The 234,794-nt window shown below is 44.2% G+C and overlaps 12 protein-coding genes and 1 pseudogene across 18 annotated transcripts; 9 read left to right on the top strand and 4 right to left on the bottom strand.

The window, feature by feature from the left end:
• Positions 1–326: 326 nt before the first annotated feature.
• RBMS2 (RNA binding motif single stranded interacting protein 2) lies at positions 327–56,644 on the bottom strand. 2 transcript variants are annotated; one of them, XM_052641050.1, is made up of 14 exons: positions 56,508–56,644; positions 22,837–23,003; positions 18,186–18,244; positions 17,255–17,346; positions 15,688–15,845; positions 8,964–9,043; positions 8,723–8,832; positions 8,228–8,274; positions 7,976–8,069; positions 2,631–2,708; positions 2,183–2,293; positions 1,492–1,572; positions 769–854; positions 327–662 (listed from the first exon to the last, which is right to left on the bottom strand). In XM_052641050.1, exons 1-13 carry the CDS (start codon positions 56,571–56,573, stop codon positions 774–776), a joined length of 1,224 nt encoding a protein of 407 aa, XP_052497010.1. In that variant the 5' UTR covers positions 56,574–56,644; the 3' UTR covers positions 327–662; positions 769–773. The 2 variants fall into 2 exon arrangements, with proteins under 2 accessions (XP_052497010.1, XP_052497011.1); XM_052641051.1 differs by lacking the exons at positions 1,492–1,572; positions 2,183–2,293.
• A 21,199-nt stretch (positions 56,645–77,843) lies between these two features.
• Positions 77,844–90,155, top strand: GLS2 (glutaminase 2). Its single transcript, XM_052640452.1, has 18 exons — positions 77,844–78,025; positions 82,008–82,107; positions 82,520–82,641; positions 83,214–83,343; positions 83,877–83,956; positions 84,039–84,202; positions 84,731–84,789; positions 86,061–86,093; positions 86,400–86,458; positions 87,004–87,070; positions 87,196–87,246; positions 87,461–87,637; positions 88,288–88,419; positions 88,534–88,626; positions 88,818–88,879; positions 89,395–89,471; positions 89,760–89,823; positions 89,969–90,155. The coding sequence occupies exons 1-18, from the start codon at positions 77,844–77,846 to the stop codon at positions 90,123–90,125; spliced, it is 1,809 nt and encodes a 602-aa protein (XP_052496412.1). The 3' UTR covers positions 90,126–90,155.
• Positions 90,156–90,607: 452 nt separating this feature from the next.
• SPRYD4 (SPRY domain containing 4) lies at positions 90,608–92,702 on the bottom strand. Its single transcript, XM_052640211.1, has 2 exons — positions 92,558–92,702; positions 90,608–92,213 (listed from the first exon to the last, which is right to left on the bottom strand). Exons 1-2 carry the CDS (start codon positions 92,688–92,690, stop codon positions 91,675–91,677), a joined length of 672 nt encoding a protein of 223 aa, XP_052496171.1. The 5' UTR covers positions 92,691–92,702; the 3' UTR covers positions 90,608–91,674.
• Positions 92,703–102,310: 9,608 nt separating this feature from the next.
• Positions 102,311–105,640, top strand: MIP (major intrinsic protein of lens fiber). Its single transcript, XM_052640807.1, has 4 exons — positions 102,311–102,670; positions 103,140–103,304; positions 103,737–103,817; positions 105,366–105,640. The coding sequence occupies exons 1-4, from the start codon at positions 102,311–102,313 to the stop codon at positions 105,549–105,551; spliced, it is 792 nt and encodes a 263-aa protein (XP_052496767.1). The 3' UTR covers positions 105,552–105,640.
• Positions 105,641–107,276: 1,636 nt separating this feature from the next.
• TIMELESS (timeless circadian regulator) lies at positions 107,277–130,242 on the top strand. The gene is made up of 29 exons (XM_052640793.1): positions 107,277–107,345; positions 117,019–117,155; positions 117,309–117,462; positions 117,780–117,894; positions 117,989–118,051; positions 118,299–118,400; positions 118,577–118,732; positions 118,978–119,111; positions 119,322–119,409; positions 119,697–119,873; positions 120,237–120,454; positions 120,703–120,806; positions 120,949–121,118; positions 122,853–122,987; positions 123,095–123,246; positions 124,178–124,275; positions 124,367–124,487; positions 124,596–124,797; positions 125,066–125,211; positions 125,809–125,894; positions 125,989–126,106; positions 126,196–126,278; positions 127,446–127,588; positions 127,801–127,978; positions 128,060–128,128; positions 128,249–128,367; positions 129,546–129,807; positions 129,937–130,029; positions 130,169–130,242. The coding sequence occupies exons 2-29, from the start codon at positions 117,071–117,073 to the stop codon at positions 130,240–130,242; spliced, it is 3,645 nt and encodes a 1,214-aa protein (XP_052496753.1). The 5' UTR covers positions 107,277–107,345; positions 117,019–117,070.
• Positions 130,243–136,212: 5,970 nt separating this feature from the next.
• Positions 136,213–136,978, top strand: LOC128047265 (uncharacterized; annotated as a pseudogene).
• A 16,828-nt stretch (positions 136,979–153,806) lies between these two features.
• On the top strand, positions 153,807–155,053 carry LOC128048953 (apolipoprotein F-like). The gene is made up of 2 exons (XM_052641434.1): positions 153,807–153,891; positions 154,122–155,053. Exons 1-2 carry the CDS (start codon positions 153,807–153,809, stop codon positions 155,051–155,053), a joined length of 1,017 nt encoding a protein of 338 aa, XP_052497394.1.
• Positions 155,054–156,088: 1,035 nt separating this feature from the next.
• STAT2 (signal transducer and activator of transcription 2) lies at positions 156,089–171,266 on the top strand. 2 transcript variants are annotated; one of them, XM_052639421.1, is made up of 24 exons: positions 156,089–156,291; positions 158,588–158,731; positions 158,880–159,033; positions 159,382–159,477; positions 159,653–159,742; positions 159,834–159,909; positions 160,339–160,424; positions 160,588–160,736; positions 163,576–163,734; positions 163,840–163,932; positions 164,149–164,208; positions 164,600–164,620; positions 164,839–164,932; positions 165,310–165,357; positions 165,438–165,521; positions 165,668–165,766; positions 165,867–166,002; positions 166,124–166,176; positions 166,302–166,396; positions 167,014–167,150; positions 167,323–167,505; positions 167,745–167,802; positions 168,610–168,926; positions 169,210–171,266. In XM_052639421.1, the coding sequence occupies exons 2-24, from the start codon at positions 158,601–158,603 to the stop codon at positions 169,350–169,352; spliced, it is 2,562 nt and encodes an 853-aa protein (XP_052495381.1). In that variant the 5' UTR covers positions 156,089–156,291; positions 158,588–158,600; the 3' UTR covers positions 169,353–171,266. The 2 variants fall into 2 exon arrangements, with proteins under 2 accessions (XP_052495381.1, XP_052495382.1); XM_052639422.1 differs by having other exon boundaries at positions 159,837–159,909.
• On the bottom strand, positions 170,335–171,884 carry IL23A (interleukin 23 subunit alpha). Its single transcript, XM_052639423.1, has 4 exons — positions 171,720–171,884; positions 171,395–171,496; positions 170,612–170,758; positions 170,335–170,496 (listed from the first exon to the last, which is right to left on the bottom strand). The coding sequence occupies exons 1-4, from the start codon at positions 171,882–171,884 to the stop codon at positions 170,335–170,337; spliced, it is 576 nt and encodes a 191-aa protein (XP_052495383.1).
• Positions 171,885–175,633: 3,749 nt separating this feature from the next.
• Positions 175,634–189,467, top strand: PAN2 (poly(A) specific ribonuclease subunit PAN2). Of its 4 annotated transcripts, none has more exons than XM_052641544.1 (26): positions 175,634–175,763; positions 176,405–176,810; positions 179,417–179,586; positions 179,696–179,816; positions 179,956–180,033; positions 180,631–180,898; positions 181,314–181,656; positions 181,857–181,953; positions 182,837–182,956; positions 183,157–183,276; positions 183,551–183,679; positions 183,807–184,006; positions 184,103–184,239; positions 184,377–184,483; positions 184,699–184,797; positions 184,885–184,958; positions 185,065–185,212; positions 185,642–185,785; positions 185,914–185,973; positions 186,202–186,292; positions 186,846–187,003; positions 187,100–187,243; positions 187,375–187,554; positions 187,678–187,771; positions 188,051–188,248; positions 188,742–189,467. In XM_052641544.1, the coding sequence occupies exons 2-26, from the start codon at positions 176,529–176,531 to the stop codon at positions 188,774–188,776; spliced, it is 3,597 nt and encodes a 1,198-aa protein (XP_052497504.1). In that variant the 5' UTR covers positions 175,634–175,763; positions 176,405–176,528; the 3' UTR covers positions 188,777–189,467. The 4 variants fall into 4 exon arrangements, with proteins under 4 accessions (XP_052497504.1, XP_052497505.1, XP_052497506.1 ...); XM_052641545.1 differs by having other exon boundaries at positions 184,106–184,239; XM_052641546.1 differs by lacking the exon at positions 182,837–182,956.
• Positions 189,468–191,606: 2,139 nt separating this feature from the next.
• CNPY2 (canopy FGF signaling regulator 2) lies at positions 191,607–195,076 on the top strand. 2 transcript variants are annotated; one of them, XM_052640712.1, is made up of 6 exons: positions 191,607–191,858; positions 192,483–192,595; positions 192,739–192,854; positions 193,916–194,119; positions 194,281–194,377; positions 194,911–195,076. In XM_052640712.1, the coding sequence occupies exons 2-6, from the start codon at positions 192,508–192,510 to the stop codon at positions 194,952–194,954; spliced, it is 549 nt and encodes a 182-aa protein (XP_052496672.1). In that variant the 5' UTR covers positions 191,607–191,858; positions 192,483–192,507; the 3' UTR covers positions 194,955–195,076. The 2 variants fall into 2 exon arrangements, with proteins under 2 accessions (XP_052496672.1, XP_052496673.1); XM_052640713.1 differs by lacking the exon at positions 191,607–191,858 and adding an exon at positions 191,927–192,372.
• Positions 195,077–203,077: 8,001 nt separating this feature from the next.
• CS (citrate synthase) lies at positions 203,078–225,941 on the top strand. Its single transcript, XM_052641343.1, has 11 exons — positions 203,078–203,279; positions 214,333–214,383; positions 215,032–215,139; positions 215,850–215,915; positions 216,226–216,357; positions 216,964–217,152; positions 222,265–222,464; positions 223,296–223,425; positions 223,541–223,642; positions 223,843–224,052; positions 224,364–225,941. The coding sequence occupies exons 1-11, from the start codon at positions 203,238–203,240 to the stop codon at positions 224,532–224,534; spliced, it is 1,401 nt and encodes a 466-aa protein (XP_052497303.1). The 5' UTR covers positions 203,078–203,237; the 3' UTR covers positions 224,535–225,941.
• A 733-nt stretch (positions 225,942–226,674) lies between these two features.
• Positions 226,675–230,004, bottom strand: COQ10A (coenzyme Q10A). Its single transcript, XM_052641344.1, has 5 exons — positions 229,739–230,004; positions 229,034–229,180; positions 228,070–228,262; positions 227,742–227,843; positions 226,675–227,473 (listed from the first exon to the last, which is right to left on the bottom strand). The coding sequence occupies exons 1-5, from the start codon at positions 229,858–229,860 to the stop codon at positions 227,306–227,308; spliced, it is 732 nt and encodes a 243-aa protein (XP_052497304.1). The 5' UTR covers positions 229,861–230,004; the 3' UTR covers positions 226,675–227,305.
• Between the last annotated feature and the right edge of the window lie 4,790 nt (positions 230,005–234,794).

Here is a 234,794-nt window from a genome sequence, read left to right on the forward strand (position 1 = left end):
TGCTGTATGGAAAAGAGAAAAAGAACAATCTGGATGAGGAAAAGAAGGCATAAAATGTATGTGAAGAAGAGATGGGATGTGTAATCTAAGAGCTTTATAAAACAAAACATTGAAAGTCTGTGTATTCTTACACACACCTCCCCACAAAAAAAAAGTCCATTGCTAAACTCAGCAAGAAGGGCCCAAGAAGGGCTCCATCAGTGTTCTAGCACCACATCTTTTTTCTTCAGAAATAATTTTTTTTTTTTTTATAAAAAAAGCCTTCCCAAATAAGTCCAACACATCAAAAATGGTTTTTCACAAAGATGAGAAGTTCCAGGCACCATGTCTCTTTGGGATAGGATAAGAGTATATTGCAGTTAAAAGCAAAACAGCAAACTTTCTTCACAAAAGAAAAGAAGTTTTGTCGATGTCCTTGACTGCAGCACACACAAAAGGTGACAGCCACCACCCCCCCAGGCTCCACCGGGAGTGGAGGAAGAGCAGAAGGCAGGGGTGCAGAGGTTTCTTTTTCCAGGCTCAGGCCTGTGAAAACCGACGACCAAGTGTTAGTCCTCAGCTGGGCCCACAGAAGGGCTGTATTCCTGGTCAGCCCTCTGGAGTCTGGAGCATCAGCATCTCCAAGAATTCTTTTATATTCAACAAAGACGGGGAGGGAAACCCTAAAAGAGGCATAAGCCAGAGAGGGCGGGGAGGGGGAGCGACAAGCATGAGAACCAGTCTGATATCAGGCTGTTCAGCCCACCCTGCCCTCGGTGTGTTTCTTACCATTGTTACTTGTTGAACTGGAAAGAGTAGACGCCGTGGTCTGAGGGTGCATCCACCGGCACTTGATTTTGCTGGCTGCCACTCTCCTGTACCACAGGCAAGGCGGGCGAGTCAGCTTGCACATCCTTCCCTCACCTCCCACTGAAGCAGCCTCACTAAGCTGAGTGCCCTCCCCAACCTACCCACTGCCACACACTCGTGCGAGTGCACGCATACACATGCACACTCACAGCATCACTTCCCCAATTTTAGAGCAACCTATCCTCACCCCGGGCTTCCCTGGTGGCTCAGAGGTTAAAGCGTCTGCCTGCAATGTGTGAGACCCTGGTTCGATCCCTGGTTGGGGAAGATCCCCTGGAGAAGGAAATGGCAAGCCACTCCAGTATTCTTGCCTGGAGAATTCCATGGAGGAAGAAGCCTGGTAGGCTACAGTCCATGAGGTTGCAAAGAGTCAGACACGACTGAGCTACTTCATATCCTCATCCCAGGGCACACTGTTCAACGCAAGCCAGCACCCTGGGATTAACTGCTGTCTGGCTAAACGAGAGGAAGGGCCTCAATCAAAGGCACTGACTAAGTCTCTCCTTCCTATATTCTTCACACACCCACCAGCTATTTATGAACACAGAATTGGCATCACTGAGCAAGGAAGATTTTAATCAGTGAAAAACCTGCCTCTGTTCATTTTCCAGTCTTCAACCCCAAGAGACTGTAAGTTCTTACCTCAACTGAAACCCTGGAAGAAGGCACTGGGGTGTACTGGGAGATGTAAGCCCCTTGCATAGCTGCAGCTGTTGGCACATACTGGAATGAGACGCATGGACAGGCTCAGAGCAGTGGTTTTTGGCTACAATTCAGACACCTGGGGGCTTTGAACACTGTAAGTGCCTGAGTTCCCTCTCCAGAGGCTCTAATGTAACTGTGCTTTTCAAAAGCACTTCCGCTGACTGAAGTACACTGGCTTAGAGAGACTTCTACCTACATGACTGCTTTTCCTCCTCTTTCCATCTGCTGCTTTTTCTCAACGCACTGCCCTCTCTGCTTTAAGCACTCCTCCACAAACCAGAATGCACCTGAGCTTCGAGAAACCTAACAGGCTTCACCCATTTTTCCTATTACTATTCTGATGAGGCTTTCAAGAAATGTGCGTGAACGCCTACTAGATAATACGTAGACAGAAGCACTGATCCTTTAGTTACATGAAGAGGAATCAGTTAAAACGAATGAGTTTCAGAGTAGAAGGCTGTATTCCTCACTCACAGACTGATACTTTTTCAGTTCATCTCCTTTTCTGAGTGTGTCCTCAATGACAGTGAAGTCATTCCCATCCTTATCCAAGCGTATTTAAACCTAAGAGTCTTACACAGGTGTTCCTTGTGTGGCAGGAGTTTATAAGAGGAATATCCTGCTTTACCGTGCCCGTGCTGCTGAGAGAGAGGTGGCCCAACTGCTGGGTAAGAGGTCCCACCATGGAGGCAGGCTGGAGAGAAATGGGATGGTCCATTCCTGGTGTCAGAACTGAACCCTAGAAGCAGCAACAAAGGGCAAAGTTAGTTGGCAGCATCCTGTGAGGCTGCAGGAACCAGTGGTTCATGGCTACCAGAACCACTGCTGACAGACATTTAAAAATCCCGGAAAATGACAGGCAAGCAACCACCTGGCCCTGCAGCAGGAACATGCACCCTGCCTACCAGTCTGGAGGCATCCTTGTCTAAGAATAGTAAACTCAGAATTTAAGGTCAGACACCTGGTCACACAAGAGACTGAGCCAGGACTCACACCCACACCTCCTTTCATCAAATCCCACTTTTTCTTTTACATCAAATTGCCGCTTTGGCTTTTGCCCACTTCTGAACACTCACTGAAGGCTGCATGAGGTATGACTGGTGGTGCATCCAAGACGGGTTAGGCACTTGTAGAGGAGATGTCTGAGTTACTCTCTAATGCAAGCAAAAATAAACAAAAATGTTAACTTCCTGGAGACTATTATTTAACCCCATGATCTGATAATTTTCAGCAAAACACAAGTAAGTTTTGGAGTGTGGGGCTTCCCTCGTGGCTCAGCTGGTAAAGAATCTGCCTGCAATGCAGGAGACCTGGTTTGATCCCTGGGTGGGAAAAATCCCATGGAGAAAGGAATGGCTACCCACTCCAGTGTTCTTGCCGAGAGAATTCTATGGACAGAGGAGCCTGGCAGGCTACAGTCCATGCGGCCACAAAGAGTCAGACATGACTGAGTGACTAGCAATTTCAATTTCAGTGCCCCCTCAGAAAATAGAAATATTTAAGAATATTTTAAAAAATATTAACAACTCTTATACTTCAAGTAACCCAATTTTAAAATGGGCTAAGAATCTGAATAGATATTTCTCTAAGAAGATACACAAATGGCCAACAAGCACATTCAACAGACTCAACACCATTAGTCACTGCCGCGCTGTGCTCAGTCACTCAGCTGTGTCCGACTCCTTGCGACCCCGTGGACTGTAGCCCACCATGCTCTTCTGTCCCTGGGATTCTCCAGGCAAGAATACCGGAGTGGGTTGCCATTACCTCCTCCAAAGGATCTTCCTGACTCAGGAATCGAATCCACGTCTCTTGCATTGTAGGCAAATTCTTAACCGCTGATCCACCAGGGAAGTCCCTAGTCACCAGGGAGATATAAATCAAAGTCACAATGAGATACCACTTCATATCCACTTAGATGGCTACAATTTTAAGAGGAACGAATAACACATGTTATACACTGCAGGTGGGGATGTAAAATGGTACAGTGACCTTGGAAAACAGTTTGGCAGTTCCTCAAAAAGTTAAACATAGAGTTAATAGGTACTTAGCAATTGTATATACCTAGAGAAATGAAAACATATGTCCACACAAAAACTGTGCACAGAAGTTCATAGCAGTATTACCCAATAATACTATGAGTATTATTATTCATAATGGCCAAAAGGTAGAAACAGCTCACATGACCATCAACTGATAAACTGACAACAAAACGGGGCGTGTCCATGCGATGGAATATGATTCAGTCATAAAGAAGAATTAAGCACCGATACATGCGACACATGAGCAAACTGTGAAAATATGCTATGTGAAAGATGCCCAGACACAAAAGACATTTACTACATGCTTCCACTTTGACAGTGCGTCCAGAAGAGGCGCATCTATGGATACAGAAAGTACATCAGCGGCTGCCAGGGGCTAGGGTGAAAGGAGAATGGGGAATGGCTACTAATGGGCACAGAGTTTCTTTCTGAGGTAATGAAAACATTCTGGAATTAGATAACAGTGACAGTTGCATAATCCTATAAATATACACTACTGACTAGCATATTCTAAGAAAGCAGACTTTTTTAGTCTGTAATTTATATCTCAATTTTAAAAGAAAAAAGGCAATGAGAAACTAGAAATGCATCTTGATAAACAAGTAGGTCTATTCCACAAATATAGGGATTGTTCAAAATCAGAAACTCTACAAATGTAAGTCAAAATTGAAGGAAAAAGTCAGTGTAATATTAGATGCTGAAAAGACATTTTATAAAATCCAACAGCCATTTACTTAAAAAAAAAAAAAATCATGACGTAGGGAATTCCCTGGGGGTCCAGTGTCTATGGTTCAGAGCTTTCACTGCCATGGCCTGGGTTCAACCCCTTGTTGGGGAACCAAGATTCTGAGAGCCGAGAGTTACAACCAAAAAATAAATTTCAAAAAAAAATCACAAAGTAAAACAGAGACTAAAAAGAAACTACTTATATATATTAAAGGCTATTTACCAAAAACTTAGCTGCAAGCATTAACCCACATTAAAAACACTGCAATTATGGTAACCTATTAGGTAGTGGAGTCAAAGGAATACAATTCAGATACAACTGGCATAAAATTGAAATGGAAAAGAGAGCTATTATTTTGCATCAGTGATATAACTGTATACCTAGAAAACCTAAGAGATTTAAGTTAAAAAAATTACTAATAGTAATAAGAGGATTTGCTAAGTGAGCTGTGAGCTGTATACAAAATAGATGAACATAAATCAATAACCTCTCTTTGGTGTATCAATAAGCACCTAAAGATGATAATAAAAAGTATAGACCTACATAAACAAAATTAAAATCCTACTGAAGGACACAACAAAGATTTGAGAACATGAAAAGAAATACATCTTAAGTGAAAAGACTGTACCTTTTAAGTAGTCAATTCTCTTAAACAAATATATAGGTATAATGTAATTTCAATTAAAGCCCTCCCTCAGGTTTTTAAAAATTAGATAAAATGATCACAAACTTATACAGAATAACAGATGCCAAAAAAAGAAGAAAAAAAAACACCCCAAAGAAAAGTATGAAAAAGAGAGTGGAGAAGGTTTTATCTTATTAAATATTAGAACATACTATGAAAGCCACTGAAATCAAATTAACATATTACTGAAATAGGAACAGATATAATGATCACTGCTGCTGCTGCTGCTAAGTCGCTTCAGTCGTGTCCGACTCTGTGCGACCCCACAGACAGCAGCCCAACAGGCTCCTCTGTCCCTGGGATTCTCCAGGCAAGAACCCTGGAGTGATTTGCCATTTCCTTCTCTAAGGCATGAAAGTGAAAAGTGAAAGTGAAGTCGCTCAGTCGTGTCTGACTCTTAGCGACCCCATGGACTGCAGCCTACCAGGCTCCTCCGTCCATGGGATTCTCCAGGCAAGAGTACTGGAGTGGGTTGCCATTGTGGAAGAGTATAATGGATACAGAAAAAATTCCAGTGTTTATTATATGACAAACGTGGCATCTCAATTCAGTGGGAAAAGGATGTGCTTAGTCGCTCAGTCATGTCTGACTCTTTGCGACCCCATGGACTGTAGCCTGCCAGGCTCCTCTGTCCATGGGGATTCTCCAAGCAAGAATACTGGAGTGGGTTGCCATGCCATCCTCCAGGGGATCTTCCCAACCCAGGGCTCAAACCCAGGTCTCTGGCATTCCAGGCAGGTTTTTTTACTGGCCAAGCCACCAGGGAAGCCCAGGAAAAGTATGGATTATTTAATAATTTGGTGCTAGGACAACTGGTGAATACTTTGAAGGGAATACAACAGGACCCCTATCTTAAGTCATATACAAACATAAATTCCTGGTAACTATACATTTAAATGTAAAACAAACAAATAAATCTTGGGGACCACATGAACAATATACAGACTGGGAAGACCTTTGGAATTAGGACAAGAAATTAGAAAGCTATGAGAAAAAAAAAAAAAAGCAGACATATTTAACTATATACAAATGTTAAACTTTTGTATATAGCAAAAACTATTGATTCCCAAAGTATGATCTCTGGACCAGCAGCAGAAGCAACACCTGGGAACTTGTTAGAAATACAAATTCTTGTCTCTCACCCTAGACTTGCTGAATCAGAAATTCTAAGTGTGGTGCCCAGTACGTTTAATAAGCTTTCTGACCTAGGTTTAATGACACCAACGACTCGACAGACAGGAGTTTGAGCAAGTTCCGGGAGTTGGTGATGGAGAGGGAAGCCTGGCGTGCTGCAGTCTATGGGGTCACAAAGAGTCGGACATGACTGAGTGACTGAACTGAATAAGCTCTCCAACTGATTCAGCACAGCTGAAGTTTGAGGACCACAAAGTCAGTGGGGAAAAAAAGTTTTGGAAAAAAACTTGTAACAAAGATAACATTCAGAAGATTAACACTTATAATAGCTGTTTTTTTTTTTTTTTTGGCCAGGCATGCAGGATCTTAGTTCCCTGCCCAGGGACTGAAACTGTGCCCCTGCATAGGGAACTCAGAGTCTTAACCACAGGAACACCAGGGAAATTCCAATAATATTGACAGTTTGTTGTTTTTTTTTAAAGCATGTGATAAAAAACCATAGCTGAGCCTGATTCCTTGCCCAGAAGCAAGGCAGTAGAGAGCCTGGCAAGCGTATGTGAGTAACTTAGAAATCAGTCCCTCCAGCATTCAGAATATCCCACCGGATGAGCGTGTACTGTGGAGGTGTTTTTTTAAACTTGGCTGTGCCAGGTCTTATTTGTGGAATGCTGCAGCATGCAGGAACTTTACTTGTGGCAAGTGGGATCTCGTTCCCCACCCAGGGATAGAACCTTGACCCCCTGCACTGGAAGCACAAAGTCTTAGCCACTGGACCAACAGAGACATCCCAATAATATTGACGGTTCTTGTAAGCTGATGGGAAAAGAACAAATAAATAGGAAAACGGGCCAAGTATATGAAGAGTAATCAGGAAAGAACAAATCAAAATATGACCAAAAAATGCTTAAACTCAGCTTCAGTCAGGGAAGTGCAAATTAAAGCAACACTGTACTTTACACCTACCAAGATAGGAAAAGCTTTATAAGAGCAATGCCACCTCTGGCTGGAGGGAAATAGGTACTCTCATATGTTGCCAGTGGAAATATGAACTGGCAGCTTTTGTGGAAAGAAATCTGTAACATCTATAAAGCCAAAAGTCTGTGTATCATTCAACCTTACCACCTCACCCCTTGGGCTCTAGCCCCCAGAAACAAAAGCACTCGTCTGTGAGGAAACAGGCAAAAGCATGTTTACCAGAGCATCATTTGTACCAGAAAAAACTGAAATCCAAAGAATGCTCTTCACGGGGGTCTAGTGAAAGAATTCTGGTATTTATGCGGCATGAACTATAATGTGACTATTTAAAAAGAAATAATTAGAACAGAGCTGCATAGAACCACCTGGAGGGCTTGTTAAATCTCAGGCTGGGAGGACTCGTCCCCCAGAGTTCCTCTGGATCTAGGGTGGGGTCCAAGAATTTGTTTCTAAAAATCCCCAGGTAGGGCTGATACTGCCGGTACAGGGACCACGCTTGGAGAATCACTGGTTTATGTGGGAAAAGTGTAAAAAAGACATTTAATATGGCAAATTTTTATAACATAAACAATGACTTCCAAAACCATATATTTATAGGTACATGAAAATGACAAAAAAAAAAAGGTGGAAACTAGCAGGAAACTAACTGGGTTTGCTTGTGGGAATGGTGAACGGAGAGTACAAAGGGTGCTTCTACAACAGCCTGTATGCATGTAAGGGGATCATGTGTTACACTTTTATGTAAAACTGTTTACATATAATCTGTGTGAAGGAAACAATGGAAAAAACAGCAAGTTGTTTCCAGCCTAAAACACAACGGCAGGGCAAACCCGAGCCCTTTTCTGGGCATGAACGTACCTGATACGACGTCACAGGAGATGGAAGATACGGGGACAGTGCAGACTGAGCGAGCATCCTGTTGGGGGTGATGTTGTAAGGAGGTGGGTAAAACCTGTAGGAAGGGACCACATCAGTAAGGAGTCACAGGAAACTGCAAGGCAAGGGCCCCCACTGACAGATACAGCCACAAACATCAAGGCAAACCACACGAGGGCCTGGACACACGGCTGTGGCATTTTCAGGCGGGCTGTTTACATACGACACCCTTACCCATTCTGAAGAGCTGTGGTGGGGTCATAGGTCAAAGCCATGCCACCCTAGAAAGAAAGAACACAGCACGCACACTGTGAGCGCTTAGGTGAGAACAGGAGCAGGCCCAGAATTCCAAGGCTGGGGAAGCGTTTGGTTCAACTGATTAAAAGCCAGGTCTGGACTAGTCCCCACAGTAACTGTTCCAGGGTTTTCCTGCTTGTGCAGGGTGCACAATCCCATTCACACTGATGAGTGCGTGAAGCAGCCAGCATTGCTCATTTACATACTGGAGCTCTCAAGCCTACCCCAGGAATCAAGCCATGGAAATTTTCATTCCTTCTTTTTTTTTCCTTAGCATCCCCATTCAGCATGCAGGATCTTAGTTCCCTGGCCAGGGATCGAACCCGCCTTCCCTGCAGTGGAAGCAGAGTCCCAACCACTGAACCGCCATGGAAGTCCCATCCATTCCATTTTAATGTCATTAGTATTCTTATCTCCGAGAGGGCCTCTTACCATGTCTCCATTTCTTGGCCAGGCCCGTCCGTTCTGCACAAATTTTCCTTGGTTCTGTCGTTTCTTTGGACCCCCATCAGCAAATTTGCAAAGCAAGGGATCAGATGGGGCTGCCGAGAGAGAAAACAGACAGGCAGCTGAGTCCCACCTCACTTAGCCCATTCACTCATGCAAAAAGCCTCCAGAATCTTCACAGAAGTCATAACCTGTGGCCTCTCAGCCTGATTCCCAGATGCCTCACCTGGTACTCCAGGGGGTGTCTTAATATATTTTCCATTAAAGTGGGTGATGATGGCTTCACACTTCTCTGTGGACTCCATCCTAAGGAGCACAAGAGGAGTTAGGGTCTAGCTTCTCCAGGATCTACACCCTCCCTACATTTAAAGAAAAAGCTCTTAAGTTCCCAGCCCCACAAATGCTCCAAAAATTGTCAACTACAGAAACAGAGCTTCCTCTACACAAATTCAAGGCATCTTAGAGAAGAAACCCCAGCTTCTGATGAAGGTTTTCTCAACTGGTTCCTCTAGGGATCCTGAAAGGAATAATGGGGGTCTGCAAGCCATGAATATTCCAAAGAAGATACTGATGGATGGGTCTAGTATTCAGTATTGTGTCTGGGTTCCTAAATAAGGATACAATAAACAGTGGCTATTACCATTATTTTTTTATTACAAAATTCCTAATGGAAACTTTCCTAGGTTTTTTTGGGCTCTGTTTGCATAATCTTACTTTCCTGACCAGGGATTGAACCCAAGTCACAACAATGAAAGGGCTGAGTCCTAACCACTGCACCACCAGGGAATTTCTCTGTTCCTTCACTCTGATAAAACTGTACAACCTAAGAATTTGCCAATATTTAATTTTTTGTTCTGGCTATACTTATAAAGGTCTAATTAGCTACCAATAACTTCCTTAAGGTTTCATGAGTCGGGGGAGGGAGGCTTACTAGGAGTGTGAGGTAAGCAGATACAAATTACTATACGTAAAATAGATAAACAGTGTCGTACTGTAGAACACAGGAAACTATGTTCAGTATCCTGTAATAAAGCGAAAGTGAAGTCGCTCAGTCATGTCCGACTCTTTGCGACCCCATGGACTGTAGCCTACCAGGCTCCTCTGTCCACGGGATTTTCCAGGCAATAGTACTGAGGTGGATTGCCATTTCCTTCTCCAGGGGATCTTCCCGACCCAGGGATCAAACCCGGGTCTCCCACACTGTAGACAGACGCTTTACCATCTGAGTCACCAGGGAAGTAATAAACCATAATGGAAAGGAATATGAAAAAGATACATGTGTATATGCAAACGTATTTATGAAAAATACATAAACCACTTTGCTGCACACCTGAAACTAACACCACATTGTAATTCAACTATACTTCAATTATTTTTTAAATGGGGAAAAAAGATTTCATGAATCTGTAAGAAGAAAGAGTATTAAGACAGGGTTTATGGTGACAGAACAATGTTAGAAGCTACACAGCTAAAGTGTCTTGTTGGGGAAAGAGAAAATGAGTAAGGAATTCGTGGTGCCTGTTCACCACTCACAGGCTCTGTGAGTTAGAACATGCACGAAAGTCCTCCAGACTCATTCCTCATTTCTGCTTCAAATCTCCATCTACCGTACTATACAGCACTCAAATGAGATAATGCGTATTAATGTGTTCTATAAGTTATATGAAGATCTACATAAGACAAGGTACAGTATTTTCCCCCTTTTGCACATTAAAGTAAGTTAGTCTATTTTCTATGCCAATAACCACTAAAGATCTGAACAATCTCCATGTTGGCAGATACTAGAAAAAGACCTTAAATGGAACTTTCTAGTGAAAACCATGCTGAACATTCTAGAGCAAACAGTGTTCAGTTGGGTTACTCCTACTCTTGAGTCTTTCAAAAGGGTGACAGGCATGTAGGGCTTTAAAAGAATCACTTTCAGAAATTCAACTTCCTCCTGAGGGAGTTCATCATCACTAGCGATCAAGGCTGAGGCCCCTTTCACAACTACTCTGCTCAGTTTACTCCAGACTCATCCCAAAGCTCAATAGGGAGCACAGAGGACTGAGTTACAAGGTGTTTTTTTAAGCTACATGTTTCCAATTCTTCCTTCCCACAAAGCTAAAGGACTCAACAAGCTGTCAATTGTCACATTAAAAAAAGTCAATTTTGATGACAGATCACCCTGATTCTTGGCATATAATTCAGAAGGAACTCAAAGAATTCCTATTTTAGCAAAACTCTTTCCATTCCCATTTACTTATTTATGTGAACAAGGTTCCTTACATGAAAACAAAACACAAATAGAACTGACATTAAATTTTGTCTTGTTACAGCAATAAACAATATTCACTGATGGCTACATGATTTAATTATAAAAACCTAAAAGAAGCATTTCCAATAAAATTTATTTCATATAAAACAATTTTGTATCAACATTTTAATATATTTATGTTGTTTGGGGCAACTGTTAACTATTTATAAAGATAATTTCCTATGGATTAATGCAAAATGATTCAGAGGCACAATAAAAAAAATAATTTATATTTTTGTTGCAGAGAAGTATAGCAGAATGATTCATACAAAGACTTTCAACTATAAAAATATTTTAAACTTGGAAGAATCAATATAGTGAAAATGAGTATACTACCCAAAGCAATCTACAGATTCAATGCAATCCCTGTCAAGCTACCAGCGGTATTTTTCACAGAGCTAGAACAAATCATTTCACAATTTGTATGGAAATACAAAAAACCTCGAATAGCCAAAGCAATCTTGAGAAAGAAGAACGGAACTGGACCAATCAACCTGCCTGACTTCAGGCTCTACTACAAAGCCACAGTCATCAAGACAGTATAGTACTGGCACAAAGACAGAAATATAGATCAAGGGAACAAAATAGAAAGCCCAGAGACAAACCCACACACCTATGGACACCTTATCTTCGACAAAGGAGGCAAGAATATACAATGGATTAAAGACAATCTCTTTAACAAGTGGTGCTGGGAAAACCGGTCAACCACTTGTAAAAGAATGAAACCAAAACACTTTCTAACACCATACACAAAAATAAACTCAAAATGGATTAAAGATGTAAACATAAGACCAGAAACTATAAAACTCCTAGAGGAGAACATAGGCAAAACACTCTCAGACATAAATCACAGCAGGATCCTCTATGATCCACCTCCCAGAATACTGGAAATAAAAGCAAAAATAAACAAATGGGATCTAATTAAAATTAAAAGCTTCTGCACAACAAAGGAAACTATAAGCAAGGTGAAAAGACAACCTTCGGAATGGGAGAAAATAATAGCAAATGAAGCAACTGACACACAACTAATCTCAAAAATATACAAGCAACTCCTGCAGTTCAATTCCAGAAAAATAAACCACCCAAACAAAAAATGGGCCAAAGAACTAAACAGACATTTCTCCAAAGAAGACATACAGATGGCTAACAAACACATGAAAAGATGCTCAACATCACTCATTATCAGAGAAATGCAAATCAAAACCACAATGAGACCATTTCACACCAGTCAGAATGGCTGCGATCCAAGTCTACAAGCAATAAATGCTGGAGAGGGTGTGGAGAAAAGGGATTCCTCTTACACTGTTGGTGGGAATGCAAACTAGTACAGCCACTTTGGAGAACAGTGGGGAGATTCCTTAAAAAATTGCAAATAGAACTGCCTTATGACCCAGCAATCCCACTGCTGGGCATACACACCGAGGAAACCAGAATTGAAAGAGACACGTGTACCCCAATGTTCATCGCAGCACTGTTTATAATCGCCAGGACATGGAAGCAACCTAGATGTCCACCAGCAGATGAATGGATAAGAAAGCTGTGGTACATATACACAATGGAATATTACTCAGCCATTAAAAAGAATACATTTGAATCAGTTCTGATGAGGTGGATGAAACTGGAGCCAATTATACAGAGTGAAGTAAGCCAGAAAGAAAAACACCAATACAGTATACCGACACATATATATGGAATTCAGAAAGATGGTAATGATAACCCTGTATGTGAGACAGCAAAAGAGACACAGATGTATAGAACAGTCTTTTGAACTCTGTGGGAAAGGGCACGGGTGGGATGATTTGGGAGAATGGCACTGAAACATGTATAATATCATATAAGAAATGAATCGCCAGTCTAGGTTCAATGCAGGATACAAGATGTTTGGGGCTGGTGCACTGGGATGACCCAGAGAGATGGTATGGGGAGGGAGGTGGGAGGGGGGTTCAGGATTGGGAACACGTGTACACCCGTGGCGGATTCATGTTGATGTATGGCAAAACCAATACAGTATTGTAAAGTAAAATAAATAAAAGTAAAAATAAAACATCCCGAAATAAAATAAAATAAAAAAGATCAAAAAAATTAAAAAAATATTTTAAACTAAAATACAATTCTGTAGGGAAATAAGATGGCAATACAAGATTAAGAGAAACAGGAATACTATAAGAATTATTTAAGAGTTATGACTTAAAACAAAGAAATGCCCCATGTATTTCTGAAATGATTTTGTGTATTAAATTGCTACATTTAGATTTCATTTGGATATATTTTAAAATAGTATGACAGTTTTATTTAGACTAGCATAGTCTAAATTATTATTAACATTATGTAAATATTATTAACATAATATTTATAATTTGCTGGAAATTATACTTTGCAAGAATCTAAATGTATGAAGAAAATTTGAAGTTATTAATGTAGAAACATACAAGAGATTTCATGGCTTTTCAAGACTTCAAAGCCATAGTTCCTAAACCGGGCTTTGAGGCACCCTGGGTCATTGTGATGAGCTCACAGAGGCATAGCAAGGGATACTTTAACTTTCTGAAGAAAATACAGCAACACTAATTGGCTACTGATTGTAAAGACTACTAACTCTAAACAGTTCAATATTTCTACAATCTGGTTTTTCAGTAGTTGCTATGACAAAAGCAAGTATCATAAGAAAACTAACGTATAACAGGAAATGAGGGTGTCCTTGTTCAGTATGATTCCAAGGTTTGAGAAATGTGCAGTGTCCAACAGGCCCACATCCACTGAAAGTATAGTTATTTAAGAATGAGATAAAAATATTTTCTCTTTCAATGTATTTTTCAAATAACTTCAAAGTTGTTAAAATACTAAAAATTTTTTGAATGTTTAGACCATTTAGTTACTTGATAAATTAAACTGTTAAGTATTTCTTTTGGTCTAGGGCAAAGAAAATTATCAGGACGAAATGGAGCTTCTGCTTTAAGAGAATATGGGAACAAAAAAGTTTGATTACAAGCTTTAGAAATGCCCCTTTAGTTATACATGGGGTCACCAGCAGGTGGTGCCATCGAGATTGAGTAGGCTAGGGAAGAGGTCTTATTCCACGTTCCCAAGGTCTGAACGCTGCAGAGTAAAGCAGTGTTCTTGGACCAGAGAAAATATTAAAAAAGAAAAAAGGACTTTCAGATCACTTAGTCCAGGTCTTTTCAAACTTTTTAGAATGGCATCAGAATCTCCTTTCAAGCAAAATCTTAAAATAAATAAAAACCATTTCCTAAGTGGGCTAGGGAAAGCTGAAGCCCTACACCACCAGTGACACTAAGCTCCAAAGAAGGCGCCCTGGAAAACTCTACAGCTCTAGAAAACACCTTAGAAAGATGGTACCGATGATCCTACCTGCAGGGCAGCAGAGATGACACAGAGGCAGATAAGCCTTTTGGACTCAGTGGGAGGGTGGGATGACTTCAGAGTGGCACTGAAACATACGCCTTGCCGTATGAAAACTAGGTGACCAGTGCTGGTCAGATGCATGAAGCAGGGCACCCAAAGCCGGTGCTCTGGGACAACCTGGGAGGACAGGATGGGGGACGGGGGTGGGGGGGGGGGTCAGGATGGGGGGACACATGTATACCTATGGCTGATTCATGCTGATGTACGGCAAAAACCATCACAACACTGTAACTATCCTCCAATTAAAACAAATTAATTTTTTTTTAAAAAAAGAAAATCACCCATCTAAACCTCTGCTTCACCGGGTAACCAAGGCTCATAAAGGTCTGATACCACACGGGCAGTTAGTGGTAGAGCTGGATGGAGAATTTAAGGCTCTCAACAGATCTGGAAAGGTAGACCAGATCTTCCATCTAATCCTGCCTATCTTGAAGCCACAAGGGCAAGGGCTCTCCTCTACCACCCACTCCTGAGACCTTCGGCAAATCACTTCATGTTGAGAACTTGGGTTTTCTTTTCCATAAAATAGAGAATTAATATTTATTTCAACAACACTATAAGGAACTATACTCCAATTTTTTAAAAATTAAAAAAACTACATAAGTAAAAACTCAAACTGTATAGTTAAAATTGAATTTCATTGCATTTACTATCAATAACTTATTTTTTTAATAAAAAATATTTATTTCATAGAGTAAATGAGATAAGACAGACAGAGGTTCGCTCAGTCGTGTCTGACTCTTTGCAACTCCACAGACTGTAGTCTGACAGGCTCTTCTGTCCATGGAATTCTCCAAGCAAGAATACTGGAATGGGTTGTCATTCCCTTCTCCAGGGGATCTTCTCAACCCAGGGATTGAACCTGGGTCTCCTGCATTGCAGGCAGATTCTTTACCATCTGAGTCACTAGGGAAGCCCAAATGAGATAATAGGATGAGAAATACTCAGGAAACTAAAACAGGATACAGAATTATAATCTTTTATTCTGCTTAGTTCTAGATCAAAGGAACAAAGGCTAGAGTAACAGGAAATAGTGGCGAAAGCATAAAGATTTGAGAGCAAACAGTTTTTTTGAGTATTGTGACTTATAATTAAATGAACTTTTGATTTACTGTCAAGAACTTTTGGCCAGTATTTTGGTCCTGGGGGTAGTAGGACACAGACTTTCTGATGACCTTCTATGTGACATTCTTTATTAACGTCATCATTTGCCACTCTTGGCATCCCTCACCTGGCAAAGCCAACCCCTCTGCTGGTCCCACTGGTGTCTCGAAGGATTCTAGTGGAGATAACCTGGCCAAAGGGCTTCAGCATCCCCTCCAGTTCTTGCTCATCCATTGACAGTGGGAGGTTTGAGATGTATAAATTTGTGGGGTCCTGCTCCTGTTGCTATGGAAATAAAAGTGAAAAAATGAATTTCATATCTCTTAACCCTCTCCCAACCTCAGCCGTTATTCACAAAATGACATTTCAGAAAAGAGAGAGGAGGAAGGGATGACTGAACAAAGAGAATCTTCGCAACTATTTTAACACCTAGTCCCACTACCATGGGTTATGCGTTATATATTGAGTCTAGGCCTAAAACCACACAGATCTACTATTTCTAGCACTGTACGAGCCTATAAGACAAGTCATAGACAAAGTTTTGGGCTGTCGCTTTAAGAACCAGGCAGGGCAGTACTCTTCTCTCCCAGCCGGCAGCCTGTCCCAGAGGCTGGATTCTCCTGGACTGCCTTCGCTTCCAGGGTTGGATTGTTTTGAGTAATCTCCCTCCCCCCTCTTCCGGCCACAGCAGACTCCTCTTAGTAGCAGGAATGTCTGTACACTCCCTGATGGAGGGCACGCTAGAAGAAGAGAGAAGGGAAGTAGGGGGGCTACACCAAGAGACAGATGTACAGCGCACGGGGTCACCCTAGAAGTTCCAGTCTCACAGGAAGTCTGAAGTCACTCCAAAGTCAGAGGGGTTTTCTCCAGAAAGAAGAGGTGAGAGAGCACCTCCAGGGGGCAGACTCTGTAAAATGGCAACAACTGCCCAGCGCTGCGCGGTGCCGCTAAGAATTTAAGCAGTCACTCTGCCCTAGACAGCGGGTCAGCTGCAACCTTCCTCCCTCTTCGGCCTTTCCTTTCAGGGCTTCCTTTTCCTTCAACCATTACAGGAAAGGATGGCTGGCAGGCCTGCTGCATCAGCCCCTCTCAGGTATTCACAATGACCTTAAAAAGGCAAGAGGGTAACTCCACCTAAGAGAGGAGGGAAAGTCTCTAGCTTTCTAGTAGCCTAAATGAAAAGAAAACTTGCAGACAGATGGGAGAAAGGAAGGGACAGTTTCCTTTCTCTCTGTGGTGTCTACCCCCCTGACACCCTACATACCACCCGCCCCACCCCCGCCCATTCCTACAGGAACAGTGCTGGGAGGTGGAAAGCATTCTGAACTTTGGAGTTGCACAACTGGCTGCTTCAGAGAATGTTGCAAAAATACCACAAGCTGTTTGGTAGCAAAGTGGGACCAGGGTGGAGACAGGGAAACAGCTGGAGGAAGGGAAGAAGCCTCTGGACCCTCTTGCCTGCTTGTAACACTTGATGAGAGGAAGAGAGATGACAGAGCTATCTGCCATGGGTTCTGAATACCGCCTTCCTCTAGCAGCAGAGGCACTCAGTGGGGCCCTGGTTGAGACTAGATTTAGTCAAAACGCACTGCAGGAAGCCCCTGCCCTTCAACCACGTGGCTCTTAAGTCCCCCGGACACCTTGGAGGCTAACTACCACCTCTCAGAGGAACAGACATGGGGCAGTACCCTTACCTTGGCCATCTGAGCTTGTACACCACTGGCCTTCAGTGCTGTTACCGCTTTCTGCGCTGCTGAAGGGCTGTCAAAGTCCACAAAGCCATAGCCTGGAACAGGGAAACAGAGTCACTGGGAGGCAGGAGGTGGAAGGGAGGTAGGAGGCCCCGGCTTTTCAGGAAACAGAGGAAGAGTTACGACCCACGTAATAGAAGTGGCAGGGAGGAAGAGAGCTCAAGAGGTTTCAGGTGGTTTTCCACGGGCTCCCCAAACCCTGTGAGATTTGGTCTACTTTATAGCTAAGAATGCCAAGGGCCATGAGATCTTTGTAGTATCCTTGCGTTCCTCCCTCTCCCCTAAGAAAAACCCAAGGTTTCAAGAACTAGGCTCCTCTAGTAACTCACGGCCCTCTTCTATTTCCAGAAGAACTCCCTCCTCTTTTCTAGCCACATCCCAGAAATGCTAGGCATGTAGGAAATACAGCCTCTCCACTGTAGACAGCCAGCCACCTGCTGGAAGAAGCCCCTCCTCACCCCAGCGTCCAGCCCCTTCCCTCTTTCCCTCTCCACCTAGAATTGCTCAAAACCCCAACAAAATTAAGTTGCCCAATCTAAAAGACATAAAAGACATTTACAGTGCTTTGCTAAGTAGAAATGTCTCACGTACTCATATCTACCACCCAATCCAGGGGAACATGACACAAAGGCGCAGTCAAAGGACTCAAAGGCACTCTGTGCAGGCTTCTAGCCTTGGGTCCCCCAAACAGCATTTTTAGCTCAAGCTCTCTGGTCACCAAAGAATCTAAATACCTACCTGACTTTCAAGCCTGAACCCCTGAGAGACACCACCCTGGTACTGGAAATCAGGAGCCTGAAGCAGTGAGGGATGGAGGCAAGCGAGGGCCTCACCTGCAGCTGTTCTCCATCAGCAGGAACAGCTGTACTCTCACCTTTGCATTTGTTTGTGGTCTTGTCCAGGATGGCTTTAGTGGAGACAATCTTGCCGTATCTAAGGGAGAGGAAAATGCAAAGTGATAATCTGGGGGCAGGGGTTTAGACAGGACAGAGGCTGCGACATGTAGAGGAATCCATGCCCTGTCTTCACTCCCACTAGGAAAAACTGTCCTTGCTCAATCCTTAGCAATAAGAACAAATGAATTTAAAATGTCACACCTCTCATATAAACCTATCCCCCAAAGGCATCTACAAGAAATAAGGTAACTATAGTCGCTACACTATCAACACATTTCTCTCTTCTCCCCCAAGTAAGACTCAGATACCAGTTAGAAAGAGACTACTGTCTTTTCCGGGGAAAGAAGCTTGGTGACGTCCATTCAGCAGTGTGCAAGGGCAGAGCTCTGCCAAGAATTCCCTGAAGACTAAAAGTAATCCTTGATATTACTTATCTTCCTTTGGACAAACAGCATTTCTCCCATGAAAATCTATTTCTCTTCTCTAATGTCCCACTCCTCACTCTTCTACTGGCCCCCTGATTGAAGGTCAACTTAAACCAAAATGCATTTATTCAAATCCTGATTCTGCCACTTAGCTATGTGTGATCTTGGACAAGTCATTTAATCTTTCTGTGCCTCAGTCTCACCATCAGTAAAATGGAGAGAAGACTGTTGGGAATATGAAATGAGATCATGAATACAAAGCACTAATGTCTACCAAAAAACACCTGAACATTGTTAATTGCTATTATTATAATATTACATCCAAAGGACCTCAACATTTACCCAAATGGCTCTCTCTGGGGCTTTAGTGTCTAAGACTTCTCTCTTTTCGGCCGTGCCATGTGGCTTATGGAATTTCAGTTCCCCAACTAGGGACTGATTCTAGGGCCCTAGCAGTGAGAATGCCAAGTCCTAATCACTGGACTGCCAAGGAATTCCCTGATTTCTATCTGTCAAGATCTCAGTGTGTTAGGGAGGGGACTGAGCATTAGACTAAATGCAAGAGCTGTGTTAAGAAAATTACCTAAAACTTGATAAGGCAAAATGAGGATTTCACCTTCTTTCAATGTCATTCTGGAACATTGTCTACAAGGCCCATTCAAGGTATATTCTATTATCGAGAAGGATGTTTCTCTGGGTTGCTGTTTATTACTGATGAGGCTCAGATTTTATGAAAATACATATTAACTTGTAGATTCTTATCTAGTAGAGATACAAGTAATTTTTGTCCATTAGAAAAGATAATCCCAACGGTTTCTGTTTTACTGTTCTAAAGGGTATGAAGCACTTTTCTCTGTAACCTAATCTTATTCCAACTTTCTTCCTTCAGTACCTATCGATACTCAGTCTCTCAAATGCTCTTTGACCCCATTCTTACCATTCTGCTAGTTCCCTCATTAACGAGTAAAGTAAATATTTGGCATAGGCTCACCTATATTTGTAGGAGAGTTATGTTCTTCAACCTTTTAAAATTATACTTTAGCCATGTGGGGTCCTGTGGAGTTCCCCAAACTTGTGAACGGTGGAGTATCACTGTTCCGGGATATATTAGAAGTGTTCTACTAGAAAGAAGTCTCTACATTCTACTCCAGGAGGGTGAACCATATTAGACAGACAGAAAAGAAATCACTAACAAAGTCAGGAGTATAAAATTTAACTGGAAACAGTTGGCAGGGACTGAATTACCTGAAACAAGCATTTTTTCCCCCTACTTTTCCATCCCTAAAGAACAGATGACGATTGATGTATTTGCTTTGCTCCTTGACAGCCCCTGACTGTTCTAGTGGGGCTCTGTGTCCCTCGGATTAGACAGAATAAGCCAAGCAGGGCCCTGGAGGCTGGAATAGATGTGATCCTAACCCTTCTGGGCTGCATACTTGGATTCTTCCCCAAATTTAGGCAAGAGAAGGGATGAAGGAGACTGCGAGCTGGAGAACACACATGCTGCTATCTCCACCCAGGCCTTAGGGTGGGGCTCGCGGGGTCTGAGCAGCCTGAGACACTGAGCTCAGAGTTTCCACTGCAGCTGGCAACAGCTGGATCATGCTGCTTCCTCCGTGGAAGGAGCCCTCCAAGAGAGAACCAGGAGTTCCAGTTCCAGACTCCACACCTCTCTCTCCTGCCCACCAAGGCTTAGGATCCAGCAACGCCTACTCCCCCTACAACCTAGAGAGATAGCTGGGACAAAGGCAGGAAGTCCTTCTATGCATGGGAAACACCATTCACAGAGAGGTTTATCTCCCAGCTCACATGCCTGTGAGGGTTCCGCCCACCTGCTCTTCTCAGCTTCCCTTTCGTCATAACTCATCTAGCACCTATTTTTTTCCTGCAGCACTCCCACTTATGGTCCCCTCCTGGGCTCCTTACTCCCATCCTATATACCAACACTGATTATTCTCATCCCTCAGACACAACAGAAGGTAAGGCAACTATCGGTAAGGACAAAATGAAAGCCTTAAAGTGAAGTAGAATTGAGCTTTTCCTCTGTCTTGTGGAGTCACAGAATTGATTTCTGTAGCACACTATATTTAGTCCAAGAAACAAAGGGTAGAGAAATCAAGGAACTAGATTGATATAGTACTCTTTTCCTTCATGTGCTAAGTCACTTTAGTCGTGTCCGACTCTTTGCGACCCCATGGACTGAAGCCTGCCAGGCTCCTCTGTCCATGGGGATTCTGCAGGCAAGAAGACTGGAGTGGGTTGCCATGCCATCCTCCAGGGGATCTTCCCAACCCAGGGATCAAACCCACGTCTCTTATGTTTCCTAAAGACATTCTGGCCTATTCCCTCAAAAAATTACTAGTCCTAGACCAAGTCCCCTAAGTTCATTTAAATACCTTTCTAACAAGGTAAGCCAAAGGATCCAGTGTTATACACATATCCAGCCTTTAGAGACTGGGTCTGTGCAGCCTGGTGCAAACAGAATTCCAAAACCACGACTTCAGAAGACTAAGGGATTTATAGAGTACCTCTGAGGCCTTGGATGTTCAGCCTCTCCAGGATTTGGGACAGCTGGCACACGCATATACTATTGTGGGAGTCTGTATCAGTTTGACCACTTCAGAAAATTGTTTACTAGTATCTACAAAAGCTGAACAAATGTATACCCTATAATTTAGCAATTTTACTCCTAGTAACATAAGTGTATATACACATGCAACAAAAGTCTTGCACAAATTCAGAGCAGCACTATTCATATCTGTAACAGTCACATACTGGAAACCAACCCAGTATCTCGCAACAGTAGAACCAGTAAACAAACTGTGTTATATTCCTATGATGGAATTCTAGAAAGCAAGAAGAATGAACCAAGTTTTGCTACAAGCAACAACGTGGATGCATTTCACAAACACTGAGAAAAAGAAACTAGACATAAAATGGTATGTGCTATATCATTATATGAAGTTCAAACAAGCCACATTAATCGTTCAGAGGTCAAACAGTAGATACCTTTGAGGGCAGGAGAGAGATTGTCACAGGGAGGTGGGCTTTTGTTTTGTTTTGTTTTTTTCTTTTCTGGAGGTGGGCTTCTGAAGAGCTGATAATGTTCCATTGATCTGCGTTACAAGGGACTCTTACAAGGATGTGTTCACCGTATGAAAATTCACTGTTCTATAAGCACTTATGATTTGTACACTTTTCTGTATGCTTGTTATACTTCAACAGTTTTAAACAATGGTAAATTTAGGAACTTTCCTGGTGGCCCAGAAGTTAAGAATCCACCTTCCAATGCAGGGGACGTGGCCTTGATCCCTAGTAAGGGAACTAAGATCCCACATGCCTCACAGCAACTAAGCCTGAGTGCTGCAACCACTGAACCCACAGGCCACAACTAGAGAACCCGTGCTGCAACTATAGACCCCGTGCACTGCAATGACGATCCTGCTTGCCGCAACTGAGACCGGGCACACCCAAATAAATAAGCTCGGTTTCTCCTTCCCTGTTAGTACTCCCATCCTTCCAGCCTCTAATCACGCCCCCACATAAATGATCTGAAACACATATTTTTCTGCTACATAGAATTGAGCTGGCATCTCTGCATGCTTGCAATTTTTCCAGCTTTCCTAACTGGGCTAATTCCACAGTAGTTATCTCTACCTCGTGACTCTAGTCTATGCAAGAGAACCCCAAAGATCTTTAGGGGGTAAATACCAGGTGACAACTCTTTCTTCATACTCCTCTTTATCCACTAGTTTGAGGGCCCCTCTGGGTCCCTGGAAATATCTCTAGCAGCAGAAACTCTCCTAAGAGCATAATTCAATTTAGTCCCACTTTCTTCTATCCTCATTGCCAACTCTATCTTCTGATCGATATCTTCAGAGATATTGAGCATTTCTATTCAAGGTGTAAGGCTAGAAATCTTTCCACTAAGACCATCAGTTCTGGATACATGCTGGAAACAAACTCATATACTAACCAGGCTTTCTAGGTCAGGCTGATCTGGCTTTCTTCAGAGAAACACGTGAAAAGTTTTATATATTGGCAGTACTCAGAATTTCTTTAGGAGGGGTTGCTGAGAAACCTTGTGAAAATAGGGGTAGAAGCAAAATAATACTGCATTTCAGGATAAGAGGATCTGGTAAGAGGCCAGCATCACCAAATCTGTACTGTCCCTGGAAACCTATCCACATGTGCCCCAACTTACGACTGACACAACTTCACCAGGTCCTGGTCAGTAGTGCTTGGCTGCAATCCCCGGATGTAGAGGTTGGTCTTACTCAGCTGGTCATTTGCAGTGCTCACACTGCTGCTGTTAGGGGTACTGCTGCTTGGACTAGGTGGTGCCATTTGCTGAGACAACGACACATATGGCTGCAGGGAGACACGAAGAGCAAAAGGTCAGAAAAATCATACACTTAGATGCTCAGGAGTGAGGAAGATCTTGGCCCCTTGGAAAGAATGATTCCAAACCCGAACAGCAATGAAGTCTTAGAAGAGTTTTAAAAAAAAATGAAAAAAAAAAAACCTAGAGGAATTTTTCTCTGAATAAGAAAATATTTAACTGTCCTTTCATGGAAAATGAGAGGTCAAAATATGTTTGCTAAAGGTTTAGAAAAAAGATACTTTGTGATAGAGAAGCGTTCTTACTATACAGATGCTGGAAATACAATTGATGTATGCCTCTTAAGTAAACTGTAATGAGACAAGATTAATAAAAATCTAAGTTCTATTCAAAAATGACAGAGAGGAACTAGAAATTTATCAAATCAAGAAGGTATAGAAATGCAGAACACAGATTATTCATAGAACTGCAGAATATGAACACTGCAAAACACTTGCAGGAGTTTGAAAATTATTATACACTTCGACAAATAAAATGAAATACTAATTATCGTGCCAGGTAGTAAAAAAAAATGAAATTTTTTACTCTGCTAATAGGGGTTTAGTCATAAGTTCTTTACAACCATATTTTAAAGGTTCAAATATGAATGAATACTAGATAAAGTATGGGTAAGGAAATCCAAGATTTGGGATGAAACATCTGTAATTTTTCACTATTGATACCAGGACAGGCAACCAGACTTTGCTACACTTTGGGGGTCCTTCTGTTAGAGAAAAACTACCAGGTTGACTAGAACAGGGATTCATTCTTTCCAGACATATTTTATATCCTTATGCGCTAATCAAGCTTCTAGTGTACACAAATATATGGTTCATAATATTCTAAATTTGCATTTGTTAGTTACTAAGTCACGTCCAACTCTTTCGCAATCCTATGGACTGCAGCCTGCCAGGCTTCTCTGTCCATGGGATTTTCCAGACAAGAATACTGGAGTAGGTTGCCATTTCCTCCTCCAGGGGACCTTCCCAACCCCAGGGATGAAACCCCAGTCTCCTGCATTGCAGGCAGATTCTTTACTGTGGAGCCACTGAGGAAACCCCCAAATTTGCATAACTACCTATAATGCGGTACACTTTACTATATCATACTCAAATTCCAGTTCTCCCTTGGCTTAAAGCACTTTCCAGTACAGATCTACTTGGAATTACTTTCCTATAAAATGCCAGCTTCATCTCCAGGGCGTCCCCTACCTGCTTTCCTTTGGTAGCGGTGGCAGTAAGAGGCTGGAGTGGTAATGGAGAGAAAGAGATACATAAATATCAGTGAGGGGAAACCTTCCCCCAAATACTCTTAATGTAATATGTGCCTCTTATATTTCATGCCTCTGACCTTTAGAAAACTCTTAACATAAAAATCTTTGCTCAGGCTAAATATGTTGAAGCAAGTATTTCCCTATTTCTGCCATTAAAAAATGTGCAAATACACATTTGTATCCACTTGCAAATAGGCTGTTCACTCCTTAGCTCCATACTACAGTGAAGAAGAAACTCAATACCACATTCTGGAATGGCCCAAAGACTCATAACCTACTGCAGCTCCTGATATACCCTATCTATTTCCTATCCCTGTTCCCCTCTCTTTGCCAGCACTCATACTAGGATTTTCCATACAAAACAGTCCACATGCTGGTGGAATATGAATTATTATTCCTCTGTGGTGGCAGTGATAGTCAACAAGGGCAGGGCAAGGCATGTGTATTTTTTAAGCAACTTTCAGACAACAAGACAAAAACAGCAAATAAACCTAAAAGTCATACATCCAGTGCTAGAAATGGCAGTGCTTAAGAACGATGTTGAAATCGCCAGTGAATCAGTAGATATGTAATAATAATCACATACTAGTGGTCAAGACCTCCCCCATTGTCACTACTACGGTAAGTGCACCGTCTGATTTAAAGGCAAGAAGATTATGACCTATATTCTAATCATGAGTGCTTCTGAGTTCAGAATAAGATCACTGCTAGAGGTCATTCGCTAAGACATGCCCTTCCTCTTAGCTGAGAAAGCCAAGCTGCTTCTTCTAAATATAAGATTCTAGGGAACTCCCTGGAGGTCTAGTGATTAGGGCCCAGTGCTTTCACTGCTGGGGCTGGGTTCAATCTCTGGTTGGGGAACTAAGATCCTCCAAGCTGACGGTGTGCAGCAGCCTCACGCCCCGGCAACCAAGCAATATGAGAGTCTAGGCCTGGGGATGACAGCGGCGCCGGCAGTACAGCAGCAGCAGAAGCAACTCCAGCAGCATCGCATCAGGCACCAAGCACAAGTACACGAGATCACCCATCTCAGCCAGAGTTCACCCATGCCCTTTCCCAGTGTGAGAGAACGTTCCTAAGAGGAACCATCAATGATGCTAGGACTGTCCAAAGAAGAACCAAGGGTTATTGAGGAAAGAAAGAAATCGAAAACAAGTTACTGGTTTGCTACCATGGTTATAATCTTGGTTTTAACAGTAAGGTCTTAGCCATAATCTAAAAATATGACTTAGTCATTAATTTAAAAAAAAAAAAAGGCCAGAAAAACTCCTAGAAAAAAAATGTAGTTCAGAAAAAAAATTTTTTTTCTCTCTTGCTGTTCCCAAATAGCTTCTGAAACTGCTATGCAGGTTTGGCTCCAAAGAGAAAAAACAGAAAAATACTCTCTTTTCAAGAGAATTTACGAAATAAAGTTGAGCAAGGCTCTAAGGAAAGCTTATTTGGCTTCCCAAAAGAAACTATTTGGAGAGAGAATACTAACTAAAGTAAGCTAATGATCCATGTTTACCTATATATGTAAAAGAGAAAAGGGTAACAACATATGAGAGTCCAGAGGACTGAGATATTTTTACTGGGGGTGGGAAGGGTAGGGTGAATTGTCTTCCTTGTCTCCTTGTCTGAAATAGTCCTCTGAGGCCACTGGTCCTCTGTCAGGGCCTAAGCTCAAAATGAAGAGCAAGATTTGAACTCTAAAGCAAGGACCCTCACATTTGGCTTAGGATCTTAAGACACCTGGGATGGTATTAAATTTGCCTTTAGAAATAAAGGATGTAGCAAAGAAATATGTAAAGTTATTCCATAGAAGAGGGTAGGCATGAGCCATGTTATAAAGGAGACTTAATTCTGGAAGTGACTGGGAAACATTACTAGGTTTACTATAAGCTGAGAAATGACATGATATCATATATTTAAGAAAGTTAACACTGGCTGCATTATCCCAGCTGGTTCAGAGGGGTAGGAGACCAAAGATAGACTAATTAGGAGACATTAGACATGAAGGGAGGTCAGGGAAAATATAGGAGTTAAATTCAAACTTGCAGGGGTGGGCCTGTGCGGCGCGGGGCTGGAACCTGTGGGATATCCACATGGCCTGAGCCATGGCTGACAGCGGCAAAACACCACAGGCCCGGGCTCTCCCGCAGCAGCGCCTGCACGCCTGGCTGCAAGTACGCCAGGCCCAGGGCAACGCTGAGGCAGAGTGGGTGGAGGCTCAGAGAAGATTAGTGATCTGCTGTGCTTTCTCAAGGGCGCTGATAAAGAACTTCTTCCCAAAATGGGTAATACACTGTTAAACGTGAAATTAAGTGAAACAGAAAATGGCAAGCACGTCTCTATATTGGATCTACTTGGCAACATTCTTATCATCCCTCAAGCCACCCTTGGTGGGAGAGTAAAAGGAAGAAGCATGCAGCATCGCTGTAACTCTGGAAAAGAAGAGGGGTTAGAACTTGATTCCCAATTTGTGAATCTGTGTAAAAAAGAATTAGCTGCTAATAGCAAGTGTGCTGAAGCTGGGCTTGCGGCGGAACACAGCACTTACGGCAATAGGCAGGTGTTATCGTACACACACCTAATTGAGTTTTGAAGTTTCTACAGTCGTAATTAGATTCCCTAGTCCCTTCTTCTTGAGTATACTAATCTGAAGCATTTTTAGGTAAGAAAATCCTGGGTCCCATCCTTAACTCTGCAGCCTCCTAACTGGTTGACCTTGCCAGTCACCTAAACTCTAGACCTCAGTCACCTTCCATCCCACTTCCCTCTACACTGACGCTCAAAAATTTGACAAATGCCTTCTCTTCACTTTATGGTCACTGATAAGAACATGGAAATGTTCCTAGAGAGCTTATTTAAGCATTTTGCAATGAATCATTTTGTACAATCAAGAAAAATATATTTCTTATGCCCTCAAACGTATGTAATAAAAATAACTATTTGTGTTAAAGCTAGGTAAAACCCAGCACAAACCAATTACAATTTTGTAAAATTTGTTTTAATATTTCAGATTTCTGTATTTTGAATGAAAGAATATGCAATTTACTATTCCTTTTAATACTACCTATGAAAATTAATGCAGAAATATTATTGTACATTTTAATATTACTTCCCAAGGATATCCAAGTGCTTTAAATCATTTTAAGAGTCTTTAGTTGATACAGGAACAGGGAATGGGGGACTAAAAGTTGTGTTTGTTTAATATTCTGGGTTAATACTCTGTTTCTCAGTTTTTTACCAAGAGTGAATGTCACACTGTCTGTCTCTGGTTTTTAAAAGTTACTGTTTCATTAAATTAGTGTTCATAAATTTTTTAGGAAGTTCCTTTCTTGTTAAACTGCTATATAATAGGAATAAAAAGGGAAGCTCTCTACTGGAATTACTTGGAAAAAAAATCAAACTTGCAGAATGGGAAGTGATCTGCTTGATGCATATATGTGAATGCTTTTAGAATAAATACTGGTTAACTTTATTCATTTAATAAACATTTAAATACCTTAGAAATACTATGCAGGGAAGGCCTGAAAAGCATAGTGAAGTGTTGGAGAGCCTTAAAATTTGATTTCTTAGCTAAAAGTGAACACAGCGCCTTAGAAATGTAGGCTTATGGAGTGGGTATTAACACTTTTAGAAAGTTCTAACATTGCACTAATTCCTGGGAAATGGAATAAATTCAGCTGTGATCCCTAAAGACGGGAGGCAATCTCAGGGCAAGGACTTTATGGCTTTGGATCTTCCAGTGAAATTCAGATACCTATGGGCAGCGGGTTACCAAGGCAAAATAGAGAACACTGGCTGGACTGCAAAGGTGAACGGACTCAATGCAAGCGCCAGAGGACAGCAAATTTAAGGCTGGCTGGAGACCAGAATCTCTCAGTAAAAGGTGTGTGGGAACACCAGCATGGGGAGGACTTGGCTGCTTCCAAGAAAGACCACTCCCCTTGCAGAGTGAACGGCCACACACGAGAGCTGAAGGAAGGCAGAGAAGGCAGGACAAATGAGCTAATGGATAGGGACTGAGCACGGGGCTCAGCACACAGCAAGGACAAACTGCCAGTTACAGTTATTCTTTTAGAAGCTGGAATCGTTTAAAAAATGAAGTTGTTCTATAATTAAAGGATAAAATCCTTCCTTTCAGAATATAGATAACTCACCCAAATTGAGCTATTATCTGTCTTCAGAAACTTGATGCTTCCCCTAGCAGTTCTTAAAGATCCAGGAAAATTCTGGAGAGATGTTTTTATGGAAAGCACATGAAGAGATATGAGGTTAGGAGGCAGGCAGTGAGTGGGTCCTAACCATCTTGAGAACTACCTCTCTCTGACCACCTCGATGGTTACTTATGTCTAGATTAGAAAACAATTCCTTCTGCTTTGTTCTTCTTTTACTAAGGCTGAGACCTTTAAGATAAAATATTGAAAAGACTTTAATTTCTTAAAGACTGGTGGGATTAAAGATTGGTGGGGTGGTATTTAAAAGATGATTAGAGAACTATGTTGTAAAAATATCCTGTAAGAATCTCTGGGGCATGATAATCTGGGGAAGGGCTTACAGCACGGGGATAAAGAAACATATAACTCCTTCATCTTCATCCAGAACAAGAAAAAGCAAACTCCCCTCTTCCTGTAGCAGGAACTTTATGTTTCCTGTCTTGCTGAGTTACAGGAAACGAGGAGACAAGAGTGTGTTCTTCCTTCTGCTCTCTTGCAAGAGATCACAATGGTAGCAGAGATTCAAAGCCTACTTCCCAAGCACTGTTTTCATCAGATCTTTAAGAGAATGATCTACTCAGATGAGTTACTTGCTAATTAAAATCTAATGCAAGTAAAACACTGTTTTTATTCTGAAAATAAGGTTCTCAGATCAACTGTTCACTTTGCCCGGTTTAAGAAAATTCACAAACCCTGTATCCATTCATTTGCTATCAAAGTCATCCCCATCCTGAGCCCTTAACTTTATTATCAGCAGAGCCGGAGAAAATTCCACCCCATGTCTAGTGCCCAGCTAAGTTCCTGGCACAGAATATATGCATGGATATTTACTAAAAGGAGTAAAACAAATTTAGGGGGTTTGCTAACTGTGCATCATCTTAATAAACCCCTAAGAAAGTCTCACAGACACATAATCCAGTGGCCTGACATCGAAATTCCTATTACAATACGAATATTGATGATCCACAAGACAAGTTTCTGGAGCCAGTGGTCTCTGCGACATATAACACATCTGATCATTTTTATCTAACACATTATTTCCTGAGTTCTCTCATGTCTCCTAATAAAGTCCACTTTCCCTGCAAAGTATCAATCCTCCTAATATTCACTCATGAGGCCCTTTGCATTATTTGAATCATTCAATAAATATATGAATGCCGAATATGTGTAAGCTCTGCTTGATGCAGTGGGGACTCATAGGTGAATAAGTGTATAAGTGAAATATTTCATAATAAATTTAAACACATACCCACAAGAAGCCATTGGGATTCCCTGGTGGCTCAGAGGGTAAAGGGACTGCCTACAATGCAGGAGACCCAAGTTCGATCCCTGGGTCGGGAAGATCCCCTGGAGAAGAAAATGGCAACCCACTCTAGTATTCTTACCTGGAAAATCCCATGGACGGAGGAGCCTGGAAGGCTACAGTCCATAGGGTCACAAAGAGTCGGACACGAGTGAGTGACTTCACTTTCACAAGAAGCCACTAAGTATTTCACAAACCAGAGCATACAACCTAGATAACTAGCAGAACAAAATGTCTGTGCTTTTTATGGAGATCCAAGAAAAATGGTATGAGAACATGAAAGAAAAACAATTCCTGAGGGAAAAGTTTCTCAAAGAAAATGTTTTGGGTTTTACCTTGAAAAATGAGTAGGATGGTAAACTTTTAAAAGGGAGCCATAGGGAAAATCAAAATCATAATGAGATACAACTTCATATCCACTAGAATGGCTATAATAAAAAGATTATAGCTTTAATCAAAAGTAACTTTGATGGCTACAATAAAAAATAAGTGTTGGTGAGGCTGTGAAGAAACTGGAACCCTTGTACACTACTGGTGGGGACGTAAAATGTTGCAGCTGCTCTGGAAGACAGTTTGGCAGTTCCTAAAATAATTAAACACAGAGCTATCACATGACTCATCAATTCCATTCCTACGTATGTACCCAAGAGAACTGAAAACATGTCCAACACAAAACCTGTACAAGGATTTCGTAGCAGCATTATCATAGCCCAAAGTGAACACAAATGTCTATCAACTGATAAAAAGGATGAATAAAATGTGGTACATCCACATATGAGCCTATTAGTCATTAAGAAGGAAAGAAATACAGATACATGCTATGATGTGAACCTTGAAAACATGCTAAGTGAAAGAAGGCAATCACAAAATACCACCAATTATATGATTCCATTTATATGAAGAACAGGCAAGTCTTTAGAAACAGAAAGTAGATGAGTGATCACCTACGGCTAGGAGAGGGGGATAATGAAAGAATTGGGAAGTGATGGTTGTGTGAGTGAGGTTTCTTTGCAGGGTTGGTACCGAAAATGCCCTCAAAGTATGGTAATGGATGCATGATTCGGCAAATATATGAAAAGCCACTGAACTGTACCATTTAAATGGGTGAATTGTACACCATGGGAATTCTATCTCAATAAAGCTGTTATAAAAATTTCATAGAGAGACTTCCCCAGTGGTCCAGTGGTTAAGAATCTGCCTGACAATGCAGGGGACGCGAGTTCGATCCCCTGTCTGGTAAGATCCCACATGCCTCGAAGCAGCTACGCCCGTGCACTCAAGCCTGCACTCGAGTCCAGGAGCTACAACTACCGAAAGCCCGTGCTCCACAACAAGGGAAACCTCTGCAGTGAGAAGCCTGCGCCCGCAGCTGGAGAGCAGCCCCTGCTCACCACAGCCAGAGAAAGCCCATGCACAGCAGCACAGTGCCAACACAGTCAAATACAAAAGTGAATAATTAAAAAAATCTTCACAGAGACGGGTGGAGAGGGGAGGACATTCCAACCACTGAAAACGTCCTACAGACTAGCATGACCTAGCACAGGATTCAGCCTAAGTTGGCATCACCCCACTTCATTTACAGGTAGAGAAGTCTTAAAATTAACACACTTTGTTGAAATTCAAGTAAAAATATAAATTAGACATTACATCATATCAGAATAAAAAAGGAGTATTTTCAATAATCCTTCCTTCTGGGGGAAAAAAAAAAAACAGTAACATTCAAAACAAAACAAGGGGCTTCCCTGGTGGCTCAGTGGTAAAGAATCCCCTTGACAATGCAGGAGACACAGGTTCGATCCCTGATCCAGGAGGACCCCAAATGCCCAGAAGCAACGTAGGCTGTGCGCCACAACTACTGAGCCTGTGCTCCAGAGCCCGGGAGCCACAACCACGCAGGCCACACGCTGCAACTAACGAAGCCCATGGGCCCTAGAGACCGCGCCTGTGCAACCGGAGAGGCCGAACAACCGTGCCTGTGCAACAGGAGGGGCCAAACAATGAGAAGCCCGTGCAAAACAGCGAGAGGGTAGCCCCTGCTCGCCACCTCGAGGGAAAGCCCGTGCAGCAACGAAGAACCAGCACAGCCAAAAATGAATAAATAAAATTATCAAAAGGCAGTAACAACAGAAAGGTTGCTCTGCAACATGCAGAGCCTAAGCCAGAGAACCCACACCACAGATCTGCCCAACATACCTGGTTTTAAAACCTGACTCTCAGCGCTTCCACTACTTCCTCTCAGCTCAAGTACGCCTGACACCACCTCCAGCTCCTCATCTCCTCCCCACTTCTCTTTCACGGCTCTTACCGCTATAACAGTAATCTGTTTTCCACATTCCTTTAATGCCAGGGGGAGTTACTCACATCCACACCAGGTGATACTCAAACAAGGTCTTAGGTATAAAATCAACATTTTCAAACCCTAAGTCAAAATAACTAAAGAATCCTCAGTTAATAAAACAATCAAACTTATTGCCCAGGGATCCATCCATTCGCCCTTCCAGATCTGCTTGCCACTCCTGTCCATTTTGCTTTGTGGCTAGGAAGCTGACCATAAAGAGTGTATGAACAGGCTTCCTTGTCCGGTGGATTCCAGTTGGGTTTGGTGAACCAGATACACACCAATAGGATATCAAAGGGCAGGAGGAGAAGGAGATCAGAATATTTCTTTTCCTAGCTCCTTCCCCTGCCAGAATACCATGATTTGACTGCATACTGCTACTGGGGCCCCAAGTTCTCTCCATACAGCTACTCTCAGATTCTGGCAATCTCCCTCAGTTCTTTCCCCCTTTAGATCTACAGTAACGTAAGCTCTGTAATTGCTGGCCATAGGGTACTCTGCTTACTCTCACTGGTTTCCCTAAGTCTCTCTGTAAATAGTATCTTTATTACATCTTTCTCAAATTACTCTGCTTGGGTATGCCATCTGTTTCCTTTTGGGGCCCTGAATGATGAACAAACCATTCTACCTTAAAGACTCAGGTGCAAGGGGATACATACCAGAAACTCTTAAGAAACTGCTTTCTTCAAGACTGGAAAAAGAACCTCCTCACTACTGTTGGCACAGTTTGATGCAGAATTTTGTACTATATCTTTTTGTCTAACAATTAAACAGTATCTTAAGTCCTATAACATTTATGATTTCATTTGATCTTCCCAACAACTCTGTGAAGTAGAGCAGGGAATATGTTATTAGTTTCCTTCTAAAACTTAGAAACTGAGTCTTAATTTTATTTCAACATTCCTTTTGGTATGTCACTTCACTTTTTATTAAGCAGAACCAAGTAATGGAAACCCTAAGACTGACAGTATCCAAACCGGTGCAGAGAGCTGAGTAAAACAGTTCTTTACATGACCCTACATCCTTTCGTCTCCCTTCTGGGAAGAGGACAGTTCTAAGTTCCCTGGAAATAGGTAATGTCGAGTCCAAAGTAGAACATTTAAGAAACAAAGGCATTTGAACCGTGACCCAAACAAGTTAAGAGTAAAACCTACATAAGACTGGTGGTTACATAGACTGACCAGAGCAAGAGCCCTCAACTGAAATACGTGTACAGTGCTATGGGGGGCACAGCCCTGTCAGGCAGTGAAAGCCCATGCCTGTATCCCAAGGAATAACCAACTATGCCATCAGTGTGTAGGTACATGTCACTGTGGCAACATCTCATATGTACCAGGAAACATAGACAAAAAGTTTAATTTCCAGGACAGGAAAGGGAGCTTTGAAGGTTAAGCAGCTTGTCTGAACATGACAACCAACTGCTTAGGCAGAACATGGCTGGGACACAACTAAGTCCCCATGGAGCCTGACTCTGCATAACCAAACCCCTCCACTATTCAGCCTAGCTGGTGGGTCGGCTGCGTTCAGGAGGAGATACGGCTGAAGAAGGAACTGCAAAGTGGAGAAGGGTGACAGAGCCTGCAGAGAGGTGTATGTGGCTCTCTTCCACAAAACGGGTGCCTTAGAGGAAAGATGAAGGAAAAGATAACATCTGCCTACAGTTTATTTTGTCCTCCCTTGTCTTTTACCCTATTTTCATCATTTGACACAATTTAATTTTGGTAAGACATACAGAGATCACAAACCCTTAGAAGTTCGGAAACACCAGCATCCCCTTCTTCACCCTTATACTACCCACAGGAAGAATGCTTAGATTGGTAGATTAGGGGTCTGGTTTCATCAAGGCTTAAAATCTCAAAGTCATGAAAATATTCTGTTCCTGTGGTCATTAGAGAAATATTTTTGTTTCACCAAACAATAAATACTGGCAACACTACACATTTGAAGGAAGTAGCCTAGCCCAAGAATATGAAAGGTATACGTGCCTAGTCTATCTTCAGATCAAAATAAAATGCATATATGCAACCACCTAGCCCCCCATTAACTAGATTAAATTTAATCTTTATCTATACTTATTTTTACAAATCACAAAGGACTTTGGAAATAATTTTTCAAAGTTTGATATAATACACATAGCACTATCTCCAGAAAGATACACAAGAAGCAGTTAATAATGATGCCACTAGAAAGACAAACTAGGTACATGGAGGATGGATTGAAAACAGACTTCTTCTTTGTTTCCTTTATACTTGTTTGAACCTTTTATATTTTATAACAAGTCCATACATCTATTATCTATTTAAAAACAAACAGAAGTCTCTTAAAGTCTGACATACTTTTAAAAAAAAAACTAGGATAGAACGTTAAAACACTTGAGTCCATACAGCCTGACTCCTGGACCCATACTCTCATAGTTTCTCACATACCTTGAATCTCAAAAAAGACAGTGATCTGAGTAGAACTACTCCTTAGGAAAGTGTTAACCTAGCTTATCCAATTCATGGTTTAGATCACAATTGGGAATGAGGCAGAAGTTGGAGTTAAGGGGTGGAAGTAAGGACTGGTTGCCAAAGTAAGAACTGAAAACCAAAAGCCAATTATAAACAAAGGGATAAGGTCTCCAAAAGAGGAAGAGAAACTTCTGTAAGTTCTATCTAGTTCCTGGATAGTAATGTGGAGGTTCTGTAAGAATTTTTGTAAGAGCTAGTACCCATACCCACATAAAGACATTATTTACAGAACAGCCACAGGATGCTTAATCCATTAACAATATAGAAAAAGGGGAAATCCCTATTCTTTTAGGCTGATTTACTAAAACAAAACAGCTATTTTCCTCTCTCCTTATTACAAAATAGTTTTGATAGAACTTACAAAGCAGAATCTCAGGTTCCTGCTTACTTTTGGTATCCTTTAGAGGTTAAACCAGACCTCTGGGAATACCAGACCACCTGACCTGCCTCTTGAGAAATCTGTATGCAGGTCAGGAAGCAACAGTTAGAACTGGACATGGAACAACAGACTGGTTCCAAATAGGAAAAGGAGTACGTCAAGGCTGTATATTGTCACCCTGCTTATTTAACTTATATGCAGAGTACATCATGAGAAACGCTGGCCTGGAAGAAACACAAGCTGGAATCAAGATTGCTGGTAGAAATATCAACAACCTCAGATATGCAGATGACACCACCCTTATAGCAGAAAGTGAAGAGGAACTAAAAAGCCTCTTGATGAAAGTGAAAGATGAGAGTGAAAAAGTTGGCTTATAGCTCAACATTCAGAAAACGAAGATCATGGCATCCGGTCCCATCACTTCATGGGAAATAGATGGGGAAACAGTGGAAACAGTGTCAGACTTTATTTTTGGGGGCTCCAAAATCACTGCAGATGGTGATTGCAGCCATGAAATTAAAAGATGCTTGCTCCTTGGAAGAAAAGTTGTAAGCAACCTAGATAGCATATTCAAAAGCAGAGACATTACTTTGCCGACTAAGGTCCGTCTAGTCAAGGCTATGATTTTTCCTGTGGTCATGTATGGATGTGAGAGCTGGACTGTGAAGAAGGCTGAGCGCCAAAGAACTGATGCTTTTGAACTGTAGTGTTGGAGAAGACTCTTGAGAGTCCCTTGGACTGCAAGGAGATCCCACCAGTCCATTCTGAAGATCAGCCCTGGGATTTCTTTGGAAGGAATGATGCTAAAGCTGAAACTCCAGTACTTTGGCCACCTCATGAGAAGAGCTGACTCATTGGAAAAGACTCTGATGCTGGAGGGATTGGGGGCAGGAGGAGATGGGGACGACAGAGGATGAGATGGCTGGATGGCATCATTGACTCGATGGACGCGAATCTGAGTGAACTCTGGGAGTTGGTGATGGACAGGGAGGCCTGGCGCGCTGCGATTCATGGGGTCGCGAACAGTCAGACACGACTGAGTGACTGAACTGAACTGAGAGGTGAAATTCAAAGAAAATTTAGAATGAGAATAACAGACTTATAGTTTAGAGGCAACCCTCTACTGCCCCTCACTTCTTCCCTTTTTCTAGTCTCCATCCTCTCTCTTACTCCTCTCCATTATCCTTCCATTTTTTTCCCTTCCTCTCTATCTTTGCTTAAGCTTACTCCTGACAGTTGCATTCAGTGGTATCCTCAATTAACAACTAGCCGGTTGTTAATACAATATCAGCATTCCTCTTCTTCACCTTTGTACTACCCACGATCCCACTACTAGGCATATATCCTGAGGAAGCCAACACTGAAAAAGACACAAGCACCCCTATGTTCATTGCAACACTATTTACAATAGCTAGGACATGGAAGCAAGCTAGATGTCTGTCTACAGATGAATGGATAAAGAAGCTGTTGTGTATACATACAATGGAATATTACTCAGCCATAAAAAGGAACACATTTGAGTCAGTTCTGATGAGGTGGATAAACCTAGACCCTATTATAGAGAGTGAAGTACCTCAGAAAGAAAAACAAATATCATATACTAACACAGGTATGTGGAATCTAGAAAGATGGTACTGATGAAATTATTTGCAGGGGAGCAGTGGAGACAGGACACAAAGAACAGACTTATGGACATGAGGGTGGGAGAGGGACGAAGGAAAGAGTGGAAAGAGTATGGAGAGAGTAACATAGAAACATATATTACCGTGTGTAAAATAGATAGCCAATGGGAATTTGCTGTATGACTCAGGGAACTCAACCTGGGGCTCTGTAACAACGTAGAGGGGTGGTATGGGGAGGGAGGAGGGAAGGAGAGTCAAGAAAGAGGGGACATATGTATACCTATGGTTGATTCAGGCTGATGTTTGGCAGAAACCAACACCATACTGTAAAGCAATTATCCTTCAATTTAAAATAAATAAATTTTTTTTTAATCATCAAAAAATGTACTAGATTAGGGATTTCCCTGGTAGTCCAGTGATTCAGAATCTGCCTTGCAATGCAGGGGACATGGTTCGGTCCCTGGTTGGGGAACTAATATTTCACATGCCGCGGGACAACTAAGCCTTTGAACCTAAAGACCGTGCTTTGCAACAAGAGAAGAAACCATAATGAGGAGCCTGCATGCTACAACAAAGCAGCTTCTGCTCCTCACAACTAGAGAAAGCCTGCGTGCAGCGATGAAGACCCAACAGAGCCAAAGACAGACAAACACACAGTGTTTAAAAAATCTACTAGATTTAAGCACTGGTCTGGTACATGAAAATGGAACTAAACTGAGGAATCTGATCATCACCCTCACTGGGGGAATCACTGACTGCCCACTCCACTGCGCCCTTCCATGTGAATAGACAGACATCAGCATACCATCCCTGGTGGGCAGGCAGCTCTACTCTGGGCGTACAGTTGCCTGAAGGGAGCATGCATTCAGCTCTGCTACCTTACCCACTGGTGAGGTTTCACAGGGGTTGCCTTACAAGGGAGGACCATAGCTTTCTGTTTGGTTTGGCTTTGATCACTGCTTGCACCCAGGTGGAAAAATCTGCCTAATTCTGGCAGTATTAGAAAATTCACTGGCCCACAGATAGGAGGTACCACCTTGAATATCAGTTTTATCGGTAATAAAGGTGTTGGTTTTATTTCCATTTGTCAAACATTTTTCTTATTTCTCAACTGGAGTGGAGAAGAAGGATGTTTCAAACTGAAACCCTCAAACCCTACCAGTCTTTAAGGGTTAGGCAAGTATTTGATGGCTGAATTGGAGGCCAGGGTAAAATGTTAGCATGCCTAGCCATAGCAATCTACCAATTCTGTAAATGTAAAATAACGGTTTAGTATTAATTAAATTTGGGACAACAAAAATATTAATTTTCATTTGTAATGTAAGATCTTTATGTTACAAATAAGAAAAAAAATAAGATTCAGTTTTTATATAAGCACTCAATTATTTCACTATTCAATTAGCAACTGAGTAGGGAATGAGTCAATGTTCACTAAATGTTTTTTCAAAAAGTGTATTTCTTGTCTATAGAGCCCATTAACTAGCAGAAAGTAGTTAAAACACAGGCTCAAAAATTAAAAGACTGAGGTTTAATTCTACTATTGCCAAGTGTGAGCTGTGTGACTTTGGTAAGTTGCTTAAGCGTACCTGCAAAACACAGACAGTAACAGCAACTGCATAATATGATTAGTGTGAGGATTAAAATACATACAAATAAAGCAGGCAATGCCAAAGAATGTTCAAACTACTGCACAATTGCACTCATTTCACATGCTAGCAAGGTCATGCTCAAAATCCTTCAAGCTAGGCTTCAACAGTATGTGAACCAAGAACTTCCAGATGTACAAGCTGGACGTAGAAAAGGCAGAGGAACCAGAAATCAAACTGCCAACATCTGTTGGATCTTAGGAAACAAGGGAATTCCAGAAAAACATCTACTTCTGCTTCACTGACTATGCTAAAGCCTTTGACTATGTGGACCACAACAAACTGTAGAAAATTCTTAAAGAGAATGGAATATCAGACCACCTTATCTGCCTCCTGAGAAACCGTATGCAGGTCAAAAGGCAATACTTAGAACTCCACAACAGACTGGTTCAAAATTGGGAAGAGAGTATATCAAGGCTGTATACTGTCACCCTGCTTATTCAAGTTATATGCAGAGTACATCATGCAAAATGCCAGGATGGATAAAGCCAAGCTGGAATCAAGATTACCAGGATAAATATCAATAACCTCAGATATCGATATGAAGTGACACCTCAGATGACACCATTCTAATGGCAGAAAGCAAAGAGGAACTAAAGAGCCTCTTGATGCAAGTGAAAGAGGACAGTGGAAAAAGCTGGCTTAAAACTCAACATTCAAAAAACTAAGATCATGGCATCTTGTCCCATCACTTCATGGCAAATAGATGGAGAAAAAATGGAAACAGTGATAGACTTCATTTTCTTGGGCTCCAAAATCACTGTGTACGGGAACTGCAGCCATGAAATTAAAAGATGCTTGCTCCTCGGAAGAAAAGCTGTGACAAACCTAGACAGTGTATTAAAAAGCAGAGACATCACTTTGCCAACAAAGGTCCATCTAGTCAAAGCTATGGTTATTCCAGTAGTCATGTATGGATATGAGAGTTGGACTATAAAGAAGCCTGAGTACCAAAAAATTGATGCTTTCAAACTGTGGTGTTGGAGAAGACTCTTAAGAGTCTCATGGACTGCAAGGAGATCAAACCAGTCAATCCTAAAGGAAATTGACCCCGAATATTCATTAGAAGGACTGATGGTGAAGCTGACACTCCAATACTTTGGCCACCTGATGCGAAGAGCCGACTCATTAGAAAAGGCCCTGATGCTGGGAAAGATTGAAGGCAGGAGGAGAAGGGGACGATAGAGAATGAGATGGTTGAATGGCATTACCGACTCAATGGACATGAGTTTGAGCAAGCTCTGGGAGATGCTGAAGACAGGGAAGCCTGGCGAGCTCAGCCCACGGGGTCGCAAAGGGCCACAACTGAGAGACGGAGCAGCAACAGCAGCTCTTACAGTGCTTGAAATATGAAACGAGCTCACATTCGTTTGTTCAGTGAATGCTTCATGCCCACTTTAGAGTACCAGGTACTATGTCAGGTACCAAGAGCAAAACGCTGACTTAAAGACGATCTAGAGACAAAGACGTGAGATGGTCTTGGTCCTAACGGAATTCAGCATTTAGCAGAGGTACAGCCATTAATCAAATAATCACAAAGGAACTGTATAATTACCGAGTGTGATAAACGGGCTAGGGGAAAAAAAGATCAGAAGGTTGTGACCTACTTTAGTTATTATAAAAGTGACATTTAAGTGAGACTTCAAGGATAAGCAGAAACCAGTCATTCAGAGAATGAAATAAAAGATCATTCCAGAAAGAGAAATGCGCGAAAGACACAAAGTGAGACTTTCAACTGAATCTGAAAGAAGCAGAAGGCCAGTGACACTTGTGTATAGAAGGATGAAAGTGTAGAAACAAACTTTCAGGCTGTCTTAAAGTGTCTGGCTTTCATTCAACCCTACAGACAGTGAATAATTTTATGTAAGAGAGAAGTTATAAGATCTGATCTAGGTTTTCAAAATACTACTCTGGCTACTACGGAAAGAATAAACAAGAGTAAGATAGGAGTTGAAGTGGCAAGCTCGATTAGGAGGTCACTGTAATAGTCCAAACCAGAGACAGTAGAGCCTATAATTGGAGAGATGGCTGTAAAGATGGACAGTTAGCTTGTATAATAAATTAGATGTGGGAAAGTATCGTGTCTAGCTTGAGTAACTGGATGGAAGGTGGTGTCATTCACTACTACTACAGAGATGGTGGGGCAGAGCCAATTTGAGTACTACAAAGCAATCATCACATTTTGAATATATTAATTTTAATAATCTGTGAGACTTCTAGGAAAAAATGCCAATTAAGAAGTTGGATACACAGAGGAGAAGTCTGGTCTAGTAATTATCGGTAAACCTATTAGCACAGTAATAAGTGAAATTTAGGAAGAAGGTATATTTAGACAGAGGGCAAGAAAGCCTAAAGAACTAAAAATACTCAGAAACTGAGTAGGGTAATTGACAAGAAGGTCAAAAGAGGAGGAGGAAAGGGCAAGACCCGAGAAGGTGGTGTTACCAGAAGCAACAAAAGACAGCAATTCAAGAAACGGGGAATGGTCAACTCTAGCAATGCCACTAACAGGTTATGTAAGATACAAGACAACAAACAAAATACTAGTTGGATTTGTCAACTTAAAAGTACTATGGATCAGACCAAGCAGAAGAAAGAATCACTGAGCCTTAAGAGAGATCATCTGAAATTATCCAGCCAGAAGGAAAGAAAACAAAGCCAGAACTAAGAGGAATGAAGAAAGCCTATGGGACTTACAGGGCACATTAACAGAAACAATCTGCATACCGCTGGAGTCACAGAAGAAGAGAGGGAGGGAGGGGTAGAAAGCTTATTCAAAAGTAATGGCTGGGAACTTCTCAAATGTGGGGAGAGATGTGGACATCCAGGTTCATTAAGCTAAAAGCTCACTTCAAAATGTCAATCCAAAATGACCTTCTCCAAGATGTATTACAGTAAAACCATCCCATGTGCCACAGAGCAACTAAGCCCATGCACCATAACTACTGAGACCTGCACACCCTGGAGCCCATGCTCGGCAACGAGAGAGGCCACTGCAATTAAAAGCCCACGCACCACAACTAGAGCAATGAACCTCCACTCGCCACAACTAGAGAGAGCCCACGCGCAGCAACAATGACCCACTGCAGTCAAAGAAATAAATACATAAACAAAAAAACTTTCTTAAGTCAGAAAAAAAAATGTCTCATACAGGAAAGTCTCCATAAGGCTACGAGTTGATTTCTCATCAGAAATATTGCATGCCACGCATGAATGGGACGATATATTCAAAATGCTGAAAGAAAAAAAAAAAGGCAAAACAAGAAATACTTTACCCAGCAAAGTTGTCCTTCAGAGGTGAAGGTGAAATAAAGACTTTCCCTAACAAAAGTTAAGAGTTCACCACCACTTAACCTGCCTTAACAAGAAATGCTGAAAAGAATTCTTCAATCTGAAAAGAAAGGATACCAACTAATAACATGAAAATACACAACACACTGATAAAGGTAAGCACAGATTCAGAATACTCTAGTATCATAATATTAACTACTTAACTCTGGTATAGAAATTAAAGGACAAAAGTATTAAAATAGCTATAGCTACAATAATTTGTTAATGGACACACAATATAAAAGGATGTAAACTGATACGAAAAACATAAAATGGGGGGAGGTAAAGGGGTAGATTTTGTATGCAATCAAAGTTAAGTTGTTATCAGCTTAAAAATAGACTGTCACACCTGTAACATGTTTCAGGTGAGCCTGACGGTAACAACAAAACAAAAACCTGTAATAGATATATGTAAGATAAAGAGAAGGGAATCAAAGTACATCAAATCAGAAATCATCAATTTCAAAATAAGACAGTAAGAGAGGAGAGGAAGAAAGGAACTACAAGATGGCCAGAAAACAATTAACAAGATGGCAGTAATAAGTCCTTAGTGCGTGTCAGCTGCTCAAGTTGTGTCCCACTCTTTGCAACCTCATGGACTGTAACCCACCAGGCTGCTCCATCCATGGGATTTCCCAGGTGAGTATACTGGAGTGGGTTGCCATAATAAGTCCTTACTGAGTTATAATTACTTTAAATGTAAACATTAAATTCTCTAGTCGAAAGGCAAGAGTGAAGAGTGGCTGAATGGATTTTTAAGAAAGGCCTAATGTTTATGCTGCCTACAAAGACTCACTTTGCTACAAGGACACACAGAACAACAAAATGAAGGGCTGGAAAAAGATATGCCATACAAATGGAAACCAAAATAAAGCAAGGATAACTATACTTATATCAGGGGAAAAATATGTCAAAAACTGTATAAGAGTGTCAATTCATCAAGAGGATTCACAGCACTGGAAGGATTGATGCTGAAGCTGAAACTCCAATACTCTGGCCACCTGATGCAAAGAACCGACTCACTGGAAAAGATCTTGATGCTGGGAAAAACTGAAGACAGGAGGAGAAGGGAACGACAGAGGGTGAGATGGTTGAATGGCATCACTGACTTGATGGACATTAGTTTGAGCAAGCTCTGGGAATTGGTGATGGACAGGGAAGCCTGGCATGCTACAGTCCATGGAGTCGCAAAGAGTCAGACATGACTGAGCAACGGGACTAAACTGAAAATATTAAGAGGACCTAAACATCAGAGCACCTAAAATATGAAGCAAATATTAACAGATCTGAGGGGAGCAACAGACAATACAATAATAGCAGAGGGTTTCAATATCCCACTTTCAATAATGAACAGATCACCCAGAGAGAAAATCAATGAACAATGGACTTGAACTACACTTTAGATCAAATAACCTAACAACATATATAGTCTTCCATCTAAAAATAATAGATTACATCTTCTTTTCAAGTGCACCTGGAACATTCTCCAGGTTAGAGCACATGCGGTCACAAAAAGTCTCAGTAAATTTAAAAATATTGTAACTATACCAAGTATCTTTTCTGACCAATACGGTATAGACTAGTAATAGACAACAGATGGAAAAGTGGAAAATTCACGAATGTGTGGAAATGAAACACACCCCTGAACAACCAATGGGTCAGAGATGAAGTAAAAAAAAACCTTGAAACAAAAGTGGAAACACAACATACAAAAACCCATGGGATGCAGCAAAAATAGAGCACAGAGGGAAGTTAATGCACATGTTAAGAAGAAAAAAAAAATCTCAAACTACCTCATGAAAAAGAAGGACATATTAAGGCCAAAGTCAGAAGAAAGAGGGAGGTAACAAAGATCAGAGCAAAACTATATAAAATCAGGAATAGAAAGACATTAGTTCTTTTAAAAAGATAAAATTGACAAGCCTTTAGCTAGACTTACAAAGGAAAGAGGACTCAAAGAAATAAAATTTAAAATGAAAGAGATATCACAAAAACACAGAGGATCATAAGACACAATCATATGCCATCAAATTGGACAACCTAGAAGCAATGAATAAATTCCTAGAAATGTATGATCTACCAAGTCTTGGTAATAAAAAATAGAGAAAACCTGAACAGACTAATAAGGAGACTGACAATCTCCAGCACTCGATGGCTTCACGAGTGAATTCTACCGAACATTCAAAGAATTAACACCAATACTCAAACTCTTCCAAAAAACTCAATAGACAGGAACACTCCCAAACTCAGTTCATGAGACCAACATCAACCCTGATACCAAAGCCAGATGAGGATACTACAAGAAAACAACAGGCCAACATCCATGACGAGGATAAACGCAAAAACTCTTAATAAATACTACCAAAACAAATTCAACGGCACGTTAAAAGGATGATATACCAAGATCAAGTCTTTTTTAATACTTATTTATTTTTGGCTGTGCGGGGTCTTCGTTGCTACAAGCAGGCTTTCTCTGGTTGCCGTGCACGGGCTTCTCATCATGGCGGCTTCTCTTATTTCAAAGCACGGGCTCCAAGAGTGTGGGCTTCCATAGTCGTGGCGGATGGGCTCGTTTGCCCCACAGCATGTGATATCTTCCTGGACCAGGGACCCAACCACTGTTCCTTGCATTGCGAAGTGGATTCTTAACCACTGGACCACTAGGAAGCCCCAAGGACACCTTTTATTATTGAGATTGAATAGGTTGCTTTCTGTTTTGTTTGAACATTTGAAAGAATTTAGTCTTAAATGGGGCTTCCCAATTGGCACTAATGGTAAAGAACCCACTGAAGGAGATGTAAAAGATGTGTGTTCAATCCCTGGATGGGAAATATCTCCTGGAGAAGGGCAATGGCAACCCACTCCAGTTTTCATGCCTGGAGAATCCCATGGACAGAGGAGCCCGACAGGCTATAGTTGGTCCATAGGGTCACAAAGAGTCAGACATGACTGATGCAACTTAGTACCCACGCAGTCTTAAACACTTTCTGATTTAAAAATTTTAGGACTTCCCTGGTGGCTCAGTGGTAAAGAATCTGCCTGCCAATGGAGGAGACACAGATTTGACCCCTGGGCCAGGAAAATCCCACACGCCAAGGAGCAACTAAGCCCGTTAGCCACAACTACTGAGCCTGTGCTATAGCGCCGGGAAGCCACAAATGCATGTCTAGGGCCCATGCTCTGCAACAAGAGAAGTCACTGCAATGAGAAGCCTGTGTGCTCCAACTAGACAGCAGCCCCCAGGCACCACAACTAGAGAAAAGCCTGAGCAGCAACAAAGACCCGCTCAGCCAAAAATAAGCAAATAAAATTAAATTTCAAAACCCTTTACAAATTTTTTAAAACTTTAACTTTTATGTATCAAGATGCTTTTTTCTCTTTATTGTAGAACTTGTTTATAAAAATTCACTTCCTGAAAGAGAAATATTTGCAAATCATATACCTGACAAGGTATTAATATTCAAAATATATAAAGAACCCCTAAAGCTCAATAACAACAAAAAAATCCCACTTTAAAAATGGGCAAAGGGCTTCAGTATTTCTCCAAAGAAAACATACAAATGACCAATAAGCACTTGAAAAGATGATCAACATCACTAATCATTAAACAAATACAAATCAAAATTATAATGAAATACCTTCTCACACCCATTAGGATGGCTGCTATCAAAAAAATGGAAAATAAGTGTTGGCAAGGATTCGGAGAAATCAGAACTTGTGCACTACTGGTAGGAACATAAAATGGTATAGCCACTAAGGAAAATAATACGGTAATTCCTCAAAAAATTAAAAATAGAATTACCATATGATCCAGCAATTCCAATTCTGGGAATACACCCAAAAGAACTGAAAGCAGAGTCTGAAGAGATATTTATACACCCAAGTTCACAGAAACACTATTCACAATAACCAAAGGAAGGAAGTAACTCAAGTATCTCTCACAGATGAATGGATACACAAAATGTGGTATGTACATTCAATGTAATATTATTCAGCCTTATAAAGCAAGGAAACCTTGACATATGTTACAACATGGAGAAACTTTGAGGACATTATGCTAAGTTATATAAGTCAATCACAAAAAGACAAATACTGTATGACTACATTTATATGAAGTACTTAGAGAACTCATAAAAGACAGAAAGTAGAATAGTGGTTGCCAATAGTTTGTGGGGAGGGGACAATGGGGGAGCCGTTTAATGGGGTAATTTCAGTCTTGCAAGATGAAGAGTTCTACTAGAGATGGGCTGCACAATGTGAATGCATCATACTTAACACCATTACACTGTATACTTAAAAATCGATAAGATGGCAAATTTTGTTGTATATATTTTACAATTAAAAGATAAAAAGAGCAAATATTGAGAAAAAGAGTGGAATGTAATGAAGCAGAGATTTTAGAGGAACTACTTTTTCAAGAAGGTAGATTATAAAAAGGATTATAAAAGGATCAGAAAAATGGGACAGTAACTGGCAGAAGAAATGGGATCAAGCAGGGTTTCCATTGTTTTAAGATGAGAGAAACTATTATGTTTGTTTATATGCATACAGGAAGAAAAAGAATGGAATCATATCTTCCATGGGTAATTTTAATGATCATTTACTATGTAGCAGGCATTAATTACTAAGAGTCCAATAAAGTAGGTACTAGTGTATTATGTTATTAGTTATGGGGCTGTAGGAGAAAGAGAACAGTCATGGATAAGTCAAGAAGTTCGGCTTGAACACCTGGGAAAATGAAATTTACAGTAAATTTACATTTACTTAGATGGAGAAGACAGTGCGAAGGACGGCTGCGGCAGAGTAAGGAGGAAGAAGGCAGGCAGGAGCTCTGTTCTAAACACATTAAATTTGAAATGTCTGATAAACATCTAAATGGAGATGTGATGTTAGAATATGAATCTGGATTGTAGGAAGGCAGTCCAGGTTGAAATCTAATTTGAGATTTGTCATCCTATGGGTGATTTTTCTTTTTAACTTAAGGGTAGATGATTTACAGTGCTGTGGTAGTGTTAGGTATACAGCAAAGTGATTCAGTTATACATGTGTGCGTGTGTGCTTAAGTCGCTTCAGTCATGTCCAACTCTTAGTGATCCCGTGGACTACAGCCCACCAGGACCCTCTGTCCATGGGATTCTCAGGCAAGAAGACTGGAGTGGGTTGCCATGCCCTCCTCCAGGGGATCTTCCCGACCCAGGAATCAAACCCACATTTCCCGCACCACTGGCAGACTCATTACCCACTGAGCCACCTGGGAAGCCCTGTCATATATATATGTATGTATATAGTCTTTTTCAGATTTTCCATTAGATATGGATAATATTTAAAGCTATGAGGCTCAATAAAATTATGAATGGAGAAGTGTAGATAGAAAAGAAACTCAAGGACTGAGTCCTGGGCATCTCCCAACGTTCAGAGATCAGGAAAATTAGGAGGAACCAGCAAAGAAGCCTGCAGAGAAAAGGCCACAGACGCTAGAGAAACAGGAGGGTATGGTGGTCTGTAAACCAAATGAAGACAGTGTTTCAAGCAATTGTGTGATCAAATGTGTCAAGTGTCGACAACAGATTAAGTAAGATGAGGGTTATGAACTGACCACTCAGGAAAATGGAAAGTCATTGCAGACCTTTGTAAAAGCAGTTTTGGTGGAGCGTTGGGAATAAAAGTCAAATTAGATTGAATTTAAGCGAGAATGAGAGGTATGACATTTTCAATAAGTAGAGAGGCTATGACTCTACAGTAAATTTTATATCGCTTATGGAAACAACAGTAGTATACTTAGAAAGCAATTTAGCATTATCTCTTTTTAGACTGGGGTTGCCAAGGAGGCACAGTGGTAAAGAATCCGCCTGCCACTGCACAAGATGAAAGAGACTCAGGTTCTACCCCTGGGTCAGGAAGATCCCCTGGAGTAGGAAATGACAACCCACTCCAGTATTCTTGCCTGGAAAATTCCACAGACAGAGGAGCCTGGCGGGCTACAGTCCATGGGTCTCAAAGAATCAGACACGATTGAACATGCACATGTATTTTAATTTTTTTGGCCACACTATGGGGCATGCAGGATCTTAGTTCCTCCACTAAGGATCCAAGCCATGCCCCTTGCAGTCTTAACCACTGGACCACCAGGGAATTCTCCAGCATCATCTCTTAAAAGTCAACATTCACAAACTATGCTCCACAACCCCACTCCTACATATAAACTCCAAAGAAATTTTTACACAACTGTGCCACATATATGATAATATTCTGAGCAGCTACGTTAGGAACAGCAAAAACAAACAAGCCTGGAATAGTCCAAAAGCTCACTGGTGGAAGAATGGATAAATTATGGTATATTCACAAAATGAAATATTACACAACAAGAAAAAATGAATAAAATATACAACATGAATGAATCATGAAGACTTAATACTGAATGGAAACAAACAAAGAGAAGACTGTTGCAATAAGACAATAAAGCAGAGGTTGACAGCACAGATTAGGAGCCAGCGATCTGAGTTCACATCCCAGCTGGGCCATTCACTAGAAACGTGATTATTAAGCTCTCTGTAGTGCATTTTTTCTCATCTGTGACTCAGGGAAAATAATCATGAAACTGCCATGAGGATTAAATTATATATGTAAAGCACTTAGAACAATGTAAAAAAGCAAACTAAACACGATCTTAAACTATATTTTTAAAAAGCAATAGAATGATAAATATAAAATTTAAGAGTAGTTACCTTTAGAAGGGAGGTAGGCGGTGGGATGGGGAAAAACTCCTACGTGTATGTAATTTACAGGCAATGATCATAGTTCTTAAGTTGGAAGATGGGTTTACAGGTGTTCCTCTTTTTAAACTTTTTTGTTTACTTCTGGCTGGGCTGGGTCTTTGCCGCTGCGAGGGCTTTTCTCCAGCTGTGGCGGGCGGGGTCTGCTCCCTAGCAGTAGCAGCGCATGAGCTCTCATTGTGGTGGTTTCTCTTGTTGTGCAGCACAGGTTCTAGGGTGTGTGGACTTAAGGAGCTGCAGCTCGTGGGCTCAGTCGTTGTATCTCCTGGGCTCAAGAGCACAGGCTTAGTAGTTGTGGCATATGGGATCTTCCTGGATTAGGGATCAAACCCACGTCTCCTGCATTGGCAGGCGGATTCCTTACCACTGAGCCACCAGGGAAGCCCACAGGTGTTCCTCTTATTACTATGATTTATCAGCTTCAGTTCAGTTGCTCAGTTGTATCCGACTCTTTGCGACCCCATGGACTGCAGCACCCCAGGATTCCCTGTCTATCACCAACTCCCAGAGCTTACTCAAACTCATGTCCATTGTGTCAGTGATGCCATCCAACCATCTCATCCTCTGTCATCCCCTTCTCCTCCTGCCTTCAATCTTTCCCAGAGTCAGGGTCTTTTCAAATGAGTCAGCTCTTCACATCAGGTGGCCAAAGTACTGGAGTTTCAGCTTCAACATCAGTTCTTCCAATGAATATTCAGGAATGATTTCCTTTAGGATGGACTGGTTGGATCTCCTTGCAGTCCAAGAGACTCTCAAGAGTCTTCTCCAACACAGTTCAAAAGCATCAGTTCAGTACTCAGCTTTCTTTATAGTCCAACTCTCATATCCGTACATGATATGCTTTATAGTTACATGTAATCTTGTTATTAAATAATATATTAAAGATAATAAAAGAGAAGTAATGGAAGGAAATAAATTGGACACAGCTAGTATATATAACTCTTAAAAAAATTATTTCAAGATAGTTTATATAAAGCGAAGAAGAAAAATGGAACAGCAGCTGAAGGAAGAAATGGCACCAAGAGAAAGGGTTTTGTTTTTTTTTCTTTTAATAAAAGAAATAACAGTCTATTTACATAGGTCCTAGCACATTCTGGAGCTATTTAATGAATGTGAGTACGATGAACAAATAAATAGCAAAAGGCCATTCCAAAAGGAAGGAACAACAACAAGAAAGTATCAGAGGCTGAATACTACATGAAGCACAAAGGCAACAGATTCAGAGAATGGGAGGGATTATGGATCAACACATATATTTGGAGAGTATCAAGTAACTGATCATGAACCCTTTTAATTACGCTTTGGCTTCTGTATCTCCCCCCTTTAAGAAAATTCTCCCCACATACCACTATCTTCTTCCAGCCTTCATCTCATTTCTCTGCTCCCCATCTTTTTAAAATAACAACTTGGGACTTCTCTGGTGGTCCAGTGGCTAAGATTTCATGCTCCCAATGCAGGGGGCCCGGGTTTGATCCCTAGTTAGGGAACTAGATCCCACATGTCACAGCTAAGACCCAGCAAAACCAAATTAAAAATTATAAACAAATATTTAAAAGTAAAATAACAACTTTATTGAGATATAATTTACATACCATGTAATTAACCCATTTAAAATATAATTTCAATGGTATTTGGATCACTATAATCAATTTTATAACATTTTCATTACCCCCAAAAGAAACCCAATACCCCACGGCTGCTGCTGCCAAGTTGCTTCAGCTGTTTCCGACTCTGTACGACCCCACAGACAGCAGCCCACCAGGTTCTGCCATCCCTGTGATTCTCCAGGCAAGAGTACTGGAGTGGGCTGCCATTGCCTTCTCCAATGTACAAAAGTGAAAAATGAAAGGGAAGTCGCTCAGTTGTGTCCAACTCTTAGCGACCCCACGGACTGCAGCCTACCAGGCTCCTCCGTCCGTGGGATTTTCCAGGCAAGAGTCCTGGAGTGGGCTGCCATTGCCTTCTCCAATGTACAAAAGTGAAAAATGAAAGGGAAGTCGCTCAGTTGTGTCCAACTCTTCGCGACCCCATGGACTGCAGCCCACCAGGCTCCTCCGTCCGTGGGATTTTCCAGGCAAGAGCACTGGAGTGGGCTGCCAGTGCCCTCTCCCAATACCCATTACCAGTCACTTTTCTTTCCCTCCGGACTCTCCTACTCCATCTCTAGGCAACTGCCAATCTCCTTCCTCTCTCTCTGATTCTGGACATTTCATATAAACGGAAGCATCAAATACAGCTGATCCTTGAACAACACAGATTTTAATCCACTTACATGTGGATTTTCTGCTATTGGTTTAATCTGAGGATGCAGAACTATGGATATGGAGGAGTCATGGATACGGAGGATCAAATATAGCTTATATGTGGATTTTCAACTGCACAGGGCTGGTGTTACAGGCCCCGCGATGTTCAAGGGTCAAATGTATGTGGTCTTTCGTGACTGGCTTCTTTCACTAACATAATTTTTTCAAGGTTCTTCCATTTTGTAGACTGTATCAGTACCCTATTACTTTTTCTTTTTTTGGCACATCACACGGCAGGTAGGATCTTAGTTCCCCAAGCAGAGATCAAACCCATGCCCTGGAGTCCTAACCAGTCGACTTCCAGGGAAGTCCCAGTACTCTTACTACTTTTTAATCACTGAATAAAATCCAAAATTCCACTGTATGGGTAAATATAGTATTTTACTTATCCATTCATCAGTTTATGGCTATATGGATCATTTCCACTTTTTGGCTATAATGAATAATGCCGTTATGAACACTGATGTACAAACTTTTTGTGTGGACATTATGTTTTAATTTCCCTTGGGTATATACCTAGTTCAGTTCAGTTGCTCAGTCGTGTCTGACTCTTTGCGACCCCATGAATCGCAGCACGCCAGGCCTCCCTGGCCATCACCAACTCCCGGAGTTCACTCAAATTCACGTCCATCAAGTTGGTGATGCCACCCAGCCATCTCATCCTCTGTCGGCCCCTTCTCCTCCTGCCCCCAATCCCTCCCAGCATCAGAGTCTTTTCCAATGAGTCAACTCTTTGCCTGAGGTGGCCAAAGTACCGGAGTTTCAGCTTTAGCATCATCCCTTCCAAAGAAATCCCAGGACTGATCTCCTTGCAGTCCAAGGGACTCTCAAGAGTCTTCTCCAACACCACAGTTCAAAAGCATCAATTCTTCAGTGCTCAGCTTTCTTCACAGTCCAACTCTCACATCCATACATGACCCCTGGAAAAATCATAGCCTTGACTAGACGGACCTTTGTTGGCAAAGTAATGTCTATATAGAGTGTGTTTAACCTTTTAAGGAACTGCCAGAATGTTTTTCAAAGCAGCTGCACCATTTTACATTCCTATCAGCAGGTTATAAGGGTACAATTACACCACGCTATTATCTGTGTTTTTGAAGAAGTGGTGTGAAGTGGTATCTCACTGTGGTTTTGATTTCCTTGATGGCTAATGACGCTGGACATCTTTTCATGGCTATTTGTAGATCTTCTTTGATGAAATATCTATTCAGACATTTTGCCTGTTTTTTAAATTCTTTTCCTGCACTTTCATCTTAATCCAAATTCTTAAAAGATCAGTCTATATTTACCATCTATACTTCCTTACTTTCATTCACTCAACCCACTCCAACCCTGCTTTTACTCCTCAATCTGAAATTGTTTGTTAAAGTCACCAACCACCTCTCCACTGACAAAATTGTGACTATTCACCAGTCTTCATCTTCCAGGATTAACTCTTACGGTTTGCACATCTGCATTTTAATTCTAGCTGACTTTTTTTGGCCACACTGCACACACACAGCATGTGGGATCTTAGTTCTCTCACCAGGGACTGAAACCGGGTGCTCTGCATTGGAGATGCACAATCTTAACCACTGGTCCACCAGGGAAGTCCCCGACTTCTGATTTATATTTTCTTCTGTTTTGTTTCTTTTCTATATTTTTCTGTCTTACAGCCTATTTTCTTAGGAGATTAGAAATGGAAACCAACAACCAAAGAGTACTGCCAGAGAACTGCAGATAACACAGCTGGTTCAAGCAGAGTCAGCGTAATGACAGCATGCAGGGGACGTGGGGAGATAAGGAAAGCTGGCCCAACGGTGGGCACTAGGCTAAGCAGGTAATATACACCCATCCAGCAATGCGGGAGACTCAGGTTTGATCCCTGGGTCAGGAAGATCCCCTGGAGAAGAAAACGGCAACCCACTCCAGGATTCTTGCATGGAAAATCACATGGATGGAGGAGCCTGGCGGGCAACACACAAAAATTCTCTCTCCCTGTTAGGAGTATGAACAATTCTAGTATTGCTTCCCACTTTCTGCTCTCCTGAGTAAACTCTTCCAAAAGCCTTCAGGTAACTCAGACTTCTTAAAGAGTGAAAATCTGGCAATGCCCACCAGCCAGTTTGCTCTCATCACGGCCTCTGCTCCTCCACCCCGCCCCACTCCCCGCAACTCCCCACCCCAATATGGCCTTCAATATGTTAAGATCAAGAAGAAATAGAAATTTATGCAAAACAGGTCAGGGAAGGCAAATTATCCCAAGTTAAACAAAGTCTCTTTTCTTTTTTTCCAAAGGGAATGGTTGTTGATGCTGTGAGGAGTTAACTTATAATAACACATGCCAGGAAGATGATGTCAGGGAAGGTGTGGTTAGGCTCTTTACAAGTCTGAAATTCCTTTACTCACAAACACTTCCTCTTTCAGTCTCACCTATACACAAATCTCTCTACTGAGGCAACTCTTTCAAAAGTTGAAGGAAGTGTTGCGACCTTAGAACTCTGATCTTTTTACCTTTAGTCTTTTCTTTTTTTTCTTTAAGAACTAAGAATAATTAAGATAGATTTTTTTTTAATACCATAATTTTGCAGAATCTCTCTTTGAAATTCACATTTTCTCCTTCCTATGATTTAGAATTCTCCAGGGAAGAATACTGGAGTGGGTTGCCATTTCCTTCTCCAGGGGATCTTCCCGACCCAGGGATCAAACCAGTATCTCCTGAATTGGCAGGCAGATACTTTACCACTGAGCCACCAGGGAAGCACTTGTGATTACTTAATTCCATTAAAAAGAATGGACATTCAACAGTACATCCTGAGAAAGAATGTGTGTGCCTTTATTAGGCATTATACGTTTGTTCATTGTATACCTGTATTTACAACAGCCAAGAAAGAATAAGAAAACTGTAATTGTCCTTGGCTCCTCAGGAAACAACTTCTCTGATAAAATATACAAATATGTTTCAAAATAAAACATTCCTTTTTTTTTTTTTTCTGAATTGCAGGACTTACAGGATTTGAGTTCCCTGACCAGGGACTGAACCCCAGCCATGGCAGTGAAAGCACTGAGTCCTAACAACTGGACTGCCAGGAAAGTCCCCAAACAATTCTACTTTTAAAAGACATTAAATAAAAATTAATGGAGTTACAAAAGTGCTGTACAAATAAATCTTTTCAAACTGAGCTCACTCAAGATATTCCACTAACAAGAAGTGACAACTACAGTAAATTATGATATAAAAATGCTCCTTAGAGAAAACAGATCTCTACAAATCTGTGACTTACAGATTTTGGTACAACAAAATGATGGAAAAGAAAAGCAGATATTTATAATGTGTACCTTCTCAGAAATTTAGAATTTTATTTCAGTTTTTCAAATGTTCCAGAGATCTCCAAAACTTTGTAGACTTGTCCTACCTGACAAACTTAGGTATTAATAGAAATGGTAAATAAGCCAATGTCAAAATTAAACCTTTAACTTGTCATTGAAAAGAGTCTGATAGAATAGACAAAGCAAGCTGCTACTAATTACTTCCCTTACCGGGTGGGATTTAGGTAACTTCAGGACATGAAGGGAAGATTTTTTGTTTTATATACCTCTTGATGCTTAAATTTTAAAAATAAATACATCTTATGTTTATTACTAAAAACTAACAACTTATTTTAAAAACTAACCTTCAGTATATAAACAGCCAAATTACATGATCAGATTCACTCAAAACATTCTTTTCAAAAAATGAACACATTAAGCTGTACATATCAACAAAAAGACAAACAGTAACGTAATCACTTCATTTAAATAGGCCCAATACCTACAAACCTATATATACACACAAGTTGTCATAGTCACAAAGTGATGTCATCATAACGCTGACCTATAAGAACCCAAAGAACATTTGACAAATAGCCTGAGTAATTACGATCTACCCCATCCCAGGTTTCTTAATGCGCTTCTCAAACCTTACAAGTTATCAGAAAGAGATATACTTGAATCCCAGTCCACAATAATAACCCTTGTCCCCTGCATCAGTGGTCCCCAACCTTTTTGGCACCAGGGCCTGGTTTTGTGAAAGATAATTTTTCCACAGATGGGCGTGGGGAATGGTTTTCGGATGATTCAAGAGCATTACATTCATTGTGCACTTTATTTCTATTATTTCTACATCAGCTCCACCTCAGGGCATCAGGCATTAGATCCCAGGGGTTAGGGACCCCTGCCCTACAATATCCTAGATTTAGAAGCTGGTTAGATGTTTCCTATACAACAAGGGGAAAAGGAAGTACAGAGCTAAGAAACAAGAATATTTTCGATATCATCAAATACATGGGTACTAATAGGAAAAAAACAATTTCTGGAATTCATTTTACTGTATTTTAACGGGTAATCTGAGAGACTTGGAGGGAAAAAATTAGGGAGGAAACTTTTATATAGTACTATACAAGATTTGAAGAGAATAAAGACAGATGAGCTATCCCTCTGTCAAAATCATATTGATTCATGTGTGTATATAAAATTGATAACATATGAACCCATATTTCTTAAGGATATAAAATGTGTGTGTGTGCATGTGTGTGTGCACGCACGTGTGTGTTAGTTACTCAGTCGTATCCGACTCTTTGCCACCCCATGGACTGTAGTCCACCAGGCTCCTCTGTCCATGGAATTCTCCAAGCAAGAATACTGGAGTGGATTGCCATTCCCTTCTCCAGGGGATCTTCCCAATCCAAGGATCAAACTCTGGTCTCCTGCACTGCAGGCAGATCTTTACTGTCTGAGCCCCCAGGGAAGCAATGACAGAATGAATAGCATATAAACTAACACCAGGTGTTTCGGTTCCAAACATTTACCCACTGCCTTCATCAGATACTTTGTTCACCTATATCAGTCCCGTTAGGTATATAAGAAAGAATCAAGAATCCCTTCCTACGCCCCAACAATCCATCAAATGAACAAAATATCCTAAAATATATATGGCACCTTTTTTTTCTCAAAGAACAGCTAGAAAATCAAGACAGAGGGTAAAGGGTCTTTCTGCTACAGCATAAAGTTTCTCCTAGTCAGCACTGTGTGCACTGAAATGCCAAGAAACTGCCCAAGATATTCCTTGGCAACTGTGGGCACGACTGTACACCTCTCCCCAGACTGCCCCTGTGCCCAAGCATAGCACAACTCTCTGGCAGCTGTGGGTTAATCAAAAAGACTTCAAAGATGCCTGCTGAGCTTGGCTATCTGCAGAGCAGGAAGCCCCAGCTTAGCAGCAGACCCCAAAGAATCCCAGAACTTTCTGCCTTAATTCCCAAGGTCTTCTCTTAAAAACTCCTTGCCTACAGGCTGGGTGGAGTAGGGTCTCTATCTAAGCTCCAAGAGTAGACTCAGTCCTCAGATGAAGCTGTGATTTCACTCACTGTATTCAAGCTACCTGATAACGCTGATGGAATGGTAGGAAGGAAGGTGGGCTGGAGGAGAATGCAGTTAATCAAAACAACGAAATAACCTTGGAGTGAGCAGGCTGGGGGCCAGGGTTTGAGGTGACATATTTTCCCTGTGAAAATTGGATACATCAGCAGGAAGTCAAACTAACTTCACAAAGCTCTGAACTTGCAAAGCTTGATTTGTTTTTAATTCCACTGCCTTCTCAGGCCTCAGGTAAAGGGCTGTAAATTCCTGGAACTTTGGAACCAGGTAAGAAAAGATGACCAAAAAAAGTGGTGGAAAAAGAGAGGAGCTGAGAGGAGAGGAAGCCTGTTCCCCTCTTAAGGAGAATGTTAAAGCCAAGGGCACTCCCCGATCCCCAGAAAAGGAAGTAGCTGAATTCCAAAAAAGCACTTTTCCCTACCTTCTTGTTGTTCTTGTTATAGCCAAAAGTCGAAATCCCAGGCCTGGACGTCACTGATAACAGCATTTTCTCTTTAATGTCAGGAAGCTAAGAGAGAAAGAGGGAGAGGGAAAGGGAGAGGAAAGGAGGGAGAGAAGGAGGGAGGGAGGGAGGAAGAGCAGGGAGAGGCAAAAGGGAGGAGGAGGAGCGGGGAGGGAGGGGGAGTAAAGAATGAGCTAGGGCTGCTTGTTTACGTCACTGATAGAAGTTAACCCCGAGTCTGAGTGAGGCTCTTCCACTGGGTCCTAATGCCCAAGATGTTATTTTTTAATTTTTCATAGGCTTAGCAGTTAGACCAAAAAGGAGTGTTTAGGTCTTTCAACTCTATCCCCTTTCCTATTTATTTTGTACAAGTTCAGATTCTCATGGAAAAAACGAGGACATTTTCTCCTTAGATCTCAGCTATAAGATTCCAAACTTGATTTTAAAGGGACACTGCTTTGGAGAACATGTGAAGAAAATAAGCTCAGTACTTCCCCCACCACCACTTTATATTTACAGTGAGCTTAACACACAGAATAACAAACAGAAGAGCTCACCGAAGAGCAGAGACAAGCAAAACAGAGGATGGGGAAATAACTAGTTTCAGATCTTTGCACAGTTTCATTCCTCTTGGGTCACGCTGATGGGCTGATGCTTCTTAATCCTTTCAGATTCCCCCAGGTATGACTTCAAAAATGATTTTTCAAACTGGAGTAAGTCATGAAATTTGATGCTTAGTTCTTTTTTTCCCCCCAGCTTTACTGAGACATAATTGCCTAGTGATTTCTTTGACAATTGTAAGCTATCTTATATGAATCTTGATCCCACTATTCTGAGCTTCAAGGTCCATGAAACTGAAACGATTACTCACCCAATCTGAAGTTTATCCCCAAGCTGAAGTTCACAGAGTTGGGATGTTTGCTTCAAGCTGTCTCTAAACTGCAGAAAAATAAACAAATAACTTTTTTAAAAACACGCTTCACAGAGAAGAAAAATGCAAAGATCTTAGGAGGAAAGGAACATTAACTTTAGAATCAAAAATTTAACACAATTGCAACACTTACCTCTAATAGTACTAAAGGAATGTGCTGTAGAAGGTGCCTTAACAATAAAATAAACTTGTAGGAAACCAAAAATTTAAGAACGCTATCCAGTAATTTACCAATCTAGTCCAAGTGGAAGAGGGATACAGAATGAAAGCCTTCAAATCCCTTCTTAAGGCCCCCTCACTGTCATAGTGGATATTCTAAGAAATAAATTAACCTGTCTGCTTTGCCACAACAAACATTAAGGCCAAACCCTCCCTTAAATGAAGTCCCAGTCTCTATTCTAGTTCTCCTGTCACCTTTTTGCTATAATAAAGGGACAAACAGTACCAACATTCTGCAGAGTAAATACATACATACCACACCCCCAATCTCTAACTTTCATTTCTAATAGGACAGGAAGTGCCTGCTAAGCTCAAGGGACACAGGAAGGGTGGGAACAGCCTCAATGTGGGAACTGCAGCTGAGACTGGAAGCACAGCAGCCAAATGCAGTCAATAAATCAATAAAGGCATCTCCCACGGATACCACATTTTTTTAAGTCCCTTTTCTGCCCTCAGAGGTTCTCATTCACTATATGCCAAGTTATCATTGACATTTAGTTCCTTCTCCCTTAGCCTAACAATGTGGCACCAAACCTTAGTCTTTAAGACCTGATTTATAGTGGGGTTTATCTTTCAGTGGTTAAGACTCTGTGTTCCTAATGCAGGGGCCCTGGGTTCAATCCCTGGTCAGGGAACTAATTACTATATAGAGCTGAAGTGAAGTGGGGGTCGAAAAGAGTCGGACACGACTCGGTGACTAACACTTCACTTCAACTCTATATAGTAATTAGAGCACAATTCTCATTCTGCAACTAAAAAGATTCTGTGTGCTACAACTAAGACCCAGCAGAGATAAATAAATACAATGAGGTTTGTAACAGCACTCAACCTAATTTCTTAAGAATCCTAGTATTCTCAATGTGTTGTGTTCTCTCACTGCACTCCTTAATGCTCAACGATATCTTAGAATTTAAGATAGTTAAAACCATAAGTTTTAGAGAAAAGCAGACATGCATTCAGATCCTGACACCACTGTTAGTTACTGTTTACGTAACTTTAGGCCAAGTTACTTAACATCTCTGATGCACTCATTTCTAAAATGGAGATAATAGCTCCTTCATTAGTCTTTAGGGTCAAATCTAAGTTCTGGTTCAGTCCTCTCATTCACAAGCTGAGTGACACTGGGAGAACTACCTCACATGTCTGAACCTCACTTTGCTCATCTGTAAAATACAGTAAATAAACAGTCTCTACTTCCTAAAATTGTAATGAAGTAAAATAAGGCAATGCATATAAAGCCCTTAGGAAGGTACATGACACACTTGGTAAACACTTGGTAAAAAGCTAACAGGTGTTAGCTCCATTTAGATTAATCACTGTCTCCCAGTGTGTATCCCTCTGGGTATTACATAACCCAGATTTTATGATCTGACGTGAACATTTCCAAAAACTAGTATTTTAGTTACATTCAAAAGATCATACTAGGACTAGATAGGCTGAACTATATAAGTGGAAATACTAAATAAGAAATTTCAGGAATCATCCAACCCAATTTCTTTTCTCTATCTTCCAGAAGCAAACGATCTGATTATTTGAAAATTCTTTTCATAACTCCAATCTCCTGAAATTGGTGGACTATCTCTTATCTCTAGGGAAAAAAAAGGAAACAAAATAATACAGAATCAAAGCACATTAGACAAGACATCCCAGCTCCCATTTCTCAAGAGTCCTGCTACTTTAAGAAACTGAAATAGATTTTTAAAAGAGGAAGATCTTCATATACCCTAAAATTTAACACCTTTTTGCCATTCTAAAAGTAGATAAAGAGGGATCCAATTAAATAAATTCTATTTTATATGTATATATATATGTCTTTATTTGTTAGGCTGTGTTGGGTCTTAGTTGCCGCTCACAGCATATTTTGTTGTGGCCCACAGACTCGCTAGATGTGGCTCAAGAGTTTAGTTGCTCACAGCATGTGCAACCTAGTTCCCAGGCAGGGATGGAACCCAGACCCCTGCATTGAGACGACAAGTCTTAGCCACTGGACTACCAGAGAAGTCCATTTTTAAGTATATTTTTAAAGCAGGTAGGGACTCCCCTGGTGGTCCAGTGGCTAAGACTTTGTGCTCCCAAAGCAGAGGCCCGGGTTTGATCCCTGGCCAGGGAACTAGAATCCACACACTGCAACTAAGACCCAGTGCAGCTAAATAAATAAACAAATATTTTAAAAATAAATGAAGGAAGTTATAGAATCTTATGGAAGCGACAGAGGAGGTGATGGAGTTCTGTGGTTAGATTCAGAAAGTGTATGAGAAGAGGAAGAATCCTATTTATTCCAGTGTGTTTACTTTGATACCCACCCCCCTCATCTGCTTTGCTGATTATGACTGCTTACATTTTTCTAGATTTAGTCAATGCTTCTCAAATTCTTGGTTCTTTTGGGCATAGCACCCAAGAGTTTTTCTGAGGGGGGAAAAGTAAAATAGTTATTTGGAACATCTCTTAGAAAGAGATATCTATACCTCAAATTCCATATAGACTAGTATGTGATTTCTCCAGAAAAACTGTAATAGGGAAGAACAAATCTGACTCCATATTGGATCTGTTTCTTTACTTTAACCTTTGTATTCTATTGCTTTTGCTACAAGTTAAGAATGCTGCCTATAGCCTGAAATATAAAGAACAGCCCATTTTCAAGGTTCTGACTTTTAAGGTATAACACTTTTCCATTCATGCAGAGATTTAAAAGGCTACAGAACAGAGTAACATCTGTCTTGTTGGAGGTACACAGAAACAATATAACCTGACCTACATGGACAGATGCAAGAACAAAGGATTCTGACCCCAAGAAGTCTGTAACAACCAACCACCCCCCTGCTCCCCTTTTAGTATAAAAGAAGCCTAAATTCTAACTTGGGTACTGGTTCTTTGGGACAATAGTCCACCATCTTGTCAGTCTGCTGGCTTTCCAAATAAAGTCACTATTCCCTGCCTCAACAACTTGTCTCTCGATTTACTGGCCTGTCCTGTGACAAGCAGTACAAGCATGAACTCAGTAACAAAACAACAGTTTTAAGTGTCTCAGGTAGAGCAGCCAGAGGTCTTGGGACTTCTCTGGTGGTCTGTACTTCCACTCCAGGGGCATGGGTTTTATCCTGGGTGGGGAACTAAAAAAAATCCTCTGTGGGTTATCTTTCCTCTCACTGATTAACTTCTGCGACCAAAAGTCTAAGTAACGACAAAAGACCCAAAAGTCCAATTTATTTCATGGTAAAGAGATGAATAATGCCTCAAGAAGTGGGGAAAAAAAAAAGTTTAACACATCAGCTTACTCAAGGAGGAATATTTAAGGATCTGCATCAAACAACTAGAGAAACTTAGCCCTGTTCCCTTCAGATGTAGGATGGAATGACAAAATGACAAAATCGGTCTAAAACTAGAAATTGAGAAAGTTCACCCTTTCCACTCCTTGACATAACTCATTGAAAAGAGAGGGAAAAGAAAGGCAACTCTGAAGAATTATTTAACTCATACCCTGGATATCAGTGATAATAGCATATTCTCCTCTTCCATAATAAGATACTTCTGGCCAAAACTTATTACAGAGAAAACCCTAACAAAACTTTCAAGTAACTCTTCCTTTGACAGACACTGAAGAAATACAGCAATCAAATCATCTAGCATCCACGGACCAGAAAATTAGCATAATGTAGAAAGAAAAGACTAGACTGGATTCTATGCACACCCAGAATGGACTGCATTGAAGGTAATATTATAGTCTCCAAATGCACATTTCCTTCACACTTGAGACATTAATTTTGTTTAGCTTCAGCTATCCCTAAAATAGGACTGATGCTAAAGCTGAAACTCCAATACTTGGCCACCTCATGGGAAGAGTTGACTCATTGGAAAAGACTCTGATGCTGGGAGGGATTGGGGGCAGGAGGAGAAGGGGACGACCGAGGATGAGATGGCTGGATGGCATCACTGACTCAATGGACGTGAGTCTGAGTGAACTCTGGGAGATGGTGATGGACAGGGAAGCCTGGCGTGCTGCAATTCATGGGGTCACAAAGAGTCGGACACAACTGAGCGACTGAACTGAACTGATCCCTAAAATAAATAACTCAGATAATCACAATAAAAGCCCACAACTGAATTCAACAATTAGACTGAACCAAATGAAATGGCTGGTTATGTAGGTTAAACACAGAATCTTTTCAAATAGTCAAATACTGGTAATTTCATGTGATTAAATCCAACATTGCAGAAAGTGTGAGGCAGTGAGGATGATACTGAGTCAGAACACTGGTGAACTGGATACCTCCTTTCCTTTGTCCTGTCTCATTTTCAGATTAAAAAAAAAAACAAAAACAGAGAGGTAAACTCACTTCCATAAGGTCCTGGGAGTCAAATAATATCTGACACCAGAATCCAGACTTTCTGTCTTAATTCAGCATTGTTCCCGTATCAGTGTGACTTCATTGTAAAATTTAAAATTCTGATAAATATATATTTAGGGGTCATAAATAATAAAGGAATAATCCTAAGATTCCAGAGGTGAAAGTTCAACTGTTTTCTTCAAATCAACTCTTTATCTCAAGTAGCAGAGATATCTAATATTTCAGTCTGTTCCTAAATTGCACAATGGAGGATATTTCTAGGGATAAACCTATAATGCAAACAATAAAAAACTACAGTTGTTGGGAAGTGCTGCTAATTAAATATTCAAGATTCTACCTGAGGTTTGATTCATTATATATTTAGAAGATAATTTGCTTGAATTCTGCTTTCCTCTCAGGGATAATTTATAACATAACCTGAAACTCTCAGATGAAACAAGATTTGAATATAAGAAGTGGCTTCTAAAACATCAATATACACTATTTATGAGGTTACTAGTCACTAGTAGGTTCTGCCAGAATCACAGACTTGATGAGTACAGGGACTGTGACTATTTTGTGTACCCTATTATATCTCCAGTATTTAGTAGTATCTGGCTAAAGTAACATTTAAAAATATTTGTCAGCAGTGACAACCTCCCCATGAAAGCTTGCTTCTTGAAAAGGATCTCCTTCATCCCTTTCTAGAAGAAAAGAGGAGAAAGGAAACTCCATCTAGAGTGGAACCCTAATTCCTACTTCGTGGATGCAAAATGCCCAGATGCTATAAAACCATCACTCTCTTTAGTCATGCACAAAGGCTAGGTCTGTGTGTTGGCTGCTCTACTGTCCTCTGGCAGTCACAGGAGAAAAAGCAAGGCTTACAGAAATATGCTCCTTTAGACAGAAGCAGCAGTAAAAACACCCTGGGACTTTCCTGGTGGGTCCAGTGGTTAAGAAACCACCTGCCAATGTAGGGAACACAGGTTCGATGCCTGGTCCAGGAAGATCCAACGTGCCACATAACAACTAAGCCAGTACACCACAACTCCTGAGACTGTGCTCGAGAGCTCAGGAGCCGCAGTTCCTGAAGCCCGCTCGCCCTGGAGCCCATGCTCTTCAAGAGAAGCCCTCATACTCATCTAGAGTGACCTTGCTAACAGCAACTAGAGAAAGGCCTCTCCTGAAGCAATGAAGACTCAGCACAGCCAAATATGAAAAGCTAATTAATGTGAAAAAATAGAAGCACCCTATATTAGGAAATAGATGGGGAAACAGTGGAAACAGTGTCAGACTTTACTTTGAGGGGCTCCAAAATCACTGCAGATGGTGGTTGCAGCCATGAAATTAAAAGACACTTACTCCTTGGAAGGAAAGTTATGACCAACCTAGATAGCATATTCAAAAGCAGAGACATTACTTTGCTGACTAAGATCCGTCTAGTCAAGGCTATGGTTTTTCCTGTGGTCATGTATGGATGTGAGAGTTGGACTGTGAAGAAGGCTGAGCGCCTAAGAATTGATGCTTTTGAACTGTGGTGTTGGAGAAGACTCTTGAGAGTCCCTTGGACTGCAAGGACATCCAACCAGTCCATTCTGAAGGAGATCAGCCCTGGGAGTTCTTTGGAAGGAATGATGCTAAAGCTGAAACTCCAGTACTTTGGCCACCTCATGCGAAGCATTGACTCACTGGAAAAGACTCTGATGCTGGGAGGGATTGGGGGCAGGAGGAGAAGGGGACGACTGAGGATGAGATGGTTGGATGGCATCACTGACTCAATGGACGTGAGTCTGAGTGAACTCCGGGAGTTGGTGATGGACAGGGAGGCCTGGAGTGCTGCAATTCATGGAGTCACAAAGAGTCGGACACGACTAAGCGACTGAACTGAACTGATATTAGGATGAATGAGGAACCATTTCAACATACACATTTTGGATACACGTGTGAAAACACACACACCACTTTAAAATATTTGGTTAATGAACAAATGGAATAAACGTCAACACTAAATTTACATCTGAAAAGATATTAAAAATACTGAATATAGTGTTGACAGTGATGGAATGGCACATTAGGACATGTAGGAGCTTTTTCCTTTACATTTACAATGCATATGATTTTCCTTTTGTAATTTTTTTTTTTTTGTCATTAGGAGATCAGAAAGCTAGAATTTACCTGTGTCTCTCATCTGTGTACTAGGTAAAACTATACCTCCATCATCACATAAAAGACACCACCCAAAAGGCCCACTATAAATTTGTATTCCCACAGCATTTTATACATAATTTTGTAGGCTTTTAGCTCTTACTTACTGCCCCAACTCTTGTACCTACATGGTGACTTTCTAGGAGCAGACACCAACTTTACTCATCCTTTTATCTTTAACACCTAAACATAACTTACACTCAAGAATACCAGCTGGAAGAACACAATTTTCAATTTCTTTTAAGTATCTCTAGTGTGAAAGTGAATCTCAATGAACATTAAGAGAACACTGCCACCTCCTGGGTAATATAGGTCATGCATTCTTCAGCAAATACCAGGAAGAGAAACCAGAGAACTTGTATACAGGTAGTTCAGAAATTTGAAATTTAAACCCAGCTCTATCATTTGCTGTGTTAAACTGGAAAATCTCAATCAGTTTTTCCTTCTACAAAATGAGCATAGCACCTGTCCTATTTCTCAGGAATAATCATGACAGTCAAATTATAATGTCTCTAAAAGTACTTTGTTGATTATAAAACATTTTCCAAGTATGAGACCATAGTTGATTATTTACTCTGCTATGTTGAGGATAATAAATCCATCTTTTTTTAATTGAATATTTTATTAACATAATAGTTGTTTTAACAAATCCATCTTTCTTCTTACCACAAATCTAACTAAATAAACTGCAGGTTGAGGATCAGAGCCAACTCATTAAATTGTAGATGCCTAATGGCAAATTTCTTTCTTTATATGTTAATGTACACTGTCATTAACTTATTGAAATGTGTTGTTTAGCATAAAATTAAAATTACTTGGAGACACCACTTCTCACCCACCAGACTGGCAAAAATCCAAAAGCTTGACAACAGACTGTTGGAGAGAGTGTGGTAAAAAGACTATCATATATTGTGTGTGGAAATGCAAAATAGCATATCTCCTTTTGCAGTATTAAGCAAAAGGATATTCACTTTTATCCTTTGTCAACTTAAAAATAGTCACAACTTAAAAACTGAATAATGTTTTATTCAGAGGGAAATTTTAGGACTTCAAGCCCAGGAGACAGCCATTTCAAGCGACTGACAGAACTGCTCAGAGGCGGCAGAGAAAGGAGTCAGGGTTATACAGAAGTTTGCAATAAGGGGCAAGTAGTCTGAATATCAAAAGATTATTGTTAATTAAGAAAAACTAGGTATATCAAGTTAAGGAATTTATTGCTTTTCTATTTTAGGGAAGATGCAGGAGTCTGGGCTTGCTGAAGTAATTTCTTTCATATGCATCTCAGCTACTTGGGGCCAGTATTCCGAGTATTTCACATCTTTGAAAAGGCAACGTCAAAACCATAAAATTGACATGTGTTATGAACCATATCTAAAACTAAGTATAATAGAAATTTTATTTCCTGATTTTATTTCAGGAGAATTAATGTTTAGGAAATCTATTACGTGAATCTTCTATAAATCACTGTTTCTAATTTTCAGTCATACTCTAATGATTGCAGCAAGCTAGTCCTATCTAAGATATACATCAAACCTAGTACGCATTAAAAATCCTGTAAGGTCCCAGGTAATTTTCACTTAATTATTCATTAAAGAAATACTTACTCTCCTATCATAAACAGTGTGAAGCTCTTGCTGTTGTTGTTGTTTTGAAATTATTAATTAAATTTGGGCCACACCCTGAGGCATGCGGAACTTCCCCAACCAGGCATCAAACCCACATTCCCTGCACTGGAAAGGGTCTTAAAAATCGGACCACCAGGGAAGTCCACAAGTGTGAAGTTTTTTTTTACTGTTAAGATCTGTCAATCATTAAAAAAAAAAAACTACTGGGGTTGTGTCAAAGGATTCAAGACTCAACTTGAGGGGACTCCCACTATCCAGAGATGGGATATTTGAGCATCAGAAAGAATAAAAATTGCAAAGAATGTAAACATATTTTAGTTGTTCAAATTCATAGTAATTTTTAAAACTCTGACTGATCACCTTTGATATTATGGAACCAACTTATTATTTTATAAACTGGCAAGTAAAGAGAAACAAATCAAATATACAGCCTACCTTTTCTATATGAACTGTATCCCTTAATGACTAAATATTTGATGAAGCAAGTTCAGTTCAGTTCAGTTCAGTCGCTCAGTCGTGTCCGACTCTTTGTGACCCCATGAATCGCAGCATGCCAGGCCTCCCTGTCCATCACCATCTCCCGGAGTTCACTCAGACTCACGTCCATCGAGTCCATGATGCCATCCAGTCATCTCATCCTCGGTCGTCCCCTTCTCCTCCTGCCCCTAATCCCTCCCAGCATCAGTCTTTTCCAACGAGTCAACTCTTCTCATGAGGTGGCCAAAGTACTGGAGTTTCAGCTTTAGCATCATTCCTAAGTCCTTATTTATACAAGAATTCAAAATAATAAACAAGGAATGATAGAACAAACCCTAGTGAAACAGTTGGTCTGGGCAATGATTATCAAAGGGTATAAAAAATCATTAAATTAAAAACTGATTGAGATCATAAGGAAAAAAAACTACATACAAATATTCCTTATGAATGCATTCCTTATGAAAAAACCTCAATGAAATATTAGCAAACTGAATTCAGAAACATATAAGGAAAGGTTTAAACACCATGACCAACTGCAGTTAGTTCCAGGAACCCAAGGCTGGTTAAATATTCAAAAATCAAGTAATGTAATATGACATATTAATAGAATAATGGAAAATCCCCATGAACTTCCAGATGTTCAAGCTGGATTTAGAAAAGGCAGAGGAACCAGATATCAAAATGCCAATATCCACTGGATCATCAAAAAAGCAACAGAGCTCCCCAAAGCCTTTTGCTGTGTGGATCACAACAAACTGTGGAAAATTCTTCAGTTCAGTTCAGTTGCTCAGTCATGTCTGACTCTTTGAGATCCCATGGACTGCAGCACCCCAGGCCTCCTAACCATCACCAACTCCCAGAGCTTACTCAAAATCATGTCCATTGAGTCAGACATGCCATCCAGCCATCTTGTCATCTGGCGTCCCCTTCTCCAGCCTTCAATCTTTCCCAGCATCAGGGTCTTTTCCAATGAGTCAGTTCTTTGTTGACTGTATAGAACTTCTCCATCTTTGGCCGCAAAGGATATAATCAATCTGATTTCGGTATTGATCATCTGGTGATGTCCATGTGTAGAGTCTTCTCTTGTGTTGTTGGAAGAGGGTCTTTGCTATGACCCAGTGTGTTCTCTCGGCAAAACTCGATTAGTTTTTGCCCTGCTTCATTCTGTACTCCAAGTGCAAATTTGCCTGTTACTCCAGGTTTTCTTGACTTCCTACTTTTGCATTCCAGTCCCTGATAATGAAAAGGGCATCTTTTTTGGGTGTTAGCTCTAGAAGGTCTCGCAGGTCTTCATAGAACCATTCACCTTCAGCTTCTTCAGCATTATTGGTTGGGGCACAGACTTGGATTACTGTCATACTGAATGGTTTGCCTTGGAAACAAACAGATCATTCTGTTGTTTTTCAGATTGCATCCAAGTACTGCATTTTGCACTCTTTTGTTGACTATGATGGCTACTCCATTTCAAAAGATGGGAATACCAGATCACCTGACCTGCCTCCTGAGACATCTGTATACAGGTCAGGAAGCAACAGTTAGAACTGACATGGAACAATAGACGAGTTCCAAATCAGGAAAAGAGTATGTCAAGGCTGTGTATTGTCACCCTGCTTATTTAACTTATATGCAGAGTACATCAAGTGAAATGCCGGGCTGGTTGAAGCACAAGCTGGAATCAAGATTGCCGGGAGAAATATCAATAACCTCAGATATGCAGATGACACCATCCTTATGGAAGACATTGAAGAGGAACTAAAGAGCCTCTTGATGGAAGTGAAAGAAGAAAAGAGTGAAAAAATTGGCTTAAAACTCAACATTCAGAAAACTAAGATCATGGCATCCGGTCCCATCACTTCATGGCAAATAGATGGGGAAACAGTGGAAAGAGTGACAGACTTTATTTTTTTGGACTCCAAAATCACTGCCGATGGTGACTGCAGCCATGAAATTAAAAGATGCTTGCTCCTTGGAAGAAAGGCTATGACCAAACTAGACAGCATATTAAAAAGCAGAGACATTATTTTGCCAACAAAGGTCCATCCAGTCAAAGCTATGGTTTTTCCAGTAGTCATGTGTGGATGTGAGAGTTGGACTAAAGAAAGCCGAGTGCCAAAGAATTGATGCTTTTGAACTGTGGTGTTGGAGAAGACTCTTGAGAGTCCCTTGGACTGCAAGGAGATCCAACCAGTCCATCCTAAAGGAAATCAGTCCTGAATATTTATTGGAAAGACCAATGCTGAAGCCAAAATTACAATACTTTGGCCACCTGATGGGAAAAACCAACTCACTGGAAAAGACCCTGATGCTGGTAAAAAATGAAAGCAGAAGGGGACGATAGAGGATGAGATGGTTGGATGGCATCACCAACTTGATGGACATGAGTTTGAGTAAGCTCTGGGAGTTGGTGATGGACAGGAAATTTGGTGTGCTGCAGTCCGTAGGGTTGCAAAGAGTCGGACACAACTGAGTAACTGAACTGAAATCCCCATGATCATCTCTGTAAATGCAGAAGTAACATTTGACAATATGATTATACAGTGGAAGTGAGAAATAGATTTAAGGGCCTAGATCGGATAGATAGAGTGCCTGATGAACTATGGAATGAGGTTCGTGACTTTGTACAGGAGACAGGGATCAAGACCATCCCCATGGAAAAACAAATGCAAAAAAGCAAAATGGCTGTCTGGGAAGGCCTTACAAATAGCTGTGAAAAGAAGAGGGGCGAAAAGCAAAAGAGAAAAGGAAAGATACAAGCATCTGAATGCAGAGTTCCAAAGAATAGCAAGAAGAGATAAGAAAGCCTTCTTCAGCGATCAATGCAAAGAAATAGAGGAAAAGAACAGAATGGGAAAGACTAGAGATCTCTTCATGAAAATTAGAGATACCAAGGGAACATTTCATGCAAAGATGGGCTCGATAAAGGACAGAAATGGTATGGACCTAATAGAAGCAGAAGATATTAAGAAGAGGTGGCAAGAATACATGGAAGATCTGTACAAATAAGATCTTCATGACCCAGATAATCATGATGGTGTGATCACTCAACTAGAGCCAGACATCCTGGAATGTGAAGTCAAGTGGGTCTTAGAAAGCATCACTATGAACAAAGCTAGTGGAAGTGAGGGAATTCCAGTGGAGCTATTTCAAGTCCTGAAAGATGATGCTGTCAAAGTGCTGCACTCAATATGCCAGCAAATTTGGAAAACTCAGCAGTGGCCACAGGACTGGAAAAGGTCAGTTTTCATTCCAATCCCAAAGAAAGGCAATGCCAAAGAATGCTCAAACTACCACACAATTGCACTCATCTGACATGCTATTATAGTAATGCTCAAAATTCTCCAAGCCAGGCTTTAGCAATACGTGAACTGTGGACTTCCTGATGTTCAAGCTGGTTTTACAAAAGGCAGAGGAACCAGCCAACATCCGCTGGATCGTGGAAAAAGCAAGAGAGTTCCAGAAAAACATCTATTTCTGCTTTATTGACTATGCCAAAGCCTTTGACTGTGTGGATCACAAGAAACTGTGGAAAATTCTGAGAGAGATGGGAATACCAGACCACCTGACCTGCCTCTTGAGAAATCTGTATGCAGGTCAGGAAGAAACAGTTAGAACTGGACATGGAACAACAGACTGGTTCCAAATAGGAAAAGGAGTACATCAAGGCTGTATATTGTCACCCTGCTTATTTAACTTATATGCAGAGTACATCATGAGAAACTCTGGACTGGAAGAAACACAAGCTGGAATCAAGATTGCTGGGAGAAATATCAATAACCTCAGATATGCAGATGACACCACCCTTATGGCAGAAAGTGAAGAGGAACTAAAAAGCCTCTTGATGAAAGTGAAAGAGGAGAGTGAAAAAGTTGGCTTAAAGCTCAACATTCAGAAAACGAAGATCATGGCATCCGGTCCCATCACTTCATGGGAAATCGATGGGGAAACAGTGGAAACAGTGTCAGACTTTATTTTTTTGGGTTCCAAAATCACTACAGATGGTGACTGCAGCCATGAAATTAAAATACGCTTACTCCTTGGAAGAAAAGTTATGACCAACCTAGATAGCATATTCAAAAGCAGAGACATTACTTTGCCGACTAAGGTCCGTCTAGTCAAGGCTATGGTTTTTCCTGTGGTCATGTATGGATGTGAGAATTGGACTGTGAAGAAGGCTGAGCGCCGAAGAATTGATGCTTTTGAACTGTGGTGGTGGAGAAGACTCTTGAGTGTCCCTTGGACTGCAAGGAGATCCCAGGGCTGGGATTTCTGGGATTTCTTTGGAAGGGATAATGCTAAAGCTGAAACTCCAGTACTTTGGCCACTTCATGTGAAGAGTTGACTCATTGGAAAAGACTCTGATTCTGGGAGGGATTGGTCGCAGGAGGAGAAGGGGACACAGAGGATGAGATGGCTGGATGGCATCACTGACTAGATGGACGTGAGTCTGAGTGAACTCCAGGAGTTGGTGATGGACAGGAGGCCTGGCGTGCTGTGATTCATGGGGTCGCAAAGAGGTGGACACGACTGAGCGACTGAACTGAACTGAATACTCATTCATGATATAATCTCCTAACTAATAATAGAAATTTTCATTTTAATAGACAAAGAATAAATATAAAAACCCTACAGCTTCATGCATGCATGCATGCTAAGTCACTTCAATGTGTCCGACTATGTGTGACCCTATGGACTGTAGCTCATCAGGTGCCTCTGTCTATGGATTCTCCAGGCAAGAATACAGGACTGTGTTGCCATGACCTCCTCAGCTAACTGCAACTTAATGCTAAAAAAGTGAATGCATTTCCCCTAAAATCAGGAACAAGGCAAAGGTGACTGCTCTCACCATTTCTGTTCAACACTATGCTGGAAGTTCTAGACAATGCCCTAAGAAAAAGCAAGCAAATAACAACAAAACCAAATAGCTGAAAGGCATCCAGATTGGAAAGGAAGAAATAAAGCTATCCTTATTCATTCATTCACACACGATTGTCTGTGCAGAAAATCCTAAGGAAACTACAATAAAACTGCTAGAATTAATAAATGAGTCCAGTGAGGTCACAGAATACCAGATCAATATACAAAAATCATCCTATAGCAATAGCAATTATATATTCCACTAGCAATAAAGAGATTCAATTGAAATTAAGAAAATTCTGTTCATAAAACATCAAAAGGAATTAAATAGAAATAAATTTAATCAAACAAATGTAAAATTTATACACTGAAAAGTATAAAACATTGCTGAGAAAAACTGAAGTAATTGTTAAGATGATAATTTCTACTAAATTAATATATAGTTTCAATGTCAAAATCCTAGTAGGCTTCTTTGCATAAGTTGATAAGCTGGTGAAGCTGCAAAGGACCTAGGATAACCAAAATAATTTCGAAAAAGAAAGAAGTTGAAAGATTTACACAGAATTAAAAACTTACGAGAAAGTTAAAGTACTCAAGAGAATGTGGTATTGTTATAAAGATAGGAATGTAGATCAATGGAACAGAATTGAGAGACCAGAAGGAAACCCTATATTAATGGTCAGCTAATTCTCAACAAAGGTTTCCACAAACAGTGCTGGAATAATTGGATATCCACACGCAAAAAAGAAAACTTAGATCCTTATAGCACACTATTCACAAATATTAATTCTAAATGGATCACAGAATTAAATGAAAAAGCTAAAACTATAGTCTCCTCGAAGAAAACAGGAGAACATCTTCATGACTCTGGACTAAAATTCTCAGACACAACACCAAAAGCACATGGTACAAAAGAAAAATATGATAAATTGGACTTCATTAAAATTTTAAACTTCTGACTTTCAAAAGATACTGTTTTAAAAATTAAAAAAAAGTCACTGGCTGCAAGAAAATATTGCAAATTACATATCTGATAAAAGACTTGTGTCTAGAATATACAAAGAACTCTTAAAACTGAATAAGACGACAATAATCCAATTTTAAAATGTACAAAAGACTAGTGGTGCCCAAAGTCATTCCATCAAAGACATCCAAAAGACTAATAGGTACATAAAAAAGTGTTCAGAATCATTGGCTTTTAGGGATATGCGAATTAAAACCACAATGAGAAACTACTATATGCCCATTAGAATGGCTCAGGAGTAAAGAATCCACCTGCAATGCAGGAGACGCAGCTTCGATCCCTGGGTTGGGAAGATCCCTTGGAGAACGAAACGGCAACCCACTCCCGTATTTCTTGCCTGAAAAATCCCACAGACAGAGGAGCCTGGTGGGCTACAGTCCATGGGGTTGCAAACAGTTGGACATGATTTAGCGACTAAACAACAACAATAGAAAAGACATTAAGTGTTGATGAGGATATAGAGAAATCAAAGCTCTCATACATTGCTGGTGCGAATGTAAAATGGTACAGCCACTTTAGAAAACTGGCAGTTTTCTTTAAAAGTTAATCACATTATTACCATGCTGCTAAGTCACTTCAGTTGTGTCCGACTCTGTGCAATCCCATAGACGGCAGCCCACCAGGCTCCCCCATCCCTGGGATTCTCAAGGCAAGAACACTGGAGTGGGTTGCCATTTCCTTCTCCAATGCATGAAAGTGAAAAGTCAAAGTGAAGTCGCTCAGTCATGTCCGACTCTTAGGGACCTTATGGACTGTAGCCCACCAGGCTCCTCCATCCATGGGATTTTCCAGGCAAGAGTACTGGAGTGGGGTGCCATTCCCTTCTCCATTATTACCATATAGCTTTATAAAAGTTTTGATATCCTGTGGAGAAGTCCAGATCCTTCTTCACTCTTTCAGAATTATCTTGGCTTCTCTTGTTTTCTACTAAGATTTTAGGATTCATGAAAATTCTGTGCAAAACCCTGTTGAGATTTTGATTGGAATTGTGTTAAGATTATGTTATTTTGGGGAGAGCCTCCATCTTTTTGACTCTGTTTCCCTCCATTTAACACTATGTGTTGTGTTACTCGCTCGGTCGTGTCTGACTCTTTGAGACCCCATGGACTGTAGCCCGCCAGGCTCCTCTGTCCATGGAATTCTCCAAGCAAGAATACTGTAGTGGGTAGCCATTCCCTTCTCCAGGGTATTTTCTTAACCCAGGACTCAAACCCAGGTGTCCTGCATTGCAGGCAGATTCTTAACCATCTGAGCCACCAGCGAAGCCTCTTTGGTTGTCTATTACTACATAAGACATTACTGTAAACTTAGTGGTATATAACAACACATATTTATTATCTCACAGTTTCTCTGTGTCAGTTGTCTGGGCATGGCTTAGCTAAGCTACAATCAGTGTTGGCCAAGGCTGAGTTCTCATCTGAGGCTCAAAGCAGAAAGGATCTACTCTGTCACACGATATTTGGCAACATTGAGTTCCTTCCAGGCTTTCGGATGAGGGCCTCTCTTTCTTGCTGGGTGTTGGCTGAGAGCTGCCTTCAGTTTTTTAGCATGTGGCTTTCTCCTTAGGACAGCTCACAACATGGCAGCTTGTTTCTTGAAAGCCACCAGGGAAAGTAACAATTGCTGTATTCTGTTTATTAGGAGCAAACCAGAGGTCCCATTCATACTTAAGGGGAAAGGTTTACACAGGCATGAATATCAGGAGGTAGGGATCACAGGAGCCAGCTTAATATATGGTATACCTTTCCATTAACTAATTTCTCCCTAATATTCTTTTATTAGGTTTATTAATTCTATATTAGGTTTATTCATGTGTACTTCTCAGTGTGTAACGTCATCATAAAAAATAGGCATAATTATTACTTCAACATAGCAATGCTATTGAATTTTGGATACTGATCTTTTTATCTAGCAACTTTGCTAGACCTCTAGCAAACCTCTAATAAGAGGTTGCTAGATCTCTTATTAGTCCCAATAATTTACCCATTACTTGGATTTTCCTCATAAATATCATTTGTGAATAGTGACAATTTTGCTTTCTCATAATCTTTATACCATTTACTTTTCTTGTCTTACTGGACAATAATAAGACCTTCAATAAAATATTTAACAGAAATACTAAAACCAGGCCTGTTCCCTGATAAACCTTTTGCCAGGTTTATCAGGATATTTCTTTCCTTGCCTAGTAGACTAAGAACTTTGAAGATGAACAGGTATTCAATTTTATCAAATATTTCTTCTGCAATGATCTAGAGGATCAAATAGATTTTCTCTCTTAATCTACTGATTTGGTAATTATGCACATTTGCTAGTATTAAACCATTCTAGCATTCCTGGGGTAAAAATTTCTTGATTACAAAAATGTATGCTTTATGATTTTTACATCTATATCTTTAAAATTAGTTTTCCTAAACTGTTCTTGTCTGGTTTGGGTTTTAAAGTATATGGTAATTTAACAAAGCAGGTTGTAAAGTTTTTCTTCCTTTTCTCTTTTGTGGAACAAAGCAAGTTAAGATTGGGATTAACTGTCCTCTGAAAGTTTCACAGCGCTCCCACATAAACTCTCTCTATATTTTTTCTGTATAAAATGTTTAAACTACAAACTTCTCATCTCAACAGGCTCTTAGATAGTTCCCAACACTCCTAGAAGGTTCTAGTTAGTGCCTTCGCTTAGCTCTTCAACAGCTGTTCTAAGTACTTACCAGTCTCAAGCTTTCTACCTCACTTCTTCCTATAATCTCAGCATATAATATTCACCTCCTATCTTCAACCTTTTCATCTTTACTGCCTTTCCTCCTCCGCATACTGAGATGACGGTTTTCTTAGAAAGACAAAACAAAAACAAACATTCAAAACAAACAAAAGCCCCTTCCCTGAACTGTATGTTCTTCTCTAGCTAGCTATTCTTGTTCTTATTTTCCCCACAGTTAAGAGCTATCTACATTTGCTAAGTGTCCTCATCTCTCATGAGAAAACATTCTTCCCATTCTTTTCTTTTTTTTTGTTTTACTATAGTTTATGCTAGATTTGGGAAACCATCAGTGGGTTCTATAAAAACAAAACATAATCAGATCTGCATTTCTCAAAGGTCACTTGTGGCTCTGCTGTAAAGAGCAGATTGGAAGCCAGTGAAACTGATGGGAGGGAGACCTAAATTAAGAAACTTAACTAGAATAGTAGCAAGGGGAATGGGGAGAAGTAACAGTTTTGAGACCTATTATGGAGAAGGAAATGGCAACCCACTCCATTATTCCTGCCTGGAGAATTTCATAGACAGAGGAGCCTGCCAGGCTACAGTCCACGAGGTCACAGAGTCTGACACGACTAAGCAACTAACACATACACACACACAGAGGATCTGAAGGATGAGGAAATCAAAGATTACATATTTCTTGCTGAATAATGATAGTTATTGAGTAGAAGATACAGATGGAGCAATCTGACTACTTAGAAATGCCCTGACACATGTCATGTTTTTCTTGACAGTTCAAAAAGCTTCAGAGAAATAACTTTCCTGTGAAATAAGGATAAGATTAGCCTACTACATTTGGAAAAAATCAATACTGGCTCAAGTTTACACTAAGTATTAAGACCCAGAACTTTCTTAAAGAATCAATTGGCAACACTGTAAAGCAATTATCCTCCAATTAAAAATAATAATAATAAAAGAAGTAATGGGCAAAGCCATTAATAAGGCAGCCAGGGTATGCTGGAGTCCCTGAATTAGAGTCCTACCTAAGAAAAAGGGATAAGGCAGTTAAGGAATGACTACAGCAGAGAAAAACAAACACACCAAAACAAAAGGTCACTCTATTTGTTTTCAAACTAAGTAACATTCCAACTTTAACCAACCCAAAGGAGAACTGCCTTTCCACAGAACATACCAGTGTATGGTTTTGATATTTCTTTTCCCACAGTTATCCTTGATGCTCATTTTAATCCAAAAACAAAAAGGAAACCTAGTGACATTCTGTGATACAGTAAGCCTCTAACCAACTCTTAGTATTGTATCATACTGACCCCACACAAATCTTCCTTCAGGAAAGAGGTCATTTCCTGGGATAATTCAATGGTTAATTTTGGTAAGGGCTGCACGGTGGAGAGGGCCTTGAGGTCAGAGACTTGAGTTTGATTCCCAATCCTGGTACCTATTAGAGGGGTTATCTGAGTCTTAGTTTCCTCATCTTCAAAATGGGACTAGTAACAGCTATTCTTTAGGTCTCTGGTAAGAAGGAGGGAGACTATATAAAGCGGTTGACACACCATGTTATTATTTCCATGAGCTTCTATTAAATGCTGTGAAGATACGGGCGAATGCTCTCTGTTGCAAATGATAAAATTTCTGAATGTGCTTAGTTTTCAAAATTCTTTTTGTACATCTTTTCTAACCGTGAGGAATACAGAGGCAAGCAATTAAGATAAAATTTCGGGAGCACCTAACGGTTTATAAAATGTTTAAGGGCTCAGAATTAAGGACAGTTCAGTTCAGTCACTCAGTCGTGTCCGACTCTTTGCGACCCCATGAATCGCAGCACGCCAGGCCTCCCTGGCCATCACCAACTTCCGGAGTTCACTCAAACTCACGTCCATCGAGTCGGTGATGCCATCCAGCCATCTCATCCTCTGTTGTCCCCTTCTCCTCCTGCCCCCAATCCCTCCCAGCATCAGAGTCTTTTCCAATGAGTCAACTCTTCGCATGAGGTGGCCAAAGTACTGGAGTTTCAGCTTTAGCATCATTCCTTCCAAAGAACAACCAGGGCTGATCTCCTTTAGAATGGACTGGTTGGACACCTAAGTCTTAAACAGCCACTAAGTAGCAGAACTAAAACGAAAACCCAGGCACCCTAGCAACCTAGGGGGATCTTTCCTCCATCCACTGATCTCACTGAAGTGCTGCAGGCTGTTTCCAGCCGGGGTAATTGCCGGCCACCTGACTCCTCACTCACCAACACCACGTGCTGGAGACTTGGCGTTCCGCCTCGATGCCGCACTACGAGGGAGGGTACTGAGAGCTGGTTCTGGCCTTCGAATGTCGAAGGTCAAATAAGAGGCCTCTTGAACATGGCTCACTCTTATCCGAGTGAGAAGGGGTACCGCTCTCCCCTCTCTCCGAGACTTCCATCGTTCTGACCGCCACCGCGTCCTTGGCCCTCGCAACTGCCCCCACTTCAGCTTTCCCGCCCTCAGCGCCTGCATGTACCGCTAGCCGCAGCCGGCCAGAGCGCGGAGGAATCGGTCCGCTTTTATGGACGGCCCACCGCCTTGCTTTCATTGGGTAGCCTCATCTTATCTCCGCCCCCAAGTTTTTTTTTTTAACTTTCTCAATGATTGGACCTGGGCATTGTCCATCCCAACTCTCAAGCACCGCCCCCTTCTCACCAGCTGCTAGACCCCCGCCCCCCCCGCGCCTCTGCTCCATCGCGTGCGCGCCTCCGCGATGCCCTGTCTAGGGGGAATTGGGTGCTCCTGGCAGTGTCCCGAGCCTTGTAGAGACCGGCCCCTCCTCCTGCACCAACCCCACCCACCGGGCCTCTCCTCTCCACTGCACTCCATCACTGAGCTCTCCCCACCTGGTCCGCGGTTCTTCCGGCCCTCCCTCCAACCACCTCTCAGACGCCCTGGGCGCTCGGGCCGAGCGGGCGGCGAGCTGGGAGGATGCGCTCCGTCAAAGCTCTACAGAATTCGCTGAGCAGGGCTGGCAGTCACTGCCGGCGGGGAGGCTGGGGTCACCTGAGCCAGAACCCTCTCCTTGGCTGGGGCGTCCGGCACCACCTCAGTGAGGCCGCGGCGCAGGGCAAGGAGACGCCGCACAGCCACCAGACGCAGCATCGGGATCAGTAAGACTCGCGGGACAGGGGCAAGGGACAGGCTTGCTCCCACTCCCTCTGCGGTTTCCCGCTAGCTTCCGAGTCCTGCTCCCTCAGGAGCGCATCGCATCTCCCTTCTCCTCTCCTCGCTTACTGTCCTGCGATGCCTTTTCCTTTAGATTTGGGGCTTTGGGTCCGCCACGCTCGGGCGGTAAAGTGCCGTCCCCCCGGGAGGGCTTTTGGGCAGGTCGGTGCTCGGGATGGTGCCTATCCAAGGTACGTACTTAATTGGGAATGCCGGTGGGCGCGGAGTGTTGCTTGGTGCACGTGTCTGAGTGCAGGGCAGTGTGAGCACTGCCCATCCTCACCCTCCTTTTCTCCCTGATCCTCGTGTGTATTTTCGGGCATGCGTGGGTGTGGAACAGCCTGCCTCGTGTCCTGGTGTACTTGGATCTGTGTGTGACCGGTGTTTCGGCATGTAATGTGTGATGTTCGAGTGTTATCGGTACGCAGATACGTGCGTATGTCGTCTGCGTATGTGTTGTGTGCGTAATCAGGACTCCCTAATCTAGAATACGGGTGGTTCTCCGATTGGTTTTTGAAGGAGGAAAATCTATAGTGGAGGGGAAGATCATAAGACGCAGATCTCCCAAACCAGAACCAGTCAAGAGCCATTAAACGTGCTGCTCAGGCGGCTCCCTGATTTAAGGTGTTTTCTTCCTTTGGTCTCAATCAGCCCTAGAGGCTGAACCTCTCTCTCTCCCCCACCACCCAGGAACACTTGGTGGATGAGCCTCTTGTCTTCCACACGCAGAAACAGACTGAGAAGGAAATTTTGTCGTCCCCAGAATCCAACACAGACACTATGCAGGTAGCCCCTGCTCTTTTATAGAGAATAAGAAATGAACCAACTCCCCTGTCATTGGCATCTGTTGAGGACAATCAGAAAGACATGCACACTATAATTAAAGTAACCAGACAGACCACTCTGTCCTCTACCTCACCACCACCGGATTTCCTGTCCTGGACTGTTGATGGAATTCTCCAGGCCAGAATACTGGAGTAGGTAGCCATTCCCTTATCCAGGGGGTCTTCCCAACCCAGGGATCAAACTCAGGTCTCCCACATTGCAGGCAGATTCTTTACCGTCTGATCCATCCAGGAAGCCCCCTGTCCTGGACAGGTAACATTCAATAAGCTTTATCTATTTATCCTTGATGGCTCAGTGGTAAAGAATCCACCTCCCAGTGCAGGAGACTCCGATTCTGTCCCTGGGTGGGGAAGATCCCCTGGAGAAGGAAATGCAACCCAGTCCAGTATTGTTGCCTGGGAAATTCCATGGACAGAGGAGCCTGGCATGCTACAGTCCATGGAGTCGCAAAAGAGTCGGACAAGAGTTAGCAACTAAACAATTTATTATTGGTAAGAATTGTTACTATGCTATTCATCAGCCTCCTTTCAAGGAGACACAGAATGTTTAAAGAATAAACCTTCTCAAAAAAAAAAAAAGAATAAACCTTCTGTCTCCCAGTCTACTTTCCACCCAAACTTTTCCTAAATAATCACCTTGAGAGAAATAGTGGTGGGATAGAGAAAAGGTTTAATCTCCCTCACCCTGACATCTTCTGTGGGATAGGGAGCAAGAGACAACCCTGGTTCCTATACACACACACCTCCTTCCTTATCCTGTGGCTCAGGTAATAGAAGTGGGGGGTGGGTGTGTGTGTGTGTGTGGGTGTGTGTGTGTGTGTGTGTGTGTGTGTTTAATTGGAGTATTTGATTTACAGTTGGAAGTGTTCTTAGGAAACTTGATCCTCCTACCTATTGCTGCCTGTGCTCCCAGAGACTTCTTGGTAAAGGCCTTGGACTGATACTCCTTTGGGCAGAAGGGGTTGAGGGCATGGAGAGGGATGGGTTCTGGGAATGTGGCACCCTCCATGAGGGGAAAGTGTTCTTGGTGGAAAAGGAGGGTAGCAAAGAGAAAAAGCCCTGTAATTCAGGTTATTGTTTCATTTTTTAATATTTAGCTTTATTTCTAATTATTAAAGAAAAACAAGGTAAATAGAGTATCAAGGAAAAAATTAAGGTTCCAATATTAGAGGTAAACATATATCTGTATTCAATATAAATCCATGATTTATATCCACATATATACTACATGCTATATATGGATATATAAAAATTTAACAGAAGTAGGATCATAGTATTCCTATTCTTTGATAGCCTATCTTTTCCATTTATAAACAGCTTTTAATATGATATAATGTGTGCATGCATGATATTGTCCTTTTAATGGCTGCTGTTTTGTCATTGTAAGATTCCATGGTATTGAGATATCCTAATTTATTTAACCAGTTTGGTTACTACATATTCTTATGCAGTTGTTCGATTATGTCTTAGAGTAAATTCTTAGGAAATTTTGCTCCGCAGAGACATCTGTCGTTGATATCTTGTACAACCTTCTAGAGATATTTTATGCAAATATCAACAAATATATGTTGATATCTCTGGTAGGGGAACTAAGATCCCGAATGCTGCCTGGCCCAGCCCTGCCTCCAGAAAAAACTTAAGAAGACACGACAGTAGAGCAGGGAAGATTGTTTTCTGTCAATAAGATGGTTTGTTGTGTCATACCAGCAGCATAAGTGAAATTAGGAGTTTGGGGAATCCTTTGCAGAGTTAATAAAATTTGATGTGGACTTTGTAGGATGAGCAGGACTGTACAGGTGAAGGAGGATAAGGTCTTTCCATGCAGAAGTTTCAGTACACACAACAAAGGCCAGGAAGCCTGACAGTGCCTTAGCCCATTTGGGGAGCCACCTATTTATTACCTGTACCATACTATGGTAGACTTAGACTTCCCTGGTGGCTCAGATGGTGAAACCGTCTGCCTGCAATGCAGGAGACCTGGGTTCCATCCCTGGGCTGGGAAGATCCCCTGGAGAAGGAAATGGCAACCCACTCCAGTATTCTTGTCTGGAAAATCCCATGGACAGAGGAGCCTGGTAAGCTACAGTCCATGGGGTCGCAGAGTCGGACACAACTGAGCGACTTCACTTCACTTCACTTCACCATACTATAGTACCATAGTATAAACAGTGTTCTTCAGCTTGCTTCTTTTATTTAATATTACTCCTGGCATAACTGGAGTGTGGGGGCATGGTAGAAAGTAGGAAAGGAATGTTGGCAGGTTTTAAAGAGCCTTTAATGCCATACTAAGAAACAGAACTTATTTTGTAGGTACTAGGGAGCTATCAAAGGTCTGATTAGAGAAATGATATTTGAGTTTTAGAAGGATAACTGTCACATTGTGAACAATGGGTTGCAAGTCAAGAGAATGTGTAATCGACAAACAAGGAGCCACTGAGCAAATACTTTGTGAGAGCTAGTTTTTCATGGAATGTTGTTGAAATTAAACCTCACATTACCCTTATTTTAGAGATGAGGAAGCAGGTTTGGCTGTATTAAATAACCTGACTTACTATCTATATTAAGATCATATAGCTATTATGGGGCAAACTCTGTACTTTCTACTACCCCATTCCAGCGGAGGGGGAGAGAAGAAAAGCACATGGACTTGATAGACTCATCCAGGTTTGGTTATGGGTGTAAGGTATGGGGATTGTCCAAATGATTCTACGTTTCCAGCTTGGCCTGTGGGTAAGTGGTAACACTATTAATCCAAATGGGAAACACAAGAGGAGGAGCAGAGGGAGGGAGGCAGGCAAGATGACCTCAGACTTGGATATGCTGAATTTGCAGTGCTATGGTACATCTAGAAATGCAATTATCTAGGAGGCCACTAGAAACAAATGTCTGAAGTTTAGGAACACAAGAAAGCTGGAGAACAGGACAGATGTGACAGGTTAGAATTACAGGGATAGATCAGAAGGTTCAGGGAGGCGGTGTAGACCGAGGACACCTCCCTACTGATCAGCCCTTGTTCTAGCAGGAGGAGCAGGGAGCAGTTCTCAGTTTCCTGTCCTTCTCGCCTGTGTCTGCCTCCAAACAGTGACTCTTCAGAGAGTGGCATGCTGTCCCGTCTGGGTGACCTGCTCTTCTACACTATTGCTGAGGGACAGGAACGAATCCCCATCCATAAGTTCACTACTGTAAGTTCCTCTCCACCTGCTCGGGATACCTTAGGATCTCTGGAAACTGGGAGAAGGTAGGGCAGGTACAAGGCAGCTAATGGGCGGCTTCATTATGAGGATGAAAAACAGCTGATGATAGCAGATAGCTTAGGCTGTTCGAGAAGGAGTAATTCAACCCTCTGACTGCCTATCTTCTTGGTTTGGCACATACATCCAAGGGGTTCAGAAACCAGCTGCCTTGATGAAAAAGGGCAGGAAACCCATGTTAGCCTTCAAAATTGTTATACTCCATCCTTTCTTAGTCTGCAAACCCATTTGTTCCACCTGTTGTAGTAGTTGGGGTTGAGCTCATTGTTATCCATTGGGGAAAATGATTAGGATTGGATTATTGTCCTTGTAGTTGACCTTACCAGGCTTCTTTCCCCGGAAGGCGCTGAAGGCCACCGGACTGCAGACGTCAGATCCCCGGCTCCGGGACTGCATGAGCCAGATGCGCCGCATGGTTCGAGAGTCCAACAGTGGTGGCCTCTTGGACCGAGATCTTTTCCGAAAGTGAGGGCCCGGGAAACAAGGGCACCCCGTCTCAAAACTGTTCTGGGGACACAGACTTTAATAGCCAGGAGGAATCCTAGGGATTCAAGTCAACCCCTCACTTAATTTTATTATTTACTGGTTACACGAGCAACACGTGAATATGCCTATACTTATTATAAAAATTCAAACAACAGAGAAATACATGTTCTCTTTTCCTTCTCTCCCCGATCCCAGTCCCATTTTCCAGAAGTAAACAGATTAGTAGGTATCTTCTAGGTAATGTCCATATACATATGTAAACATTTAAGATTTAAAATATAAAACCCACTTACAGATTATTCAGGAGGTTTTTTTCCTCCTACCGCAGGACACTATGTCTTGGAATATCTTTCCATATCATTACAACCCTTCATTTTAGAGGCATAGAAACAAGACCCAGAAAGATCCAGTGATAGACCAAAGGGTACATACACAGATGTTGGCCCCAAACCCGATGACCACTCACACTTTTTATTCCCAATCACCATGCCTCCACATGAGTCACAGCTGTGTCTCTCCAGCCCTCTAACCCAATCGTGTCTGGGATCCAGGTGTGTGAGCAGCAACATTGTGCTACTGACTCAGGCCTTCCGAAAGAAGTTTGTCATTCCTGATTTTGAGGAGTTCACAAGCCACGTGGACCGCATCTTTGAGGATGCCAAAGAGCTCACTGGAGGCAAGGTGAGGGCCAAGGGACAGAGGGAGGGGCAAGGGCTCTGGGCCAGGTATACCTTGCTTCTCGGAGATTTCCTGGTGCTGGGAATCCAACTGATGAGAGATGAGAAGCAGAACCTCTAAAAGTGGGGGACAAGGGCTTTATGTATTTTTACCTGTGATTTCTAGAGCAAGTGAGGGAATCTGATGTTTTTATGGAGACAACTGACATAAGGATTCAATAGAACTTTGAAAGAGACTACAGGGTTATTGAGCCTAAGGAGAGAAAGGAAAGCTAACCCAGTATTCTCTTTGTATTAATACCTTCTATGCGTTTTACTGCTATCTCTATAGGAGTGGGTCTGCAGAAGGGTAAGGCCTAGGACTTAAGGCTTCGGTATCTCTAGGAACACCAGGCAGGAGGGAACCCTGTTGTCCTGCAGAAGTCAGAATTTTAGCTTTTATCTAAAAGATTCTCCTGATCCTGAACCTCAGCTCTGTTCCCCCTCTCCATGTCCATTTCTCCATTGTCTCTGTTTTGTCTACCCACTCCTACACAGGTGGCAGCCTACATCCCTCAGCTGGCCAAGTCAAATCCAGACCTGTGGGGCGTCTCGCTGTGCACTGTGGACGGTCAACGGTGAGATGCTGGCTGAGGAAGGGGAGGCAGGGCACAGGTGCAGAGCATAGTCCAACCCCTTTCATGGCCCGTTTGCCTCCAGGCACTCCGTGGGCCACACAAAGATCCCCTTCTGCCTGCAGTCCTGCGTGAAGCCCCTCACATATGCCATCTCCATAAGCACCCTAGGCACGGACTACGTGCACAGGTTCGTGGGCAAGGAGCCCAGTGGCCTGCGCTACAACACGCTCTCCCTCAATGAGGAAGGTGAGCACTCCCTGGGCCTGGACCAGACTCACAGATGTCCACTTGTTATCCCACCCCTCTCCCAAGGGTATGTGTTTCTTTGCCCTTCCTTTTTTTTTTAATTTATCTTTGGCTGCACTAGGTCCTCGTTACTGTACAGACTTTCCCTAGCTGCGGTGAGCGGGGCTACTCTCGAGTTGCGGAGCACTGTCTTCTCATTGCGGTGGCCTCCCTTGTGGAGCATGGGCTCTAGGGCACTCAGTCTTCAGTAGTAGCAGCACTCGGGCTCCGTAATTGCAGGGCACAGGCTGAGTTACCTTGTAACATGTGGAATCTTCCTGGACCAGGGATCAAACCCGTGCCCCCTGCATTGGCAGGGGGGAGTCTTTACCGCTGGACCACCAGGGAAGTCCTCTGCCCTTCCCGATCAGCTCTGTCACTCCATCCTCCCCAGCAAAGAAACCTTTCCCATCTACCCTGCAGAGTAGGCAGGCTGTAAAGGTTTTACTCAGTGGCTGATAAGACGCCGGGTGGTTTGTATTTCCCCAGGAATCCCCCATAACCCCATGGTCAATGCTGGTGCCATTGTCGTGAGCTCTCTGATCAAGGTCAGTGCTACCTAGGCTTCTGGAAGGTACTGCTCTCTAGCTCGCCTTGTTCTTCTATCCTTCATATCTGCCTGTCTCTCCAGGGAGATTGGTGGGGCCTTGATAGCTTTGAGGGTGCCCAAGAGGCAGTGAAGACACAGCAGGGACTCATAAATTATGCTGAGGACATTACTAAGAGGAACTGTATCCCTGCCCCCACCCATGTGTCTGGGGCCCAGAGCTTCCTGGCCCAGAGAGAAGACAGCAGGTCCTGACCCCAGCCCAGAATCAAGGGCCGAATGCCAGACACAAGGGGAGGACAGCTCTGTTAGGTACTGATTGGCCACTTCTGGGTGAGGGACTCATGGAAAGAAGGGTGAATGGCCAGACCGGGGCAGCTGTTCACGTCACCCGGAGCTGTGAGTTGGCCTTGAGCAAGGATGTCAGGCCAGCCTGTCAGCTGTAGGTCTCCCAGAGCTTGAGCAACACTCCGACAGCAGTGTGGGCAGCAACAATCCAGAGCCAATCGCAGCCCCTCCTGAGGAAGGTGGTGTTAGGAACCCTCCCCCTAGGGACTCAGGTGTCAGAGTTCCTGCAGTGTTGACACTATTCCTGACATGGACAGGAAGCAATTGGAGGTTTGGGGGGACCAGGCTCTCCCCTTGCTCTGGGATCACTCTGTCTACAGCCCTGTATCTGGGACCTGCCTCATCCCATCCCCATCTAAACAGGCCCTACTGACGTGACCCTTAGCTAGAATCTTTAACTTTACTTCAATTATCAATATAGTTTATATAGTTGAGTATTACAGTGTATGCAACACACACCCTCCTCCCATTCCCATCACTCACTCCAGGATTGGAGACGGCTGTGGGCATCAGGAATAGCACAGAGTAAGGCTCCTGCCGGGGAATAAGCAGTGAGGATGGGGAGCAGGAATAGGGGCAGGGCTTGGGGACAGGACTGGAACCAGGAACATGAAAGTGGGAGTGAGGGATGAGGATTGGCATTGAGGATGGAGATGGGAGTGAAGCCTGGGGATGGGTGAGGCTCACAGATGGGGTGAAATTATCTGTACTCATTACTTGATCATAAACTCTAAATGGTTTTTAAGATCACTACATAGGCATGGATACAAAGTCTCAGTTAAAAAAAAAAAAATGTTATCGTAAAACACAACACATGCCCAGTTGCAAAACCAGTCTAACAGTTTGTCTCCACTAGGTCCTTCTGGCCCTCCCTGTCAGCCTCCTAGGCTTAGAATACTGACAGCTCTTTTTGTTGCCTTGCAGATGGACTGTAACAAAGCAGAAAAGTTTGACTTTGTAAGTTCCCTCGCTGCTCAGCCCGCTGCTCAGCCCCCGGCTGCTTTTCTGTATGGCAAGGTGTCCATTCCAGCTGCCCCGGTGCCTGGCCTTAACCGCACTTTGATGGTGCACCAGCCCATACTAGAAGCCTTATTTCCAGAAGTGTGGGGATCTGGTGTCAGGGAGGAAGACCTTCAGAAGTCCCTGCTGGCATAAGGACTGAGGAGTGCAGAGGGTTAGGAGTGCAGGGGTGCAGAAGCCTGTGTGTGTTCACTAGGGGTCTTCAAGCATGGGGAGTCTCCCATGCTTCCTTTTCTCTTCCAGGTCTTGCAATATCTGAACAAAATGGCTGGGAATGAATACATGGGTTTCAGCAATGCCACGTAAGGCCCTGTTCACAGGACTGGCTAAATGTGTGTGTGGGGGGGTATTTTGAGTGTGTGTACACATATGCTGAGGGGCGCCTTTGGCGGGGAGGGGGCATGGTGACTAAAGGAGGATAGAATGTTGGGAGGAAGAAATCCCAGGGGAACTTTGACCTCCCAGATTCCTCCCTGCCCCATCCTTGACATTTGTTTGCTTTGTAAAAGAATTGGTTCCATTTCTGTTTAGTACTTAACGTGAAAAACAGTGTGAGAGTCTGCACCTGGGCCCTTTTTTGCCAAGCTTCGTGAAGCCAAAAACGTCATTTTCCTAGGCTAGGTGACCACACCATTTGGGTTTGGCTGTTTTTCACACTACCATAAAGCTGGGCCCAGTGCTGGCTTAGGTTCAGACATTTCCTCCAGTATCACTGAGAGAATTTATAAAAGGGCGGATTTAGTTTGACATGTGCGATCTAGTTTTCTCTTTGACGGAAGGTATTTTCCCCCCTTCTCCTCACACCCATCTTTCAAATGTCAACTGCTAAATTGGGTGTCTGCTTCAGATTCCAGTCAGAGAAGGAAACGGGGGATCGGAATTATGCCATCGGCTATTATCTAAAGGAAAAGAAGGTAACCGGGAGAGGCGGTAGAGAAAGTCCCTGGGAATTCTGCGGCTGGTGTAAGGGCGGAGGGGGTTGGGGACTTCTGGCAGTGCGACAGGGACTGCTGATGGCTCTCTCCTTTCTTCCTTGCAGTGCTTTCCTAAAGGGGTGGACATGATGGCTGCCCTTGATCTCTACTTCCAGGTAAGCAAACGCCGCCATTCAGCCCAGGGCCGAGGGAGTAAGACAGCCTTCCTTCCTTCCTGTGACCCACAAGATGGTCACCAGGGGTCCCCGGGCCCTTCAGAAACACCAGGGCAATTTGTTGAAGGGTCAAGGTGTCAAGAACATTGTGGTACACCTCAGAGCACAGCATCCGGGTCCACTCCACACCCTCAACTCTGCCTCGTCTCCACAGCTGTGCTCTGTGGAGGTGACCTGTGAATCGGGCAGTGTCATGGCAGCCACCCTGGCCAATGGTGGGATCTGCCCCATCACTGGAGAGAGCGTGCTGAGCGCGGAAGCCGTGCGCAACACCCTCAGCCTCATGCACTCCTGCGGCATGTACGACTTCTCGGGCCAGTTTGCCTTCCATGTGAGTGCGTCTGGCCCTGCCATCCATTCGTCACAAGCCCAGAGCCAAGAAGAGAGGACGCTGAGTCTCTGAAGGTGGAGAGGTGGACGTGTGTTCCTGCCTCTCACTCACTAACCTCCAGCTGGGCAATTTAGGCCAAGAATCCTTAGGGGAGTTTGCCAAACACAGCAAACCCCTCAAACACATAAATGCAGGAGAGTACAATTTCAGACCCACTCCGCTGCCGCCCTTCACATGGCTGGAGGTTCTTCAGGTCTCATACAGGCGGCCACTTCCAAAGAGAGGCTTTTCTGACCACCCACTTCTCCACTGGGCACCTCCCTCCCTCCCCCCACTTCATCTTCAATCACAGCACCCGGCTCTTTTTCTACTGTGTTATCCTAAGTTGTGATTATTTTTGTCTGCCTCCTACCACCTGAATGTAAGTTAACTGACAGACTGTCCTAGCTCTAGGACAGCTTCAGGCACAGAGTAGATAGGTTCCTTACTGAAGCCACAAATTTAAAAGAGGGCAGGGGAGGACAGGAATAAGAAAAGCTAATTAACAAGCCAACAGTTTGAGATGGTCGTGGCCTTGCCCATGCAGTCATTGGATTGGCTAAGAGGTGGGGCATCTCTGGCTCATCCTCAGTTCCAACTTTGTCCCCAAGGTGGGCCTGCCGGCCAAATCAGCTGTGTCAGGAGCCATCCTCCTGGTGGTGCCCAACATCATGGGGATGATGTGTCTATCACCTCCACTGGACAAGCTGGGGAACAGCTATAGGGGGGTCCACTTCTGCCAAGTAAGTTACTTTGCATATCGTACTTCGTATTTTTGAATGAGAAAACAAAAGCAATTTCAAGCTCCTACTAAGTGCAGGGAGGAAGTAAACCATCTCTTTGCCTTACAATTCCAGAGGTTGGTGTCTCTCTTCAATTTCCACAACTATGATAACCTGAGGCACTGTGCTCGGAAATTAGACCCACGGCGTGAAGGGGGAGAAGTCCGGGTAAGGAAAACCCTTGGGGCTGGGGGGTACTCATAAGACTATTTCAGAAAAGAACATTACATAACACTTCAATAAAACTGTAGGCTAAATTAACCCCTAAGGCTAACACACAAGGGAGGGCGACAGGGAAGAGCTGGGCATGGGTGGGTTCAGTCACAGTTCATCTCAGGCGGGTCTGATTTGTTTTCCAGAACAAGACTGTGGTGAACCTGTTATTTGCTGCCTCTAGTGGAGATGTCTCAGCTCTTCGAAGGTACTTATACTCTGACCAAATAAACACAATAAAATACTCCTAGTCAGAAATCTCATTAGCTGTCAACATAGCCAAATAGTTGCTTCAGCCTTACAGTCAGACTGAATGGTCAGAGACTGTATTTAAATGAGTTTTTTCTTTAAAGTACAGTGACTGCCATGTGATAAGAACTTAATTAATGGTAGTCACTATTGTGATTAATCTGGGTGTTAAAAGCAGAGTCCTAGGAGATCGGTAAGGACCTTGCCTCAAATGGACTACCAACACCAATGAATCTGTACTGGGCACCTACTACAGGTAGGCAGCGATGTTCCTGGAACCATCACACTCACCTGTGACACAGGAGTTGACAGCCTCATCAGATAGAGAACACAGACTGTACAGAGTCCGCAGATCTTGTCATAAACTCTGTCTTGCTTTTTCTGGAACTCATCCAGTCTGACCCCACTTCAGAAAGGCTACCAGTGACTCTACGCTGATCTGGGTAACTCCAGCTACTTTCTACTCCCCTTTAGGTTTGCCTTGTCAGCCATGGACATGGAACAGAAAGACTATGACTCCCGCACTGCCCTGCATGTTGCTGCCGCTGAAGGTATCTGAAGGTTAAAAATAAGAGGGGAAGCAGATCCCAAGACCTTTGTTTTCTACCAAGAGTACCCCCCATTATGTGTGCCCACAAGGTTTCAGAGGCAACAACTAGTTTTGTCTGGATGGCCTTCAGTGTGCAGGCTACTACTGGGTGCTGCAGGGAGCAAAACTGGGAAGAAGCCTTCCCCCCTCCCCTTTTAGTTCAGACTCCAGCTGCCAAGTGTCTACGCACGTTACCACCACAAGCGTTAGGATCTGTACCCTCTCGTTTTCCTTCTGCCCATGTTCCTAGGACACACTGAAGTTGTTAAATTCCTGATTGAGGCCTGCAAAGTGAATCCTTTTGTCAAGGACAGGTGAGTAGGATTAAGCTAAAGTGGTGGGGGACAGAAAATGGACAGCAACCTCTCTACTTCTGCGCTCCAGCCACCAGTTAGGTGTATAACCAGGGCACTCTTGATGTCTTCTTTGCCCGCTCATGGTCTCTGTTCCTCCCCTCAGGTGGGGCAACATCCCCCTGGATGATGCTGTGCAGTTCAACCACCTGGAAGTGGTGAAACTGCTCCAAGACTACCAGGACTCATACACACCATCTGAGACTTGGGCTGAAGCTGCAGCCGAGGCCCTGTCCAAAGAGAACTTAGAGAGCATGGTGTGAGCATGGGGCGTGCATGGTCCCTGCCCAAGAAAAAGCACAAGCTGGCCACACACTTAACATATAACCACCAAACATGCTACGGAGGGCCGCACTGCTTCAGTGGGGACCAGGACTAAGGCCCGTGCTTTTTGTGAAAGAGTGGAAATACCCCATTCCCTTGGCAGAAAGCGTACAGAGAAGTGCCTTTGTGGACACCTGCAGTAGAGCTATCAGCAAAGATTGTGGGCTTCTTAAAAGTACAGACTAATGGCTTAGCCCACTCCAGATCATCCCAGGTTTTCATGCAGGTCCCCTCTTCTCTCCCAAGAAGCCATTCTGAGAGAGAGTCCGGCGGAGGCGCTCTAGCCACCCCACACGTGTATACGTACACAGAGGAAGAGGGAGCTATGTACTGGGCTTTAGTAGTCTGGAGACTTCCCCTTTGGCCAGAAGTGCTGCTGCTACTGCTAATAGCAATTTTATAGACAGAGAAAGTATTTTGTGCTCAAATAAACTTTAATTACACGAATGATCTTTGCCAGACCCAGTCCTTCTCTTTCTCCCCTAGGGCCACCCAGCTGCATCACCATCATAAAGGTATTGTAGAGTAAGGTGGAACCACAGGGTCAGACAGAGCCCAAAGAATACATATTTCACATACATACTCGCCCCACTCGGTAAATACTGCTTTAGATAAAGTATATTGTGCTGCCAAGTGGGAGCAACTGCTTGGGTCTGAACAAACCCCCAAGTGAATTGTGTAAGACCTCAGCCCTCCTTTCTTGCTCTGGAAGTCAAAACTGTAGCTGAAATGAAGATGGACTGCCTGGAGAATAAAGTTTTTGGCACTCATTCCCTCAATATCCCCCATGTGTCTCTTCCCCTTTGGTCATGATTGTAACTGGTCCAGTGATTGCAACACATGACCAGATCAGAGGTGTGCAATTAAGGCAGATGGACTCAGGGTGAGGAGACCTGCAGCTGTGTGGGGCTGAGAGTCTTAACACTGAAGCATTAGGGAAGGAGGGCTCTGTTCTCATCCTGACACAGTCAGTAAAGCACTGCCCGAGGGAGCCAGAGCCCAAACTCTGGATGTGCTGTACAGAAAGGGCCAAGTCATTCACGGCACCACTGCTCCAGCCAGAGGTAGAAAGGATTTACTCTGGAGAGATTAGGTAGAGCCTCCAAAACAAACAAGTTAGATGTGGGCAAAGGGAGGGAGAGGTAGCACAGTGATGAAATTCAAACAAAGCTGAAGGGTAAGACCCCCAGGACTGAATACAGTCTGAGAAAGGCCTGGACACAGGGAGACAGAGATTGAAGGATGCAAGTACAGAGAAAGTACATTCATAGTAGCCTAGGAAATTGGCAGTAGTTTGGGGGAGGGGAGAGCATGGCCATATACCTAGCTTTCACAAGGTAGGAGAAAGGAAGATAACAAATATTGCACAGAGGACCCGTCACTGAATTTTCGGAGCCAGCAGTTTCTTCAGGCACAGTTAAAAGGTTTCAGACACTTGGAGCAGGAGGCAGGCCAAGAGAGTGATTAGGGACTCCAGTCATGGACATACTAGAGCCCTTCAGGTACCTCAAGCCCTGAATGGGTCAGCAGCTCTCCATCCCAAAGGGCAAAGGCAGGCACCACTGGACCCCGGAAATCTGTCTGTAGTATGTGGACCACAGCAATCCGGCTCACATCCACCAGGCTCAGCTTCTGGGCCTCATACTCCAGCAGCAGCCCCACCTTCTCTGGCTGCCCCATGCCCTCAACTGGGGCTTTCTCGTTGGCCAACATGGTGTGCCACTTGCGCTGAGCATAGGTGAACACCCAGGAACGATCATCAACACCGATGCAGCTATCGCGAGACATGTCCACATCTGCCACTCCTATCCGGAACTGCTGAGAGCGCTTCACTGTCACCTCCCAGTAATGCCTGCCACTGGTGACAGCTGTGTCTGCCAGCACAACTGCCCACTCCCGGAAGCGCTCCACATTAAAGGCTAATTTTGTAGGCTCCAATCCCACCATGCCGTATTTGACACCTGTGTCACCTTTGAAGAGTAACAGGCTGCTGTGGGCTGTCTTTTCTTCCAATTTGAAACTGATGCCTGCGGGCAGAGCAAAAAGACTGGATAATGACGTGAGCTAGAACTCTAGAACGTACACAAGCCGATGTAAAACAGGCAGACAAATCAAGAGGAAACACGGAAGAGTCAGAATGTCGAGCGGACAGGAGAGCTAGGGCGCTTTACTACGGGCAGCCCAAGGAGCCGAAAAACTCGGACTGGAGAAGCCGTGTAATTTAAAGAAACCAGAGAGTCTCCCGCGTTTGGAACGCAGGTGGAGGACGGGAATGAGTCGAAGGGGCTGGGGATGTTTCTCCCGCGGGCTCCAGGAATATCAGACGGAAACTATTTTGGACGTAAAAAAAAGTAAAAGGATAGAAGCCTACCTCTGCGCGCTTCCGTGGCGGCAACCCCCAATCGTTTGGTTCCCCGGCGGCACAGGCACAACCTACGTGCAAAGGGGAGCGCCATCTTGCGCCACGGATGAACAGGGCACGCCCCCAGCTGAGACCCCTCCATCTGCCCGCCTGCTCCTCTAGCACGTGGCGCTCGAGAGCGCGCCGCGCAGTGTGATGACGTAAGAGCCGCCATTTTAGTGAGTTCTGTTTCTGTTCCCTCGGGGGTTGGTTAATCGGGTATTTTGCGGGGCGGAATGCTGTTCTTATTTTAACTAAACAGGACGTTTAGAAAGTGTAGCAAGATGGTTATAAGTATAGATTTTAGAATTAAACAGTGACTGGATTCGAGCCCACCAGTTGTTTTGTTGTTCAGTCACTGTGTCATCTCCCACTCTGCGACCCCGTGGACTGCAGCACGCCAGGCCTCCCGGTCCATCACCAACTCCCGGAGCTTGCTCAAACTCATGGCCATCGAGTTGGTGATGCCATCCAACCATCTCATCCTCTGTCGTCCCTTCTCCTCTTTCCTTCAGTCTTTCCCAGCATCAGGGTCTTTTCCATTGAGTCAGTTTTTCACATCAGATGGCCAAAGTATTGAAGCTTCAGCTTCAGCATCAGTCCTTCCAATGAATATTCAGGACTGATTTCCTTTAGGATGGACTGGTTGGATCTCCTCGCAGTCCATGGGACTCTCAAGAGTCTTCTCCAACACCACAGTTCAAAACCACTTAATTTTTCTGTGCCATAATAGTCTCATTGAAAAAAAAGTGTCTAGTTGTCAGCCTTAGTAAAAGTTAAATGAGAGAATACCCTAGAGTACATCTTGACAAATAACAACCACTGGGTAAGTGGCAGTTGTTAACAATAAATATTAATAAATGTTGGTTTTGTGTTTTCAGACCTGGCAAGGGAAGGTTTAACAATATTTGGTTTTCTCAGCTTACCCCCAAATATCACTAGTTTGCTTCAGAATGGATCAGTTAAGTGGGTGATTATGGAGGGCCTACATTTTGAACTTTTTTATTTGCTTGAGTCTCTATATCCCTGCTTTCTAGGATTATAAAGCCGCTTCTCAATGCTTTACTGGCCACCCAAATAACATCCAATTGATGCTGACCAGGGTTCTGTGGGGCTCCGGGACACAGAGGCCTTTTTGTCCCCCATTTCTTGTAAACATGACTCCAGCTTCCATGACTTGAGTTCAAAAGGGCAGATGAGCCGCAAAACCACCTGAGGCAAGATTAAACAGACTGGAGAAGCTCATCAAAATTAGGAGACTGGTTGCTAAGACCAGCACACACCCTATTATTGTTAACAACCCCACTCTTGAAACTTGGCAAAGAAAGAAGCATGCGCGACTTACTGCCTTGATTCTTATCACGTACACTTGCCTGACTATATAACCTCTTCCTACACACTGGAGGGGTAGAGGGAAAGAGGAGTGGGACAGTTCTTGAGGCATTAGCCTACTGCAGTCCCCCTTTGCCTGGCAAAGAAATAAAACCACTCTTTCCTTCTCCTCCATAACTCCAGCTCCTTATTTTTGTTTGGCATTAGCGCACAGATAGCCAAGATTCTGGCATCACCATCTTCCTCCTATTCCCCCGAAAAAGGGGTTTCAAGTCTTTCAGCACCTAATTTACCAAAAATTATTCTCTTATTCCAGACTCCCAACTACTGGGCCTGTGGCAATGTCCCTAGTTCAGGCCACTGTCATCCTTGACCTAAACGGGGGCTTTCTTGTTTTAAGTGTGGTCGCCTCTAAATTGGTCTCCCAACTTCTACCTATCCTCCAGTGTTCACACTGCAACCAGAGTGATTTTTAAAGTTTTTTTATTTTTGGCTGTGCTGGGTTTTCACTGCTGTATGGGCTTTGCTCTAGCTGTGAGCAGGGGCTGCTCTGTGGTCACCGGGTCGCCTGGGTTTCTCACTGCGGTGGCTTCTCCTGTGGTGCACAGGGGGTTTCAGTTACTGCGGCTCAAGGGCTCTAGAGCACAGGGTCAGTAGTTGTGGTGCTCAGGCTTAGTTGCTCCGCGACGTGGATCTTCCCAGATCAGGGATCAAACCCGCGTCTCCTGCACTGGCAGGGGGATTCTTTATAACCGAGCCAGCAGGGAAGCCTCAGAATGATATTTTTAAGTCACAAATCTGTTCACATCATGCTACTTTTATCTTTTGGGTTTTTTTGTTTGTTTTTCTCTACTTAAATGTTTTACTATGCCTGCATCATATTCCCTTGCACTGTTACAAGGTTTTACATGATATGCCTGCTGCTTACCATCTTTTTCCCACAAAGCCCAGTTCTTCTTTCAAAAGTCTATGAATCTAGTGAGAAGGTTGATGAGAATATTGGCAGCTGCATTATCATGGACTATGTGCTGTGATTGAAGTGGTTATAGGATGCTCAGGAAGCAAAGTAGAAGCCTCTGATTGAGTAGTACATGAGAGATTGTTGGGAAGAGGCTTCCCAGAAGCCATATCTATGGCTTGCAAAGCAAAGGTGGTTAAGCTAATCTTGCTTTCCTACACACTTTCTCTTCCTCTATCCCTTGACTTGGTGAGCTGCAACCCACAATGGTGCCCAGGCCAGAAAGCTGGAAGTCCTCTACTTCTTTGTCTCCCTCACTTCACATATCTCAGTTCAGTTCAGTCACTTAGTCATCTCTGACTCTTTGCGACCCCGTGGACTGAAGCACACCAGGCTTCCCTGTCCATCAACAACTCCCAGAGCTTGCTCAAACTCATGCCCATCGAGTTGGTGATGCCATCCAACCGTCTCATCCTCTGTCGTTCCCTTCTCCTCCTGCATCAGGGTCTTTTCCAATGAGTCAGTTCTTCGCATCAGGTGGCCAAAGTATTGGAGTTTCAGCTTCAAAATAAGTCTTTCAATTGAATATTCAGGACTGATTTCCTTTAGGATGGACTGGTTGGATCTCCTTGCAGTCCAAGGGACTCTTCAAGAGTCTTCTCCAACACTACAGTTCAAAAGCATCAATTCTTCAGCACTCAGCTTTCTTTGTAGCCCAATTCTCACATCCATACATGACTACTGGAAAAATGATAGCTTTGACTAGACGGATCTTTGTTGGCAAAGTAATATCTCTGCTTTTGAATATGCTGTCTAGGTTGGTCATAGTTTTTCTTCCAAGGAGCAAGCGTCTTTTACTTTCACGACTGCAGTCACCATCTGCAGTGATTTTGGAGCCCAAGAAAATAAAGTCTGTCACTGTTTCCATTGTCTCCCCATCTATTTGCCATGACATGAGACCAGATGCCATGATCTTAGTTTTATGAATGTTGAGTTTCAAGCCAACTTTTTCACTCTCATCAAGAGGCTCTTTAGTTCTTCGCTTTCTGCCATAAAGGTGGTGTCATCTGCGTATCTGAGTGTTGATATTTCTCCCAGAAATCTTGATTCCTGCTTCTCACATATCTGATTGTTATTAAATCTCTATCACATTGTTTCTCCCCGGTCTGCTGCATTGGCTTTTCGCCTGGTCTTCCATTCTCCTCTGTGAGGCTGAGGGAACATTTAAAGAGGCTAGCCCACCCACTAGGTTGTGAATTCATAAGGGGCTTTAAGTCCCTTGTACTCTGTGTTCCTGGGTCTCAGGATTCTCCTTAGTACAGAGTAAGTGTTCACTGTTTTTGAGTAAAGGAATACATAAGGGAGCTTTGTGCCAACGTTCTTGCATGCATTAGCTCATTCCTTCCACCAGGGGTCAGCCTGGCTCAGCCTTTCCATCCCTATTAGGGTGTGAGAAGAGAGGTTTCCATTCTTTTCAAGACTAGAAGCACAGGTGTGAAGGTGACTTTCCCTTCAGTAGAGTCATCCTCTCCCAGGTGACGCTAGTGGTAAAGAACTCACCTGCCAATGCAGGAGACAAGAGATGCGGGTTTGATCCCTCGGTCAGGAAGGTCCCCTGGAAGAGGCCATCGCAACCCACTCCAGTATTCTTACCTGGAGAATCCCATTAAGCTAGGAGCCTGGCGGGCTACCATCTATAGACTCACCAAGAATCGGACAGGACTGAATCGACTTAACACAGCACTCAGTAATGAGAAATTTCCAGGGTTGTATTTCTGTAGGACTTCTCTTTCTGTTCCTCCTGGTCCTAAGAGCTGAAGTGATCACTCCATGTTCCTCACGCTGTCAGACCATAACTGTATTACTTTATTCCCTGCTCAGGGGATAGTTTCTTACCTGTTATCTCTTGGATTATTTCACTTTTACAGACTATCTGACAAACTCACCTTCATTCTGTTGATCTATCTTCCTCATTGCTAATGAACAAGTAATTAACTCTTGAACATTTCCATGCATAATAAATAATTAGGAAGAGATAGAATTTTACTTGACAAAGGAGGAAAAGACATTTAAGCTAGAGGGAACAGCTTAGGATAAAGCACTGGCTTATAAAGTAGAGTGGGTGTTAGAGGAACAACAAGAAGCACAGTATTCCCAGAGTCACATACTAGGGAGATAAGGAGAGTAGTTAGAAAAGTTGATACCGAACGATGAAGAGTCATGTGTGCCCTGATAAGAATGTTTTTCAGGCATATGAGAGTTGTTAAAGGGAACACAGGACAAATTACAGGTCCTTTTACAAACAGAGCTGACAGCAACATGGAAAGTGAATTGGAGGGGATGAGACTAGAAACAGAGTTAAGCAGAGTCCAAAGACTCTGGGAGTCTTTGGTGTGGGCTCAGCTATCCAAAAAGTAGAACTGATGGAACTGTGGTTATTGCTAGGCAGGAGAAGAAAACTTGATTCGTAGGTTTCTGACTTAATGAGAGGATACAGCCAGGGAAGAGGGGCGAGGGAAACCCACGAGAGAGGGGATATATGTATACATATAGCTGATTCACTTCATTGTACAACAGAAACTAGCACAACATTATACAGCAACTATACTATAATAAAAAAATTTTTAATGGGATACAGAAGGAAAAACATGTTTGGATGGGGAAAGATAATTAATTCAGTTTTGAACAGGCTGAATTGTGGTCTGTGGGACACCCAAGTAGGTGAAGACATTCTGTAGGTATATGGATATAAATTTCAAGGGAGGGGATGACTTAGATGAAGTCATCCAAAGAGAGGATGTAAACTAGAGTAAGTAGGGAATAAGCTGAAGGTGTGATCCTAGAGAATACCAGTATCTGAGATATAAAAGTGCTTAGAACGGGACCTGACCCATAGCAAGCATTGGTCTGCCTGGCTTGGGTTGTATCTGACTCCACAGGAAAGAAAGTGGAGAAGGAGGCAAGGACAGGGTCAGTTCAGTTCAGTTGCTCAGTCATTTCCGACTCTATGACCTCATGGACTGCAGCACGCCAGGATTCCCTGTCCATCCCAACTCCCCAAACTTGCTCAAACTCATGTCCTTCAAGTTGGCGATGCCATCCAACCATCTCATCCTCTGTCGTCCCCTTCTCCCGCCTTCAGTCTTTTGCAGCATCAGGGTCTTTTCCAATAAGTCAGTTCTGTGCATCAGGTGGCCAAAGTATTGGAGTTTCAGCTTCAGCAACAGTCCTTCCAAGGACAGGATAGACTAGACTATTTACTCTATTTCTTGGATTACTCCATTTCTAACACACAGGGGCCCTAGCCTGATCCAAGTGCTAATTGGAGCCCTTAAATATGAGTGGGAGAGGGATGATGCCCTCAGAGCTTGGTGATTGTTCTGGACTTTGCCAGGAGTCAGCAGTCAGCAAAGCATTACCAGAGAAAGAGAGAGAAGGGGGGCCCTCAGGAGCTAGCCAAAGGGGCTGCTAGGCTAGCTTGTGCTGTGCTGGGGCCTTTGTCCTACTGAAACTGTCCACACAATGGAGCTGGGTTAAATGCTGACCTGGCATTCTAAGTACAGGGCTGGAATGGAGATTCCACGTGGTGGAAGCAGAGACGGATGGTCACCCAGCCCCTCAGTACCGTATCACTATTCACCCACACTGTAATTGCTAGAGAGGATGGTCCATACTTGATAAGCATGAAATTGTGTTTATATCTGATTAATGCATGAGTCAGTTCATTTATACTTCAAGCCAGTCAACTTCAACATGGATGTATTGCTCAGGTGTATATCATCTTGTCCTCATACAATCCTGTATGATCAACAAAGTGGATTTTTTGTGTTTCTTTTTTTAAAATTTCTTTCTAATTGAAGGATAAATGCTTTACAATATCGTGCTGGTTTCTGCCGTACATTAACATGCATCAGCCACAGGTATACATACATACCCTCCTTCTTGAATCTCCCTGCCACCTCCCACCACCCGTCTCTGTTGTCACAGAACACTGACTTGAGCTCCCTGAGTCATACATCTAGTTCCCACCGTCTATCCATTCTATATGTGGTAGTGTGTATATTCCCATGCTACTCCCTCCAGGAGACAGTGGACAGGGAGGCCAGGCGTGCTGCAGTCCACGGGGTCGCAAGAGTCAGATACGACTGAGCGACTGAACAACAACTTTCTCCATTTGTCAGCAAAGTAGATTTTTTTATGGAACTCAAATGGGTTATTCTTTGGGTCCAGGGGATACAGGGTGGCTAGAGAGTAGCTTCAGAAAGGTAGGGAGTCGGTCCTAGGCAACCTCAGAGGTAGCTGTAGTCATCATAAAGGACCACTGTACAGAAATGCAGCAAGGCAAATTGCTCTGCCTGAAGATTCCCTAAACTTTACAGACTCACTTGCTCCTTGGTCATATGGATTATGCTTCCACGGCACCTCTGTGGGACAGAAATGGGGTCTTCTGACATGGGGAGTGAACATAGGCTCACTAGCCCCAGGAACAGAAATAAGTTGAAAGGCTGATGGTTAGTAACCAAAAATAACTGAATCAAGTGTATAGAGGAGACTCTAGAATGGATTACTATTACAAGCCATGAAGACTTGAAATGACTTTGTAACTACCCCAGGTTTGTTATTTTACAAATTCCTTTTCTCCATTTCCATAGTTCCTAGTGGAAAAAACTTCAAAAATGTTTGCAAGAGGCTTCCCTGGTGGCTCAGTGGTAAAGAATCCGCCTGCCAACGCAGGAGACACAGTCTTCTCTGGTCTGGGAACATCCCACGTGCCACCCCGGAGCAACTAAGCCCATGCTCAGCCCATGCGCCACAATTACTGAGCCTGTGCTCCGGAGCCCGAGAGCCGCAGCTGCTGATCCTATGCACCCTAGAGCCGTGCTCTGCAACAGAAGCCTCCGCAGTGAGAACCCCACACAGCAGTGAAGACCCAGTCAGAAACAAATACATAAATAATCCTTTAAAAGCATTTTTTAAAATGTAGGTTTACTTGAAGCCAGAAGAGAGAAATGTGGAGAATCCAGGAGTAAACTTCATTGTCAACCCCCGAAAAGAACTCCCAACACAACAATGGCGTAGTGGGGAATTCCCTGGCAATCCAATGGTTGGATTCCACACTTCGAATAACAGGGGGCATGGGTTCAGTCCCTGACTGGGGAACTAAGATCCCACATGCCAAACTGGGCGTGGCCAAAAATATTTTTTAAAAAGAATGAAGTGGAATGATAGCAAAAAAGTGAACAAACTAACCAGAAAGGGAGACGGAGCTGAACACTGTGTGTCCTGGGTGATGCCAGGAGTGTTGACCTAGGAATCCCCTGCACTCCCATGCAACTCCTCAAAGATGCTTTCCTTTGCCGATTCCAGTGACCCAAGTGCTGGCTCACCACTGGGACCTGCTCACTGCTTGACTGTTTATGGTGAGGGACGGACTGTCTTTACCTTGCCTTTCCTAGAATTCTTCTCATTGTCTTCCAGATCTGCACACTAGCTTTCCTCTTTGCCTCTCTGACTCCTGAAACCCAGGTTCGTAGCAATGATTAGGAGTCCCTCCCTTCACTGTGAGCACCTCTGGTTGACTGAAGCCAACCAAAAGGCTCAGAGAGCTTATATTGATTTATTCAATGAATATTGATTTACTGCATAGTGTGTGTCAAGCACGGGGTTTGCAGAGATGAGCAAATGGACAAGTCCCTGCCCTCCTGGAGTTTATATCTAGTGGAGAGAACTTCCCCGCCTAGAAAGTGGTAAAGCCAGGATTTTTGTTGCTCCTGCTGTTATTTATGGATTTCAAGTACACAGAATAGTCGTTTGTTCATGACATTGCCTTCTTGTTGGCCTCTATGTGACTCCCAATTCCTGTACTTCACACGGGAGCAGCTTGTGGCCTCTGTGACTAGCCACCATGTGGAGATGGTGAAGCCTAACAATGTGTTCCGTTCTGCCTTCTCCATCACCACACAGCCCCCACCACTAGACTGCCAACTTCCTCACTAAGCCTGGCCACAACTGAATTTCTTTCTCCAAGCTTTTCTTCCCCATCTTGTCCTTTTCTGTCTCCTTGACCACCCTGCTACCCCAGATAGCCACATCCCCAGACCTTTCTCTACAGGTCAAGATTTGACTTTAATGTCCTGATCATAGCCAGTTTAGGGGGCATTAGACCCTCCTGTTGCTTCATAGGCAAGACTCAATTTCCTTCCTTCAGTACTTCCTGCTAGGACCTTATGAATTAGGAAAGATGAAGTACAAGCTAATTCTGAGATTTAATTACTAACCTCTCTTCTCCTCTCCCTGGTGGCTCAGATGGTAAAGAATTAGCCTGCAATGTGGGAGACCTGGTTTGGTCCTTGGGTAGGGAAGATCCCCTGGAGATGGGAATGGCAACCCATTCCAGTATTCTGGCCTGGAAAATTCCATGGACAGAGGCGCCTGGCCGGGTACAGTCCACGGGGTTGCAAAGAGGCGGACATGACTGAGTGACCAGCACTTAAACACACTTTCGTTCCCTCTCCCAGCTCCCCAACACCTCTCCCAACCTATCCATGGAAGATAGCTTTTTCCTGCTATCCCTGTGGTTTAAAAGGCCAGGCTGGGACTTTCCTGGCGGTCCAGTGGTTAGGACTCCGTGCTGCCACTGTAGGGAGCATGGGTTCGATCCCTGGTCGGGGAACTAAAACACTGCAAGCCATGTGATGTAGCAGATAAATAAATAATAGAAGTAAAAGGCCAGGCTGAGGGCTTGGAAACAGAGATGCTGGCATGCATCAGGGGTAGGGAGCCCGGGCTCAGAGAAAGCCAAACGCAGCAGAACTATTCTGTCCCAGGGCTGCAGGGTCCACAGATTCCAGCCCAAACCAGCCAATGGGAGAAGGCCCCCTAATCCCAGAGAACTAAAGAATTCTCTTCAGTTATCCAGCTTCCCTGCCAGAGTCCACTCTTGACCCCCACCCCCACCCTTACCCCTGGCCAGTTCAGAGAAGCCTAGAGGCCCCCAGGAGCATAGCCTCATGCTCTGTGAAGTGAACTCAGCTTCACTAACCTTCCCAGCAGAGTTGAGGAAAGTTCTAATATAGATGTCAGTCAGGACTATGAACCCCAACTTTGACATGAAGAGAAAGGCAGACTCCTCCAGTCCCCCTGTTCTTGGTCCTTTCTTCTCGGAGCCTCACACCAGCCCTGACCCCATCCCCACCCTCACACCCGTGGCTCTGCTCATCTCCCCATTGAGGAGGGAGGGGGAAATGCTGCAGCTTTTATCTGATGCACCAGAGCAGGCCTGCCCGCCGCAGCTGTGAAGGGGTTAAGAGGCTGGGCCAGTCACCTCAGCCTGCCCCTCCCAGGGATTAAAAGTCCTCTATAAAGGGGACTGTCCATCCAGATCAAGCCAGGGGGGTGTCAGGGACCCAGGCGTTGTGCCCATCCCCCCTGCCATGTGGGAACTGCGATCAGCCTCCTTCTGGAGGGCTATATTTGCTGAGTTCTTTGCCACCCTCTTCTATGTCTTCTTTGGACTGGGGGCCTCACTGCGTTGGGCCCCTGGACCCCTGCATGTCTTACAGGTGGCTCTGGCCTTTGGCCTGGCCCTGGCTACACTGGTGCAGGCTGTGGGCCACATCAGTGGAGCCCATGTCAACCCTGCAGTCACTTTCGCCTTCCTTGTGGGCTCCCAGATGTCCCTGCTCCGTGCCATCTGCTACGTGGTCGCCCAACTGCTGGGAGCCGTGGCTGGGGCCGCCGTGCTCTACAGTGTTACCCCCCCTGCCGTCCGAGGAAACCTAGCACTTAACACGGTAATGGTTGGCTGAGTGGGGCTGGGGGACTTGGTGCCTTGACTTCCTCCTGTGCAGGTAAATCAATTCCCCTGGGGGTCTGGGACTCTGTGTGTGTGTGTGTGTGTGTGTGTGTGTGTGTGTGTGGTGTGGATGTTTAGGGTGGGGAGGATCAACAGGTACTGTGGAGGGGTATGGAAGTCATCAAGCCTTGGACCTGAGTTCAGGTCCCAGCTTTTCTTCTGGCGCCTAGCAGGTTCTTGAGGAAACTTATTTTACTTTATGGAGTCTCAGTTTCCTCATCCTTCTACTATGCAGGAATATTAGTAGGAGCAATTAAGGAGCAAATACAATTTACTGTGAAGGAGGTGCTAATATCGTTCCTCTCCAGGGAACGGATGTCATAAAGGGGTTCCTGCCTGGGAAGCAGTGAGGCGGTAAGGCTGTGGCAGCCCTGAGACACTGCCTCTCTTCTTCTTCCTTTGCCCAGTTGCACCCTGGGGTGAGTGTGGGCCAGGCCACCATAGTGGAGATCTTCCTGACGCTCCAGTTCGTGCTCTGCATCTTCGCCACATACGACGAGAGGCGGAATGGCCGCCTGGGCTCTGTGGCCCTGGCCGTTGGCTTCTCCCTCACCCTGGGGCACCTCTTTGGGGTAAGCAGGAGAAGGGAGCAACTTCTAGTTTTAAAATTCCAGGGCCCCCAAACCTTTGCCAACTTCTAAGCATTCTTCCTGCTCACTTCACTGTCAAACATGAACATGATCCACCTCCCTCTGTATCAGACAGCACAGAGGAATGAATCCTGCTGTGTCCCCCTCTCTAGTAACAGCTGTAGCTAGTCCTTCTTGACTCCACTGTAGAAAGGCATGCCTTCTGGGAAGACATGGGCTTTGCCAGGGAACCCATAGTCTGTCCTCCGACGGGCATTAGTGACCCCACTGTGGGACTTCCATGCACGTTGTTATCCCTACTTGCTGCTGGCTACAGACAAGGTGCCAACCCTTGGAGGGCAGGTGGGTGGTGGGAGAGAAGCTGGGCTGGAGTAGGGGGGAAAAGTGTCTCAGTTACAACTGTGTCTTTTGCAGATGTATTATACTGGTGCAGGCATGAACCCTGCCCGCTCCTTTGCTCCTGCCATTCTTACCAGAAACTTCACCAACCATTGGGTGAGTAAGAGGAGGAGGGCCAGATCTGAAGCCCTCCTGGATGGGTGTGGACTGCAGGTTCGAGGTTTGGTTCCTGCTTCCTATCTGGATGTGCTGACTATTCTACCAGCCCTCAGCTAAGGGGGCTGTCACAGAGTTTGCCTGCCTGTGTGAACAGAATTCATTATTTTGCTTAAGATGGACTCTTGCTCATATTGTTCCTTCACTAGTTAGTCAGGGCCTTTTTTTTTTTTTTTTTTACTAAATATTTGCTGGATTCCAAAACTAGGAGCTATGAGGACAGACTACTGAACAGGAAGACAAAAGCTTCTAGTCTCAAGAGGCTGGGATATGTATAAGTACAAATGGGCCTCAGCCTCGTCCCTGTTCTAGCACGTCACTAGCCTCATGTGTGACCATGACAAATAACTCAGTCCTCTGCACCTTGGTTTCCTTAACTACACAATGGGATGTTATGAGAAATAAATGTGAAAATCATATGTTTGGAATATTTAGCACAGAATCTGATACAGAGTAAGTCCTCAATAAAAATTGGCTATTCTTGTATTGTCTGGCCCTATGCCAGTCAAGCACATGTAAATAATTCAAAAAACTTTTCAAAGCTGTACACTCATTTTCATGGTAGCATTATTCACGATAGCCAAAAGGTGGAAGCAATCCAAGTGCCCCACACAGATGAAAAGATAAACAAAATGTAGTATAAATGTAGTATATACATACAATGAAACAGTATTCAGTCTTAAAAAAGAAGGAAATTCTATACATGGTAAATAAAACATGGAGGAACCTTCAGGAAATTATGCTCAGTGAAATAAGCCAATCAGAAAAAGACTCATGTTACCTATATGAGGTATTTATTTCAATGAATGGTCACATTCATTGAAACAAACAAAATGGTAGGTAACAGGGGCTAGGGAGTGGGGGATATGGGAAGTTGTTTAATAGGTGTTGAGTTTCAGTTTTGTAAGATAAAATTTCTGGTGATGGGCTATACAACAACATGAGTATACTGAACACTACTGAACTGTACAATTAAAAATGGTTAAGATGGTAAATTTTATGTTATGTGTAATTTACTACAGTTAAAAAGAAATTTTCAAAGCAATACGGAGGGACTTCCCTGGTGGCCCAGTGGCTAAAACTCTGAGCTCCCAATGCAGGGGGCCCAGGTTTGGTCCCACGTCAGGAAACTAGATCCTCCACGCTGCAACAAAGACCTTGGGCAGCCAAATAAATAAATATTAAAAGACAAAACAAAAAGCAATATGGAAACTAGTACAAATTGATAGCAAAAAAATAGAATATACATGTGCTAAGAAGGTATGGGATAAAGGAATAACTTAATGAGTCAGAAAATAAATGAATTTTGAAATGCAGGCTATGGAGCAGTCTAGGAGTTTTAAAACGAACACTAACTTCTGCTTAAATAGTGCCCAATTGTATGTGCTAAGTGCAGGATGTCTGTTTTACAACAACGGGATTGGAAAAAGAGCAACCTTGCTCTTCGTCCGCTGCCCAAACCTGATTGTTTTTTCCCTCTTCCTACAGGTGTACTGGGTGGGCCCGGTCATTGGAGCAGGCCTGGGCAGTCTCCTTTATGACTTTCTCCTCTTCCCCCGGCTCAAGAGTGTTTCTGAGAGACTGTCTATTCTCAAGGGTGCCAGGCCCAGTGAGTCCAATGGACAACCAGAGGTCACAGGGGAACCTGTTGAACTGAAGACCCAGGCCCTGTAAAAGCTCCAGCTGGATAGAGGGAGTAGGAAGCTTCTGGGTTTACATGGAGGGGCTGAGCCAGCCCCCAGATGAAGAAAGAGACTGTGGGGAGGGGCATGTACTTCTTTATTTTTAAATTTATGTGTGGTTTTTTTTTTTTTTTTTTTTTGCCTTTTGCCGTGTGAAATCTTTCAAGTTGCATTCATGAGCTGTTTGGTGCACACTTCCCTTCCTCCCCATCCCCCTTCTCTTCGCAGCTGTGTGTGCATGATTGTGCGTATGACTGTGAGTGAATGTGACTGTGTCTTGAGTTGGGGGTTTGGCGTGAGAGGTAGGGAACGGAAAAGAGCTGTCACACTATACCTTCCTCTCCCAACCCAGTGCGGTAAGTACAGGGAATGAAGACCTTAAGTTTCTGGCCTTTACCCTGCTGCCAGTCAAGTGTATGGCTCCAGGTTTCTGAGGGAGCAGGGAAGCATTTTGTTACTCCTCAGAGGAGGCAGATGGAGGGAAGTGGAGGTGACAAGGCATTCCAAGAGTTGGGAGAAGCAGCTGGGCATGGTGTAGATATCAGCCCCAGATTAGAAGGCAACTGTACCAAGAAGTTTTGAAGAAGTTAACAGGAGAGTGTAGCCCACTTATCTCAGCGATGCTTGCCCCACGGACTTGGGTGGCAAAATAGCTCTGAGAAAAGTAAATACTGGGGTTGGGACCCTTCTGTAATTCCACATCAACCTCTCTACATCCACTGGCTGGGTTTGAGATTATTCTAGCATGATGGATCTCTTTGGAGGCCCTGGGTGACTGAGCTCCCAACCCACGCAATGGATGAGCCTAGAGTCTAGAAAAATTAAGCAGCTTAACTGTTCTGCCTGACAAACCCCAGTGTGACCTCCAAACAGAAGCTACTTAAACCCAGAAGTGCTCCCTAAGGCCAAAACAGGAAATCTGATGCCTAGAGCAAATGCAGAGGTAGGGGTGGGGGGCATAGAAGAAAGAGGATTTGACACTCAGAATTTTAATTTAGAGCAGCCCAAAATAATCTTCAAATGGCATCTTTCTGCCTTTATCACTAGTTCTATAGTCATTTCCATTTTTTGTGTGTCTTTTCATTTTCTGCTCATCTGTCTGTTCATCTTCAGCCAATTTCTTCTAACGCCTCATATCCCAAAAATTGATTCCTTATATTCAAATTTTAATAATTAACGCGATATTATTGTTTGATACCTATCTTCCTTCGTTGTTGGGAAAATACACTCATCTCAACAGAAGCCAGAGGAGCCCCTGACTTGACGATGAATACCTTTTCTTTTTAGAAGCCAACTGCACACTTCGCAAGCTTTAAACCTGTACCTATAGTAAGACAGGCACCCTGACCTCACACGAGACCACTATTGCGCATAGCCGCACGCTCCATTTCCTCCCAAATAAAGCCTAACTTTTCTAACTAACCTTGTTAAGACTTTGGAATAATCCACTTGACTAGAAGAAAGGGAAGAATATTTGTAAATTCACGTCTATTCGCACTTAGATCCCAATGATCATAAGTCAGCAGGAAATCCATTGCGCTGTGAGCTCGGGCTCAATATAAGGGATGGACTCAGATAAAACAATAGTTGTGCTCGCTTCCTTTTTTTCACTTCATCACCAACTCCCCCAGCCGCTAAGGGTCACATGGACCAGCCTGGCTCGCCCCGCCCCCGCTCCCCACGTAGGCAGGGTCTGGTCCGACCCACAGTGGTGGCGGGAAAAGCAGCGGAACTGTGCGTGAGAGCTGCTGGCTCCGCGGGGATCTTGAGGAGCGGCGGGGAGCGGGTGAGTGAGTGTGTGGGCAAGAAGGCTTTAAGGGGACTGCGTCCCTTCGTAGCCACGGGGCCTCTCCTGGGAAGCGCCGAGTCCCCTTTCCCGCCACCTGGTTTAAAGGCAGGGGGCGGGGCGCGCGCCTTAGATGCGCACGCGCAGTTCCCAGTCGGGGCTCTGGGTGTCCGGGCGTTTCCAACTCGCCTGGGACTCCCCCTTGTTCTCCCGCAGTCACTACGCACGGCTTGGTCCGCTTGGAACCTTTAACTGTAAGACAGAAGCTTCCCAGGAATTTCCGCTTCTGAACTTCCCATCCAATTCAGACCCGAAAAAAACAGGTGTGCAACTTGGTGGTCAGCAGGAGCCGGGATCCAGTGGTCACTTGACTTAAATCTTGAGTTTTTATAAAATGGATTTCTCATTCTCTTCTGACCTTTCCCTTGGTAGAAGACTTATGGAGGTTACAGGCTCTGCTTGGGTTTGTTAGCTGGGCCTGCTGCTGCTACTGTTAAGTCACTTCAGTCACGTCCGACTCTGCGACCCCATAGACGGCAGCTCACCAGGCTCCGCCGTCCCTGGGAATTCTCTAGGCAGGAACACTGGAGGGGGTTGCCGTTTCCTTCTCCATCAGCCGTTAATTAAGCTCCTTCCCTTGAGCCTCAATTCTTGGCCCTTCGTGCTGCCACTCATAGTTACCTTGATAAAAAGTCAATCTGGTCATTTCAGATTATATTTAAAACTCCTCTTTGGCTGCCCACGGTCAAGTTTAAATCCTTAGGTGGGTGTCCAGGCCTTTGGCAGTCTGACTCTGACTCAGTTTGTTTTCTAAAGGTTCTTGTCATTTTTTTTTTCCATCTCATGCAGTTGAATCCCAGCCCTGTGGAAAGCATGTCTGTATTGTGTCTTTCATGCTTTGATGCTTGTGCTCCAGCTGTTCCCTGAACTTGAAGTTCTTGCCACTTCTCTGCCAAGTGAGCTTCTCTTTCAGAAGCGAACTCGACTGTCCTTTTGAAAACCTCTCTTTCCAGCCCTCCTAAGCCAAAGTAGTCACTTTTTCCTTTTTGTCCCTGAAGTATTTTACCTCCTTCTCTATATGATGGGCTTTCCTGGTTACTCAGTGGTGAAGAATCCATCTGCCAGTGCAGGAGACGTGGGTTCCATCCCTAGGTCAGGAAGATCCCCTGGAGAAGGAAATGGCAACCCACTCCAGTATTTTTGCCTGGGAAATCCAACGGACAGAGGAGCCTAGTGGGCTACAGTCCATAGCGCCCAAAAGAATCAGACACAACTTTGCGACTAAATACTTTCTGTGGCACTTATAAAATTGAGTAAAAGGTTATTCAGCTCCGACTGTGCACTGTGTTCAGTACCAGATGGACGGAGATGAATAGAACAGAGTTCCTGCCCTTAAGGAACTGGAAGGAACAGATGTGAGCCCTCTGCAGTTAGAGGGTGCCAGAGAATTCCGCCCTGGCTTCCTTAATTTGCTCACTTGGAATTGTCTTGAGTAAACTCTCTACTTTCACAGCTTGACAGACCACCTAACAACCTGATTCCTCCAAATCTCCAGCCCCAACCTCTCCTCCCTCAACTTCAAAACTTGTCTACTTAAGCTTAGAAAGCATGTATTTACACTTATGTTGTGCTGGTCACAAAGATTTGTAGTCTCAAAGAGTTTATATTTTAGTGCAGGTAACAGGAGCTTGAATCAGAGTCACCCAAAGAGTGTTTTCAGAACACTCTTGTCCAAGCCCCACTCCCTGTAGATTCTGACTCACTCACTAGACTCTGAAATTCAAAGGTGAATATGAAACAGTTCCTGCCTTCAGGGAATCTAAGGCTAATTCAGGGAGATAGATGTTTTAAACAATCTGTTTAAGTATTATGTACAACATAAACTACAAATGCCATGATGAAAGTGTTTATGGCACAAAGTAAACACAAAGGAGAGATACTTTCTGTATGGAGAAGCCAGGAGGCAGTGCCAGTTGGGCAGAGTTCTAAAAGGTGAGTGGGTAGACTCTAGGTGGATGAGAGAAGGGTGGTCCTGACAGAGGAGTGTCTTGGGAGAGGTTAACTAGCAGACAGTTCATAAAGGACTTTGTATTGTAGGCATTAGCGCATGCTGAAGGTAAACAATTCAAACAGTACTGAAGAGAAAGGTAACTATTTCTCCTGACCTAGGTCCCCCAGTTCTCCCCAGAGACAATTACTATGAATTTCTTATGTAGTCGTTGAAAGGTTTTAAGCAGTGTGGTTAAATGGCCAGACCTGGTAACTGTATTATGGATAGATTTAAGAGAATGAGACTGGACACAAGAAAGAGGCTAGGTAGCAGTTGAGTAATCTAAGCAGGAGATACTCGGGACCTGAAGCAAGGCAGTAGTAATGGGGATAGACAAGGGCCAGAAAGAAGAGCATAAGGAAGTAAAATTAGCTTGAGTGAGTGACTGAAGGCATTTAGAATGACTTCTAGGTTTCTTATGTGAATAACTGAGTAGATTGTGTCAATTGCTGAGAAATCCAACAGAGAAGTAAAGACAACCAAGGGAAAAGATGTTCCATGTTGGGCATATTAAGTGTGAGGATTTGAGAAGATGGAGATGGCTATTCATTTGTGGGACTGGCACCAGCGAGTTCAAAGTGGCAGGAGATAACGGATTTGCTGACTAATGGCTCAGAAATGGTAGTTGAAGATGTGGGAGTGGATGAGTTTGCCCAAGGAGCTATGTAGAGTGAGACAGGAAGAGGACTAAAGGTGTAGGCTAAGAAGTCCCCTGTGGCCTAGTAGTTAGGATTCCAGGCTTTCACTACCATGTCCAGCGTTCAAGCCCTGACTGAGATCCCACAAGCCTTGCAGCCATACATACATAAAAAGATGCAGGCCTAAGGAGCATCATCACTTGAGCAGAGGAGGAACAGCCTTCTCCAAACAGGACGGGTCTGAGGAAAGTTTTGGTCTTTTGGTTTTAGCTTTATTGGATTTTCCCTCCTCCTAAGATGAAAGAGCTTTGAGCAACTTATATGGGAATGGAGCCAGTGTAAAGAGAATGTTGGAAACAAATGAGGAAGAACCAACTGAGGGATAAGAAGTGATTGATCAGGGACTTCCCTGGCGGTCCAGTGGTTAAGACTTTGAGCTTCCAATGCAGGGGGTGCAGGTTCAGTCCCTGGTCGAGGAACTAAGAACCCACATGGCATAGCCAAAAAGTAAAAAGGAAGAGGAAGTGAGAAGAAGTGATTGAGCTGTTACAAATGGAGAGCTTAGATTCCAAGCAAAAAAGTCACTGTGGGCATTTGAAATATGTTTGTTTTTCAGCTTGGGTGGAGAGCATTGAGAGAGTTCACTTCTGGTTTCTATTCTGAGAGGAAAGGACCAGAGACACCAGCTGAGAGGTGTGAGAAGCAGTGGAGTAAAAGGACTTAAGGGTAGTGGGGGAAAGTTAGAAACAGCTGTTCCTCCAGAAGGAGAAGAGGGAGAGGACCAGGAATACTAAGGATGCTGGGCCAGGCTGAAAGTGAAAGTGAAGTCGCTCAGTCGTGTCCGACTCTTTGCGACCTGTGGACTGTAGCCCACCAGGCTCCTCCGTCCGTGGGATTCTCCAGGCAAGAATACTGGAGTGGGTTGCCATTTCCTTCTCCAGGGCCAAGCTGAAGGCCTGTTCAGATTGAAGACCACATTTGTTGTGTACCATTGTGCAGGGTTATTTGGTTTCCTCCAGCAAATCCTAATCTAGATTTGAATCCAAGAGCCTGGAAAGTAAATGGTTGCATTGATCTGAGGCTGGGATCTTTTGTAGAGTGAATGCAATAAAAGGAAAAAAGATTGAGACCTTACAAGTGTGCTGTGTAGTGATACAATAGTAGGATATGTACTCCTGCTTGCTCTACCCCAGTCTGATCATTTTATTTTTCAGCTTAGAACTCTTCAGTTAGTCCCAGGCTTCTATTCTAAATCCTTAAATCGATTGTCAGTAAGTTTTTCCATAAAGCCGGTTCCAACCCTCCTTTTCATTGTTCTCCTGTTAAGCTCCCTTATTCATAGCTATTCCCTCACTGCTTTTGCTCTGGAAGATTCTCTGCTTAAATTCCCCTCCCCCCAGCTGCCTAAATTCTAAGGCAGCCTTTAAAGGCCCAGTTCTAATCACACTTCTCTGACAAAACCTCCTTGACTACTTCAGCCTGAAAAGAGCCCTAGTTTTCCAGAATTTTTTTTCAGTATCACTTATTTAGAGCTTGTACTAACTAGCCTTTTATAGTGTTTCTTCTATATTAGATGAGTTTTATTTGTGCAACTAAATTCCTTAAATATCTTCAACACTGCAGCCACTGCACCTGCACAGCCCTGACTTTTGTCAGCACTTAATGACTGCCTGTAGAGTCCAGTAGATGGAGAGGAAAGTAATATTTTGAGAAGTCTTTGTACTCAGCACTCAGTAAATATCAGTTTGATGATATCAGTGCTTCTCCGACTTTTTTGGTCAAGGACCAGGGGATTTCCCCTCCCAAGCTATTGCAGACCAATGCTTACTCCCCCTCCCACCACCAACTTTATCGTGATATAATTGACATATAAAGCACTGTTTTAAAATAGTAGGACTAGGAACTTCTGTGGCAGTCCAGTGGTTAAGACTACGTGCTTCCAATGCAGGGGACATGGGTTCGATCCCTGGTCAGGTAACTAAAATGCCACATGCTGCATGGCGCTGCACCCCACCCCCTACACACAAAAGTGTAAATTTAAAGTTAATTAATTTAAAAAATAAAACAGTAAAACTTGAATAGTTGCACTTCACCCCCTACACACAAAAATGTAAAGTTAAAGTTAATTAATTAAAAAAATAAAACAGTAAAACTTGAATAGTATTGTTAGAAAAATTAAATTACTAGAGAAGTAACATAAAAAAGATATACAGAATAGAGACATTTTTCCTGTTGGCCCTGGGATCACAGCAAGTCTGACACGGTTGAATGGCCAACACTTTCATGGTTTCACTATGAGAGTCAACACGCACCAGCTCTGTCAGATTGCTGTCAGATGTCCTCAATGCGTATGCTTTGTTTTCGTACTAATCTTGATGCAGACAGCTAACAGTTTGGACCACCAATGGTCCACTGCTGCACAGATGGCTTGAGTTCCATGACCTCATTTGAACCACCCCCTACTTGTTTTTCTTAGCATACCAATAAGAAAACTGAGGTTTAGGTTAAGCCAAGTGTCATTCTGTTCATACTGGTGATACTCAAATCTGCTTCTTGGAGCAGGGTGGGTTTGGGGCCAAAGTTTTTGTTTGGTTTTGTTTTCAAGAAGTATGCTAATTTTCTGTTTTGAATTACAAGCATTTTAACTATTCTACCCTTTTTTTCCTTTGAGTCTTGCATTTTGAGGCCTGCAAGTATTAATTTCAGATGATTATTGCCTCATCTCAACTGCTTAGTACTCAACTGAGTGGGAAACTTGACTAACATTCCTTTTAAATGTCCAGGTCTGCTTTGTCTAACGTGTTTGATAAAGTTCTCATCTGTCTATGATGAAATATGAACATACAGCATAATGAATTTTTTCATAAAATCAAATACATTAAATTTAAAGGACTATTTTTTCCTGGGATTTTTGTCCTTGTTAGGTTTTCATGGGGTTTTTTTGGTGTTTAAATACTGAAAACAGAATGTGTAGTAATTGTGTGTTTTTTATAATAGCTGTTTTGAAATACAATTCACATACCATAAAATTCACCTTTTTAAAATGTAGAATTCACAGAGATGTGCAAAAGTTACTGCTGTCTAAGTTTAGAACATTTTCATCACTCAAAAAAGAAGCCATAAACATGACTACTAGCAGTCAGCCCCATTCCCCCCTCTCCCCCAGTCCCTGGCAACCAGTGATTTTTAATACTTTATATCTCTATGGATTTACCTATTCTGAGTATTTCATATAGATGGAATCATACAATATGTGACCTTTTGTGTGACTTCTTCACAGAACATAATGTTTTCAGATTTCATCCATATTATGGTATGTATCAGTACTTCATTCCTTTTTATTGTCAGATAGTATTCCCTTGTATAGATATACCACTTTTTGTTTATTCATTCATCAGGTGATGGACACTGGGGTTTTTAACATTTTGGCTGTTACAAATAATGCTGCTGTGAACAGTTGTGTGCGTTTTTTGGGTGGACATACATTTCATTTCTCTCAGATGTATACCTGTGAATCAGAGAACACAATGGCAACCCACTCCAATACTCTTGTCTGGAAAATCCCATGGACGGAGGAGCCTGGTAGGCTACAGTCCATGGGGTCGCTAGGAGTCAGACACAACTAAGTGACTTCACTTTCACTTTTCACTTTCATGCATCGGAGAAGGAAATGGCAACCCACTCCAGTATTTTTGCCTGGAGAATCCCAGGGACAGGAGAGCTGGGTGGGCTGCTATCTATGGGGTCGCACAGAGTCGGACATGACTGAAGCGACTTAGCAGCAGCAGCAGCAGCATACCTACGAGTGGAATTCCTGGGTCCTATGTTAACTCTGTGTTTAACATTTTGAGGAATTGCTAAACCAATTTCCACAGCAACTCCACCATTTTATAGTCCTCTACCAGCAAAAATGAGGTTTGTGTGCCTGTATTTTTTTTTTTTAATGTCCTTAAGTTATAAAATTTAAAGACTGAAACCTTAGGTTAGTCTCTCCAAATTACAAAAAAAAAAAAAAAAAAAACAAGTTAAAGACTCATCCATGAAATTCAAAAGTTTGGGAACTACTGCATTATACCAGTCTGTATTTAAAAACAAAGCAAACAAAAGAAAACCACCAAAAAAACACTATCCAGAAGGTCATCAAAGAGATGACCTAAAAAGAAATGAGAACTAACTGCTGACTGTTGAATAAAGTTGTAGAACTGCCTTTGCATGTTGATTTTTCTCCAGCATAAAAGGCTTGTGTTATTTTGTTATTTCTTAAAGCAGTTTGCAATCACAGAGTCATTTGGCAAACATTTCCTAAATACTGTGCCTGTGCCCATTTACCTCAGCCCCTGGAGTTTCTGAATATTTGGATCGGGCCTAAGCAGACGTTCTAAGATGGTTTGGATTTTTTGTGTTTGTGCCTCATGTGGTGGCGTGCAGGATCTTAGTTCCCTAACCAGTGATCAGACTCAGACCCCCTGCTTTGATCAGAGTCCTAACCACTGGACAACCAGAGGGGTCCCTGTAAGGTGGTTTTGAAGTGCAACCTGGCTCAAATGACTGCAGTCATTCTGGGTATATGTTAATTGGGTATAATACCAATTGAGGGTATAATGTTAATGCTTTTACTTGCATACTTGCATGTTTTGTTATTTCTAAGATATCTTTTTCAAGGAAAAAAATTTCCTGTCTTCTTTTCTATTGATTCTTGGCAGTCTTTTCAAGAAAAAAAAGAGAATTTCCTTTCTTCTTTTCTATTGGTTCTTTAGCCAGCCAGAATGCTGGTTTTACTGTTTTGCTTTTATTGTGGGTCAAAGAGGGGGCACTGAGAGAATTATTTTCAAAGTAGAAAACACGAAGGAGAATAAAGTGCTCTGATTGAAACGAAGATAAATTAAAGGCTTGTATGAGGACTTCCCTGGTGGTCCATTGGTTAAGAATCTGGGACTCAGTCTTGGTCTGGAAACTAAGATCCCACCTGCCCAGAACAACTAAGCCTGTGCACCTCAACAAAAGATGTTGCGTGCTGCAACTAAGACCTGCTGCAGCCAAATAAATAAAAATTTAAAAAAAATTTAATAGAGAAGAAAAGAGATATTCTAGATAATTATAAAGAAGTGTTCAGTGCTGGAGGAGGCAGTCTGTTTAGAATGATATGTGCTGTCAGAACCTGCCCTGCTGTAGACTCCTGTCCTCGTGAGGAGTTGGGTGACATTGAGCTGGATTGTGAACGTCAGATAGGCTTAGAACTTTTAGAGTTAAGGGAGATAGACTTTCCAGAAGGTGGGAGCAAGGTTTGGAGAGTGCAAGGCGGGGCTCTGTGTCTAAGAATGTGTATGTTTATGTTCCTGAGCTGGAGGGTTGGAGAGCCAGAGGCAGCTAAGGCATGGATCTAGGAAGTGGTGGGTTGGGCAAGTGTGTGTGATGTATATCACATAAGACAGATAATCAGATTCTAAGTGGTCTAAAAGAGAAAGAGGAGGCCACACAGACTAGGTGATAAGTAGCTTCTATTTAATCAAATGAAAAGAGAGTGAACTGTAAATTTTCTGTCCCTGGCTGATTTTTTAATGGTATGTTTCCACCAGTGGGGGCTTCCCTGGTGGCTCAGACAGTAAAGACACTGCCTGCAATGCAGGAGAGCTGAGTTCAGTCCCTGGGTTGGGAAGATCCCCTGGAGAAGGGAATGACTACCCACTCCAATATTCTTGCCTGGAGAATTCCATGGATAGAGGAGCCTGGCAGGCTCCATGGGATTGCAAAAGAACTGGACACAACTGAGTGACTAACACACCAGGGAAGGGAAAGCAACAGCCTAGAGAAATAATCCGGTTACATAAACGCAGGGACACAGCACCAGGCATCAATCCTTGGTCCTTTGGACATGCCCATTTCCTGTGGGGGAACAGGGATGGAGTTGGGCTAGAGGTACATATGGAACCTCTGTGGGACATATGGGAAAGGTCTTTTTAGAGGAAGCTGAGAGTATGGCTGAATGTGATAAGGGGACAAGATCGATGGATATTCCTATGTATGTGTATGTGTGTGTTACTAGTGTCAGGTTCTGAAACATCCAGGACCTGAACCTACTTGATTATCTGATGCAGATTTAAGGACTTTTATAAAGGGGGGCATGCTTCTGGAAAGGAAGATGGTCCTTCTGCGGAGAGGGACAAGAAGTTTAAATAGTTCCTATTTACTTCTTTTCTTGTCCACCCTGTTAGGTCCTGGCTTCTACTGAGATCATCAAAACTTATGAGTAGCTTTGGGGAGGAGAGTGAAGGAACTTTCTCTGCACAGCCCTAAGGCCTTAGAAGCCTCCGGGCTCCTGGGATATATCAGATCCTCAGTGGGATCACCTGACAGTCACAGCTGGATTTGCTCAGTTCCTGTACAGAAGAGCCATAACTGTATGTGGAAGGTGGAAGGGGACTGGGGCTGGCAATTTTAAGGGAGAGGAAAGCTCGTTCCCTTCATAGAGCTGCAGAGCTTTCTCAGGGTGAGTCTTGGTGATGATGCCCTTCACTAACCAGCCTTTCTTTGTACTACGTCATCCAGACTCTGAAACATACAGTTTCAGACCCAATTTAGAGGATGCGTGCATGCTAAGTCACTTCAGTTGTGTCCAGCTGTTTGCAACCCCATGGACTGTGTAGCCCACCAGGCTCTTTTTGTCCATGGGATTCTCCAAGCAAGAATACTGGAGCCCTGTCTCTCTTATGTCTCCTGCACTGCTAGGCAGGTTCTTTACCACTAGCACCATCTGGGAAGCCCCGGTTTAGAGGATGGGATGGCTTAATTCTTAGGCTTGGAGCCTCCTTGGTTGAAGCCTTAACTTAAAGCTTTCCCTGAGACTGGGAACAACACTGTTGGTGCCGATGGAAGTGAAGCATTTGAGGATTTTGTTCAGATTAACCAAAGCATCCAGGGCCTGCACGCTCCCCTATCCCTTTTATGGGGAGGAGCCCACATTTGTTATCTTTCCTTGTCTCTGTAGGCCTCGTCATTTCTGTGTCCCTTGGCTCGTCCACTGATGTGTGGACTTGAGCATGATGAATTGTGAACTTCTTGCCACGTGTAGTGCCCTTGGGTACTTGGAGGGAGACACTTACCACAAGGAGCCAGATTGCTTAGGTGAGTCCCTTTTTGAGGAAACAGATTAAAAAAGAAAAAAACTTACTTGAACCAAGATCTTTTGAATTTCTCAAGTCATGGGTATGAAGGGCACATGGACCTGGGTGGAGCTTCTTCCCTGGTTCCATGTAAGTGTTTATTCTGTCCCTGAAGAAAGTGTGAAGGACTTGATCCGCTACTTGAGGCACGAGGATGAGACACGGGACGTGCGGCAGCAGCTGGGATCGGCTCAGATCCTGCAGAGCGACCTCCTGCCCATCCTCACCCAGCATCGCCAGGACAAGCCTCTCTTTGATGCTGTTATCAGGTTGATTTCCCCAGCTTTTTTTTTTTTTAATTGAAGTATGGTTGATTTATAATACTGTGTTAGTTCCTGCTGTACAGCAAAGTGACTTAGTTATACATACATGTGTATATATATGTATGTCTATATATATACATATTGTTTTTTATATTTTCTTTCATTATGGCTTATCACAGGATGTTGAATCTAGTTTCCTGTGCTATGCAGCAGGATCTCATTGTTGATTCCTCAGCTTTTTAAGGTTTATCATGTGCCAGCCTTTGGTGTTGGTGCCTGGTGAGGAAACTTAACAGCTTCTCCCTCCTTCATGATTTCCCTAGGCTGATGGTGAACTTGACACAACCAGCCTTGCTCTGTTTCGGCAGCGTACCCAAGGAGCCCAGCTTCCGGCACCACTTTCTGCAGGTGCTGGCATACTTGCAGGCTTACAAAGAGGTGAGGTTTTCCCCCAGAGTCCCTGGGGCAGAATTGGGGGCAGTGGGGAAGGAGAAAGTGGAGGCTACTTAAGGTCAACTCCGCTATTTCATAGGCCTTTGCCAGTGAGAAGGCATTTGGGGTCCTCAGTGAAACTTTGTATGAGCTGCTGCAACTGGTGAGTCTCTGCTTCCCAAGATGCCGGGCAGTGGGGTTGGAGGGGGGTGAGGGGTATAGTTAGCGCCGTGCTCCTCCTCCGCACAGAGCCCCAGGCAGGGCATTGTCATGGAGATACGGCCCCAATCCCTGGGGTACAGGTCCAATCCACTGCACTGAGCCTGCTGCCTCAGGACTGCTTGAACACTTCCTTTCCTTTCTTTTTAATCCTGACCCTTCTGTGTGCCTCTGTCTCTCCTTCTGACCAGGGCTGGGAGGAACGCCAGGAGGAAGACAACTTGCTGATTGAGCGGATCCTGCTGCTGGTCAGAAACGTCCTCCATGTCCCCGCCGACCTTGAGCAGGAGAAGGTGATCTGGGGTTGTCTTAAGTTCTCATGCTTGGTTAGGGTGAGCAGCCCCCTTTTCCACTGTTCTGTCCTCTGACAGACCTTGGTGGGGGCCACCTTGGTCAAGGAATGAGTTGAAGAACCTCAAGGCAGGGCAGGAGAGCTGACTGAGTGCCCCCTTTCCACCTCATTGCTCAGCGGATTGATGATGACGCCAGTGTCCACGACCGGCTTCTCTGGGCAATCCACCTCAGTGGCCTGGATGACCTGCTCCTCTTCCTGGCCAGCTCACCTGCGGAGCAGCAGTGGAGCCTCCATGTGCTGGAGATCATCTCCCTTATGTTTCGTGACCAGGTGAGACCCTGACCTGTTGCCTCCATCCCTTCCCTCGTGTCCTTTTCTGCTGTGCGGCCAGAATTGCTCTTGAGTCATGACTGAAATGTCTGGGGGAGGCAGGTCACTTGTGGAGTAGCCGTGTCTTAGGTACAGGGTCCCACCAACAGTCCTATTTTCATTCAGTCCTTCTATCCCCCTAGGAGGTGAACTCAGAATAGGGAATGACTACCCTTCTGACTCGTCCCTCCTTGTTCTAAATCCAGAACCCTGAGCAACTGGCAGGAGTAGGGCAGGGACGCTTGGCTCAGGAACGGAGGACAGATGTGGCGGAGCTGGAGGTGCTGCGCCAGCGAGAGATGGCGGAAAAGAAGACTCGAGCCCTGCAGCGAGGCAACAGGTGAGTGGCAGAGAGCTGCTCTACCCGTGTTCCCGCTCCTGCACTGCGGAATATCAGGGCTTGGGCCAGACACTGGGTCACGGTGGTGGCCAGGGAGCACTCTACGGTTAAAGCACGCTCTGCTGCGCTGCTGAGAGAGTGAGGACGGAGCCTCCACAGAATTGAGGAGTCACCCTGGAGGTTTTCTGGTTTTTTTTTTTTCCTCTGCAGGCATTCTCGGTTTGGGGGTTCCTACATCATCCAGGGCTTGAAATCTATTGGGGAGAGGGACCTTGTCTTTCATAAAGGTCTCCACAATGTGAGTATGGTCCCGTCGGGGCGGTTGGGGAGACAGTGTAGAGTAGGGGGCCTACAAAGGGTAAACATCTCTGGAGGTAAAGCTGTCTCTGTTCTTGGGCTTAGAAAGTTGGAGACGTAGGAGGCATAGAGTTTTGGCAGTGTCTTTACTGGCATCTTCACTTAGTACTAGAGGGAGGGAACCTTCAAGTTTCTTCTGAGAAAACTGAAGTACCGAGGATGTGGAAAGAGCTGCCAGGGAGGGAGGTGTTCAGAAGTAACTCTGATCCCCTCAACCTCTACCCCTAGCTCCAAAACTACACTTCTGATTTGGGAAAGCAGCCCCGACGGGTGCCCAAACGTCGCCAGGCTGCCCGGGAACTGTCTGTCCAGCGCCGCTCTGCCCTCAACGTGAGACTCTTCCTCCGGGACTTCTGCTCGGAGTTCCTGGAAAACTGTTACAACCGGCTCATGGGCTCGGTGAAGGTGAGAGCCTAGGAAAGATGGAGCAGAGAGGTGACTCAGGCCGCGGTTGGGGGGAGGGCAGGCTGGCAAGGAGCCCACGGGAAGCTAGCTGAAGAGCATGGACTAGTAGATGGGAGGGGTGTAGGGTGCTCCTGAGACATGGTGATGAAGTCAAGAGGGAGTGGGTTATTGATGGGACAAAAAAGACTATAGAGTAGTTGCCCCAGAGGAAAGGGAAGGAAATGTGGAGAGGATAAGAGAAGGATGGAAATTTGGGCCCTAATATATTGTTACAGTGATGTCCAGGGTCCACCCGGTCGCAGTAGGACGGGAGGAAGTAGGAAGCCCTGAGGTCCCGGAGTGATCTCTGTTTCCTGGACATAGGACCACCTGCTTCGGGAGAAGGCTCAACAGCACGACGAGACCTACTACATGTGGGCCCTGGCTTTCTTCATGGCCTTCAACCGAGCTGCCTCCTTCCGGCCAGGCCTGGTTTCTGAGACCCTCAGTGTCCGCACCTTCCACTTCATTGAGCAGAACCTCACCAACTACTATGAGATGATGCTGACCGACCGCAAGGAAGCCGCCTCCTGGGCACGCCGGTGAGCGGGCGGAGAACTGGGGTCAGAGTGGGCATCTTGGCCAGGTTGGAAATCGGAATGCCTGAATTCGGGATGGTGCTTTCTTCCCTATTTCAGGCTTCAAGTGGTCAGGCTGGGGAGCAAGGATGGGCTGGGTCATTCAGTTTTTGATGGAACTATTTTGGGATGTGGGGGTGCAAAGGGGTGATACTGTTTCCATGAACCAAGGTCCTAAGCTGTCCTCCTTTTCACCTCTTTTCTTCTTGCAGGATGCACCTGGCTCTGAAGGCGTATCAGGAGCTGCTGGCCACAGTGAATGAGATGGATGTGTGCCCAGACGAGGCTGTGAGGGAGAGCAGCCGCATCATCAAGAGTGAGGCCTGGCCTGGTCGCTGGTCCTGCCTTCCCTGCCTCTCAACCCAAACCTCACCCTTCCCATCCCAGCTCCACCTGTCTCTCCCATCCCCAGGCTTTGCAGACCAGTCCATCCATCCCCTTCTGTTCCCTGTTTGCAGACAACATTTTCTATGTGATGGAGTACCGGGAGCTCTTCCTGGCTCTCTTTCGCAAGTTTGATGAGAGATGCCAGCCCCGCTCTTTCCTTCGTGACCTGGTGGAAACCACCCACCTCTTCCTCAAGATGTTGGAGCGGTTCTGTCGGAGCCGTGGGAACCTGATGGTGCAGGTATGGGGTGGCCCAGGGGTGTAGAAAGAGCTGGAGGATAAAGAGGAAGGGGAAAGCTGATCTGTTAGAAATACTCTCAACTAAGGCCAAGAGTTTTGTTGGTGTTGCCATTGTGAGTTGGCCTTGTGAATTTCCTCTCATTAGGTTAATTCCTGATCTACCATAAATATCTTCATTCAGGAACCATTTATTAAACACCTGCTGTGTGCTAAAAGCACACAGACTCTGGGGGTCCATAATTTTAGGATTTATTAATTATGCTGTGTTATTTCCTGGTTATCCTTCAGAAGCACTGTCATGAGATAGAAAGGGCCTTACCTTACATTAAAAGTCAGAGATCTGGGGACTTGCCCAGCAGTCCAGTGATTGAGACTGCACTTCCACTCCAAGGGGTCAGGGTTTGATCCCTGGTGTGGGAATTAAGATCCTGCATGCCACCTAGAGAAGCCAAAAATAGAAGAAGTCAGAGATCTGGGATTTCATCCTGTATTAGTTACTGTTAGAATAACTCGAGCTGCTTGTGTGAGTCTCCAGGTCTTTAAAGTTGATTATAGTATCTACCCATATAAGCCTGAAATGAAATAATAAATGAAAAACCTGGAACAAGAAGAAAACCTCAAGCAGTTTCTATCCTGGAGACACAAGGACTCTGCTTTGTAAAAATTTTCCTATACTTCTATTTGCTACAGCTTAAAACTTGGTCAGAAGTGAACTTGAAAGGGGCTGTGGTACCAATGTACTCAGTCACTCGTTTGTATCCATTACAACTCTTTGTAACCCCATGGACTGCAGCCCACCAGGCTCCTCTGTTCATGAGATTTCCCAGGCGAGAATACTGGAGAGGGTTGCCATTTCCTACTCCAAGGATCGAACCCAAGTCTCTTGCGTCTCCTGCATTGGCAGATGGATTCTTTACCACTGCGCCACCTAAGACACCTGTAGTACCAATGAGACTTTTCTGAAAGGTCTTTTTACACTCAGAACTCTGTTGTATTCTCAGTACTATATTGAGCCTTTAGCGTTTACTATGTCTCAGATGTTGTGCTAAGATTTTCCCCTAATCCTTACAACAACAACTAGGACACAGGCACAGAGTGGTTAAGCAACTTGTCCAAGGTCTTGCTGGTAAATGACTAGCATCCATACTTAAATCCTGCTGGAGTCCAGGCTCATGCTCCTGACCTTTGGTGTGTTTCAAGTTCCTTGAATGTAGCATGAATCTCATTAAGGACCTCATAACCCATCTTATTTACCCACAGTAAAGACTGATCCACAGCCATGACTTGGCGAGATCCTGCTTTTCAGGAGGAAGAAAATCGTGGTGTACTTTTGCAGAATGCTTTCTTTTTTACAAAGCCTTTTCATAGAGAAGTTTTTATCCTTATAGCAAATCTGTTTATTCTCTAGACTTCTGCTTAAGGTGTCACTGCCCCAAGAAATGAGTCACATGCTGTTCCTGTGTTTGGCCATGGCATTTTATGCTCAGCCACATTCTAGGTCTTATCCACGCTGTAGTGTTATTTTCCTACTTACCTGTTTCCCCCAACTAGTGCCTCAAGGAGAAGGCAGCGTGCTGGTCACTGCTGCTTACCCGTCACCATCAAGTAGCACATAGTCGTCACTCCGTGAATGTCTAATTAATTCAGACTTCTGACTAATTAGTTCTCAGAGGACATTGATGGGAAAAGGCCTCTCTGGCTCTCCTGCTGTCCTCACACAGGTCTTTCTCCATAGAACAAACGAAAGAAAAGAAAGAAGAAAAAGAAGGCCCTAGATCAATCTGTTGCTTCTGGTAATGCCCCCTACAGCCCAGAGGAACTGGAGGCCATGTGGCCCTCCCTGGCCGAGCAGCTGCAGTGCCGTGCCCAGGTGAGTAGCTGCAGAAACCTTCTCTTGAGTCTAGTGCCCTGGACAGGCTGTCTTGGCATCCCCTCGCCCCCACCACTGTTTCCATAGCTTGAATCATCCCTCTCTAGGATTCTGAGCTCAGTGTGGACTCTGTGATTCCCTTTGATGCGGCCTCAGAGGTGCCAGTGGAAGAGCAGCGGGCAGAAGCCATGGTGCGCATCCAGGACTGCCTCCTGGCTGGCCAGGCCCCGCAGGCCCTGAGCCTCCTGAGGTCTGCCCGGTAAGAGCACTGCCTGCCCATCCTCCTGCATCCAGCCCCTGGGCTTCTGGGGGCAGAGAGTGGCTTCCACTGGGGCACAGGGTTCTCAGACTTTCAAAGAGAGCGGTCCTCTCAGAAGTGCAAGAGCTCTGCATGGAGCACTTGAGTCCTGAAAGTTTTGGTTGGTTTATTAGGGAGGTTTGTTGTTTGTTTTGTTTCACTTTTGAAAAATATTAGCACAGTTACTTGGGGGAAAAAATAGAGATAATTCTATGAGCCAAAGATAGCCATCATTAACATTTTGCTGAGTTATCTTCCAGAGTATTTTTCCCCTCTGTGTTATATATAGACATATGCACCTTCTTTTACAAAATCAAAATATTATATGATACTGATTTATAGTTTTTTTTTCAATTCTCAATATATTGTGAGCATCATTTCACATCAGATATATTTCTGCAATTGTTAATGGCTTTAAAACCCCATTGTGTATATTTGTCCAACTAAATGTCATGCAATTTAGATTACTTGCATTTTGTTCCTCTGATTTTCATTGCAGTGAGGCTTAGGAGGGAAAATTGCCCTAGAGTCTTTGTTTCATCTTTGAGATGACAGTTTGCATTCTCTTTCCAGTTGGAAAATAAGTCTAAATTCCTTGTACTACTTCAAATTATAATTAGATTCCCTCTGCTGAAAGTGTTAGTCACTCGGTCATGTCTGACTCTTTGAAGCCCCATGGACTGTAGCCCATCAGACTCCTCTATCCATGGAATTCTCCAGGCATGAATACTGGAGTGGGTGCCCATTTCCTTCTCCAGGGAATCTTCCCAACCCAGGGATTGAACTGAAATCTCCCACATTGCAGGCAGATTCTTTACCATCTGAGCCACCAGGGAAGCCCAAATTCCTTCTGGCAAAAAGCCTTTTTTTTTTTTTTCTTTCTGTGTTCCAGGGAGGTGTGGCCGGAAAGAGATGTGTTTGGTGCTCAGGACATCTCCCCAGAGGAGGAGATCCAGCTACTGAAGCAAATCCTCTGGGCCCCGCTTCCCCGTGAGTCTCCATTTCCTTCTCATCACTCTCCTTCCCATGCTTCTCCAGTGCCAACGTCGCAGATACCCGGTAATCCTCACTCTTTCTGTAGGCCAGCAGGGGCTGGAGGAAAAAGGGGCAGAGGAAGACGACGACGAAGAGGAGGAGGAGGAAGAGTTAGAAGTGGTCCAGGTGTCGGAGAGAGAATTTAACTTTCTGGACTACCTGAAACGGTGTGCGCCCAGAGGATGGAGTTGGTGTCAGGGTGGAGACCGGGATGCCGTGCGGACGAGCTGTATCTTTCTCACACCTGCATCCTCTCACTCCTTGTCTCGGTGCAGCTTCGCAAACTCAACCGTCCTCCGAGCCTACCTGCTGCTGCTGCGGAGCTACAAGCAGAACAGCGCCCACACCAACCACTGTGTGGTCAAGATGCTGCACCGGCTGGCCCACGACCTCAAAATGGAAGCCCTGCTTTTCCAGCTCTCCCTCTTCTACCTCTTCAATCGTCTGCTCAGCGACCCTGCCGCCGGGGCCTACAAGGTGAGGAAGCACCAACGAAGGGGGGTCTGGAGGCCTAGGGAAGTCCTGGGGAAAAAGGCTGAGAGGTAGAGTGCCCTGCGGGGTGTCAGGGCTGAGCCATGAGAGAATAGTGCAGACGCAGGCAGGCAGCTTGAAGGAGTTGCATGGGGAAGGATAGGAGAGGCCGAGCGAGAGGCACCAGCTGGGAGCAGGTCTAGAGACGATACCTGGAGGCCCGTGTTTATGTACGTGTGGCCACGGGCCTAACAGCAGCCTCCCTCTCCCACAGGAGCTGGTGACTTTTGCCAAGTATATCCTGGGCAAGTTCTTCGCTTTGGCTGCTGTTAACCAGAAAGCCTTTGTGGAGCTGCTGTTCTGGAAGAACACCGCTGTGGTTCGAGAGATGACCGAGGGCTACGGCACCCTGGATGGCGGGTGAGCTTGAGGACAGCATGGTGGGCCTGGTGGGGGGTGGTGGTGGGGTGGCCCAGTACAGTGTGCCAGAGCTGGAGGGCCTGGCGGGTCAGGTGGCGTCACCTTTCTTCCCTTTCATAGGCGAGAAAACAAGCCCCGAAGGTGAAGTGTGTTAGCTAATTTCGCCCAAGAGAGAAACTGGGATCGAGCCTAAGTGTCCTGCCTACTCTAGTCTCCTTCTCCTTCACCAGCGTTCGGGGGCGCTCAGAGTCGAAGGCCCACAGAGGCTCTGTGCCTGATCCCAGGAAGTGCTGGGAAACTATAACGGAGCACAGAAACGCCTGTCCTCTTTCTCTGGGTAGCTCTCTCCTTTCACTCTTCTCTCTCCTCGTAATACCCTCAGCAGTGTCAGGTTCCAGGGGCCCAACCTGGAAACTCTTAGTTCGATTTTGGGATTCTTAAATAGAAGGAGAGTAAAAGGAAGGAGACACACCTTAGGCCTCTGCTGGCTGGCTGCTCTGAGGCACCTGGGTCGCCCTGTTCCTGTTAGAAGAGAAGGCCCTGGGTCTCCTCTTTCAGACCCAGCAGCCTCCCCAATCCCCTTCTTTCCCCACTCAGATCTTCTAGCCGCAGACTCCCTGGATGGAGCCCAGAGGAGGAGGCCCAGCTTCGGGAACTGTACCTTGCCCATAAGGATGTGGAAGGTATGAGGCCTCGAGGTCTGAAGAGCTTGGCGGGGAGGAAGGCAGCCAGAGCCCCGGGATCCCCGTTCCCAGCATCACCCCTCCTCCACCTCAGGTCAGGATGTGGTGGACACCATCTTGGCACACCTGAAAACTGCTCCTCGGACACGCAGGCAGGTCATCCACCACCTGGTGCGGCTGGGACTGGCTGACAGCGTCAAGGACTTCCAGAGGTAGTGGCACCTGCTCTGGAGGGAACTGATTTGGGGAATCCACCATGCAGCCCCTGAGCACCCCCTTCTGCTGACACCTCCCTAAATAGGAAAGGAACCCAGATTGTGCTGTGGACGGAGGATCAGGAGCTGGAGCTGCAGCGGCTTTTTGAGGAGTTTCAGGACTCCAATGGTGAGTGAGGGGGAAGCTCAGGGGGCCTCTGAGAGGAGAGCCAAGCCGTCCATTTCTTTTCCTGCTGCTTCCTCTTCCCAAGAAAGGCTTATTTTCTTCTTTCTGTCCACCTGCTCTATTTGTGGTGTCGCGTTTGTTTGTTTTTAAAGATATTTTTTCTTTTTTTAATTATATAAGTTACAGGTGTACAATTCACTATAGTATGATTCACTATAGTCACTAATTTTTTTTATTTACTAATTCTTAAATTTTATGCTCCATTTATCGTTGTTAAAAAATATTGGCTATACTCCCCATGTTGTACAATACATCCCTGTAGCTTGTTTTATAGCTAAGCTTGCAACTCTTAATCCCCCACCCCCGTATGGCCCCTCCCCCTTCCCACTGGTAACCACTAATTTGTTCTCTATATCTGTGAGTCTGCTTCTTTTTTGTTACCTTCATTCGTTTGTGTTTTTTTAGAATCCACATATAAGTGATATCATATAGTATTTCTCTGTCTTTATCATTTCACTTAGCATAATGCCCTTCAAGTCCATCCATATTGCCACAAATGGCAAAAATTCATTCTTTTTTTATGGCTGAGTAGTATTCCTGTATATATGTATATCATTATTGTTGTTTGGTTACTAATTTGTACCTGACTCTCTGCAACCCTGTGGACTGTAGCCTGCCAGGCTCCTCTGTCCATGGGATTTCCCAGGCAAGAATACTAGAGTGGGTTGCCATTTCCTTCTCCAGGGGATCTTCCCGACCCAGGGATTGAACTCACGTCTCCTGCATGGCAGGCAGATTCTTTACTGTCTGAGCCACCTGGGAAGCCCTGTGTGTGTATTACATCTGCTTTATTCATTCGTCTGTTTATGGACACTTAGGTTGCTTTTATACCTTGGCAATTGTAAATAATTCTGCCAAGAACATTGGAGCACATGTATCTTCGAATTAGTGTTTTTATTTTTTTCGGGTATATAGTCAAGAGTGGAATTGCTGGGTTATATGATAATTCTATTTGTAGTTTCTTGAAAGACCTCCATACTGTTGTTGTTTTTTTTTGTGGTGTCTTTTTGAGTGAATTGAGTTATCCCCTTTCCAAAGACTGTTCTCTGTTTTTTTTAGCTAGTGCCTTTCCCTGTTGCTCTTGGCTATTCACACTTTCTCTCTCTATAGATGTCCTGGGTAATATCATGAAGAACATTACAGCCAAACGCTCACGGGCCCGAATAGTGGATAAACTGCTGTCTCTGGGGCTGGTGGCTGAGCGGCGGGAGCTGTACAAGAAACGCTGGAAGAAACTGGCACCCTCGAGCTTGGTAACAGTCTTACCCTGGCTCTGCCAGCTGGGCATGCCTCCCTCCCACCCCTCTCCCCACGCAGTGCTCCTTAGAAGTAGCCCACCCAGATTCTTCCTGCCTCAGGCTCTTCTGAATACGTCCCGCCTAGCTGGGTAGTCAGGAACCAGAGGACTCCACGCAGTTCCTTATCTTGTCTCCTTTGGTCCATTTCTCACCCCAATGAATTATAGCCTAATGAAGAAGAATCCTTGCACGATTTTTGCCAGGAAGATCTAGAAGAAGAGGAAAACGTGCCAGAGAAAGAGAATGAAGAGGATGAAGAGAAAGAAGAAGGCTCAGAAGCAGAGCAAGCCCAGGGTGGCTCCGTCCTTTCAGCTGAATACCTTGGGCAGAGTCTGCACCAGGAAGGTGAGGGCTTGGTTGGGAGAGATGTCTCAGATGGCGGGGTTGGTTGTATGGACCAGTTGTGAGTTTCCCACATTCCCTCAGGCTTTTCTGCTCCCCTCCTCTGGCTCCAGAACTGCCTCATCAGAGCAGCAGATGATCGGGAAGAGGCTGGTGAGTGAATAAGCGACGGATTCGGGAGGACTGGGGTCTGGAGGCTACTGGGGACCTGCCATGGGCTGGAGGGCCAGTTCTTTCTTCACATCTTCACCATGTGACCGGGTCCTGTCCTAGGCTGCTCTCAGGCAGTTCCGTTGGTGCCACTGACAGAAGAAAATGAGGAAGCGATGGAAAGTGAACAGTTTCAACAGCTGTTGCGAAAGCTAGGGGTTCGGCCTCCTGCCTTTGGACAGGTAAATACACCAGTTACGGCATCAGCCAAGCATGTTGTTGCCTCTTTAAGACACATCTTCTCCTCACTCCCTGTCATCTCTGACCATGACTCCTGCAGCAGCTGTCCTGCTAATCTTCTCCTCACCTATCTTCTCTTCTCCTAAGTCCATCTTCCACACTGCTTCCAAGTTACCTTTCTAAAATATAGTTTTGATTATATCACTCCCCTGATCAGAGCACTTGGTGTTCCCCACTGTTTGCAGGACAAAGTCCACAGCCTCTGAGTGATGTATCTGGCCTTGGCCAAGCTTTGCAGCTTCACAATCATGCCACCCAACACCTGCCTCATACTGTAGTCATCCTGTGCTCTTTCCATCCTCCAAACAGACTTTTTCATACCTGTAAACAGTCAATCATGCCAGTTCCCCCTATTGGAACATTCCAACCACATACACAGGTGGCCGATCCCCCATCTTCGTGATGAACAGTCCACCCGACCTTCAAGAGTTTTAGTTCAGCTGTCACTTCCTCAGGAAAGCAGTCTCTTTCACTCCTTCAACCACACTCCCTACCAAAATTCACCAGATACTCAAGTCTCTAATATAAAATGGCATCGTATTTGTGTATAATCTTTGCATATAGTCTCTGTAGATTACTTGTCATAACTAATACAATATAAATGCTATGTACATGGCTGTCAGTGTGCAGCAGGTTCAAGTTTTGGTTTTGGACCTTTTTGGAATTTTTCATTTCTTTCCCCGGTGTTTTTGATCTGTAGTTGGTTGAATCCATGGATATGAAACCCACAGATACAGAGGGCCAACTGTAATCGTTTTGGTGGCTGTGATTTGTTCGTTCCCTTAGTATAGCCCCAGTCCTGTGGTGTTACAGTACATTGTTATAGTACGTTGGTTCTTCATTCTGTTTGATTGTGAGATCCTTGAAAGCATGGATCGTATCTAACTCACTTTTAGATCCCCAGAATCCATTCATTTACTTAAGTAATTAACAACTATATTCTCTGGCCCTGTGCTAGACACTGGGCATAGACTGGATCAATAAGCAATGCGAGTTCACAACCTTTGTGGCGCTTCACCAATGTAGGCTCATATGTATTCAGTGAGTAATATCAAAATCTGGTGAGCTAGAGGCTTCTCCTTTCCCATTGCTCCTGCTTTCAACTCCTTTGTGCCTGTAGGAAACCTTCTGGCGAATTCCAGCCAAACTGAGTCCCACCCAGCTCCGGAGGATGGCAGCTTCCTTGAGCCAAGCAGAAGAGGAGGAAAAGCTTCAGTTAGGATTAGAATCTAAGGTCCCTGGGGAGCCAGGCCTAGAAGAGGAGCACCAACAGGAAGAGGAGCATCAGCAAGAGGAGGAGCACCAAAAGGAGCACCGAGCACATGCCCTGAGGACCCTCCTGTTAGCCCGGAAAAAGAAAGCAGGCCTGGTGTCGCCAGAGGGTAATACCAGGACCACTTATCTATTGTATACTTACTGCGTGCTGGCCATATCGATCGAGAGTGTCTGCAAGACTTCTGAGACTACGAGAACCTAGTTCCCTAATTTCATGCCTCTTGTGGTTGTTTCAGAGGAAGGGACCAATGGTGGGAAAGAACAGCTGATAATGGCACCCAAGAAGCGACAACTGCTGGACAGCGATGAGGAGCAGGAGGAAGATAAAGGTGGGAGTCTGGTCGGGACCTGCTTTTTCTTCTGACCTCTAGCACTCTTCTCTCCAGTCCAGAAGATAAATGCTACCATCCTCCTTCTCCATAACATACTTAGATCTCCTCTCTCTTCTCATCCCTGTCATTCCCATAGCACCAGAGTTGGGAGTTCCAGGAATCCGGAAGAAGAAACGGTTTCAGATTGAGGATGATGATGAGAGCGACTGAAGATGCAGATGCCCAGGGCAGAGATAAACCCCATTTTTAGGTGGTGAATTTGAATCTGAGTTTGGAGGACCTGGAAACTCCTCTTACTGGACAGCAGCTGTGGAGCCCCCAACTTCCTCATGGATTTAAGAGTCCAGGAAGTCCAGGCAACAGTATTGGCCTCCTGTTACTTCTTCCTTCTCCCAGTTTTATCAGTGTGCCTCAGTAGCTCTCTGGAGACTTATTCCTCTTCTTTGGTTTTAATAGCACTCCCTGGCAAAGGAGAGGTGTGAATGAAATATAGAAGGCACCTTGGACCCCGCTTAGTGGTCTGTTGTTTTGACTTTCTGCTGGAGGTGGGTCCCAGCACTAGATGGGGAGTCTTGTGACGTGATGAGTGTGGGTGTTGCATTTTAAAAAGGCTCCCGTTCTCATATTCTTTCCTGTGATCACCTTCAAAATGCCAGATTGAGCCCAGTTCCTGCCACTGAAGTAAGGCTGAAATGCAGTATTCTTCAGATGATGAATACGTTTGGTTGGTGTTTGGCATCGAATTAAACATGTAAAATTTAAAGTTGCCAATGTTGCTCTGACTTACCAATCTAAATACCCCAACCCTCCACCTGCATCTTTGTGAAAGCACTTTTAACTGTTAGGTTTAAAAGAAACCATCAGCCTTCCCTTTTCTCTTGCTTTCCCTACAAAAGACACAAAAACATTCTTACCTCTTAGACAAAGATCCTTTGTCTAGGATAAATCTTTAGGGTTAAAAGAATGTGCATCAGAACAGGCACATGAAAAAACGCTCAATGTCGTTAATCATCAGAGAACTGCAAATTGAAACCACAATGAGATATCACCTGATACCTATCAGAGTGGCTGTCATCAAAAAGACCATGGATAATAAATGTTAGTGAGGATATAGAGAAAAAGGAACCCTGGTACACTGTTGATAGGAACATACTGTGCTGCGACCCCATAGACGTCAGCCCACCAGGCTCCCCCGCCTCTGGGATTCTCCAGGCAAGAACGCTGGAGTGGGTAGCCATATTGGGCTGGCTATCATTCAGTCGTGTCCGACTCTGCAACCTCGCGGACTATGGCCCACCAGGCTGCCCCGTCCATGGGAGGCAGGCAAGAATACTGGAGTAGGGTGCCATTTCCTTCTCCAGGGGATCTTCCTGACCCAGGGATCGAACCCGGGTCTCCCGCATTGGAGGCAGACGCTTTAACCGCTGGCACAACTCAAATGAACTTTTCTGTCAACCCCATAAATTGGTGTAGCCACTGTGGAAAACAGTATGGAAGTTCCTAAAAATAGAACTGCCATATGGCCAAGCAATTCCACTCCTGGGTAGATATCTGGAAAACATGAGAACACTAGTTCACAAAGATACATGCACTCCAGTGTTCATCATTATTTACCATAGCCAAAATATAGAAGTAACCCAAGTGTCCATCAACAGAAAAATGGGTAAGGAAGATGTGGCAAATATGTGATGGAATATTACTCGGCCATAAATAGGAATGGAATCCTGCCATTTGCAATAACATGAAGGGACTGGAAGGGTATTACGCTTAATGAAATAGGTCAGACAAAACCGTATCACATGTATATGGAATCTGAAAAATACAGTAAACTTGTGAATATATAAGTTTTTTAAAAAAAAACAGACTCGGTCTATAGAGAACAAACTAGTTTCTGGTTGGGAAACAGAAGTTCAGTTCAGTCGCTCAGTCGTGTCCGACTCTTTGCGACCCCATGAATCACAGCACGCCAGGCCTCCCTGTCCGTCACCAACTCCCGGAGTTCACTCAAACTCGGGTCCATCGAGTCGGTGATGCCATCCAGCCATCTCATCCTCTGTCATCCCCTTCTCCTGCCCCCAATCCCTCCCAGCATCAGAGTCTTTTCCAATGAGTCAACTCTTCGCATAAGGTGGCCAAAGTACTAAAGTAAACAGAAGAGGGAGGGGCAATTTAGAAGTAGAGAGTTAAGAGGTACAAACTGCTATGTATAAAATAAGCCACAAAGATAACAGGGAATATAGGCAGTAATTTTATAATAACTAAATGGAGAATAACCTTCAAAATTGTGAATTGCTATGTCATATTAAATATTGTATAGCAACTATACCTCGAATTATTAAAAAGAAATGCATCAGAGAACTTCCCTGGTGGCCCAGTGGTTAAGAATCCACTTTGAAACTTGGGGAGCACAGGTTCAGTCCCTGGTCAGGGAACTAAGATCCCTCAGGCCACTGAGCAACTAAGCCTGAGCACTGTAACTAGAGGACTCTTGCACCACAACAAAAGATCTCACATGCTGCAACTAAGACCCTACACAGCCAAACTTATTTTTAAAAACACATCAGGAAGAAGCAAGAGACACACAGGGAGGAAAAGTCAGTCTGTCAGCATGGGGCATAGGGAAAGACGCTGGCAAGAAAGATAAGTAAACTGCAAACGTCACGTCCTTCCCTTTCCTTGGAAACCATCAGCTTTCTGGCCCTCTTCTGTTTTCAGCTGAGGTAGAGTAGAAGTGAGATTCAGGAAATAACTGTTCAGATTAGGGAGAGGCCTAGGTAAACAATTCCCTGGTGGCTCAGATGGTAAAGCATCTGTCTACAATGCAGGAGACCTGGGTTTGATCCCTGATGGGAAGATTCCCTGGAGAAGGAAATGGCAACCCACTCCAGTACTCTTGGCTAGAAAATCCCATGGACAGAGGAGCCTGGTGTCCATAGGGTCGCAAAGAGTTGGACACGACAGTGACTTCACTTTCACTTTCACTTGGGTAAACAATGGGCTTCCCTTGTGGCTCAGCTGGTAAACAATCCGCCTGCAATGCAGGAGACCTGGGTTCGATCCCTGGGTTGGGAAGATCCCCTGGAGAAGGGAAAAGCTATCCACTCCAGTATTCTGGCCTGAAGAATTCCATGGACTGTATAGTCCATAGGGTGGCAAAGAGTCGGACACGACTGAGTGACTTTCACTTCACGTGCTTTCACTTTCACCATGCTTACTGATCTTCACCCGTGCAAAATTAAGCATAAAGTAGTCCTTAATACTAACAATCTGGTGATCTGGAAAGAAGAAGCTGGTTCTTCCTACTGCATTTTCAGCTTCTCTGACCCTATAGGAAAACTTCCGTGGAGTCCGCGCATGCTGAACCCTGAGTGTTTTAGATGCTTCTTTGAGTCACTCGGAGGAAGAAAGCTTCAGCGAGTGTGGAACCAGAAGTCTCTTTAGGGCAAGGCCCAAGGGCCCTCCTGTTAGCCAGCAAAAGGAGAGCAGGTCTGGGGTCCCAAGGGGATAATAGCAAGACCACTACTGATTACTTAGGTCCCAGCCATGCTGGTCTAGGGGGCTGGTGAAGTTACTTTGATGGGAGACCAGGTTGATAGGGATTGGCAACTGAAAACAGCACCAAAGATTTTTAGGACAGTGGAAGTATTCTCTATGATACTGTAAAGTTTTATGACCTACATTTGGTATGATAGAACTGTGCAAATGCAAAGAACTGAACCCTAATGTAAACTATGGACCTAGGTAATAACAATAATATATAACATTTTAAATATAACAATCAAATGTAACTAAGGTACCACACCAGTAGAAGATGTTAAAAATAGGAAAACTTGGGGGCTGGGGAAGAGGGAATATTTGGAAATTCTGTCGTTCTTGCTCAATTTTTCTACTAAAATAATTTTTTTTTACTCAATTTCTTGAGCCATTTTATTTTATTTTACTGACCACGTTATGTGACATGCAGGATCTTAGTTCCCCAACTAGGGATTGAACCCGTGCTCCCTTCAGTGGAAGTCTGGAGTTCTAACCACTGGACAGCCGGAGTATTCCCAAAAATGAACTGTTAATTAAAACAACAAAAACCCCATCACTCAAGGAGTGATAGCTAATGGGAACTGATGAACAGGTAGCAGATGAGGGCAGGAGCATAGGTAGGGAGTCAGATTGGAGGGACCAGACCTTGTCTTCATCCCTCTATTATTCCTCTCCTCAGTCCTGGAGACAAATGAACCACCACTCTCCATCCCCTACACATTTACACATTCTCTCTCCCCTGTCATTCCCAAGACACCAGAGTTGGAAATGCAAGCAATTTCAAAGAAAAGTAATTGTCATATTGAGGACGACCTGATCGTAATACTGGAGGTCCAGTCATGGATGGGGAACTCAAGTCAGAAACGGGAGAATTTGGCAGGATCCAAAGACCTAACTGAGCTGTACAGAAGCAGTAGATTCTTGAGGTTCCCTGTGGATTTAGGGTCCAAGAATTTCAGGCAACAGTGTTGGATATCTCTACATCTGGTTCTCCCGGTTTTAGGAATGTGTCCCTGTAGCTCCCCGAAGACTGACTTCTCTTATTCTAGGGATTGATTTCTTCTTGCTTACTAAAGGGCCCTCCTGGGACTGAGAGGAGTAAATAAAATAAGAGGAGGGACCTGGGATCCCTTCATTGATCTGTTCCCTTTAGCTGTGTGCCATGGTGGGTTATGGAACCAGAGAGAAACCTTGATGCCATGATCACACGTGGGCTTTGTACCAGTTTTAGGAGGTACCATATGCCATCGTTCCTTATTGTTCAGACTGCAGTTTCTCTCCTAGACTCCTGGTTGAGAAATGAAGCCCAATTCCTTACATTTTTATATTGGCTTAGAAAGGGGTAGTAAGATAAGAGACACGTTTAATTAAGGAACTGCACTGGAATTAATGTAAAAACTGAGAAGTTGCTCTTATTTGGTCTGACTTGCTGGTGTATTCAGAGAAAGCAATGGCACCCCACTCCAGCACTCTTGCCTGGAAAATCCCATGGACAGAGGAGCCTGGTGGGCTGCAGTCCACGGGGTCACTAAGTCAGACACGACTGAATGACTTCACTTTCACTTTTCACTTTCATGCATTGGAGAAGGAAATGGCAACCCACTCCAGTGTTCCTGCCTGGAAAATCCCAGGGGAGCCTGGTGGGCTGCCGTCTATGGGGTCACACAGAGTCAGACACGACTGAAGCGACTTAGAAGCAGCAGCAGCAGCAGCAGCTGGTGGATTCTATTGTTCTATTTCTCTACCTCTTAAATCCATTGAATAAGAAGTATTTGGGGGCAAACTTACAGTTACCAAAAGGGAAACTGTAAGGCAGGAGTGGATAAATTAGGAGTTTAGGATTAACAGATATACACTACTCTATGTAAAATAGATAAACAAATACCTACTGTATAGCAGAGAGAACTGTATTCAATATCTTGTAATAACCAATAATGGAAAGGAATCTGAAGAATATATGTATAATTCAGATATATATATCTGAATCACTTTGCTATACACCTGAAACTAACACAATATTGTAAATCAACTATACTTCAATTAGAAAATAAAAAATAATTTAAAAGAACTATTTTGGTGTCTCCTATCCAGAAATCACTGGCATCTCTGCCTTTCACCTCCCACTTCCTCAGAAGACACAGAGGAAATTTTCCTGATCTAAGTTTAGGTCTAGAGAAATCCTAAGGTGAGCGGGATATGGGGCAGTATCCACAGAGGGAGAAACCTGATTTCAGCTTTGGGGCAAAGGTAAGGGCAAAGCCTGAACTAAGAAGAGGCAGATAAATATTTGTGAAGGTTGTGTCCTTCACTGTTTTCAGTGAGGTCAACTGAGGTGTTCAGAGGGGTCAACTGTTTTGACTGAGATAAAGAGAAGGTCAGATCTAGAAAGCAGTCATTCAGATCAAGAGAGGCACGGAGGCAAAGGACGTGTTCAGATCATCTCATTCCTCTGGCTTCTTTTTTTTCCAGGAGCAGGTAAATATCTCCCACAGCCCATGAGTTCTGACGTCCCAGGCGACTGAAGTTTCCAAGGGCTGAGGCACTTCCGATGTCTGGCCAGTCCTGGAGTCTCTTCATCCCGAGCCTTTGCCCACTTCCCAGTCTGAGCACTGCTTCTTTCTGGCAGGGCTGTTCTGCTGACCCACCATGATGCAGGCCATGCTGCTCCTTTGCTGTGTCTTGCTGTCCCCAGTGGCTGCCTTCCCAAGAAATGCCCAGGAAGGGGTCCTGACCTTCCAGCCATCCATCTCAGAAACTGGGCATCCTTTGAACCTGCTCTCCAACCAGCTCCTTCTCCCAGACCCTAAAACCTGCCAGCATCTCTTGCATGTGGCCTCCTCCTTAGCCCCTCTGCCTGAGTACCTATCCAACTTAGCTCTGGAGGTGGTCTTGGAAGAGATTGGTTGCACAACTGAGGCTCACATTCTGCAGCCTCCAGCTTGTTAAGATAGGAGGAAAGGACACCACTGAAACCCTCATCCGTGAGAGCAAAAAGCACAATGAAGGAGAAGGGATTGGCCAAGTTAAGGTCATTCTGAAGGATCTGGGAGGATCCCCAGGGGAGCTTAGGTGGGTGCAGCGCTCAGTTACCCTTCTGGAGGTATGTAGGCAGGAAAATAGGTGGGTGCTCTATGAGACAGCAAAAATGATAGCTGAATTTGCTGAGAAGCTCCCTAACACTGAGCTGGTAACAGAGTTTAAGGCTGCTGCCATTGATGTCACCCAGAAATGCACGGATGAGTCCTGGGAGCATTTGCAAGCAGTAAGCAACCGGCTAGTGAACAGCCCTGAGATGAAAGACTTCACAATGCCTATGCAAGATCAGCTGTACTTTATCAAGCGTTTCGCAACCATTCTGATGCACATTCTAGTGGAATTCATAAAGACACAAGTCCAGAATATTTTTGGATAGGGAAGGCCTCCAAGGCACCCTGTTTCCTTTCTCAAATGTCTCTGATAGGATCATGTACAAGGACTGGGCACAACAGGTAGTTAGAAATGTTGAGACAGCTTAGGGCAGAAGTATCTATTCATTTGATCCCAATGCTAAAAGCCATGTGACCAGAGTCAGCTTTGCCCCTTCTCTTAATAAATCCTAGTCTCTATTTTTTTCCCCAATTTCTCTTTGTCAGGTACTGGGGGTGTATTACGTACTAGACATGAAGGACATTGTAATCTTTCCCCATGTATCTACCTTTTACTTTCTAGTTCCCAGCTGGGTGCTGTAACTTGTTTGTGTTCATTTTTAAACTGAAAGGAGAAATTAAATGTTGCTTCTAGAATCACAGTTATTTGATCTCTTTTAACTCTGGGTCAGGGAGGCCTGGCGTGCTGCGATTCATGGGGTTGCAAAGAGTCAGACACGACTGAGCGACTGAACTGAACTGAACTGAACTCTGGGTCTCCACAGCTTTTTTTTTTTGTTGTTGCATCACATGGGATCTTGTTTTCCTGACTTAACCACTGGACCACCAGGGAATTCCCTCCATAGCTTCTTTTGTGAGCTGGAGATAGAATGTGGCAGGACCCATAGGAAGTGCCAATGCATTTTGAGACTGAGTATGTAACAGAGGGACAAGGTTTGACCAGTCAATTCAAATGGGCAAATATTTGTAGAGGACATGTCCCTTGCTGATTGTTGGGAAAGGCAACCAACTTTCCTCCTCATGGGATGGAGAACTGGGCAGAGTGAGTTTAGACCTACCAGAGCGGTTTCACGTCTCGGTGACTGGATTGTGCGGTAGTTTGGGGTCCTATACCTTCATGGAATGAGCCCACGTGAAGCAGAAAAAGCCCCTGGTAATCTGGATGGGGAGACCAAGAAGAGCAACTGAGTCCCATTCCCTACTCCCTGGCCCCAAACTGAAAAGGAAGGGAGGCTGGGAGTTGATGGGGAAGATGTCTTCCAACTGAACCCTGGGCTCCTTCAGACCACAGCCCAGAGGAAACTGTGAATGCTTGTCTTCCAGTCTAGCGTGGTCTGATCTAGCTAAGCATCGCTGAGACCCATTGTGACCTGCTCCTTGAGTGCCTCCCGCTCTACCCTGTGGTTCTCACTTCATGTGGAGCCCAGAAAAGACCCTGGTATCTTTTCCTTCATCTCTGGGGATCCAGCCACCCTCTGGAGATGCCTAGTTCTGCCAGGCTCTACTCCCAAAGTCCCTGCCTGACCTTACCCATTTTGTCCTCTGCCAAGAATGTCCCTGGAGCAAGCTGATCACCAGGTTGATCCCTAGCCCCTGAAGCTTCATCTTTATAACCTGGATGACATGAAAGCCAAGTAAGTCTTTTTCAACTAAAAACAAGGTGCCAGATGGACAGTAGCTCAGGGAGGGGCCTCCCAGGGAGTGCTCTGGTCTCTGTACTGCAGTTATTAGGCAGGGTTCAGCCTCATCCAGGAGAGTAAGATGTGCCTTCTCTGTGCTAGAAAGTTAGTATGAGCAAGAGCAGCATATGTACAATGTAGTCCAACTGTTGCTAGGAGTGGGAATCTACAAAGTCAAACGTAGCTTTCTACTCTGCTGCTCAGAACTACAACAGACCTGAAGAGTGAGGCTGAGATGGGGCCGTAGACTTGGGGCCATAGCTCATGCCCAGGTTGTTGGGGGACCAGGGGCTGTTGGTGAGCTCTGTGCTTAAATCTTCAGTGAAATCTGGTGCCGGGGTCCAGCCCCAGTGGATCCAGGGAATTCAAAGCGGGGACGGAGTCAGCGAGGAGAGACCTATTTATTAGATATATAAAGAGAGATTAGGAAAGAATAGTGTAGTAGGAAAATTAGTGAAGAAAAGAGGCTGAATAACTTGGTTTACGCGGAGAACCAATAAAACTCCGAGACAAGGGGTTTGCACGGTCTACGTAGGCCACCGGCACCCGCTTGAATAGCGGAGGGTGCCCCGCCTTGGGCTTCCTCTCACGTGGGTCTTAGAAGCCAGGGCAAATAAGTAGACACGGTGAGCCTCCGTGCTCCAGATGGGAATTCAGCCAGAAAACGGAGAAAAGAACGACATGGGGGAGCCAAGCATCGGTGCCAGACCCACAACTTTATTTTCAAAAGCAGCTTATATAACCCAAGTTGTACATAAAGGAATAATGGAATATGCAGAGTTATGCAGGGGCAGCAGTCCTGACCCTTATTGAGACCAGGCTTTCCTTTTGCATACCTTCCCGTATACAAAAGGTCTCAGGTGGTTTTACATCATCTTATGGCCAGGGGGCCTGTTAACATTTTTATGGCTCTTTTCCTAGATAAATGTCTATCAACCAGAAAACTCATTTTCCCCTGAAGTGTTTTTCCTTATTCTTCATCACCCTCAAAATACTAAATAAAGTTACATTCCTGTAGAACAAAGTTGCAGTGGGTTATAACAAAGAAAGTGCTTAACTCAAAGATCTAATGTTGCTAATACCAGGTCTACTACCTGTTTTTTCTACATACCAACTATATCAACAAATAAAAGATATGAAAACTTGGCAGCAAGTATTGGCTCAACAAATGAAACCCTTAATCAGTCCTATTCTAATGATTTTGACTCCTCGGAAGCCCCTACATTCCTAGGATGTTTGAAGCTTCCTGTGTCTCTCACGGTTGGGAGGCCGCAAACAATCACATTTGCAGCTGTGAGAGTCCGGCAGGCAGGCTAGAAAGCCATCAGAGGGGTTTTTGGATTGAAACACTCATATTATGCCCAGGAGACTTATTATCTAAAAGCTCTAAATTAACTTTTTCCAGAAAAAGGTGGTGGGGGAACAGCCCCCTGTTAATGTCAGAAGAGTAGGTGGAAAGCATAACACAGTAAAGCAGGCAGACTCTGGTTTTGGGGGTAGATGCTCAAGAATCTCCAGGGGGACCCCTGAGGCTTGATCCTGCCTTTACATAATGTCAAGCCTCCTTCCTCATGACCTTGGCCACGGGTGGGATTCCTCACGCTGCTCGCAGCAATCTGGGATTCAGTAGCTGATCTAGTATTACTATGAAAAAGAGGTAAATATTCCTCTATTGGAGACTAGGGAGGAGGGCTTGGGAGGCAGCACAGATGTGAATCACCCAGAGGTGACAAATGACAATCAAGGCCTCAGAGGACAAGACTGCTGAAGAAGTGATCTCAACTCCTACTCATCTGGGGCCTTATTCAAGGGCCATGACTTAGATACTTTTCCTAGTAACCTTATACTTTATATAAATAAAGAGGTTATGCACAGAAGGAATTAAACTGAATTTTAAATTGTCACTGACTCCCTTATCCTAATCCTCAGGTATGGAATAGAATAATTCAACTCTGATTATGTTAGTCTATCAGTATTCCTGCTAAGTAAAGAGACTCCTCCTACCTCAAACAAACAAAAAGTTTTTCCTTTCATCATAAAATCATATGACTCCTTAAGACATACACGTTTGCTTTATTCTTTCAGACTCTGGGTACTGCAACAAATTGAGATTTCCCAACGATCAAATGGCCCCAGTAGCAAGAATGCTGCCAGGCCAGCAAGTCTTTCATCAATGTGCTAATCCACACATTGAAAATCAGAGGTGACATAAATCTTACCAGTTCTTCTTGAAATTTCAGATAGTTGGGATCAGGATAATCCGTCTGATTAAGGGAGGGAAGAGGAACTGAGGAGTGTATTAAAATGCAATCTTAGGGGTTTTATAACTTCTTCCACAATTTCCAGACCACTGCTATCCAACAGAAATTTGAGGGAAGATGGAAATATTCTCTGTCTGTGCTGTCTAATATGGTGGACACAGCCCCATGTGTCTACTGGGTGCTTGAAATGTGGGTGGTATAACTGAGAAACTGAATTTTCTTTCCATGTTTTAAATTCTTATTCATAGTTTTTATTCTTGGTATTACATGCTAATGTCTCTAAGTGTTATAAACTGAATCGTTTATAACAAAATTCATAGATTGAAGCCCTAACCCACAATGTGACTGTATTTGCTCAGAGGGTCTTTAAGGAGAGGGCAGAGGGCCATTAACCATTAATGAGATTATAAGAATGGGACTGTAATCCAATGGGACTGGTTTCATTAGAAGTGGAAGAGACACCAAAAATGCGTATACATAGAGGAAAGGCCATGTGTGGGAACAGCAAGACAGCAGCCATCTGCAAGCTAAGGAGTGAGGTTTCAGAATTAACCAAACCTGCCAACATCTTGACCTTGGACTTTTAGCCTCCAGATCGTGAGAAATAAATTCCTTTTGTTTAAATCATCCTGTCTATGGTATTTTGTTATGGCGGCCCTGGCACACTAATATATTAAGTATGGGTCTTTTCTCACCTATTTTCTGGTATCCTGTGAGTCTATTCAGTTTGAAAAAACAATTGTCTTCTTCATTATAAAAAAGGAACTTAAAACTAAAGAAAATAATTTTCTTGCTTCCTCTTTTTTTAGTTTACTTTTTTTTTTTTTTTAAGCCACGCTACGCAGCTTGTGGGATTTTAATTCCCTGACCAGGAATTGAACCTGAGCCCATGGCAGTGAAAGTACTGAGTCTTAACCATTGGACTACCAAGAAATTCCCAGTTTAGTTTTTTTCTTAATTGTGGTAAAAAAAAAAATCACATATCATAAAATTTGCCATCTTAACCAGTGTACAGTTCAATAGCTGGCCTGTAACTGTGAACTGTGTTCACATTGCTGTGGGGTCCATCTCCAGAACTTTCTCATCTTGCAAAACTGAAAATCTACCCGTTAAACATTAACTCTCCATTTCCTCCTCCCCTCAGCCCCCAACCACCACCCTTATATAGAAACCATCCAAAGTTTCTATAACTTTGACTCCTCTAGACCTCTTCCTGGTCATTGCTGTTTGTCATCTCTGATTGAGATTCCTGTGACAGCTGTCCTGCTTGTTTTCCTCTGTTATATCTCCCCTTCTCCTAAGTCCATCTTTCACGTTCCCTCTTGAGTGATCTGGGCTTCCCAAGTGGCTCAGTGGTAAAGAATCTTCCTGTAATGCAGGAGCCCCAGGGTTCAATCCCTGGGTGGAGAATATACCTGGAGAAGGGAATGGCAACCCACTCCAATATTCTTGCCTAGGAAATCCTGTGGACAGAGGAGCCGGGTGGGTTACAGTCCAGGGGGTGGCAAAGAGTCAGACATGACTGAGTACCCATACACATTTGAGTTGTCTTTCTAAAACATAGGTTTGATCCTTTCACTTCCCTGTCCAGAGCACTTGATATTTCCCCATTGCTTTTAAGACAGAGTCCAGAGCCTCTGAATGTGTCTCGTCTTTGACTAACCTTGGCAGCCTTCGGAGCATGCCACCCACACACCTACTTTATACTGGAGTTATCTTCATCTTGGACTACTTTCCATTCTTCAAAAGCAGGCTTTTTCTCTCAATGCTTTGTCATGTCCTCTACCTGTCCTCCAGGTTAAACTTCTGCCTTCAAGACTCAGCTCAGGGACTTCCCTGGCTTCAGTGGTAAAGAATGCACCTGCCAATGCAGGAGACTCAAGAGATGTGGGTTCGATCCCTGAGTTGGGAAGATCCCCTGGAGTAGGAACTGGCAACCCACTCCAGTATTTTTGTTTGGAAAATCCCATGGATTTTTGTTTGGAAAATCCCATGGACGGAGCAGCCTGGTGTCCATGGGGTCCATGGACCCCTACAGTCCATGGGGTCACAAAGAGTTGGGTGCAACTAAGCACACAGACCTCAAGGTTCATCAATGTTACAAATTTCCTTACTTTTTATCCCATTGTACGACTCTTTGCTACCCCCATGGAGTATAGCCCACCGGGCTCCTCTGTCCATGGAATTTTCCAGGCAAGAATACTGGAGTGGGTTGCCATTTCCTTCTCCAGGGGATCTTCCCAACCCAGGAATCGAACCCAGGTCTCCCGCATTGCAGGCAGATGCTTTAACCTCTGAGCCACCAGGGAAGCCCACATATATACCACATTTTGTTCACCCGTTTGTGACAGACTTTTAGATTGAGTGAAATAGTCTTTCACTGTGGTTTTGATTAGCATTTTCCTAATGATTAATTATGTTGAACATATTTAATGTGTTTACTGGCCATTTGTATGTCTTTTCTGGAGAAATGTCTATTCAAGTCCCTTCCCCACCTCCCCTTTTTTTGGCCGCACCACTCATCTTGCAGGACCTTAGTTCCCCCACCAGAGATCCAACCGCTGGACCTCCAAAGAATTCCCCTTTGCACATTTTTTTTTTTAATGCTGGAAGCAATCTTATGGTGTGATATGCGTGTGCTCCGTCATGTCCGACTCTTTGTGATCGCATGTACTGCAGCCTGCCAGGCTCCCCCATCCATGGTATTTTTCAGGCAAGAATATTGAAGTGGGATGCCATTTCCTATTCCAGGGGATCTTCCTGACACAGGGATCGAAACTGCATCTCCCTGTGTCTCCTGTATTGGCAGGCAGATTCTTTACCACTGAACCACTTGGGAAGCCTCGCTTTGCACATTTTTAAATTGAATTATTCGTTGTTAAGTTGTAGAAGATCTTTATATATTCTGAATATTAACCCCTCATCAGCTCTATGATATGCAAATATTTTCTCCCATCCTGTGGGTTACTTTTTCACTCTGTTGTTAGTGTCCTTTGATGCACAAAAGTTTTAAAAGTTTATTACTTTTCACTTGTTGTGAAGTCTAATTTATCTATTTTTCTTTTTTTACCTGTGCTTTTAGTGTCACAAGAAATCATTACAAATATGATGTCATGAAGATTTTTTCCCAATGTTTTCTTCTAAGAATTGTGCAGTTTTAGTTCTTATGTTTAAGTCTTTAATCCATTCTTTTTAAAAATATTTTTATTTCTTTAGGCTGGGCCAGATTTTAGTTGCAGCACACTGGATCTTCAATCTTCCTTGTAGCATGCGGAGCTTTAGTTGCAGCATGTGGGACCAGGGATCAAACCCAGACACCCTTTATTGGGAGCGCAGAGTCTTAGCCTGTGGACCACCGGGGAAGTTCCTTTAAACCATTCTGCGTTAATTTTTGTATATAATATAAGGGAAGGGTCAAACTTCATTCTTTTGCATGTGAATATCCAGTTGTCTCAGCACCATGTATCTCATTCAATGGTTTCAACGCACTTATAAAAAAATTATTTACATAAGCAAAGATTTACTTCTGGGTTCTCTGTTCTATTCCATTAGTCTATACCTCTATTTCTATGCCTATACCATACTGGTTTTTGTGTGTTTTTGCAAATTTTGTCCCTAGTTTATTTTTTAAACTAAAACTTTCTTTTGTTTTTCTCATTGATTTTTATAAGTTCCCAATATGTTAAGCAAAGTCTCTCATTCAGGTATCTGTTAGGGCTAACCTAGAATTATTTCAAGAAATGCTTTCACTTGCCCAAGCATATTCTCTTGGGAGGCAAGCCTTGTTGAGTCGTGTATCCTAGTTGGTATCCTTATTTTTAAGAAGAGGATTATTCTCTACCTGCAGCTCAGCTGCTTATGAAAGCCCACAAATGTGGCTTTGATTGGCCTGGAAGAATGGCTTTTGTGTGGCACCTGTCATTATGTAGTACCACACTGTTTTGATTACTATAAGTTTTTAAAACTTATCAGGAACCACTTCATTTTTATTTTACTGACTTCTTTTTGATCACCAAATTTGCTTTCTTCTTTGTAGTGATGTACCTTTGTAATAAGTTCTGAAATCAGGAAACAAGTTCTCCAAGTTTATTTTCTTTTCCAAGATGGTTTGGGCTATTCAATGTCTCTTGAAATCCCACGTGAATATTAGCATGGTTTCTCTACTTTGCAAAAAACATCACTAGGATTTTGGTAGAGATTGCGTCAGATTTGTTAGTCTCTTTGGGTAGTATTCTGTCATTTTTGAGACTGCATTCAAGTACTGCATTTCGGACTCTTTTGTTGACCATGATGGCCACTCCATTTCTTCTGAGGGATTCCTGCCCGCAGTAGTAGATATAATGGTCATCTGAGTTAAATTCACCCATTCCAGTCAATTTTAATTCACTGATTCCTAGAATGTCGACGTTCACTCTTGCCATCTCTTGTTTGACCACCTCCAATTTGCCTTGATTCATGGACCTGACATTCCAGGTTCCTATGCAATATTGCTCTTTACAGCATCAGACCTTGCTTCTATGACCAGTCACATCCACAGCTGGGTATTGTTTTTGCTTTGGTTCCATCCCTTCATTCTTTCTGAAGTTATTTCTCCACTGATCTCCAGTAGCATATTGGGCACCTACTGACCTGGGGAGTTCCTCTTTCAGTATCCTATCATTTTGCCTTTTCATACTGTTCATAACTGTGGCTCAGATCATGAACTCCTTATTAGCAAATTCAGACTTAAATTGAAGAAAGTAGGGAAAACTGCTAGACCATTCAGGTATGACCTAAATAAAATCTCTTATGATTATACAGTGGAAGTGAGAAATAGATTTAAGGGCCTAGATCTGATTGGTAGAGTGCCTGATGAACTATGGAGTGAGGTTCATGACATTGTACAGGAGACAGGGATCAAGACCATCCCCATGGAAAAGAAATGCAAAAAAGCAAAATGGCTGTCTGGGGAGGCCTTACAAATAGCCATGAAGAGAAGAGAAGTGAAAAGCAAAGGAGAAAAGGAAAGATATAAGCATCTGAATGCAGAGTTCCAAAGAATAGCAAGAAGAGATAAGAAAGCCTTCTTCAGTGATCAATGCAAAGAAATAGAGGAAAAGAACAAAATGGGAAAGACTAGAGATCTCTTCAAGAAAATTAGAGATACCGAGGGAATATTTCATGCAAAGATGGGCTCGATAAAGGACAGAAATGGTATGGACCTAACAGAAGCAGAAGATATTAAGAAGAGGTGGCAAGAATACACGGAAGTACTGTACAAAAAAGATCTTCACGACCCGTATACTCAAGATGGTGTGATCACTCATCTAGAGCCAGACATCTTGGAATGTGAAGTCAAGTGGGTCTTAGAAAGCATCACTACGAACAAAGCTAGTGGAGGTGATGGAATTCCAGTGGAGCTATTTCAAGTCCTGAAAGATGATGCTGTGAAAGTGCTGCACTCAATATGCCAGCAAATTTGGAAAACTCAGCAGTGGCCACAGGACTGGAAAAGGGCAGTTTTCATTCCAATCCCAAAGGAAGGCAATGCCAAAGAATGCTCAAAAAACCGCACAATTGCACTCATCTCACATGCTACTAAAGTAATGCTCAAAATTCTCCAAGCCAGGCTTCAGCAATACGTGAACCGTGAACTCCCTGATGTTCAAGCTGGTTTTAGAGAAGGCAGAGGAACCAGAGATCAAATTGCCAACATCCGCTGGATCATGGAAAAAGCAAGAGAGTTCCAGAAAAACATCTATTTCTGCTTTATTGACTATGCCAAAGCCTTTGACTGTGTGGATCACAATAAACTGTGGAAAATTCTGAAGGAGATAGGAATACCAGATCACCTGACCTGCCTCTTGAGAAACCTGTATGCAGGTCAGGAAGCAGCAGTTAGAACTGGACATGGAACAACAGACTGGTTCCAAATAGGAAAAGGAGTACGTCAAGGCTGTATATTGTCACCCTGCTTATTTAACTTATATGCAGAGTACATTATGAGAAACGCTGGACTGGAGGAAGCACAAGCTGGAATCAAGATTGCCGGGAGAAATATCAATAACCTCAGATATGCAGATGACATCACTCTTATGGCAGAAAGTGAAGAGGAACTAAAAAGCCTCTTGATGAAAGTGAAAGAGGAGAGTGAAAAAGTTGGCTTAAAGTTCAACATTCAGAAAACGAAGATCATGGCATCTGGTCCCATCACTTCATGGGAAATAGATGGGGAAAGAGTGGAAACAGTGTCAGACTTTATTTTTTGGGGCTCCAAAATCATGGCAGATGGTGACTGCAGCCATGAAATTAAAAGAGGCTTACTTCTTGGAAGAAAAGTTATGACCAACCTAGACAGTATATTCAAAAGCAGAGACATTACTTTGCCGACTAAGGTCCGTCTAGTCAAGGCTATGGTTTTTCCAGTAGTCATGTATGGATGTGAGAGTTGGACTGTGAAGAAGGCTGAGCACCGAAGAATTGATGCTTTTGAACTGTGGTGTTGGAGAAGACTCTTGAGAGTCCCTTGGACTGCAAGGACATCCAACCAGTCCATTCTGAAGGAGATCAGCCCTGGGAGTTCTTTGGAAGGAATGATGCTAAAGCTGAAACTCCAGTACTTTGGCCACCTCATGTGAAGAGTTGACTCATTGGAAAAGACTCTGATGCTGGGAGGGATTGGGGGCAGGAGGAGAAGGGGACGACCGAGGATGAGATGGATGGATGGCATCGCGGACTTGATGGACGTGAGTCTGAGTGAACTCTGGGGTTTGGTGATGGCCAGGGAGGCCTGGCATGCTGCAATTCATGGGATCACAAAGAGTCGGACACGACTGAGTGACTGAACTGAACTGAACTTGGTTAGTATTGATATCTTAACAGTATTAAGTCGTCCCGTCCATGGGTGTGATATCTTTCTGTTTATTTATGCCTATTTAATTTCTGTCAGCAATGTTTTGTAGTTTTCAGTGTATAGGTTTTTCTTTTTTGCCTCCTTTGTTTAGTCCTAATTATTTTATTCTTTTTGATGATGTTGTAAAAAAGTTTGTTGTAAAAAATTGTTTTCTCTCTTAATTTCATTTTTCCATGTTTTTCATTGTTAGGGTATAGAAATGTAACTAATTTGAGGTGTTGATTTTGTATCCTGTAATTTTGCTTAATTTGCTTATTAATTCTAATAAGTTTGTGTGTGTGTGTGTGTGTGTGTGGTGCAACTATTTAGGGGTTTCTACATATATGATCATGTCTTCTGCAAACAGAGATAATTTTGCTTTTTTCTTTCCAATTTGGATGTCTTGTTTTCTTTTTCTTGCATAATTGCACTGGATAGAACATCTGACACTATGTTGAGTAAAAATGGCATAAACAAACATCTTTGTTCCTGATCTTAGAGGAGAAACTTTCAGTCTTGTTACCATTGAATATGATGTTAGCTGTGGGTTTTTCATATGTAGCCTTTGTTATTGAGCAAGCTTTTTCCTATTTATATTTTATTGATGCAAGATGCTTCTCTACATCAATCGATATGATCGTGTGATTTTTCTCCTTCATTCTGTTAATGTAGTGAATTATACTGATTGATTTTTCACATACTGACCCACTCTTACATTCTAGAAATAAATCCTGCCTGGTCATGTTGTATAACGCTCTTAATACGCTGCCAAATTCAACACGCTAGTATTTTGCATTCATAGTCTCATGAAATTCATTTTCTGTAGTTTTCGCTCCTTGTAGGGTCTTTGTCTAGCTCAGATATCAGGGTAATACTGGTGTCCTAGAATTAGTTTGAAATGTCTCCTCCTCTTTGATATACTGAAAGAGTCTGAGAAGGAGTGGTGTTAATTCTTCTTCAAATGTTTGGCAGAAAAAAAAGGAATGAGAAAGAAAACCTGCAACTGTTTGGTAGAACTCCCCAATAAAGCCGTTTTGTCTGGGGCTTTTCCATATTAGGAAAATTTTGGTTACTGATTCAGTCTCCCTACTAATTAAAGGTATATTCAAATTTTCTATTATTTCATGATTCAGTCACAGTAGGTTATGTGTTTCTAGCAATTTGTTTATTTCCTCTAGATTATACAATTTATTAAAGATGCTTACTCCTTGGAAGAAAAGTTATGACCAACCTAGATAGCATATTCAAAAGCAGAGACATTACTTTGCTGACTAAGCTCCATCTAGTCAAGGCTATGGTTTTTCCAGTGGTCATGTATGGATGTGAGAGTTGGACTATGAAGAAGGCTGAGCGCCGAAGAATTGATGCTTTTGAAATGTGGTGTTGGAGAAGACTCTTGAGAGTCCCTTGGACTGCAAGGACATCCAACCAGTCCATTCTGAAGGAGATCAGCCCTGGGAGTTCTTTGGAAGGAATGATGCTAAAGCTGAAACTCCAGTACTTTGGCCACCTCATGTGTAGGGTTGACTCATTGGAAAAGACTCTGATGCTGGGAGGGATTGGGGGCAGGAGCAGAAGGGGACGACCGAGGATGAGATGGCTGGATGGCATCGCTGACTCGATGGACGTGAGTCTGAGTGAACTCCAGGAGTTGGTGATGGACAGGGAGGCCTGGAGTGCTGCGATTCATGGGGTCACAAAGAGTCGGACACGACTGAGCGACTGAACTGAACTGAACTGCACTGATTCATGCATCCACGTATGCTAAGTCTGACTCTTCGCGACACTATGGACTGTAGCCCTCCAGGCTCCTGTCTATGGGATTCTCCAGGCAAGAATACTGGAGTGGGTTGCCATGCCTTACTCCAGGGAACCTACATGACCCAGGGATCAAACCCAAGTCCCTTATTGACAGCTGGGTTCTTTACCACTAGTGCTACCTGGGAAGCCCACACCTCTTCATGATATTCTCTTAAAGTCCTTTTTGTTTCTGTAAAACAAGTATTAACATCCCCATTTTTGTTTCTTTTTATTGAGATGTAATTGACATATTTGTTGCAGATGTACAACATAATGATTTGATATTTGTGTATATTGCAAAGCAATCACCACAATAAGTCTATTTAACATCCATCACCATGTATAGTTATGACTTTTTTCTTGTGATGAGAATTTTTAAGATCTATTCTTTTAGCAACTTTCAAATATACAATACAGTATTATTAACTATACTCACCATGTTGTACATCACATTCCTAGGACATCTCAGTTTTCTAACTGGAAGTTTGTGCCTTTTTACTTCCTCTACCCATTTTGCTCAGTCCCCACCTCCTGGCAACTACCAATCTGTTCTCTGTATCTATGAGTTCAATTTTTCTTAAAAGATTCCACACATAAGTGACATCATGAGGTATATGTCTTTCTGAGTCTGACATTTCATTTAGCAAATTGCTCTCAAGGTCTATCTAGTGGTAAAGAACCCGCATGTCAATGCAGGAGATGTAAGAAATGCAGGTTCAATCCCTGGGTTAGGAAGATCCGTTGGGAGATGGAATGGCAACCCACTCCAGTATTCTTGGCTGGAGAATTCCAGGGACAAAGGAGCCTAGTGGGCTATGGTCCATAGGGTCGTAGAGAGTTGGACACAACTGAATTGACTTAGCACGCTCACACGCAAATTCAGGTAACTGGACTTCCCTGGTGGCTCAGTGATAAAGAATCCACCTACCAATGCAGGAGATGCGGCATCAATGATCCCCAGGTCGGGAAGATTCCCTGGAGAAAGGAATGGTAACCAACTCCAGTATTCTTGCCTGGGAAATCCCATTGACAGAAGGAGCCTGGCAGGCTACAGTCCATGGGGTTGCAAAGAGTCAGACACAACTTAGTGACTAAACAATAACAACAACTTCAGGTAGCGTAGGATACCTCCCTTTGCACCTAGTTCTGACTTCCTACAGTTTTGGTAGTGTATCTGTACAGACCAACCCCTCCTCTTTCTTCTATCTGCTCTTAGTCATCAGGGGCCACTTTTGGGAACTAAGAGAAATTGTGGAGGAGCTGGAAGGCTTTAAGCAAATACTGAAAATGTATTTGCTCCACTCATGACAAAGGTTGGAAGCTGGGATGAACATAACAAACGGTTATGAGCGTTCACTGAGTGCCCAAGGCTGGGAACGGATGATGAAGGGTCAATATACCCGGCCTTGAGGCGTTCGAAGGCTTCCTTCTGACCACCTGTTTCTGAGAGCAAGGACTGTTGTTTCATGATAAGACTCCCTTTAGAGTTTCGCCAAAGCTATGTTATGACTTGGGCGGTGGGAACTGTATTTTATGCTTGAATGTTTGAATGTTTATCTGGAATGGCTACGTGCAAGTCAACCTTATGCTCTATTCCCTGAAAATTACAAAACTACACAATTGGATAAGAAACTTTGTCAGTCCACTAGAGGCTGTCCAGGAGTGTCCTTTTCAGAGTGCGGTTCTCCAAGCCTTACAAGAAATAAAAAGAGGGAAGGACCCTGAGCCCCTCCCTCTGGCCTGTTCCTTTTGGTTATCTATCAGAAGTGAGTGACAACACCAAGGAAACTTTTTATCACAACCATATGTAGGAACCTGTACTAGTTTCAGAAGGCATCAGATACCATCTTTACTGCTAAACCCTAGAGGAAACTGCTTAAACCTAAACTCCCACTTTTTGGAGTATTGGTTAGATATGGAAAGAGTTACTACCCAGATGATGAATAGATTTTTTTAATGTTTTCTATTAAAATTAGAAAAGTGAGACGTGAAAGTTGTACTGATTTCATTCAACTTACCAATATTTTCAGTTTCCCTAGAATTTCACCCAGTGTATCCTTTTAATGAGAACTCAAACATTTTGGGGAATCTTGCCAGAGATCATCAGTCTTTTTACCTTACCTCTTCTCCCTTTCAGAATCTACAGAGGAAATTTCCCTCATCTCATGTATAGGTCCAGGGTAAAACCTTAGGACAATAGGGATATGGGGCAGGACTAGCAGGGCCAAAAACAGAAAAGGCCCTGTATTTGTCAGCACAGGACAAAGGTGAGAAGGACAAAGTCTGGGCTGGAAAGAGATGAATAAATATTTGCACATGCTACCTCCTTCACTGTTTTGGATGCTATCAGCACTCTGGTCCTTGTGATTTTGGCTAGGTTAAAGAGGAAAGTGGGATACAACCAAAAAATCAAAACAGTCATTCCAGCCATGAAGATATCAAAGCAAAGATGTTTGGACTTTCTTGTTCCTCTGGTTTGTTTCTTCCTCAAAACAGTGAGGACCTCCCATAGCCTTTATGGGTGTGAGGTATGTTCAGGGTAACTGAAGTTTTTAAGGGCTGAGGCACTTCCAAGCTCTGACCAGTCCTGAAGTCTCTTCATCCCAAGCCTTTCCCCACTTCCCACTCTGAGTCCTGCTTCTTTCCAGCAGGGCTGTTCTGCTGACCCACCATGATGCAGGCTGCGCTGTTCCTTTTCTTTGTCTTGCTGTCTCAGTGGCTTCCTTCCCCAAAAATGCCCAGGGAGGGGCCCCGACCTTCCAGCAGTCTATCTCAGAGATTGGGCATCCTCTGCACCTGCTCTCCAACCAGATCCCTCTCCCAGATCCTAAAACCTGCCAGCATCTCTTGCATGTGGCCCCCTCCTTAGCCCCTCTGCTTGAGCACCTATCCAACTTAGCTTTGGAGGTGGTTCTGGAAGAGGCTGGTTGCACAACCTGAGGCTCACATTCTGCAGCTTCAGCTTGTTAAGATGGGAAAAAAGGACCAAACCCCTTATCCATGAGAGCAAAAAGCACAATGAAGGAAAAGGCACTGGCAATGCTAAAGTAATTCTGAGGAATCTCGGGGGACCCCCAGGGAGGCCTGGATAAATAAAAAACTCAGCTACTTACCTTGAGAGGTTTATTAATGATGGTGAATACGACCCTCTGTGCTGGCTAGTCTGCCAGTTAACTTGGATGGTGATTGAATTCGCTGAGAAGCCATCTCCCATGTTGCTGGTAACACAATTCAGAGCTTTTGCTATCAACATTTTCTAGAACTGCCAGTATGAGTCTTGGGAACTAGTTGGAGAATTAGGTAAAAAGCTTAAAACATCCCCAAGTTAAGAGACTCTCAATGTCTATGGATGATGACAACATAATTTATAGAATGTTCTACAGCTATTCTGAAGTGCTTTATGGAGAAACTGATTCAGGAACTTGTCCGGATTCTTTACGTCAGATATTCAATGCCACATTGTAGACAGGTCTGCTCTCCCAGGACTGTGTTCAAAGATGGGACAGAGACTTTCCTGATGGTTCAGTGGTTAAGAATCTGCCTTCCAATGCAGGGGAAGTAGGTTTGATCCCTGGTCTGGGCACTAAGATCCCACATGCCAAAGATCAACTAAGCCCGTACACCCTCATCTATGCACCACAACTAGAGAGAAGCTCACACAATGTAACAAAGATCCTGCGTGCTGGAACAAACACCAAACACAGACAAGTAAATAAATAAGATGGGACATAGTAAGTAGGCAGAAATGTTGGACACTATTTAGGATGCTGCTGCTGCTAAGTCGTTTCAGTCGTGTCTGACTCTGGGATTCTCCAGGCAAGAACACTGGAGTGGGTTGCCATTTCCCTCTCCAATGCATGAAAGTGAAAAGTGAAAGGGAAGTCGCTCAGTCGTGTCTGACCCTCAGCGACCCCATGGACTGCAGCCCACCAGGCTCCTCCATCCATGGGATTTTCCAGGCAAGAGTACTGGAGTGGGATGCCATTGCCTTCTCCCTACTTAGGATAGATATACTCTATTTCATCCCAGTGCTGGTGTTAACCTTGCCCTTCTCCACTTAGTAGCTCTCAGTCCTTATTTCACATTCCATTTTTCATTTTGTCTTTCAGTTAGCATATACTGTGCCTGTAATACATCTCAGCATGAGAAGTATTTGAACTTTTTTCCTCATTCATCTACCTGTACTAAATCCCCAATGAGACACTGTAGCTTGCTAATTTAATTTTTAAACTGAAAAGAGAAATAAAAGGGAATCACAGACATCTAATCTCTTCTGATTCTGGATCTCCCAGCTTCTATCATGAGCTAAAGTGGGAACGTGGCAGGGACTGGTTGGAAATGTCAAATACCAAAGTTTTTAGATACTGAGGCCAAGTGTGCAACAGGCGCACAAAGTTTGAGAAGCCAGAACAGATGAACAAATATTTGCAGAGATTACATCTCTTACTGATACTAGGGGAAAGCCAGTATATCTGCTCTCTTCATGGGGCAGAGGAGTCAGCAGAACAGGATTGAGGAGCTACCAAATCCATCAAGGCAGTCTCACTTCTTAATCACCGGACTGTGTGGTAATTTGGAATTCCTTGTAAATGGGTGGAAATCATGCTGAGGAAGATCTGAAGATGGAGAAGGTCAGGTGGGAACAATTGGGTTGAGTTTCCTGTTTTTCAGTCCTTTCGCTAAAAAAAGAACAGAAGTTTGGAGGTAACAGATGAGGTTCGCCCTGAATCCTGGGCTCCTTTTGGATCACAGCCCTTAAGGAAACGGTTTGTATGTTTCTGGTTTCTCCCCGCTCCAGTGCGCTCTGTTACGAACCTGCATGGTCTCAGACTCATCATGTTACCAGCTGAGCTACTTCTTTGCTGCTTCCTGCTGCACGCTGCAAAGGCCATTTCATCTGGAAACCAGACGGATGTCTTACTACATCTTCCTTCACCCTTGGAATCCTCGCTAACTTCCTCATACTCCTTGTCTTGCCAGACCCTTCTTCCCAAATCCCTCCCTGGCTTCACTCAGATGGCCCCTCTCCCCAGGTTTCTGGTAAGCCTGCCACTGATGATCGCCCTGGAGAAAGTTGGTTGTCAAGCTGATGTACAGGTCCTGCAGCTTCAGCTGTACCGCCATGGGGGTGTAAATGCTACACAGACCCTCATCAGACATCTTCAAGAGCTAGAGAAAAGCAGAAGCACAGGGAGGGGAGTGTCAGTAGATGCTCTGGCCTCTGCTCTGCAGCTGTGGGCTAGAGAGAACCCTGGCCCACAGAGAGCCCGACGATCACCCTCCATCACAAACTGTGAGCAGGAGCAGGAGCAGAGTGTGCACAGTATAGTCCAGATGTTGCCGGGAGTGGGAACCTTCTACAACCTGGGCACAGCAATGTATTATGCTGTTCAGAACTGCTCGGACATGGCCAAGGAACGAGGCCGAGATGGGGTCATAGATCTGGGTTATGATCTTCTGATGGCCATGGCTGGAGCGTCAGGGGGACCCACAGGACTAATGATCGGTATTGCACTTAAACCTGCACTGAAGGCTGGGGTTCAGCGGTTGATCCAGTATTACTATGAGAGAGAGGCAAACACCCCTCCACCAGAGACCAGCAAGGAGGTCTTGCGGAGCACCTCAGATATGAGCGAAGTGAAAGAAACAACTATCATGGCCCCTTTCGTGTCAGAAGTAGTAAGTTCAAATCCATGCTGGGGTGGACCTTATTCAACAACTGTGGCTTAGATCATAGGTATTGGAATATTGGGATATAAAAGAAGGTGGTAGGATGCAACCGTTAGAACTCCACCGTTTCACTGACAGAGGGCCTAGGTTCAACCCCTGGTCAGGGAACTAAGATCATGCAAGCCGTGCAGCACAGCCAAAATAAAAAAAGATGGTGACCTCTGAGTAAAGAGAATTCAATTCAGTCCACTTAATCCAGCAGAACTCTACTCTGATTCCTTCCCTTCTATAAACTACCATTCATAACCAGATCAGGATTAAGTGTTCTGAGATTACAAACAGGCAAAGAAAGAGGGGAATGAGAAGAGCTAACCTTTTTCTGCTCACCTTTTGGCGGTGTGGCCAAAAATAAATAAGTAAATAATAAAAGAAGGTGGTAAACACGATGACTAGATCTCGTATTCTGATAAATTGTAATGTGTGTGTTCAAAATCCAAATCTCTGATTTCTTATCAAGGAGAAAAGCAGTACTGTAACGTGTAAGAGTTTTAAAATTTGTGGTTTGGAATCAGAGGATTTGGCTTTGAATTCAGGCTCCACTTGTTAGAGCTTCAGTGATCACTGACTAGCAACTTGTTTCTGCAAACTCAGTTTTTTTAAATTTCTAAAGTGAGGGTAATGATTTGCATCTCAATAGGTTTCGTGGAAATTAAAAACGATACGCTGTACTAATGCTTAGCACCGCACCAACAATAAAGAAGCTTTTGTCACTGTTATTGTTGTTGTTACTTAAGCCCTCCCCTTCCCGTCCCAAAGTGTCGCAATTCCGCTTCTTAGATCAACGCCTTCAACGTCTTGGCTAGTCTCGGTTCCGCCGAGTGGGTTCCGATTCTCGGAAATCAGCTGTTTCAGTCCTGAGCAATTCTGCTAATTGGACTCCTCCCTCCGCACGCACGGGGCGGGGCTTACTTGAGCTTGCCTACCATTTGCTGCTGCTGGAGGTGTGGTTTCGGCTCCTCTTGCCCCGCCCCTCGGGGGAAGGAGAAGTTGTGGTGGCGCCAATGAGCTCACTGTCTGGGGAAGCGTTTGGCTGAATGGCAACCGGTGCCGAGGCGCCCCTGTGGAAGTGACGAGCTCTGAGATTCTGCCTCTTTCTCAAGCCTGCGGAAAGGGGGCGGGTCCGAGACGCCGGCCGAAGCCGAGGGCGTCTCTGGAGGCCCTGGTGCCGGAACGCTTTCTGGCGACCGGAAGCCTGGACCGGAGCTACTGCAGGGAACTGGGTCTGAGACCCTAACCAGGTACTGGCCTTGAGAGCGCGCGTGGGGGTGTAGGTGGAGGCGCGAGATTTTTCCTCAGATGGAAGGTAGGCCCGGGCGGGTACACCCCGGAGGGGTCAGACTCTGTTTCCAGGTAGAAATAGGAGCTGTCGCTTGCTGCCCTTCCTGTCCAACCTAGGGGTCCAATCGTAATGCCCCACTCCAGAAACACCCCTACTTCCAAGACCCGAAATCTGGCCTTGTTGCATTGGTTTAGCGTCTTGGCCAACACTTTTACTTTTTTGGTCTGTGTGTGTTTGTTTGTTTGTTTTATTGGAGGATAATTGCGTTACAGTATTGTGTTGGTTTCTGCCATATATCTGCATGAATCAGCCATAGGTATATATGTGTCCCCTCTTGAACCTCCCTCCCACCTCCCACCCCATCCCACTCCTGTAGGTTCAGTTCAGTTCAGTCGCTCAGTCGTGTCCGACTCTTTGCGACCCCATGAACCGCAGCACGCCAGGCCTCCCTCTTCATCACCAACTCCCGGAGTCCACCCAAACCCATGTCCATTGAGTCGGTGATGCCATCCAACCATCTCATCCTCTGTCGTCCCCTTCTCCTACCCTCAATCTTTCCCAGCATCAGGGTCTTTTCAAATGAGTCAGCTCTTTGCATCAGGTGGCCAAAATACTGGAGTTTCAGCTTCAACATCAGTCCTTCCAATGAACACCCAGGACTGATCTCCTTTAGGATGGACTGGTTGGATCTCCTTGCAGTCCAAGGGACTCTCAAGAGTCTTCTCTAACACCACAGTTCAAAAGCATCAATTCTTCAGCGCTCTGTTTTCTTTATAGTCCAACTCTCACATCCATACATGACCACTGGAAAAACCATAGCCTTGACTAGACGGACCTTAGTCGGCAAAGTAATGTCTCTGCTTTTGAATATGCTATCTAGGTTGGTCATAACTTTCCTTCCAAGGAGTAAGCATCTTTTAATTTCATGGCTGCAATCACCATCTGCAGTGTTTTTGGAGCCCAGAAAAATAAAGTCAGCCACTGTTTCTACTGTTTCCCCATCTATTTGCCATGAAGTGATGGGACCAGATGCCATGATCTTAGTTTTTTGAATGTTGAGCTTTAAGCCGACTTTTTCACTCTCCTGTTTCATTTTCATCAAGAGGCTCTTTAGTTCTTCTTCACTTTCTGCCATAGGGTGGTGTGATCTGCATATCTGAGGTTACTGATATTTCTTCTGGTAATCTTGATTCCAGCTTGTGCTTCTTCCAGCCCAGCATTTCTCATGATGTACTCTGCATATAAGTTAAATAAGCAGGGTGACGATATACAGCCTTGACGTACTCCTTTTCCTATTTGGAACCAGTCTGTTCCATGTCCAGTTCTAACTGTTGCTTCCTGACCTGCATATGGTCTGTGTTATTTCTGATCCTCAGCAAAAGAAAAAAAAAAAAACAATTCAACTCAGAGAAGCTTATGGAGAACAAAATGTGCTCCTGAAAGAGTAATAGATAACTGGAGAAAGAAGAGTTTATAGCCCTTAACCTCCGTGTTTGCAATCTATTTAAGAAGGCTGGGTTTTTGTTTTTATTTTTCATATTTAAACCTCACGGTTTACTTGCCACTTTGCTTTATTAATACCAGCTGATTAGTTCCTTAGGAACTGAGGTCTGGTCATTTGTTTTTTAAAAGCAATACAAATACATAGTTTAAAAAGTCAAGCTCTATTTAAAGGGTTAAAATGGTAGAGCCCCTGCCCAATTCATCTGCTAAAGAATGGAGCTCCTCCTTCCAACTGGGAGAGCAGTTTATCTCCACGGAGGTTTCAGCCTCTGGTAAAAGGTTTGGGGCCAGCAGGGATAATGATGAAATAAAAACTCAAGACTGACTTTTAAATGGTCCAGCATAAGTGTATACAAAACCAAACAAATGCATGTATAAGTTCATTGGGGGAGATAAATAAAGATTGTGGAAGTGCCATTACTGGTTGTTGAAGTTGGTTGACGGGTACATGGATGATCCTTGTACTACTCACTCAACTTTGTTGTGTGTTTGAAAATTACCACTGAAACAAAAAGGCCTACAAGTTGGAGCTCTTATATAATACTCCGTAGAAAAATATGCACCAAACTGGTAATACTGGTTACTTCTGGAGAGGAGGAAAAGGAACCAAGATTGGAAGTGGGATCAATCTAGACTTTAATTTTTTTTCTTGCCGGTATGATTTAATTTTAAAATTTGTAATAATAAATAACCATGAGACTGTGGATGATTTAGTCCAGCAAAATTTCCAATTGGGAATCTACATCCTTCAGGCTCAGACCCCAAATGGCGCAGTGGGAGATGCTGCAGAATCTTGACAGCCCATTTCAGGATCAGCTGCATGAGCTCTACTCAAATAGCCTCCTGCCAATGGATGTTCGACAGCACTTGGCTGTCTGGATTGAAGATCAGAACTGGTGAGGCCTTCTGGGAATCGGGGGGATGAAGAGAGTGATTTATTTCTCCTGAGTGCCCAGCATCCTGGAGACACCTGGAAGGGGTTGAAAGGCCTCAAAATAGTACCAGTCCTGCAGACACACTCATCCTGTTCTTCCTGGTCCCCAGGCAGGAAGCTGCACTGGGAAACGATGCTGCTATGGCTAATATGCTATTCTTCCACTTCTTGGACCAACTCAACTCTGAGTGTGGCCGATGCAGCCAAGACTCTGAGTATTTTTTGCTACAGCACAACTTGCGAAAATTCTATCGGGACATTCAGGTATTCAGAGGAGCGGGGGATAACAAAGTAGGAATGGGAGCTGAGTGAAGAGGAGGACTTTTCTGGATATGGAACGTGGAACAGGACCTGGGGGTTCAAAGGGACAGGAGAAGATTGGCGGGGAAAGGACAGAGTCTGGATTTAGGGGATCCCTGGAAGAGAGAAGGGCAGAGTCTAGATGATCCTATTAGAAAGAGGCTAGGGTTTGGGGAAGCAGTGGTGAAAGGGCGTAGGGCTTGGGATCCTGAGGAATGGGAGAATACCGAGGCCACCAGTGGGGAGGGTGTGAGGTGGTAATTCATTGATGGCAGTTGAGTTCTATCAATTTTTCCTCTTTTCCTACTGCAGGCCCTTCCCACTGGCTCTACCCAGTTGGCTGAGATGATCTTTAATCTCCTTCTGGAAGAAAAAAGAATTCTGACCTGGGCTCAGAGGGCTCAGCTGGTGAGAACAATTTGGTGGTGTGTTGAAAAGCTCCTGGAGTAGAGAGGGACCATGCAAAGGACTCAGGAAATTTGCCTCAGAACAAGATCGCTCCACATCCTGTGGTTTAATTTCAGGTCTGGATTTTAGGGGTGACATATCAGAGTTGAAATGTACTCATAGCCTTTTATTTCAGTTGCAACAAGAGCCAGCCCCTGAAGCACCTGGGGAGAGCCAGCAGCATGAACTTGATTCCCGGATCCTGAAATTACAGGCTATGAAGGAGGTTGGTAGACGTGGCAAGAGCCAGGGCGGGCAGAACTCAACCTGCCTCCTCTCATGGAGGCAGCCTCACTGGGGTCTCATTTCTTCTGCAGAAGCTGGTGAAATCCATCAGCCAACTGAAAGACCAGCAGGATGTCTTCTGTTTCCGATATAATATCGAGAAATCAGGTAGAAAGCACTTTGCGGGGTGGGGTGCCTACTGGGAGGCCGAGGGTAGAGTAGAGCAGAAGGGAAAAGTCCCAGTAAGTGGTAATCACTTGTGGCTGCATCTTGCTGGTTATAGTCCTGCTGCCATGCAATGCTGAAAGTGCCAGGGTATGTCGTATAGGTTAGGATAGTGATATAAACCAAGGGATAGCTGGTGAACGTTGGAGGAGGTGTTTGAGAAACTGCCTTGGCCGATGGGTGGGCTTCTGGTTCTAGCAAGATGATGCAGAATTTGCCTGAGGGCCCAGAGGTGCCTATGCTTTGCTTGGTTCCCCTCCTTCTCCCTTTCAAACTCCCCTCTCCTGACTCTAAGTGAGGTCTGGGTCAGGAAGCAGAGAGGGAGGAGCCCTAGGTCTGAGCACTTGTCTCCCTCCCTCTCCTGCCATCCAGTGAGGACTCCTTCTCTGGACCCCCGTCAGACCAGACAGAGGGACATTCTTCAGGAAACACTCAATGAACTGGACAGACAGAGAAAGGTGGGAGTCAGAGGACAGAAGGAGTGGGCAGCAGGGAGCTGGGGAAAATGAGGCATTGGGAGCCCTGGCTTCCTGGCCTTGGTTTCTTTGTCTCTTCATGCCTAGTTGGATGGTGGAAGGTAACAGTAAGAGGCTCTCAGTACTCACTTTATGTCTTCCGTAGGAGGTGCTGGATGCCTCCAAAGCACTGCTAGGCCAGTTAACTACCTTAGTTGAGCTATTGCTGCCCAAGTTGGAGGAATGGAAAGTCCAGCAGCAGAAGGCCTGCATTGGAGCGCCCCCTGTCGGAGGGTTGGAACAGCTGGAGAAGTGGTAAGAGGCACCTCCCCAACCTCACGCTCACCTATCCCTAGTCCTAACTACCACCTGTGCTTTGTAGATTATAATGCCCTGAATGAGCTTCCCCAGTGGCTCAGTGGTAAGGAATCCACCTGCAATGCAGGAGACACGCATTCAGTCCCTGGGTCGGGAAGATCCCCTGGAGGAAGAAATGGCAATCCACTCCATTTTCTTGCCTGAGAAATCCCATGGACAGAGGAGCCTGGCATGCTACAGCCTGTGGGGTCACAAAGAGTCAGACACGGTTGAGTGACTGAGTATACACACAATGGCCTGTATATGACAAGAGACACCGCCCTCCTTAGTCTCTACTCCCTAGAATGACCTCAGCTCCCTTGTCTGACTGCAGCTACACTCTGCTCTTCTTTCTTACCACCCAGCAAGCCCAGAGCCCAGTCTTTGCTTTGGTGAAGGTAATGAATTGATCTACAGTCCAATTTTTCCTGCCTCTTTAATCATCAGAGAAATATCTTTTTACCTTTTTTTAGTGCAATGAATATAATGCCGCAAAAAAAGGAAAAGAAAATCACCTGTTACCTTAATATCCGGTTGTAGCTACTATAATATTATTAAACAAAAATTGAAACATACAGTTCAAACTACTTTGAGACCTGTGAGTTTGTTTTTTTAACTTAGCAGTATATAATATTTACTTGTGATATGTTTTTTTTGGCCATACCACATGGCATGTGGGATCCTAGTTCCCCAAGCAGGGATCAAACGCATGCCCCTTGCAGTGGAAGCCTGGAGTCTTAACCAGCAGGGAAGTCCCTACCCATGATACTTTTAATAGATGTGTCATAGTTCCCTTTATGGGAGTAATATAATTTAATTAATAAACTCCTATATTTGGATATTCGGGTTGCTTTTCATTTCTTGCTATTGTTTTCTAGTAAACTATCTTATATTATCTATTGTGATGTTAAAAAAAATGACTAATGTGTCCTTCAATACATTTGATTTGAAAGATACCTATTATTTAAATATTTTCTCATGAGAAAATTTATTATAACAATCTATTAAAAATATACCACAGGGAACTTCCCTGGCGGTCCAGTGGTAAGACTGTGCCCTTCCACTGCAGAGGGCATGGGTTCGATCGCTGGTCAGGGACCTAAGGTCCTGCATGCTATGTGATGCAGCTGGAAGTTAATAAATAAATACATAAAAATATACCACAACTTTCAGGTAAATTGAAAACAGGTGTATAAGGTTTAGGGTACAGGATAAGTATTTAAATTACAGTTGCAGGATTGGCAAACTATGGCCTGTGAGTGATCTCTTGCTTTTTTTATTTTTGGCTGTGCTGTGCTGGCTTGTGGGATCTTAGTTCCGTGACCAAGGACAAACTCATTCCCTTTACAGTGGAAGTGCTAACCATTGGACTGCCAGGGAATTCTTGATTTCTCACTGTTTTAAACAGTGATGCAGTAAATAACCTCTTGTGTGTTTGCATGCATGCTGAGTCATGTCCAACTCTTTGTGACCCCATGGACGGTAGCCTGTTAGGCTCCTCTGTCCGTGGAATTTTCCAGGCAAGAATACTGGAGTGTGTTGCCCTTTCCTCCTCTGGAAATAACCTCATAGTTACATCTTTATTTACAACCCTAACTTATTTCTGTAAGTTATTGGAAGTGATACTCCCGGGTTAGAGAATACATCTTTTTTTGGTGGTGGTGCTGTTATTGTGTTGTTCTTTTGTTTCATTGTTTTATATACAAAGAGCTTTATTGCTTTTTCTGATTGTAAATATATATGCCAATTGAAAAAAGTTCAGACTACTGAAAAGAGGAAAAAAAAGTGAAAATTATCCCTCTGCATAATCTGATCATGCAGAGGTACCCACTGTTAATGCTTTTGAATACATTTTTCCAGATTTTCCCTATGCATATACACAAATATACATCTGTTTTACACAGAAATCAGATTATATCATATATGTATACTATCTTATATTTTTTAATTTATTTTGGACATTTTCCATGTTAAAAATTTCCACCTATTTTATCATTATTTTTAATGGTTGCATAGTATTCCATGATGTAACTATAACATAATTTATACCTTGGGATCTCAAAGAGTTGAACATGACTTAGAGACTGAATTACCACCACATATATACCCAGTATCAATTGTTTCTAATTCTTCTATTACAGATAACAAAGCCATGAACTGTGACCATCTGTCTGTGCTTTTGTTTGATTATTTCCTTAGGGTGTATCTTAGAAATGGAATACTGTAAAGCATATGTGCATTTTTGAGGCTTTTTAAAAAATAGTTCCAAACTGCTATCCCAGTCTGTTTGCTTTTATATAGTGGATGATTGTTTTCCTGTTACCACATTGTCTATTGTTATTATTTCTTATCATAAAAACAGTAAAATATAGAAGTTAAAAGTATGGATTGTACACCCAGACTGCCTGGGACCACATACAACTTCATTCTTTACTAGTTTTATGACCTTGAGCAAGTCGCTTTACTCTTTCTGTGCCTCAGCTTTATCCTCCATAAAATAGGGATAAAATAGGACCTACCTCATAGGGTTGTTTTAAGAATTAAATGCACGAAGATGTGTAAAACACTTTAAAAAAAAGTAGAGATCAAGCATCATATGTTAGCTTTATTATGTTAATGAATTACTGCTTTTATATGTGAAAGTGGTTTTCATTTTCATTCCTTGCATTATGAACAGTGTTGAATAATCTTTCATACACTTCCTGGATTCTTTTTTTGTCCCAATCAGTTTATGACTTTCCACATAGTTAAAGGGGAGCTTTTGGAGCCTTCTTCCTTGGATTATGTCATTACCCAGGTTCACAGATGGAGCGAAGCTGTTGTTTCACCTGCGGCAGCTGCTGAAGGAGCTGAAGGAGTTGAGTCACATGGTCTCCTATCAGGGGGACCCTCTGAACGAAGGGGTGGACCTCCGGGAGGCGCAGGTCACAGAGCTGCTGCAGCGCCTGCTTCAGAGGTCTGGAGGCCAAGAAAGGACCCCTCAGGGAGGCCAGAGGGAAAGGACCAAGGGAGCCATTCTTACAGATACTGACCTCTATATGTTCTCTCCACATCTCTCCAGAGCCTTTGTAGTAGAAAATCAGCCCTGCATGCCCCAAACTCTTCATCGACCCCTCATCCTCAAGACAGGGAGCAAGTTCACCGTCCGAACAAGGTTGGCGTCTCAGAACTCATTCCTGCTTCCTTTTTCCAGCCCTGACACTGTGTGCTCTTTGGCTTTTCAGATCTTCTCACTTTGAGCTGTTTCTTCTCTCATTTCCCCTTGGTCCACTTACCTCTTCTCATCTCTTCCCTTATCTTTTTTAAACATCTGTTCTATCCAGGAGATTGAGGTTGACCACTTTCCCCCGTCTACCTCCCTCTCCTCCAGGCTGCTAGTGAGACTCCAGGAAGGCAATGAATCACTGACTGCGGAAGTCTCTGTTGACAGGTAAGTTGGGGCAGGTGAAGGGTGGGACCAAGAGGCGCCCAGGACATGGGATGATGGAGTGGAGGAGATAGCTACCGGTCACAACCAGGCCCTAGGGCTGTGTTCTTTCCCCTTCCATTACTACCTCATAGAAATAGTTCATCCCTTTTGAGTCCTTACTCTGTGAAGTGTAGCTTGTCAAGTACCCAATTTAAAATTGTCACAGGAGCCCCAGGAGTTAGATATTATCAATGCACTCTTCAAATGAAGAAATAACTTCAGAGAATTTATGTCTCTAGTGCAAGCCATATAACTGGTGAGCTATTTGAACTTAGGTCTGTCTGACCCCAAAGACTGAGTCCCTTACTTCAACATTATTTTGCTTCCTAATGATTTTTTTTTTTCTTTTTAGGAATTCTCCCAAGTCACAAGGGTAGGTACCTAACAAGGATGCTGCCGACTGTGTGCACTGCATGAGCCACACAGTCACGTGTGACAGCCCTGATGGGGACACAGACAAGGAGGAGGGTGATTTGTGTGGTGCACAGACAGAGAAAGGAGGGGGGAGGTCTGAAATGAAGTGGAACTTTTGTTGTTTTCCTACTGGACTCTGCTACTGACCTCCATATATCTTCTTTTTCCTCGGAACAGCTTCCGGAAGTTCAACATTTTGACCTCAAACCAGAAAACTTTGACCCCCGAGAAAGGCCAGACTCAGGGCTTAATTTGGGACTTTGGCTACCTGGTAAGGTGGTTAAGAAGGAATGCTTTTTTTTTAGTACTTATTTTTGTTTATTTGGCTGGACTGGATCTTAGTTGTGGTACATGGCATCTTTGCTGTGGCTGCGGGATCTCTAGTTGTGGTACGTGGGCTTAGTTGCCCTGTGGCATGTGGGATCTTAGTTCCCAGACCAAGTATCGAACCCATGTCGATTGGAACGCGGATTTTCAACCACTGTACCGTCAGGGAAGTCCCAGAGGGATGCTGTTTTAAACTTGTAGTGCAATGGAACAGACTGGGGGAAGTTCCCAGGCCCTGGGACGTCCTGAGGGCAAAGCCGGGGTTCCAGGGTCCCTGCGGTCTCTTCTCTGGCATTCTTTCTCCCTCCCTTCCATTCACAGACTCTGGTGGAGCAGCGTTCAGGGGGTTCAGGAAAAGGCAACAGTAAGGTGAGGCCTGGACAGAGGGTTAGGGGGCAGGAGGAACTTGCCAGAGGGCACTCTGATCACTGAGTCTTCTGTTGTCCCAGGGGCCACTGTCCGTTACAGAGGAATTGCACATCATTAGCTTCACAGTCAAATACACCTTCCAGGGTCTGAAGCAGGAGCTGACAGTGAGTGAAAATGAAGTGCATTTGTGGGGAGACATAAGGAGGGGTTAAGCAGAAACCATTCAGGGTAGGCTGGGATCAGGCCCTTACCAAATGTCTGCAGTTGGAAACCTCACATCCCTCGCTGGTGATTTCTGTCTCCTCCTCAGACGGACACCCTCCCTGTGGTGATTATTTCTAACATGAACCAACTCTCAATTGCCTGGGCCTCTGTTCTCTGGTTCAATCTGCTCAGCTCAAACCCCCAGGTAGGAGGTGGGGCCCACAGTTGAAGGGAGACGGGGAGGGGCGTGGAGCTTGATGTGAGGGCACTGCTCTGAGCCACCCTGTCCCCTCCCACCTCTGCAGGATCAGCAGTTCTTCTCCAACCCCCCGAAGGCCCCATGGAACTTGCTGGGCCCTGCTCTCAGCTGGCAATTCTCCTCCTATGTTAATCGAGGCCTCGACTCAGACCAGCTAGGCATGCTGAGGGACAAGCTGTTTGGTACCAATACTTCTTTTCTGTCAGCCTTTCCCTAGCCTCTGTCTGCCCCAGCCCTCCGTCCTTTCTGTCCCAGGACCTTTGGCCTTGCCTCCTTCCATCATCTTGAACTGTCCTCCCACAGGTCAGAACTCCAAGACTGAAGGTGCGTCGTTGTCCTGGGTTGACTTCATTAAGGTAATTCCCTACATCCCTTGCAGCTGGCCCCTGGGCCCGTCCAGTTACTAGCCCTTCCCCCACCCCCCGCTCTCCACTCTCGGGGCAGCTCTGCACCTCTTTCTGCCTTGCCATTCCTCCTTCAGCGAGAGAGTCCCCCTGGCAAGCTACCGTTTTGGACATGGCTCGACAAAATTCTGGACCTGGTACATGACCACCTGAAGGATCTCTGGAAGGATGGGTAAGGTCTTGGTCAGTCTCCCTCTTTCCACTCCCTCAGGCCCAGCTGCTTTTCTGGGCTTGAGAGTGGACTCTGTGCGCCCTTATGTGGCAAATAGAGGGAGAGTACAAAACCCGCTGCAGGGTCACACCCCCTCCCGATGGCAGTGGTAGTCTCCTAGCCTGTATTTGTCAAGCATCCACTGTGTTCCAGAGCCTACTGGATGCTCTTGATGAATTCTCTCATGTAATCCTTTCAGCCCTGCTGCATGGTGGGTGTTGCCACCCTCAAGTGAGGAAGTGAGGGCTTAGGGAGATTAAGGGAGTTATACCAGGGGGACAGTCGGGATTTGAACCCAGGGCTGTCTGACCCCACCCCTGTGCACTTTCCACCACACTGCCTGCCCATTTGGGCAGCACTTTGCCTTTTACAAGGTGCTTTTCACCTGTGTGGTCTCACTGAAGCTTCACACCTCTTCCAGCCCTGGGAGGTGGATACTGTTGGTCAAATGAAATGACTTGGCCAACACAAAACAGTCTGTAACAGGTTGGCAGAACTGGGGCCCAGCCCTGGCACTCTGTCCCTCTACAAGGGGAGTAGGAAACAGCAGGACCTCACAGCTGCTCTCCACGCTACAGACGTATCATGGGCTTTGTGAGCCGGAACCAGGTGCGCCGGCTGCTGAAGAAGACTGTCTCTGGCACCTTCCTGCTGCGCTTCAGTGAAACGTTGGAGGGGGGCATTACCTGCTCCTGGGTGGAACACCAAGATGATGGTCAGCAGCTCTGCCGTTCCCTCAGCCTCTGCTTTCCTCCCCTCTACTGCCCTTGGCTTCCCCGGCTCTGTCGCAAATCCCTTGGCAGATTTGGGGTTGGGCAGCCAGGGTGGGAAGCCCTCGGGCCCAGCCTCTCCTCTTAAGCCTGCCTGTTCCTACATCTGCTCTCTAGACGAGGTGCTCATCAACTCTGTGCAGCCCTTCACCAAGGAGGTGCTGCAGTCACTCCCACTGACCAAGATCATCAGCCAGTACCAGATGCTCACGGAGGAGAACATACCTGAGAACCCACTGCGCTTCCTCTACCCGCGAATCCCCCGGGATGAGGCTTTTGGTTGCTACTCCCAGGAGAAAAGTGAGAACCACTGATACATTTCACTGGTAGAGTGCAGGGGTCCACAGGCATCCATAAATGCAGCTCTTCCATTTCAAGATGGGAAAACCGACATCCGAGAGGGGAAGGGATTTGTCTGTGGGACGCTGCTAGTCAGTCAGTAGGGAGGCATGGCAGTCAGGACCACCTGCACTAGAGGACCCTGGGGCGGTGTGTCCAATTCACTGACCTCCCCTGCCTCCTGTGTCTGTCCCCCGTAGTTAATCCTGAGGAGCGGAAGAAATACCTGAAACATAAGCTCATTTTTGTCTCTAACAGGTGAGATATGAACTCTTTGCCCACCTTCCTTAACGCTTTTTAGCTAATATAGTGACCCAGACCTGCCCACTTCTGGTCTCCTCAGCCTTCTCTCCTCCAACCCAGGCTCCCCAGCCCTCTGGGGGTTTTTCTCCTACCCTTTTAGCCTCTATTTTCCTGCTGCCATCCCTAGGTTGTCTCCATGGGGTTCCCTGACAATCATCATCATCACTAATGTTATTGGACATCTACTTAATGCAAAGCATAGTACTAGATTCTTTTAGAACATGGTTTTTTCTTTTTTTTTTTTCCATTTAATCCTTATGAGAACCCAGCCAAGCCAGAAATGGTAATAGCCACAGTTAATGAAAATTCATTACGTGCCAGGCACTGGGCTAAAAGCTTTGTGTTCGTTTTCTTATTTACTGACTTCATAACAGTCCTGTGAGGCAGAAAATACTGTTATTACTGTTTTCAGTTGAGGAACCTGAGGTTTAATGTGGTGAAGTGTCATGCCTCAGGTACATGGCTAATCAGTAATCCAGGTCTCTCAAATTCCAGAGCCCTGATTTTAACCATCCTCCTGCCTCTCAAGTATTCTGAAGTATGGTTATTTAGGCTCAGAGAGGTTGGGTCATTTTGCCTAAGGTCCCCCAACTAGTAAATGATAAGATTTAAACTCTAGTAAGCCTAATTCCAGAGCCTATGGTCTTAAGCCCTCTGCTCTGTTGCCTTTTTAGACTAGAAAGATAGCCTCTGCTTTCTCTGCCATTCCCCACTTCACCTAAACAACTGAGCCCTGCTCTTTTGTCTGTATTGGGTATCCAGACAGGTGGATGAGCTGCAGCAACTGCCAGAGCTCAAGTTGGAGCCAGAGCTGGAGTCATTAGGGTTCACATCAGGGCCTGAGCACGGGCCAGGCCTGGACTTAGAGCCACTGCTGGAGGCAGGATTGGATCTGAGCATGGAGCCCACGCTGGAGCGCACGCTGGAGCGCACACTAGGCGAGGTGTCACAGGGAGTCCTAGAACCACACCCAGAACCACAACTGCAGCTGGAGCCTATTCCAGAGCTCGATGTACAGGCCATGCCAGAACCAGATTTGCCCTATGATCTGAGACACTTGAACACTGAGGACATGGAAAGTAAGTGATGATGTGCAACCAGGGAAGAGAGGACACACTGCCTTTCCCAACTCCCCTCCCTCACTCACTACAGAAAAAGCCTATGTTCTAAGCTCCTCATTGGAGAAAGGCTGATTTCCCTGCAATTCATTTCATTAGGGAATACACATGCCTCCCCCACCCCACCTAATGCCCCCCTCAGGCCCTATCTAGGCCTCTGCTGCCATCCTCTCTCACTTTCCCTGCTGGTTTGGGAACTCCTACTCTGAGATCAGGGCCTGACTTCTTTCTCTGGATGATCCAGTCTTTAGGAACAGCATGAGGATTGAAGAAATCATGCCAAACGGTGATCCACTGTTGCCTTGCCAGAACACCATGGATGAAGCTGATGTCTTCAGCCCCAGCCACTTCTATGCAGATGGGCCCTTGAGCCCTTCTGACTACTAGGAGCTACATTTCCTCAGATCTTTCTGTGCATCTGCCCTCCTACCCCTCACATCATGACACTGCTCTCCAAGGATGGACATGAGGCATGTGCCCCTTCTAAACTGGGCTAACCCTGGGGGAATGTGAGGGAGAAGCATAATATGGGTGAGGGAGAGGCAGCAATGAATCAGAAGAGATGTTACCCATGGCTCCGACTAGGAGCCTGGAGGCTGCCTGCTGTGCTGGGAGGTACAGGCATTCAAGGGCAGGCCAGGACAGTTAGGAGGTTCCTGTATGGCTCAGGGCAGTGGTTTCTTTCCAGTATGGAAGGCTTTCAACATTTTAGTGACTGATAAGACTAACCTGGTGCTCATTTCATCTTTCTGAAATGCCCTTTCTGCTCATAACAGCTCTGACTGTTGGCCAAGAAAGCAGGGAAGGAAGCCCTGGGTCAAGGAGCAAGAGAGGGCCACGCATAGGAGCGATACTTCCCAATTGCAGTCCCTTGTAACCTCATTCAGCTTGCTCAGCCTTAGCAGGGATTATGGCCAAAAAGATCCCAGTTACTCTATATACCAAGGGGTCACAAGGTAAGACCCCTTTCCACCATAGCCCTGCAGAGCAGAAGGATGCATTTTATAGTGCTTTGACCCTATTTTTCCATTCTGTTTCTTTTTACTGACAAGCCTAGACTTAGAGATCCACATAAATAAGTCTTTATTGAAAAAGGTACATAATTCAGTATAAATATAATAAATAATCCTCATCCCCAAGCTCCTGCCACTATAAATAATCCCAAAATTTCCCTTCCCATGTAGTAAATATTCAGCCTTTCCTGGGTCAACATCATAAGTCAGTCAGTTTTGGTAATTTTTCAACAGAATAAGTCTCATTAAAATTAATGGACCGATGAACTCATTGGCTCACAGGTGTCTAGGTTGATAGATTGATCTTAACATTACTGAGCCATGGAGGTCTGCGTGTCATCCTTAAGCTGCTGGCTTTAGGGGCTCAGAGTTGCTGCTCCGTGGGCAAAGACCCGGGCAGCTACAGCCACAAAGGCCTGGAGGCTTCGAAGGATCTTGAGACGGAGAAGGAGGCGCTGCCATGGCTGGCTGGGAATAGGGCTTGGAGTCTGCTCAGCTTCCCAGTGGTGACCCTTGGGCTGAAAGGACACAGGACACAATCAGAGAGGACTCTAAATCATTCACCCCACCCCCATCCCCAGGCACTGTCTCTGACACTTGCAAGCCCCTCTCCTCCAGGTCCCTAGTTCATACCTGCAAGAGTTCCCTGAGGCCCAGTATGGAGGCGTGAAGCTGGTCCACAGGGCCATCTGGGAATAGAGAAGGCTCCCCTGTGAAAATATCTGAGCCCAGAAGCTTCTCGTAAAAAACCAGGCCTCGATGAATCCTTTGCAAGCAGGACTGGGGAGAAAAGAAAGCCGTGAAAGAAGACAGATACGGGGACTTCCCAGGCGGTCCGGTGGTTAAGATGCCACGCTTCCACTGCAGGGGCCATGGGTTTGATCCCTGGGTGGGCACAGCACAGCTCAGCCAAAATCAAAATAAAAAAACAGATCCCTTGTAATTATTCCACCAAAGACTCACCTGATATTTGCCATTCTTAAGACATGGCTGTGATCTGAATGTTTGCGTCCCTGTGAAACTCGTATGTTGAAATCCTAACCCTCAGTGTGGTGGTGGTAGGAAGTGGGACTTTTGGGAAGTTACTAGGTCATGAGGATGCAGCCCTCATGAATGGAATTATTGGTCTTATAAAAGAGACCCACAGAACTCCTTACTCCTTCCCACAATGTGAGGAGACAAGAAGTCTGATCTGGAAGAGGGCCCTCATTTAACTGCACTGGCACCTTGACCTCAGACTTCCAGCCTCCGGAGCTGTGAGAAATAAATGTCTGTTGTTTATAAACTACTGAGTCTATGGTTTATTATTACAGCAGGCTGAATAGACAAGGACAGATACAACTTTTACTAATTCACCATGGTATCCAGCTCTGTCTCCAGTCCCCTCTTCCTTGGGGCCCAGCCTCATCTTTGTACCTGACTGTTGTCCCTGAGTCCTTGTGGATCACAGCCATCCTCACACTGGATACGGGGGACATCATCTGTAGTCTCATCACCTCCTTCTTCTCTTGGTAGATCCTGAAATGGAGGAGGGGTGGGAAGAGTAAAGAAATAAGTACTCTCAAATCCTACCTGGACCTTTCGGCCCTTACTCTCCCTGGATCCCTTCTTCAGGGGTTCTCTCAGCCACTGTTCTCTCTTACCCCTGATGGCTTTCAACCCTCCAGCTTCCACCCCAGGCCACAGTATCTTCCACTATAGCCTTGGAGAGCTCAGATAGGCTCTAGGGGCTGGCACTCACCACATGTCCCATTGGTAGGTGTGCACTCCAGGCTAGCATGCAGAGTTGCTGTGAGAGCTGTTGGCCCCGAGCCCAAGCAGGGCTGCTATCCTCTGACACAGCCCGGGCCTGAGCTGTCCAGGGCAGCAGTAGCAGCAGCAGCAGCACAACTCTGTTCCCCAGCATCTCGTTGCCTGCCTCTCCAATCTGGCTGGCTCCGTGCCTTGCAGTCCCTGTGGAACCTCTGTCCACTTCCCCTTGCTCTGAATCTGATTCTCTCTGTTCTGTGCGTCTGGTTCTCTCTTGTTCACCGTGGTTCTGAGCTGCTTCCTGTAGACTTTCTCCCCTTGTCTCAGTCTCTTTTTAAGGTCCCTGCATTGTGAGACCCGCCCTTTATACTAGCAGGTGACTCACAGCAGGTGGGATTCCCCTCCTGCATCATCCCCCTCCGTGGGGAGCCCAGGTAAGTAGCCTCAGTTCCAGGGGAAATGAGTCGTGTGGTGGCTGTGGCTGGAGGCCTGGGATGAGACTTCTGTGTAATGCTCTCCAGGAATCAAAGTGGCCGAAGACAGGGGGAGGGGTGGAAACAGCAAATATTTAAATGAATCTAGTCTCAAGTTTCTTCCTGTTTATCCTTTCCCTCATCTTTTTGTGTCTCTAAGCTATATTAGCCCTCCCTTCAAACCTAATTTCCTCACCTCCTGCCTGAGTAAAAACCAAAACAGAAGCATTCATTTATCTCCCAATAGGATGGCAAGATCAGTTTGGAATGAAGCTGGTTCCCACCTGATGCCCTCAATCCAAGAATAAGGGGGCTTCTTTTTCTCTGTTGGGAGGTGTTATTTTCACTAGGAGAGAATGGACATGAGACATTTTGTGAACTGGGAAGCCACATCTATTCAGTATAAGGTATTACTGCTCCTCACTTCAGGCCTCACTCTGGAGGCTAGGGGGGCTGTTGGGAGGAAAGAACTGTTGCTAAGAACCATCTGATTCCGCAACCTTAGTGGCCCAAGTTTCTTGGGCTCTGGGATTCAGGTGATTTGGGGGTAGGGGACATCAGTGTGTAAGTGACGTCTAGAAATCCAACTGGAGATATTCCAGCACTGAGCCCTTCACTGTGGCTAGAAAGTCCAGGGTTCTGGGTAGTTGAAGGTGCACTGTGTCAGTGACCCTGGCTGGTCCTTCAGCCTGTTGCATCCATGGGTAAAATCCGCTGATACTGATTTCATCACCATCCCTGATGCAACATTCAATGAAACAGCTGAGACTGTGAGGTTGGGTGTGGGAGTGGAGGGTGGCCCAAATCTGGGACTGTCCCCACCCCAGTGGAGGGTCCCAGGACAATCTGGACGTCAGAATGAGGCCATGGATGACCACACAGATGGCTCCCAAAGCCTTTCCAAGAGGTTGATCCTTTTTCTCTGAGAAACTTACCCTCGACAGAGGTCTCCGTTCCCTTAGGACTATTCAAAACTGCCCAATGAAATTTTTGATTCAAATGTGACTCTGTGGTAAATCTACCCTTGGGATAAAACATTTCTAGCCTCAGAGAGGTTATCTCAGTTTGAGTGAGAAATGGTTTGCCTTCTGAGAAAGATAGATATGCATGAAATAAGGAAATTGGGGGTAGGGTAGGGGAGCTCACCTCACTTTTGTATGTCTTCCATGCTTTTCCCACCTCTAGTCCCCATTCTGGGAGCTGTTTAGGATAGGAGATAGAAGGTGAAAAGGAGGAAGAGGAGGAAGTGGAACCCTGGGGGATAGGATGAGAGGGACAAGGGTGAGTTGGAAGCACGGGGCTTTGTTTCACTTCCTGGTGCTTTAGGAGTTGGGTAGGAAGCAAGATTGGTGGGGTGACTGTGGGACTGTTGTGTGACAGGAACTATTTCCAGGACTATATCTGACCTGGAGCTGCAAGGAGATCTTGACGTCAGCAAGACCTCAACCGTTATGCAAATTATATTGACAAGACACTCCCAAGCAGGCCTTTCCAGTTGGATGCCTGGACACCAAATCCAGTTGAAGTTTCCCCAGGTGGTTAGTAATGATGGCTTCTATCCAACTCTCACTTTACACCAAATACTTGGTTTAAGCACTTTTCATGTACTAACCCATTTAATTTTCACAACAGCACAATGAGATGGGTACAAATGAGGAAACTGAGGTGCAAAGATAAATAATTTACCTAAGATCACTATTAAGTGGCCAGAATTACCACATAGACTTCAGATACTGCATTCTTATTCTATTATATTGGACGCTGTGAGGGGACACTACGCATCTTAATAAAGTAGCTCTTTTAGCCTGATGTTGCTGGTATCTCAGGCCTTGTAATTCTCACTGTTAAGTCTTAAAAAAATTTTTTTGGGCTACACTGGGTCTTAGTTCTGGCAAGGATCTTTGATCCTTGAGGCATGCAAACTCTTAAGTTGCAGCATGAGGGATCTTGGGATTCCCTGACCGGGGAACAAACCCAGGCCCCTGCATTGGGAGCACAGAGTCTTGGCCACTGGATCACCAGGGAAATCCCTGTTAAGTCTTTCTTAATTTGAGACCTAAATATGGAAATTTCTCAAAGTGTAGGAACTGTCCCTATTACTCAGCACATATATTCTTTACGAGATTTTAAACCTAGGGACCTCTGAAGTCAGGTCAGTTTGAGAAACCCTCTTGAGTTAAATGTGTTTTTCTCTTGGTCTATGACCTCTAAGCCTAGAATCCTGACTCAGAGAATCCTGAATCAGAGGGGTTCTAGACTTAGAGGTCTAGACCGAGAGAGAAACATGTTTAACTCAGAGGGTCTCTCAAACTGATCTGATTTCAGAGGTCCCTAGATGGTGACTTCCCTTGTAGCTCAGTCGGTAAACAATCTGCCTGCAACGCAGGAGACTGGGTTCGATTCCTTGGCTGGGAAGATCCCCTGGAGAAGGAAATGGCAACCCACTCCAGTATTCTTGCCTGGAGAATTCCATGGACAGTGAACCCTGGAAGGCTATAGTCAATGAGGTGGCAAGAGTCGGACAGGACTTAGCGACTAAACCACCACCACCACACTGAGATGCTTTAAAACTGTATTCTCTATGAGGAATCCCATCAACGCGGCCCTTTATGTGGCCTTTAGAAACTGGACTAAAATACCCTACAGACATCTAACATTCTGGATCTATTCCAAAGCAGTTCAAGCTCAGACTTATACCCCAAGAATCCCTGAGTAAGTGTTGACACTAAATCTGTTAAGTCTGGGGAAGGCAAACGTCTCAATTTGCAGTGTCCTGCCCCCTGAGGAATAATGTCCAGCTCCACGAGCTAGGGGAATTTTATAGCTGAAGGGTCCTGTTCCCTGGAAATATTACCGGCGACTCTGGGGAGGGAATAATCACAGATGGGAGTTTCAGATGGTTGCCTTTAGAATCGCAGAAGATGCAGCTACTTGAGCCGTGTTAGGAGGCTGCCTCCCGCTTCCTTTTTTCTCTCCCATGCCTGAAAATGATAGGAAATGCCGGCAAGTTTCAGGAGTAACAGGGTCGGAGGTGGCGAAGTGCTCACAAGAGTGCCACGGGGAGAGGGGGTGGACTGGGCCACACTGGGAATATCCAGCAATCGATTCCCAGTGCTTTGCTTTGGGCCCCTCTTACTCTAGTCTGGAGCTATACAGAGCTTGAAAGTTCGGGCTCCAAGCCTGGGGCTTTCTAATTTCTTTTAAAGAAGGCTTAAATAAGAGAAAGGTTACTCTAACACCACCGAACAGGGACAAGGTTCTGACTCCGTTTGTCCCTATCCGCGCCCCGTAGGTCTTGTTTTGCTCAGCTCGCGCATCACACGTCTTCTCGCGGGTCCGGCTGTACCTGGCTGCTCTCGATTGGCTGAGGTAAGCCTTTCGCCCTTCCTAATTGGAAGCTGCGATTGGGAGTGCACGCCCTTTCCGTCGTAGAGTTTGGTTGAACCTGAGGCGCGGGGGAGAAGTGGGGAAACTGGAATTTCCCGCGGAGCTGCCGGCGCTTGCTCTCCCCCTACTCGTTTTAATTCCACGCGCTCCAAAATATCCGCCATGGAGAAATCTTGGTAATGACCTAATCCCCTTAAGCATCCCAGGAACACATCTGACCCCTGCCCTAATCCCTCCCCTCCCCGCCGCCGAGGGAGAATTATGGGTAATTGATTTTTCTGGTTCCCCCAGAGAATTCTGGGTAACTAGTTATTTCCTTCACGTCCCCCTACCCCCCGCCCCAACAGTGGGTAACTGGCCAGTCTTATTTTCCCCTAGCGAATCCTGGGTAGCATTGCAGAGGATTCTGGGAAACTGACTTACCTTGTTCTGCCCTTTCAACCGTCTACCCCTATCCCTAATTCTGGGAAACAAGCACTTTACCCCCCTCTACCTAACCCCTACCCCCCCCAGTTGCTGTTCCTGCCATTGATGGTTCAGGGATGAACCAGGCAAGTGAGCAGCCCTGAAGGAGGGTGAAAAGGAAGTCAGGGATTAAGTTAACTAGTGGGGTGCCGGGAGTTCAGGGTACCTTAGAGGAGAAGAGCAAGGGACAACACCTTCTCCCACCTCTACCCGAGTGCCCATTCCCTTCCTGCCTGTTTCATCCCCTGCCTTGTATTTTACATCTTCTACCGTCCTGCCAGTAAAACCTAGAACACACTCAATACAAGTACTTGGGCCTACCCGTGACTCAGCTCCCTCTTTCCCTTTGCAGGTCAGGATGTGCATTCTAGGTCCACTGATGTCCTGCTGAAGGTTGGGTCAGGCATCCAAAGGGGCTGTGGCAAGGGAGGGTGTGTGACACGGGTCAGTCTGCTGCTATCGTCATCATCACCATCATGAACTTCGAGGGTCTGGACCCTGGACTGGCAGAGTATGCCCCGGCCATGCATTCTGCCCTGGATCCTGTCCTGGATGCCCACCTGAACCCGAGTCTGCTACAGAACGTGGAGCTGGACCCGGAGGGAGTGGCCCTAGAGGCTCTTCCAGTCCAGGAGTCAGTGCACATAATGGAAGGTGTCTACTCTGAGTTGCACAGTGTGGTGGCTGAAGTGGGTGTGCCTGTCTCCGTCTCCCACTTTGACTTGCACGAGGAGATGCTGTGGGTGGGAAGCCATGGGGTAAGAACTGTACCCCTTTGAAAGGGCTGAAAGGAGATTTTGGGGGATCTCTTACCTGGTTTTAGGCCAAGAACAACTGCTTTGCAGGGAGCCAGAACTGAGTTGAGGTGATGGAATTAGCTGGGTCTCTAAAGCAAGCCAAGAGGAGGGGAAGGGGAGGGAGAAGGAGGGCGTCATAGAATGCAGAGATGGATTACATAGGTGTTCTTATTCAGAGGGTATCCCACTTCTTCCACAGTTTGTCCATTCCATGCTTTGATTAATCTTGATAACTGTACCCATTCAGTTAGTGTATAGCCATCTGAATACACTCTCTAATGCTCTTCCTCTATTTTCCATTTTTATAATTATGGGATGTTTTCTTTTTGACCATGTCAGCCGCTTTGTGGGATCTTAGTACCCCTGACCAGAGATCAAACCCAGGCCTGGGCAGTGAAAGCATGGAGTCCTAACCACTGGACAGGCAGGGAATTCCCTAATTACAGAATGTTTAACTCCTGTTTCTGCACATATTACATGGAATCATTCTGTCTTTGGCTGACTTGAATCTCTCTGGGAGCAGTTATCATTGTTAATTTCTAAAAATGTATCCATATTGCCAATATGCTCAGGAGCCCAAAGATTTTGCAAGAAATAACATGGTGTCTATGGTTTATTAATTTACCTTCCATAGGGTGTGAATTGTTTTTCTGTTGGAAAGAGTGAATTTTTTGGTAATACATTCATTTCAGTAGGCAGTGTCTACTACTAGACTAGGCTTGGGGAATAAAGCTTAATAAAACATATCTTTGCTCTCAAGGAGGTCACAGAACAGTGAGGGGAAAAATCCAAGTATATGGGATATGAACTTAATAAATGCCATTGTGAAAATACAAACTGGATGTTGGTGAGCAAAGAAGAGAATTAGAGGATCTCCAGAAGGAAATGACACCTGAGCTCAGTCTTGAGAGATGCGTAGGAGCCAGATGGAGAAGAGGGGGAAATTCCATTTTGGCAAAAGCAATGGAATAAACAATGATTCCCAAGCTAGTACACAGCTTGGTGATTGCACAGTGCAGGAACTACAAGCAGGTAGGGTTTACTGAAATGGAAGATGAAGCTGAAGAGTTAGACTTTTCTTCAGCCAGTGTTTTTGAGCACCTTTTAGGTGCCAGACCTTGTTCTGAAATCTAGGTTTTGAATAAGCATTTTAAAAGGCAACAGAAATATATTTATGACATATCCTTAAGAAAAATAGAATCCCTAAGGAAAGTACTGTGGAGTTAGGGGGTTGAGGTATTGAAGGATGTGAGGTATTGCTGTTTTAGATATATAGTCAAGGGAAGGGCTTTCCAATAAAGTCACACTTGAGACCTGGATGCAGGCCAGGATGTCCATTCTAATCTCCCTGGAAGGAAGGGAAGGAACCATGCATTTGTCTGTGGGAGGACATTCTAGAAAGCCTTATAAGCTCTGTTAAAAGAGCCTGGACTTGATTCTTTAGTCCACTAAAGGTTTTTATCCAGAATGACGAGGTCCAGTTTGCATCTTAGGTGGGGTGCTTAGGTAGCAGTATGGAGTTTGATTTAAGGAGGATGGGACAGGACTCCGTGAGGTCAGTGCACAGAATTTTGTAGTAGTTCACCTAAAATGTGATGAAGGCCTGAATGAAGCACTGTAGAGATTTATACGTCAGAACAGATTTGGGAAGTATTTAGGAAGTTAAATGAAATTTAAGTTGACTACCAGTGACTTATTCCACTGGGTAGATCATGGTACCATAGGGAATACAGTTAAGAAGAATTGAAATGGGGAAAATGGTGAGTTTGATTTAGGATGTAATGAGTTTGCGTTCTCATGGAATAGCTAAAGAGAGGCATGTGGTAGGTATTTGGATGTACAAGTCTGAAGCTTGAGGCAATGGTCTGGGCTAGGGGAAAAAATTAGGATTCATCCGGTTTAAGCTGAACGTTTAAACCTTAAGAGTGGGTAAAATTATCTAGGAAGACAAGTAGAGTGAGAAGATGGTGGGCTTGGAATAGTCACGTTTCAAGAGTGGTCATAAGGGTTGCACATAAGGAGAAGATATGAGCTAAGAGTCAGGAGAGAAACCAGGAGTGGATGATGTCATAGGAGCCAAGGGTGGCATGAGTTTCAGTCTCTCTGTTCCAGCCTGTGACCCATAGTACACATTTCCCAGATGGCTTGTAGAGATGAGGACTTGACTATGGGACACAAGACTGCCACCTGGCCAGTGGAGGATTGGACCTATGTCCCTAACCTTCTGAGTACTGTTCTAACCAACTGAGCCATTACCTATTCAGCAGGGTCATTGTGAGGATAAAATGAGGTAGAGTTTATAAAAGTACTTTGTAAAGTATTAAATGAACGTAAGATAGTATTCTCAGTGTTTTTATCATAACATAAATATCTTTATATTTAAAGATACTGTATCATATCATATCATATATAAGATTGGTGCCCAGCTTTATGCCCTAGTCACTGCTAGCCAGAAAGGCCAGGCAAGAATGGAGGAAAAACTGAGCAATGTCTAGTTCTCTGATTTGCATCTGGGATTAGCCTTGCCACTCCACTCAGGTTGTCTCTCATCTTTTTGTCCACTGCAGGGCCATGCCACATCATTTTTTGGCCCAACTTTGGAGCGCTACTCATCATTTCAGGTCAATGGCAGTGATGACATCCGCCAGATCCAGAGCCTGGAGAATGGCATCCTTTTTCTTACCAAGAACAACCTCAAGTATATGGCCCGAGGGGGCCTCATTATATTTGATTACCTGTAAGTGGCTTCTTACCTCTGGACTGGGGAAGGGGATCCCTCACAGAGTGGGAAGGGTAAAGGATTGGAAACTGGCAACTCTGGCCCCTGAGCTTTTCATCTCCCACAGGCTGGATGAGAGTGAAGACATGCACAGCCTGTTGCTGACAGACAGCAGCACTCTGCTCATTGGTGGGCTGCAGAACCACATACTAGAGATTGACCTGAACACTGTCCAGGAGACTCAGAAGGTGCAAGCGGGACGCAGGCAGGGCCTGAGGTTATTGGGGGCAGTATAAACTGGAAATGCCTATGATGCGCATGTGACCTTTCTGTTCCTTTGGTCTGTGGGAAGAATCATTCTCACGGTTTCTCCCGCTTCCCTCACAGTACGCAGTTGAGACACCTGGAGTCACTATCATGAGACAGACGAATCGCTTCTTCTTCTGTGGCCACACATCTGGCAAGGTGAATGACTAAGTTCCATTTTTCCTCCCACCTTGGGGCTTTGTTTCACCAGATATGTGATTGGGCTCTGTCTGTTACTCAATTCTGGGGCTTAGTAGTTGGGGAGGTGGGTGGAGTGAATTGAGTTCCTACTCAGCCATGTTGTACTATGAGATTATCTTTGAGCCTGATATTTTCAGTGGTAAATGGTGTATCTTAGAGGCAAAGGGTAAACAAGTTCTCTTTGGGGTCCCTTCCAGCTCTTGGCTTCTCTTTTTGCTTTTTGTGTGCTTTAATTGCCTGTATTGTGGCACTAGAACCTGCCTGCCAGTGCAGGAGACATAAGAGATGTGGGTTCGATCCCTGGGTCAGGAAGATCCCCTGGAGGAGGGCATGGTAGCCCACGCCAGTATTCTTGCCTGGAGAATCCCATGGACAGAGGAGCCTGGCAGGCTGTAGTACATAGGGTCACAAAGAGTTGGGCATGACTGCAGTGACTTAGCGCACACACATTGTAGAGCCTTAGTTCTTTTGGCAGGAACCTCACAGGGTTAGGTAGATGGTGGGTCCTATTCCTGATAACAGTGTTGGCAGATAACGAAGATCTCTCTTCTTCAGGTTTCTCTGCGAGATCTCCGTACTTTTAAGGTGGAACATGAGTTTGATGCCTTCTCAGGGAGCCTGTCGGATTTTGATGTGCATGGCAACCTGCTGGCCACCTGTGGCTTCTCCAGCCGCCTTACTGGTCTTGCCTGTGACCGTTTCCTCAAAGTTTATGATCTACGCATGATGCGTGCCATCACACCACTTCAGGTTCACGTGGATCCTGCCTTCTTACGCTTCATCCCTACATATACTTCTCGTCTTGCTATCATCTCCCAGTCAGGTATGAAGGGGATATAGGATGGGATAAGAGTCGATGAGTGAAAAAGGGGGTCTAGGAGCGAGAAGGAGTGTACTCCCTGAAATTTCTTTGCTGGGGAAAAAGTAACCTTTCTAAGGGGTCTCAGGGTCTCACTTAGGTTTGGTAAGAGATTAGAGCTTTTATTTTCTCCCTGGATGTGAAGAACACATATGCAAAAAATACAGGTAGAGCAGGCAGACAACTAGAGAACTGGCCTCCAGTGGGTAGCAAACCTCCTTGTGATTTATGGGAGGCACCAGATGGTGTTTCCTCTTATCTCTAGGCATGGATTTGGGGCCCATCTTTTCTTGATACCAGGGGAAGAGGGTAGGAAGGGCATAACAAGATGGCTCCCTTTCACCTTCCAGGGCTCAGTGGGCTTCCTCCTCCCTCCTAGGGCAGTGCCAGTTTTGTGAGCCCACAGGCCTGGCCAACCCAGCAGACATCTTTCATGTGAATCCTGTGGGACCTCTGCTGATGACGTTTGACGTGTCAGCCAGCAAGCAGGCCCTTGCTTTTGGGGATTCTGAGGGCTGCGTGCACCTCTGGACTGATTCCCCTGAGCCTTCCTTCAACCCATATTCCCGTGAGACCGAGTTTGCTTTGCCCTGTCTCGTGGACTCACTGCCGCCTCTGGACTGGAGCCAGGACCTACTGCCTCTTTCCCTCATCCCTGTCCCGCTCACCGCTGACACGCTTCTCTCTGATTGGCCTGCTGCCAACTCTGCTCCAGCTCCCAGGTTGTACCTCACATCTGGGCCAAAAGGAGGGAGGGGGAAAGGGCCAAGATACCAGGAGTCTCGGCAAGCCCTGTTATTATTCTACTTCTTTCCTGATTTCTGTCTACTCTTAGTATTTTTATTTTCTGGTCCCTTGGGGATTGGGAATTGGATGGGCAGACACCACAGCCTTCAAGCCCTAGAACTATACTACATTATAGGCGAGCACCCCCTGTGGATGCAGAGATTCTGCGCACCATGAAGAAGGTGGGCTTCATTGGCTATGCACCCAATCCCCGCACCAGGCTGCGAAATCAGGTTTGTTCAGAGGGGAGAGGGTCAGCCCCTGCCCCAGCCCATTGGTGTTTCTCCTTTGTCTTTAGTAATTCTCCCTAGTTTTTGTTTTTAGTTGGTCAACAAAGGTTTTTGAAGCCTACTGAATTGAAGGTATTATACTAGGTGTTAGGGTTCAGATACATAGGAGATACGGTCCTTGCTCTTTAGAAGTTTAGTGTTTGGTTGTTGAAGATAAGACCTATCCATGGCAGAAGTTATTTATGCTCTATCATTAAATGCTAAAGGAATGTTAGAAGCAGTCACTGCCAGAGCTGTTTAGAGAAAAAAGGGTATTCCGGGCTAGATTGGTCAGAAAGGGCATACTCCACGAGGTGGGTGTTGAGCTGGAAGGATGAAAGACGGGTAAGTAGATAGTAACGGGAGCCTTTCAGGATGAGAGAAGGGTGTAAGTAGAGGTCTCAGGAGGTCTAACTGACAGGGACCATGTTGGACCAGCTGTTAGTATTGGGAATCAATGAGAAATGAAGCTTGGAAAGGGCCCAGTTGTGAAACCTTGTGCGCACCAGTGTACAGCGGAAGTGATGCACCAAAAAGGCCGTGATGGGGGGTTAGCTTGGTGGCGGTGTGCTGGACTGAGTGGATGGGGCTGGGGGACCCACTGTGGAAGCATCGGCATTGTCCAGCTGCGATGAGGTAGGGTGATGGCAGTGGGAATGAAAAGGCAGCAGTGGATGCTGAAAACCCCATGGAATTATTAGGTTCGGGATTTGGTGATTGCTTCAGTGTTGGAATAAAAGGTAGGAGGGACCAAAGATCATTATACATCCATCATTATATACATATATATCATATATATATATCATATATATACATCATTATACATACCTCTTTTTAAAAACCCTAGATTCCTTACCGACTCAAGGAGTCTGACAGTGAATTTGACAGCTTCAGCCAGGTCACTGAGTCACCAATAGGGCGGGAAGAGGAGCCACATCTCCACATGGTCTCTAAGAAGTACCGCAAGGTGCTGGGGGATACCAAGGAAGGGGCCCTCTGGGATGTGGGGACAGGTTCCTGGGAAAGGGGGTCATCGGAGAAAGGATTGAAGAAGCCTTTGCCTATCACTCTGGACTTGGGAAGGGTCTGGGAGAAGGTCATGGTTACTGCAAAGATTTAGGGGGCTCTGAGGACATCTTCAACTTGCTCAGACTGTTTCTGCCTCAGGTGACCATCAAATACTCCAAGCTAGGGCTGGAGGACTTCGACTTCAAGCACTACAATAAGACGCTGTTTGCTGGATTGGAGCCCCACATCCCCAATGCCTACTGTAACTGCATGATCCAGGTAAGGCTGGGTATTCCCGCGACTGGAAGATGGCTACTGCTTTTCTTCTTCTCTCTGGGCCCCTGAACCCCTCTTTTTCCAGGTCTCCCTAACCAAGTGGCCAAGTCCACTTTAGTCTCCTCTACCATTCTTTCTTGCCCCACAGCCTGCACGACCCCCACGAGCTCCGCTTCAGTGGACTCGTGCTTTGTGTTCTCCACCATCTCTTAGCCTTCCCGCCGCGCTTTCTCCCTGTGCCAGTTGTCCGCATCAGATCTCCTGCTCTTCCCTCCAGGTGCTCTATTTCCTGGAGCCTGTGCGTTGTCTAATCCAGAACCACCTTTGCCAGAAGGAGTTCTGCCTGGCCTGCGAGCTGGGCTTCCTCTTCCACATGTTGGACCTCTCCCGAGGCGACCCCTGTCAGGTCAGTACCTGGAAACCTGGGACAGTAAAAGGGGAAAGGAGGGGGATAGTAGGCAGGGTCATCACTCTTGCCAGTAATCACAGAAGAGGAAATAACCCTTTTCCACCAACATACTTCTGGATTCCAGGGCAGTAATTTTCTTCGAGCATTCCGCACCATTCCTGAGGCCTCAGCCCTTGGTCTGATTTTGGCTGACTCAGATGAGGCTTCGGGCAAGGGCAACCTGGCCAGGCTCATTCAGAGGTGGAACCGCTTCATTCTCACGCAACTTCATCAAGATTTGCAGGAGCTGGAAGTACCCCAGGCTTACCGAGGCGCTGGAGGCAGGTATGGAAAGGTTAAAGCCACCATGGCAGGCCCCTCTGTGACTAAAAGGGTGTCCTGACTCCCTCAGTGTGCATATCTTGCCCTGTCCACTCTTAGCAGCTTTTGCTCATCGGGGGACTCTGTCATTGGGCAGCTGTTCAGCTGTGAGATGGAAAACTGCAGCCTCTGCCGCTGTGGCAGTGAGACCGTGCGAGCCTCATCCACACTGCTCTTCACGCTCTCTTACCCTGAGGGTAGCAACAGTGGTATACCCTGCAGCTGGGGTGGGGGGTGCTCCCCCAGGTGTCCTGAAACATCAAGGAGAAGGGTGTTGGGGGGCTCACGGTGGGGATAGGGAGGACCTGGAGTGAAGCATCCAGTTTCCCCTCAGATAAAACCGGGAAGAACTGTGACTTTGCTCAGGTGTTGAAGCGAAGCATCTGCCTGGAGCAGAATACACAGGCCTGGTGTGACAACTGTGAAAAGTACCAGCCCACGGTGAGTGGGTGCTTGCCCTGGGCCAGAGTCCTGCCACATGGGGGACTCAGCTGTGGTCTCATCCAGGACAGACTAAGTCAGCACCGCCATCTAGAGCTCTCTAGTGGGTGGGAAGAACCCCAGCTGGAAGAAGCAGATCCAGGCCTAAACTGTTCCTGTCCAGGTTTCTTTCCCTGTGGGCCTCCTGCCATTCCTTGTTTGTTTCCTTCTCTCAGATCCAGACCCGCAACATCCGCCATCTGCCAGATATTCTTGTCATCAACTGTGAGGTGAACAGTTTGAAAGAAGCTGATTTCTGGAGGATGCAGGCTGAGGTCAGGACTTAGGTTGGAAATAGGGCTCTAGGAGAACTTTTTAGTTTTCTCCCTCTTTTAACCTCCATGTTTTCTCCTTGTGTGCAGGTTGCCTTCAAGATGGCAATAAAGAAGCATAGTGGGGAAATCTCCAAGAATAAGGAGTTTGCTTTGGCTGATTGGTAGGTATTGTCTGTAGAGTGGTCAAAGGATTGAACTACCCAGTGGCCCCTCTTGTCACTGGTCAGATCTCCTTAGAACAAATTTCCAATTCTCCTGTCCTGATAGGAAGGAACTAGGCAGTCCAGAGGGCATGCTGATGTGTCCCTCCATTGAGGAGTTGAAGAATGTCTGGCTTCCTTTCTCCATTCAAATGAAGATGACCAAGAACAAAGGGCTGGATGTTTGCAATTGGACTGATGGGGATGAGATGCAGGTTGTTGAAAAACTGGGAAGAGGAGGGGGAATAAGGGAAAGAAGGTTGGGAAATTCCGTGGTGGTCCAGTGGTTAGGACTCGGTGCTCTCACTGCCGGGGCCCTGGGTTCAGTTCCCTGGTCAGGGAACTAAAATCCCATAAGCCTTGCAGCACGACCAAAAAACAAAAGGGAGAGATGGGGCAGAAGCAGGGCAAGGGAAAGGTGGAACTTAGTATAGGGGAAAAAAGAGAATAAGGCCTAGTATTCACCAGCTATGGGCTTTTCTAGAGTGACTCAGTTCAGTGCTGGGAGTCATAGTTGGGCTAGGATGGAAAGAACCCACCCTGGTCTCCTGTCCCCATCCCCCAAGCTCCCTGTCCTCTATCCCCATTCCCCTTCCTTCCCCACCCTTAAACTTAGCTTAGCAGCCTGGGTACCCCCCTCACAGTGGGGCCCAGCCAGGGCAGAGGAGGAGCATGGTGTCTTTGTGTATGACCTGATGGCAACTGTGGTACACATCCTGGACTCACGCACAGGGGGCAGCCTGGTGGCTCACATCAAAGTTGGAGAGACCTACCACCAGCGCAAGGAGGTGAGTGAGGTAATACAGGGCAGGGATATTCCTGGTGATAGCCACAGGGGAATCCCAGTTCTGTCCTTATCTTGAGTCTGAGCCAGAATGCTCTAGCCATCTCTTTGGCATCCTCTGTCTCTCCACAGGGTGTTACCCACCAGCAGTGGTATCTCTTCAACGACTTTCTCATTGAACCTATCGATAAGGTTAGTTGTAACACATTCCATTCCCCCTTGCATCTCCCCTTTCCCTGGCATCCTCATCCTCAGTACCCAAGAGAATGCCAGGCAGATTCAGGAGGGAGGGATGGGTCCTCAATAGTAAAAAGCATTAGCAAAGCTAAATATAGCACCTGAGTCCTGTCTTCTCTCTGACTTGGGATAAAGGGGAAGAAAGGTGTATATGTCGACCATTAGGTGCTTTTTCTTTTATAGCATGAAGCTGTGCAGTTTGACATGAATTGGAAAGTGCCTGCTATCCTTTATTACATCAAAAGGAATCTTAATTCCAAATACAACCTGAACAGTAAGTAGTATAGCATAGACCTAAGGGTGTGAGCAATAAGATTCATCTTCAGGAAGAGATCTGGAAAACAGCTTATTAGGATTGGCAACCAGTGTTAATATTTCCAGGGACAGTAGAGTGATTCTGCTCATCAGGCCTTAAATTTAGAAGCTGGGGATCCTGAGGGTGTAATGGTGAAGGGTGATATCTGAAAATGGCTAAAGTTGATTTTGAGCTTATCTCCAAGTAAGGATCTCTTCTTTTGTGTGTGTGTGGTAATAAACTATATTATTCTGGACTTTTTTTTTTTTTTTTTAATTCTGGATTTTCTACAGTAAAGTCCAAAGTGAAAATCTCACTCCTTTCTGTTTTTTTTCCTTAGCATATTTCTTGATAATTTTCTGATTTGACCTGTTCATTGGCCTGTTCTGTTCATCAGACATGATCTTTTTAGTCACATCCTTCGATTATTGGGATCACAGTGTAGACCCAGTCTGTAGTCAGCCACTCTGGTTTCCCTCCCCTGGTCACTTCCCTCTCCGCAGCCATCTGTCTTCTGGATTCTCCCCTCCAGTTAAGAATCCTATTGAGGCAAATGTTCTGCTGGCTGAAGCCTCATTAGCACGGAAGCAGCGGAAAACACATACTACTTTTATTCCCCTGATGCTGAATGAGATGCCACAGGTTGGGGACTTGGTGGGCCTGGACGCTGAGTTTGTCACCCTTAATGAGGTAACCAAGACCAAAAGAGTGGGGTGTTAGGACATAACTCGGGGGATATCAGGAGTCACAAGCATTTCCCTGGTTTCTTTATGAACTCTTATATAGGAAGAAGCAGAGCTGCGCAGCGATGGCACCAAGTCTACCATCAAGCCAAGCCAGATGTCAGTGGCAAGGATTACCTGCGTTAGGGGCCAGGGACCCAATGAGGGTATCCCCTTCATCGATGACTACATCTCTACCCAGGAGCAGGTATTAGGATGTGAATGTGCAAATGTGACAGACCCTGTGCTTTTACAGAAGGCCCTAGAACCTGGGGACGAATGGCAGGGGGAACTGTGCATTTCGCTTCTTGTGTGACTTGACCTTTTCTGTATCCCTAGGTGGTGGATTACTTGACTCAGTACTCAGGGATAAAGCCAGGAGACCTTGATGCCAAGATTTCCTCTAAGCACCTCACAACTCTAAAGTCTACCTACTTAAAGCTTCGTTTTCTCATAGACATTGGAGTCAAGTTTGTGGGTCATGGTCTCCAAAAGGACTTCCGGGTCATCAACCTCATGGTTCGTGCAGGGCTCTTTTAAGAGTCTTTCTTTGTGTGGGCTCCCCAGGGTATATTGTGTTTTGGGAAAATGGGAAATTATGGATCCCCTGCGTTCAGTCTCCCACTCTTTTATCCCTGGCAGGTGCCCAAGGACCAAGTCCTTGACACTGTTTATCTATTTCACATGCCCCGGAAACGAATGATTTCCCTGCGATTCCTTGCTTGGTACTTTCTCGGTGAGTTCCTCTGCCTTGTACATCCTTGTTTGCAGCAAGGGCATGAAAATGTGCGAGAGGCCAAGGGGAATAGGGATAACCCTGAATTATTGGTGAGAGTTACAGGTGGATTTAATTAGCTTCAGTATTCCTTTTGTGCACTAGGGATGGTGTGTGGCTCTTTCCCTTAAGGGAAGTCAGGGATTTTTTGTTGTTTATTGATAGTGGGGATGTAAGTAGAGGACATGTTCTTACCTTCCTTTGCTAGGTCCCAAACTATTCCACCTCTGCTTCCCCTAGACCTGAAGATTCAAGGGGAGACCCATGACAGTATTGAGGATGCCCGCACAGCCCTTCAGCTTTACCGAAAGTATCTGGAGCTAAGCAAAAATGGCACTGAACCTGAGTCCTTCCACAAAGTTCTCAAGGGCCTTTACGAGAAAGGTCGAAAGATGGACTGGAAGGTGCCTGAGCCTGAGGGCCAGACAAGTCCCAAGAGTAAGGCCTGGGATGGGACAGGGGAAACTGGTCTGGGTGGGTTGTGAAGATTATAGCCACCATAATAAGAACAATGAAAGTGAAAGTGAAGTTGTTCAGTCATGTCCGACTCATTTCAACCCCATGGACTGTAGCCTGCCAGGCTCCTCTGTCCATGGGATTCTCAGGCAAGAATACTAGAGTGGATTGCCGTTTTTTTCCTTTGCCAAATAAGAACAATGGTTATGTTAACACAGTACCACCCTAGCCTTCTGTTTGTAATAGAAAGCACTTAACGGTTTACAAAGCACGTATTCCTTATTCAGTGAAATCAGAAATCAGTTTTATTGTTGAAGCTCTCTATTGGTCCTAACCTTCTCTTTCCCAGTTCTAAAAAGTTTGGGGGAGGTCCATGCCTTCTTTTATCCTGCCTTGTTCCTTCATAGGAAGTGTCCGGGTGCTTTTTCTCCTGACTCGCCTTAGGAGTCACTGCTCTTGGTTTTGTCTCTGACAGGTGCAGCTGTCTTCTCTTCAGTGCTGGCACTCTGACCTCACGCTCTCCCAACGAACAGCTCCCTCCCTTTAGTGTTCTGTGCCCCAGAACTGGGAGATGAGCTCCCAAGTTGGCTATACCCTGTCTACTTCCAGAACTGGACTTGCTCAGGGTCTACAGATGGTGCTATTAATAGAACTGGAATGCAGCAGGATTGTTGCAAAAGGTCTAGGAGCCTGGTTACTTTTTCATCCTTTGCAAAATAGTGGGCCAGAAACAGCCTAGAATTGACCCAGATGGAAAGTAATTCGTGTTCTTAATAATTATCCTGGGTAATTAATACACAGGTAAAGAAGCTCCTGGAACCAAAACGCTCAGTTCCTACTGAAGTCCTGGACACTGATAGGATACAACAGTAACTCAAGACCTAGCCTAAGTCTGGCTGCTTGAGGGTTGCCCAGAGGGGCCAACATACAGAGTCTGGTGGTCCCAGCAAACCAGTGTTGCCAACATCATCATTGCCAAAAGGGCCTTTGGGTCCTAGACAAAGCTTGGCTGCTGGCTTCACTCCTGCTGACAGCTGAGAAACATTTGTCTTCCATCCACTCTCCTGTCCCAAGTTTTGTTTTCTTGCTATTTTTTTAAAATTCTGTTTTAAATTGCATGTTTTGTAAAATAAAAACAAAAATATTATTGAGTATCATCTATTTCATTAGAAATATCTGCACGTGGGGTTCTCTGACTTCAGCCTCCTCTCCTTTGTTGGCTTTTTATTGGGTTGGCCAAGAAATTCCTTCAGGTTTTGAGTAAAAATAAAGCACACATTTTTCATTTTCACCAATAACTTGGTTTAACAGCATATCCACCATTTTGTTTCACTACCTTCTGCCATTTTTCAAGCAACTCCATAATTCCATTTTCCCAAACTTTTCATCTTTTTGAGCAAAGAACTGTTCCAGGTGCCTTGTACAGTCTTCCAGAGAATTGAAATTTTTTTCACTAAGAGAATTTTGTAAAGACCAAAATTAATGGAAATCCGAAGGTGCAATGTCTGGTGAATACAACAGATGCATTGGAACTTCCCAGCCAAGCTGGAACAGTTTTTGCCTGGTCATCAAAGCCTTGCATTATCCTAATGGAAGACTATGTTTTTTCTGTTAATTCAGGACACTTTTCATTGAGTGCTGCTGTCAGTTGGTCTAACTGGGAGCAGTACTTGTTGGAATTGTTTGGTTTTCTGGAAGGAGCTCATAATAGAGAACTCCCCATCCCACACAACTTCACCTTCTTTGTATACACCAGCCTTTGGTGTAGTTGGTGGTGATTCATTTTGCTTGTGCTATGATCTTTTTGTGTCACGTTATTGTACAGTATTCACTTTTCATTGCTCATCACAATTTGTTGTAAAAACAAGGTTTTGGAACTTCCCTCGTGGTCCAGAGGATAAGACTGCGCTCCCACCGCAAGGGGTCCAGGTTCGATTCCTGGGGAAGTTCTGCATGCCTCCAAGTGTGGCCAAAATAAAAAAAGAATACTGAATGTTTTCGTTAGGGTTAGTAGAGAATTGCATGTGGAAATACAGCCAAGAAGGTGATGTTTTGTTTTGTTTTGTTTTTTTCCACTTAACACATGTGGAAACCAAACAACAAAACATAACCAAGCTGGTGCAAATTATTTTCAACATCTGATTTGGATTCTTTTTAAAAATCTCTTCACTGATTTGGATATTTTGAGGTTGTCAGCTGTCTTCCCTCGCGGTATAACATTGATTGTTCTCAATCTCTTGATTGATTGCTATCAACCTCAACTGGCCTACCCAACCGTGGAGCACCCTCCAGCAAGAAGTCTCCAGCCGAGATCTTTGCAAACCACTTTTGACACATTTCATCAATCACAGCGCCTTCTCCATACACAACACACATCTTTTTGCATTTCAGTTGCATTTTTTTCTTTCTTGAAATACTAAAGCAATATGCCAAAAATGTTGCTTTTTTCTTTCATCTTAAATAGTAAAATGGCTACACAAAAATTAACCAATTTTGCTAAGCTAAGTATTTTTACTGCATGCTGATATGACAACTGTCACACTACAATCTAACAAAATTGCTTCGAATGAAGTTAAAGACAACTAAGCAGGAAATGGCAACCCACTCCAGTACTCTTGCCTAGAAAATCCCATGGATGGAGGAGCCTGGTGCAGGCTACTGCCCATAGGGTTGCAAAGAGTCCGACACGACTGAGCGACTTGACTTTCACTTTCAAGCACTACTACAGACATCTTACATGAAAAAAACCAAAGGAACTCTTTTGGAAACCCAATATTACAACTGGAAAAAACTAAGTCAAAGTCTCACCCAGAAATGAAGATAAAATTCTCAAGTCCAAAATTCAGGATATTGAAGAAGTATGTCATTCCTGGGCAGTTAGGCCTTTGGTGTCGCTGCCTAGAACCCTAGGGTCGGATTCTTTTAAGAGGTACAGTATGGTTTCCCCGTTTTGTGTAAAACGTGAGTGGGAGAAACTGACAAACTACAGGTCCCAGGAACCATAAAACCTGTAGCTACTAACAAAGTATCAGTGTGGTGATGTGGTGCTTCCTGGGAGATGTAGTTTCCCGGGTATTAAAACCAGGGGTTCTCACTGGCTAGCCGCATACCTTTCTTTTAGAAGGTCCGAGCCCACCTAGATTGGCGTGTGTGAGCCTGACCGCCTCCGCGCACGACGTCAGGCTCTGACCCTGCTTCAAGCCACTCCTATTCTTCGGCTGACCTCTGATGGTCACGTGGAGCTCCTCGCCACGCAAGTCTGGGTCCTGCGATCCACCGGGGTCCTTGCTGTCTGCGAGCCGCTCCTAAGCTGCCTGTTCGCGCGAGAGTTTGGAGGGGCGGGTTTGGGGGTCGGTCTCCGGTGTGGGACGCGTACTGTAGCGCCTCTGAGCCCTGCTTAGGAATCCACTTAGGACTCGAGGAGCTGGCTCAGGCAGTCACCGGGGCACCCCGTGTCTGGAGCGCGCAGGAGCGCTCTGGAGAAGCCTGGACAGCCCCGCTCCCCCGCAGCCAGGTGCTAGGGTCGGGAGCTAAAGTGAGAGTTCGGCTGTCTTCCAGTGCCTGGGCCACGGCGGCGGCCCTGGGAGCAGAGGTGGGATGGATCCGAGTGGCACTGAGGGTCGGGGTTGGACTGGAGCGAAGGCAGTGGTGGGGTCTTTACAAAAGGGGCTGGTGCGCACGGAGGAATAGCTTATAGGATGGAGGTGGGGATGCAGCAATCTTCGGTGCTGGGTCCAGATAGGCCCTAGTTATTGAGTGCTCTTCTCGCCAGACAGCCACCTCGCTACCTCTTAGCCAGAATCAGCTACTCTCCTTGCCAGCAGCTCCTCTGTGCCTGTCGTCCTTGCTTAATCCCAGCCACCAACCCATGGCTGCCACATAGTCCTGTGATCCTAGGCAGCCACCGCTTAAGTAACAACATCTGAGGGCTCACCTGTCGACGTAGTATCCGGAACTAAGACCCAAGTCCCAAGCTCACTCTCTCACCCACTGCCCCGGGGCCTCCGGGACATCGAGCGCCGGAACAGAGGAGCCCCTTTGTGTCCAGGCCATTTCTTGGAAAGTAGAGTCAGATCACACTGAGGCCTTTGTAGGCTTGGGATAAGGTATGGGGAGGGGTGGTGGTGGCGGGGATTAGAGGCTGACTGGGTGTCGTGGCGGGCGGGGCGGGGCGGGGGGATGGAGTAGTCGTCTCACACCTATGCTTTAAACCCAGGTGGAGCAACCCCATTGCGTCAAAGATGAAAGGCTGGGGTTGGCTGGCCCTGCTTCTGGGGGCCCTGTTGGGAACTGCCTGGGCCCGGAGGAGCCAGGATCTACACTGTGGAGGTAAAGGCACAGAAGAAGAAATGGGAGGAAGCAGGGTGGGATGGGGAAGATAGAGCCTTACAGAGGATGGGATCCAAGGCCTGGGAGAAGGATGAGTGGAAGCCCCAGGTTGATTCCTTTCTCCCCCTCCCCCCTTGCATCAGCTTGCAGGGCTCTGGTGGATGAACTTGAGTGGGAAATTGCCCAGGTGGATCCCAAGAAGACCATTCAGATGGGCTCTTTCCGAATCAATCCAGATGGCAGCCAGTCAGTGGTGGAGGTAATTTGACTGTTCCCCCAAATAGCTCACTCTAACTTTGAATGAGAACTCAACTAATGAGATATCTAAAAGATGGGGCTGTTTCATTTGGAAGAGGCTGAAGGCTTGTATCCCATACATTTGCTTCCCTGGCTCCCTAATACCCCAGAAATACTAATACTTTGTAGAAGTTGTAGAAGTTGTTAGCAGACAGAGAACCTTTTCCATATCAGCCCCCTTTTCCATATCCTTAATCCATGTGACTTGTGTTTTCACTATGACAGTATGGTATACATACATTCATTCATTCAAAAAAATATATATATAGGTCTTATCTATATATTTAGGAAATTTGTTTTAGTAGAAAACATAATACACACAGACAGAAAGCTGTACCTAGTGAGTATTTGGGAAATGTTAAGGTTATGATGCTTTTGAAATGCTTTAATAGTTATCTTCAAAGCCTACACTATCTGACCGAAGCAACTTAGCGTGCATGCAACCGTCTGATGCTCTCATTTTAAGGGCAGGTATTAGCCTCATTTTAATACCAAAAATAATAATAATAATAACCTTACAGCCATAAGAATTAAAGAAATTCAAAGGAAGAGAACACATAGTGACCAGGGTTAATCAAAGAGGTCATTTATCTATAATTTGGAAGGATACCTATTTTATTTTTTAGGCTTGTATAATGAGGTAAAATAAGATCGCATATTTGAATGGACTTTGTTCTTTAGTTGCTAAGTTGTATCTGACTCTTCACGACCCCATGGACTGTGGCCCTCCAGGCTCCTCTGTCCATGGGATTTCCCAGGCAAGAATACTAGAGTAGGTTGCCATTTCCTTCTCCAGGGAATCTTCCCGACCCAGGGATTGAACCCAGGTCTTCTGCATTGGCAGGCAGATTCTTTACTGCTGAGCCACTAGGACTTAAGAATTACACAAATCATAATGGTTTTAAATTGGAGAAGGCTTTTTAGAGAAGGTTGATCAAGCTAGATTTGGAAGGAAAAGTAAGGGTATGAATTATTAATGTACAGAGGTAGAAGAATATGACCCAAGGCTGAGGACATTTCTAGGTGCCTTATGCTCGCTCAGAGGCCCACCTCACAGAGCTGCTAGAGGAGGTATGTGACCGGATGAAGGAGTATGGGGAACAGATCGACCCTTCCACGCACCGCAAGAACTATGTACGTGTCGTGGGCCGGGATGGAGAATCCAGTGAACTGGACCTACAGGGCATTCGAATTGATTCAGACATCAGTGGCACCCTCAAGTTCGCGGTGAGCTATGGGAATGGGTAGCTGGTTCTTGAAAATTCGGGGAGTTGTTGGAGAGCCCAAGTGGAAAGTTAGGTTCATGTCCTTCTCCTCCTCTCTGGAGGTGGAGACCAGAGGCTTCCCCTTGCTGGCTTCTCTCACTCCTTTCTCCCTTGGGTTGACAGTGTGAGAGCATTGTGGAGGAGTACGAGGATGAACTCATTGAGTTCTTTTCCCGAGAGGCTGACAATGTTAAAGACAAACTTTGCAGTAAGCGAACAGGTAAGCTACTGTCACTTTACCTCCTGTCCTCACATCCCTGTGGAACCTGGCACATTCTCCAGTGTGTGTCCCACTCCCTGTCCTCCAGCACCCCCCTAACACCTCCTCCTCCAGCCTAATCTGTGAAGTTAGCTTCAGAGTTGCTTATGGCTTAGGGACTTGGGTCGATCCTCTCCATTCTCTTCCTGTCAGCTTTCAGAATTTGTGGCTCCCTCACCTGAGATACACAGGGTGAGAGGATGATGGGAGAGTTTGTCATTTTAAAGTCTATGCTGGGGGGTGGCGGAGTTCCCTGGTAGGCCAGTGGTTAGGACTCTGCACTTCCACTGCCGGGGGCATGGGTTGGATCCCTGGTCAGGAATTAAGACCCCACATGCCTCGAGGTGTGGCAAAAAAAAAAAAAAAAAGCATATGATCTGAAAAATGGCGGTCGGTGTATGTCAGTTTGTTTGGGTTTGGGGTATTTTCTTGATAGTGGCATATATCAGTGTGAGAGTGGCATTTTCTTTGAAACTGTCATGTGCTATTTGCAGATCTATGTGACCATGCCCTGCACATATCGCATGATGAGCTGTGAACCACTGGAGCGGCTCAGACTGACAAGCGTGATGGATCACCCCCAGGAGGGGAAGAGGGTAGCAATGCCTTTTATATTATGTTTTTACTGAAATGAACTGAAAAAATATGAAACCAAAAGTATGAACTGTGTTGTCTTTTCATGCCCAGAATTAGGCCCTTACATTAGGCTTGAAAATAGGAGATTCCAGACAGGAAGAAAAAAAGGGAAGGAAAGGAAAAGCTTTGGGAATTGTATAGTGCTAAGGTAGAAGGGCAGGAGGAGAGGGGGACAGCAGAGAATGAGATGGTAGGATGGCATCACAGACTCAATGGACGTGGGTTTGGGTGAACTCCAGGAGTTGGTGATGGACAGGGAGGCCCAGTGTGCTGCGGTTTATGGGGTCACAGAGTTGGACACGACTGAGTGACTGAACTGAACTGAACTGAAGGTAGAAGGAGCCTGAACCATAATTCTTTTGTCATCTGAAGTTCCTGATGGACTAACAAACTAGATAAGCATTTATTCTGTGCTTACTCAGTATAATGTGTTTAGAGTCTAATTATTGTGAGAAGAGGAAACTCTCTGCATAAGCTAGGGAACATGAATAAGTGTATAGTAGCACAGGGCTTCCCTGGTGGCTCAGCGGTAAAGAATCCACCTACAGTGCAGGAGCTGCAGGAGATGTGGGTTCAATCCCTGGGTTGGGAAGATCGCCTGGAGAAGGGCATGGCAACCCACTCCAGTATTCTTGCCTGGAGAATCCCATGGACAGAGGAGCCCAGCGGGCTATAGTCCATGGGGTCACAAAGAGTTGGACATGACTGAAGGGACTTAGCATGCATGCATGCGTTCATGGTAGTATAGGATTCTAGAAATTAGTTGTATTCATACTGATGAAATATAAGATAGAGCGCAGTCCTGAAGGAAATGGATTTTTTTACCCTCTGTACCCTTCCAGATGGAGGGATCAGCAAGAGCAGACAGGAAAGGGCAAAAGGATGTGATCGTCTCAGCTGACAAGTAAGGGCTTTGTCAGATAGGGAGAGATGAGGTAAGGAATGTTATTGAAGGAAAGGTCTTGCTTTCAGATTCCATGCCAACAGCAACATGTCATCTCCATCCCTAGTTATGGCCAATGTAGACTATAAGTACACTACAGTGTGGACTACACACACTTTCTGTGCGTAGAGATTCTGTCCTGGGATACAAGATGAAAATGTAAAGGATACTTCTTTGAGGAGCTTCTAAAACACCCTGATCCTGAAGTGTGGCTATCTCAGGGTTTGGAATGGAACATCTGTCCCAGGGAGAAACACCTGTTACTAAGGTTTATTACATTTCAAAGACTTTTAAAAAATTATTTATTGGCTGTGCAGGGTCTTAGTTGGGGGAACTTTTACTTGCAGCATGTGGGATCTAGTTCCCTGACCAGGGATTGAAACTGGGTACCTAGCATTGGGATCGCAGAGTCTTAGCCACTAGACCACCAGGGAAGGCCCCATTTCAAAGACTTTTTAAACTAAGCACTTTAGAATCTAAGGGCCCTTGGAGGTCATAGATACCCCCAAGGTCATCTTGCAGGTTCACTTCTGCAGATGAAGTAACTGATTTTACAGATAAAGAAACAGAGGCCCACAGAAACCACAGGTCCTCAAGTTCTGTATTTAGAGGCAAAACCAAATCTATAAGCTAATGTTCCCAAGTGTCAACTGATCTAATATAGCTGTGAAGTAGCTTCTGTGTTAATTCTTTTTTTCCCCTCTTCATACCTTGCACTAAGCCTGGCACATGGAATGAATATGTTCAGCAAAGCTTTCTTGTACCAGAAATCCCTATGAAATCTAACTAGCTCAGAGCAAGCACCCTGTACTAGTTGACAACTAAATTCAGCGTCAAGTGCTAACTCTCTCATCAGTCATAAGAAATGTATCCTATCAAATCACTTTTCCAGCTGTTACTACTAAGCATTATGTCTTCTGTGATGCAGGTGAATAATGTTCACATGCTTCATTCCCCTTTGGGTATACCCAGGATTCTGTCCATCATCTGCTTGCAGTCTGAAAAGTTCTTACTCTTCCACCAGAAAGTTTCTCAGAAACATAAGTGAGAGTACTCTTATGGGGAACTCAAAACTCTTCTAATTTACACACAAAAGATATTTACAAATTTAAATAAATAAGACAAGTTACTTGTGATGTGCCTCATTAGTTTGTCAAGGTACAGCTGTTAAGAATGTTCCAGACCCAGAGTTTTTGCCACTGGGACACAGGCATGTGTCTTATATAGGAAAGAGTGGACGTTATCATCCTTGACTTGATCCTCAGAAGGTTAGGAGGATATATTTTGCTTATCTCTCAGTTCATACCACAGGTTAACACAAGGAATCCATGCATTTTTCTGAACCTTTCTGGAGGCTACTAAAATTATTCTGGCCTAGTATTTGGTAGAGCATATACTCAACCCTGGCCTTCCCTGGTGGCTCAAACAGTAAACAATCTGCCTGCAATGTAGAAGACTGGGGTTTGATCCCTGGGTTGGAAAGATCCCCTGGAGAAGGAAATGGCAACCCATTCCAGTATTCTTGCCTGGAGAATTCCATGGACAGAGGAACCTGGTAGGCTACAGTCCAGGGGGCCGCAAAAAGAGCTGGACACGATTGAGTGCCTCACACTTTGACTTTTCACTTTCATACTCAACCTCATATATATGGTTACACCCTAAATTGTACATGCCTTCTAAATGAGTTTATCAGAAAAATGTTAGCATTTAATGAAACATTCCCAAAGACAGTGTGATAGCCTTGTTTTTTTTGTTTTTGGTTTGGTGAAGCTTACGGGATTTTAAGAAGACTCTTGAGAGCCCCTTGGACAGCAGGGAGATCTAACCAGTCCATCCTAATGAAAATCAGTCCTGAATGTTCATTGCAAGGACTGATGCTGAAGCTGAAACTCCAGTACTTTGGCCACCTGATACCGAAGAACTGATTCATTTGAAAAGACCCTGATGCTGGGAAAGATTGAAGGCAGGAGGAGAAGGGGACGACAGAGGATGAGATGGTTGGATGGCATCACCGACTCAATGGACATGAGTTTGAGTAAGCTCCGGGAGTTGGTGATGGACAGGGAAGCCTGGCATACTGCAGTCCATGGGGTCACAAAGAGTTGGACATGACTGAGCGACTGAACTGAACTGAACTGATCGAGTTTTAGCTCCCCAACCAAACTCAGGCACTTGGCAGTGACTGGACTGCCAGGGAATTCCCAAAGACAGTGTTAAATGAGATCCAGGGTGACTAGGAAAATGTATTATGTGAAAATCTATGTTTTAGAGGATTTTTTTTTGCTGTAAAAGTATTCTGAGCAGGAACAAAAATCCTTTAAATATAAGACAAAAATGAATAATAAGGGAAAAAGAAACATTTTACTCACATAACACACTTATTTAATCTTTATAACTCTGAGAAATACTAGATATTACTCCCATTTTGCAGATGCAGAAAATAAGCTCAAAGGGGTGCGGTAGCCAAGGCTTCATCCCCAGTGATCACCTTATGCCTAGGCCAGTGGAGTCTTCATATAGTCCCCAGTGGCTCTCTAAAGCAGTACTTCTTTTATTTGTTTGAAAACTACCTTCAAGTTTGAATGTAAGCCCTCTGAATCTAATAATGTACAGTGAAAAAAGCACTGTATCCACTTTTCAGCCTTTTTCCAGCCTGATTATTCCTTGTAAGAAGCCCATTCTATCCCCCTCGTCTTTTTAGGTGCTAAATGTTTGTCTCTCCTACCTTTATTACCTGTTGGGAAGGTCATCATTTATCATATATTTCAGGTATGAGTGTACAACGGTTTTACAGGATGGATGAGACTATAGTTCTCTATCTTTTTGTTTGTTTAGTTCCCCAACCAGGGATCAAACCTCTGCCCCCTCCACTGGAAGTGTGGAGTCCTAATTACTGAACCCCAGGGAATTCCCTATAGTTCTTATCTTTTAAAATATCTTTAAACATATCACTGAGCTAATGTGCCCAAGAGACAGTTAACAATGACTCAAAGTCCCTTTCCTAAGTTGCAGCTGATAATATACAGTCATCATCATATAAACAATACAGCTTAGTAGTTACAATACAGCTTCTGGAGTGAGGCCAACCTAGGTCTGAATTCCAGCAATGCCAATTATAAGCTATGATCCTGAGTGGGATACTTTATCTAAACCTTGGGTTCCTCCTATGTAAAGATGCTACTATTACCTACATCCCTTAGAGTTGTGAGGATCAATTAAGGTAATGCATGTACCACATTTACACAGTATCTGGAAATAGTAAGTACTCAACAAATTTTAGTTATTACCTATTAAATAAAGGAGTTTAGTTTCAGTTCAGTTCAGTTGCTCAGTCATGTCCAACTCTTTGCGACCCCGTGCACTGTAGTACACCAGGCTTCCCTGTCCATCACCAATTCCTGGAGCTTGCTCAAACTCGTCCATTGAGTCAGTGATGCCATCCGACCATCTCATCATCTGTTGTCCCTTCTCCTGCCTTCAATCTTTCCCAGCATCAGGGTCTTTTCCAATGAGTCAGTTCTTCCCATCAGGTGGCCAAAGTATTGGAGTTTCAGCTTCAGCATCAGTCCTACCAATGAATATTCAGGCCTGAGTTCCTTTAGGATGGACTGGTTGGATCGCCTTGCAGACTCTTGAGGGTCTCAAGAGTCTTCAACACCACAGTTCAAAAGCATCGATTCTTCAGTGCTCAGATTTCTTTATGGTCCACCTCTCATCCATAAGTGACTACTGGAAAAACCATAGCTTTGACTATACAGACCTTTGTTGATAAAGTAATGTCGCTGCTTTTTAATATGCTGTCTAGGTTTGTCACAGCTTTTCTTCCAAGGAGGAAATATCTTTTAATTTCATGGCTACAGTCACCATTTGCAGGGATTTTTGGAGCCGAAGAAAATAAAGTCTGTCACTGTTTCCATTGTTTCTCATCTATTTTCCATGAAGTGATGGGACCGGATGCCATGATCTTAGCTTTTTGAATGTTGAGTTTTAAGCCAACTTTTTCACTCCCCTTTTTCTCTTTCATCAAGAGGCTCTTTAGATCCTCTTTGTGTTCTGCCATGAGGGTGGTGTCATCTTCATATCTGAGGTTGTTGATTATTTCTCCCTGCAATCTTGATTCCAGCTTGTGCTTTATCCAGTCCAGTGTTTCTCATGATGTACTCTGCATATAAGTTAAATAAGCAGGATGACAATATACAGCTTTGACATAGTCCTTTCCAATTTGGAACCAGTCTGTTCTATGTCTGGTCCTAACTGTTGCTTCTTAACCTGCATACAGATTTCTCAGGAGGCAGGTAAGGTGTTCTGGTATTCCCATATCTTAAAGAATTTTCCACAGTTTGTTGTGATCCACACAGTCAAAGGCTTTAACATAGTCAATGAAGCTGAAGTAGATGTTTTTCTGCAGTTTGGTTTACTGATGAATTTTTAGGGTGCATTCTTCTACTTATCCTTGGCCACCAGAGGGCACTATTGCCCTTGTCCATTTTAAAGAGGTCATTCCCAAGGTCAAGATGACCTCAATTCTCAGTCTTCTCTCCCTTGTCCTCTCCAGTTTTTTCAAACACTTAGCTGCATTTGGTCCTATAATTCACTTGGCTGCTTTATCCATGCTAATCCTTCTCCTTTAACTTTTTTCCCCACCTCCCCAGATCCCAAATAGTTTCAGAGAAAAGACTCTAAGCCAGTTCTTGGAAAATACCATTCAGTCCCTTTGATCCCTGGGTTTTCCCACTGATCTTATAGCAATGGATGTCAGGACTGAACAACCTCAAAATAAGTCTGTTGCAGGAAGGTGGACTGTTTCCAGGGCCTGAAAAGTGTCTCTTGTCTCATATTCAGAAATGAATTGTCTGAGGAGACACACATGCTGACAAAGCAAGAGACTGTATTGGGAATGGGCACCTGGGTGGAGAGCAGTAGGGTAAGGGAACCCAGGAGAACTGCTCTGCCATGTGGCTCAAAGTCTCGGGTTTTATAGTGACAGGGTTAGTTTCTGGCTTGTCTTTGGACAATCATTCTGACTCAGGGTTCATCTTGGTGGCACACGCATTGCTCAGCCAAGATGGATGCCAGCGAGAAGGATTCTGGGAGGGGGTAGGGCATGTGGTGTCTCCTCTTAACCTTTCTGAACTCTTCTGGTTGGTGGTGGCTTATTAGTTCCATGTTCCTTAGTAGGACCTCCTGTCATAAAATAACTCACGCAAATAGTTACTGGGGTGCCTGGCCAGGGTGGGCAGTTTCAGTCAGTGTGTTTCCCCTAACAAGTCCATAAAGGCCTCATGACACTAGGCTCCAGGACACTGTAAGCATTATTGTTCCCCACCCTTCCTCTCATCATGAGAGTTCCAGAACAGGTTACCCTCATGGCCACTCAGTAATATCCCTTTGGTAGCCTCACCCTAAGAATGCCTTCTGTCTGTTGGGGCACTGGAGTTCAGTCCTCTGGTCTGCAGGCTAGTCTCTGTGGATGATTAACCAGAGAGAAGAAACCGGGTCAAACTATTCTAGGGTTAGGAGGAAATCCTCTGTGAGATGCTAAATTGGGAGCAGGTATTGATCAGTGGAGCTTTGAAGTCACCGAGGAGATAGCTAAGTTCAGTGCTGCTCTGGGGCACTATTTATGAAGTTCTTTCCTAGGATCTGATCCCCATGCCAAAGAAGCATTACTTGGTAGGTGTAAAGCTAAGTATAAAGAAACCTGGCAAGAGAAAATGACTTTTCTTTCTCTCTTTCCAAGCTCAAGCTATAAACTAGGTTCTTTATCAATGGGATCTAGCTAAACCTGGCTTAGATGGTACTGAGACCTCTGAACTTTATTACTTCTATGTAAGGAGATAAAAGGACTGTTCATCTGGGGTGTAGGTCAGATCCTCTCTGCCCTTGGGTCAAGGACAGTGATAGTTTATTGAGGTAGAAATGTTCTAAGTTCTTGTCTACCCCAGTGCCATGGTTCATTTAACAGTCTCTGGGGAGCACAGGATAAGTGTATATAGAAGACCGCCAAGTAAGTGTAAAGGCCCAGAGGCCCTGTGAGAGTAACAGGAGTGATGCAACAAAACAGGAGGTGATTTTGGGTGAAGGATTGTTCTGCAGCTCCTGATCTTTTGGTTATATGTGGTGTGGACTGGTTGTGTGGGGTTATGTGACTGGATGGTAATGAGACTAACGCCCAAGACCCAGAGGCTCTGGACTGCTCTGGAAGCCCTCACATTAAGGGGGCCTTTGCAGGAGTTGCTTTGTCTGATACTTTCGGATGGTAAAGAATCGGCCTGCGATGCAGGAGACCTGGGTTCTGATCCCTGGGTCTGGAAGATCCCCTGAGGAGAGAATGGCAACCCACTCCAGTATTCTTGCCTGGAGAAGTCCATGGACAGAGGAGCCTGGTGGACTACAGTCCATAGAGTCACAAAGAGTAGGACACGACTAAGCAAATAACACTTCATAGACTTGGGTTTCCTGGCACTAATCACAGAACTGACTGCTGGCAAAGACCACCCGATATTCAGGTTCCCGCGTTTGCTTTCCTTCTCCACATTTTAGGATCTGTTGGTATCTATAATACCACGGCTTCTGCTTACCTCAAATGATTTCCAAGTAGCTAATTCTGGCATCATAGCTTGTGTCCACATGATGTCACCTAGTCTATGGCCATTAAGTCATTAACAAATGACATTGATCAAGAAAGCATGCCAATGGAGTAGGATCAGTTGCCGTGATAGTATTAAGTCAGGGGTTGGTTTCCGAGGACCTTTCAAAGGTCAAAGTCCTTGGAGCTTTTTTTTCTAACAGCTACCTTACAGTTAATCCTAAACGTGTTAAGGGCAAGGGGAAAAGCCTAAGAAGGAAGTTAACTGAGTTCTCAGGCACATACTTAACCACCTACACGCTTCCCCCCGCCCATCCACCCTCAATTAGCCTACCTCGGACGGTCCAATCCTCCCCGCCACAACTGCTGTCAATGGCTTAGGACCCGCCCCCCCACGCACACTGGACCAATGGCCGATCCCGAGGCGTGTCCCCCGAGAGGGGGCGGGAGCGGGTTCCGGGCGGTAGGCGGGGCCTCACCGAGGACCCCGGGCTAGGCGCCGCCGCCGGCTCATCTACTCTATCCCTCAGCCTCCTCCTTTCAACCTTGTTCCCCTCGTCCGCGCGGCCTCTGGTGCAGCGGCGGCGCCTCTAGTTCCTGCCGCAGCTCTCTTCCCTTCTTGCCTCCCTGGCAGATCCCCGAGTTCGCCCGCCATGGCTTTACTCACTGCGGCCGCCCGGCTATTCGGAACTAAGGTGAGCATCTAGGAGGGACCGTGCGGTTCCAGGGTGGGGCTGAGGCGACTGCAGGCCCGCAAGTCCGGGGTCTCCCTCCCCTACCCAGGCGCACCCCAGCGCGTCTTAAAGGGGCCCTGCGCTTGGCTGGCCGCCTGCCCTGCTTAGAGTTCCCAGGGCTATGTGCCTTCCGGCCCACTGCGGGTGAAGTGAGTCCTGCCCGCCCTGGCCTGAGGTCTTGGGCCGGTGGGGAGGCCGGGCCGAGCTGTCACCACGCGTGTCAAGGGTGGAAGAGGCGGGGCTGCTTGGCCTTGGAAAAAGGAGTGAAGAACATAGATGTATTCCACTGGGATTAGGGAAAGAGCCTGTTTGGAAGAAGGGGCTGGCTAAGAGAAGTGGCATGGGTGAGCAAATGTGCTCACTCTATCCTGGGCCCGAGCTGGAGCCGTGGCTAATTTCAGCTTCGACTGGGTAGAGAGGTCCTTGTCAGGTTCAGAACTGCCGGCTTCCTCTTCTCCAACCCAGTTATTTAAGCATTTAGTGACCAAGCATAGCAGTTCCTTCTGGAGGAATGCGACTCGGGTCCTCTTTGTCCTTGGGACTTTTGCAGTTACTCTATATAGGAGGAGCTTGGGTGGGGTGGAGGGCTAGTGTAGAACCTTCTGCGATTATCGCATGTGATTGGGGAAAACTGTTCCTATAAACTGCAGGCTGATAAGTGAAGATAACTGGGCGGGAGATAGTAATTCCAAGGTTACATGACCGGTCCTACTACTTGCTCACTTGAGTTTTACTGTTGTTTTAAGTCTGCTCTACCCAAGAAAGGTTCCTCTTTTGGGGGACCCCTTTACTTTTTAAAAATTTATTTGGCTGCAGCACACGGAATCTAGTTCCCTGACCAGGGGTGGAATCCAGGCCCTCTGCATTGGGAGCATGGAATCTAAGCCACCAGGGAAGTCCCATGGGGGGCCCTTTATTTGACTTTTGTTGTTGAGATCATAAGGAATATTGTTGCTTACACAATGTTTTCAATTTCATATTACCAAAATTACCTTTGTCTCTGGGTAACTGGGTCCTTTAAACAGAAAGACTGGTGTGCTGAGGGGTCCCAGCCTTCTAATCCAAACAGGGACAGTCCCACAAGTGACCTTGACTCTGGCAAAGAACTTACACTTCTTTTTTCTGCAGTCAAATTAAAGCTGCCAGCACCTAAGGGGAGGAAAGGAAAAACCTAGAAAGGTTTTGGCTTACAGTGTGTTATCTTGAATGGTTGGCAGATAAGTTAAAGCCTGTAGCATTTACAGGCTTTTCCAGGTACTCAGCAGCAGCAGCACGGTGGAGGCTGATCATTTAGGAGATACTTGTCTCACTTGATGGTAGTTCCTTCCACTACCAGGGAACAGGGAAAGGAAACCTCTTGGGAAATGAAACAAGTTCTGGATAGTGTTTTGGCAGAATAGGAGATACTATAATTAGCTCATTCCAGAGCTGCTAACTCTACAGTTTGAAACTCCCTTTGGAATTTACATTTGAATTTAGTTTTTCTCTTAAACCTCTGGGGAAAGAAACTCAGAAAGTTTTTGAATTGACAAGGCAACCTAATTGTAGTGATCATTATTCTTTTGTTTACTTTCCTGTTGGACCTGAGGATCCTAGAAACCTGTATATTGGAAGCCCTTAGAAGGCTTTCAACCCTTATAAAAAGCTCAACAGACCAAGGAGTGGAAACTCCCTGAGATCTAAGCAGTATAGCCAGAATACCAAGAAGTCTTTCAATCTGACAGCATTGCTAGCACCTGCCTGAACTTTCCAGATTAGCCTACAGCTTAATGGTGCTCAGTTTTTCTTTAGCTATTAAGGTAGGCTTTAGAAGGCAATAATAGTCTTCTAGCCTACCACTTTGATTCTCAAAGTCAGGTGTAATTCACTTTTCTGAGAAAACTTTTTAACCTTGCTAGGAGATACAAATGCTAATAATTGTTCTGTTGTTCCACCCTGCCCACTGTCAGGTAATTTAATGAGCACCTGAGTTGAAGAGACCACCTCATTCAGAGCCTTAAGGTTATCTGACTTCTTGTTTATCTGAATGAATTTCTAGTAAGCAATGGCTTTAGTATTAGCTGTGGGTACCTTCGCTTTGTGCTCTCTTTTCATAGGTGATCTGAGTTGGGAATTAGAGTAGATCCACCCATTAACTTCTGCATTCTTAATACCAAAGTGACAGACAGCCCTTCTTCTTGTATCTTTGAGAATTATTCCTCTAAGCTGCTTGATAACTTTAGTTAAGTCAATCCAAAAGTGTTTATAGATTATTTCTAGACTTTTTCAAGACACTTTACAGCAAGCCCACACCACTACCCATCTCTTCTGTAAATTCAAACCTGAAACTGGGTTCTACACAACTGAGTCAATTTGTCCTTTGAAATATTAGTTAAGCTTAAAGCCTAAAACTTGTTAAGGGCAAACTCTCAAACTTCTTTGATTCTCTCTACCCAAAGTAATGGCAACTGCCTGATGGCTTACTAGATGAATCAAAGATGAACAGTGGAGAGCGATGCCTCAGCCTGTGCTAGTGATGGAGTGATTGTATTTGTTCTTCCTTGGGGTCTTTCGATTGGTAGCGTTGAATGCGTGGGTGTGGGGAGGCATTGACATAAGCAGGGATTAAGCAGGTAATCAGAAGGGAAGGCTGACATTCCAAGTGGGCAGAAGGCGGGAAACCAGACTTGGTGGAGCTTCCTAAAGCCACAGAGTAATTCCTTCTACCCTGTTTTTGATGCCTTATGTAATAGAGTTGAATAGGATTTGAGTGAAATTAAAACCAGTAGAGAGACAATTTTAGCAGCAGATCTTAGGATCTGTTTTTCAGTTCTTCCATGAACTTGCCTGAATTCCTATACTTCTTTTAACATGTTTTTAAAGATTTGTGAGTAAGTTCACAGTGCGCATCATCAACTGGGGTGGCTTGTTTACACTGCACATTTATGAATCCTATATGCAGATTCTGGTTCAGCTGAGGTGGGGTGGGTCTGGAAATTTGTGTTTTTTCAAGTGTCTCAGTTGGCTGCTTTGGTGATCCCCTCCTGTTGGGCCAGTAAAGCCACATGCAGTCCTTTTTGGTTGTAACTATATTTAATATATATGTGTGTGTGTGTTTGGGCTTTTTTTTTTAATTAGTGATTTTTTAAATAAATATGTATTTATTTGATTGCATCGGGTCTTAGTTGCAGTACACAGAATCTAGCACAGATTTTCTAGCTGTGTCACATGAGCTTAGTTGCTCCTTGACAAGTAGGATCTTAGTTCTTCAACCAGGGATTGAACTTGCTTCCTCTGTATTGCAAGGCAAATTCTTAACCACTGGACCATCAAGGAAGTCCCTAACTAGTGATTATTTTTAAATGACTTCAAAAGTAGCTATAGTCTGTTTTAGACTATTTTCTCTAGATAGGTGTTTCAGTTCAGTTCAGTTCAGTCGCTCAGTTGTGTCTGACTCTTTGCGACCCCATGAATCACAGCACACCAGGCCTCCCAGTCCATCACCAATTCCCGGAGTTCACTCAGACTCATGTCCATCGAGTGGGTGATGCCATCCAGCCATCTCATCCTCGGTCGTCCCCTTCTCCTCCTGCCCCCAATCCGTCCCAGCATCAGAGTCTTTTCCAATGAGTCAACTCTTCGCATGAAGTGGCCAAAGTACTGGAGCTTCAGCTTCAGCATCATTCCTTCCAAAGAAATCCCAGGACTTATCTCCTTCAGAATGGACTAGTTGGATCTGCTTGCAGTCCAAGGGACTCTCAAGAGTCTCCTCCAACACCACAGTTCAAAAGCATCAATTCTTCGGTGCTCAGCATTCTTCACGTCCAACTCTCACATCCATACATGACCACAGGAAAAATCATAGCCTTGACTAGACGGACCTTAGTTGGCAAAGTAATGTCTCTGCTTTTGAATATACTATCTAGGTTGGTCATAACTTTTCTTCCAAGGAGTAAGCATCTTTTAATTTCATGGCTGCAATCACCATCTGCAGTGATTTTGGAGCCCCCCAAAATAAAGTCTGACACTGTTTTCCCATCTATTTCCCACAGAGTGATGGGACCAGATGCCATGATCTTCGTTTTCTGAATGTTGAGCTTTAAGCCAACTTTTTCACCCTACTCTCACTTTCATCAAGAGGCGTTTTAGTTCCTCTTCACTTTCTGCCATAGGGTGGTGTCATCTGCATATCTGAGGTTGTTGATATTTCTCCCGGCAATCTTGATTCCAGCTTGTGTTTCTTCCAGTCTAGTGTTTCTCCCAGTCTAGTGTTTCTCATGATGTACTCTGCATATAAGTTAAATAGCAGGGTGACAATATACAGCCTTGATGTACTCCTTTTCCTATTTGGAACCAGTCTGTTGTTTCATGTCCAGTTCTAACTGTTGCTTCCTGACTTGCATACAGATTTCTCAAGGGGCAGGTCAGGTCAGATAGGTGTTTAGCAACTACTAAAGAGCAATAAGAATTTCTCTGAAAGAAAAATTAGGATTCATTTCTCTCCTAAAGCTGAATTGGTGTCCTTTGCAGTCTTCTTCATTGAATAATCAGCAAACCTTTAGAGAAGGGTCTGTTAGACAGTGGGAGTTGGGCAGAATTATTAAGGGAATTCTTGTGAGTATGAAGGGCATCAGAGTACGAAATCTAAAGATTTCTCTGCTCAGGCTGTTGAATGGCCTGACCAAGTAGTGCAGGAAGACCTCCAGTATTACCCTTGTGAAACACAGATGTTAAATGGCTTTAGTTCTCTCACCTGGTTCTGGGGAGAGAGGCGTCTTTGTCCTGTGTGTGTTCGTTTTTACTTAATGCAAATTGTTTCTTCTGCACTGGAAGCCTTCATAGCACAAGATTTTTCTTGCAGTTATTAGAGAATTGTGTTGTTTCATCAACTAAGCCAGTTCTGCTGGCTTGGCAAGCTCTGATCTTTTGTTAATGGACAAGGGCTCTAATAAAATCAGGAGCGTCTCTCACAAGTTTTTTTAAAGTTAATTTTTAAATTGAGGTGTAGCTGATTTACAGTATTTCAGGTGTACAACATGGTGATTCACAATTTTGTAGATTATATTCCATTTATAAATATTATGTATTGCCTATGTTCCCTATACTGTACAACATATCCTTGTAGCCTATTTATTTTATACACAGTAGTTCGTCGGCTCACAAATTTGATGTTGGAGCTCCTGGGTATGTGCCAGGACATGTTCTGAATGTGTGTTTGATGGAGTATTGAAGGAAATTTGGCTTTTCCCTTGTAGAGTAAGGGTCCTAGATGTGGATCAATGATGATAATAGGCTAAGAGGAGTAAGAGAGAAGTGACTACATTATTAAGTAAGCGCTTATCCAAATGGTATTCTACTGTTTGCAGAATCTGGGGGAGAAGGGAGTAGTTTTAATTGATTTTTGTTAAGGGATTTGGCCAATACCCTAGAGTATTAGAAGCAAATCTTTGGCAGAATTTCCTGCATGTTTTATTTGTCCTTTTCCTCCCTTGGCCTTTTAAGACAGAGGTTCCCTTAATTGTATTTTTCCATCCTAGCATAGCACATTTGACAGCTGCAGCCCATTTCTATCAGTAATAGCCCCCTCACTAAAAGTTATTGGCATGCGATGGCAGCATGTGGGGTTTGAAAAAGCCTTTTAGTGATGGTAATTCCCACCACCTTGTAGAGAATTCTGGCAGACAGAAGCTGTGAGCCTGGCCCTTATCTCTGAAAGTAGCTCTTACCATCTCTCCCCATGAAGCAGCTGACCTACTGAGGGAGATGATTCCCTGATTCACCTGACAGCTGCCTTTCCCATAGGATGACTCCACACGTGGCATGTAACCAGAAGCCAAAGCTCAGTTGCCACACCTCCAGAATTGGGGGGAGGAGCTAGGAGTTGATAGTTCCGGGATGACTCAGAGATTTGTAAGCTGGCCTGTTCTATCTGTGAGTATAGCCTGAATGCACTGTACAAAAGCCATTTAGCAGCTTTCACTGGCAGCCAGGAGGTAGATGAGATGAGGTGTGTAGCCTAAGGTAGGACCGCCCTCTAACACCTCCTGCTGGTGTTAGATTATAGTTAGTTAAATTTGTTTCCTCTCCCTGAGACTCTTGGTCAGGAGGCCCTTCAGAAAGTTGGGGCTTTATTTCCTGTTCTTCAGCTACAGGGAATTCACAGACTTGACTGTCTTTTTCCTGGGATCCAACTCCACGAGAGAGTTGTGACACAAGTTGGCAGGTAATAAGCCGACACATAACTAAGAAACATGCTTACTGATCTCAGCTATGCAGAAGGCACTGTTCTAGATGCTCTCAAGCAAATTATTTCATATAGTCCACTTGTCTACCCTGAAATTGGCTTTATTACCAATTCTGAGACGTCAAAATTGAAACTAGAAGTTAGGCCATAGAGCCATGGTAGCACAGCTGAATAGTAGCAGGACCTGGATCTAGGCCTTGACTCTTGATAACACCACATCCTAGACTCTTGGTGTTCTCCCCTCTGCTTCCTTGCTTAACACTTTAAATCATGGTTGTTTCTCAAACTTGAATACTGTTCATAGGAATCAACCTAGTGAGTTTGTTAAACTACAGATTTGGATTCAGTAGGTCTGAGGTGAAACCCAAGATTCTGCATTTCTGACAAGCTCCAGGTAATGGTAATATTGCTGGCCAGGCTGTCATATTTTTTAAATAGCAAGGTTTCTATGTACCTTTATATATATGTCCTTGTTGGAACCTTAGGCTCAGACTTTGGAGCCAAGTAGCTTGAGTGTTATCCTAGATGTGGAGAGGGAAAGGGAAACAGTAATAGTTTTGTTTTAGATGTCTCAGTTATTTAGTAATGGAGCTGGGACTGGAACCCAGATTTCCTTTCCTAATTCCAAGCCATGTGCTCTGTCTTCTACATCATTAGGTAAAGTTATCCTAACCTGAATTTTTTCCAATATTCTATCCATATTGATTGTTTTTAAAATCCGTCATATTTCTTTAGTTTTTCTTTCCCCCTAGGCTGCAGGGTGAGCTAAAATATGACTAAACTTGACATTAAAGAGTGCTGGAAAGTAGCCATACTATTTAATTTTCTGTATTTATTAAATAACAAATACAGAGCCCTTGGTGCTGTGTGCCAGGCATGATCGTAAGTGCTTCATAAATATTGACTTAATTCACCCTCCTAGCAGTGCTTTGAGGTAGGTTCAGTTATATCCATTTTACAAATATTTTCTCAGGTCCTTTCTCTCTCCTCCTTCTGGGACCTGTGTAATGCGAATGTTGGTGCATCTAATATTGTCTCAGAGGTCTCAGACTGTCCTCATTTCTTTTTTTCATTTATGTCTTCAAGCTCACTTATCTGTTTCTTCTGTGTCACTTATTCTGCTATGGATTCTTATTTAAGTTATTGTATTGTTTAACTTTCCTGGTGGCTCAGATGGTAAAGTGTCTGCCTACATTGTAGGAGACCCGGGTTCGATCCCCGGGTAGGGAAGATCCTCTGGAGAAGGAAATGGCAACTCACTCCAGTATTCTTGCCCGGAAAATCCCATGTACAGAGGAGCCTGGTAGGCTACAGTCCATGGCATTGCAAAGAGTTGAACACAACTAAACTTATTGTTTATCTGTTTGTTCTTTAGTTTGTTGTTAAATATTTATAGTGTGTTGATCAGTGCCTCTTCTTTTTCCAAGATCTTGGATCATCTTTACTATCTTTACTTTGAATTCTTTTTCAGGTAGATTGTTTACATTTTAGAGATAAGGAAATTAAAGCACAGAAAGATTAAATGACTTGGCTAGGGTCACACAACCAGAAGTATAGTAGGAACAGAATATTCTACCTTCACTTTGGAGCTACATAGCCATGCTGTTCACACACTAGCATTATTTTTGCAAATTGGAGATCTGGCTAAGAAGTGTTGCAGGTGGAGCTTAGGGACAGTTGAGATCAGCTCTCCTCAAGTTACTTTGAGATGCCTCATTAAATGGCAAAGACATGCTCTACAAAGGAAATTAAGACTTTGCTGGTGGTGGAAGTATGGTGATACTTTCCATCTGATGCCTTTAAATGATGTTGCATTTTTATAGCCTTGTTAGTTGACCTTCCACCCTTTTCTTTCTGATTTCCTTTTTTTTTAACCTTAAGTGAAGTAAAAAGAGAGGGAAGCTCATTGATTCTAGTAGTTCTCTCTTATAAGGGGAAAAAAATGTTTTTGTTTAATGTTCATACAGGCATATTGGTGGAATAGAGAAACCTCCATTCTGAGAGAATCTCCTTTTCATCTTAAGATCAGGCTTTCATTCTGTCAGCTTAGCTTGGATACATTTTTTTTTCTTTTGCCTAAGATTTAACCTTACATTATTCTTACAATGTCTTCCTCTTGCCAGTGAAGTAACCAGCCATTATAGAAACTTAAAGATGTTTTAGAAGTGAAAAAATTATCATTATGGAGAGATTTCAACTTCTTTTTTCTCTCAGATGGTATAGCCATCTCCCCTATAGCCTCTTTAAAAGCAAACCCACATAACCAACTACCCACAATTAAAGGGTCTGCTGAGTGCTGATGTGGTCTCCAGGAGATGGGGCTTCTATAATAGGGGATCTGTGGGACCGTGGAGCATGGGATAGCTTGAACATGGAAAGTGCTGTAGAAGAGTAGTTTGAACCCACTCAAGGTTTTCCCTTGTTCACTTTTTGATGACTAGTAAGATAAAGGAAATAGGTATTTCCTGAGTGCTGGGTCCACTCCCATTCACCCCGTGTGGGATGAACAGGCTAAATAGCTATTTGTGCTGTGTACTTTCTGCCCAAATGGTCCTCAGTGAGCTAGAGGAGATTCTTTAGAAATTTAATGAGAGGAGTCCCAAGCAGTCCTCATTAACAATTTGAGGGCTTCCCCCTTTGTTTTAGGGCCACATTAGCTTGCCTTGTGTTCTCTGAATTTAGCTTTGGATATTCTTGCCTGGGAAATCCCATGGACGGAGGAGCCTGGCAGGTTACAGTCCATGGGGTCACAAAGAGTCAGACACAACTGAGTGACTTCTCTTTCTTTCAATTCTTTTTAAAATAAGGTTTTCTGAAGGGTCTCTTCCCTTTTCATTTCTTCCTCCTGCCCCAGCAGGAAGAGGGGTATGAAATTCTAAAAGCCTCAGGCACTACTCAGTCTAACCTTAAGCATGTGGTGTTTTGGAAATTATACAATACCACTAGTTCAGATGATTTCTAGCACAATCGGACAGCAATGCAATACAGTCGGCCCTTTTTATCCATGGATTTTGTACCTGTGAGTACAACCAACTGCGGATCGAACATATTTTTTTAATTCCAGAAAGTTCCAAAAAGCAAAACTTTCACTTGCCATGTGCTGACTATTGGCATAGCATTTACTTTGTACTTCTAACTATACAGCATTTACATTGCTCTAGGTATTATAAGTAATTTAGAGATAACTTAAAGTATATGGAAAAACATGCATAGGTTATATACAAATACTACACCAGTTTATGTAAGAAACTTGAGCTTCCTCAGATTTTGCTATCTGTTGAGGGTGGGGAGGTCCTGGAACCAATTCCCCTTTGAATACAGAGGGATGACTGTAGTTACTTAAAAAAGTGTCTCTAACCTTTTGGCAAAAGGAGAGGTATAGACTTGTTGCATGGTTTGTGTGTGTGTGTGTGTGTGATCTTTAGTTTGCAAAGTAAACTGTTGTAATTTAATCATCACAAGACAGCCCTGTGGGATATAGTGGGTATCAGCACCATTTTATAGATGAGGACCCTGGGGCTTATTTTTACTTTCTAATTTATCTTCAAAATAATCTCATGAAGAAAAGTCAGCCTCCTTGCCTAAGTCCTTACAATTTGGTAGTAGTACAACTGGTTGTCTTTTTCAAAGGCAGTGTTGAACTTTCTGTTGCAACTCAGCAATCTTCATAGAAAGTTGTGTTTCTTGGGGAGAAAAAAAAACTCTGTCTAAATATAGAAAAATATAGCCTAGCTACAAAATATGGAAGCAATCTAACTGTCCATCAAGAGAGGAATGGATAAAGATGTATGTGTTACATACACAATGGAATACTACTAAGCCATAATAAAGAATGGCATTTTACCATTTTCAGCAACATGGATGGGCCTGGAGTGTACCATGTGAAGTGAAATAAGTCAGAAAGACAGATGTTGTTTATCACTTACCTGGAATTTAAAAAAGAAAACTAGTGAATATAACAAAAAAGAAAAATACAGATATGAGAATAAACTAATGGGTGCCAGTGGGGAGAGTGAAGTGGGGCAATAACTATAAATGGACTATAACCTTCAAAAATTATGAATCATGTTGTATACCTGAGACTTACAGAACACTGTACATCAACTATACCTCAATTTCAAAATTGTTTGGTACAGGTGTGTAAGTGATAAACTCTCAGGTTTTGTTTACCTGAAATGTCTTTATTTTGCCTCCTTTAAGAGTGTTTTCTTTCTCACCTGGGTACACAAGTCTAGTAATTTCTCTCAGTATGTTAAAGCTGATTTACCAGTTTTCTAGTTTCCATTGCTGTTGTTGAGCAGTCTGGTTGTTACTTTGTAGATATCCTGTCTTCTCCATGCTTTTTCCAGGAGCATTTCAGGTAGTGTTGTAAAAGGTTGCTTTCCCCTCTGGACTTTCCTAGACTGGAGAGGTTGAAGTGCTGCCAAAGGACTAGGTGCTGAAGAGAGATCAGTTTCCTCGTTGCTTTTCTCAGGGCTCCTCAGAGCTACGGAAAGCTAGATTTTTGAAGGACTGGGTACTTTAACAACTGCCTCTGTGCCGTTTCCGTTATGCCTAACAAAGCCCAGCCCTTAGAACCCAGGTGATGGGAGAGGCTCTTCGGGGAGTGCAGATGAAGCTGCTGCCTCCAGACTGGAAATTCTTTCCAGGTTGCTCAAGGCCTTATACAGCTTTCATATGTCAAACTGTCCACAGAGGCTAAAATAAAGAGAGAGAGGTTGAGTCATTGTAATTACTTGTTAATACTTAGGAAGGAGGATGATTGTATAAGCTTTTGTGTTTTTTTTGCAGAATGCATCCTGTCTTGTTCTTGCTGCCCGGCATGCCAGTGCTTCTTCCACGGTAAGGTTTGGAAAAGAGGACTGAGGATCATTGAGGCAGCTGGACCCTTGGGTGGGCTACCATCCAGGCTCTTATCATTATCCCAAGTGTCTCCTGGAGGTGACCAGGACTCTTGTTATAGCCATTATTACTACTGCTATTTTAAGATAGGTAAATCACTGTGGACATGATAAGGGCTGTGGGATTTTGGCTGGAAAGAGTAGCTCCATAATGTACTTCAACGAAAGTACCATTCTCTTCACTGACTATTCAAAACGTTCTGTCCCATAAAAGGAAATGGCTGGAGCTTATGGTACTAATTAGAAAATAGACTGTTCTCAAGTTTATAGTTTAGGGTATAGTAAGTAAAGTAAGTAAATTTACTTACTTTATAGTAAGTAAAGTAAAGTAAATTGTAAAGTAATTCACATACATCATCACTATTCATCTCCAAAACTTTTGTCTTCCCAAATTGAAACTGTATGCATTAAACAACTCCCCATTCCCTTCTTCCTCTGCCTAATTCTTTTACCCTCATCTGTACAGAGCAGTTGACCAGGCTTCCCTGACAGAGAAAGCCAAATTCTAAAAATCAGTCTTAACATATCAACTTTGCAGAAATACAATCAATATTTTGATTATCACTTAGCCTTTCTACTTTCTTTTTAGAATTTGAAAGACATATTGGCTGATCTGATACCTAAGGAGCAGACCAGAGTGAAGGCCTTCAGGCAGCAACATGGCAAGACGGTGGTGGGCCAGATCACTGTGGACATGGTGAGGGCTGTGGGGTTTGCCTGGAAAAGGAGCTTGGCAACACACTGGGACAGAAGCACCACCCTCCTCACTGACCATTCAGAGCATTCTGCCCCACATGGGGAAATGTTAAAGCTAATGGTGTCTGTTAGAAATTAGACTGTTCTTTTCCACAGATTTCATAGTTGAGGCTAACCTAATTCATGTATGGGAAAGGATGAATGAAGTTTCTATTACTCTTCCCAACCCCTCAGCTTTTGGGCCCAAGGTTCTCTGTCTCTGAATTGATCATCCAGTTAGACCATAGCTCTAGCTGGCCTTATAGAACAGCTTTAGGATGGTTTTTTCTTCAGTTCTGAGAATCTCAGCAGCTCAGATGATAATTTCATAACACTGTTTAGCCATTGATCTCCATCTTCTTTCCCTATAGTCAATCCCATTCTGTTTACTTTGGTTGGTGGGAATGAGGGGAGAAGAGTGGGCAGGAGAAAAAAATAACAAAAGGGAGCATAGGCAGAAACACTAAAGATAGTGATTTCTCAACTTAAAAAATTCATTTCCAGTGTTAGCAGTTTTCCTTTCAAAATTATATTCTATAGAAAGTTAACTCAGAAGTCTCCCAAAGTTTTGCAAGTCAGAGACTAAATTTCCTCCCCCAGATCCCATGAAGCTCTAACAAACTCTTGCCTGAATTACTTGGACAACTTGTTACATCCTCTTCTTTTCTGTAGATGTATGGTGGCATGCGAGGCATGAAGGGATTGGTATATGAAACATCAGTTCTTGATCCTGATGAGGTAAGAGACCTCCTGTCGATCGCTAGTAATCACTTACTTTAGTGAGTTGTGCACACCATGGATTAAATCACTAAGGGTGAGGAGAACAAAATAGGGCACATACCTATATATTTTGAGAGGTGAAAATAGGTACATATGGAATAGCTGAAGAATAACTTTACCTTTTAAATATATCAACTAGTAAAAGTACAAAGCAAGAGTAAGTTACCTGAAGATTTACATTTTGAAAGTTGTAACTTGTTGACAGGTCTGAAGAAAGTGAGATCAGTCAATTTATGTTGAGTTGTAATCCTTACTCCTCTCTCTCAAGGGCATCCGTTTTAGAGGCTATAGCATCCCTGAATGCCAGAAACTGCTGCCAAAGGCTAAGGGGGGTGAAGAACCCTTGCCAGAGGGCTTATTTTGGCTGCTGGTAACTGGACAAATCCCAGCAGAGGAACAGGTAAGCAGAAGGACATTAGCCCTTCTCATTCCCCTCCTTTGCCTTTTTCTAATCTCAAGCACTTAATATTATTCTGGTTATGGGTGGTAGCTTATAGAGGGAAAGGAAATCAGAGCAGAGTTCTGCTTTGTAAGTGGACTGGATTGAAATCTCTTGGATTTTATTTACTTGAAGTTAGTCTTTTCATTTTCTTTATTTTTAATTTTTTATTTTGGTCACACCAGGCAGCTTGTAAGATCTTTGTTACCATTTTGCAAGTTACTCAGAGCCAGAGATTCAACCCAGGCTCCTAGCAGTGAAAGCGCTGAGTCCTAACCACTGGGCCACCAGGGAATACTCATTCTCTTTTTCTCTCATTTTCTCAATTTTGGCTGTGCTGTGCCGTGCCATGCGCAGGCTTTCTCTAGTTGTGGTACACAGGCTCTAGAGCACGTGAGCTTCTCTGTTCTCCAGCTGCAGCATGTGGGCTTTGTTGCCCGGTAACATGTTCCCTGCATTGGAAGGCAAATTCTTAACCACTGGACCACCAGGGAAGTCCCCTGTTGTCTTTTTATTTGTCTTTTTTTCCCCTGTCTAGTGTTCTGAGCGATGTCTTCCTTTTCACAGGTATCTTGGCTCTCACAGGAGTGGGCAAAGAGGGCAGCTCTGCCTTCCCACGTGGTCACCATGCTGGACAACTTTCCCACTAATCTACACCCCATGTCTCAGCTCAGTGCAGCTGTTACAGCTCTCAACAGTGAAAGTAACTTTGCCCGAGCATATTCAGAGGGTGTCAACCGAACCAAGTACTGGGAGGTAGGAAACTTTGCTGTGATGATTGATGTTTGATAGAGATTCAAAGGACCTGAGTGTGAAGAAAGAAAAAGGAATGAAGAATCCTTAGGAAAATTACTACCCTGAGTTATGCCACAGATTCGTTTAACAAAATTTTATTGTAGGCTTGCTTTTTATGGGTCATTGGAATTACAAAGATAAATGAAGAATACTTTCTATCACCAAGATTATTGATTTTAGTAAGGGTTATATACACGTAAAAAAAAGAATTACAGTTTAGTAATTTTGCTATAATAGAGGTATGTACACAGCACTGTAGGAATATTGAAAAAGGTGTGACTTAATTGCAGGGTCCCTGAGGAAGGTTTCGCAGAGTAGACATACCCTGGCCCCAAAAGATCCTTTCTCCTCTTCAAATGAGAACCTTTAAGTTGGAAGAATGGCACCTAAGGCAATTCTGGAATCTAGGAAGGACCAATTGCAGTCAGCCACAGGTTGGGCTAAGCCATCCAGGTAACTGTCAGGAGTGGAAGGGTAGTTAGTATCCTGGAATGAGGATGCAAAAAGCAAATGAGCTTTATTCTCTGAAAACACAGTGAGACTTTCACAGTTTGAACTCTGTTGTGAGAGTAGGGGAAGATTGTTGGGCCTTGTCCTAGTGTGTAGGACACACTTCCTGCCATCCTCTTTCCAATACCTCACAAATACTGTGTAAAGTACAGTTTATCTGGCTAGGTCTACAGAAGGACATTTCTTTTTGTTTGTTTCTTATTTAGAGACAGGTAGTATAGGAATGGAAAAGTCCCTTTTGGCAAAGCAGATGCATTAAGTGATTTTTGACCAGAAGGCCCCTAAAGAGTTCACTGTGAGTTCATACTATTCATAGAATAGTATGGCCCACTTGTCTGATGAAATCTCCTTGGGGTTTTGGCAAATCCCACTCCATTTGATTGGTCAGTGTTTACTCAGCACCAGCTGTGTATACAGAATTGAGTGCTGTTGAGGGAAAGAGGGAGAGAAAGTTTACAATTGACACTAGTCTGGTTGGCTTTGAGGAGAAAGGTATAGGAATGATGCAGACTAAACATCTCCACAAGGGTTTATTTATGAAGTCACAAATCAGCAGATTCAAAAGGCTGTATCACCTGAATTTATTGCTTTTCATTTTCTTTTTAAAATGCTGTTTCAAGTCATTGTTATCTGTGTGAGTCACCATAACAGAAAAGGTTAAATCAAGCCTAGGATTTCTCTTAAAACTTGTTTGTTAGAAACTGACCACTCAGGAGTGCCTGTTACTACTTATGATCTTATGATGCTGTTGCCTTGACGATTGTAGAGTTCTTCATACTTTGCAGTAAATACCTATAAGATATTTCCCAGGTATCCTTCCAGGCTGCGTTGCTTCACACTGTCCTTTACTGAATCAGGAAGATGAATGTTCTCTGCTTGCTCTTGCCTCCGATTCAGTGTACAGGTATTGGTTGGTTGTTCTGCCACCTCTTGGGAGATGTCATTTGAGGGTGGCTGTCTTGAGGTAAAGATTGTATTTCAGGACTTTATCAACCTGGAGACTATTTATAAGCATTACGGATAAATCCGTCAGCCTCAGGGTGTGTGTCTAATAAAAGTTCATACTGAACAAAAGTTAGCTCGAGTAATTGCTCTAGTGGAACTTGGTGCCATTTTGCTGCCACGTCTTGTATCTCTCTCAAAGGTCACTGAAGCACTATTTCAATTTCGTTTTCTCGCTTAATTTAACCATTCTGCTTAAGTAGAATTACATGACAGCATTCAGCTGGTTATTTCTGTTTAAAAGTTTATGTTAAAGAGTACATGTGATCTGAGTCTCTTCTAGAATTATCACTTCATGCTGTTTTACATATATCTCAAGAGGATGATCTGCCTACAGCTTTCCTTCCATAGCAGTTTACATGACTTTAGGTCTTTTTGTAATTGACTTAACTTCACTTGTGACTAGGAGATTACTCTGATGCACAAGCTGTTTAGCTGTGAGGTAGCCTTAAGATACTGTTGGATTGGGTAAAATTTGCAAAGTAGCTGACAGATCAGGTTTTTGTAGTAAGGCCTATGAACAGTATGTGTAGGGTTTGAAGCTGTTTATAGTAAAGTCATCATTCCAACACCTAACAAACAGCTCTTGAAAGCATCAGCTTGAATGCTTATACTCATCTGATTTAATCATCAGAACAACCGCATGGGGTAGACCTTACTGTTTATTCTCATTTTACTGAATGGCAAAGTTGAAGATGAGAGAAATAAAGTAGCATGCCCAGGGTCATGCAGCTAGTAGCTGGTGGAGACCAGGTTGAGAATTGAGTTTGCAAATGGCAACCCACTCCAGTACTCTTGCCTGGAGATTCCCAGGGGTGGGGGAGCCTGGTGGGCTGCCGTCTGTGGGGTCGAACAGAGTTGGACACGGCTGAAGTGACTTAGCAGTAGCAGCAGCAGGGTCTCTTCACCATTCGTACTGACTCTTCGTTTCCTGTGTCTTCTTAATAATGATTGATAGCTATTAGTAATACAACATTGTAAATCAGCTATACTCCAATAAAAATTTTTTAAAAATGATTGCTTGCTAAATACTTGGCCAGAATTCTCTAGCCCTAGAGATGCTGGGTCACAGTGATGACTGAGGCCAGTTGTGTTACCTTTATTCCAGGCAGTTGTGGTGGTGGCATGTTTTGTCTTTTTTTTTCTGAGGGTTTAAAGATGAAGAATGAGTTAGTACCAGTAGCTAAGTAGCACCTCAGTCTTATTTATTAGCTTATTAAAGAAGAAATAAGGAGTTCTCTGTCAGTGTGTTTATCTATTGAATCTCTTGACAGTACAGCTTTCCCACTACAAAAAGCAGGGTAAAGATCCCACACTGTCAGACCTGGTCTGATACTAGCTGCTTCATAAACTTCATCCTCAGTGGTAGAGGTTGAAACAATCTTTTTGTAGTTTCTTTATGAATCGGTCATTCATACTTCACAAATAATTGTGAAAATTAGTACACAGTCCACAGATGCCAGTTGGCCTAGCTCAGGATCTTGTTGTTCTTGGCATTCTGCTAATCAGTCCAGGTCCCTTAGAGCTGCATATCCTTGATGCTTGCTTCTGGAAAACAGCTACTTCCTTGGGGGATTTAAATCTGCAAGGAGCTGTGGTTAATAGTATGATTATCATGTAAGTAATCTCCTGAGAACTTGTGTTAGCTAAGTACTTCTTGCTTCAAGTAGCTTTTTAATTTTGGCAGTGTTCTCATTGAATCTTGGTGGCATTGACAAAATTCAATGCTGAGTACTTGAGTAATAGATGACTTCACATAGATTATCTCATTTAAGATACTTATTATAGATTTTGTTCTTTGTTCCAGCAGAACTAACAGCTCATGACTTCTTACAGGAAGATTTAGCCAGTTAGCTTGATAGGACAGCACTATATAATATCATTCAACAAGTATTTCCTCCATGGTTCCTATGTACTGTGGCTGAAAGTAGAAATTTCTTTTTTTTTTTTCTTTGGCTGCAGGAACTGAAGCCAACCAGGAACTGAACCCAGGCCTTGGCAGTGAAAACGCCGAGTCCTAACCACCGGACCACCAAGGAATTCCTGAATTTTTTTGTTACTAACAGAAAAAATAGGAATTCCCTAGCAATCCAGTGGTTAGGACTCTGCTTCCATTGCAGAGGACGCAGGTCCAGTCCTTGGTCAGTCAACTAAGATCCCATAAAGCTGTGCATCATGGCCAAAAAAAAAACCCTAATAAGTTCCTCCCTAGAGGAACTTAAAATCCCTATGAGAAGATAAAATTGAGACATAAAAGTTGAGCAAACCATTAACATCACAAAAAAACCAGATGTTATATGTTTCTCTTAATAAATGAACATAGCACTATTTATCAAAAAGTCTTTCTAAAAAAAAAGAAAAAAAATTGAACCTGAATCTGCTCAAGCCTCTATCTCTTATCAGTTTGTCAGAAATAAAATGGACAGAGGGACATGTTAAATGACATCACAGGTATATAACCAGCAGAATATAAACTAAGGGAAATTCTGCAGAACAAATGAGGCTGATTTTCCACAAGTAAATTGCAAAGTTAAAAAAGGACAGCATAAGAGGGAACTTAAATTGATTAAAAACTACTTCAGAGACATCAGACAATTGTAATGTGGGCTATTTTTCAGTAAAACAAACAAATGAGGGGGAGCTTTAATCAATGAATGAGGTGTGGGGGGATTTCAATACTGATTAGTTAATGATATTTAAGATTTGTTAAATTTTTTTCAGTGGGATAATGGTTTTGTGATTTTGATTATGAAGGATCTTTATCTTTTAGAGATACATGCCTAAATATTTACATGTTATACATGAGATATCTGGATTCACTCAATAATTTGGGAGATGAGAGGGGAAAGTAAGGGTATAGATGAAACGAGCATGGCCATGAGTTAATAATTTAAGCTAGATGATGCTTATTAGCTGAGTGGGTAACTTTATGCCCCAATTTTTACAAATGAGGGATATGTTACCTTACAGGACTATTGTAAGAAAAGAAAAAACTGAAAATAATCTATTTAGCACAGTACCTGTTATATAGTAAGTGCTTTAAAAATGGAAGCCTTTGTTAATAACTAATGATTGAATGTCACTGTTTGACCCTTAGCATATATGGTGAATTTTCTTTAAAAGATGGAACATAGAATTATTAAATAACCTAATGTCTTAGCATATTCTTTGAGTGCAAAGTCATATAGTGGAAAAGATCATGTTTAAACATGTAAGCGTTTGAAATCTGACTTTGGCATTGACTGAATGCTCTGAGGTTCAGTTCCCTTTTCTGTAAAATAAAGGTCATTATATATTTTGTAGAATGGAGAAAAATTGGGAATTCTATTTTAATATACATGGGATACCATGTGTAACTCCCGTGATGCAGTGCCGGGGTCATAACAGTTACTCAGTTACATGGTCATGCTGTTACTCCATATATAACCACCCAGCATATAATCCAAATACCCGTATCAATCCAAGAGCCCAATCCATGGAGAAGAGAAACCATCCCTGCCTAACTCTTCTTTGTTGATAATTCCTCTTCTTTTTTCTCCATTTTCCTTTTCTCACCATCAGTTGATTTATGAAGACTGTATGGATCTGATCGCAAAGCTTCCTTGTGTTGCAGCAAAGATCTACCGGAATCTGTACCGAGAGGGCAGCAGTATTGGGGCCATTGACCCTAAGCTGGACTGGTCCCACAATTTCACCAACATGTTAGGCTATACTGATGCTCAGTTCACGGAGCTCATGCGGTTGTACCTCACCATCCACAGGTGAGGGAGACTCAGCCACCAGGTTGCTGGATTGGTGGTGAATATCAAGAGAAACTCCTTGGGACTTCCCTGGAAGTCCAGTGGTTAAGACTCCACACGTCCATTGCAGAGGGTGTGGGTTCAATCCCTGGTCAGGGAATTGAGATCCTGCATGCCGCACAGTGCACCAAGAGAAAAAAAAGGAAAAGCTCCTTAACATTCTCATCTTTTGGGAACAGGTGGTAGGCAGCAAGGAAACAGAAGCACAGAATATGGAATGATACAAAGCATGAAAGGGGTCTGGTAAAGGCACAAGAGGTCTAGTGAGATTACTATAACCACACTAAGAATAAGCTAGTGCTTCTAGCTTGGAGAAGGAAATGGCAATCCACTCCAGTACTACTGCCTGGAAAATCCCATGGACAGAGGAGCCTGGTAGGCTACAGTCCATGGGCTCGCAAAGAGTCGGACATGACTAAGCGACTTACTTCACTTTCTAGCTAGGAAAAGGTACTAGCTGTTCACTTTAGATGAGCCCTTTGGCTTCCCAGGAGCTCCCTCTTCTGGCCATTGCTGTTAAAGCTTCAGTGAAAGTCAGGGAGCATGGCACACAGGCTGGGCATCATCAACCAGTAACCTTTCCAGCTCTGTGGATTAGTGAACAAAAGCTGATAATAACATTGGGACATCTCTTACAAGAGCTTATGTATAAATGACTGGCTCTAGGCTGGTGTGAACCCATAGCTAGGCAAGTATGTGACAGTAAGAGAACAGCAAGGTCCCTGTTAGCAGAGTCTGCCCCTTTTTTCTCCTTTCTCTGGGCCTTGATTCTCCTTTCTTACTTCCCCACAGTGACCATGAAGGTGGCAATGTAAGTGCCCACACCAGCCACTTGGTGGGCAGTGCCCTTTCAGACCCCTATTTGTCCTTTGCAGCAGCCATGAATGGGCTGGCAGGGCCCCTGCATGGACTGGCGAATCAGGTAAGACTCTTCTTCTCCTGCTACATGGTTTTCTCACTGACATGCTTTTGTTTCTGATCCTGGCATTCTCTCCTGGCGGATACATTGACATTTATTCTCTAACCCTTCCCCATAGGAAGTGCTTGTTTGGCTGACACACCTTCAGAAGGAAGTTGGCAAGGAGGTGTCAGATGAGAAGTTACGAGACTACATCTGGAACACACTCAACTCAGGACGGGTGAGCAGAGATACTCAGCAACTAAGGAAGACGCTAAGACTAAAGTTCAATAAATTGAAAGAATGAAGGAGAAAACAATGAGATAACTCCCTAAATTAGAGGAGATTTCTTTTCCATTTGTCTGCCCTGAAGAATTTAGAAAAGGCAAAAATTTCTGCCTGAGAATACAACTGGTTTTCCCCCGACCCCATCCTTTGCAGGTTGTCCCGGGCTATGGCCATGCAGTACTAAGGAAGACTGATCCACGATACACCTGTCAACGAGAGTTTGCTCTGAAACACCTGCCTCAGGACCCCATGTTTAAGCTGGTTGCTCAGCTGTACAAGATTGTGCCCAATATCCTCCTAGAGCAGGGCAAGGCAAAGAATCCGTGGCCCAATGTAGATGCTCACAGCGGGGTGCTGCTCCAGGTGAGTCCTCCCTTCCCTGCTTTCCTCTAATTTATACCATCCCCTACTGTTCTCTGCCATGCACAAAATCAACTCCCTAGTCAGAGCCAGGACTCTCCCACCTCCTTCCTTAACCCTGTGGATAAAGTTGCCTGTGGTGTAGAAAGTGTGGGCTGGAGGGAAGGGATGATGATTTGCTTTCAGAATCCAGTTGCTATACTTTTCCCAGTCATTTCTATTTAAGGCTAACTGGGTTAAGGCTTTTAATCACCCTGGACTTGTACATGCAGCTACCTGTGGGCCTTTAACACTTTTTCTCTTTCACCTTACAGTACTACGGCATGACGGAGATGAATTACTACACAGTCCTGTTTGGGGTATCACGGGCACTAGGTGTATTAGCACAGCTCATTTGGAGCCGAGCCCTAGGCTTCCCCCTAGAGAGACCCAAGTCCATGAGCACAGACGGTCTGATGAAGTTTGTGGACTCTAAGTCAGGGTGAAACGAAGACGGGGAGGAAACTATCCACCAGAGAGTGAGGGATCCTTAAAAAAAAAAGTATACTTTTGTTTCGGGGCTTTTAAAGACTTAAGATTAAATTGTATCTGAGGCACTGATCATAAGTTTGAGGTTAAAATATAAATTAAGATTTTTAAAAGAAGAAAAGCAACTCCTTCTCCCCTGACCAGCCCCTTCCCCTGCCTGGTGTGAGTTGCCGTCAGCTGTAGGATGACCGGGACTAACGCATGTAGCGTGGGCTAGGTTTGCCCTCACCCCCATCTTCAGAGTGAGAGCCTGGCTCCTCTTTCCCTAGGTCAAAGCTGGGTGCAGAGAATTTGCCGTCACTTCAGAGCTTTTGGTTCTACTCTGTCCACCCTTTAACAGGCCAGCAAACCAGGACTCTGCCCCTTCTGTTTCCATAGGAATCATGTTGGATTGTCAGCTGTGCTAAGCCCTATTAACCTCTCCCATGCACACAGACACTTCCTAGCAAGATCTATTGGTGATGCTGTGGCCTTTTTTTTGTTGTTGTTAAGCTACCAGATGATCATAAAGGCCATGGTATAACTTGTGACTGGCAACCAATATTTGGTTTTTATTTTTCTTTTTTAAAATTATCCTATTAAAATTAAGATCTAGGAGTGTTCTATTCCCCATTACTTGAATACTCACCTCTTTCCAGATTTTCTATACCTGCTGCACCTCAAGCCAAGGTTGCTGTGGACCTTCCCGTCTTAGTCCTTCCTAGAGACCTCTTTTCAGCAGGTATATAGCACTGTCTAATATGTGGTCTTTCCTAGTTATTTGGCTTTATCAGTGCTTAATGTGAACTAAGTTTTTACTTCCTTGGAACACAAACCACTACCCTCTGACCTTTTTTTTCCCCTTTAATATGCTGTGGGCTATAGAACAGGGACTTAGGAAAGACCAGCATGATATCATCATGGCCTGATCCCAGGAGTACTAGTACCTCTTTCTGAACAGGGAAATGATTTTTAAGGTTGGACATGGCCTCCTTTGACTATCAGGTGCTGGGGCTGAGGACATTAAAAATAGTAAACCTCCCTCCTCATCCCCTGCCACAAGCCAATATCCCTTTATTTATCAAGGTTCTTATCCTGTCCCTTCTCCAAGAGCTCACAGTACACTGTTTGTTTTAGAAGCCCCATATGCACAGGTTTCAAGTGACTCAGAAGGTTCTACTGCCTTTTTAAGAAAGGATTAAAAATACACTCCTGCTGTGCCCCCTTCCTCCCTTGCAACTCCTGCCTGTGTTTGTGTGGATCCCTAATCCCCAGAACCATGCTGTTGAGATGGATAATACTGTCTGTAAACCCTTGGGTAACTGTCATGATGCAGACTTCAGGTTGTTCTGTATAAAATGCAAAATAAATGTTTTTATTAACAATGCTTGAGCCTATTAAATGAGGCCTGGAAGAGTCTCCACTCTGAGGTAAGGACTCTGGCTAGCAAGATCCTAGATTTAGTAGGTTATAAGTTATCCTGTGCATCACTTTATCTTTAGGCATGTTTGGTACTTACTCACCCTAATCAGAAGACAGGTTTCCTGTGAGATTTCCAAAGAAGATTGCTGCTGTCTTAACAGAAGTCCTTGACCTTTAGCCCCCATCCTTCCTAAATTTGTTGTAAAGTAGAACACTCAAGGACTAGAGCCGAGACCTCACAACTGCTTAGGTGACTAATCCAAGGAAGCTGGTCCAGCCCAGTGGGTGAAAGGAAACGATACCAAGGGCAGTTAGGGTAGGACAGCTAGCTGACTCTGGATCTGACCCTCCAGAGGGCTCTGGAGCTTTGTGGAATGCCGATTCTTCTTTGCTGCCTCCCTTACAGATCCCCCAGAATAAGAGGTGGTCTGGAGGGCATCAGTTATATGGGAGGTCTGAGACCAGATTACTCTGTCCTGAGACTCCTGCTGCAACTGACCTTCTGAAAAAGTCTATAAATAGGCAAGGGAGTGGGTACTAGGTCCTGGCTTGTAGAATGTGCTACTATAGTTAGCAGGGACGCTATGTCCAAGAGGCCTTCTTGCACCTTCACTCCCCTAGGGAAGGAAGCCATGACTTCCTTCTGCTCTGCTCTATCTACATTATTCCCCCAAGAAGCAATATAAAAAAGCCAGATTCACACTGTCATAATTAATTTATTGAAATTTTATAAAAACTCAGGCCAAGTAGAAGACAGCCCAGGAGTACAACTGTTCGGTGCTCTTTTGTTCCTTGCCCCTGTGGCACTGATGGCTGAGAAAGTCCCTTGCTCTCCACTAGCCAGGCAGCATGGAAGTGAGGTCATAGGGATTTCAAGCTGGGGCCAGATCTCAGGCATCTCCTGAGGCATTTCAGGCAGGCAAGGTTACTGACCACCCAGTAGCTCTGTGTCAGAAGAAAGAGTTCAATTTCTTCAGTCCTAAGAAAAGCTGCTTTCTTCCCCTGGTCAGACACTAAGGCACCTTGACAAGAGTTCAGAGATGACCGCGCAGCCCCAACTATAATTCAGTGTAAGAAGGTGGCAGGCTTCAGGCATATGGTGCTCTCAGGATAACCCTGACCCTTTCCTAAGCATGTCTCCTTTCCATGCCTCCTTGCCTTTTCTTTCCCCCAGCATTTCTAGCCAGCTCAGAGCCCAATTTTGGGGGATTTGAGAGGGAGAACAGTAATATGAACATGGACTCTTCTCTCAGATTGGAACAGGAGCCAAATAAATAAGAAAATTGGGTGGGTGGGGGGAGGCGAGGCTAGGGAATAATCCTTTGCCTCAAGCCTGGTGCACCTCATGAAACATCAGTTCACGGGGGACAGCTGTTTCTGGACCAAACTTGGTTGCTGCCCGGCGCTCGAAGGCAGCGACATTCTTTTTGACAACCTCATCAAAAAAGATGGTGGCCAGCTGGGAGTGCAGCAGAGAGCGAAATTCAAAGGAAATCTGGGAATGGGTAAGAGACAATCAGAAACTCTTCAAAACCATGTTGGATAGTCCCTGACCAAATGCAAGGGTACTCTATTCAGTGCCTTTTCCTCCCCCCGCAACTCCTGTTCCTTAGATCTCAAAAGCCCTACGACTGAGTACAAAGAACAAGTATGATACAAGCTCACCCCTGTAGAGAGTGTCATTGACTTGGGAAGTAACTGTCATAGTACCTCGGCTTAGCCCCCACAACCCAGTTGTAGCCCTATGTAGCCTCCTGACTCACCGAAAAGTCCACAGTGCAAGTTCGAGGATAGGCAGGAATTCCAGGGCTGAATCGCCAAATGGTCTCTAAGTGGTTGAAGAGCTTGCCATCAGTGCAAACAGCCTAGAACAGGACAGGTAGTTAATATTACAGTGGAATGAGACCTACATCAGGTGTAGGAAGCTATACTAAGGAACTGGAAGCCATTTTCCTTTCCTTCAAATATTAAGGAAATATCTGACACATGGAGATAGAAAAATCATAAGGAAAGCCAAAATAGCCCTTAAATGTAAAAATGCCACAGAACATAACAAAACTTCCTGATCAATCACTCCCAACCAGGCCTCACCTTGACCATATGAGGTTTGACCATGGAAACGGCAGAAGTGTAACGTTCCACAACAGGTGGAAAGCCAACCTCCAACTGGGCCTTCAAGTGACCTTTGCGGCTGGATACCACCAAAGACTTCTTACACCAGGGCACAAACTCACGATACTCCTGGACATTGGCTACCACCTCGTACATCTCCTGCATTGAGTACCTAGGGGAAGGAGTCACAGAGGCCAAGAAGCTGCCAGTTGGCTCAGGTTCCTCCTTGCCATAGGCACCCTCCCCTCATACCTTTGCCCACCAATCATGTACCTTCAGAAACTAGAGATCCCAAATAAGCCCCCATGAATGATTTTGCAAAAGCAAATGTCCAGATTCCACGATGTTAATGCATCTTGCCATTTAGAGAGTGTTTTTGCATTTACTATCTATTTTGATCCTTAACAGGGTCATGTCTGGAGAACAAGAACAACTGGTGATTCACACAGGGACGCAGATCCCAGCTCTATAACTTTGTGACAAAGCGGCCCTAGGAAAATTATTGTCTCCATTTATCTTCTCTGCAAATCATAAGTAATAATAGTAATTATTTGTTTGTTCAGAGGATCAAATGGGAAAATCTGTAATAAAACACCTAAACAGCCTAACTACTAGCAATAGTTAAGTGTTCAATAAGTGTTAACTCATATTTTCTTAGAATACCTAAAGTCAGGTCAGTAAAAAAATAATACCCTATTGTCGTATGTTATTGTCCAACTCTAGTCACGTTTCACAATGTACCTACACAGCAACCAAGAAGAGAGGAATTAAGGTTGGGAGGCTGCCGGAGGAGGGTAAAGGATCAGTAATACCACTGGGAAGAGTGGGATGGCCAGGGATGAATCTTGCCCACTATGGCTACCCTTACATTCTACCCTGGACATGGTGTTTTGTTTGTCGGGAAAGGAATGTGGAGGGATACTGGACAGGACAGGATGCTTACCCCATGATCCGACGCTCAGAGTAAGCCTTTCGCTTGTTGGTGAAGGGGGCAGCAAAGCCCATGAAGGAACGGCTGGGAGGTAAGCCAGACTCAGTCGCCAAGACCTGGGCAGCCCGGGGCAAGAAGAAGATGCAGGAGATTGGAAATCTAAGGCCAAAAGGAAAGGAGAGATAGTCTCAAGATTCTTTCCTTGTGGTCCTCAATCATTCTCAGGTGCAGAAGAAGAGGGGAGCATCCCAGAAGGAAGGTCGTCCAAACCAGCTTTTCCCCTAGCACCTGCTGCAGCCCGCCAGGCTCCCCGGCCAGGCAGTCACGAGTGCGAAAGGTCGAGGGCGGCTGAGGACAGTGCCGAGGGAGGAGATGGGAAAAGGGGGTGCGTGCGAAGCTCCAGTTGCCTTTGACTGGAGGCTACGCTTCTGCTGAAAGCAAGGACTCCCGGGATGCCTCACAGCCCCCGGGCCTCGCAAGCCGGCGGATGCCAGGGCACCCGCGACCAGCAAGATGTGGTTGGGCACTCACCTCGGGGACTGCCTCGCGAATAATTTGCAAAAGCATTTCCCCAAAGCAACACATTATACCCCAGGGTATGATCACCGCCGCCCTCCCACCGCGCTTGCAGTCAGAGTTGCAACTCTCCACCGCGGAACTTCGGGGTCCTGGGTGACCCCCTCAGCTCCAGCGCGGACAGCCGCACCTCCCTCTCACCTCATTGGTCCCGGCGGTCGCGGAGGGCCCGGGGGCGGAGCCGGGCGCAACGAGAGGCCGCAGCAGCCCCGGGCCGCGGCGCGCGTCCCGGCAGGGAGTCGCCGCGCGCCCGCCGAGGCCATGCGCGCGACCCTCCCTTGCCCTCTCTGCTCTGGTAGCGGCCGCGCCCTCCTCACTCCAGAGGGAGAGCGGTTCAGGGCCGGCGAGGGCAGGGGCGGCGCGGGATGCTGGCTGTTCTCGCCCAGCTCCCGCCCGGGCGGCCGGATAGCCTAGAACTGAAGCCGCTATCGCCGCTCCCGCAGCTCCCAGTACCCCCACGTCACGCCGTTGCCATGGCTCGGGACCGGGAGAGGGGGGAAGTAAGGGGACCACGCGGCCTGTCGGGAGATGTAGTTTCACACCTCTGGCGAGAAAGGGCGAGGGCGCTGGAGTGGGTATTTGAGAAGCTGCAGACATGGCCCGGTGGAGCGAGGTCAACAGGCAAACTACTTGCGGGGTCTGATCACGGGCCTGATACATAAGCACAGAGGTGGCTTAGTGGCCGTGTCAACAGCAGATACCCTCGGTCTTCTGCACGTCTCTTAGAACCTGTACTATATTTTGCCTTGTTTATAGTTAGAAGTTCCATGCATCTTTAAAGCCAGCATAGCGTATAGTGCAGTGCTTTGAGACAGAAAATTAATGTTCCAAGATCTGGGCTAAGACTTTGCATCATTTTCTGTTAATAATTACAGAAAGCAGTGGAAGTGAGAAGAACCAGACTTACTTTTATAGTAGATAGAGAACCATCTTTGCCTGGAAAAGTGTGCACTTGATAGAGGTGAGACCTCATGGGCCAGGAAATGTCACTACACTGCTTTCAGTCCTAAACAAGGGTAGAAAAAGTATCCTTGATAAAAGTGGGGAGAACAGATGAAAAAGAGAGAAATCAACAATTAGAGACTAGATCTAGGTGGGTGCAAGAACCCTTGCAATTCTCCCTCAGTGGAGTAAAGGAAGGACACCTTAAGAACAGTGGTGTCTTCTACTGCTGCATTTAAAGATGTTTACACTATTACAGTGCAACCCCCTTCTCTGCTTTAGTCTTGAGAACGTAAATCTTTAGTCCTGTTCTCCACATTCAGGAAATCTTTATCTGAGTAGTGTGGTGTGGTTGGTGCTTCCCAGACGGCGCAGTAGTAAAGAATCCACCTGCTATTGCAGGAGACGGAAGAGACATGGGTCGGGCAGATCGCCTGGAGAAGGAAAATGGCAACCCACGCCAGTATTCTTGTTTGGAAAATTCCATGGACAGAGGAGCCTGGTGGGCTACAATACATGGGGTCACAAAGAGCCAGACATGACTGAGCGACTGAGCACATACCATACGGTCCTGGGGTTGAGGTGGAAGAATGAAATGATTAGTGATGGTGTTGCCCTTAGGATCTGCAGTAAGTCCATACATAGAAACCTCCAGGCTGTGAACTTCCAAAGATGCAGATGTGCGTGCACACTTCCAACCACATAAGGTAGTTCATGAGTCTGGTGTACGCTGTCATGCGCATGCATCCTCCATAAGTGGCTGTGTTTTTGTGTACTCTACAGTACTGCAAAGGGGACAACAGTGGAGTATCTTTATTTCAAGCCCAGGAGGTCCATAACCAAGTGCGGAAGTGGTGGTGATGTAGCTGGTACTGCTAAGAAGCACCAAGAGATTGCGATGGAAACAAAAGTGAAAATAATTGAGAGAATGGAGTGACAAGGGGAAGAAGTAACTGAAGAACCAAAGAGATTCATGGTGCAGGAAACAGCAAGAGGATTTTCTTTATCTGAGGAGGCACTGTTAGTTTTGAGGTTCAGGGCCTGAGTGTAGAATGGTACACGAAGGTTACAGCAGCCGTTCAGAATGCAATCCAGTGCTACCGAGTCATGTATGATGAGAAAAAAAAAAGAGCTACTACCTGGTCATCACTGGATCATTTTTTCCAGAAGGTAGATAGAATTGACTCCAGCAAGGAACCAGAACTTGTGCCATCAACATCAGGCAGGAGTGAAATTGCAGCGTGCCCTTATCTCCAGTTGCTGATGATCATTCAGCTCTACCATCTCTCACCTCCTCTGCTTCCTCTAGTCAGTAACTCTTCTTGCTTGTTCACTCCATGATGCCAGACCCGGTATGCCAGCTGTTGTATTGTACTACTTTACTTTTCAAGATATTGTACTGTAAGATTAAAAATCTTTTATTTTTTGTTTTATTTGTGTGAAAAGTATTATAAACCTGTTTCCATACAGTACTATATAGCTGGTTGTGTTAGTTGAGTACCTAGACTAACTTTGTTGGATTTACAAACAAATTGGACTTAGAAACACACTCTCAAAATGGAACTCATTTTTATGTAGGGGATTTGCTGTAACTGGAAGGGAAGAGAGGCAGCTTGTCCAGAAACAAGGCCCTGAAAACAGATATAAACCTTCCAACTTTCCCCCCTCTTTGAGATTGGCATTTATTTGGGGGATTTCAGTGGATATGGATTGATTTTTTAAAGTTTGGGCCATTTTGTCTGGATTTCAAGAAGTGGGGTCCTCCCTTTAACTGTAGCTTACATATGCCTTTTTGCAAGGAAGGCATTTCAATCCTTACTTTGTATTATATACACATGAAGTCCCAATTGTGGAATGATCTCATTTCTTTTTTAACATTTCTTCTTTCCCTCTCAGAACCCTCCCTGCCAACAAGACACAATGTCTTCTTCCAGTTTGAAGATGGTCATGGGGAGCCATTCTCAAAAGGGTGTGTGATCTTAAGGGACAAATTTACTCTTTCCAACCCTACTCTCTGTCTACCCCCTCTGACTAAAGGCTTAGACATGTGAGACAGCTGTGTAGAGTGGTGGGTAAGGATCTGGTCAGATAAAAGACAAATTAACTGGGATACATACCTAAACTGTGACCTCATTAACATTATGCCTTAACCGAGTTAACTGCTACAGAATCCCCAAGGAGGTATAACAGGCCTGCCAAGCCAATTTGCTTGCTGTCCCCCCTACTAATTAAATTAGGTAATTATTGCCATTTAAACTCTTCCTAGTTCATCCCTTGTACTTGAAACAACCAATTTCCTTCCATTTCCCTGTCATTCTACATCAATAACTTCCTTCAAGTACTGGCAAAACACACCTCCTCCAGGAAGACCCTCTTGACTGAATCCATCTCTCAACATTATTGTGAACACATAATGCCACATAAAGTAGCTTGAATTCTATATTCTTTAATTGTTTCATGTTCATGTATATGTTTTTCTAACTTATAAACACAAAAATAGACACTGTTACTTAAAAAAAAACCTACTATTACATATATTTTTCTGTTTTTTGGCAGCACCTCAAGGTTTGTGGGATCTTAGTTCTCGTTCTTGGTAGTAAAAACATGGAGTCCCAACCACTGCCCATGAGGGAAATCCCGAAACCCTTACTTCTAAGTTTCTACCTCCAAACCAGTTAGTATAGGGCTGAATTCAATGCTGAAGCCTCAGCAAACGTTTGTCAGAAGAATGAAAATCGAGGCTTAAAGACAGGCAGGCATCTGCTTAGTTATCCAAATATGAATACAGTAGTGTACTCCAGAGGGAGAAGGCAATGGCACCCCACTCCAGTACTCTTGCCTGGAAAATCTCATGGACAAAGGAGCCTGGTGGGCTGCAGTCTGTGGGGTTGCTAAGAGTCAGACATGACTAAGCGACTTCACTTTCCCTTTTCACTTTCATGCACTGGAGTAGGAAATGACAACCCACTCCAGTGTTCTTGCCTGGAGAATCCCAGGGACGGGGGAGCTTGGTGGGCTGCCGTCTATGGGGTCGCATAGAGTCAGACACGACTGAAGTGACTTAGCAGTAGCAGCAGCAGTGTATTCCAGAAGGACACTTTGCATAGGAGGACTTTAGGACCACTTCCGGCCTCCTTATCCCCACGCCTTGCATCTCCTTGAGCCCTGGTAGTAACTGTGTTACCTACATCATATCCTTTTTTCCCTATTGGGAAATCCTCTTTCTGTGCTCTGAATAATATTAAAAATAACTCTTCTAGCCCTCCCTCCTCCTTCCAGCTGCCCAGAGGACCTGGCTGGCAAACTCCCTTGTTCACTTCCACTCAGGAGCCAGACCAGGCACGTGACCCCAGTTCAACCTCTGACTCCAATTCCTCAGGTTACCAAAAGCTATTTTGGGCAATGGAGGCCATGTAGTCCCCTCCTCCCCATCCTGTGGGCCATATCCTAGGTTAGCCCTTCCTGGAAGGTCTGTCAAAGCCAATAGATAAGTCAACATGTCCCAACACCCCTATCCATCAGATTCCAAGCTACCTTCAGTTTCTGCTTCTTCAGCCTCATCTTCATCATCATCATCATGAAACATTAAGTGTCTGTTCTGATATACTTCTCTCCTTGAGCATCCTTTTTTCATAGAAAAGAAAACCAACATACAGTCCAATGTTGGAAGACTCTGGCTAACAAGAGCTTAAAATCCCTTCTGAAACATTGGATTCCTGTATGTCAAAGATGTAAGGTGGAAAAAACAATAAAGATGCACAATTTAAACTTGATTGTGACTGCAATATAGAGAATATAGCCAGTATTTTATAATAACTATAAGTGAAGTATAACCTTAAAAATGTGAATCACTATGTTGTACATCTGCAACATATAATATTGTGCATCAACTATATCTCAATTTTTAAAAGTGGAAAAAAAAAATCCAAAACAACAACCTGATTGTGACAGTGTAAACTAAGTATAGAAGTGTTAAGGAGACCTGTCAAAACTAAAAGAAACTGTTAACCAGGAAAGACTTTCTGGAAGAGGTAAGTTTTCAGTAAAACTGTGAATTTTGTTTTCAAAATGGTAAAAAATTTTAAAAATTAAAGGTATATACTGATAGGTAAATTTCTCTCTCATTCCTTATTCCCTGTTCCCCAGTTTTTCTCTCCAAGAAAAACCACTGGCACTTGTGTATTTTTCAAGGATCAAGATGATGAAAGTGATGAGGGTCTTAGATTGTCAGAAGGCAAAGGAGGGCTTTTATACC

Source organism: Budorcas taxicolor, chromosome 5, assembly GCF_023091745.1.
Source record: "Budorcas taxicolor isolate Tak-1 chromosome 5, Takin1.1, whole genome shotgun sequence".
NCBI classification, from domain to species: Eukaryota; Metazoa; Chordata; class Mammalia; order Artiodactyla; family Bovidae; genus Budorcas; species Budorcas taxicolor.

Coding starts and splice junctions, on each gene's coding strand:
- TIMELESS (XM_052640793.1), top strand. CDS start 117,071: ATGATGAATTGTGAACTTCTTGCCACGTGTAGTGCCCTTGGGTACTTG. Junction 125,212..125,808: donor TACGGCACCCTGGATGGCGG/GTGAGCTTGAGG, acceptor TTCCCCACTCAG/ATCTTCTAGCCGCAGACTCC. Junction 130,030..130,168: donor GGAGCAGGAGGAAGATAAAG/GTGGGAGTCTGG, acceptor TCATTCCCATAG/CACCAGAGTTGGGAGTTCCA.
- SPRYD4 (XM_052640211.1), bottom strand. CDS start 92,690: ATGGAGGGGTCTCAGCTGGGGGCGTGCCCTGTTCATCCGTGGCGCAAG. Junction 92,214..92,557: donor CGCCACGGAAGCGCGCAGAG/GTAGGCTTCTAT, acceptor CTCTGCCCGCAG/GCATCAGTTTCAAATTGGAA.
- MIP (XM_052640807.1), top strand. CDS start 102,311: ATGTGGGAACTGCGATCAGCCTCCTTCTGGAGGGCTATATTTGCTGAG. Junction 103,305..103,736: donor CCCTGGGGCACCTCTTTGGG/GTAAGCAGGAGA, acceptor TGTCTTTTGCAG/ATGTATTATACTGGTGCAGG. Junction 103,818..105,365: donor GAAACTTCACCAACCATTGG/GTGAGTAAGAGG, acceptor CTCTTCCTACAG/GTGTACTGGGTGGGCCCGGT.
- PAN2 (XM_052641544.1), top strand. CDS start 176,529: ATGAACTTCGAGGGTCTGGACCCTGGACTGGCAGAGTATGCCCCGGCC. Junction 186,293..186,845: donor TTCCAAATACAACCTGAACA/GTAAGTAGTATA, acceptor TCTCCCCTCCAG/TTAAGAATCCTATTGAGGCA. Junction 187,772..188,050: donor CCTTGCTTGGTACTTTCTCG/GTGAGTTCCTCT, acceptor TGCTTCCCCTAG/ACCTGAAGATTCAAGGGGAG.
- GLS2 (XM_052640452.1), top strand. CDS start 77,844: ATGCGCTCCGTCAAAGCTCTACAGAATTCGCTGAGCAGGGCTGGCAGT. Junction 82,642..83,213: donor GACCGAGATCTTTTCCGAAA/GTGAGGGCCCGG, acceptor TCTGGGATCCAG/GTGTGTGAGCAGCAACATTG. Junction 84,790..86,060: donor TCGTGAGCTCTCTGATCAAG/GTCAGTGCTACC, acceptor GTTGCCTTGCAG/ATGGACTGTAACAAAGCAGA.
- STAT2 (XM_052639421.1), top strand. CDS start 158,601: ATGGCGCAGTGGGAGATGCTGCAGAATCTTGACAGCCCATTTCAGGAT. Junction 159,743..159,833: donor AATTACAGGCTATGAAGGAG/GTTGGTAGACGT, acceptor TTTCTTCTGCAG/AAGCTGGTGAAATCCATCAG. Junction 168,927..169,209: donor GAACACTGAGGACATGGAAA/GTAAGTGATGAT, acceptor TGGATGATCCAG/TCTTTAGGAACAGCATGAGG.
- IL23A (XM_052639423.1), bottom strand. CDS start 171,884: ATGCTGGGGAACAGAGTTGTGCTGCTGCTGCTGCTACTGCTGCCCTGG. Junction 170,759..171,394: donor GACTCAGGGACAACAGTCAG/GTACAAAGATGA, acceptor TTTTCTCCCCAG/TCCTGCTTGCAAAGGATTCA. Junction 170,497..170,611: donor GCCTCAGGGAACTCTTGCAG/GTATGAACTAGG, acceptor GTGTCCTTTCAG/CCCAAGGGTCACCACTGGGA.
- CS (XM_052641343.1), top strand. CDS start 203,238: ATGGCTTTACTCACTGCGGCCGCCCGGCTATTCGGAACTAAG. Junction 214,384..215,031: donor ATGCCAGTGCTTCTTCCACG/GTAAGGTTTGGA, acceptor CTTTCTTTTTAG/AATTTGAAAGACATATTGGC. Junction 215,916..216,225: donor CAGTTCTTGATCCTGATGAG/GTAAGAGACCTC, acceptor CTCTCTCTCAAG/GGCATCCGTTTTAGAGGCTA.
- CNPY2 (XM_052640712.1), top strand. CDS start 192,508: ATGAAAGGCTGGGGTTGGCTGGCCCTGCTTCTGGGGGCCCTGTTGGGA. Junction 192,855..193,915: donor GCAGCCAGTCAGTGGTGGAG/GTAATTTGACTG, acceptor GGACATTTCTAG/GTGCCTTATGCTCGCTCAGA. Junction 194,120..194,280: donor GTGGCACCCTCAAGTTCGCG/GTGAGCTATGGG, acceptor TTGGGTTGACAG/TGTGAGAGCATTGTGGAGGA.
- COQ10A (XM_052641344.1), bottom strand. CDS start 229,860: ATGGCCTCGGCGGGCGCGCGGCGACTCCCTGCCGGGACGCGCGCCGCG. Junction 228,263..229,033: donor TCTGAGCGTCGGATCATGGG/GTAAGCATCCTG, acceptor TCCTTCCCCTAG/GTACTCAATGCAGGAGATGT. Junction 227,844..228,069: donor TCAAACCTCATATGGTCAAG/GTGAGGCCTGGT, acceptor GTCCTGTTCTAG/GCTGTTTGCACTGATGGCAA.
- RBMS2 (XM_052641050.1), bottom strand. CDS start 56,573: ATGCTGTTATCAGTGACGTCCAGGCCTGGGATTTCGACTTTTGGCTAT. Junction 9,044..15,687: donor AGAGGGGTTGGCTTTGCCAG/GTGAGGGATGCC, acceptor TGTGCTCCTTAG/GATGGAGTCCACAGAGAAGT. Junction 2,709..7,975: donor CTCCTGTGACGTCGTATCAG/GTACGTTCATGC, acceptor TGCTTGCATTAG/AGAGTAACTCAGACATCTCC.
- LOC128048953 (XM_052641434.1), top strand. CDS start 153,807: ATGGGGCAGAGGAGTCAGCAGAACAGGATTGAGGAGCTACCAAATCCA. Junction 153,892..154,121: donor CTTAATCACCGGACTGTGTG/GTAATTTGGAAT, acceptor TCCCCGCTCCAG/TGCGCTCTGTTACGAACCTG.